Below are 288,358 nucleotides of genomic sequence, written 5' to 3' on the forward strand. Positions count from 1 at the left end.
CCACAGAGCCACTCCAGCCATCATATCAGCTCTGGTTGGGGAAATGTCAGTAGGGTCTTGCCCCAAGTAGTACTGGCCCAGGTGAGTGATGCCCCAGGCATTCCTAGCCAATAGCATTACTATGGATAGGCTGAGACCAACACAAAACAATTGTGCCATAGAGACATTTATAGCAATTCCCAAAGCATGCATTTAAATGGCCTCCCTTAAAACTTAAGAAACAAAACAGATGAACATAAGGGAAGGGAAGCAAAAATAAGATAAAAACAGAGAGGGAGGCAAACCATAAGAGACTCTTCTTTTTTTTTAATGTTTATTTACTTTTGAGAGAGAGAGAGAGAGGCAGAGCATGAGCATGAGCTGGGGAGGGGCAGAGAGAGAGGGAGACACAGAATCCAAAGCAGACTCCAGGCTCTAAGCTAGTCAGCACAGAGCCCGACGCAGGGCTTGAACTCACGAACCATGAGATCATGACTGAGCCGAAGTCGGACGCCCAACCGACTGAGCCACCTAGGTGCCCCAACCATAAGAGACTCTTAAATACAGAGAACAAACTGAGGGCTGCTGGCAGGAGGGGGGGTGGGGAGATGGGCTAAATGGGCAAGGGGCATTAAGAAGGACATTTGTTGGGATGAGCACTGGGTGGCATATGTAAGTGATGAATCACTAAATCCTATTCCTGAAATCATTGTTACACTACATGTTAACTAACTTGGATTTAAATTAAAAAGTAAAGGGGCGCCTGGGTGGCTCAGTCGGTTAAGCGTCCGACTTTGGCTCAGGTCATGATCTCGCGGTCCATGGGTTCGAGCCCCGTGTCGGGCTCTGTGCTGACAGCTCAGAGCCTGGAGCCTGTTTCAGATTCTGTGTCTCCCTCTTTCTCTGACCCTCCCCTGTTCATGCTCTGTCTCTGTCTCAAAAATAAATAAATGTTAAAAAAATTAAAAAAAAATAAATTAAAAAGTAAAGAAAGAAATTAAATAAATAAATAATAAATGGCCTCCTTTAAACCATGTTCCTCTGTGGGTTCCAGATTTATTGCCCTGGGGCAAGAGAAGGCAAGTACTTGGCACTTTAGCAGGACAAAAGGCCTGGAAAAGAGAACCACCCATTGGGAAGTGTATTACAATTTTCTTTCGTTTATAAAGGACTAAAGTCGGAGAACTCAAATCAAGCCCATCCCCCGCCCATCATTATGATTAGACTAGGAGTTGGGGGTGGAAGAGAGGATGCAAGGTCAGGCTAGAGCTCAGAGCACAGAGGGGAGCTGGGCAGTGAGGGGACACAAGGCTACTTGAGGGACCAAGTACAGTTTGGGCTAGCCCAGCAGTCAGAGAGCAGGGCCTTCCCAGATCAAGGGTGCTGTGGATCTGGCGGGAGCAGCATCTGTAGATGACGGGAAGATCCTTCAGAGGAAAACACGTGCAGAGCTGGGGAGAAGCCTGGTGTGCAGGTTCTCCATGAAGGCACAGACTGGGCCTGCCTACAGGTAACCAAGGCAGAGCAACTGCCCTACCAAGGCCCCACCTACCAAGGTCCCAGAGCTCCCCAGGAGCCAGGAACCTCTTACCCCACTGCCACCAAATCACCACACACACACACACACACACACACACACACACACACTCTCTCTCTCTCTCTCTCTCTCAGAATAAAGCAGGTGACCAAAGGAGAAATACAAAGCGACAAATTACTAAAAACAAAAACACAGCATTGTGGAGATTTCCACAAGATGGTGGTTTAGAAAAATCCTGAACTCACCTCCTCCCGTGTACATACCTCATCTATAGTCACATATGGGTTATTTCCCTCTGAAAACCAGATGAACTGCTTCCTCACAACAAAGGATAGAAAGACCACATCAAGACGGGTCTTCACACACCCTCAACCATGGGGACATACCAAGAATAAATCAGGCAGCTGGGCAACACAAAGGCTCAAGAGCCAGGGCTAGGTTGAACAAGACGTTTCATCACCTACGCAAGACCATTCCTTCAAGACTGAGACAGGTGGCTGTTTTGCCTAATTAAATACAAACACAGAGAATCAAGCAAAATGGGAAAACAAAGAAATACATTCTTTTTTACAATAAGAAATCGAGGAGTTTTTGCTTTTTTAAATATTATTATTTTTAAGCCCTTGCTCAAGCTTTGCTTTTCCCTTGGCCAGAGTTTCCATTTAACAAGTGGCAGGTAGGACCGGCCATTTATATGTTAACCTGGGGAGGGAGGGAGGCTACATATGGAAGTCAGAATTTAACAATTTCAATCGTTAAATCAAAAAGCGATTCAACATCTGAGGGGAGGACCAGGTAAAAATAAACACCTTATGCAATTATAAGACATTATAAAAAATGAATACCTGCAACAAAGTAAGTCACACAGGTGAAAGTTAATAATGAAATTAAAGATATTATTCTATAATATCTTTTAATCAAAGATTAAAGGGTTCACCCACATTATTGCTGTAATTATCCCAATTTTATGATGGGAAAACAAACTTTATATCAACTATCTGATATATTCCGAGGGGCAAGAAGTTTTGTATTTATCCTTAAAATCAAGACAAACACTTCCTTCGGTTGGTCATTAAAATTTGTGTGAAAAACATAATAGTTTGATTTTGTTTCCGACGTGGATTTTTAAGAGGAATTCACACATCAGTGCAATTGGGATAAACCAACTTGGGTTTTTCATCATCCGGAAAGCCTCAAGACATGAGACCACACTGCCACCTGGTGGCAGGATTAAATTTTGCAAAAATTCATTTTGAGAGTTCCCTAGCCTTTGATTTACTATTTAAAAAGTGAAAAGTAGGTGTTTCAGGTGGTTATTGTTTAACTTCAAGAAAAATGAAAGGATATGAGGGGCATGGTGTTGGAGGTGCCAAATTTAAACAAAATGTACTCTGAACGCCAAAGTTGAGAAAAGCCATTGGCCCAATTCCTTCTGTGGAACATAGCCCCACCCCCACCGACAACCTAGCTGCCCAAGATGCCGAGTGCCGCACATCAGAACTTCCAAGAAGCCTTCCTCCTTTACCTTGAAATTCAGCAGGGCCATTTAGCCAATACAAAATCAGTAAAGCTCTGGAGATTAAGAACTCAAATGCAGTTAACCTAGTTTTAGAAAGCATGAAAAAAACCAAACCAAAACAAACCCTCCAAGTACAGGTGTTACTTGAATCAAAGAAGTGCTTGTGATTCCCTTTTCAAACACATCACAATAGCTGAAATATTGGGGTTGAGATATTACAGAGAATTCCGTAAGAGTAAATGATTTAGCACAATCGCCAACATTTCGTCGATGGAGAACCCCGAGCTAGTCCTTCCATGTGATGCTGGAAGAGAAGAAGTGCATTTCCCCCCGAGTATTCCGGAAGATCCACTGCAAGGGTCACTCTCGGGAGTTAGTTGGTGATTTGTGTCTTCCTCGGGAAGCTTTATGATCCTAAAACAACTCAGCGAGCCGATTCCTATTTCAAACCGATACCATTTACGAGTAACACTAATTGTTGTATAAATCTGACCCAATCAGCAAATTAAGGCCACACATATCTTCATAACAGGATTAAGGGGTCAAGCATGAAGCACGCGGTGCACCTGGGGCTGCCTCCTGGACATCTACAAGGACACTCAGAGGCGGTTTTGCCACCACCCAGTCCCCCCCCCACCCCCACCCCGCCACCAACTTCACCTGTTGCCACCTCCTGGAATAGCAAGACACACGGGGAGTGCCCTCTGGCTCTTCCCTGAAAGCCAATCCCTGCCTGCTGGTCTCAGAGCCTCAGCTCAGCTCAGCTCCACTGCCCTTCCCTGAGATTCACCAGCGACTCCTCACGGGACTAAGGGAGCTGTTTGAGAGTTTCTCTCAGGAAAACTGCCAGCTCTTCACGATCTACTCTTCAGATTCACACCCTGGCTGCCATTCTACCCTAAGAACTCTGGTGGCTGAGTTGAGACATTCCCACCTGAGCCCCAGGCCCCTTGATCAGGGAAGGGGCCTTCCTCTCCTCGTGTTGCTCCCGTTGCTTGAGAGTAAGGCAAGAACACACATGTCCCCTTAGGCTGGAAAGAACCCCCCACCCCCAGAGGCCTCCCTGCCAGCGTGTCTCCCTGGTCAGAAGAAACCAAGTTCCACAAGAGCATGGGCAGATCCCGGATTCCCAAGCTGGCGCTGCCTCCCTGTTCTTGGATTGGGGTCCGAAGAACACCGGAAGTCCCTCTTTCCCCAAGACCCAAGGCTTACCTCATTTCCAAATAACCACCTCCCAGAATAACTACCAATGGGCACATCAATACCGTTCCAGAAAAGTCTCGACCCAGTCCCTGGGGTCCCAATGATCATTAAGAGGCCAGCATAAGTTCACTTCCTAAAGACAAAGTTGTTTGGTTTTATACCCACGTGCTCATCTTGAATGCAGTACGGAAAGGGCCCTAAATTAAAATGAAAGGGATGCCCGAGCCACCTCAAGGCCTCTGCATTTTCTAGAACCTTCCCTGGGGCTTAGATGGCTCTCTCAACCCAGAGAGGGGTTGGTGTTTGCTAGATGGGGATGGTGAGTGGAAGCAATAAAGTTACAAGTAGTGTTGAGGCAGGATTATAATCATGGACAGTGGAACCAAATCTAAATGAGGACAAAAACACAAAACAAAAAAAAAAAAACTCTTCTCAGTGAGAAAGTGGTCCGTTTTGTGGCTCGAAGAGTTAGGGTCAAAAATTATGGCCACAGAGGGTATTTCTGCACGAAGATGAAAAGACAGCCATGGTTGCAAAGTGGTGTATCTGCAGCCAAGCTCCCCGGGGCATTTCTGTCCTGGTGGTGACAACCTCCAGGAAGACTGGAGAGTGAGTGGCAGACCTGTGTGTGGACGGCAGAGCCACCAGAGAGGGGAGATCAGAAACTAGAACCCCACCCTGTGAAGTCACTGGGAGCTGCGAGAGCAGGGTAGAGAGCAGGGAGAGAGGGAGAGCGCAGGGAGAGAGGAGGGTGTGGAGCCAAGAGCCGCCATGTTATGGTAACGGGAAGCCACGAGGCCATGAGTAGAGAACAGCCGTGGAGCAAGGAGAGGAGTGGGCACGAATGGGGTGCGTTAGAAATGGTAGCAGCTGTTGCAAGAGGAATTCAGAACAAATGTGAAAATGAGGAAGGAAACCAGCCCCTCCTCCTGGCTCTGAAGTTTCTTCTGCATTTGATATGTAGGGTTCTGTGAGAGCCTGGTGGCCAACGGCCATCCCTAGAAGAAGTCTGTTGATTACACATGGTGAATTCTGAAGCTCTGTGCAGATTAGGGTAAGGAGAAGGGTAAGGGCCGTAGTCAGACTGAGGCAAGGTGGGGTTTTAACCAAATCCCATAGGAAGAATGCATTTTATGTTGTTAACCTGTGTGCATGCATGACTGTACCCTCCCTCTGGCTCCCTGTCATCCTCCCCCAACAAACGTTTATTGAGCACCTACTATACATCAGTCAGTTCTAGGCACTGAGGGCCCAGCAGTGAACAAAAGACGTAAAACCCCTGCTCTTACAGAATTTTCATTCTGGTGTTAGAGCAGACAATACACAGATCAAGTACGCAGCATATTCAATGGGAGTGAGGGACACATGGGAACAGAGCACACGGAAGGAGGCAGAGTGGTACGGTTTGGGCTGGAGAGACCAGGGAAGGTCTCCGGAGTGAAAGCCTGAGAGAAGTGAGGGTGAGCCACAGGACACAGGGGAGCATTCACACAGAGGCAACAATGTTGATCTCTGAGCCTAGAATGTCCTGGAGTATTCCACAAATACCCACAGGCCAGCAGGACAGAGTGAAGGAAGGAGCAGAAAGTCAGTCTAGAGAGACAAGTGGAGGTGAGGGGAGATGGCAGGACACTGTGAGATCAGAATGAAACAGGAAAACTTCGGGGCAGCGTGCTTCTGAGACCCAACGACCAGCAAGCAGCCCTGGTCCAAATCCAAATCTTTGAGACGACAGTAGAGTTGGTGATGAACCTTGAGCTGAACATGAGAAAGACTAAACTAATCTGAAAGGGATGGACTGAACCAAAAAAGAAAAAACCTGAAATCCCCTTAAGGGGTGCAGTTTTGTCTTATTCCATCGGCTGTGTCACACTCCTCTCTGAACCAATGGGATTGTACCAGTTGGTTTAGATCAAGCTCTCCTACTTCCCCTCTGCTGGAGGTGGGGTCCAACCCAAAGAACTCAGAGAGTGAGGAAACGATGGTGCCTGTGGTCAGCAGAATAGCGGCCCCCAAAGATGCCACCGTCCTAATCCCCAGAATGTGTGGAGATATTGCCTTACGCGAAGGGACTTTGTAGACGTAACTGGGTGAAGGGCCCTGCGATGAAGAGATAATCCTGGATTATCCAAGTGGGCACTGTCATCACAGGGTCTGTAAGAAGAAGGCAGGAGGGTCGTAGCAAGCGAAGGGGTGATACAGAAGCAGAGGTCAGTGATGTGGTTGCTGAGCTGGGAGCCACCCACCCAAGCAGGCAGGCGGCCTCTAGATGATGGAAAAGGCAGGAAAGAGGTTCTCCCCTGGAGCCTCCTCAAGGAAGGCAACCTTGCAAATGGCTCAGACTTGGGAGCCCAGGGACTGATTTTGGACTTTCAACCTGCTCCAGAACTGTAATAAATTTGTGTTGTTTGTAGCCACTACATTTGTGGTCATTTGTTACGGCGGCCACAGGACACTAATAGTTCCCCAGAAGGGCATCGGGGTTTCGCTACGAAAAGAAGAGGGAATGAAGTCTGGCTGAAAAACCAGTCACAGGGGCACCTGGGTGGCTCAGTCGGTTGAGTATCTGACTTCGGCTCAGGTCGTGATCTCATGGTTCATGAGATTCTGCTTTGGATTCTATGTGTCCTTCTCTCTCTGCCCCTCCCCAGCTCACTCTCTGTCTCACTCTAACTCTCATAAATAAATAAATAAATAAATAAATAAATAAATAAATAAATAAATGTAAGAACAGTTTTTAAATAAATAAATAAATAAATAAATAAATAAATGTAAGAACAGTTTTTAAAAAGGAAAAAAGGAAAAACAACTGCACTGTTTCCATCTTTCCTGGTTCAGTTCTTCCTTTCGATAAGCTCAGCTTGTTGCCCTCCTTCATTCTCTCCGCCTCACTGCCCTGACCCACTAATGACTCGAGAGACAGGAGTCAGGGCAGGTAGGAAATGGGTGGTGTTTTGCTAGCATGGTGTGGAAAATACCCAGGAATTCCATACATGCCATTGGGCGACTGCCACCTGGACGGGGCTTGGTTCTGCTTATACGTCTACTTCACTTTTTGCAGTGAGAGTTTCTGGATTGCAGGGTTTCCCCTCTACAAAATCAACGGAATCAAATCCTTTCCCAAAATCAGACGACTGACGTTGCTAGAGATCTACACCATTTCACGTGAATATCTACGCAAAGGAGAGAAGACCTAGCTTGTTTTCAGCATGTTTCCTCTGCCTGTGCCAATGCACAGAAAGGAAGCCTCCTCCAAAAATGAAGAAAGAGAACGGGATATGCAGGTCCCAAGTGATCACAGTTCTATCCAAACACACTTGTAAAGTCACATAAAGGAAAACTTCAAATTTTATCACCGTGCCTGAGAGTCAACTTGGAAATTAGCGCCCTTTGGATCCTTATAAAGCTCTAAATATTTTCCACAAATGTTCCAAGATCTTTCAAAATAATATGAATCTGTTTCATCTGGTGGTGCCCACTTCAACAATGATCACTACCTCCCAAATGAATGAGTTCTGGTCAAAGGTGGAGGCAGAGCACAACATAGATACTTCTCTAGAGAGACTGAGTGTGGGAATGACCCCAACTTCTCTCCCAGAGGCTCCGTCACCATGTGAGACAACAATGTGCTCTCCCGAAATCTCCCAAACCTCATCTGTAGAAATCGTGTGTGCTTGCAGCCGATCTTATAAAACTGAAATAGAGATTATCACGAATAAGGAAAGCTCAGTAGGTAGCTTATGAGAATTAGAATCCTACCTGTATGAGCCGAAACAATGCACACAGCATTTTAGCATTTCTGAGGCTTTGTTTCTTAACTTTTCAACATAACGGTAATAATTATATGGTTGGAAGAACCAATACGGACAATGATACCTAGTACCTACGGTGTTAACTACGAGCCAGTCACTTTCTCCAGCACTCTACCTAGGTTAAGTCATTAAATTCAAAGAACCTTAGGAGGTGGGTATCAATGCACTTTTTAAATCCCTGTTTCACAGAGGAGGAAACTGAGACACAACAATGTTGAAAGCTGCCCAAGGGTGACAGGGCAAAGCCAGCATTCGAACCTAGGCAGTGTGACCAGAGCCTAAGTCCAGAATGTGTCCATCCTCTTTCTGTGCCTTCTTCACAATGAGGGGCAGAACCTCATGTGTCCCTGGGCATGAGGTCCTGAGGACAGAATACCATTTCTGTAGTAATCCAGCTAAGACTCTGGAATCTAAACCTAATCGTGAGGAAATGTCAAAGAAAGCCCAATGAGAAATACTCTATTTTAAATAAAGGTGAGGGATGACTGCATTCTTCAGAAACATCGACGTAATAAAAGATCAAGGCTGAGAACTGTTTCAGATTAGACACCAAAGAGACACGACAATTAAATGCAACATGGGACCCCAGCCTGGATCTGGCCCCGGAGGGAATGCTATAAATGACATCGGATGGATGTGGACGATGGGTTTGGGAAAAGTAAGTATTCTCTCAGTTTTCAGTGTATTCAAGGTGACAGCTGCTGTAGGATTATGCAAGAGAAAGGCCTTATTCCTAGGGAATACGCACTGACGTGGTTAGGGGTCATAGATGCATGCCAAATGCTATTTGCAAATTAGTCTTGGTTTTAAAACAGAACATGGGTATATATGCACATTTGTGAACGTACGTGTGTATACATTATGTTATACATGAATGCATGTGTGTGCACATATGTACATACGCAGAAAAATGTGTATATATATTTAGGTGTGAAGAGAGCACAAATATTGAAGGAAGTGGGGCAAAATGCTAACAATTGGTTAAACTGCCTGAAGCGTATATGGGTGGTTTTGTACTAAACAATTTCAAAAACTGTTTCCAGGTAAGAAGTGAATTAAGTTAATTGCCAATTGGTTTACAAAAGCATCCGTGTTGATTTTGCTACTAATAATATATATTTACACTAAATAAAACATTACATAGATCTGATATTCACCTAGACACTTAAAAAACTGTTAATAACAAGTTGTCTCTGGGGAGTGGGATCCTGAAGTTTGTCCTACTATATACTTCTTCTATAATTTCCAAGCTTCTATAATGAATCAATGTCACCTTCACATTCAGAAAAAAGAAATGTGCATCACACTTGACACCCATAGGCTGCTTACCTACAAGAATAGCCTCTTTTAAAGTGTTTTTACATTTTCTGACTCAACATCATCCATTATCATTAAGCACCTCTTAAAACTCGTAAATTCTTGGGGCACCTGGGTGGCTCAGCCGGTTAAGCGTCTGACTTCAGCTCAGGTCACGATCTCACGGTCCGTGAGTTTGAGCCCCGCATCGGGCTCTGGGCTGATGGCCCAGAGCCTGGAGCCTGCTTCCAATTCTGTGTCTCCCTCTCTCTCTGCTCCTCCCCCGTTCATGCTCTGTCTCTGTCTCAAAAATAAATAAACTTTGAGAAAAAAAAAAAATTAAAAAAAAAAACTCGTAAATTCTTGCCATATCGTTTTGATACGTGATTGAAGGACAGAGTAAAAATGCAATTTCCATGTTTATTAGGTACCAGAAACTATGCTACATTCTTCAAACTGTCTTACAGTCCTCACCACAACCCTACAAGGTTACAAGAGGAAGGTGAAAACCAGATGGCATCATTGGCGACAAAGCTGCACTTTGAAGAGGTTCCATCACTTTGTTCAAGAGCACATGTCCCGTCAAGGGCACAACTGAGATCCAAATCCAAGTTTGTCATCCTCAGAAACCCACGCTGTCTCTCCTGCTGGCTCCCCACAGGTGCTCGATAAAAGTCCGTTGCGTCTATGTGGCCAGATAATGCCTTCAACTGCAGAACTGGTTAGTAAGTTCAAAAACAAAATTCCAAGCCAAATAGCCACTGTCTGGATACCTCGTTTAATTTTTAAGGCAAATAACCCGTCCGACAACTGCCCAATTTCCCACCTCACGTGTACGTAAACAGTCACTGCTGACATTCGCTGAGCTTGGTGCCACCCTCTGCTCCAGGAGCCGCACCTCTTGTATTCCCTGCGCACCCAGGGATGCAGGCCTGGTTAGTATCCTGTCTTTACGGAGGAGAAAGCTGAGGCACAGAGAAATAAAACGCCCAAGGTCATAACTAGTAAAGTGACCAAGCCAAAATTACAGCCTTACACAGCATCACTCCAGATCCCGTGCTCCTAGCCACTTTCATATGCTTCCTTCCCAGACTACTCATGCTTAATATATGAAACTATAATGCTATAAATACCACTTATAAAGCTATCAATCAAGGTTAACTGGCTGAAAGGCCAGCTATAAAGAGTCTGAATTCCAAAATACCTTAAATTCTGCAAGCTTGTTGCTGCCACACCCCACCCTCTGGCCACTAGTGTAGTGTGTAATGAGCTGTAGGTGTGTTCTTTGCCAAGATCTTCAAAAGCAGAAACAATATTTTATACTTCCAATAGAGTGACCAAGACTGAAGCAAGCTCTCTTTGTAAGTGAATTAATGCCATGAAGACTAGTTCACAGCATCATTTCCCTTTTTGAAAAGCCATATGGCACAGGGGCGGGCCCAGTGGTGGGAAATCGACCACCACTGAACGGACAAGTTCATTTCTCCAAGTTCTTCTCTGTTAAAATGTTTAAAAGGTTGTTCTGAAGAGGAGATAGTGTAAATAAAGTACCTGAGATACAGTAGGTACACCATAAAAATAGTTTTTCTTGTTCCTCAAACCTTACGCCTGTTCCAATTGACCATGTTTTGGGGGCATTCTGGGCCCAAACACCTGTTGACTAGGTACAAGTGTCGGTAAGTATTCTTTTGCCTCCTGACCATAGGATCCCCCTAGATCCCACTGTACATCCCACTCGCAATCTCGCCAGTGCGCAGGGCAGGGGAAGAATTCGGTATTATGCAGGGAGTATCTCAGCCGAGTCACATATTCAGGCAGACAGTGCTTGTGCAGGTCACTAGCACGAGAAGAGAGAACTGTAGGTGGAACTGCTGCTTGGCCCCGGCAAATTATTGCCCATGGGAACGCAAGTCCTGTGCTCCAAGTCTTTTCTGAGAAGTAGGAATTCCAGGGTTTGGGGGGGACATCTTTCTATTTTTAGGAATGTACAAGAGAAACCACTCCCCTAACAACACACACGCGCACATACGCAGTCTCCAAGCACAAACAGCCAAGATGCACAGTAATGCGATCTCCCACGTGTACTTGAGCACCTCATCTTTTCCCTTAGGCTTGTTTTACTTCTAAAATTATGGGGGCGCCTGGGTGGCTCAGTCTCGACCTCACAGCTCACGAGTTCAAGCCCCGCGTCGGGCTCTGCGCTGACAGCTCGGAGCCTGGAGCCTGCTTCGGATTCTGTGTCTCCCTCTCTCTCTGCCCCTCCCCTGCTCGCGCGCTCGCTCTCAAAAATAAACTTAAAAAAAAGAATCTTTTAACTGAAATTATGTGTGCATATGTACATACACAGTAACACATAGTAGCAGATAGCTGTTAGGACTACATTTGTCCCACCAACTGTCCCCTGGCCAGCAGCTTCAGCAGTGGCAAGGCCTTTGGTAGGTATTAGTGTCAGAATTTCAATTGTAGCATAAGCAGCAACAGAAACACAGATCCAAGCTGATAGAGTGGAGTGTGTTAGTTAGGTCATGAACGTATACACACAAGTAATATGAAGAGGATACCCTACTTCAAAGCGTGGGGACTTCCGAATAAGAAATTTTAGGTGAGTAAGAAATATTCTAAGTAGAAAACACTTATGTCACATTTTAAAACAGACAAAACACACTATGTAACAGATTATTACATACATATGTAGTAAAATCTATGCACGGACAAGGAGGATACACACAAACCTCATGCTAGTGGCCTGACAAAGGAAAATGTGCTCAGGGAAGGGTATAAAGGAGATTTCAGTTACTATTTTTGAGGACTTGCTCCTTAAAAAAAAAAAAAAAAAAAAAAAAAAACACCTAAATGGGAAAACAAAACCTGGGGAAAACTTCATAAGGATAACAGTAAAATCAAAGCAAAAGGTAACACCATTCTGCAGCCACAACAGCCCCTCCGATCCCCACACTACAAGATGGGGAACACATTATATGAACATAAAATCCCATGATCTATTGGCATCTGCAGTCTACTTTTCTGGAGTTAAGAGATCAAGAGTTGGATGGGAAGGATTATTTACACATTGAAGTAGTTTAAAACACCATTTGTTGGAAACATTTACACCATTTATTACCTCAACTAAATGCAAAGATGTCACAAGACTTGTTCTCAGTAACAGGAGCAGTCTCTTACTACATCGCTATGCAAACATGATTAACACACAAATTTTTGCACTTCTGGCATATGTTCCAATATAGTCAACCCCCTGAAATTCCCATTCCACCCACAACTTACCTTACAAAAGAACCACTTTACCCAATTAACGTTACAGTTCTTATTAAGACACTGCCTCACTGCAGTAAAATCTAAGAAATCATGGTTTCTTACATATATTAAAACATATATAATGAAATTCCCCAAAGGACAAATTCCATGGGAGTCGCAAAATGCAACAGCATTTTTCCCCTGAGGAGACAATTCACTTATCTGATACATTAAACATGATCATTAAATATGATCATTAAACTTTTAAGTGAAAATCTAAAGTTTACTTCAGTAAAATTATAAACCTTGCTTGATAGTGAACAAAAGGCATCGAAATACTTTGCAACAAAACTTTCCTTTGCTTTCTCACAAGTTGGAATTTCTCAAGTGAAATATTTCCCTAAGTTTAGAGTGGCATGATACACCCCTATTTACCTACATATTACACATTTAAGGATATACTTTTAGATTAACGTAGCACACAAAAACCAAGTTTGCCCCCCGCCCCCGCCAAACCGTATTAACACCTTTCTGTAACTCCTACCAGACCTCTACTCCTTGAAACAAGAAAGTACTAAAATGAGGAATTCTTATTGCTCAGGTATGTAAAGTAGTTTTCAATCACTTACAATTTCAACTCTCCGTAACACTTTCTTAGAATTTAGGTGTAACTTCTCTCCCTCAAAAAAATGTGTATTTTTCCTCAAGTAATATCTGCATTACTTGGCACCCTTTGTTCCTTGTAGAACAGTATTAAGAATTTACACCATGATGTCAAAATTCAGATACTTTAATGATTAAACCTTTTTTTTTTTTAATGTTTATTTTTGAGAGAGAAACAGAGCATGAGCAGGGGAGGGGCAGAGAGAGAGGGAGACACAGAATCCAAAGGCAGGTTTCAGGCTCTGAGCTGTCAGCACAGAGCCCAACGTGGGGTTCAAACCCCATGGACCACGAGATCACGACCTAAGCCAAAGTTGGGGCGCTTAACCGACTGAGACACCCAGGCACGGCTATAATGGTTAAATCTTAAAGGACCACTCCAGCCTTGGTTACATAACCCTTCTTTAACACACTAATAAGGATCTGAGTGACAATTAAATGAGTTGACATAAAATACCTGGCACATACTTGTAGGAACCTTGAAAACCATCTCATGCTTTGAGAAATATCTGACAGGCAAAATAAATTTCTCAGGTGAGTAATCACTTGGGTTGTCAGCAAAGTGGTAATTAAAAGTGAATCCCATAAAATTTCTCACTTTTGCAGATGGCTCCCATTTATCTACAAAACATTTATTTGCTTGTGTTTTAACAATCTTAACTTTTACAGATAGCTCTGGAATTAAGCAATACCTAAAGGTGACTCCTGCAACTTACTTTTTTAAGATTAATATACAAAGAATGCTGAAAATGCAATTTCCCCATACTGTAAGACTTAAGTCTCACATAAACTTAATTTGTATCTGGCTTTGGCATTTAAAAGCCTATATAAAGCAGTTGTCTGGTTGCAGATTAAAATGACTAGAGCTAAAAACAAATGACCATGCCAGGTCACCACTCCAGGCCAATTATCTATCACTGGACGTACTGTTCAAGCATCAGTATCTTTATTTTCTTAAGCTTCTCACATGAGTTAATGTACTACTGGAGCTGAATACCAATGCTAAAAACAGAATGAATAGTTATCTTAACAGTTCCCTGCACCTTCTTTCAAGATGGGTGTTAATACAAAGGAACTGGAAAATAAGAAACCGAGTTCTACAACAAAAGAAATGAGGTAAGTAGGAGGATGTGCCTAACTAGAAAGGGAACCCACCTGACCAATCAAGCTTTCCATCATACATAAAATGTTCATAACCTTATGGCCAAGAACGTGATTGTAAACATAAAGCAATTTTGCAATCACTTCTACTTGGTTTTCAATACACTACAGAGAAATGATTGAGGGAAAGTATGGGATACAAAGTTGTATGTATGATGATTATGCCTAAAGGGCTTAATTAATACTACAGGGAAATAAATGTTCACACAAATCGATGCTGCTGGATGGCAGGATTTGCCATGACTTTTTACCTTTTTACAATTTATTTTCCAAATTCCCTAAAATGAATATATTAGTTCTATAGTCAGAAACGTAGGAAGATAAAATTTCCTTTTTTTAAGGATAGATGTTCAAACTTCTTCACACCAACCTCCATCAGGCTGAGCAATCCCAAGAGGCCACTGTTCCTGCACAGAACTCTCCAGGAGCATGGCTTCTAATAACAGTGGGCTATCAAACATAGAACTGAAAAACCCAGCTGTTCCCACTTCCCACTAAAAAGTACTTTACCTCTAGGTCACTAAGCAAAAGAAAGACGATATGCCATCAGAACTCAAGTGCCAGTGAGAGACCGACTATTACTATGTAACAGAACATACACATACAAACCATCATAATCTGTTGAAATCAAATTCCTTTTTTTTTCTTTTGTTTCTTGGAAAGGAAAACGACACTTCACCCCATCTTTAAACAGTTTATTTATTCACGCAATAGTTTGAGTTCTTTTGAAAGCTAGAAAATAAAGATCATTTACCTTCTTAGTTGGTTGTTTCTCCACACGGTAAACATTGATCTTTCCCTCTCATAAAGGTTAATTTTTAAAAATCTATGCACACACCAAAGTCAATGAATAGGAATGTGCAAAGCTCTAGGAAAATCATCACTTGAATGTTTTCAAAGTACCCTGGTAAGAACTTTGTGTTTCTCTTGATAAAACTTGGTTTTCAATGTGGTGTATTTTGAATGATTAAAATCCAAAAGACATCCCCAAAGCAGATAGTATCAGTTTTAAGAGAACTTCTTAGTTAAGATACTTGAAGGAGAAAGTAAAAAGACTTTGTTTGACCAGAATTTTTTTTTTTTTTTTTTGAAATTAACACATACTTTTTTTCCAAGTGTCATCGCTTTTTTTTTTTAGAGGTAACAAACCACACACTCAGAATACAATTCTTAAATATGTTTCTTGTAAATACAAGAACGGGCAGAGTTAAGGTACATTAGTTATAGAAAGAATGAAATAAGGTAGTGCATTTAGCGTCACATATGAACTTAAGGCCTTAGTTACTTGATTGTGATTTCAATATTAGCAACAGATTTCCCTCATGCTTACATACACAAGTAAGCAGGCAGACAAAGCAAAAATTTCTAAACATGTAAGGAGTGAAGACAAACAATTTAATCTATATATTATCAGTCAATTAATACAGTTGGAGTCTTTCAAAGTAACTGTTGGTAGTAAAATAATCTGATCACATTTGATACAGCAATTAAAAAGAGTAGAAATTAAGTCTTCTATACAACGAGAGCATCTCCCGACATGTAAAGCAGTTAAAAAGCCCATGTATACTTTATTTTGCAGATGCTGCCCAGACTACAATCTACCCCAGAATCAACCTTTGCAGAATGCATTCTGTAAAATGCCTATCTAAAAATACATTCTATTTCACAGTATTCATTCCGGGGGGGGGGGGGGGGGGGGGAGGGGGAGGGGGATTTCTAACCAAAACACTAAAACCAAACATATACATGAGACTATTCAACAGAAGCCTGGAATACAATCTTATGATGGGAAATTTCACATATGTTTATCAAATAGCATCTTATGTTTGTAATTTCAGTCATGTCAAATTAGGACAAATTTCTTTCTGCAAAGTTACCAGAAAAGACACTAGAGTCAGGAGAGCAGATTTCTAGTTCCAGCCTGCCTCTACCTACATGTGAGACACAGGACAAGTTCCCTGGATTCTCAGAAAGGCCTCAGATTCCATGACTATAAAACAAAGGGGCTGAAATAAATGAGTTCTAAGGAGTATTCCCATAAAACGGGATTTTGCTAAATTTTTGAGAACTTAAATTTTTTTTTAAATTTTTTTTTTTTCAACGTTTATTTATTTTTGGGACACAGAGAGACAGAGCATGAACGGGGGAGGGGCAGAGAGAGAGGGAGACACGGAAACAGGCTCCAGGCTCTGAGCCATCAGCCCAGAGCCTGACGCGGGGCTCGAACTCACGGACCGCGAGATCGTGACCTGGCTGAAGTCGGACGCTTAACCGACTGCGCCACCCAGGCGCCCCGAGAACTTAAATTTTTAAAAAAATTATACCTATGAAATATTAAGCTTGGTACTTATCACCAATAATGCTGATTACATAGAGAGCTTTAAGCCATGGAAGTACGGATTCTGCATGTATGGGACAAAATGCAACACGTTTCGTGAGCATGCTTTTCCAGTTATCAGAAAGGGAGGGAAATTTTACAGTGACTATAAAGGGTTGGAACAACAATGGAAACATTACCTGTAGTAGCATGCTAGTGATGGACAGGCATTACTTGTGTTTTTAGTAACTTTTGCACACAAGCAAGAGGTTTTCTAAAAGATACCATAGAGCACAATGACACAATACATGTGACCTGACAAATTCAAAACATACTTGAAATGAAAAGGCCAACCAAAATACTTCAAGGGAACATTTCACTCGTTTATAAAATGTAGACACAGACCTGGGCCTAACATACTTCATTGTACCACATCAAGTCCCAAAGTCCAATTGCCCTTTCAGAGAGAAGTGCATCTTTTACAAAACTAACACATATTTGCAAGAATCAAGACTCACTTGTGACAGACTGCACTCAGTAGAAAACCCGAATATACTGTCTCTGGTTCCAAAGTTTTCTATGCTAGCACAAGTGAAATTAATGAATACGTAAGACTAAGTGCATGAAAGTATCATACCTTAAAATGCATATTTATACTGAAAACGTGTTTCACATTGACAGGTAGATTTGCAAAGGATAAAGTCATTTTCCACAAAGAAAATTCCCAAGGCTTGCTTAGTAATTCCAAATTTCCGTAACAAAAATTTCCTCTTGATGTCAGATTGGACAGGAAAAACAGCTACTTTTAACTATTACTATGAAATGTCCTAAAATAAAAGTAATTATTAGGCTGGTTAAAAAGCACTTGACGAGAACCACGAAGAATTAGTCTTCCTTGAGAAGACACTAGAAGAAACTGTTAAGAATGGGATAAATCAAATGCAACAGAGCCACAAGGCACATACATATAAACTGACTAAAATTACAGTATTTTTATTCTCATGGGTTTCCTTATTTTATATTATCTTGAAGACAAACTGATTGTAATCTTCCAAAATACCAAAAGTAGCTTGAAATGTTATCAATTCCTTTCCTTAACAGAATGAGGACTTTTAACTACAAATACTGTAATATATGAAAGGGTTTCAATACAAGATAAAATTATGCATCATAAACTTCAAATTACCACACAGTGGACTCCCTGGTATCCCCACCTAATGACACGACACACAAACAAGCTATCGAGCAAGAATCTGTTAACAGTTTTATTTTTTTTTATGTTAAATACCATGGGACAGGATTGTAAGGATGAAAAACTCAGTCAACAACTGCCTCACAAGGGATAAGAAAAATTCTGCCATGATATTAGCAAAGGTAAAGGAGAAAATTTACACTGTAAGAGGCACCATTTCCCCACAGAATACCTCTTGGCATTTCCTGAATGAGTGGGATTAGCAATCTAAATAAATCATATTTCAAGAGGTAACAGCAACAGATAAAATTTAAAGGGATTATTAAAATAACATTTACAAGACTCTGAACAATTCTTGAACTCTTATTAAAACCACAAAGAAAGAACAATTCTTTATTTATGAATTTCATAAAGGACTGAATGTGCAACTGACATCTGCTAGTGATGATCTGGTAATATACAATTTGTCCAGGAGCCGAACAGTTTGTTTTATTGTGTTTTCTAACCGTAAGAGATCATTAAAGGCAAAGCCTATATGACGCTGTATACACAAAAAAAAAAAAAAAAAAAAAAAAGAATGGTCACCGTGGGCCATACTACCAGTGAAATGGTAGGTAAACAAATCTTTTTCTGGTCAAGAGAAAAAAAAAGAAATAGCACTCTGCATGCTTCACTCTACAAGATGAACTTCCCTAGAAAGAACCCGATGAAAATGGCTGCAATTACGACAAGAAGGGAAGGAAGAGGACTGGCGACATTATCTCTGAAGGATGCAGCTGAGGTGGATCCAGGTTTATCCGAATGTGCTACCTTTCTGAGCCTTAAGCCTTCATCCTAGAAAAAAACATACGCACAAAAAGAAGTTTTAAAAACAAGTATGCACACGGTAAAACTGCCGAACTAAAAATCTATGGGCAGAAAGCAGATCAGTGTGCACATGGCTGGGATGGGAACAGGGATTAACCACACTAACCAGCATTAAGAAGACTTTCTAGGGTGATTTTAAAAACCAGAGCTGAAAATTGTACTCCTAACAAACTGAAAAATCAGGTGCAGCTATATTTATACAGAAGGAAAACACCCTGCTAAAATGTACTAATACAAGTAAGGAAGAGTTCTGTGCATGCACTGATTTGGGTGGTGGCCCATAGTATTTTTACACTGGTTACCAAAGACCACCGGGAACAAAGCTGTGGTGTGACAGGTTTATGGACACACTGCAACCAGGGCATCCACACAGCAGAGGCACAGGGACTATCTGGCCAAAAAGAAAAGGCAGGATTTTACAAGATTTGGAGGAAGAGGGAATTTCAGGATAAAACTTAAGTAACAAGTGTTTTGATAAACTCAAAGCAGGAGGCCCCTGTGTCAGCACTGGGTCTTGACTACAAAGGAGACACCAAATCCTGCTTCCTCGGAAACAACAAACTACAACAGCTACGGAATGTTGTACACAGAACCCACCCCCTCTTTTGACACCGTGCCCCTAGATCTGGAGAGAAAGGCTGCTTCTCTGTGTCAAAGTGACTCAGATCCTCTAGACAAGAGTGGGTCGCTTGGTTCTTACTGGTATGATTTCACACAGCAATGTTTTCTAACAGTATGATTTTAAGGGACAAGGTTTCTCAGTAAGAAAGCAGAAGTCACTCAAAGTAGGAAGTTGTTAGGAGGACCCTTTACCGGCCACAGTGTGACCTTGGGAAAAATACTGATACCTGTTACCTAGGCAACTGACTTTATCTGTGTCCATCATCCCAGCCAGATGAATGACAGGGCAGATTTTTACTTCCTTAGTGCAAGCTAATTTTTCTTTTCTCACATTGATTCCTCTAGTATGCTTACTAATACCAAGTAAAAGAGTCCACCTCAGCTCATATACTGTTTTACGGGCAATTAGTAGATTCTCTGAGGGTTTGTGGGATTTTTTTTTAGTCTTATGTTCATTAGTCCTGTGTGAAGAGAACAATGATTCTCAAACCTGGCATGAACTTTAGAGAATCCTCCTAGTGATTCTGATTTCCTAGGTCTGGGGAGGGCCTAGACATACGTATTTTTAAAAAGCGCTAAGAGATTCAGATGCACAGCCTGGATTAAGAACCATAGGCCTAGAGAGATAAAAAGGAACAGTGATCAGACATGTTCAAGAAAGTTAATCTGCCAACAAATTATCATGGGCCTTATGTATGAAATGTTAAAGGGCCTGTAACTGATTCTATAAGCCAATGGTCTTCAAGTTCTTTTGTTTCACCTTTTAAACAGCAGAATGCTTTTTCAAATAACATCTCCTACAGAACATCAGCCTATAAAGAGAGACCAGCACCCAAATCTCACTCACCTCTCTCCCCGTCTACTCTTCCTATTTTCCAGCCCTGCCCTACTTATGCTATTCTTACTATTTCCACTTCTCCCCTCCCGCAAAGAGAGGAACAAATGTACTGAGTATGCTAAGGAGCACATCTTTCATCAAAGAAGAGAACTGTGCCACGGAAGTCATGGCAGATAAAATAAAGGTAACGAAAACAGCATCCTTAAAAATCTATGGTGTGTAGATCTAGGTGTGAAATGAAGATAATCTTTCCACTATACAGAGAGGTGCTGGGGGCCCCCGAGGGGTACTGTGAAACAGGAAGAGATAGACAATTATTTCAGCACAGATCAATTCAAGATACAGTGCTTCTGATCCAGAGTACATATAGTTCTATATACATCTAACAGATGGAATAATCAAATGTAGATTAAGTCCCTTCATTTAGCTTATTTATTACTTCTATACATTTTTGTATCATCTACTTTTGATACAAAAAGCTTCAAAGCCTAAAAAGGTAATTTAAAAGTATTCACGTCTTGAAATAAGTAATTATTTTTCAAAGGCGTATTATTAATACACTCCACACATATTCAAATTAGTCCTCATTCACCAGTTCATCCATTTATTCATATATATGAATGACTACTGTATGCATGTTCTATGAATGCAAAGATGAATGAGTACAGTCCTTGCCCCCAAAAGCACTACCGCCCACTAGAGGGAGAAAGACCTCCAACAAACAGGAACAGTAACTTGACAGAGTCTTCAGGGAAACAAAGGAGACAGCATTCCAAAACCGTGTTTCTTGTCTTCTAAGGGGAAGAAAGTCCTAGAAAAGGTTATACTGAAAAGATGACAAGAACCGAGTACCAAAAGACAAGAGCACGTGTATGAAAATGCCGGTCAGGGCAGAACAGGATTTCAGGGCATTCCAGTCAGAAGGAAAAATTTGAGAAAGCAAAAAAGAGATCATAATCAGAGAGGCTTCTTCAGGATACTCTAGTCCAACGCTGTCCAATACAAACATAATCTGAGCTTCAAATGTGAGCCACTTACATACTTTTACATTTTCTAACAACACGTTGAAAAGGTAAAAAGAAAATGGTTAAATGAATTTTAATAATAAAATGCAATCCAACAGAACCAAAATTCAATCCAATATACTCCATTTTATTCAATCCCATATAACCAAAATACTATTTCAATAAATAACAATATAAAAAAGATCTATTTTACTTTTCTGTACTAAGTCGAATAAATCAAGGAGTATTTTACACTCCCAACGTGTGTCAATTCAAACCCCATTTCAAGTGCTGAACAGCCTCCTATGTCCCTACTTTGTGGGGCAGCACCATTTCAGGCGCTTCACATGACTAGGGCGTATGTGAAGGAAGTTACTAACAAGAGAGGAAGCTTAATGCCACAGGCCAGATCACAAATAACTAAGACATCTAGTAGGGAAGGAACCTGCAGGCAATGAGAAGCCATGGTAAAACTGTAAAAGAGGCCAGAGTAGGAAGCAAAGACATAATCAAATTGGAAAAAAAGAACTGACCAAGGATAAGTTTAAAAACGGACAGATAAAATGACCTAATAATATTCACATATCCTATGCCTTCATTTAACCCAACTTATTTTCAAAAAGCAACTTACTCTCAGGTGTCGATTTTCTTCTGATAGTTTCATCATTTCTCCCTGAAGTCTTTTACATTCTTCCATGAGTTTCCTTGTTTCAGTATCATTGAGTGAAACACTATGCGGTTTTGGCATGGGTCCATCTTGTTTAGAGGCATTCAGTGGAACAGTTTTGCTGGGTTCCAGATCATTCTGTATCACAAAGACAGTGGGACTTTTTTAACTAACCAAATCTCCTTAGAGATTTTTAACAAATAAATACAAGTTGAAACTCCACACTTTTTCAAAAAAATTATTTAAATGCAAATTTTTGAGGTTGTGATTCCATTAATACAAAATTTTTTTTAATTCCAAACATTACAGTCATCTGTGAACAATTTTTAGAAGGACTAAATCAATAAAGGTCGGCAGTTAGAGAAGTCAAAATAAGCAGCCCACTCCCTCCTCTAGTCCCCAAACCCTCTGCACTTACCTCTACCATAGCACCTATCATATATTATAATAATGTATTTTTGATGTTCTTTCCTACAACACTTCAAAGGCTAGGAGAGCAAGAATCATTTCTCTTTGCATTTACCCCTAAACCCAGCACTGTGGCCAAGAGTGGTTATTCAATGAAAGTATGCTGACTGACGCCAACCAAAATCCAAATATGAAGGTCATTTTTAGTGCTCTGATTCTGCAATTCAAATGAGATTCCGGGGGGGGGGGGGGGGGGGGACATTATCGTAATAATTCCAATAAAATTAGGAGACTACCTAAGAAAAACATTTAAAAGAAAACCTAACTTCTATTAATGGGAAAAATAACTGAAGGATATAAACACTAGAGGGGAGATAATGAACACAAACATATCATGGGGAAAAAAAGAGAAGGGGAGTTAAACGTAAATGATTCTTTCAAATCATTTTGAACACTGTTTGCTTTAACTCATGAAACTTAATATGGAATCACCATAGCACTCAGACAGCTTTAAAACTGTGAGCCCCAAAATTGTCATTCTTACCAGCTTACCCAATACAGGTAAACATCTAGGGCAGTGCCTAATTAAGTAAGCGTTCCTGAGCCTGCGGTCTAACGTGCCTCAATATCCTTTGCCCTTATGTCATGTATACCATCACACACACATCTTAACAGTTATTAGTGCACTGAATCATCTCTTTAACTAAAATTTTACTTGCTAGAAATTTAACATGTTAGATTTTAAAAATTGTTTTATTCAGATATAAGCTCTAAAAACACACTTCAACTTTATGGCATTCCACAGTCCTAAGATTTAATTATAGGTTATACACCTATCACACCATCCCAGGTTCCAAATTTATATTAAATGTAAATAGTTGTTTGTTCAAGGGGCAAAACTAGTATTTCTTATGAAGGGGATGTGATTTGATCACTATCCCTAAATCCATTAAAAATTAATAATGTTATAATGAGGTTCCAATGTACAACACCACATTATCTGACCCGTCAACACTCAAGAGTTTTATATTTTCCTTCAGAAACTTCTCAGGCTGTGATGGGTTTCTAAGAAGCCTACTTCCAATTTCCTCCTCTGAGTTTTTCTCTTGCTAGCTTTCTTGTTCTTCACCCTATCCTCCCTTGTCCCTCTCTAGTATTAAAAATCTGTTATCAGATCTATCTTCTCTCCACCAATCTTCTTACTCTTTCCCTTAACAGTAATTAGAATTCATTTCAAAATGACTTTTCAAGTATGCTCCAATTCCAACCTAGAACAAGTCCAAATTCTGAAAATAAGGGCAGTTCACTGCCTTCCTCTATAAAGATGAAACCAACAGTCAATACTACGGCAACTAAAGAATCCTCAGGTTCTAAGAATTTGGAAAAAAATAGACTCATACCAGAATGTTGACTAAAAATTAAGAGGAGATACATGAGGCCAATAAGAGAAAAAAATTAAAATGTAGAATCCTCAAAATCTTCACAACTGGCTTTTTTATTTTTAAATAAATTCTTTAAATTCCAGAAAATTTAGAATTAGGGAAGGAGAGGAAACTACCAATCTCATCAACTAGCCCAACTATTATTTAAATAGTATCTTCCAGGGGCGCCTGGGTGGCTCAGTCAGTTGAGGATCCGACTTCGGCTCAGGTCATGACCTCACAGTTCATGGGTTTGAGCCCCACATCAGGTTCTCTGCTGACAGCTTGCTCAGAGCCTGCAGCCTGCTTCGGATTCTGTGTCTCCCTCTCTCTCTCTCTGCCCCTCCCCTGCTCGTGCTCTGTCTCTGTCTCTCAAAAATAAATAAATGTTAAAAAAAAAAATTCAAATAGTATCTTCCAATATTTTCTCATATGCACATTTTATAAAACCAGCATGCACTGTAACATTTTTATCGTTATCCATTTATATGTATATGTTTTATCATTTTAAATGACATGGTGAAATTAATTACTCTATTCTGTGCCTAACTAAAATTACTTAGGATGCCTGGGTGGTTCAGTCAGTTAAGCCTCCAACTCTTTGAGTTCAGCTCAGGTCACTATCTCAAGGTCATGAAATGGAGCCCATGGAGCTCCATGCTCAGTGTGGGGCCGGCTTGATATTCTCTCTTTCCCTCTGCCCCTCCCCGGCTTGTGTGTACATGTGTGCACACTCTCTCAAAAAATAATAAATAAATAAACATCTCACTCTTGTTACACATTTGATGGGTAGCTTCCCTCTCTCCAGCATTTTAAATAACATGTCAACAAATATCTCTCATGGTTGGTAGAATTTGATTTTTCTTTTTCACTGAAATTTTTCTTAATGTTATACTGCTTTTATAACAAAAGGAAAATGTCATAACCAATTTGTGGAGCATAAACATATACAACACAAAGGATACAGTGAAGCTTAAACACATTTTCAACAGTGAATCAAGTAAGACATAAAACAAGTTACTTGGAGTACACTTCCACCAGATACTATTATTTAGGCCCCCTACAAACCAGTCAACATACGTAGCAGATGCAATGAAATCTAATTTATTTGTGTATATTTAAAGTATAAGCATATATAACCTAACTTAATTGGGAGTTTAAAAAAAAAAAAAAAGACAGGGAGTTGGGCAGGGGGCTGAGTCATTCATGTAGCAACCATCTGAAGAGCCTGATGGGAACACTAAGGCTGCTGGGACTTTAAGTATATACTTCCATTCAGGAGCTCCATTAGTGAGGTTTGGCTCCAGGAAAACAGCTCATTCCTTGAGAGTTGCTTCAGAAACTGGTCCAGAAAGAGGAGACTGGTTGCTCTGAGAACCATGAAACAAGCACACTAGAAGGATTCAACATGCTGTGACTCTTAGGAAACTTGATGAATAGTAACAGTATATGAACATTATATTTAACACTGCAAACTAGAATAAATGGGAAGGTCACATGGTATCAAGTAAGACAAGAAACTATGCCATATCTTGTACATTTTCCACTATTTTAGATTATTGAGCCTCTCTGCATTAATCCCTTTCCATCCATGTATTATAGAATTCATTTCCGTATTCCTTTTTAACAACCTTCAGAATTTCAATTCTAATATTTTAAATTATTCCTGTTAGAGGTAATCAGAAAAAGAGTGCAAGGGACTGGAAACAGAAGGGGAAAAGTAAAATAGAAGGCAAAACAGGTGTTTGCAAGTGAAGCCCTGAGAAGGACAAAGGAGCTAAAGAATTTAACTACAGGGTTACGTTCTTGTGAGTATTAGCAGTTAAGGGGTATAAATGTACACAAAGGGAATTAAAAGACTAACATTAACAGCTATGGCATGAAACTGTCAGAGGCATAATTAAGGCCTTAACCTGGGAAGAGAGAGTATTTGAATAACAAGGTTACTGAAGACTTATTTTCACTCTAAAAAACCAATTTACTATTTCTGTAGAATCATGATTCCCAGAAATAAGTAACTAAAATCACAAAATCAATAAAGTATTAGACATTTAGATAAAGGATCAAATTTTTAAGCCTTAGTATACATATTCTCTGCAAAGCCAAATCAAAGTATAACCAACCTGTTCAAACTATGGGGTTCCTGAAGTTTCTAGCAAGCAAACAACGGTAAAGAGAATCATATAGCAACCATTACACCACCCAAAGTCACCATGTATCTTATTGACGTGCTGTCATCTTACTTGAGTGAATGTTAACTGCACACACACACACATACAAACACACACGTTCAACTATGACCTAAGATATTTAGGGTTTAACCACAAATCCTCCTACCATGGGTACTGTAAATAACTAACAATAACAGTTAAAGAGAGGTTACCATTATTCGTGTTTGATAACAAAATATAAAATAGTAATTTTATTTATCTTTTTTAAAAATATATATGACAAAATACTTGCCTGGATAGCAACATTTGCCAGCTCCTACCTTTACTGCTCATCTATTCAAATAAACTCCTAACTCCTTTTTTAGAGAATGAGCCCCAAATCTCAATCAAAGAAAAAATTATACCAACTTCATAATAATGTTCAACTTCCATTTGTCCTGCTCACTACTGAGATTTTATTAAGTATTCAATTTGCTTTTTTAGAACAGAGAATAGTTTCGGTGCATGATTTTCAAGCAATTTGTGGTTCTATTGTATTTTTAAACATGGCTAAAATGTCAATTCTATCTGCTTCACATAATACACTCAATACCATATACGTGCTAGGGAACTACATTAACGTAACCAGTAACACTAGCAGACTCCTATAGCTGTTAGCTCCCTAAAACAAACCTTCTGCTTCTCCTGTTTGAACACACTGAGTCCCCTGGGGTCATTCTTCGTATTATAACTGGCAGGTGTTGGAACTGTGTTGTTGATGCTGCTCATTGAAGCGACAGCCGGAGCAGTCCCTGGTGGAGTTATACCCTGAGGTAGCATGGGAAACATATTCTCAGATTCACAAACTGACTTCTCCTGCATGGTACTGGGAATGACTAACAGAGAAATCATTAGGCTCTTAAACATTCACATTTTGTTCTATAAAAATATATTATGCATTAAGATAGAACACTAATAATAACTATGTTAAAGCAAAAAATACAAAAGTTTCTGAACTAGCTTTTTATAGTATTTCCCAAAGAAAATTACGTAAGATCAATTTGCATTATACTAATTAAATGTATAATCCTTATTCAATTTATGCTCGCCTCATGTTGTCCTAAAATGAATACCTTCTAATTTTGCACTCTTAATTTTCATTGCTAATCAATCCTTGTCAATATTTGAAAAACAAGCACTTGATATTTTCTTACCTTTGGTGACACTCAGCCTGAACAATTTTAAATTAAATGAATTTTTCCCCTTGAGGTTCATAAAATTTATTTTATAAACTTGTCCTGTACTCAACACCCACCCACACACCCACACACCCACACACACACACACACACCCTTCCAAGGACCAATAAACAAACTTAAGGATGCACCTAACATTCCGGTTTACCAGTATCTCCATAGTTTTATTCCTATTTTCTCAAATTCCTTTAATATAGATGAAAATAATATGATACCAAAAAGTTGAAACACACTCATAAATAATACTTATTGACATCTAGAGATCACTGTAAAGGACTATGAGAACTCCATCTCACTTAATAATGCAGTCCCCAATCTGTTCTTTGTCTCAATACAAAACAATGTATATTTAATCATAAAATATCTTTATATAGAAGACCACAGAAAATCCTTGTTCTTGACAATCCATTAGTTTTCATTAAGATAAACTGATATTTTTTCCTAGAAAATATGTCATTAATGTATATTAAATGGAGGGCATAAATGAAATGCAATACATTTAGGAAATCTGGCAAACATCAAGAATAATTGGAGGCCTCAAAATAAACCAAAAAAAATTTTTAACTGAACACAAAGAATTAGATAGGTGATAAAACATCACAAATAACAAGCTAATTAAAACCACATTCAATCATGAAAAAAAACACTTCCACTAAATAAACACTAGATTTCATAATACACAGTTGATAATAACTAAAAAGAGCTAATAATTCAAGAACCCAACTTTGTAAAATATAAAATAGTCAACACTTTAGTATCCTCTGCCTCCTCCAGCTGTCAACAACTCAGGGAACATGCTGAATGGCTCCTGTGCTGAACACAACTCAACTCAAAGACTTTCTGCCATTAATTTACTGAAATATATCCAAAGACCTGCATTCCCTAAAACTAGGATGACCACAAATTTTAGCACACTTAAGGACAGTGTTAGTTAATGCTTGCTGTCCTGGAATAATTATTAGTAGCACCTTCATTTACGACAAAAAGGTTCCTGAAATCCTAGGTCACTCCATCTATGATGCAGATCAAAGAACTATGTCCCAAAAAGAAGCCCACTCTAATGATGGCTCAAATAAATTAGAACTGTTTTGTCAAGAAATGATTTCTTTAAATTACAAAAATTTTAACAACAAGAACCCAAGCACTATACACTTCTAAAGCCGGTACCTTTCTTACCACAGAACTTCAGTCTTTTTTTTTTATATATTCAGTATCAAGGTCCTACAAACCTAAAGAAATCAACAAAATAGTAACACTTCCTTTTCCACTATTCTTAGAACATGTATATGCCTTAAAACTAACAGCAAACCTAAAAGATCCAGATCCTCAAACAGGTAAGGTTCACTTACATAATGTAATTAAATGCCCATCTACTCCTTTTGGGAGCAAGATGGGTAAGGTGCTGGGAGCACAATGGGAAAGTGGGATGGGGTGGTTAATGTAAGATACACTGACTCAACATCAGAGTTTGAAACCTGCTATCTACAGGATAGCAACTTGGAGAAGACAGCATCAGCAACTCTGACAGCTACTGTGTTATCTGCTTTGTGGATACTAACCAAATTCTTCTGAGTTGACTACTAAAGATCAAAAATGCCAATGATCAACGCTTTAAATGTGTAAGGGACCACTAAGTGGATATACATCTCAACTGCTGTGACCAGTAAATAAGGCTAAATACAAAGTACATATGTCACCCTTAAAGAAAGTATATTAAAGCTGAAGTTGTCACCAACAACTTAGTTAATTTAGTTAAAAACTAAACTGAGGGGCGCCTGGGTGGCTCAGTCGGTTAAGCGGCCGACTTCAGCCAGGTCACGATCTCGCAGTCCGTGAGTTCGAGCCCCGCGTCGGGCTCTGTGCTGACAGCTCAGAGCCTGGAGCCTGTTTCAGATTCTGTGTCTCCCTCTCTCTGACCCTCCCCCGTTCATGCTCTGTCTCTGTCTCAAAAATAAATAAATATTAAAAAAAAAAATTTTAAAAAAAAATAAAAAAAAAACACTAAACTGAAATTCTGCTTAAATTAACATACTTTTTATAACATATTAATAAATTAAAAAAGAACAAAGGGCCAAATGATCAAGGAATTTACAGTGATCTTAACTATAAACTAAAAAATGTATTTGTACTCTTTTAAAAATATACATTACCTTTTAATGTTTATTTATTTTTGAGAGACAAAGAAACAGAGTGCAAGCAGGGAAGGGGCAGAGAGAGAGGGAGACACAGAATCTGAAGCAGGCTCCAGGCTCCGAGCTGCCAGCACAGAGCCCGACGTGGGACTCGAACACATGAACTGTGAGATCATGACATGAGCTGAAGCCAGACGCTCAACTGACTGAGACACCCAGACGCCCCCATAACATTTTTTAAATGTATTTTCCTTGAATAAGGGAGTGTCATCTTTAATCAATTTGTCAAAGTGAGGATTCAGCTTCATATAGCATTTTATCAATTTATTTGTAGTAAACTAACAAACTTTGTCTAAGTATAACACCACTGAATAATGCCCTAATTTCCAGGGCTCAGACAGTTAAGCAACTGACTCTTGATTTAGCTCAGGTCATGATCTCATGGTCTGGAGGACTCAGCCCCACTGCTTGGGATTCTCTCTTTCCCTCTCTTTCTGCCTCTCCTTTGCTCGCACGCACAGGCACATATTCTCTCTCTCTCTCTCTCAAAATAAATAAACATTTAAAATAAGAAGAAGAATACCCTAATTTCCTAACAGCAAGCTTCACGCTAAACTGAAGGTAAATATACAGAAAAAGGGTGTTAAGTAATTTTGTAACTTTATCTATAATGCTAGAAAGAAGCTAGTGTGTCAAACATACTAAGGTATTTAAACAGGTTATAAACTTCATCTATAGACAATACTGACCTGGAAATGGCAAGACACAGTTATCAACATGAATAAAGTACTATAAAAAAAGGGTGTTTTACATGTATTTATATATTATTTATATATATTTATAAATATATATTTACATATATAAGATTTTCTCAATTGTTAAATATTACATATTATAGTTGTTATAATAAATAAACAAAAACTTTATACATAAAGTTATAATAAATAAGCAAAAACTATATACCAGATTTGGTTACTTTGAGGCTTCTTATTTTCTACAAAAGATGAGAAGCAGTATTAAACAGGTGAGTTGACAGAAAGTCACCTAACCACTCTGAAAGAACTTGGGGGTGTGCTTCTCAGGTTGTCCTTCTCAATAATGAAGATTTCTTGTAACATCTGCAGGTTAGTAGCACTACAAGAATGCATTTAAGCAGTAATAATCAGTGCTTCTCCAAAGCGTATTTTGCAGAACATCGATATTTATGAGAATTACATTACATTAAAAAACAAATTTTGGATTAACATATTTCCTTTATTCAGGACCCTTAATATGCATATGTGCAATGTGTTTATTGGGAGACATAGTACTTGCAGTATTTTTCCAAATTCACTGGACCACATAACCCTTTCAACCCAATACACTTTGGGAAATACTGCCTTATAAAACAACTGTGTTTCAGTCCATCTTTTTAAAACAAGCACATTACTCAATTAAGGCCACCTCTAGATAGTATAGATGCAATTTTTTTATACATTTGAAGTGTATAAATTTGAAATACTGATATATTGAAATATTAAAAGTCTCATTTTATGTGCAAAACTGGAAAGGTGAATTCCGAACACTTAAAAATCCCCATCAGGGGCTCCTGGGTGGCTCAGTCGGTTAAGTATCGACTTTGGCTCAGGTCATGATCTCAGTCTGTGAGTTCAAGCTCCGTGTCAGGCTCTGCACTGACAGCTCAGAGCCTGGAGCCTGCTTCAGATTCTGTGTCTCCCTCTCTCTCTCTGTCCCTACTCTACTTGTGCTCAGTCTCTCTCTCTCTCTCTCTCTCTATCAAAAAAGTAAATAAATGTGAAGAAAATTAAAAAAAAAAAATACCCATCAAGGAATCATGACAGCAAGGCTAGCAAGCCAACAGAGTCCATACATGACAACTGCAACTTACGTGATTCACTGGATACCTGCTGGGTACCCAGGGTCAGGGTTGGATTTTGCACATTTTAAGTTATCCTACATCTCCAAAAACATATCCCAATCATAAGATCCAATCACTACCATAAGAAATAAAAGGAGACACTCATCCTATGTGCTGCTAACATGATTTTAACATTAAACTTTTACCATCTAAAGAAGTGTCTTCAAATGACAATCAGGTTCCCATTCTAATCTTGGCCAAAAGAATGGTCTTACACAAAGTCTGACAAAACTAAAAATCATTGTTTTACCCCAGTGCCCAGACTGTGTTCTTCAAATACCATCTCCCACTGAAAAGTTTCAGAGCTTGTGAAAGAAGGGAATGATTCCAGGTCTGGGCCTGGAAATATCTTGCCATACTAGACATCAAGAAAATTCTCTGGGTGATGGGTATTAAGGAGGCACTTTTGTGATGAGCACTGGGTCTTATATGTAAGTAATGAATCACTAAATTCTACACCTAAAACCAGTTTCACCATATATGTTAACTTAGTAAATTTAAATAAAAACTTCCAATTAAAAGAAAAAAAAATTCCCAAAGACAACTATAGTAAAAGGACTCAGGAACAAACAAGAGGAGGCTCCTACATATGAGATTAATACTGATAGTAACTGCAAGGAGTTGAAACACAAACATGTTCAAGTCCATGAGTTTATAATAATGTGGGAAAGAGGGAGGGAAAAAGGGAGGGAAAGAAGGAGGAAGGGAGGCTGACTGATTGTAGCCACATCAGAGGGACGCTTGTAACCAACTCATTTTTTGAAAACCCAGAACTCAAGAGAAAGACAGGAAATTTCCCTTGCCTTTGCAAACTCTATAGCATTGAATAAATAACCAAATATTAGATGAGCCAAATTTCTGTCTACAAATGTAACTAATAAAATGAAGAATGACAAAATATCATTATGCAATCTTAAATAAATTAATATACTAAACTATAGCTTCTCAATTTTGATTTTATTGTTGTTTGGGGCCAGATAATTCCTTGTGAGTGCAGTCTTAGGCACCACAGGAGCTGAGCAGCATCCCTGGCCTCTACCAACTAGATGCCTAGTTGAGAAAACCAAAAATGTCTCCAGATTGACAGATGTCCCCTCAAGGGCAATTATCCCTGGCTGAGAACCACTCACCCACACACTGCACACCAGTGGTTAGTGAACTTAACAAAAAACAACCCAACATTATATGCCTCCTTGAGAGAATGTATCAACACCCACAAAGCAGTCTTGCCTCTCCCCAGCCAGCAACAACAAATCAAAATCTGATCAAACCTCTAGATCTGATTTTAGGATATACGAAACAAGAAAAGTTAAATGACACCACAAAAAGATGCAATCAGCAAAATCTAGTCTATGGGGAAAAGTCTGTAAGACAAAGCCAGCTTCTTCAACAAACAATTTGCAAGAGAAAAACAGAGAGGGAATCTACAGAGTAAAGAGATTCAGGACCCATATCATCCAATAGCAGTATGTAGGTTTTATTTGAATCTCAACTGAAACAAACTGCAAAGCAAATGGCATCTGTGAGACAAATTTGAATGCTGCCTGAATAGTTTGACAATATTAAATGATACCTTAAGCTAATTTTAAAGGCTTGATGAATAGTACAGTCATTAAATTATTTTTCCTTTTTTTAAAGTTACCTTTGAATGATATATACCAAAATAGTTACAGACAAAATTATATTACGTATGGGTTTGTCTTAATACGTGAAATGAAAAGTGGTGAGGGTTAGATAAAAGAAGGTTAACAATAAACTGGTAACTTAAAGCTGGTCAGGGGTTAACGGGCTCACTGTACCTTTGTAACTGTTTGAAGTTTTTTCAAATAAAAGGTTTTAAAAAAATCATTACCTTTAACACTTACTCCTTACCATTTAAATAGGTAATAACTACACCACAAGCCCAAGTAGTTCTATTAGCAGAAATACATTCTGCAGCTAGTTCATCTAGGCTCAGAGGCAGATAGTGTCTGGAAGTACTTTGAAATTACTGAACAGACCTTAGGTTACTAATAATACCTGCTCTGAAAAGGTTCCAGGGCCAAACTATTTCTGTTCATGCTCTACGGTATGGGACTCCAGAAATTCCACTCAGTACTTACTCAAGCCCTTTAGCAGATCCAAAACCACTTTCTTGGATTACTAGTCTCCTCTATGGGGTACTTGAAACAGCTAGGCACTACTATCATAGCCATATCACTTCCATCAACTTCTGGTCTGGCTTTTTCCTCTTAATCAACAATATCAAGTACTTGCATTCCAGCCTTTTTCACAGTTAGCCTCTCAAACTGTCTGCTACACAGAGTATAACACAAGTCCAGATAAAAAGCCAGTTCGTACTACGTTTATTAAGGAATTATAAAAGCTGACATACAACTCCAAGTGAGGAAATATCCAAGTGTGCTTTTCAAGTAAGTCAATCCTTATTCCATTCAGTTTTACTTTGGGGAACAGATCCGAAGGAAATAAAAACACTACATCAAAGAGATATTGGCATCCCCATGTTCACTGCAATATTATTTACAACAGTCAAAACATGAAAACAACCTAAATGGCTACTGACTGATGAGTGAATAGAGCAGTTGTGATATATATGGGGGGAGAGGGAGGGAGAGGAATAAAATGGAATATCATTCAGTCACAAAAAAGGAAATCCTGCCATCTGTGACAGTACGGATGGACCCTGAGGGCACTGTACTAAGTGAAGTAAGTCAGAGAAAGACAAATATTGTCTGATCTCACTTATATGTGGTATCTAAAAAACAAAAACAAAACAAACCTATGGAAAAAGAGATCACATTTGTGGTTACCAGAGGCAGGGGGTAGGGAGATGGGGGATCTTCTTGAAGGTGGTCACAAAGTATGATACTTCCAATTAAGAGACAAATTAAGTCCTGGGGATGTAATGCACAACATGATGACTATACCTAACACAGGTGTATGGTATATTTGAAAGTTAAGACAGTAAATCCTAAGAGATCTCATCACAAGGAAAAAAACATTTTTTTTCCTTTTTTGTATCTAAATGGCATAATGGATGTTAACTAAACTTATTATGGTAATCATTTCACAATATATGTATGTTAAGTCATTATGTTGTACACGTTGAACTTGTACAATACTATATGTCAACTATATCTCAATAAAACTGGGAAAAAAATAACATATTATTAGTCAACCCAGACAATGTGCTATTTACGTTTTCTCAGTTCCAATACTAAGAGCTATGCAAGCTATGAGCTTTCTAGCAGCATTGGCAAAAGACAGAGTAGACTACAAATGGGAAGCATAAACATGCCACTGAACCCCCACTTTCCAGTAAGAATATATGCATTTACATTTTTTATTTTTGGCAAATACCTCAACATGCCTTTAAAAGGGCATTAAAAAACACAAATAATTTGACTGACACCTAGTTACCATTCAGGGACTCTTTCATTTCAGCTTATCCTAAAAGAGGTACCCAATAATTGAGCCCATGTATAAATCTAATCCGGGAATTTACTTTTCAATAGGGCAAATGGCTTCCAGATCAAGGCAACAGTCATGTCACACTGTAACCTAACTGTACTCAACATTTCTATTTACCCACATTATTTTATATATTAAGTCACCAAAAGAAAAAACTCATTCAACTTTGTCTAGTCCCTCCTACAAATCACAGAAAAAGACTAAAATCTGAATTTAAGAAGGGGAATAGGGAAACTGACCACAACTCATCCTATACAATCACAGACGACTTTCCAAACTACACACATATATCTCTCAGTCCTCCAAACTGTATCTGCCTCACATCAACCCAAAAGCAACACAAAAATTACTTACTAAGAAATAAAATCATATGGATTTTGACCAAAATCAATAGTAAGTAAAATACCTGGCAATAGCCAAACTTGGGAATAAACTACTTGTTCAGGTAAATTACATCTTTTATCCCCAGATTGCTGGTACACAGTTGTCAAAAAGGAGTTTATGTCTATTATTTAATTATATTTATGCATATATATGTCTCACTCTAAAGAACTTGAAGTGGTTTAAAAAGTGGCAAAAATTGGGGAGAATTAACTGATTCTTCTCCATCATGCAGATTGTTATCTAAAAGCATTTTTCTTCTTGAATGGACAAAATGTCTAAAATGAAAAAAGCGTCTCAAGTTTTTTAAAAACTTAATAAAGCACTGAATCTTATAAAGTAGAACAGCATCATTACACAACCCAAAAAGGCCAAAAACAGAAGCAAAATTCATCTCAAAGTAAACGAGAACTTAACAGCCTCCAATCTTCTTACATTTTCCTACTTACCAATTTATCATTTTCATTGGGCATTTCAAATACACATCTCAATTTAGAATCCATTAATTCATCAGGTTTTGCCTCTTTCCACTACAAACAAACAAAACCAAACATGAGACAGAGAAAGCATGACCATGACAAATAAGTTTCCCCTCAGGGACAACCGTAGCTGTCTGAAGCAGGGGTAGTCAGGAGGCACGGCTGCACCCTGATATTGATCACTCTGCCACTGTTATCAAGCAACGCCACAGAACTGTTTACAAAATCCTAAAGAAACCTACTATCGCCAGCATTCTTAGTAGTAGCATTTCTAAAGTGTTTCTAAGAAATAGTATTTCTACTATTTCAAAATTCTTTCATTTTTGAAATTATCTGTAATAAACTGATTTACAAGGTTTTTTTTATTTTAAAAATTAGCTTTCTCAACTGAGAACTATACAAATCCATGGTTTAAAAAACATTCCCCAAAATAAATTCAGTTTCACATCTATACTTACCACAGCTTCCATATCTGAAGTGTTTGGTGGAGCAAAAATTGTTTGTACCATAAACTTGTGTTTACTCTTCTCATTGGGATCATAGTCAAAAGGCTGTAGCATTACTAAATAAGAAGAAAGGACACATTACTTTGTGTATTCTGAATGTGTTTGCTTCTTATCACTCCTATTACCTCATTCACTAATATGCCAATTTAAAGAAAACCAGAAAGAGTTCAAGAAACCTAATACTGGATTATTTACAGTAAGGATCCAGTATCACCTTTATAGCTCCAACTATTTTAACAACCCACAAAATAAATAGCTATTTAAAAAATAAATATAAACCTATGATTGTCCCCTCTAACTTTAGGTTTGGGTAAATTTTCTAAATATTGCCGACATTAACTATGATAATACCTGTAAACTCAGATTAAAATCTAGTAAATTGTTTATTAAAACTAGGCATAAATATAAGGCTTCATTTTGGTATTTAGTGATAGTATCTTTTAGAATTAGCTAGGATATGCAAAGGAGAAATTAAAAGCTAACTTCAAAACTCCCAACCATTTGTTAGCATTCTCATAAAACTAATTTTTGAGGGGTGCCTGGGTGGCTCAGTTGGTTAAGCGGCTGATTTCAGCTTGAGGTCATGATCTCATGATTCACGAGTTCAAGTTCAAGTCCCACATCGGGCTCTGTGCTGACAGCTCAGAGCCTGGAACCTGCTTCTCAGATTCTGTGTCACCCTCTCTCTCTGATTCTCCCCCGATTGCTCAGTCTCTCTCTCAAAAATAAATAAAAACATTAAAAAAAATTTTTAAACTAATTTTTGAAAAATAGATTTTAAATAAACACCTACTCAGGAAGTCTACCAATCTGTTTATATCTGATTCTAAAAAACAAGGTATACGAGGAAAAGGTATATACTCTCATGATTTCAAGAATTTTTCTTAAGTCCTAATTACAAATTCAAATATTTCTAAGCACTTAAGCTTTTCAGTAGCCTTTTAAAGGATTTTTAGAGGTTCCATATGATTATAACTGATGCCAAATTATGTAATATAAACTTAATAAATGGCTATAAGAATGGATCTACAGTTACACAAAATATGTATATGGTATTGTATAAAGTATTCCCCTGTTAACAGGTAAATTACTTCTAAGATATACCTTCTATATATGTGTGTCAACACTTTCAAAAAAAAAACAAATGCAATTAAACAATGGTGAGAAATACCAATCATATAAGAAAATCTTATTTCTAAGGTGTATCTAAGAAGTCCATTAACTCCCATCATGGTTAAAAAAAAATCTTTAAAGGGCCAAATACATAGCAGAAAAAAAACGCACAGGATGTCTCAGAATCCAGATAAAGCACAATGAATGTCCATTAATACCCTTCACTGAGCAATCACTGTAGGCTCATCACTAGGAACTGAAAAAACATGGTTGTGACTTAATGACAGTTATAGTCCAAGTTATTGCAGACCATATAGTAAGAGTTACATCATCCTAAAAATATAAATATATACACATATACACACATACATACATGAATACATCAATTGAAAGAAAAAAAGAAATGAGTGTGTAGCACAGTCACTCAATCAAGGAACAGTTGCCAGTGGAAGAACAGTTTGAGTGACTCCTTAAGGGAAGGCAATACACTAAAAATTGAAGAGCTAAATTCTCAGTGGACAAGATCTCAAGGCACACCATGGAAACAGTAACTAGTATGTCTAGAGTTTTTAATACAACAAGTGCCCAACACAAGGGGCTACGTGAGAGAAAGTGTTTTGAAAAGTACAGGCTGTTCCCTGAACGACACAGGGACTCAGAATGCCAACCCCCCCATACGGCTGAAAATCCACATCCAACTTTTGGCTCCCCAAAAACTTAACTACTAATAGTCTACTGTTGACCAGAAGCCTTGCCAAGAACATAAACCATGGATTAACGTTTATTTTGTATGCCGTATGTATTATGTACTGTATTCTTACAATAAAGTAAGCTAGAGAAAAGAAAATATTATCAAGAAAATCAAAAAGAAGAGAAAATGTATTTATAGTACTATACTGTCTTTACAGGGAAAAACCCACATGTAATTGGGCCTGCGCAACTCAAACTTTTCTTTAGAAACATTAATACAATGAACTTTAGCAATCTAGAACCCTCAAAGAAAAAGTCATTCTGAATAGTTTTATGGATTCCTAAGGATAAAACTGGTAGCACCAAAAAACTATTTTAAACTACATGGAGAGAAACAATTCTGTCTTCCAATTTAGCTAAAAGGCTTAAAGATTTAGAGAGCAACTTCCAGAATGAATGTAGTCACTGTTTTATCTTCTTTTCCATTTATCTTTCCCATCAGCTGACAACTTGGACAAACACCAACACATTCCTCCTTGGCTACCACATCATAAGATTCACTAAAAACATCTTTTCTAGAAGGACTCCTAGCTCTGAGTCTTTGAGTGTACATACTGAAACAGGATTCAGTGTCACAAAGAACTCGGCAGTGTGTCCTTCACTGCCTTTGCAGTCAAGTTCTACTTCTAAGCACTCTCCATGTGCTTGCTATAGGCCCTCACTCTTTGCATAATATGGTGTTTTTAATCTGCTGTGGACGTAAAAACCAGGCAACTGAGACACAATTATCTTAGGAATACTTATCAGGATCACACAAGCATGTTTTGTTTTTGTTTTTGTTTTTTTCAAAAAAAACATATACGTGGCTGGGTCATGCCCCCAGAGATTTTGAGGTGAGAGATGGGAGGTCCATGTGTATTCTTGTTCCATGTGTTATCGTGACATATAATGGGAAGCGAAATCTACTGCTAGTAAGGAAGAGTAAATGGTCTCCATGTGAAGCCTAAGAAGGTCCCCCATAATTAAGGTCCCCCATTCTCATACTTGTTTCCTATTTCTCAGCTATGTCAGGTAATACTGTTAAGGACAACTATCTTGGGAAGTCTGATGGAAGAAAGGAAGTTTATGGAGGGCATTAAGGATGACACCAGCACAGACTCCACAGCAGGAGTAAGCAATCCATACAGAGAAGGAACCAAGCATACTCCCTGGATTACAAGTAAACACAAAAGGGAGTCATGAAACTAAACTGTTTGGCATTTACAATAAAAGGCAGAAACACTCATCTAATTTGATACAACCAGCAAAAAAGAGGCACTGTACATTTCTAAGATTCTGAATAATACTTGTACAGCTGCATGCAATATGTAACAATAGCTAGAGATCTGAAGAGAAGGATCAATCACAAAAATGATACACTATTTCAAAGATAAAATACAGCAGAGAATGTGGTAGTAAACTGTAGAAATAAAAGATATAAAATTTTAAACTGAAAATAATTGCTTATAAATTGACCACAGACACCCCCAACCACAAGGTAAGGGTGAGAAATGTTAAAACAGCTGGCATATAGTAAGGTAACAGAAGAACATAATTAAAGGCAAGCCAGAATAACTTAAAAACAATTTCTCTCCCTCCAGATGAAACTCTATTAATTAAGACCAAATTAAACATAACCATAAAAATGTCGGAATTTAATACTGTTCAAAATCAGAACATGATTTGCTACCTGAAACAGTCACCGTCAACCCTGGGTCAATAATTCCACTGTTGGGCCTCACACAGTACCGACGAGGTGCTGTAGTCTTCACTTTGAAACACACTTTTCTATCGGATGGATTTCGCAACTTAAGATTTGTAGTGACTACATCTGTGAAGGGGCCTGTAAGGTTTAAAAAACAAAAACAGAAAAAAAATTTAACTGGACTCACACTTATACGAAGCAGAATTCAAAATTCAATGTATACAATCTCAATTTTATTTAAAGTATATAATGAAATCTGTGTGCCTAACTGTATCAAAACACTAACAGTACTTCTTTCCAGGTACTACACTTACAAGAGTTTTATTTTCTTCTTCTTCCCTTATTATATTTTACAAAATTTCTACACGAACATGTATTATTTCTATCAAATAAAAAGTATTCCAAACATTGTAATTTATGAAGTCCACAATTTTATTATATATTGTGTGCTCTTACCACATTACTAAAAAGATCAGGTTTTTCCAGTGGTCTGCAAACCAGTGCCAGTCTTTAAATCCATTTACCAAGAAAACTGCAAAAATGTGTACATATGAAGATACTACATCCAATGACAATAGTGCTCTTGCTTCACATCTCAATTAGGTTCAATTCATTCACTCATTCATCCATTCACTCACATATTTGTTAAGTATTTATTATGAGCACTGTGTCAAATGCTCTAAATACAAAGTTTTAAGTTTTGGTGATGTACCCAAACGTGAAATTATAAAACAAAGAATCCAGAAAGGTAATCCAGTCCTGCCTAAACTGAGTAAGTCCTAAACTACTAGAACCTCATTTTGTTAAAGGGGGGGTAAAAGAAAGGTTGTGGCCATTTTTTACCTTGGCAAAAAAAACAAACAAACAAACAAAAAATAAAAAACTGTAGGGCAGGGGCGCCTGGGTGGCGCAGTCGGTTAAGCGTCCGACTTCAGCCAGGTCACGATCTCGCAGTCCGTGAGTTCGAGCCCCGCGTCAGGCTCTGGGCTGATGGCTCAGAGCCTGGAGCCTGTTTCCGATTCTGTGTCTCCCTCTCTCTCTGCCCCTCCCCCGTTCATGCTCTGTCTCTCTCTGTCCCAAAAATAAAATAAACGTTAAAAAAAAAAAATTTTTAAAAAACTGTAGGGCATTATGTACATCAATTCAGACAATAAAATGAATACTTTTTCCATTGGGCATAGAAGATAAATTTAAAAAGTATGTCCCAAGAGGAAGCAATAACCACATAACTTATAACTAACACAAAAGCAATTTTAAATCATTTTCAAAGCAATCAGTTTTAAGTTATATTTTTTAATGTTTTTATTTATTTACTTACTTATTTAGAGAAATAGACAGAGACCGAGCAGGGGAGGGGCAGAGAGAGAAGACAGAGAATCCCAAGCAGGCTCTAAGCTGTCAGTGCAGAGCCCAACACAGGACCAGAACTGACGAAACTGTGAGACCATGACCTGAGCCAAAATCAAGAGTGGATGCTCAACCAACTGAACCATCCAGGCACCCCATTAAGTTATATATTTTGAAAAGCAAAAAGGCTGAAATCAAAGACTACTATTACAAAGGCTATCTTTATTTAGAGAAACAAGAGTAAACATGTCTTTTAAAACTTTATCATTCGGAGCCCAGAATGAGAAATTTTCAGCTCTACCAGGTAGTTTCCCATTTAGTTGAATACTGGAAAACCATCTAAGACAAAGGTTTGATGGGGAACAACAAATACAGTCAAATGAAAAGAGGCACTAGGAAGAGTGCAGGAGCAACTAGAGGAAAAGAAACAGACTTCAAAGTCAGGCCATTAAAAGGTACTTATTTCAAGTACTAAGGAGTGAAATAATCTTATTCTATGCTTGAAGTTTTAAGTTATAAAATATTTTCTAACAAAGACTTAGAACCAGGAAGAGGGAAGAGACAGAAATGAGAAAAGGTTAGCAGAAAACATAAAGACAGAGAAACAGTTACAAAAAAAAATTAAAGAAAAAGTCATTTAAATCAACAGTTACATAGGTTTTTTTTTTAAAAAATATATATATATGAAGTATGATCTTTTAAATGGCTACCTTTAATTACATGATCAAATATATCATTTAATTTGTATATTATCTTACTCCCTTTGATTCTTTAATTCTAAATGCTTGCATTTTTCAACAAGCAGCTACTTAACAACCCCACCATAATACACTAGCAAAAGAGAGGTACAGGGGAATATTGCAATCTGTCCATTTTGCACTTGAACCCACAATACCATTGGCTAGCAACACAGTTTAAACTACTGATGAAACTAGGGGTCTTAAAGATATAGATTCCATTTCTTAATATTCTCAAAATTCAGAAGTTACTACAGATATTTGAGAACACATAAATTTTTAAAGGACTATTTCAAGTAGGACTTTAACATTAGTAGTAAGCATGGCCAAAAAAACGATTTATTAGTAACATGACAAAAGAAACCTTTCACAAAACTTTAATTTTGAACAATCCTATACTTTTATAACATACGTAAGATTTTTTAAATGATCCCAATTTTAGAGGAAAACAATTTTCCAAAATAAGGTAAAATAACTTTTTTAATTTTTGAGAGTGTGTGTGTGTGCGCACGAGGGGGCGGGGAGAGAGGGAGGGAGGGAGAGGGGGAGAGACAGAAAGAGAGAAAGAATATGAATGAATGAATGAATGAATGAATGACTGACTATGAATCCCAAGCAGGCTCCACACCTCAGCAAGAAGCCTGAGGTGGGCTCAATCCCAGGACTGTGAGATAATGATCTGAGCTAAAATCAAGAGTCAGACGCTTAACCAACAGAGCTACCCAGGTGCCCAAAATAACTGACTTTTAAAACTGATTTAGAGGGGCGCCTGGGTGGCGCAGTCGGTTAAGCGTCCGACTTCAGCCAGGTCACAATCTCGCGGTCCGTGAGTTCGAGCCCCGCGTCAGGCTCTGGGCTGATGGCTCGGAGCCTGGAGCCTGTTTCCGATTCTGTGTCTCCCTCTCTCTCTGCCCCTCCCCCGTTCATGCTCTGTCTCTCTCTGTACCAAAAATAAATAAACGTTGAAAAAAAAAATTTTTTTGAAAAAAATAAAAAAATAAAAAATAAAAAATAAAACTGATTTAGAAAATGACCATATATCAATTTTCATCAACATATGAACTCTGAAATAATACTGAAAATTTATATGCAAACTGTCTAAAGATGAAGATAACAGCCCACCAAAAAGAAAAGAGCCCACCAACTTAAAACAAAGTTCTTAACTGGACATGTTAACCGTATGAGTAAAATGTGAAATTACCTACTTACAAACAAATAAGCCCACCTAACATATGAATTTGAAATTTTCTGCTCCACTGTGTCCCTATAACCAAGCATCTTAACAGTGCTCTCCCAGTAGAAATAACTCCCTGCAGATAGTTCAGAGTCTGAGCCCATTTTCCCCGGTTAAAATGGAAAATCAGCAGTTACTGATGAATGTTAGCATAAGAATGACCACATTTAACTGTTAATAAGAGGTCTTGGAAAGAAACATCAGGTCCACTTTTGTGGGTCACAGAACCCTTTAAGAATGTGATGAAACCTATATACTACCCCAGAAAATAACACATGTGAGTGAAATGTTCACAAAAATTTTACATGGAATTTTTGGGGGGGAATATGGGTGAGACAGGAAGATTAGGGTGGGTGGGGGGTGCTGGGGTATATCATAGATCCCTGAGCCTACAGGTTAGAAAGACCTGATGAAATCCACCTTTACAGACCCTCAAAAATAGAGGGAAAGTTACATAATTTATTGTAAGCACTACAACCAAATCCTAAATCCAAGGGTGATTCTCCTCACGGGTATTTTTGTCTAACATCAGGACTGGGTGGGTGGTGCTACTGGTGGGGGGAGAAGAGGAATGAAGATCTTAGACATTCTGCAATGCCTGGGCAGTCCCATACAATGAAGTATATCATGCCCTCATCCGACCAAATTATCATATATTCCTTCAAATTATCAAATACGCCTTCAAATTCATATTGGAAAAAAAATCTCTTTTCCAGAAATAGATCTATTGTGTAAAAAAGGAAAAATTTGTTCTCCTTCCTCTTGAAAAGGTTACATTTACCATCACAGAAAATTATTCTACCAACAGAAATACCACTCATGATACTTGAATCACCACAACACACTTGTTATCAGTCAGGAGACATTTGTAGGTGACATACCCGATTCTATCCCTATCCACAAATTTTCTTATTTTGCCCTTATTTCAAAATGTTAAAGAAAACCAGTCAGTCCAATTCAGGTAACTGTTGGATTCTCTTAAATCCAAACTTACTTGTTATTAGGAAGGTTACAAGTACCTGGCTAGTTCACTACGTCTTTTGTTATAGTCATGCCCAAACATTTACACTAAAAGGCGTATTTCATTATAAATTTATTTTTTTAATTCTCTTTTAGGGTATAGTTAGGGTATTATATTAAAATTTTAATTTGGGGGCACCTGAATGGCTCAGATGGCTAAGCATCCGACTTAAGGTCGGGTCATGACCTCACCGCTTACAGGTTCCAGCCCGCCTCAAGCTTGCTGCTGTCAGCATGGAGCCTGCTTCAGATCCTCTGTCCCCACCTGTCTCTATCCCTCTCCCGCTCACACTCTCTCAAAAAAAATAAACATTAAAAAAAAAAAAACTTTAAAACTTTAATTTTTATGCTGGTAGGTAATTTTATATATGAATTTCATTTTGAGATAGTAAAGCAGTATTAAAGAATATAAAATATACAAATGGGGTACTATGTCCAACAGGGTTAAAAACCACTGCATCACCTCAGTAATCTGCTTGACTGACTGAAAACTTATCCTCTGCAATGCTTAAGTGGTTAAACCAGTAAGAAAAATAAGTAGGGGCACCTAGGTGGCTCAGGTGGTTGAGCGTCGGACATCAGTTCAGATCATGATCTCAGTTTGTGAGTTCAAGCCCCACTTCCAGGCTTGCTGCTGTCAGTGCAGAACCCGCTTCAGATATTCTGTTCCCCGCCCCTCTGTCCCTCCCCCACCTGTGTTCTCACTCTCAAAAATAGATAAAACATCAAAAGAAAAGAGAAAGAAAAAGGAAAGAAAAGAAAAACAAGTAGAAGCACCTGGGTGGCTCAGTCAGTTAAGTGTCCAACTCTTGATTCGGCTCAGGTCATGATCTCACAGTGGTGAGATGGAGCCCTACCTCCGGGCTCCAAGCTAGGCGTGGAGCCTGCTTAAGATTCTTTCTCTCCCTCTCTCTCTCTCCCACCTCCCCTTCCCCCTGCACCTCCCCCGCTTGCATGCACAGTTTGTGTGCTTACTCGAAGGAAGGAAGGAAGGAAGGAAGGAAGGAAGGAAGGAAGGAAGGAAGGAAGGAAGGAAAGGAATTACCTTAAAGTCAGGATAGGGATCAACTTTGCAGAGAAAGAGATAGTAACTGGGACTGGGTACAAGGAAGGTTTTTAGAATAATAGCCAAGTTCTAGTTCTTGTCTTAGGCAGTGATTACATGGGTATTCACTTTTTGACAATTCTACAAACCATACATATTTTTCATTTATGCAAAACAATTTTTTTTAGAAAAGCTGATCCTTGATGTAACCTATAAAAAAAAAAACCTGAAAACAACAGTGAAAAGCAGTTTGGATGAGAAAGTGAACATCTGAAGCAATTTATGTAAAAACCAATATTCATGTTTTGAGGACTACTAAAAATCCCTGTATTGAGGAAAATCCTGTTAGGTGTCTAACGTAACTGCTTAGTTTAACATTTACAAACAATTACTAAAAGCGTCCATTTTTTTTATTTTTTATTTTTTAAAATTTACATCCAAATTAGTTAGCATATGGTGCAACAGTGATTTCAGGAGTAGATTCCTTAATGCCCCTTACCCATTTAGCCCATCCCCCCTCCCACAACCCCTCCAGCAACCCTCCATATTTATGAGTCTCTTCTGTTTTGTCCCCCTCCTTATTTTTATATTATTTTTGTGTCCCTTCCCTTATGTTCATCTGTTTTGTCTCTTAAAGTCCTCATACGAGTGAAGTCATATGATTTTTGTCTTTCTCTAATTTCACTTAGCATAATACCCTCCAGTTATATTTCATTCTTTTTGATTGCTGAGTAATACTCCATTGTATATATACCACATTTTCTTTATCCATTCATCCATCGATGGACATTTGGGCTCTTTCCATACTTTGGCTATTGTTGATACTGCTGCTATAAACATGGCAGTGCATGTGTCCCTTTGAAACAGCACACCTGTATCCCGTGGATAAATGCCTAGTAGTGCAATTGCTGGGTCGTAGGGTAGTTCTATTTTCAGTTTTTTGAGGAACCTCCATACTGTTTTCCAGAGTGGCTGCACCAGCTTCCACTGCCACCAGCAGTGCAAAAGAGATCCTCTTTCTCCGCATCCTCACCAACATCTGTTGTTGCCTGAGTTGTTAATGTTAGCCATTCTGACAGGTCTAAGGTGGTATCTCATTGTGGTTTTGATTTTTATTTCCCTGATGATGAGTGATATTGATGAAAGCGTCCATTTTAAGATGACCTCATAGTATACTAGTCACCAATCACAGCTACCATACATACATCCTATGTTAGAGATGAAATTTTAGTTTATATGTAAATTTCACTATTTATATTCCATATAAAACAAGAAAATTACACAAAATAGTTTACATTTATGTGTACTCATCAACTGGAAAAAAAAAAAGCTACAGTCAAAATAACCTTACCTTTTACAATTACATGGGTTGTCTCCTCCTTTAGTCTCACTTTTAAGCAGCCACATTTTCTGTCACCAAGTATTCTAATTCCAACTACAATTGTTATTACTTACAATTGTTATTCCAACTACAACTGTCATTTTGTTATAGCCAAAATCCTATACCCAGAAACAAATTCTAAAAATCAGAAATGTAACACACACAAATATTGTCTCTATGTAAAAAAAACTCTGAACATAAATTTGTGAAAACCTGGAAGCTAAAATCTCAAAAATGTAGCACAAGTTGAAGTCACCTCATCCAGAAGGAGGTCCCAAGTGGGAATGGCCTGCCACCTTTACCTAAAAATATTTTTCCAGCATGAAATACCCTTTATACTCAGTATACCTAAAATGCTAGCATTCAGAGCAATGATTTCCTTCTAAATAGTGGGACCCTTATTCTCCAAACCCACAATCTTAAAAGGAACCCCAATAAGCTTAAAAAAGTACAACCACTCTGACTAAACAATTTTTTAAAATGTTGTCACCCATCCACATTTTGATACGAACTGCCACTGAAGTTTTCTTGAAATGTCAAGATGAGTTTAGGTGCAAAGAAAACTGAGTTGTGGAAGAGAACAGTTGGCTTTTTCCCCAACATTGTATTGAAAATTTTCATACAAAGAAATTGAAATCATTGTAAACAATCATATATCCATTACCTAGATTCTACAATTAACATTTTGCTGTATTTACTTTAAGACTTATCTATTTCATCTCTCTGCCCATCCATCTTATTTTTAATGCATTTCAAAATAAGCTGAAGACATCAGTACACTCACTTCTACTAAACACCTCAATATGCGTATCAATTTGAGTTCACGATTTGCTTACTCTGAAAAGAATCAAATTTTAATTCATGATAAGCAGTAGTACAGAGCATAGAGCATTTTAGAAACAGAAAAGGCCTCTGAGGGGCACCTGGGTGGCTCAGTTGGTTAAGCATCCAACTCAGCTCAGGCCATGATCTTGCAGTTCACGAGTTCAAGCCCCGCATCAGGCTCTGTGCTGACAGCTCAGAGCCTGAAGCCTGCTTCAGATTCTGTTGTCTCCTTCTCTCTGCCCCTCCCCTGCTCATGCCCTCTCCCTCCCTCCCTCCCTCCCAGCCTCTCTCAAAAATAAATAAAAGCATTAAAAAAGAGAGAGAGAGAGAAGAAAAAGGAAAGAAATGCCTCTGAGATGAAGCTTAAAATAAGCAGGCAACATACATGAACATTAATTCATGAACTCTGTGACTTCCATTTATTTTTTTTTTCCCAATATATGAAATTTATTGTGTGACTTCCACTTAGATGACCTACTCAGAGGCCTATTAGGAGAGAAGTCTCTACTGGCCTCTAGCATTTCTACATGTTTTGCCAATAGGAGGCCCTAGGGCTTTCATCCAGACTATCTTCTCAAAGATGTCTTTAAATAGTGAACAGTCTTGGAAAACAATGTCTCCTTCCTAAGGAGAGAACAGGTTTGCTTACTGGCTAGTAAAATAGGTCTTCCTCTAAGAAAAAAGGTCAGGTAAGTTTCCATGTAGCCCATTAGGAAAGATTCAGGCTCCCTACGCTCAAGGGACAGTCTCAGCTATGACACAGAACCACTATGGGAACAGCATCTGCCTAAACTGAACCCCTGTGTGTTGCCCTTTGAGGAGGCAAAGGAAATTAACACAAATATAAAGCTCGTGCTGTATGTAGTGTCATGAAGAATAAAGTCCTTTGTCTCTAAACCCGGGGATCACATATATCTTTTCTACCAATATTCATAAAATTGTAGTACACTCAATTTTTAGACCCTTTAGTTCTTGACAAGATCTTTCTGAGTTCTTGGCTATAAGGAACAGACTCAGTTAGCAGCCTCTGTATGATTAAAAACAGACAGTGCAATGAACCAAAGCATGAATCTTGGAGGAGAAATATGACTGACCATACAAGTCACACAATACATAATCTATACCTCTCAACGGCACTTCTCACTTACTTTTTTATATACATGTCTTATCCAACAAAACTACAAGCTCCCCTAAAAAGAAACATTCACTTCCTCCTTGAATGAACTGAAGTAATTAACACAGACCTTAAGTCATAGTAGCTGTTCAATATTATTTGTTAAGTAAATACACACTGGAAGCATCGTTGGGACAGTCACATGAATTCTTTTTCATCAACATACAACAATAACAAAAATGTCAGAAATATGTATGTTCTGTTTCAAATGCTACGATTCTAGGTCTTCATAAGTCATTTATGTTGACCATTACATTTTTACTCCTTCATCCTTCCTTTATTGAAACAGAATAGGTAAAAATTCTAATAAGGAAAGCTGGATGCTCAGCTCAAACACATAAATAATTCTGCTGCAGCAAAGCAGGTGATGACTACACTTTATTCAATGTTTCCACAGGTTTTAGCAAATTAATAGCTATATCACTGATTAAACAGTTTTCCAATTACATGAAGATGACACTGAATACCTGTCATACTAAATTATGTATGTGAAGTAGATACAGTATAGTGTACAGAATATCAATTAAGAATTTGCACAGTAATAGTAGCATGGCAGTAGTAACAGTAAAAATAGTGTTAACAACAAAAAAATTTTATAACAGCTAGCCTTTATTGAGCCTTCACCCTGTATCAAGAACTTTGCATGAATTATGTCCCTCATAGGCTTTAACAAGACACTTTATTATCCCCATTTTACAGATAACTTGCCTGCAACAAGTTAAAACACCTGTCATAAACTACAAAGCAGTGGAAGTTGATCGTCAAACCTGGTCTGACTCCAGAGCCTGAACTCTCATAAATTCTATTATGTATTTTATGCAAACTACCTAGCTACAATCACTTCCTAATTCATAAGCATTCCAGGCAGATTTCTGCAGCAATAAAGCATGAAACTGCAGTCAAATCATTAATATATGATAATGATTTTTAAATGGATATATTTCCTTTGGTCCCATATACAGGTCAACAACTGAGTATTTCCTGAAATATCATAAACACTGAGAAAATATCCTGTGTTTTACATCCAAGAAAGCCCTATAACATTTTCTTTAGAATTTTTAAAAATGAAGTCACCTTAATTTATTTCATTTTCTATATTTTTTTTCAAACACACTGAAATCTCAGACTTGAATGTGGGGTCCACAAAGACTGGGTCTTTGTTCTGTTCTCTACCATATTCCCAGCAGCTGTAAAAATCCCTGGCATAGAGGGTAGTGAATAAATACTATATTGTACAAATATTTTTGTCCAAATAAACAGAGTACTACTTTCTGGAAAACAAAATGAGTCAATGCTATTCAAGAAGGTTTTCAAAACACTAAACATATTTTGTTATAAAATTTCACTAACATTAATTATAAAAATATGGATCCTGACATTAATAATGTATCATGAATACATGATGAGAGTGCATCACAAAAAAATCTCCAAAATACACTGAGTACAGAAGTGTGTAGCCATTCAAAAAGAAAAAATCAATTTTCCCATTCTAGGGTCTTAAAATCATAGTTAAAAGAATTCATCAATAAGCAGGAACCATGTCTTATTTCTCCTCTACCACTTTCAAATAATGTAGTAGTGTTCTGATCACACAGTTAATTACTCACTCATTACCTTCACATGGAAAAGCACCTAAGTAAAAAGTCAAAACATCTATTTTCTTTGTTCCTTTGGAAGCCTTTTGGAGAGGGAGGGGCTGGTTCCTGTCATCAATGGTGTACTATGACTTTCATAAAAACTGTAACACAGTACACTGGTTTTGAGGCTTAAAAGCTAAAACTATTAACCAGGTGATTGACCCCAACCAAATCACTTGTCTTCTCCAGGACAGCCTAACCCCTGCAGTAGACAGGGGTCATTAGTAGACAGAATGACTTTCCAAGGCTCCTCTGGGCTTTAAAATTATGTAACATTACGGGGGCGCCAGGGTGGCTCAGTTGGTTAAGCATCCGACTTCGGCTCAGATCATGATCTCACGGTTCATGAGTTCAAGCCCTGCATCAGGCTCTGACAGCTCAGAGCCTGGAGCCCGCTTCGGATTCTGTGTCTCCCACTCTCTCTGCCCCTCCCCTGCTCATGCACTCTCTCTCTCTCAAAATTAAAAATTAAAAAAAAAAATAAAGTGACATTATGATCAACTTCACCTACTGCCTATCTTCTACTCCATGGTAAAATGGCAGATAATTCAATTCTAAATTCTCACAGCCTTATTAACATTTTGCATAAAGTTATTGTAAACATTTTAGAAGTGTTTTTTCAGACCTTTTGATGCATAGGCTGTTCACTCTGACTTTAACAATCCCAGTGTCTTGAAAACAGGAAGCAGAGCATAAACAATAAATTATCTTTTCACAGAAATGAAGTATCCTTCTGATTTGTAACTTTATACAAATTATGTCCTTCTACTGTGTAACCATCTACTAAACAAAAGATGCACACACACCTAAAAAATTATTTGAAAGAGAACATTTCTATTCACGGCCAAACATAAAGGATGCACGCTACTTAATTTAACATCTTTATTAAAATAGAAGTGCTCCCTATCTGAAGAGTTTAGAAAAGTTTTTAAAGTCTAGATAAGTAAGATGGTAGGAAATAAAAGGAAAATGCATATTTGGAGAGAAATTAAAATAAATGTTTTTAGCACCATTTACAGATCTAAAATTCTTGAAAATATTTGTACTATGAGAAATGGTAGTATTAACAAAAATACAGAATATAAGTATGCAGAATTATACACACAAAATATATAAAAAGAAATATATCAAATGTTAACAGAGATTATTTCTAGGTAGTAAGATTGAGTAATTTTTATTTGCTTTACACTTTTCCATCCTTTTTCAATTCTCTACATTAAGCACTTATTTTATAATCAGATGGGACTTTTAAACATGTACACATATTAGTTTCATTTGTTCATGAAATCTTTTATTTGTAACGTGCTGGAGGAAAACTGAAAAGATTCAGAAAAACACATCTGAGGATTTCACTGTCATTGAAGTTTTTGGCAGTGGGAAAAGTACTCAGCAAACAAGACCAAGTGATTCATCTTCCCTGATAAGTTATAAAGGTAATTTTTTTAATAGAGAAAACAACTAAACAGGAAACAAAGATACCCTATACCTTTAAAAGTATGGTAGTCACTCCAATTCATGTCAGATTATCCAAGTACTAAAGTAAATATATATATAAATGGATATATGTATGTACACGGATATGTATGGAAGCACAGAGCTACAAAATAAAAGCTGTAAAAATGCAGGCCCATAAGAAACCTAACAAATTGTATTGCAAGCTAAGTATTTTAAAGTCCTCTCATGTTAATTCTTTTTTAGTTAATATCTATTTGTAAAAATGGTAACTGAATTTAATCACACCCTTAAAAAGCTAAAATACACATTAACTACACTAATTCATTTAAACCTGAATTTTGAAAACAGTACAAAATGTTCACGATTACTCTAGTTATAAGAACATTCCAAATGCCAGTGAAAAGCAACCAGGCAAACTATGTCATATCAATGACAAGTCTTCAAAAACATCTATGTGAATCTTTTTCCCATAAAAATTTAAGACACTGGTTTTAGATTATTTTCATAAAGTGAAGTATGTGGACAATCATTAAGTTGAACATATTTTCACAAATTATGAAGTCCAATCTTGTTTAATCAATGAATTTATTATGAAGAACAAAAATCACACTTAAGAGTTTATTATAAAGATACAAAGAGTCTCTAGGACACAGGAAATGAAGTATAGCTGGCCTCAAAAGAAGAGGCTGCCTTCAAGAGAAACTGGTTCCTGGGACTTCAAGATCTCTGGCCTGCTTTTCTCTCCCTCTTCTCTCTCAACGGAGTTACTTCTGCTTAAACGTGGCACAAATCAGCCTGCTTTAAAGACCTAAAGCCTAGCATCTAAACTAAGTGTGTTTAAAGGGGCGGCATCAAAATTTTGACTAATCAGTCATCAGCATATGTATTGGCTGGCCCTGGGTTAAGGTGCTCACCATGAAACAATCAACACTGGGGGAAGAGGGATCCTAAAAATCTATCTGCTGCTTAGAGCCACCTGGCTCTTTAACAGAATCTATAAACAGAAGCCATTCTCAGAGAAGTAAATACCCCCAAACAAACTTGTCATACTTCTTACAAGAGACCATCAATTGATGCCAATAGCAAGAGCTCAAAGAAACGACACATTTATATAGTTATGATTTACAAATTAGATTTAGATATATAAATAAGATCTACTTTGAGATAATCATGGTTTTCTATTTGTCTTTATATACCTTGATTTGTGATCTGTTACTGGAAGGTTGCAAACATTGGACTTGTTTTCTATTTACCCTTCTATAACTTGCCCTATTATTAAAAAAAATTAAGACCTCAGACTATTAACACTTAAAATATTAATTACAAATTAAACAAAATACTACAGGAAGGACAAATGAAAACCTTCTGATCTCATCTTCCGAAGCTATCTAGTAACAAAACAATTTTAAGTTTTTCTCTCTTATAAAAAAGAGTTCACTGTATAAAAAAAGAATTCACTGTAGAAGTCCTGGAAAACAGAAAAGTAAAAATACAAAAGACACTCACATCCTAAAGTAGAGCCAATGACTTGCTAACATTTTCTTTCCAATCTTTTTTCTTGCACATATTACCATAAACAGGCTCATATTTATGCAACTTTTTAATGCGGAAGTAAGGCTGTTACCACCAATCAACATCACTAAAACTGGGAAAACCAGACACTGTCTATCCCTGATGTGACACAATTCCATCCATGAAGTATTTTTACCACCAAATACTGACCTAAATCTAATCAAGCCCTCAAATCTAAATCCAAATTTACAGGAAAGACATCCCACACATACCTAGACTATTTGACAATTCAACCACCTGATCTTCTCAACAAGAGTATGATTAAAAAAAAAAAAAAAAAAGTGGGGGAAGCAGTGTTTAAAATTAAGACTCAGATACACGACAAACAAATGCAATGTGTAAGCTGAACAAACCAGCTAAAAAACAGACATACGGGGGAGACCGGGTGGCTCAGACACTTAAGCATCAGCTGAGGTCATGATCTCACCATTCCTGAGTTTGAGCCTACTTCAGACTATACATTGACAGTGCAGAGCCTGCTTAGGATTCTCTTTCTCTCCCTCTTTCTGTCCGTACCCTGCTCGCTTTCTCTCTCTCAAAATAAATAAACTTTAAAAAATAAAAAATAGAAGTACATACAAGTGAGGAAATCTTCAACAGGTTAAATATTAGATGATGTTAAATAATTATTTTTGGTTTTAAGATAATGACATCACAACTATGTAAAGAAAATGTCTGTTTATTAGAAAAGCAAACTCAAGTATTTAGGTTTGAAATGTCGTTATCCAGAATCTATACAGCAGCTGGGGCGCCTGGGTGGCTCAGTAGGTTAAGTGTCCAACTTCGGCTCAGGTAATGATCTCACAGTTCGTGAGTTCGAGCCCCACCTAGGGCTCTGTGCTGACACCTCAGAGCCTGGAGCCTGCTTTGGATCCTATGTCTCCCTCTCTCTGTCCCTCTGCCACTCACGATTTGTCTCTCTCTCCTTCTCTCTCGAAAATAAACATTAAAAAAAAAATACACAGCAAACAAAAACTAAACAAATATAAAATGCTAATAATCATTAAACTTAAGTATATGAAATTTAAGTATATAAAAGTTCATTATGCTTTTACGAATGTTTGAAAGCTTTCATAAGAAGTTTTAAACTTTCTATCTAGTAATCTGTGTCCCATTTCAGTTATAATAAACAAGGATTTGCATACAATAGCTCCCTTCTTACATTTAATTTTCTTCTAAAACAACTTTTTAAGGTTGAGGATCCATCCTGTATTAACCACTTTCTCCTCTGAAAGGCAGATAAGACTTCAATGAATCTATCAAGGTTAAGATACAAAAGCATAAGAAAAAGATCAGGAAGTGCGTCTAAAAAAATAAAAGGGTGCTTACTAAACTCTCTTCACAGAACATCTCTGCATGGTAAAGGAAGGACTTACTTAAAGGAAATTAAAAGGTAACTAATACAGGGGCACCTGGGTGGCTCAGTCCATTATGCATCTGACTAGATTTCAGCTCAGGTCATGATCTGAATGTAGTGAGATCAAGCCCCACAGGTTCCACACTGGGCCTCTGTACTGGATGTGGAGCCTGCTTGAAGATTCTCTCTCTCTCTCCCTTTACCCCTCCCCTGCTCGCTTTCAGTCTAAAATATAAAATTAATAAAAGGTAACTAATGCAGTAAACCAATAAGAAAATTACCAATACTGACAATCAGAAAATATTAAACTCTGAAGTATAACTCAAGTTTTCCCAATTCCTTACACTATAAAACCCTGGATTGTGGGTAACTTGGTCTGCAAGTGTTCCGCAAGACAAGCAAACATTTTCAATAAATTTCAACTTGATAAATGAGTGATATATTGCGATACGAGTAGTACATGATGCCGAACATCACATGATCACAACTGAGCCAATGGTTAAATTTGCTTTGATATACGAGAGCTTTGAATTACAGCAGGTTTCCGGAACAAATTATGTTCACAAACCAATGTTTTACTGTATATTATTTGTCTACTTTACTGAAAAATCGTGTTTTCTTTTTGTTCTCAGATGTCACACATATTCAAAATCCTTAGGGCCAGAACACCGAGGAAATCACCTAATCCTGCCTGTCACTCCACAAATGAAAAAGGTGAAGCACAAAAAAGAAAAAAAAAATCTATGGTTAGTCAGCTTTTAACAAAATACCTTATTATCCCTTTCCCGAAACTAAAAAATTTTAAAACCACAACTACCTGCAAAGGCAGATGAAAAACCCTACAGAAAAAAGATCCAAGACGAAAAACATGGGAATTATAGGAGAAACCACTGGAGTCCTATCCATACATCAACTTTATTGGGCAATCACCCATGCCAGATCCTGTTACCATGGATGTAAAAATAAAAGAAATAAATATATCCTCAAGTAGTTAACCTAAAGTTTGGGAGAGAAAAAATACGTAAATATAAATACTGTGTTATGTGGTATGTAAGTGCTGATTATCACAGATAAGCACAGGCTTCAATAGTGGCCTGAAGAAAGCAGTGACCAACTTGGACTGCAAGAATCCAAGACTTCACAAAAGGAAGAGATTCTTGGAGACTCCTTGACAGATATGAGGGAGAATAATATTCTGGACAGAGCATGTGCAAAGTCTTGCAACAGCTTAAAGTGTTTGGGAAAATGGTTTCATATAACCTAAAGCTATGTGTAGAAGAGAAATGGGGTGGCAGGCAGTGGATTCTGGACTTTTTCATCTACATAATGGGAAAATATGCCAGGTTCTTTATTAACCAAGGGAGCAAGAATATGAGGTTTGCATTTTACAAAGGGTAGTTCTAGCAGCAGTATGGCTAAAGAGAGAGACACTAGAGAAAAGCAGGCCTGTTTACAGACTAGTAGAGAAAAGACAAGAGATAATCACCTGAAATAATTCCCCAAAGCCCAGACTTCTCCCTGAAAAACACATCCATATAACCAAAACCTACTAGTTACCTTTTCATTAATATCTTGGAGGGTCCTAAACACATCTAACATACCTAATGAGATGAGGATCCTCATCCTACCACTCTCCCACAACCCCAAGTAAAATGCACGTGGTCCTCATTCAAATATCCACTGTTTCTTTTTTTTTAATTTTTTAAAAATATTTATTTTTGAGAGACAGAGACAGATCGTGAGCAGGGGAGGGGCAGAGGGAGAGAGAGGGAGACACAGAATCTGAAGCAGGCTCCAGGCTCTGACCTGTTGGCACAGAGCCCAACGTGGGGTTCGAACTCATGGACTGTGAGATCATGACCTGGGCCAAAGTCAGACCCTTAACCGACTGAGCCACCCAGGCGCCCCTCCAGTGTTTCCTTTTTTAGCTCAGCACACAGCACCACCATTCCTCCAGTTACATAAGCGAGGAATCTCAGAGACGGCCAAGATACCTGTACTCTCTGTGAGCATATCTAATAGACCACCAAGTTTCACTGGCTTGATCCTCCTGAACTTTTCACCATCTCTAATACCAGTCCCTCAAATCAAGTAGTCACCTCTTGCCTGGACTGAGGAAACTAATTCATCTCTATCTCCCTTCTAATACTACTTTACGTTACCAGAATTATGTTTTTTTAAGTTTGTTTGTTTATTTATTTATTTATTTAGAGAGAAGCAGAGACCGTGTAAATGGGGGAGGAACAGAGAGAGAAGACAGAGAATCCCCAGCAGGCTCAGCACTGTCAGCATGGAACCCATGAAACTGTGAGATCATGACCTAAGCCTAAACCATGGACATTTAACCAACTGAGCCACCCAGGCGCCCCCAGAATTATGGCTTTTTTTTAAATACAAATGTGATTATCACTCCATTCCCTCTATTTCTACCATTCCACCCACTTAAATCTCTCAGTGGGCTAGGATAAAAACAAAACTCTTTAGTCAACCTACAAACCAGCACCACACTCACCTTGGCTGTCTCCACTACTGTTACACTGACTCAGGCTTGTAAATAACATGAGATATTACTTTAACAGGTTAAGTAACAGTAAACGCTTCATGTTCCCTCCTGCCACAGGATCTTTGTAAACACATGCTGCTTCTACTGTATTTTTCTTTCTTTTTCACCTAGGTTAATAGCTTCTACTCATATTAGAAAATCTTAATCCAATTGTGTCTTCCCTGACCAGGAAGATATTTTACTTTTTTTTAATTTTTTTTTTTAATGTTTATTCACTTTTGAGAGAGAGAGACAGCGCGCAAGCAGGGGAGGGGCAGAGAGAGATGGAGACACAGAATCCAAAGCAGGCTCCAAGCTCTGAGCTGTCAGCATAGAGCCCAATGCAGGGCTCGAACCCATGAATTGTGAGATCATGACCTGAGCCGAAGGCAGACGCTTAACTGGCTGAGCTACCCACACGCCCCCATTTTTTACATTTTTAGAGCACTACACTCCTCTTCATAGTTACATTTCCTTCTTCTAATTAGACAATTAGTGTCTATCTCTCCCATTAGAACTGCCTCATGAAAACAAAGATTGTATTTTACTCAAACTGTAATTCTAACACTTATTCAACACTTACTACATAGAGCAGAAAGTCAAATCTTTATTGTATAAACAAATTAAAATAAGTGAATTTAAAAATAAAGCTTCATTAAAGGGTACAGATTCAAGAATTATCCCTGGGATGTAGAAATACAGATTTTAATTAGTAGACATACAGAGTATTTCTGTATGAGTAATCACGATGCCACCAAAATATTAAAAAGATGGGAAGACACACAGGCTTGGGTTGTAAAAAACAAAAACAAACAAAAAAAAAAAAACACCTGTTTGGGATATGCTGAGTTTGAAGTGTCTGGGTTGCAACTCAAATCCAGATAGTCACTAAGTAATTCTAAAACTGACAACAAACTCCCAATTAAAATACAAATTTGAGGGGCGCCTGGGTGGCGCAGTCGGTTAAGCGTCCGACTTCAGCCAGGTCACGATCTCGCACTCCGTGAGTTCGAGCCCCGCGTCGGGCTCTGGGCTGATGGCTCGGAGCCTGGAGCCTGTTTCCGATTCTGTGTCTCCCTCTCTCTGCCCCTCCCCCGTTCATGCTCTGTCTCTCTCTGTCCCAAAAATAAATAAACGTTGAAAAAAAAAAAAATTTAAAATACAAATTTGAGGGACACCTGGGTGGCTCAGTCGGTTAAGCACCCAACTTCAGCTCAGGTCATGATCTCAGGGTTCATGAGTTCGAGCCCCCTGTCTGGCTTCTGTGCTGACAGCTCAGAGCCTGGAGCCTGCTTTGGATTCTCTGCCTCCTTCTCTCTCTCTGCCATTTTCCTGGCTTGTGCGCTCTCTCTCTCAAAATTAAACAAATAAACATTAAAAAAAAATACAAATTTGAGTGTGTACCAACATGTGCAAAGAGAGCAAGGAAAAGAAAGAGAAGCCATCAAAACAGTGAGACTGAACAAGGAAAGTTTACAGAGATAAAACAAAAAACAAATCAGAACCTCAGAAACATTAGCATTTAAAAAGCCCACAAATGAGACAATAAAGGGAGCAAATTAGAAAATTAGAAGTATATGGAAGTGAAAACAATTGTTTAAAAAGTGGAAATGCCGATAATGTCAAGTGCCAAAGAGAGATAAAAATTGGAAATGATCAATGTGGCTGGCAATCAATAAGCAGTGAGGAGAGAGTAGTACTACAGTGAACAGGAGGTGAGATACAGGACAGATAGTGAATGAACATGGACTATTTTTCCAAGAAGTTTGACTGCAAAGGAAATGAGGGACAGGGAGGGACATGTACCAGAAGGAGTTGGGAGTCAAAGAAGTATTTTGTTTGCTTCTTTTTAAAATGAAAAAATTAAGTGTAGTTGTATGTTTAAAAGAAGAACCCAGTGATTGAAAACATGAGAGGGAAAATATCTGAGGGAACATGGTCTAAGCGTGAGTCATGAGGGATTTTACCTTAATCAACAAAAACAGCAGAACAAACAAGCTTGGATATGAGGAGGGTTTTTCTTTCTCAGGCAAGAAAGTATGGATGTGTGCAGATGAGCAGGTGTTACAAGAGAAGACAGCACAAAATGGAAGGGCTTAAATGCCACACTAAAAAAAAAAAAAAAAAAATCAGACTTTTATCCAGTGGGCAATCAAGAGCTACTTGAAAGCTTTTAAGGAATGGAGTAGTAAGACGTCATCCGTGGCCCAGGAAAGGGGGGAAATCACCTCAGGGATCTATCTGATGCAGCCACTGTGAAATAGGAGCTGATGCGAAACACCTAAAAATGTGCCAAGTATCTGCCAAGAGCAAAAGTACTCTCTATCCTCATTTGTACTTCTTAGTAACGTGCTATTCAAAGATGCTCTGGCTGACACACCACAGGTTCCTGGGGTCCTCAGAAAGCTTAATTTTCTTTATTGGCATGATATTGTGACGGGCCACCTTCAACACAACAGTTTTGCTCTATTTTCCTTTCTCGGATTATTAGTAGGAAGAATATGTTCACAATTTATTTTAGCATTTTCTAAATTTCCTTCTTCCAACTTTTCTCCAAAACTACTAGTAAGTAGGAAAAACAAAATGTATACTACAAAGGAAGAAATTTCATAATAGTAAAAAATTTAAGGACCAAAAAAATAGCCTCTCATATGTTAACATCAAATTTCAAATCTGAATTCTGTGTCAAATTACTGCCAGGGTTTCAACATAATTTGAAAATACCTACCTCTTTTTCATTAAACCAATGCAACAGAAGAGCTACTGTAGAATTCGTTACACCATTATAAAAGCACTTTCATATACTGACAATCATATCAAACAAAATTTTTTAATATTGACTTATTTTTGGGAGAATGCAAGCAGAGGAGGGGCAGAGAGAGGGGGACAGAGGATCGGAAGCGGGCTCGCGCCGACAGGCTAACAGCAATCAAGTCTGGATGTGGGGCTTGAACTCACGAACCTCGAGATCATGACCTGAGCCGAAGGCTGGACGCTCAACCGACTGAACCACCCAGGTGCCCCTAAAACAAAATTTTTAAGTAAGATACAAAGGTATTTAAAAAATGCATTAAACTGGTATCTGTTTCTCCATAATTGTGCAAAATGCTGATAATTCGTACCAAGATGATTGTTAGGCATGTGACAGAAAAATTCACCACCTATGCTCAGAATGATTAAATGAGTCACTTAAGAGAATCCATCCTAGTCAAACGTAGAGTTCAAACTAATTCGAATAAACCTACTAAATGATAAAGAATTTTGCAAACTATCTTTTAATAGACTTAAACTAAAATTTACAGGTGATTTAGGGCAAGTCAGAATGAAATGACTTTATAGCCTTATCAAACTAAGCATACATTGTTGATTCTAAATGAGTCTCCTAGTGTTGAACTGTGCAACTGAATACATCAAAGCAAATGATTTACCTCTGACTAGAAGAATAAGATTAAGAAAGAATCAAATGACACCAAAGGTCACCTCCCAATTCATCCTATCCCTCCTCCTTCCCAATCCTCTCCTTTATCCCACCCTAGAACAGAAGCACACAGCAAACTGACAGGGTACTTAAGTATAAGCCACATGTTCTCTCCCATCAGGGGTTGAGTAAACAACCACTCCCTAGCCCAATCCTTCCCCCCAAAATGAAAATAAGCCTCTTCTAAGAAAGCTTCCTAACGGGCGGGCTTCTTTCTTCATTCAAGTTTTGCCTCTTGTTACAGCACCTATCTGCCTTTTGCGTCTCCCTCACTAGTCTCAGAGTTCTTCAAGGGCAAAGATAAAACCTAACAGTTTACTGTTTGACCGTATACTTTTCCCATTAAACTACAATCTGTAAATCCTTTCCCCACCTTGTTTAGCACTCAAGGCCTAAACAGAAACTAGTAACTTGAATTAGTCTTAATCAAATCTAGGGATGGCACAAAGCTTTCAGTAAGCGTTTGCTAAGTGGCCCAGCTGAATGTGTTTCTATAAACATTTCAATGAAACACTTTTTTTAAAGTCAATTTTAAAAAGTGGTTATAGATGTCCAAACTTTTAAAAATGGTCCTCGTGAATTACTTTCATCCTAACACAAGAAGAACCTGTTCTATAATCATAAGTAATAACTCTTCAATACCTGAAGTAAGTGAACTATATGAATATTACTGTGTATGGTTTTAGGTGGTTTTTTTTTGTTTTTAGCTTGTTCTCCACTATTATTAGTCTCTTACTATGGCAACATTACAACTTCTCTAGGGAGAAAGCTTCAAACACTGTAGACATTTCCTGGCCTAAAATTGGCTTTTTAATGATTCTAAGTCCCTAATGGTAATACACACATGCTCATCTAGTAAAAGAAATTTACTTTGTAAACTCAGCCTGTCAAAAAGTAAAAGCAAAAATTCTTGTAACTTCTCAAAAATATATGTTATATACGATTATAGAGATTTACATTAAATTCCTCCAACCAAAGACAATGTCTACCTAAAATAAGTTAATTTCATGATTCCCCAAAGGTGTTTTTTTTTTCTTTCAGCTAAAGCTATGTGACAGCATGCCACACACATGAACTTGTTACAATAAGACGCACTTAGTGCCCCTCAAAATATTTAAGAGTGGTCTTGAAACCCTTACTAGAAAAGGAGCTCACTTACATTTCCACTCAAAGATATTTGGAAATGTACTACAAAGCTTACAAAATAAAGAAGTTACACAATATTACTCTCATAATACCAGAAGACAGTATTTTAAAATCCCTGAAACTATTCAAAACGTTTCCTATGGAAAACAATTGTTTTTCCTTTGGACTCAATCTTGTACAACAGCGAAGGATTTCATTTGTTTTAAGCACTGGAATAGCTACACATTTCACAAAAATTTTCTCATGGGAGCTGCTGAAATTGAAATACAAGATAAGGAATCATCCAAAAGGCGATTCGCAATACACTTAAACGAAGACAGCAAGGAAGCTGCTTTTGGATCTCCACACACTTTCAGTATTCTTAAAAAGAAACTAGTTTAACTCTCTTCCCTAAAGTACCGAAATGGGCCAAGGGGCCCCTTAGATTGTTCCTCAGGAATCACCAAAATCGGACTAACAATTCATCACAGGCGTTGCTACAAAATATACAAGGACGCTCCAGAGCTGAGTAACACCTCATCGGCCCCCACATAAACCGCAACGCAAAGGCAAAAGTCACCAATACGGAAGATTCCGCAGCAAATAAGCTAAGTTAAGGGGCTAAACAAGAGCAGACAAACACCAGGTCCGCCCTGCACAGAAGGTGAGCTGAAATGTCACACGGGAGGACCAGGAAGACGTCTACTATTAACCTACTACTATCAATTCCCGGGCTGACGCATAGCCTTCCTGCCCGCACGCGCTTGGGTCTCTGCCAACACAATCGGGTAAGTCATAACCAGAGAACTTCACGGGCTTCTCCGCCTCCCTAGCGCTCCAGGTACCCGACAGAGAGTTCTAAACAAGGTAAAAAGGGAGGTAGCAACTCCCTCTGCGAGGGCCGAGGGCCGGCTCCACCCAGGCCCTGCTCGAGGCCGAAGGGTGGTTCTCTCTCGGAACCGAGTCCAGGGCCGCCGCACCGCTGCCTCGCCTCTCGCCTCCCACCGCCGCTGACAGCCGGCGCCGGCGACCGACGCACTTGCGCCACCCCCAGAGCCCCCCTTCCCGCCGCAGACCAGAGCGCACGCTCTAAGGTCACCGCCCACCCACAGCCTCCCAGACAACGCCCGACGGCCCTCGGGGGCCAAGGACAAGTGCCAGGCGCGGGCAGCGGCGCGGACAGCACCCGGGAGGCGCCCCCGCGGGACCGCAAGATGGCGGCGGCGGCGGCGGGGCCAGGGCCGGGCCCCTCCGCCTCGCCCCGGCCGGCGCGCGCACCGAGGCGCAAGCGGGCGAGGGAGGGAGCGGGCCGGGCGCGGAGCAGGCGGGCCGAGGGCAGAAGCGGGGCGCAGCCGGAGAATGGAAAGTGCCGGGCCGTGGGGGAGGGGACGCTCACTCGCGGCCAGCCGCCGACCTTCCCTCAACCCCCCCCCCACCCACCCTAAATCTCGCCGTCCGCCCGCCCCACCCCGGTCAGCTGCCCTCTCCCTGCCTACCTTTGAATTTGAGGTCTGTGGGCGGGTCGAGGACCAGGATCTGCTCGTGCTTCGCCATGGCCCCGGAGGCGGACGCCATCGGAGAGACAGCGCAGAGCGGGGGCGCGCCCGCGGCGGCGGTTTGCTAGCTGGGGGCGGGGGACGACGGCGGCGCCGGCTCGGCCGAGCTCTATGATGCGGCCAGCTCACCGCTCCCGAACCCCCGACGCCTGCCGCTCTGTGGCCGGGCCACTGGGCCGCCCGCTGGGTCAGCAGCTCCGGGTCTCACAACTGACTCAACCCCACACCAGCCGCCGCGGCCACGCGCACTGCGATCCTCGGCGCCCCACGTGACGGCCCCTGCGTGCCTACGTGCGCGCCCCGGCGGCCGGGAGCCCCTAGCTCTCGTCCCGCCCTCAAGTCCTGCCCAGCGCGGCGCCGGCTGGTGCGCCTGCGCAATCTGGGCCTCTCGGCCGCCGGGAGCTCGAGCTGTCAGGGGAACGGGTGTGGGCAGGGGGCGGAGCTAAGCCCCGTGGCACCGACGCGATGCGCAACGCAGGGCAGAAGGGCGCAATCTTTGGTCACGTTTAGCTCCGATTACGAAAGTGGAGTAACTGCTATAGCAGCACATCACCATCTTCCAAGTGAGAATGCCTAGTGGAAGGAAAGAGTGGTCAGGTTCATTCACTACAACTCCCAGCATACCAGTGGGGCCTGGCCCTTGTGCGGCACTGCGCGATGCTTGCTGGGAATTGTAGTAGTGGCTGTTTGTGGGCGGGAAGGAGACTGAGGTCCGTTGGCGGCGAATGGGGTGGGGCTCGCTGACGCTCATTTTTGGCTCTCAGATATCGTCTCGTCTGTGCTAAGGAGAAAAAAAAAATTTTTTTTTTTGAAAACTGACCCGAGATCTCCCGCTTAGAAATATAAAATATGCCCTGTGGAAAACAGGCCAGGATTTGTCAATCTGTTCTCTAAATCGACCCATCCCTCTGTTGGTAGGGCTACATTCTCTGTCGTATTCCAAGCCAACGTCTACTGCTTCCTGAATTCAATCCAGTGATGGAAAGCAAATGAGGAAACACACCACGTTTAGGAAGCAAACGCGGCGTTGGAGAAATCTGACAAGGCACATTTACCAAGCTAGAAATAGAAGTCAAAATCTACAGCGTTCAGTTGCTGGCGTCTGTTCTTGGGTTTTATTAATGATAGACCAAAACCGAAACAGTTGTTCACGTTCCCGTATTGGAAATGAATTCCATCTGCATCGTTATGATAGCGTGTAGTAAACTGAACCAAATGAGGAAAATCTCGTGAGCAAAGGTGGTGACAAATCTTTCCCCGATTGCCAGGGTAATCAGGGACAGGAACATCAAATGAAACAAATGAACGTGCCGTAAATAAATCTGTCCAGTGCTACTTGAAGTCTCTAGGAAGCACCACAAAAGAAAGGACATATTGATGCTGCCACCACGAAGGAGGAGCCCAGTTTGTCTTGAAAATAAATGAGCAAATGAACAGTAATCTAAGCTTAGGCACAAAGTCCAAAGTTTTCAAGTGCAAAAAATATATCAAAGCCCATCTGGGAATAGCTCTCCAGAATAGCTAACCTAGCATCCGCAGAAGATTGCACTACACAAGAAGAATGTATCTTAAGCCGTGAAAAACCTCGGAGGATGGGATGGGAGTGCTTAAATAGTTTGAAAAGTATATTCTAAATTTACCTTTCCTTTGATTTCTTTTTATTCACAAAATTTATTTTGAAATTTCAATCATCATTAAAGGAAAATACAACGATTGTATGTTTACCAAAAGAGGGCTTAAGGTTAAAAAAAAAAAAAAAAAGGTAAGGTTAACAAGTACTCCATAGGATGGTGTCTCACACATGTTTAGTTGTGAACCGACAACCCGAAGCTGTCACAACTTCCAGTATCTTTGCTTGCCTCGGAACTGTTATCCATGGGCAAATTAGCCTTGGCTGAACTGGCTTCTCCACGGCTAGACAGACATTTCTCTTACCGGAAAGAATTTGGGAATCCCAGTGTACAAACAGCAATTAGCAAGTATAACATGCTGAGGAAGTTCTCAGTCACTTCCATATGGGACAACGGTTGCCCCTTCACCATGAATTCAATGGGAAGCCTGGATTGGATGTATTCCAGTTTTCCAGTCCATTTAAGTCATCACCTTTGGGCTCAACCGTTTTTGTCTTCTCAATATGGCTTCAAATATCATATAGATATAGGTCTTAAACTCTATAAGAATTTATCTGGTAGTCTAAGAATACATGAAACATCTTTGGAATAATTCCCCTATTACTATTTTAGAGCATTAAATTCACAATGACTCAGAGTCCTCCTGAATCGTCTATTCCTCATTAAATAGTGCACTATTTAAGTGGCTTCTGCTTTGGTATTTATGAATACGTTTCTTCCAGCAGTTCAAAGATCCTTACAAACATCATCACACTCTTCTCAGAACAACTGAATATCAGCAAGTTTTACTTTTGTCGTTAAATAGAGAAATGAAAACGCAGGTGAGAACATCTCATGGCAGTAATAGAGCTAAACTATGGGGGAGAAGTTGCCCAATTTTCCATCCTGTGCATTTTTGCCTTTCCCAAAGCCGCAACGAAATGAAAACTGAAAATGATTAAGAGAACAATGTTCATTGTTTGCGCTTGCTCTCTCACTCGTGTGCAATCCCTCTCTCTCTAAGGTTTTATATATATATATACACACACACACACACACACACACACACATATACACATATATATGTATATATATATAAAGAGAACTTTAGATAAAGTTCTCTTAAGGTATTAGCAAAGAGAGAAAGTATATATACATATATGTTGAGTATATGTATACTCAAGTATATTTCTCTAGCTACTAAGAAGTTTTTATGAGTCTCAGAAGTATGAAGTCCTTGAATATTACTTCGACGCACTTGAATCACTAATAATATTCACCTTTGGACGGATTATCTCATAGGTTTGGCAAGGATAAAAATAAAAAAGAAGTTACCAGTACCTATGGTAACAAAGTATAACCATCTTCTCCATAGTTAAACACGTTAAACTTTTTATAAAGGTGCTCTGTGATTTTGAATTTGTATATGATCAGTTATTCTCAGTGGAATACAACTCAGTAAACATTGAAACGCTCATACCTGCAATAAACATTGAGGCAGTAAAGCGTGTTGAGTAAGAGTACAGACCTTGGGTCTGAACTGCTTGGTTCAAGTCCTGTTTACCACCATATGATCTTAGCAGCTTACATCACCTCCCTGTGCCTGTTCTACATGTGTAAACTGGGGAGGCTACAAATACCTACATCTGAGGCTTGTTGTGAGAATGAAATGAGTTAACACACACGGAGAGCTTAGGGTGGTGCCCGGATCCAGCATTGTTGCCTTATACATGCTACATGTGGAATTGTTGCTGTGTGCCCGGGACCGTGGTAGGTGCTGGTGGCATAATGGTGAGCCAGTAGACGTGGTCTCTGCCCCTGTAGGGCTACATCCAAGCAGGAGAGACAAACATGAAGTAGCTCTCTTGTGGCTAGGATTCTGTTCTTGAAGGAAGTTTGAGTAGTAAAATACACTCCAACGAGATTTGAAAGTTAGACGTGAGAGTAAAGGCCAGCTTTCTGTCCCTTCTGGCTGTTTTCTGCTGAGGCAAGGCGAGGACCCCCAGACACTTGCAGTTTTCTGCACCAACACTCCAGCGGCCATTTACTAGCTTGCTTCCTGGATGTCAAGAGACCGTTGTTACAGGTCAGCAGGAGCAGCGGCCCTTTCTTGGCTCCAGCTTCCTGATCCCTGGGTCAGAGGCAAGAGGTGCAGCCTCAGAGAGCAGCTGCCCAGGTGGGGCAGGTCAGTCTTGCCCTGGAGTCACTCCTGGAGAGCCTCATCCAGAGCCTGCTTCTCCACCCCTCCCCCAAATTTTATAAGCACCTGCTTCCCTTCGATGTGTTCTTTCAGCTTAGGATGTTAGAGTATTGCAGTGAGGGAGGCAGCGGGGAAGCCAAGAATGGATCAAGAAGGAGGTCAACAGGATGGAAATCTGCTGAGTAGCAAGTGACTCCTGACTGAGTAACAAGGATGCTGCAGGTAAAACAGGAATGAAGCTGAGTCAGTGCACACAAAAACATGGGTCTAAAACAGAGAGACATCATAGAGACTGACCACTGACCAAAACAGGTACGAGGCCCGGAAGTATCACTGGGATGCAATGTCATGTAAGTGTGGATTAATTGGTGGTGCTTATTGTGGCATATTTGTCAGACATCCGTGAGAAATATAGATCCTCAAAGAAGGCAGATGGGAGTCTCCCCAGACAAAATCGAGGCTGGAAGAAGAGTTAGAAAAAGGACTTATCTTGGGGGTTTTTCTTTTTATAACCATTTAAAACAGTTAAGAGTGTGAGATTAATCATCTTTGTTTATGAAAAATCATTTGAAGACTACGCGTTTTCTCAGTTAATCTTTTCTACTGTAAAAGCAACATGTGTCATTGTAACAAATGACATAATCCACAAGCATATGGACAAAAAGTTTCTTCCTACACCTCCCAATTTCTATTCCACTTAGAGTAACCCGTTTAACTGCCTGAGCTGTGTTATCACTCTCTAACTTTATCCATACTTATACAAACATAGCCAGTTTGCTTTTTGGTGTGTGTGTGGTTTTTCTTTCTTTTTTTTTTTTTAACACGAATTCTAACATATTACCATACCATTGCTTTATTCACTTTGCAGTATATTGTTGATATCTGGCCAGGTCTTGGCATAGATCTAACTCAGTCTTTTTTTTTTTTTTAATTTTTTAACGTTTATTTATTTTTGAGACAGAGAGAGACAGAGCATGAACAGGGGAGGGGCAGAGAGAGAGGGAGACACAGAATCAGAAGCAGGCTCCAGGCTCTGAGCCATCAGCCCAGAGCCCGACGCAGGGCTCGAACTCACAGACCGCGAGATCCTGACCTGAGCTGAAGTCGGACGCTTAACCGACTGAGCCACCCAGGCGCCCCTCTAACTCAGTCTCTTAACAGCTAAATCCATAGAATAGATTACCCTACTATAGAACTCTTTGCTCCCTTATTGGTAAATATGTAAATTGATCTAGGCTTTTATCACAACCAACAGCACGCAATAAGCATCCTTGTTTGTGTATCTTTATCATAGAATGCTTTTATTTCCACAGGGAGATTTCCAGTTCTGGGATCACTGGATCAAAGATATTGTCTATTTCAATATATATCGCATACTTTTATCCAAAAGGCTGCAACAACTCACACCTCCATCAGGAACAGAGTGAGGATGTCTGTCTCCCCCATTGTCACCAGGCCCTAGTGTGGCTTTTAATGGGTTTTCTCCCATGAATACAGTTATTCTGGAAGGCAACCCAGCAAGAAGAAATTAAAAGATGCCTATGAACATAAAATCCACATCTGACACCTTGCCTGACTTCTCATAGTCTCTGAACACACACGCTTCTTTGTATAGCCTTAACAAAACCTAGAGTAGATGTGGGGTGAAAAACATAGATTTGGACATCAGACAGACTGGAATTCAGACTCCATCCCTGTCATACGATTAAATACTATGGCCTAATCTATCACATGGCAACAATACATCCCATATTCGATATTGGCTGTACATACTAGAAGGTATAATGTGTATAAAGTGCTTAGCATAGTGCTTGGCATTTAACGATTGTGACATGATTGTTCACAAAATTTGATATCTCCTTTGAAATATAAGCCATATATATGTATATTATTGGACATTTAAACCCACAACCAAATGTTATCTTCTTAATGAGAAACTTTATAAACCAGAAATAATTTCCTAGGGTATTCTGAAAATAATGAGGATTCTTTTTTTGTTTTCCTTTATTCCCGTTGCTGGTTGACGACTTGTTTTGGGCCAAGTCCTGTGGTATAGGGGAGGGCAGACACAAAGAAGACTAATACTTACTTTCAGTCCTGAAAAAGTTGATGGTCTAAATGGACTTAAGCATAATCCAATGCGTGATGGGCTTTAAGAGAAGGAATTGAAAGGGATTATGGAAGAATTGTCGGAAGTCATTCAATCCTTGAGAGTCGGGAAATGCGTTGCAGATATCTGGCCATTTCAAGATCGTGCCATTTTTTATACCCAGGTACATATAAACACACAGGCCCGCACTCATACACACACACTCACACTTAACTCACTCACCTTTCTGAGATTTTCTACTAGAGCACTTTATTTTCTCTGGAGGGTGTTTTGCAGTTTGTTGTTGTTGTGGGTGGTAGTGGTGGTGTTTTGTTGTTGTTGTTTACCTCCAAGAACAAAAAAATGTGATGTTCCTGGCAGCATTATTCACCATAGCCAAAAGCTGAAAGCAGCCGTGACGTCCAACAGATGCGTGGTTAAGCAAAACATGCTAGATACATACAAGACCATATTATTCAGCCTTAAAAAGGAAATTCTGGCACATGCTCCTATAGGAATGAAACTTGAAAGACATTATGCTAAGTGAAATAAGCCAGGAAGTGAATTAATTAAGCTAAGTGAAATAAGACAGGAAGTAGAATGGTGGTTTCTGGGGAGCAGGGGGGCGGGGAATGGGAATGGGGAGTTAGATTTTCATGGTTACAGAGTTTCTGTTCAGTTGTGGATGGATGGTGGTAATGGCAGCAAGATAGTGTGAATGCGCTTAATGCTGCTGAACTGTAAACTTAAAAATGGTTAACCTGGTAAATTCTATGTCAGATAACTTTTACCACAATAAAATGAAAGGCTAAAAACATTTTTGTTTAGCACAAATAGGTTGTTCATTTCACTCTGTAACAGTATTATTGCTATCTCCTTGCATTTCAGTAGCTTCTCTCGGGCTGTTTGTGTTTTGTTTGGTTTTGTTTTAATTTGTAGGGTTGGGTTTTGCTTTGGTTTTTGAGATGGGAGGGAGGGACAGACGGAGAGGGGAAGAGAGAGAGAGAATCCCAAGCAGGCTCTGCACTGTCAGTGTGGAGCCAGACATGGGCTGGAACTCACCAACCACAAGATCATGACCTGAACTGAAATCAAGAGTCTGACGTATAGGGGCGCCTGACTGGCTCAGTCAGTTAAGCGTCTGACTTCGGCTCAGGTCATGATCTCACAGTCCGTGGGTTCAAGCCCCGCGTCGGGCTCTGTGCTGAAAGCTCAGAACCTGGAGCCTGTTTCAGATTCTGTGTCTCCCTCTCTCTCCCCGCTTGTTCTCTCTCTCTCTCTCTCTCTCAAAAATAAAGTAAACATTAAAAAAAATTAAAGAGTCTGACTCTTAACCAACTGAGCCAAACAGGAGACCCTATCCTGGCCATTTTAAACAATAGCTTGGGGATGAGAACTCAGGCTTACTCAAAGCTGGATTCAATTTCTGACTGTCATTTATATGGGGATAATAAAACCATTTACCTCACAAGATTGTTGTGAAAATTAAATGAGACAATACTTGTATATACCTGTACACAATACCTGGCACGTGTAAGGGCTCAATAAATGTTACCATTATTGTTATTTACTTCATAATTGCTCATTCATAGGTAGGCATGAATGTCCATTTTTGACTCCTTTTTAAGAAATTATATAGCTTGGGATACCTCAGACCATACATTCATATGAAGAAGATAAAAATCAAGACACTGAATTGTTCCACTGGAAACTCAGTGGCAAACTTTGACAAATACTCACTTTCAGAAAAATTCCCCTTAGGCTTTTCTCATTGAGCTTTGATGCTGGTGCTGTCACATCAGTCTGGATTATATGCTATCGGCATAGTAAGGAAGCTCTTATTCGTTACATTAAAAATAGAAATATTAGTCTATTTGGGGATCACTTATTTTTATTGCAGAGATTTAGTAAAATCAGTGGTTTAAGCCAATGGGCCCAATGGAGGATGGGGACCCAGTGATGAAATAGATACCCAACCTGAGACCTAACCAGCTGCCAGTCAGGAAACTGAAAAGTTCAGTATAAATTCACTCTCCGCAACCATTGCTCCCATGAGGTGGAGAAAGGCTGGCAGGCATGGACTAAACAGGTCAGTCCAGAGGTGTGCCTGGACTCCACTGATTCATTCATTTGGACAGTTTGTGCCATGAAATGTGTAAGTCAAGTAGACAGCGCAATGTAATAGGGGAAGTGTTCTACACTGTAGGCATTCTAGGTACTGCCCTTAGCGCAATGTTCCTCGTACTTTACTTAGTAGCCATGGCCAATTTGTAGCATGTTTGAAAGAAGTCGAAGCCAAGCATGTAGATTTGATTTTATTTAGATACAATTGCATGGCCATGGAAACTTGTGGAAGACATTCATTGAGCTGCTTCCTCCCATTGGACATTCTGGTTAGAATTAAAAGGCTCTGAGAAATTTACCATAGCCTCAGTGGTTCACAAGATTTTACTTCCTTACAGGTGTGATAAAAATGCTCGGACCCTTGGAAAAACACAGACGTTGCCTTTTTTTTTTTTTTTTTTTCCACATTCTGTTTATCTCCTCTCTGCTCCCTTTATATGACTGATCCACCAGTGCTGGCACACGCGGGCAAAGAATAAGTCACCTAAACATCAGAGCTCTGACTCCAGACTTACAGCACCCATCCTCATTTCTGGCCAGTTTCACCTTACAGGGTTTCTTCAATACCCCTGCAATTGCACTCTGTGGTCAGGGACAAGAGTCAGCATCACAACCGACCCACCAGGCTGCCTCTGGCCCAGTTTCCTCACCCTCAGAGGGTGATTGGACACAACTCAAACAAATAAATCCAAGCACAAAGCACCTGGGATATATGATTCCTCCTATTTTAATCTGGTTGAAAAATCAGTAGAATCACAGATTTGGAAGAATTATAAAACTGAAGGATGGAAATGAAATCGAAATTCAGTTGCGAGCCATGGATTTAATGTGTATGAATTGTTCTTTACATTTCTATAGTTACACCTAAAGTGCAATCCAGATATTGTGTGGTTTATCACACATCAATCTTACCATCATGGTTCAGTTTCAGAAGAAATACATTACGCTGAAATTAGACTATGCTCACCAAGAAGACTTAGTCCCCATGCAATTTTAGAAAGGGCATATAAATTCCAAAATTGTTTGGCATTGTGGTAAACAATGCTCGGTCCTTGATTGTACGTTGGCTTTTATGAAACCATTGAGATGGAAGTGGCATGTCACCATAAATTATGTAAACCTTGAGTCAGAATAATTCTGTCTGTAAAGATTGTATTCTTGTTTTCTCTATTACAAATGGTCAGTGATTAACATGAGGTCTAGAATTTAACGTAGCCTCTGTGAGCAGAGACCTCAGTTTGTTCACTGCTGTATCTCCATCATCTGGAACAGGGCCTGGGATACAGAAGGCACTCAATATACATTTATTGTTTTCTAATTTTTCCTTGGAAATAATTTTAGGCTCACAGAAAAGCTGCAAAAAGAGTTCATCAAGTTCAACTTACACCTTGCCCTCCCTCAGCTCCCCCTAACATTAATATCTTACATAACCCTAGAACAATTACCAAAAACAGGAAAACAATATTGCTTCGATATTGTTGACTAGCCCATAGACCTTCTTGGAATTTCTCCAGTTTTCCCATTAATGTCTTCTGACTTGTCCAGGGTACAATTCAGGTCCCCATCTTGCGTTTAGCTGTGATCTCTCCCTCATCTCCTCCAAACTGGGACAATTCCTCAGTCTTTTTTGACTTTCATAACCTTGATATTTTTGAAGGGTATTGGCCAATTATTTTCCAATGCCCCACATTTGAGGTTTGTCTGATTTTTTTTCCTGATTGGGTTGAGGTTCTGCATTTTTAGCAAGGATACTGCAGTAGTGATAGCCAGCCCTTCTCAGTGCATTCAGTCAGATGTCCATAATGCCAGTTTATTCCTGGTTTTCACAACTTTGTTCATGTGGTTAAGGTGGTGTCTCCCAGGTTCCTCACTGGAAAGTTGCTATTTTTCCCTTTGTGATAAGTATCTTGTAAGAAGACACTTTGAGACACTGCAGACGCAGTTTCTAATCAAACTTTCACTCGCATATTTTAGCATCCATATGAGTCTTGCCTGGAACCAGCGACTATCTGTTTCCATCATTCCTTCCACATTTGCTCACTGGAATCTACTGGAAGGAACAACTGTCCCTTTCCTGTCATTTCTTTACTTATTCATCCACTTATTTTTCTAAGTATGGACCCATGGAAATTTATTTTATTATAACCCACTATTATCATCATTTATATTGTTGATCACCTTGTCCCACATTTGGCCAGTGGGGGCTCCTTCAGGATCATCATATATTTTCCCTGCTAAATCCCTGAAGGTCCTGATCTTGGGACCTTGGTTAGAAACCAAGATTGGCCCCTAGATGTGCTCATGCTACTGGAATGTCATTGCCTTCAGGTCCTTTCATGGACAAAGCTAGGAAATCCATATAGTTTCTATCTATCTATCTATCTATCTATCTATCTATCTATCTATCATCTATCATCTATCTATCTATCTACATCAAAAATGATGATCATACCGATGCCTTCCATCCCAATCTAACATCCCAGAGTTCGTTCTAGACTTCTTCCTCCTTATTTGCAACTTCTTTCATGTAAGATAGTAGGAGACCTAACTCTCATTATCCACAATAAATGTACTTACTTGCTCAATCCTCGAATGCACGTAGAGGAATCTCAGAATCGCTAACCCATACCTCTGTGAAAAACAGATTTACTGACTAGGGCAGGATATTTCTGTATAGTTCATATTGTCTTTTACTTTACAGTAAAAGTATACTTTATAGTATACAGTCAGCATACTGTTTTCCAAGGTTACTTACGTGTTTTTCTTTCTCACTTCCTTCACTATGGTTCTATTATTCACTATGATTGTATTATTCACTTATAATACACTTAAATTCATTTTTACTGTTTGTATTCCATTTTGCCTCTCCTCTTCACTTCAATTACTAATTTTGGGGTATGTGAAGCATAGATATGCTTCTTAGAGTCAAAAAATATTCTTTTTTTCGTCCTTTGGCATAAGGAGCAGATACATGTGTATTTTCTAATATAATCCTCACTTTTACTTGAAGGGCTAAATATTATATTCTTTTTCATACTTCGCTTTTTTCACATAGTATATCCTGGAAATCACTCCATATCAGTTCATAGAGAGCTTCCTTACTCTTTTTTACGGCTGCATAGTACTCCACAGGACAGATACTATCAACTGCTCTCCTTTGTATGAGTAGTTAGGCTGTTTCCGATATTTTGTGATAAGCAACCAAGGCTTCAGTGAACAACCTTATATATATATATATGTCTTTTCATATTGTTGGAGGTCTGGAATTTGACCTAAAAACTCAAATGAAATTTTTAGATCAAAGGTAATTCTATGTATAGTTTTAGATGTTGACAAATTCCCTTCCCTTTTGCTTTGTTTCCCCCCCTCCAAAGCTATGTGTTTCAAAGATTACTTCAAAACAAGCATATTTTTAATTCTCTGATTGATAGCCCCTGCTCCCAAACCTTTTCAAATCAAGTTAAGACTTGGGATGGGTAGATGAACCTGGACTTCTTGGCAACGGTTTTAGACCAACCTTGGACCCCACTGCTAGATCTCTTCATCTCCTTTCCCTGCAGTTTTTCTAATCTGTCCTTGCTGACCCCAAAGCCTTGCAGAGGGGAGACTACAGGACAAAAGCAAGAGAAGTACACCCTGGGATTCTCATCTCCACCGTGTTTTGTTTTTTTTTAAATTATCTTCTCTGAAGTGTGGCTGTAATACGACCACCTGTCTATTTTCACCTTGCACCCATATACTGAGCTAACCAATGCTGTGTAAACCAAGTTTGAGCTCTTTCCTCTTCTTGAGCTGGTTGTACAGAACCTCCGCATGGCCGCGGGTGTGAGCTGGTGGTGGGGCGCTGGGGCATCTACCACGAGTGGCGTGGAGTTTGGGCTCCCTGTTCGGACAATCTAATGGTACTCTTCTTCCTGCTTGGGCTCAGTCCCAGCGTATCACGTCCATCTCTCGTAATGAACTGCTGCAGGGCCCGTCCAGCTTTACGACGTGGTGGATCTGACAGAAATCTTTATGACAGCTCCTAAGGGGCAGTCCCAGGTGTATAGTCACCGGGTGTCCCAGTGACGCACTGGGATCTGTTTTTCAAAAAGTGTTGGAATATCTGCCGCAGGTGATAGGATCACGCCCCAGAACACCAGGGCTTGCCATCAGCTGTGTGACTGCCTCTTCTCCCACCACTGACACCTCCAACACCATAGACTCTGCTGGATCCTATGGGCCACGTGGCAAGGCTTGGGGCCCCACTCAGAGCTGGAGGCCTTTCTCCTGTGTCATCTGAGCCAGAGCAGTGTTCTTGATGTGGAGTGCGTTGCATCCAGAAGCCAGACAGACATAGCAGGCACTGTGCTTCTGCCTCGTGGTAGGGGATGCAAAAACAAGAATTTATCTTCTAATCCGGAGAACGTATCTCAGCGCCCATCTGATCACTGGACCCCTGGGAACTTTCCTGAATGACAGGTCCCTGAATTTCCAGCATCCTGTCAAGGCCTTCAGGACACTAGCTTTTCCTGCTGTCCTGCTCCATCACACGTCATCAATGTCATGGATCACTGTCATACAGGATGTCCAGGCACTTCCTATTTCTTCATATGGTGTTATAACGGAGGATGGAAAACTTCAAAACACCCTGGAACAGAACAGTCAGTGAATGTTGCTGCCTATTCCACCTGAATACAGGTTACTGTTGGGTTGTTGTTGTTTCCCCCCCCCCCCCCCAGAATGGAAAAGAACATATTTGCCAAATCCCTGGCCATATAATATGTACCCGAAGCCTTATTAATCTGCTTTGGCATCAATACTGCTTCTGTCCGGCAGCCTCAATGGAACTACAGCTTGGTTTGGCTTGTGGTGTTCTACCATCCGTTTTCTGCAGGTGCCAGACTGGCTCTTCAAATGAAGATGTGATAGGACAGACCACTACCCTGTATCTTTTCAGGCTTTAACACGGGCATGAATCTCTGTGATGCAATATTGCCCTGATTTACCGTTACGACCTGGGGAATGGGGGCAGTTTAATAGGTTCATTCCTAGTCTTACCCGGTGCAATGATTCTTACCCCACTGGTCAAGGACCCAAAATTGCCAATTTTCCCCCCATACATTAGTAAACTTTGTTCTGTCTTTTATCAAGGGATAATGAACTCCATTATGGGATTAAATATCTTGTATTTCAAATAGACCTTTTGGGACATGCATTCTATTACCTAATTTACAGTGAGATTGGTAAACATAATCTGGTTACAGTTTCTAAAAATTTCTTAAACAATATGATTTTAAGTTTCTGGTGCAGCCCAATGATCTACTTAGAAAAGACATAGTAAGTGTATTGCTAGGGTGGCACTCAAATGCTAAGATCCTGTACATTCTGACCATGTCTCTTGAAGTCGAGGTGACCCAACTCTGCATGTCTGCTCCATTCACCAGTGGTCGTCCCAGGTGATGGATGGCCTCCTCCACTCCACACACCCTCCACATGTCATCTCACCCGAGCCAATCTTGTCTCAATGCCCAGTAACCACATTTTGACTTTTATACCCACTGATCACCCCTATGGTTTGGGCAACTTCTATAGTCCCCTCCTGGTTTCTTGGGTCTCATTGTTAGTACTTCATTTTCAGCTGCGTAGGCATCTCTGCTGCCTGAGACGAGAGAGACCTCTACGCTCAGCCCTTGACCTTCAGGAACTCCCTATTCGCTTGCTGGTCAGCTCAAGCCCTATGCCTCCTGGAGAGGAGACATTTGGACATGTTTCACGTGAATTATTGAAAAGGCATTGAATCTCCATCCCAGGGGATAAACTAGAGTTATCAAGAGTGCGTATTTAAGCAAGTCAATATAGAAGAATCCTAAGAATTAAAAATCAATTTATTGATTTTAATTACAAACACAGGAGTTTTCCATTTCATGAACACCTCTAAGTAGGCTTCCCAGAGGACAGCCTATGGGCTCTGAATATTCCCTGCATTCAGAACAGTTTACCCATTGGCTATGAGTAGAGCTCATTACTGACATGTATACCTATCTTTCTGCCTTCAACATGAACACCAGTGGTAAACATGCATAGCATCTGAACCTCACATGATAAATCTCGGGTGTGTGTGTGTGTGTGTGTGTGTTTTAAGAACATATGAAAAAAAAATCAGTACACAGATGGGGCCTGTGGAGTATGAATGATGGCAGCTGGTACCCAACCTATACAACTACCAACTTTATTTTAGCATTTTTCTATGGATATGTATACATCTGAAACTTGCGATCCCGAATGGAGTAGAATTATAATTTGGATTTATAAATACTTTTTTAAAAACCTCAGATGCCAAAACAGAGATGAGTTGAAAGTAAGCATCTTTATCGTAGGAGTACTTTGGGGCTCACAGAAAGAGATCACATTTATTAGGGAAATGAACATAGGGAGATTAAGAAATCTGATTTAAGGGAAATCTTCTTTAAAGCCTTCCCAGGGAGGCAGCCAACCTCATCTGCCATTTCTAAACTAAGAATCATTAGCTAACTGGTGACTTCCTTCTGTATCTTCCTAAAGTCGGTGAAAGATATTGATCTCTGAGTCATTATGCTTGCATTTAGCTTTGCCTTTCAAACACCAAGGCATTGCGGCCTTCCTGGGGCACAGGAGAGAGAAGCAGTCCTTCTTTCCATCTTCCTCAAGCCCCACTAGTGCAGTGGCTCTCCAGAGGCCAGCGACCCATCGGGGGCATTTAGGGAAAACAGCAACAAAGACCTGCAGAACCGCTCTGTGCCCTTCTCCCTTCTTCCCCAAGCCAGATCTCCCTCTCCCTTGAAATCACCATCTCAGCCTAAGAGAAGATGACTCTCAACTTGCATGTGTAAAAGTAAGACACTTCTAACCGATGTGTGATAGAACAATCCTGTTTTCTTCCAGTGCTCGCAATTCACGTTTGTTCATTTCAGTCACTGCTTGTCTTTACCAACCTTAACATCCTCGTGTTTATCATTTTCTAATATCAGCCTTTTCGTTTTCAAGTAAGTTATCTTTTTCCCATCCTGGAATTTGCAAATCCTTACTTTCCCAAACCTTGAAGCTATAGCGTTGGGCTTTCTCTCTCTCCCTGCTATCTTGATCCCAACAATGGTCATTGTTGGCTCCAGGCAACTATTTTTACTGTGGGTGTTAAAGGATCTCCTGGCTAAAGTGCCACTATTCTTCGAAAATCTGAAGGTTCCTTCTGTACCTTTTGGCTTATTTTTTTCAGTTAATTTTTATCTCCATTGACTGTGCCATTCCGCGGTTCTCTTATACGAGCTGGGAAACTTCAAAATCTGCCAAAAATCACAAGAGAATTCTCTAGGCAACAGTATGGAAAAAGTCGTAAATATTTATTGAATGTGATTTATTTGAAATAAACATTTCTGCCTCAAAAAGGTACCCAAGTGTTGAGCACCCAAGGAGTATTTTATGTAGACCCTCCACCGTTAAATTGAATTGCTCACACTTAGAGAAAAAGAAAGTCCAAAAGCTTCACTCAGAAAAACGGACCCCAACACTGTCTTCTTTGCATCTTTCCGAGCATCTGCTGCGTAAGTGTTTTGTATTCTCTTTTGATTCATATTCCATATGACATCTTGGGCGAAACTCACATGTCATCGTTTGTCATTTGAGCAAGCCTCCAAGTTATTACTTAGTTCACAGAGTGGTCTTTAGTTCTTAAGGAAATCAGACTGGATTAAAATGAAGTGAGAAGGCATGTTTAAAAGGAATTTGATATGTGTATTTGATACGCCTTTTCTCATTGGGTTGAGTTTTTCATAGGAATCCATAAGTTGGGATAAGGGTGATTCTAACCGCATTTTTAGGGTAGCTCCCGGTCTAGTTGCAGTGGCACCAAATGTGACCCCATGATGTGGATATGCTTGTCTGGACAGCAAATCTTCCTTCCTTCCACTTGCCATGTAACCGGCTTAGCTCTTGTGGTTTCATGGCACTGTCCCTGTTCCAGGGGTACAGAGCGACCCAGGCCTGATCAGTCAGAGTACCCCATCCCCGCCAAATACACAGAATGGTTCAGGGATTCTCACATGACCCAGCCGATCAGAGAGAGTCTTTCCAGGGACATTTATTTGGAGTCATGAGGAAACAGACTCACTGTTCATCTGTGATTATGAGCCATGGAAGCAATCAATGATAAAACCCAAATGAGCAGCAGAATTGAGAGGTGGAAAACACCAGTGTCCTGATGATGTTGTTTGAACCTCCACATACCCCGGAAGTAGTTTGCCCCCCTTGGAATTTCCAGTTTCAAAACCCAACACACTCTCCATTTTTGCTGGAGCAGGTTTGAGTTGGGTCTCTGTCATTCACCAGCATAAAATGAAAATATCCCCCACGACCTCCTCAACCACTTAGGCACTTGATCTCCAAACAGAAGAACTTCTCAAGATTTAGTCTCTAAGACTGTAACGTAAAGCTGGGAAGGCCCAGGATGCTCAACTAGAACACGAAGCCTCAGGTTAAGTTCTGCATTTGAAGATGCTGCCTGAGTATCCTTGTCCTTGAGCCACATGCTTACTCCCTCTTATTTCAGTTCTTCCAGATTTTGTTTAAAAAATGTTTTAATGTTTATTTTTGAGAGAGAGAGAGAGACAGAGAGACAGAGCGTGAGCAGGGGAGGGGCAGAGAAAGAGGGAGACACAGAATCCGAAGCAGACTCCAGGCTTCTGAGCTATCAGCACAGAGCCCTATGCAGGGTTGGAACCCACGAACTGGGAGATCATGACCTGAGCTGAAGTCAAGCGCTTAATGGACTGAGCCACCCAGGCACCCCTAGAGTTAGTCTTAATAATCTTTACTGTTCTTGTTAGGACTATTGCCAGATACTTTATTTTCTGTCACTGTTGTAAAGGAGACCTTTTTCCATAATGATACCCAATCGCTTATCATTGAATCAAAAGGAAGCTTTTTTTTTTTTCTTTTGAAGATTACCCTGAATACTGCCACTTTGTTGAATTTTCTTACCAAACCAAACAGGTTTTCCACTGAATCTTGTTAGGGCTCTAGTTCGATTATCATCATTCGCAGCCAATACGATTATCTAGAATCTTCTTTCTCATTAGTAATGCTTCTTATTTCTCCTGCATGCTCAGTATTAGAGGTTATAACAATTGCTTGGCTCATTTTTTTAAAGCGCATGACTCTTAATTAGCAAAACAGAATGTCCATACTCAAGCTTTGTGCCAGAGAACATGACTTTGACCTGGTTACTGTTTAACTCTTATCCAAACAATCCAGAGAAATGGTGCTTAGGGTGGGTAGTTTGAAGGATGTGAATCGATTCTCTGGTAGTTTAGATTTTGTTCCTGGATCAAATTAGATTGTCCGAGAGCCTCACATTTGCTCCACATTGTGTTGGCCCCTCAGAGTTGTGCTTTGTCTTCCTCCCTTGATTTATATCAGGAATAGTATAAAACCACCTGAAAAATCTACCACGATTATTTTCAAGGGTTTTCTTTAGGTCATTGTCCATGCCATCACGTAGTAACCTAAATATATAGAAAGACACAGGATAGGGGCGCCTGGCTGGCTCAGTCGGTAGAGTATGCGACTCTTGACCTTGGGGTCGTGACCTTGAGCCCCTTGTTGGGTGTACAGACTACTTAAATAAAGAAAACTTTAAAAAAAGATTTTTTTTTAAAGAGAGACCTATGATTAAAAAAAAAAAAAAATTCAATACTACAGTCCCAGAAATGGCTGTTGGCGTAACTCACTAATGTTAGATTTGGGAGTCCTTGGTCCTCCAAACTACACGGTCTAAAGTGCTGTGGGGCTAAGTTGTACAAATGGGGCTCTGGTAGCAGAGGGATTGGATTAATTCACAAATGTCTTAGCAGATAAAGTTATATATGGAAAACAGGAACACATCTGAGAGAAATAAGTCAGAGGAAGGTCTCTCTACCAGAGGAAAAGAACAGATACATGGATCATTAGCAAAAGTCCATTTATATGAAAATCAAAAGCTGCATACTTCTACACCCTGAATCCCAAATCCTCTCATTGGAAAGTGGTTTATGATTACAGCTTTGGCTTTTAGGAGAGATTAGTACCAGAAATAACTATATGAGAATTATTTCCGAATTTATGATACAAAATGTTGTCGAGAACCTCATCCGGAGGTTCCCAGATAAAAGTGTTCATGCAAGAATTTCATTATGGGAAATCTTTGACTCCTTTTTCAAGTTCCAATGTTTTCTCCTTCGGGGCGCTGACATCTGGGTATCCCTGAGTTTCCCTTTCCTCACCCCTCCACGCGGCTAAGAAGCTCAGGACAAAATTTCCCACTCAAGCAGAACGAGCCTTCAGATGACATCTTACCCATCTTCCTGGTTTTAATTTCCTTACTAATTTGTTTGCTTTATCATTAAAGCTTTTTGTAGGTCATCCCAAATGTTTTTGGAAAAAAGGCCAGGTATGCATGGCATTTTGTTTCTATTGTTAGGGGTTTGTTTTTCAGGGCTCAGAGGAGTCTACTAGGTTGAGATACTAAGGGGGAGTGACTGGGGCAGCCCCCTCCTACAGTCAACTTAAGATAGGGATTGCCACCACAACTTCGTAAAGGAAGCCACCCAGGTTCCTCGCCAGAGGACCGGAGAATGCATGCCCCACCTAGGGGAGGCAATGCCACTCAGCCTCTAAGAGGAGGTTGGTTTCTTGAGGTAATGCAAACCCAGATTGCCAGGTTTTACAATTTTTCAGGAAAAGCTAGAATTCAAGATTTTAAAGGGAATTCTGGTTTTTGAAATGTTAACAACTAGTTCAAATTCTTTAAAACACTTTGGACCCGCAGAAGACAGGATAGGATGGTGGCCGATGAGGAATAAGGGTAAGAGGAGTTGTTCCTTGGTGGGTAGAAGTTTTGGTTATACAGGATGGATAAGTTCTAGAGATTTTCTGTACATCGTGCCTACAGTTAACAACACAGTATCGTGCATTTAAAAATCTGTTAAGAGGCTACTGGGGCGCCTTGGTGGCTCAGTCGGTTAAGCGTCAGACTTCAGCAGAGGTCATGATCTCACGGTTCATGGGTTCGAGCCCCGCGTCTGGCTCTGTGCTGACAGCTCAGAGCCTGGAGCCTGCTTCGGATTCTGTGTCTCCCTCTCTCTCTGACCCTCCCCCGTTCATGCTCTGTCTCTCTCTGTCTCAAAAATAAATAAACGTTAAAAAAAAATTTTTTTTAATTTGTTAAGAGGTTAGACCTCATATTATGTGCTCTTACCATCACCACCACCACCACAACAAAAAAGACGACATACAAGGAAACCTCTGGAAGCGATGGGTATGTTTATTATCTTGATTGTGGTAATATCATAAGTCCATGCATATGTCCAAACTCATCAAATCGTATACATTAAAAAGTTGCTAGTATAGGTGTACGTATCCCATACACATTTTTCTTTTGTAAACACAAAACTCTGGACCAAGCCACCATCTGTGACCCAGACCTGGGCCTTTGGGCTCTGAGACATCTGGGAGCAGGTTTTAGAAACCCAGTTACCAGGAGACAAAGAAATCTGCCACCGGGGAGCTGATGTCATAATGGCACTGAGGATCACCCTGACTTTGACCTGAGTAATAAAGTGCTCGGTCTGAGAAACCAGAAGCTTTGGGCTCGGTCGAGGTTTTTGTGGGCGTGATTAGTAGAAAAAGGCCTGCACTTGAGATCTGGGAAGCTAGCTTTGAGCTTGGCTGTGCCAGCCACGAATCCCACGCGGGCTGGGTGAAGCCATGGGATTTCCAGAGTCCTCCAGAGCACTCCCTGCACCCAGAGGAGGTTAGGTATGATCTGTGGATCTTTCAAATTCTGTATTTCCCAAAGTATCCTATCAGAAACCCCAAAAGATATGTGAGCATGAGAAAAGAAGTCTCCACTCATCTTTCAATCATGTACTTGTACCGAAGAACTGTCTAAATTTCCACTGTTGCCACAAACACCAAATGAGCTGGATTTCCAAGGGTGAGTTCCCAAACAAATCACAATACAAAAATACGAGACAGGTGGACTCCCAATCTCCACCAAAGGAAACTTTACTATCACCCTTTCCTACCAATGAAAACATGGTCACAGTAGGCTTCAGTGCTTTACCACTTTTCGAAAAGGTGGAGTTAATACTTAATAATTTATGAGCAGGGGGCCATTCAGACATACACTTTTGTTACGCCTCACCTTTTTTGGTAAATAAAAAAGCTATCACAAACTATCACGAGCCGACTGTCTACAATGCTTTCAGAATCCACAATTACTTTAACTCTGCAATGATCGCTTCGAGTTTTTCTGTAACGGCGCCGCAAAATTCGCCCACCTTTTCTGCTTTCTTATAAAACTGAAAGGTTGGGATGCACATGATCTCAAGGTCCTTCACCAGCTCATCACACTCATCAGCATCCACTTCCAGGAACACCACGTCCTCGTACTTGACAGACAAGGAATGGAAAAGGGGCTTGATGGTCCTGCAGGGCCCACACCACGTGGCTGAGAAGTCCACGGCCACCAGCCTCTCCCCAGCCTCCTTGAGCGCCAACTCGAAGTCCTCCTTGCTTAGGATCATCTTCACCAAGTCCACTTCCAGAAGCTCCATTGACCCTGATGCCTTCAGGACGTCTCCTTCTATGGGCGGGATGGCTTCTTTTGAGGACTTGGGGATATCACCTTCCTTAGGCTGGATGCTGTCTTCTGAGCAATTGGTGTCACCCTCTCTGGGCTGGATGCTGTCTTCTGAGCACTTGGTGTCACCCTCTCTGGGCAGGATGTTTTCTTCTGAGGACTTGGGGATGGGGATGTGTTTGGACAGGGTAGATTTCACTAATAGCTTGGGGCTGTTGATCTGTTTAGACAGGAAAGGTTTTGCTGAGAACTTAAGGGTGTTGGCCTCTTTGGGCAGAATGGATTTTGCTAAGAACTTGGGACTCTTGCCCTTCGTAGGCAGGATGGTTTTGGCTGGGGACATGGGGATGTTATCCTGCTTGGGTGGGATGTTTTTTTCTAAGGAAGTAGACATTCCATCCTCCTGCAGCAGGGTGGTTTTTTCTGAGGAACTGGGGGTGTCACCGTGCTCGGGTGCAATAATTTTTTCTGAAGAATTGGAGCTATCAGCCTGCTTGGGTGGGATCCTTTCTTCTGAGGGATTGGGGGTATCACTCTCCTTGGGTAGAATGACTTTTCCTGAAAAATTTGGGGTGTCAGTCTGCTTGGGTGGGATGCTTTTTGCTGGGGAATTGGGGATATCAGCCTGTTTGGGTGGGGTGATTTTGGTTGGGAAATTGAGGGCATTGCCATGCTGGGGCAGGATCATTTTTGCTGAAGAACTGGGGATACTGCCATGCTTGGGTTGGATGATTTTTGCTGAAAACCTGGGGGTGTCAACCTGCTTGGGTGAGATGGATTTTGCTGAGACACTTGGGATGTTAGCCTGTTTGGGTGGAATGGGTTTTGCTGAGGGATTGGAGATGCCAGCTTGCTTGAGCGGGATCATTTTTTCTGGAGAATTGCGGGTATCAGCCTGCCTGGGCAGGATCATTTTTGCTAAAGAATTGGGGATACTGCCCTGCTCGCGAGGGATGATTTTTGCTGAAAAACTGGGGGTGCCAGCCTGCTTGGGTTGCATGGTCATTGCTGAGAAATTGAAGATGTTACCGCCCTGTGCCGGTGGGAATATGACCTTGAGCTGTGGACCTTTGGATTGCTTTGCAGGCATGTGTTGTATGTTGTCGGCCTCCGAAGCCGAGGCCTTCTCCTGGATGTGTGCTGTGTCCAAGAATTCTGGGACCAGGGGAGTCACATGGTTGGACAGGCCCTGTAATAATGGACTTTCTGAACAAAAAAGTAAATAAGTAAAAATGCAAGAGAAGAAACAACAACAAAAATTCTTATCACGTACTCCAGGGAAGACCAATGCCATGGTTAGAGCCCACAAATGTAGTTTTGTGAATGACGCATCACTGTGAAAAATCACATTCAACAGAAGGCCAAGCGGCATGTGATTACGCGTATCTTTTGGTAGAGTTGTTTTTTTTTAAACTACAACTTTTCTCTGCTTCAATACTGCTGTCTGCTCCTTGAGCACGTAGGTCCCTAAGGTGACCTCCCCCCCCTGCCCCCGCACCCCTACCCCCCCCCCCCCCCCCCCCCGCCTTACCATTAGCATCACCTTGATCTGCTTCTTGTTTCTCTGGACTCATGTTCGGAACTTCCGGGGTTCCAGCTCTGTCACTTTCCACTTCCTGTTCCTTGTCCATATCCACTCAGACTTCACACGTGCCTCAGAGTGGAGACGAGGCTGTACCCTCCAACTTTCTCCAGCCTCTCCTGCCTGACATCATAATATGAGTAACGACTTGCATTCGGGTGGTACTCACGGCTGGCTTTCCCTCTTTGTACTCAGAGCAGTAGTATTCGAGAGTCTCGTGACAGCCTTGGTTATGGTGGCCGTGCCGTGTGTTAGGCTGTGCCCGGTGCCTGATGTGCATTCATAGGCATTATTTCCTATAACACAACAAACCACTGAGGTAAGTATCATTATGATCCCCGCCTTGCAAACAAGAATATTGAGCCCTGGAGAAGTTATGTAACTTGCTCAAGGTCACAAAGCCAGGAGATGGGCGGGTTCCAAGCCTGCTCCCTGAACGCTACGCTGAACTGTGCCGTTTGCCAAATCCCTGCCCAGCATGGTAACTCGAAACCACCTTTCCTACAACCTTCCTCTAGGACTCTCCGGCTCCAGCTGTCCCTTTCTGACTCACCCGCCCTAACCATCTAAGTGTTTCCTCCTAATCATGTTACCCTCCTCTGCAAAGTCCTGCCTGACCGTCAGGTGTTCGATTTGACTATTTGGAAGGGAGTAGATTATGACGCAGAGAAATTTCCTGAGAAGTGAAAACGTCACACCTTCCATCCCAATAGATGGGGAGCCAAGAGAACAGGTACATAGATGTGTTCAGAGGAAAGCTGACAGCAGAGGAGTATTTGCCTGGGCTCCATTGGGGAGGCCAGGAAACACCCACATTCACATGGACTCCTCATCGACATGGCAGCGTGGGTCACTGGCAGAGGGTGTCACTGGATTCTTGGGCCTGGCGCAGGCTCCTGGCCCCACAGCCTGCTGTACCCATGCCAGGGATCTGGAAATCCTGCACAGCCAGTGCTGGGGATGCGAGCGTCCCGCGAAGACCGGCAGACCTATAGGGGCCTCGAGGAAGAAGCGAGAAGCCACTATGAAGGGGGATTTGTGATGAGAGGGCAACGACTGGAGTGACAGGTTCAACCAGTGGGTGAGAGCACGGTGCCCCAACCCCTAGATGGGCCCGGTGGTCCTCAGCAGTCCTTAGTCGAGGCAGCAGGCCAGAGTAGCCACTTTACATGTAGAATCGGAGCCAGAGGGCCGGGCCACGACTGGGCTGCACGGCCCTGTGCACCCAGATATTGTGGAGAAAGGGGAGGAATTGGAAAGACTGAGCTGCTACCAGAATGAGAAAGCGTGCATCAGGCTGAAAGTCCACAAGCAGGCAGATTGAATTCCTGCCCCTCACTCCTCGAATCCCCATCGAGACAAGGCTTGTGGAGGAAGGAGATCCACTGTAGGACAATTTTATTTATTTTTTTTTTTTAATTTTTTTTCAACATTTACTTATTTTGGGGACAGAGAGAGACAGAGCATGAACGGGGGAGGGGCAGAGAGAGAGGGAGACACAGAATCGGAAACAGGCTCCAGGCTCCGAGCCATCAGCCCAGAGCCTGATGCGGGGCTCGAACTCACGGACCGCGAGATCGTGACCTGGCTGAAGTCGGACGCTTAACCGACTGCGCCACCCAGGCGCCCCATGTAGGACAATTTTAAAGCCATAGTATATTTGCACTTCTTCATGAAAGTGAGGAGATCTGTGACCATGGTACATTCATACTTGGGGTCCTGAGGACCTGAGCTGTGTTTTAGGTTTGGCAGAGTTGTTCGAATTATTTCTCCTCTTCAGTCTGAAATTCAGATGGATTCCAAGCAACCGGAAATATCAACGCCTCTGAATCATTTTCATTCAACTTGTCATAAAATGTATCTTTTTCCCTTAAAATGTATTTTCTCCTGGGGCGCCTGGGTGGCGCAGTCGGTTAAGCGTCCGACTTCAGCCAGGTCACGATCTCGCGGTCCGGGAGTTCGAGCCCCGCGTCAGGCTCTGGGCTGATGGCTCAGAGCCTGGAGCCTGTTTCCGATTCTGTGTCTCCCTCTCTCTCTGCCCCTCCCCCGTTCATGCTCTGTCTCTCTCTGTCCCAAAAATAAATTAAAAAAAGTAATAATAAAATAAAAAAATAAATAAAATAAAATGTATTTTCTCCTTTAGCACAAGCTGGCCCCCAAATTGCTCCTGAACCCTTATGTCAGTTGTGGTTCTGTGAGGGAAACAATAAATCAGCTATTCTAGGCATAGAAAGATTTATCTAATTATAACATAGCTGGAAAGGCTGCCTTTGGGCTAGATATTCTGGAATAATTCCTAGAAAAATGAGCAGGGCTGCAGACCTGGCCTGCCAGGGGGTGCGACCTTCATGATATCAGGAAGGCAGGAATCAGAAAGTTGCCACTAAAATGGTTGACCTCAAGAACTTTCTGTTCCAGCTGCCAACCAAGGGTGAGAGAGCCACCGCTCCAACTCCCTCTCAGCTCAAAACTAGGGCTGAACTAGAAAGCTAGGGCAGAGAGAGGACAAAGTTGCAAGATGATGGCTTCCTTCGCATGCGGGTCCATCTACTGGCGGAATCGGTTTTGTATCCAGAACCCTAGGGGAGGCCAAAAAATGTGGTCTTCAGATTTCCAGCCTCTGTAGTTCAGGGAGCCACACTAGAAGTTGGAATAAACACTGCATGGAAATTCATTTCTACCCCACGCTCGCAATGACGACACGACAGTCTAGTTTTTACACACTAGGCTGGCACAACTTTTTGGTTTTACAATTACAAAAATAACACATATTCATGATACAAACGTGAGGAAACACACGCATAAAAAAATAAGAATAAGATTGGCACTCACAGTGCCAACCTTCAAGGATCACCGTTATCAATACGGTGATGTATATTCTTGTCTTTCTTGGATTTATACTACCGTAATCCTTTTCATGGAAGAATATATTTTGAATCCTCTCTTTTGGATTTTGAACCTCCAGAACAGTGAGACATACATTTCTGTTGTTTAAGCCACCCAGTCAGTGGTATAACAGCCCTAGCAAACTAATATGGCAGCCATAGACATGGGCATGGCTGTGTCATAATAAAACTTTATTTACAAAAACAGGCAGGTGGCCAAAGGACATAGTTGTCCAATCCCCGCCCTATATAATCATTTTTAATGATTGACTAATGTTCTTTTTAAAGGATGAACTACAATTTACTTAAATCATTTCATATTGATGGATATAAAGGTTGTTTTTATTATTTGCCAGTGTAAGCAATATAACAATAGGGATTTATAGATAAATATGTTCACATATTCTTAATTATTTTCTTAGAATACAATTCTAGAGGGACACCTGGGTGGCTCAGTCAGTTAAACGTCCGACTTCAGCTCAGGTCATGATCTCATCGTTCATGGGTTCGAGTCCCATACTTGGGGTGGGGATTATGCTCCATCTCCTTGAGGGAGGGGTATCTACATAATTTTATTTGGAATTTTTCTGTTTGGGAGGTTTGTCTCTCCCATCCTCCATTTATTTATTCCATTCATTTATTTACGTTAGTGTCGACTCATGGACATTTGTTTTATACCTTGGGTTATAATCCAGTACTGTGAACTTTATTTGTTGCTCACATCCTCCCAGCTTTGACCACTGAGAACTTTCAGTTGGCTCCCGTGTCCTTTTGATTTACACACACCTGTAGTTTGTTTGTTGAGCATGTCCTTGCCTTCTGGAACTACAAGATGCTCCAGGCTCGTTCTATAGATTCACTGCCATATCCCTAGAATCGTCCATTTCTTTAATGAGCCCTGCTTCCTTTTATTGGAGAATGGTATTTAGAAAACAAAATCTGAGCTGGGTGTGCTTGTTGATACTGGGTGTCATTGCCTTTAGACTCAGTGAGCATAACTAGGAACTGGATATAGATGTAACTAACCTGTGCACACACACACACATTTATTGCTATTTCTATATCAGTATCTGTATTAAGCGAACTGTGAGTTCATATTGATGTCCTTGACTTTAATTCAGTACCACATGGTTCATTGTAGCCTTTCCCCCAAGCTTGTCTGTAAACTTCTATTCCAAAAGTGACTTGGTCCCCACTGTCTGCCACTCATTTATTTATTTGTCCAATTCCAGTAGACACATATAATGGTTCCAGAATGGTTAACCTGTCCCTCCATGGTAAACAGCTTCATCACCTAGAACACAGCGCTTTTGTACGGTTCCTTTTGTCTTTATAGGCTTATCGTTTCTAGTCATTTCCAAAGTTACTTAGGTCGGCCTCTTCCCCCCCCACCCCCACCCCTTCAATGAAATTATGCCATACATTTGTAGTAGGTATTTTCTTTTGTCACATTCTGCATTTCATTCTGGGATCCCCTACCCTCTGGACTGAATTTTTTTCCAAATTTGCATACATTAAGGTTCACTCTGTGCTGTGGAGTCCTCTATGTTTGACAAATGAGTGTTATTATTATTCATCACTACAGGACCATACAAAATAGTTTCACTGCCCTAAAAAAAAATCTCCTATGCTTCACCTTGTCAACCCTCACCCTCTTGCAAATTCATGGCAGCCACTGATTTGTCTCTGTAGCCTTGCTTTTTCTAGGATGTCACATAAATGGGATCATATAATTTGTAGCCTTCTCAGATTGACTTCTTTCGCTTAGCAATATATATTTAAGATCCCCCATGCTGATTTTTGTGTCAATGGTTTGTTTCTTTTGACCACTGAATAGATAATAAAGCATTTTAACTAAACTATAGGAGGTAGATCTAAGACAAGAATTTGAGTGCAGGTATTTATTTGGGACATGATCCCAGGAGACATTGGTAGGGCAGTGGGGAGGGAATCAAGCCAGCTGTCACTGTGTGCACTAGGGGTCACTCCCACTGGGGACTGGGGGAGAGTACAAAGCATACCTTCCTTCCTTCCTTTTGAGTGCTCTTTCCAGGGGCATCAAGTCTGGCATTTGTGCTTGTCCGTGCACATGCTCTACCTGTCCCCTGCAGGGGCACCTGAGCCACCTGAGAGAGATGCAGGTGTTTGCAGTAAGTAGTCATCTGAGAATAGGGATGAGAGCTAACAGGCTGTGCATGGAGCAGGGCATCCTGTTCAGCTGGAAGGCGACGCTGCACAAAGCAGCTGTAACTGAGGAGTAGACAGAAGGGAGTAGGGAGAGAAGGTTTCCATCTTCGGTGGGGTGCACACTGTCTTCTCTGAGCATCTAGAGCTCCAGAAAATGGGCCCAAAATAGCTGGATGTCATTGCCACGTGCCTTTGACGTGTTTTTTTTTGTTTGTTTTTTTTTTTTTTTTATTTTTGGGACAGAGAGAGACAGAGCATGAACGGGGGAGGGGCAGAGAGAGAGGGAGACACAGAATCGGAAACAGGCTCCAGGCTCCGAGCCATCAGCCCAGAGCCTGACGCGGGGCTCGAACTCACGGACCGCGAGATCGTGACCTGGCTGAAGTCGGACGCTTAACCGACTGCGCCACCCAGGCGCCCCTGCCACGTGCCTTTGGCGGCAACCGTGATACGAGGCAGTCTTGCAATTGCTTCCTGGAGCCACTGCCACCTTGGCAGAGCCCCAAGGGTCTCAGGGGCCTGGGTTCAGATGGCCAGAGGGGGCTAGATCAGGATGGGGGAGGGAAAGGATGAATAAGCATGTGAAACGGGGAGCACAGTGAAGAGACCCAGAAGCCCCCCACAGAAGAAAGAGCTCCATGGCCAGAGAAATGCTATTGGGACTATTCTGGGGATCCAAGTGCATGCACAGGTGTGTGTGTGTGTGTGTGTGTGTGTGTGTGTACCCACCATAGTGAAAACACCAATTAATACAACTTCATAATATTTTATAATACACTGGCAGATATTATTCAGTTCCACATTTGTTGAGTATTTACGTAGGACGCAAATGAGGCTATCCACCAGGGATAAAGAAACGAGCAGACCCCGGGGGCTACCTCCTTAGGGCATTTGTTGTAATGAGGAAAGCAGACACCACAAAATGGGGTTTCTATTCCAAAACGTAAGCAAGACCGTTTATTCAGATATACATGTATATGCATCTGTATGTATTAATATATGTAAATATATAAAATAAAGAGAAAACTTGGCTTTGAAGGCCCTGCCTAACACCCACTATACTAATTGCTTTGAGCAGGTAAAGGGAGAGGAGAAATGGGTTTGAGAAAAAGATCAAAACGGACTTCAGCTTTGTCTATTATATTCAATTTCATTTTGCTTAATTAAATATGTGTGTGCCTGTATATCACAAATGCTTCGAAATCAAATGTTAATATTTGTTCATTCTATATGGTGGGCACTCATACGTGGGTTTGTTGCATTAATCTTTGAGATGTTCTGTAAGACTTCACGTAAAAGAGGCGGGACCCAGCTGGGAGTTATTGCATGTCCTGATGCAGGGCAGTAAGGGCCACCATGGGCAGTGAGGATGACATCTTTCATGCAGGTGGCTCATGCTGCAGCGACATGTCAGCTCCTTAAGAACAGGCACCTCTGAGGGGCGCCTGGGTGGCGCAGTCGGTTGAGCATCCGACTTCAGCTCAGGTCACGATCTCGCGGTCAGTGAGTTCGAGCCCCGTGTCGGGCTCTGGGCTGATGGCTCAGAGCCTGGAGCCTGCTTCCGATTCTGTGTCTCCCTCTCTCTCTGCCCCTCCCCCGTTCATGCTCTGTCTCTCTCTGTCTTAAAAATAAATAAATGTTGAAAAAAAAATTTAAAAAAAAAAAAAAAAGAACAGGCACCTCTGAAGGGATTTAACTAGAAGGTTCAACTACAGTTTTATGTGGTTCTAATCATATAGTTGTTAACTGATAGAGACTATTACTTCAATAGAGGTGTGTTCATTCAAAGAGAGTCACTCTATATTAAGAATTATTTTGTAATCAGATTAAAAGAGCATGTTTATTGTATGCCTGGTGCTAAAATAGAAGAATGCTTGGGGAACCTGGGTGGCTCAGTAGGTTGAGCATGTGACTTCGGCTCAGATCATGGTCTCGCAGTTCATGGGTTCAAGCCCCGCATCCAGCTCACTGCCATTAGTGAGCCCGCTTTGGATCCTCTGTCTTCCTCTCTCTCTGCTCCTCCCCCACTCATGCTCTCTCTCTTAAAAATAAATAAACATTAAAGAAAAAATATGTATATATATAAACAAGAATGCTTATCATCATAAAAGCCTTCATTTCAGTACTGGTTGCTCTAAGCAAAAAGGGATCTACGTCTTACATTTCCATGCTATTTTTTGTCGTTGATGTGACTGCTCTTTAAGTATTTTTCCCTAAAGAGATCAGAAAGCAATCAGTTGGACAAGTCATTACACAGAGCTGGATTCGGTGTCTCTTGAATTTTACCAGGCTCACCCACGATATCCTATTACCTTTAGAACATCCCCCAAATCTGAAAGAAGTTGTTGTGGGCTCATGTAAAATAAATGAAGCCATAAATCCATTTAAACACCTATTAGAAAATTGTTTTTTTACCTGGTTTCTCAGTGTCATAATAGCAAACATTGGAAAAGCTCCTAAGACGTTCTAAGTGTTTGTGTGGATTGGTAAATTGCTTACTATTCCTTCTATTTTTCTAGAGTATCCAAAATGTCAAGAATGGACATTTTTTAATGGGAAAGAACTTAATTTCTTAAAGACCAAGCAAATGCTCTTCTTTTCTACCTCCAAATGACTAGGCATACAGAGGATTTGTCATGAACCATCAGTATTTTACCTAAGGCGTGGATCTTATGCCTTTGTACCTGGCTCTCTGAGTTCAGTACCCCATTCATTCCTCATCAGTTCTAGACACAATGCTATCTATGTTTCGTTCAAGGAAGAGTGGATTATTGACTCTACTCAGCCCCTTTGTTCTGGTATTTAACGCTCAACACTTTTATGGTTGGAGAGACTTTTTGCATAACGTTGAAAGCTCTCCTGTGTGAGTATTTACTAAAAAACTCTGGAGATGCTTTGGTAAGATTCAGGTTAGTTGTCAGTTTGATGGTGTTTTAATATCCATAGGCTTCTCAGAGACTTTAAACATGCACATGACCCCAGCTCATCACTCCTAGGGCAGGGGCTTTGCTCTCTTATCCATGGTTCCTTGGATCTCACAATACCCACCTTCTAAAGGAGGCCAGACAAGCAAGCCAGTGGAATGGCACCCTTAGCAGAGCAGAGCAAAACAATGGCTCCCACTGAACATGTCTCAGCACATTGATTGTGGTTTTGGCGCTCATGGCCCCGGGAAGGGCCCAAGCTCACTCTCACCATAAGTGAGTGTGGTATTCCGTGGGCTCTTACTGAATGGATGGAGAAAGACCTGAATGGGTTACAAGATGGATAATAAGAAACGATCAAAGGTTTACATTAAAACCGTTAACTTAAAATACACTTTTGCTCAAATTATCTTTATTAGCATCTGGCAGACCACCATCTCTAGCTTGGCTTCTGAAGAGAGTAACAGGAAAGTGGCCAAGGAAATTATCCCCGTAAGACTTTTCTAACCCATCCATACCAGGAACAAAATCAGAACACTGCAAGTAAGTGAAATGAAAAACTGAAATGTCACCCCCCGACACATCGTCCTGGCCACCCATCCCTTCCTGTCAGCACCACACATTTAGTGAAGTGATGTCACATGGCAGAAATCCATAGATCCCGCCTAATCCAAGTGTAAGCTTCGTAAAGATAAGAGAGATTGCCTTGGCGTCTTCAGTTGGTGGCCTGGTTTGCAATGCACCAGGCACTCAAGAAAAACTTGCCTGTGAGTTTCCCTTCCTTCCCGACCCTCTGAGGTAATACCTGATTAACTTCCTGACCCTCTGCTACAGCACTGAGTGTGGAGAATTAAAATAAGTTAATACCGGACTCCATGTTTAGCACAAAAAGCGTACTACCCCAGGGTCGCCTGGGTGGCTCAGCCGGTTGAGCGTCCGACTTCGGCTCAGGTCATGATCTGGGCTATTACTCCCCCAGGGGAAGAGGTGAGAAAGCTCCCTGAAACCAAGTGGTGCACTGCCAGGAGAGAGGAGCAAACAGAGATGGCCTTTTTGGCAGGGAGAGAGGGGCTGTGCCACCATGCGGTGAAGGTGGGCAGGAGAGGGCCCCGGCCCATGCTGGGCAGAGACAGGGGCTGGGCCCAGATGAGAGGGGGTATTTCAGCACGTGTCACAGAGTTGGAATGTTACTGGATCTGCACTAGGGCGTCGCACAAAGGTGTGAGGAAATGGCACGATCTGATCTGTACTTTAGCAGTTTCATGGGCAGCATATGCTGCAGACTTGAGGGCCAAGGACAGAATTCAGAGATCTGTTAAGAAGCCATCGCAAGAGCTGAGAGAGAATATATCAAAAGCCGACACTCGGAGAGGGGAAAGAGGGCTAAAAGGTTCAGGAAATTCCAGAAATAGAATTTCGATGGTTTGACACATGCCTAGGAGAAGCTGACACGGACTCTCACATTTGAGGCCTGAGCCACCGAGAGACTGTGGCGCAGGAAGTGGACAGGGGACCAGGTGGAGGAGGCTGTGCGTGCCCGACGGGGCATCAAGCCACCACGCGGGCGCCCATCGGGCAGCTGGGAATCGAATTCTGCTTGATCTCCGGAAAGAAGCCAGACCAGACTACGATTCGGAAGCCAAACGCCTGGACGCAGTAGTTGCAATCCTAAAATTGGATGAAATCATAAAAAAAGGGGGACACATGGGGTGGAATCAGGAGGACGAGTTCGCAGAAGGGACCTGCAAGGGAATCTTGGCCAAAGAAGGGGCGAACCGCCGGAGGGGAGGTCAACAGCCTCGAGTTCCTACAGGGATGCAGGGAGAGTGAGGAGACAGAGGTCAGCAGTGGGGCCAGGAGGTAGGTCGTCCCTCCATAACCTTTGAAAGGGCAGAATTCCGAATCCCAAATTCCAAATTCGGGTGAGGAGTGAATAATAGAAGATCGAGATTCTCTTTTTAAGGATTTCATTAATGCAAGGCAAGAGTAGCTTGGGGGGGGGGGGGGGCAAGGAAAATGGATGACAGCTGATCAACCCTAGAGAAGGTTTATGGGTAGATGTAAGTTGACCAGAGGTGGGAAATCGTGCAGGTGGGCTTTAAGACAGAAGAAGAAAAGAAAAAAAAAAAAAAAAAAAAGCATGGGACATGCTTTAGAAGTGAGTTGGGGTCTTTTTCCAAGGGATGAGGAAAAGAGAGAGAATAGGTACAAATGGAGAGAAAATGCGAGGTGAAGGAGAGCAGAGGAAGCCTGGCCACTCTCAGGTCGTCCAGGCCCCCTTGGAGACACCATTTTACGCCAGCTTCTCAGGCGCGTATTCAGGGCAACATCAGAGTCACGGGGCCTTGATGCAAAAGTCATTTCAAAAGGCCAGTTAAGAACTTCAGTCAGGGCTGAGCAGATGGTGTCAATATCGAGGTCAGGGATACAGAAAAGATAAATCGAGCTGCCTGAGAGGTGGGGTCAAGGAGAGCCACACCTGCAGTTCGGGATCAGATAATAGTTCCCTGAAACCAGCAAATCTCACTAATGGAGTGTTTCAGCTCTGGTGGCCTGAGCTGGTTAACCCTGAGCTCCCCAGCCTACACTCCCTCCCGAGGAGCAAGGATGAGAGTGTGGGTCTCCGCAGGGATGGATGTCACCCAGCCTACTGACTAGAAAACTGAGAGCCAGGAAGGGCTCCATGCTCCTTCTATACAGATGAGAATAACTGTGCATGCTTCTCAGATTTGTAAGTTTATTTATTTATTTTTGAGAAGGGGGGGTCAGGGAGGGAGAGAGGAAGAGCATGCACCAGCAGGGGAGGGGCAGAGAGAGAGAGGGGCGGGGTGGGGGGAGAATCCTAAGCAGGCTCCACACTGTCAGCACAGAGCCCGACGCAGGGCTCGATCACATGAACTATGAGATCATGACCTGAGCAGAAACCCAGAGTCAGACACTCAACGCGCTGAGCCACCCAGGCGCCCCTCAGATTGGTTTTAAGGCTGAAAGGAGATACAATTTGAAAGTATTTCGTTTAGGAGAAGGATTCAATGAGTGTAGATTTCCTTTCCTTCAATCCTTTTTGTTTTTGTGTTTTAATTTTTTAATGTTTTATTTTTATTTTTGAAAGAGAGAGAGGGATTGCAAACAGGGGAGGCACAGAGAGAGACGGTGACACGGAATCTGAAGCAGGCACCTGGCTCTGAGCTGTCAGCACTGAGCCTGACACAGGGCTCGAACCCACAAACCGTGAGATCGTGACCTGAGCCAAAGGTCATCATGACCTGATACTTAACTGACTGAGCCACCCAGGCACCCCTTCTTTCAATCTTTTGTATTTATGGTACTTATAATGACAGCAAAGAAAGGAGAAAATAAAAGGTGGTCAAAAGCTCCAGTTATAAAGAATTACGTCCTGGGCATATGACATGGTAACCATCGTTTATAATACTGTATCATATATTTGAAAGTTGCTAAGCGAATAGATCTTCAAAGCTCTCATTTTTTCTTGTGAAAAACAATTTGTACCATGTGTGGTGATGGATGTTAAGTACAGTTATTATGGCGGTCATTTCACAATGTATACAAACATTGAATCATTACGTCCTATCCCAGGAACTAATGTCACATGTCAATTTTACCTCAAAAAGTATTCTTTTTCATTTTTTTATTAAATTTTTTTTTAACGTTTATTTATTTTTGAGACCGAGAGAGACAGAGTATGAACAGGGAAGGGGCAGAGAGAGAGGGAGACACAGAATCTGAAACGGGCTCCAGGCTCTGAGAGGTCAGCACAGAGCCCGACGCGGGGCTCAAACTCACGGACCTCGAGATCGTGACCTGAGCTGAAGTCGGACGCTTAACCTACTGAGCCACCCAGGCGCCCCTCGTTTTTTAAAATTAAAACACGAGAAAAGACGAACCGTAGCTAATGTTTGACTTCCGTCTCTCTTACTGGTCTATGGTCTTGGGCAATTTAGTTACCCTCCTGTGCCTCGGTTTCCTCATGTGTAGAATGGAGGTGATAACAGAAATGGAAGAACGATAAAGAGGGTTGTAAAAATAAGAAGAGGCAATGGGACGTAAAACGCCGAGGACCGTATCTGGCACATAGCAAGTCGCTATATCCACGTTAGCTGTTACTGGTTTTGAGCATTTGGTGCCGGGATGGTAAGAAGTGCTTTCTGTTCAATGAAACCCCTGCAGCCCCACTCAGGAGCCGCTGCGAGTGGAGACAGCAGCTGCCTGGAGCTGCCAGATAGGAAGGCCTCTCACACACGCTCTCACCGAATCCTCGTGACGCACCCAAGAGGCAGGTACGAAGGGCTCTCCGTAACTTACGTGACACCTGTGCCCAGGTGTTGGCCGGATTCCGAATTTTGTTTGGATTTTTTAGAAAAATCCTGGGGCGCCTGGGTGGCTCAGTCGGTTGGGCATCCGACTCCGGTTCAGGTCATGATCTCGCGGTCCGTGAGTTCGAGCCCCGCGTCGGGCTCTGTGCTGACAGCTCAGAGCCTGGAGCCTGTTTCAGATTCTGTGTCTCCCTCTCTCTCTGACCTTCCCCCATTCATGCTCTGTCTCTCTCTGTCTCAAAAAAAATGAATAAACGTTAAAAAAAATTTTTAAATCCAGCGGAGTCAGGGATGGGATCCTATAAGCAACCAGTAGTATTTCTGCAACTAAAGGTACAGATAGGCACCCCTGTTTGGATAAATACTCAACGACAAATGGCATCTCATCAGTTCGGATCTAGTTCTACTCCAGATGAGTCCGTACCAAACTTAGAAAAAAACCTCTCCGCTCGTGAAGCTCTTTGGACTCCAGAATTGTGGACAAGTGTGCATAGGAATTATTTTCTGCATCTTGCGTACGAGGAAGCTGGGGCTCAGCGACATTAATCTGCTAAACATCCCACTGCCAGCACACAGAGCTGGGGGTCGGACTCGGGGGACTAGACCTCTTGATCTTAATCTCCACGCCACATGGCTCCAGGGAAAGGAACAAACATAAGAAAATGACAACTTCACAAATCCAGGGCAGAGGTAGAAGCCAATGGCAATAATCACGGCTACCAGGCGTCTGGGCTAAGTGCCTTACACAACAATTTCACTTAGTGTTGACACCGAATCCGTGATGTGGGCACTATCCCCGTTTTTCAGGTGAAAACTGAGGCTCAGAGAAACCAAGTAACTTGTTCAGGATCTTATGATGAGTAAGGGGTGGGCTGATTCCGAGCCCCGGTTCCTACCCCTGTGGTCACCATGCTTTCCCCAGTCAAGCCTCCCTGTCTGCCTTCAACAGAATGTCTTCTTCTCATTCCTGCCATTCTTGGTTTTCTCGTCCTTTCCCTTATGTCGGTTTCCTCCTTCATAAGCTTGGAAATTGTATACATCTGAATGGGCTCATTCAGCACCGGCTCATAGTAGCCCTCAACAAATACTTGTTGGATAAATGGATGGATGGATGGATGGATGGATGGATGACTTTACCAAGACAGCTGTGATGAGGTACTTACCCAGGAACTCCTGAATTTTCTGTCCCACCTCCCCAACACCCACCTTCCATCTTGCTAGAGGCTGGACCAGAATGACCATGTGTCCCAATGTGCCTGAGACTATCCAACTTAATCCTGTTGTACCAGCTTGATATTAACAGCATCCCCTTCACTCTCAATAAAGTCTGCAATAAAACAGAGGATTTTGGAACTCAAAAGGGAAAGGCTTGACAAAGCTAGTGTAAAGTTATGGCCTGCTTCCCCCCACTCCTACACCCCCTGGGCTATGGGAAGGGAGCAGCGGAGAAGCTGAGATAGCTTACGTGCAGACACAATCTGGGTGAGGTGGGCCCAGCACCAGCTTCCCACTGGCCTCCCAGAAAGAGGACTGAGAACTGTGCCCCCCACCCAGGCAGTCATCGGGGTCCCCAGCAATAGAGGGGGAATGCTGGCAAAGCCCACCGACACAGTCCAGGCTGCTGCCCTACCAATCTCTGAGGACCCCAGGGGAGCTCATGCTCTCATCCAAAATCTTCCCAGGACCTTTAAGCGGGGTGCAGAAGCAGACTGGAGGGGGCCAGGTGCACAAGACAAGGGGGACAGAGAAAGACCTCTGTGTTGGCCAGACAGTGAGACCCAGAAACACTACAGCAGCCCTCCAGGAGCTTAGATGCATCCTTACCACGTCACCCACCCTTGGGAGCACGTGAGGGTTAAATCGTGACAGCGCGCTTAAGCCCACAGTGATGGAAGCCAGAGTTTACGGGGTAAAACTAGCTGGATGATCATATCCAGCTTTCCACATTAGACAGAACAGGGGCTCAAGGTAGAAATGAAGTTATTATGGAAAAAGCAAGAGTACATTTTCATGCCTCTGACTCTTGTAGCCAGTAACGCTGATTTTTAACACTAATTTTTAAGGGTTACGGTATTCTATTTTATGGTTATAATTTATTCGATTTCCAATCATAGGACATTTGCATCATTCCAAGTTTTCATTATTAATTAACGATACTGGGACAAACACTAGTGAATAAATCTGCACTAACCAGCTAGTACATCGTGAGGTCCCTTGAGCAGTGGATGGAGAGGTCCACCCAGTGAGGAAATGGGGCCTCCTGCCTCCCTCCTATTAGGGAATCGGTGAGGGCTTCAGATGCTGCAGCCCCAGCCAACATCTCAAATTCACCTGTTAAAGACCCTGCACCTAGAACCACCCAGCTAAGCCGTTCCCAAATCCTGCCCGCGGAAACTGTAAGATAACAAGTGTTTATAGTTGGGGCACCTGGGTGGCTCAGTTGGTTAAGTGTCCGACTCTTGATTTTGGCTCAGGTCACGATCTCAGTTCGTGAGATCGAGCCCCACGTTGGGCTGCCCACTGACAGCGTGGAGCCTGCTTGGGATTCTCTCTCTCTCCCTCTCTCTCTCTGCCTCTCCCCAGTTTGCACTCTCTCTCAAAATAAATAAATAAACTAAAAAAAATAGGTGTTTATTGTTTTAAGACGCTAAGTTTTGGATGAATATGTTATGCATTAATAGGTAACGTATGTGTGTGTTATATATATAATACATACATATACACATATATGCATATATATATATATATACACACACACAAACACAAGTACATATACTGAAATTAATTCCTACAAATAGAAGAACAGGATCAGTGGGTCATAGGATGTAGTCTTTTCAAATGTCTCAGATACACATTGTCAAACCACTTTGTAGAAGACTTATCGATTTATGCTCTGACCAGCATGAGAGTGCCCGTCTCCAGTACACCTGCCCATGCTTGGTATTATCTGTCTAGTGGTGTCTCAATAAACACTGGAATAGAGGAGAGAAGGTAGCTTCACATACGTACAAGAAGCCAGTGGAACCTCATGTTGCTGCACTGTCTTAAACTTCAGGGAAGACGCTCCTGGAGACAGATGCTCATTAAGTTAGGATGACTCCCTCCTCTTCTAACCAGCAAGCCTTGCTCTTGGGATGATGCTTGTCTGAGCAGGAAATGTTTAAAGACTACTTACAGTAGCCCCAGGCCGTAGTCGGCTAAGGACAGCCCTAGACTTTTTGCCCTCGTTCTCCAGAACCCATAAATAACCAGAGTTGTTCTGTAGAAACGTAAAAGGTGCCTCAGTGCACAACTCCTCAGACCGTGCGCTCTATTAAGTAAACCCCCAAGGTGGGACACAGCGAAAGTGAGGGAGCAAGGAGAGAAGGGAATCTCCGTGTAGAATGTTACCGACACAGAAGGCCAAAATTTGGCGGCTAAATCCAGCAATCCATCGGATTGTTCTGAAACGTTTCCCCAAATTGCCATGAATAGGCAACGACTTCCTAGTCAATGCAAAAGAAAGACTCTTCTTCCTGACAAAATTGGAACACCAGGTCTCTTGGTGATGGCGGTTTTTGTTTTGTTTCTTGTTTGATGATATTTTGAAGGCAGCTTTCCAAGCACGCGCCTTGGGGAAACTTGAATGCTGAGAAAGTGGGGCACCACCTTCCTCCCTCTTCACACTCTGTTCCAGGTCCATCCATGAATCGAACAAAGCTTTGCCTGGAAGGCACCGGATGTACAGGTGTGCAAAAAAAAAGTCCGCGTGTCTGGCGGGCAGGCAGGGGTAGCTGAGACAGTGGAAGGGGGGGGCATACGTAAGCCTCAGAAAATGTCCTGAGAACATTAAGTTGGCAATGACACTTAGGAATTCTTTCCAGCCTGTCTACAAAGTCAACCTAATCCTTCTTTGCTTCTTGGCTCCATAGCCTTTCCCTTTGAAAAAAATTAACACGGCAAAATGCACTAATAAAGCACATACCTTGAAATTACCAGACGCTATCATTTTGTCATATTGGCTTCAGAGTTTTCTATCATGAAACAGATAAAAATTACTGCTCGTTTATTGCCCTTCCTTCCCTTCCCTGATGCTGTTTGCTTGCCTGCCTCCCCAGAGGTAAGCATGATAGAGAAATTGGTGTTTTTCCTTCTAATGCCTCCTTTACACACACACACACATTCACAAACAACATACATTATTGTTTTTGTGTCAATTTAGATGCTTTTGTACTTCTTCAGCTTGCTTTATTGACTCATTCAGGCCACAGCTCTGTTGCTCAGGCTGTGCACTGCATAGCTCCTGAAGGTCTTTCACACAGGCCACGGTGAGAGTGTTTCCCTTGGGAGTACGCAGTACGTAGCCCCACACTCCACATCCTGGTTTTTTTTTTTTAATTTTTTTTAATGTTTCTATTTTATTTTTGAGAGACAGACATGTTTGTGAGGGGGGGAGGGGAAGAGAGAGGGGGAGACACAGAATCCGAACCAGGCTCCAGGCTCTGAGCTGTCGGCACAGAGCCCGACGCGGGGCTCGAACTCACGACCTGTGAGATCACGACCTGAGCCGAAGTCAGATGCTTAACCGACTGAGCCATCCAGGTGCCCCTCCACAATCCTGTTTTGAGATACGTATTGATGTGTGAGAGATCTTGCATTCATTTTCATTACCCTGTAGTTTTCATCGTGTGACCGTGCCACATTTTATTACTGATTTCCTTAGGGGAAGACACTTTGCTGTTGCAAACAGCGCCAGCCAACATCCTTCTACACGTCCTCGTGTGCACAGGTACGCAAATGTCTCTGGGGAATCACCTTTCTCTATTCCGAGGTGACTGTGGTTTAAAGAAAACTACCCTGCTGGGCATTAGAAGACAAAGACAGAGCTGGTAAAACTTACAATATTTATTAGTATGAATCAGTGTTTGTTAAACTCAAAATAACAGATACAGTTGGGCGATGTTGAGGGCAATGGCTTACTATAGAATACAAGGTGGAGAGACCCTAATCGTCTGCCGCAGTGTCTTCTATATGTGAGAACTGGGTCCAGCCCAGACAGAAGCCCTTTATAAAAACACGAGAAAAAGGAACGGTTTACACGGCAGAGCACTGACACTGGATCACTGGGTCTGCTTTCAACGATGGCGGTTGAAAGAGTGCCCTAGACACCAAATGGGTCTGAATACAGCTCCGAGCCCTTTCGTTTACAAGCTGGCTTGTAATTCAGCCCGCTGTGAGCACTGCAGAGCAAGGTGGCGTCCCACCAGAGGGGCTCAGCTTCAGCCACCATATGCTACACTCCTTGATCTGAAAGGAAAGATTTCTGTCATCCAAACCTCCCTCAGAAAATGAATTCAGGGCTCATTGGGGGCACAGCCCTTTCGTTGGCTAGAAGTTAGTTTTAGGCCTTCAACCCTCTCTCGTCTGCAAGGTAACGTCCCATTCGGCACCCTGATGTACCATTTCAACCGTAAAATGGCAAGTCAATTATGTACCTACATAAAACGTTTGCATGACTCCAGCGCCATCGTGGGGGATCCCACGGGGAAATAACCCCCGTGAGAACCCGTGCCTACACGGTACAACACATAGGCACGAGCCAGGCCCAGCTGGTGAAATGGATTACGTGTCGGTGGTAACAAATACAAAATCATATTTACACATATACACGCCCGTGAAAGGAAAGAAAACGGAAGGAGAAAAGCAAAGTTTGGAAAATTATGTGAAGGGTTTCCATCACGTGAAACTTCTTGACGTTTTGGGCCTTTATGTAATATCACGTGGTTATAATTCAACTATCAGAACAGCCAGAACGTGATCGCGAGGCCAAAGAAAGAAAGTCGGAAAGCTTCGTTGTGGACAAAGCGCGAGCGTCTGTCTTCAGAGAAGACTGTGTTTGCATGAATGCTTGTGCCCAAGTGCCGTGTACTCTCTTCACCAACCGCTCGGAGTACTGATTATGTATCTATTGCCATCTGACTGGCCTGAATAGTTAAGGCGGTACAGAAAGGTAAAGGAGTGGTTCACACCCTCGATGTGCTTCTGGAAGAAAACCCTGGGCTCATACGTGGGTTGCTCGCTCGCTGCATGTGATTAACATCAGCTATTTTCATGCAAGTTGCAACCTCCGAAGGCCCAGACCAAGGCTGTGAACCCCACTGGGAGGTGTTAGCACCTTAGCTGGGCCACCAGAACAGCTGTCTAGAGACAGACCCAGGTTCTCAGGGACCGCTGGATGAGGCAAGGCTCCACGACAAGCCCGCGTGCCACTTGGAAAGGGGTCGTTCCATCTGCAGCCCCAGTTGTTTAACTTTCAAAAGGGGCGCGACAGTCACTCGGAGTTGACAATGTGGAGAAAACTCTAAAAAGCCCAGCAGGGGCCCTGCTGAGGCATCCCAGTGCCACTTGCTAGCAGTTTTTGAGGTGCCTGTCTGGGAGAGCTAAGAGGCCCTCTTGAACCAAAAGTAAGTTTCTCCAGCCTGCACATCCTAAGATGGTCACGCTACTCTTTGCCATCGGGGTGCGACAGTTGACGCTATCCGACTGACAGCACATTCTTGAGTTAAAAACAAAAGAGAACGCCTCAATCTGCAATTTCCGCCTGTTTTCTTGATTGCGGTCCTCATAAATTAGTGTCAGCTTGGCCGCGGTCTCTCAGCGACTCTCGCTTTTTGTTGGCGGTGATCTCAGCACCTCTAGCCTGTCTAGAGCAGGGTGGGCACAGCCATGACAGGACTCGGAAGCAGCAGCTCGCACTGGGTTCCTGGGAGTTTGAGGTCTTCTGCCAGCTCACAATCTCTCTCCTGGCTTTTACATTATAGGTTTTCTACTAAAGTTTGCTGGGTCTTGAATGTTCCTACCAAAAAAGGGAACCAGCCAGCCCTGTTACCAGGCTGCCTGATCACCCCCACGCAAGGCATGGATCCAAACATCCTTTAAGAATTTCCTTCCAATATAAGCCCTAATAGGAAGCCAAGGGCTTCTTGATCCCAGATATTGATGGACGTCCGAATGGTAATAAGATTTGGATTTCCAATGGAAATAGCTTTTCTTCCTTTCCATGTCTTCTCTCCCTTTCCTTCCATCGGATTCAGGCATCTTTAATTAATTGAGCAGACAGGGCATCTAGAAGGGAAGGTTTTATGAAAGCCTACTGTCAGCTAATTAGCATTCCAGGGTGGGACCTCCGGGTAGCCCTAGCGCCCACCTGCCCAAGCCTGACATCTTCTAGAACGCTTTCTCCAATTCTGTAATGCCGGGGGTCTAGAATCTTAAGGTGCTGGTGCTCCCTCTGGCTGGCTTTCCTGTAACCTATTAATTGATATTATTGGGGGTGTGCCCTAAGATCCAGACTGGAACATCCCCTGGTTAATTTGCCCCCTAGATATGATGCCATGACATAACTGTCTTAGTAAAATCAGAGTCTGTGCATTAACCTTCCCTAAGAGGGTAGGCGTTTATTACTGTGGAGATGATCATACCAGACAGTCTCTGGAAAAATATTTATATCCTACATCTGTCACCGCTTACACGGTGACTACGTAAATGATTCTTTCAAACTAGGCCTCCCACTCCCAAAATTGCATGCGGTATCTTAGCCAGATTTGGTGTGTTTATATATGACTGAAGGAAAACGGACACCAAGTAAAAGAGATGCAGACAACAGTTTCTAATACATCTTCCTCCACCTTCATCACGGCTCAAGTCTGTAGCTTGAGTGATGGGCCAATTACACTCCATTGAAAGGTAAATGAAATGAAATGAAATGAACCTTTCAGTGAAGGCTGGTCAGGAAACAGAGGCAATGGCACTGAAGAACTTAATGAAATGGGGCTGGGGAGCACAGGAAATCAGAATGGATCACCACTTCGGACTCTCACACATATTAAGCCGATGTGGCTGCTGTACAAATTTAAGAACATTTTAAGGTTTTTAACAACAACACCAACAACAACAATAACAAATCAGTTGTACTCGTGACCTAACACCTGTTCCCTCCCGTTTGCATTTCATGCACCAAAGGCCATTTTGTGGCAGTGTGGCGGATTTTTCTAGAAGCCTTTCCCAGGGGCAGTTCCTGCCCCACCACTGCAGGTCTTCTAGGATGCCAAGCCAGCATCCCACTTCTCCCTATGTGGGGTGCCAGGCTGCCGAGAATGGGAGGTCGGCTCTGGCTTCTTCAAGTACTGTGGACCATGGCCCACGGGTCAGCAGCACCGCCGGCTGGCTTGCGTGGGTGGCTTCCCAAGTTTGATGGCTCCATTGTTTCCATTTTCATGGGGGTCCAAGGGTGGGATCTGGCGACCTGGAACAAAGAGGAGGCCAGGGTTGAGTTTCTTCACTCTAGTCGGTACCACATACGCACTGTGAACCCTGCTTCAACACCTCCCCTTAATGTTTGGGTTGTACAGGAGTAGAGGGGTCCAGGCTCTTTTCCCTCCCTCCCTCCCTCCCTCCCTCCCTCCCTCCCTCCTTGCCTCCTTGTTCTGCTGCATGAAGTTGGACTCCTGTTTAGGAAGTTGAGGAAAAGTAAAAGCAGCCTCCTGAGAATGTGGATTTCCCTGGATCTGGAACCCCGTGCTCACCCAGCCACCTTCTCCACACCAGCAAGGGCCCACTGCTTCCTCTTCAGCCCTCCCACGGGTCTGTCCTACCGGAATGAGCTCCTGCATGGCAGCAAGGCTTCCACAGTAACTGTGAGGGCTCATCTTTTCTGCTTCTTCAAGTAGAACCCGACTGGGAATTGTAACCTTCCTAAGAATATCATCTGTTAACACCTAGCTCCCCATCCTGCATCCTGCCGTGTGCAAATAATCTTATTCTTACTTAATGTAATTTTAAGAAGTGTCCTAGGGTCTCTGCAAAGAAACACAATGTAAAGATCAAAAAGGCGATCGTGGAGGATGGGGAGGTGGTAGCGAAAGGGTATGTGGTTTCTTTTTGGGATGATAAAGATAGTCTCTTTTTTTAATGTTTAATTATTTTTGAGAGAGAGAGTGTGCACGCTCACGCGTGAGTGGGGGAGGGGCGGGGGAGGCGGGGACAGAGGATCTGAAGTAGGGCTCCACCCTGACAATGGCCAGCCCAACGCAGGGCTCGAAATCAAGAACCAAACCGCGAGGTCCTGACCTGAGCAGAAGTCAGCCGCTTAACCGACTGAGCCACTCAGGCCCCCCGAGATGATAAAGATGTGCCAAAACTGACTGTGCTCTTAGATGAACATCTCCGTGAATATGCTAAAAGCTACTGAATTGTACACTTCGAACTGATGAAATGTATAGTATGTGAGTTTTAGGTCAATAAAGCGGCCTTTACAAAAGGCGACGGGATCTGGAAATAATATTTGTTTAGAACCTCGCAGTTTGCAAAGATGTTCACAGACACTGTCTTCACTTAATCCTGGGAGGTCGGCGTGATGGCTGTTAGTCTCATTGTTTTACCAAGCCTCAGACATCTCAGGTTACATGCTGAAAGGCACATCCACAGCAAGTGGCGCGTGTGGCTCTTTAATTATAACCTACATCTTGATTTTCTGATGGGTCCCGAAGCCTGTGTCCTTCTAACTGCCCCGCGTTAGCCCTCTGTGCTACATTCCTATGCCCCATAAAAAGTAAAGGTTGTTCAGATGAGCTCATCAGCATATCAGTTCACTAAATAATCAGGGATTAGAAAGGGAAGGGAAATCAGTTCCAAAGACAAAGTCCTTCAGTGCCAGTGGATGTTGCCTGGAAGAGGCAGAAAGAGTCGATGACAAAGATATTGATGTATTGCACAGATCGGGTGATATGGCCACTCATCAAAGCCCAAGCAGAGAGGTTAAGGTCATTGGCAGCTGGCCCAAATCCGAAATCAATGGTAGAACTCTTCATCTCACTATGAAGCGGATGAGAAGATTCCAGTAACTTTTGAAGCTACTACTCCAGTCAGTTCCCGGACAGCCGACCAAATTATGCAGACCTATTGCACACCGGTCTCCAAACAGCTCAGTCCTGATCCAGAAGCAACTGAGAATGTCAGTACGTCCTCTTCTCCTTTGGACACGATGTGGTGTTTTTTTGTTTTTTTGTTTTTTTAATTAGTCATAATTAAAAGGAAGTAAACAAAATGCTCCTTCTAGTTTGTCAATCTTAAGCGATAGAGGGGAAAGTTCCCAACGACTACCCATAGCCTGATTTGTTTAGGTCAGATCTTGCCAATCAAGCGTTACTTCCTCCCCAAGAGGAAGCGCTGTGTTTGGGAGGAATGATGGTGCCCAGTTACATCATTATTTAAATGTGTAAGATTTCAGGTGCCTCCTGGATGTGTTCGGTGCTGCAACAGGGGCTTTTGCTTTTGCATCTGGAACACTTGGGGCCAAGATTATAACTCTGACTGGTGGAAGCCGTTGCCCTAGATAACTAAAACAAGTACCGTTCACTGGTTACTATTTTTGACAATATCAGAATCAACATCCTATGCCAACATCAACTTCAAGTTATTCTTCGGTTGTTAACTCTAAAGTCAGCAAGGTAGAATTACGCTATTAGCCCTCTCATCTTTGACTTTTTCCACATGCCTCATGCTGTACGTTTTCGTAAGGTTTTTCCTATGAAATGCACCCCAAATACAAAAGAACCTTATGCATACAATACACATTAAAGTCACAAAGGTAGAGTGAAAATCTAGAGACAAAGGGCATATGGAAGGCACAATGGGAATGAATGTCCGGGCAACCCATCCCCATCTGCCTTGCTCTGTCCTTCCTCCTCCCTCTTTCCTGCCTCCCACTTCTCTCCTCCACAGGCAGTAACCACGACAACGTTTAGAACACAAGGTTCAGGAGACCCACATCATGCCTCAAGCAGACTCCTTTGTTTTAAACTGTTAGCAGTGTTTTCGAATCAGTTGTTCAGCCTGGCTTCGTAGAGGCACCGGGTCCCATGTATCTTCAGAACATGCAAAATCTCACTGATTGGAACAAAGTATTTCTCAAAGACAGAGTTAGACTTCGTTTTTCTCCTCTGATAAAAAGAGTGCTGAGATCTGAGAGGTGGTGTCGCGGTTACGTGAACTTGGACAAGCTAGTTAGTGTTTTCAAGACTTCCTTTCCTCGCCTATAAAAAGAATGTGAGACAGTAACTTGACAGCTGCTGTCCATATCCCTCCATGGCCACTACCAATGTGGGAGGAACTAACGGCAATAAACAGGGCCTGGGTGCCCCTCGGGTGGAGTCTGCATGGGGAGCAGGGCTCAGGTACTAGGAGCAGGACCCGTCCTGCTCTCCTACAAAACACAACTTGGGACGGGGCCACCCATCCCCGCTTCAAACAGTGAGAAGAAAGGAAATGCTTCCATTTTAGGGCAGAGGTTGAGGAAAGCTGAGTCATAACGACGAGGCAAGCACCTTAAAAAGAGAAGGAAGCCAACAGTCCTGTGAAAACATAAGAGCTCCGATCTTGTGATCTGAGTTATTTGGAACTTACTGAAAGGTGAAATGCACTTAGACAAAGGAATGGCTCTGGAAAACGGCCAAGGCATTTTGTACCAAGGTGATCACACAACTGAATCGGTATTAATTACATGGGCATAGAATTAGGACAAATATATTAGAGACACAAACAGCTGAAAAGGCTCTGAGCATCATCCTCTGTGGGTTTCCACTCTTACAAAATGTCCTTTGAGTACACGATCTCCTTAATGGGTCATCCTTGAGCAGAAATCCCAGGCCAGGGTGTTTATTTTAACAAGGTTCAGATTGTGTAAGATTCTGCTTGGGAAAAGTTCAAGGGTCCTTTTTTTGTTTTGTTTTGTTTTTTGTTTTTTTTTTGTTTTTTTTGAAATTCAGTTTTCCCGAAAGTTGACAGCCCAGAGGAAAAACAGGTTTTATAAGCGGTTCCTCAGGAATGCGATACGTGAAAACACAAATTGCAAGCCTATAAATGTGATCATAGCTCTGGACTGGGGACCGTAAACGCTTTCACACACAACAAAAATAAAACAGCGTGCTTGGCTACAGCTGTCCTTCCTCCTTGGGTGCAGGACGGGCCATTCCCTGCGCGAGCCTGGAGGCCTCCCTGGTTAATTCTGCTGTTCACATTCTTCTCCCCTTTCATCGAAGTTTAGGATTTACTTGGCTCGGCCATTTTCTGTTGAGTGTTAGAGGAGCTGCCATAATTGCTCTCTAACATCCATTTCCTGACCCTGATTTTCGGAATCACCCTGATTAGTAAACTGACCAATAGGACTTGAAAGTAGTTAGCCTTGATAATGGCCTTCAAGCCTCTCCATTTAGAGAGGGGCGTCTCTATGGAACACTGCCCTTACAATAGGGACAGGGGGGACACTCATGCCACTTGAGTCATTCAAAACTGCCCTTTAACTGCTGTAAAGAAGATAATCTTGGAATTACTAGGTGACCTTGAATGTTAGAGTCTAGACCCAAGAAATGAGCTAACATTCTATATAGGATCAGAATGACTTAGGAGACACAGAGTGAGTTTTGCCAGGAGGCTTGCAGGAAGTCCAGGTCAAAGATAAGGACAGCCTTGACCTTGGTGACATTAAGAGAAGTAGAGGAGCACCTGGCTGGCTTAGTTGGAGGAGTGTGGGACTCTCGATCCCAGGGTTGTGAGTTCAAGCCCTACATTGCGGGTAGAGGTTAAAGATTAATAAATAAATAAATATTAGAAAGAGAAGTAGGAAACAAGGATGGACGGGACTGCAGGAAGATACTTGGGAGGATGTGACAATTGACTGGAAGTAGGGTGACGAGAGGGATAGAGAAAAGCAAAGATAGGGGCCCCTGGGTGGTTCAGTAGGTTAAGCTGTGCTGACAGCTCAGAGCCTGGAGCCTGCTTTGGATTCTGTGTCTCTCTCTCTCTCTGTCTCTCTCCCTCTGCCCTTCCTCCGCTCTGTCTCTCTCTCTCAAAAAATAAATAACATTAAAACAAAACAAAGAGAAAAGCAAAGATAAATGTCTAAGTTGCTGAAGGAATGGTGATATTCACAGAGAGGGAAGAGGGGGAGGTCACCACTGGCTGTTAGACCAAGATGCCAGATAGCTTCAAAATGGGGAGGCCTAAGTTACTCGAAAATCATTAGACTTCCTTACCATTCAAGGGCATCTTTTCCTTTTATTTTTATTTTGAAATTAATAGACTCCATTGATTGAATAGTTTTAGGTTTACAGAAAAAGTTGAGCATATCATACAGAAAGCTCCTAAGACTCCTCTCCCTCATTCCCAACTTTCCCCCTTTTAACGACTTGCACAACTGGGGAACATTTATTACAAGTGACGAACCACCATCGATTATTACGAACTAAAGTCCACAGGTTACATTAGGGCTCATTTGGGGCTCATTTTATCAACATCCTCTGGGTTTTGATAAATGCATAATGGTAGGCATTCGCCGTGACACATAGAATAGTTTCACTGCCCTAAAAATCCTCTGTGCTCCACTATTCATCCCTCCCGCCTTCCCTCCGTGAGCCTGTGGTGACCACTGATCTTTCTACTGTCCCTATAGGTTTGCCTTTTCCAGAATGTCACGTAGTTGGAATCATATAGTATGTAGCCTTTTCTGATTGGCTTCTTATCACTTAGTAAGACGCATTTATTCATGCACATCTTTCTACAGCCTGATAGCTCATTTCTTATTACTGAAGGATTATTCCATTGAATAGGATATGTCCCCTCAATTTTTTTATTTTAACACTTAAAACATGACACAAAAACACAAGCCACAAGGGGTGCCTGGGTGGCCCAGTCAGTTAAACATCCAACTCTTGACTTTGGCTCAGGTTGTGATCTCACAGTTTGTGAGTTTGAGCCCCACATCAGGTTCTGTGCTGACGGGGCAGAGTGTGCTTGGGATTCTCTCTCTCTCTCTTTCTCTTTTTCTCTCTCTCTCTCCCCTTCCCCTGTGTGCATGCTCTCTCAATCTCAAAATAAATAAGTAAATAAACAAACTTAAAAAAAAAACACACCACAAGCCACAAGGGAAAAATCTAACAAATCAGACTTCATCAAAATTAAAAACTTCTGCTCTTCCAAAGACATTGTCAAGAAAATGAAAAGGTAAGCCACAATCTGAGAGACGATATTTGAAAAAACAAATATCTGATAACACGTATCCAAAATATACAATAATCTTTAAAACTCAACAATAAGAGGGGTGCCTGGGTGGCTCAGTCGGTTGAGTGTCCGACTTCAGCTCAGGTCATGATCTTACGGCTTGTGAGTTCGAGCCCCGCGTCGGGCTCTGTGCTGACAGCTCGGAGCCTGCAGCCTGCTTGGGATTCTGTGTCTCATTCTCTCTCTGCCCCTCCCCCACTTGTGCTCTGTCTCTCTCTGTCTCTCAAAAATAAGTAAATGTAAAAAAAAAAATCTAAAAAAAATTAAAAACAACCCTCAACAATAAGAAAGCAAACAACTCAATACAAAACAGGCAAAATTTAAACCAACACTTCTCCAAAGAAGACACAAGGATTGCAAATAAGCACATAAGAAAGCACTCAACGTTGTTAGTCATTAAGAAGATGGACATTGAAAACACAAGGAGAGGGGCGCCTGGGTGGCTCAGTTGGTTGAGCGTCTGACTTAGGCTCAGGTCATGATCTCGCAGTTTGTGAGTTCAAGCCCCACATCGGGCTCTGTGCTGACAGCTCAGGGCCTGGAGCCGGCTTCGGATTCCACATCTCCCTCTTTCTCTCTGCCCCTCTCCGTGCGCGTGCATGCATGCTCTCGCTCTCAAAAATAAATAAATAAACTTAAAACAAACAAACAACGACAAAAAGAAATTGCATGATTCCCTCGTGGAGAGGCAATCTCTTGCGCAAGAGGCTTAAAATACATAGCAACCAATCACTCTGTGTGAAATTTATTTGCATCCTGATCCAGACAAACTGTAAAATGCAAACACAGAAACCATTTAGGGCAAACATGAGCCATATTTGGCGATATTAATATGATAATGGTATTGTGATTACTAATGTAATAATGAAATTGTTATGTAAAAAAAGTTACATTCTGAAAATATTTACAGGTGAAATCTGGAATTTCCTTCAAAATAATTCAGGTGGAGGAGAGTGAGGGGGAATGTGGGGGTAGAGATGAAATCAGCTTGCTTATGAGTGCATGCTGGTTCACTATGGTATTCGGTTTACTGGTGTATATTCAACAAATTTTCCAAAATAAAGCCTGATTTAAAAACAATTTTTTTAAACATTTTTATTTATTTTTGAGAGAGAGGCAGAGCACAAGTAGGGGAGGGGCAGAGAGAGAGGGAGACACAGAATCCGATGCAGGCTCCAGGCTCTGAGCTGTCAGCACAGAGCTCAACCTCAGGGCTTGAATCCACCAACCATGAGATCATGAGATCACGACCTGAGCCGAAGTCGGACACTTAACCAACTGAGCCACCCAGGTGCCCCAAAAGCGAAAGAGAGAGAGAGAGAGAGAGAGAGAGGAAGAGAGAAAGAGCACATGAGCAGGGGAGGGGCAGGAAGGGGGGGAGGGGAGAGAGAGAGAGAGAGATAGAGAGAGAGAGAGAGAGAGAGAGAGAGAGAGAACGCAAAGCAGGCTCCACGCCGTCAGCACAGAGCTGGAACCCACAAACTGGGAGATCATGACCTAAGTGGAAACCAAGAGCCAGCCGCTTAACCAACTGAGCCACCCAGGCGCCCCAAGTCTGATCTTATTTTTGGTTTTGTTCCTGTTCCCTGGAATCTCACGACCATGAAACAACCACTGTTCACATTTTAAGCCTACGTATGTATCCCTCCACCTGTTGCCCAGAATACATTGTTTACTTACTATATACACTACATGGTTCAGACTTTATAAAATCAAGATATTATACGAACCAGTCTGTAACTTCTGTTTCACATTCAGCAATTTATCTTTTCTTTTTTTTTTTTTTTAAATTTTTTTTTCAACGTTTTTTATTTATTTTTGGGACAGAGAGAGACAGAGCATGAACGGGGGAGGGGCAGAGAGAGAGGGAGACACAGAATCGGAAACAGGCTCCAGGCTCCGAGCCATCAGCCCAGAGCCCGACGCGGGGCTCGAACTCACAGACCGCGAGATCGTGACCTGGCTGAAGTCGGACGCTTAACCGACTGCGCCACCCAGGCGCCCCAGCAATTTATCTTTTCATGTCAGGAATACAGATATACATCATCATCTTAAATCACTAGTTTCTACTGGTGTATCGTGGCTGGTTTGTTGTTTTTTTTTTTTAAACCATTTCCCACCTTTGGGACGGTTAAGTCATTTCTTGTTTTTCACCATTATGAATAATGTTATCCTAAACTGCCATAGGCAATGAGCAGTGAGGCGGACTAGAAGTTGCAGGCATGCTTCCGGAGGCCCTGTCAGCCTTCTAACACCCGCTGCTTGCTTAGTAGCTCTGCGACCCAGAGCAGGTTACAGACCTCTCCAAGCCTTAAGGTCCGCGTGTGTAAAACAGGGATGGCAACCGCGGCCTATTCCACAGGACGAATGGTGTACTGATGAGTTAATACACATGTAAGCAATTTCAACAATGGGACAGAATGCGAACTTGCTAGGTGTTAGACATTACTGCTACATTTTGCACCCCTGATCAGTGTCTGCTTCAGAATCATCGGGATAAAAGATAACGCATGTTCAGGGCTTTTGATACCCCCGTGTGTCCATATTCTGAAAACTACATTATTTCACAGACATCCCCTATTATTGCAGTCCCTAAATTAACTTTTGGGATGTAAGAAAGTAGACAGGAGATGTAGGTCTTTGTCCTTTCCTGCGACTTAATGGCTAAATTTACCTTCATTGGACAGCTTGCTACACTACTATGAAATTTGCAAATGCTTTGTTTTGTTTTTAAATTTCTTTCTCCTGCTCCAAACAAAAAGTAACTACTGGAGAATTTCAAAAATCCAGAGCACTTAAAATAGCTAACACTCTGTGCAAAGAACGATCACAGAACAAAACCTGATCACTGCCCACAAGTCTTCACTTCCTGCCTGTCGAATGAACACTCTATTCTGATTTCTCCAAACCAATATGCTTGTACCTCTAATTATATTCACTTGTAAAAATACTTCTCACCTCGTTCTCAATCTGCTAACCAACAAAAAACCTAGTTTGATGTCCACAATGTCTCCAGATGTGATTTTCAGAAGAAAGCCTTGTGTTCTCTTGTCCATTCAAATTAACCAGAACAAAAGCACAGCTGTCTGGCCGAGGTCCCACCCCCAAACAGACCTTTTTCTGGTGAGCCTGCAGCCCCACCTCTTTTTGCCCTCAGGGAGAGTTAAAAACAACACCACCAACAACAAAATGGTATTGGAGTTGAAATGATTAAAATCCACAAACCAAAACTTGTGTTTCTCACACTCCAGAATCCAGTCGGCCAAGCTCGCAACAGATGCAGCCCCAAGAGAACCTGCTCATTGGCTGGCCATCCTCATTCCAGGATCGGGGACCCAGGGAGCACGGAGCACACGGCTCTCTCCCTCGGCCCCCCAGCCTGGCCTGTTCCCCGTGTTACTGGCTCCACTTCTGAAAGATTTTTGAAATTCACGTCCACACCCCTCTGGGTCCCAGCCTCCTCTCTCTGGCGTGACCGCAGCGGCACCCTAATCGGGGAGCCATTTCCAATCTTCCTCCCCCTGTCCACTCCCCAAGGGTGATCGTTCAGCGTGTACTGGGTATGCCACACCCCCCTTAAAATCCTCGCGAGCCTTCCAGAATATCACCTCCTTCTTCCCAATGCAACGCCCGAGCAAGGACCTGGCTCCGTCTCCACGCTCCCCACCCGGGGGTGCCGGAGCTCGCCACCTGCCGTCCTGTGGCCTCCTTTCTGCTAAATGCAGCCCACCGCTTCCGGCCTCAGGAACTCAGCTCACGGTGCTCACTCGACTTGAGGCTCCTCCTGAGCTCTTTGCCCAAGTGGACTCTCCCCATTTTCCAGGTCCAGCTTCAAATCATTTCCCTGGGAAGATCTCCCCCACCGAACTCAAGTCCCCACCTGCCACTATTCCTGCAATCCTTGTTCTTTTGCTTCAAAGCATTTATTACAACGTGTCGTCATATACGCATTTGGCTCTCTGCCGACAGGCTGTCTCCCTACTTGACGGCCAGTTTGTTTTGTTGACTGTGGTGTCCCTGGTATCTGGCAAGGCACCTGACCCACAGAAGAACCCAAGATCTATTTGTCGAATAAGTGAATGAAGACATAGCTCGGCCTCTCCAACCAGCCGGTGTCATCCAACCTTAAGTCCCCGTAGAAGACTGACTGTGTTTCACTTGATCTGGTGACCATGCTGAATTACTACCTCCGGGAACATCATGAGACAGGGAGGAAGATCCAAATTCAAAAAACCAAATTTGGCACTCTCCTGTCTACGCGTCTTAGCTTCACGGGGAACACAACAGAGCAAGACCTGCTCGCGGAGAACTTGCACGAGGTGCACACCATGTTCTTTTAATGCGCTCACTGAATTTAACCACTTAAAAGTGTTCAAGTGTCAGAACGACGGGGGAAACCGGAGGTAACCTCGGGAGCCACCCACGAGAGTTGGGGCAGGTGAAGACTTTGTGAAGGAAAAAGACATGAACTGGACCTTCGAGGAATTAAGGTTTGCAGGAAGGAGAAGAGAAGCATCACATTGATGGCCGGAGACAGCTAGTGGATGGAAGAGGGGATCAAGGCAAGGCCCGGAGCTCCGGACTCTGCCTTTCAGGATTACAGAGTCAGGCAGAGAGTAGTTGGCCAGAAGAGTTGGGTTTTCATTTGTAACACTGTAATGAGTAAACGGCAACAAGAATATTCTTTGTGCTTTCACACACCAACCGGAACACTCAAAGGTGCCACAATTTTCTCCGCCAAGAAGAATTAGGTCTTAACTCAAAGAGGAAAACTGATGTTCAAATTAAAGGCATGAGACCTCAAGAAAGGAACAGAAACAGCTCTGGGGAGAAATGCATGGAAGGGAATGAGCCATATGCAGTGGGGCAAAGGAGATCCAAAAATGTCATCGAGGAGAGGGTCCCTGGAGGAATGCCAGTCAGAGCACAGTGTGGGGACAGACCGTGTGCCAATCCCGCCCCTCCCCCCAAATAAAACAGGACAGCACCTTTACAGGGTCCTTTATAGGGTAGCTTTAGCCTTTGAAAACAGATAATATTTCGTGAAACAATTTCCTGTTAGTAAATACATTAACTCCTGCTCAGAAAACACAGTGGTCTCCTTTCTGCTTTATGAACACCCTGGGAACACAGAAGAGGAATGTTGGTCTCTTCGCCCAAGTCGATATGAATTAATTTTGCTTAAACACACCTTCTTAAAGGGCTTTTACTCTCACCACTTTTACGGTATCCTTTCTCCCAGGCACGTTTGTCTCTGGAACACTGCTTTGAGGAGCATACAAGTCAGCAATACCCCATTCTATTTTGAGCACAGGAGGATCACATGTAACACAAGTAGGAGCAGGAGAGAAAACATAAATGCAAAGTCGGCCGCAGTGTATTTAGTTGTACTTGGTACTGCATTTCAAGTCGACCTGTAATTAGGCTACAACACCCTGTTGTGAAGAAATTCACCCGAAGGAGTGAAGACGCCCCAGCGCTTACAGCACCTACCTACAAGGTCTTGCTGTGGGCCGAGTATCTAGAAGCTTCTTTGCTAAGGCAATTTTTTTTTTCTTTTTTGAGAGAGCGGGCGAGCAGGGGAGAGGCAAAGGGGGGAGAGAGAGAGTAAGAGAGAGAGAGAAAGAATCTCAAACAGGTTCCGCAGCCCTCGTAGAGCCCAACGCAGGGCTTGATCTCACGACCCTGGGATCACAACCCAATCAAGAGTCAAAGGCTTAACTGAGGAACCCAGGTGCTCTGTAAGGCATTGTTAACCAAAGTACAACGAAACAGAAGCAAGAACTTGTTTCTTTGACCTGGAAGACGAAGTGATACAGCTGTTCTACGGCTTATACAGGAATTAATTATTTGAAGCCATCATTACCCACTGCTTTAAGCAAAACACTTGCTTTTTCTTAAATGAAGCGGACCACCAAGATCTTGGGAATTCCTTACTCAAAGTCCCCATCACCTTGAGCCATAAAGTCCTCCTAGGGGTGAACAGGTATATACTGGCTGGACCGCCCAAAAAAATATCTTTCAAGTGGAGATGTTAACACTTGCGGCTTAGGCTTATTTTCTTCCTTGCGGTTATTTCGCTCTTCGTTTTAATAATGATCTGTGTAAGCCTCAGGAAGTCTCCCAGCTCATGTAGAATCCTTAAGCTGACTCTCAGGTATGCAGAGCGCTGTGTTTCCTTCACTGGGCACTGCTGGCCGCACCATCTGCCTTCAGGGCTAAAGCTGGGGGAAGGGCTCTAGAACATATAAGGAGCTGCACAAAGGGAAGGGGTCAATGTCATCAGGAGCTCTCTAGCATCACTAAGCAAAACCTTTAACCCAAACAAAGTGCTGAATGGTCGCACCACTTGCCTAACACACCAGAAAAGCCAGACACTGCCAGAAAAGAATGAGTTTGATCCGAGGGAAAATGAGGTTAATGGAATGAGTTCAAGCCAAACTCTCTTAAGAGGCCGCCCAGCATTCCACAGCTACAGAGGACAGCTGAGCATTCCATCTATGGCCCATTTTCAGGACGGAGCAGGAGTCTGGGGATCCAGGGTTTCCAACATAAAATTACAGCCTACCACCCTCAAGTTCAACCACTAAGGTCAATGCACTTGGATTGATGCTATTTTGTTGAGAGGGTGAAATAACAGCGGGCGAACGAATCCTTCTGAAGGAGGACGGGAGGGAAGGTGACGTGGACCCCCATGAACACATGAGGTTGGGCCGTGCAGGCCTTAGCTGTGCGTTCTTGCGCATTTCCGTACCATGTAAGTAACCCCGGTCAGAGTCCTCCATCTCCAGTGAATTCCCCATCAAGCCAAGAGAAACAAACACAATAATCCCTGCTGTGGGTTCTCAGAGCCTAAAGTAAGGAACCAAAACCAGTTAAAAGGAAATCAAATCTGTTCTGGGAAATGAAGCCCCCTCGGATGTTGAGAGCACCGCCAACTATGACCTCAGGCAGAAGAGAGATCAAACCGTCAGTTTCCCCTCTGGAATTCCCTTCTGGAATTGTCTGGGGCCAGATAAGATCTTTGGGAACAACTGCCAACTGTTCAGGGGTTCAACTTTTCATGAGGCGGGGACCCTGGGCCTCTGCACCTCAGTAAACATGGACGCTTCTGCAAAGTCCCCAATTATGCTCTGGAGGCATCCCAGGACAGTTTCTCAAGACAGCTGTCAGCAGGTAGCTCTCTGAGGGGACCCAGCGCAGACATCTTTACCAAAGAAGCTGTGAAGGGGAAATCTGGCCATCAGCTGGGAAACAGCTCTGAAATAAAGCTTACATATGGGGATCCAGCATAAAGGAAGAGAATTATAATGTGACCCTGAACAGGAGACAAAGAAGAGAGCGGACCTTCCACTAACTGATCAGAAATGAGAGAAACCTTTACAAAATCGACTGTCTGCCCAGTCCCCAATTTCTGGTTTTGAGGGATGGAGACTCAGTTTTTGTTGATGACCCCCCGGCAAAAGAAATCACTAACTTATTTTGGGTTTTTTGTTTTGTTTATTTTGTTTGCTAGAGTCCTTCCGTTTAATGCACGACGTTAGTTTTCTATACCTTATCGCTACTTAATTTCTCTTCCCCTCAACATACGAACATAAAATGCTATCACATACACAACCTTTTTTAGGTTTATTTATTTTAAGACAGAGAGAGAGAGAGAGAGAAGAGAGAACCAGCCGGGGAGGGGCAGAGAGACGGGGAGACAGAAGACCTGAAGGGGGCTCTGCACTGACAGAAGAGAGCCTGATGTGGGGCTCGAACCCACGAACCGCGAGATCACGACCTGAGCCTAAGTTGGACGGCAACTGATGGAGCCACCCAGGTGCCCCATACTCAACCGTTTAATTAAAATGACTTATTTTGCATTTTGTACTTATTTTGCACTTATTTTAATTAAAATGACTTATTTTAATTTTGTACTTATTTTGCACTTATTTTGTACTTCGTCTTGATTCACAAAACACAGAATCAACAGGTTAAAGCACAGAGCTATAGAAATTCAGAATCGGGAGGCACATATAGGTCCAGACTCACGAGTACAGACTGAGACTTTTATGTCCACGGCATCAGGACAAATTCACACCGAGGGAAAGCTTGAGTGCAGCCCTCTGTGATTTTATGCTTTGACTCCCAGAAGCATACAAATGCAGGCAAAGCTGAAAATGCAATTCAGGTACTTACTGATTCCTTGAAAGAGCTCTTCGATATTAATAGCATTTTTTGCACTTGTTTCAACCACGACGGCACCTATGGATTCGGCATATTCCTTAGCGTCCTTCAAGGGAACTTCCCTGGAAAAGAGGTCACACCCGGACAGAAATGAATGCTCATTTGTAAAATATAAATAACCCAACAGACCAACAAAAAGCTCACGTGGAAACAGCTCCTTTACTGTCCTGCAGGATGACTCGATTGCTCAGCAAGTATTGAAAACCTAGCATGGGGAGAACACTTTAAAATCTGGTCTCTGGCATCCCTGGAGGTTAAGATGTGCATGTATAAAATGCTGTCCCTGGTCACAGAGGGGAAGAATTCTAGATCATTAGAAAAACTCGTTATGAAGATGGCAGCATATATTCCAGCTTTCAGAGTTAGGACTGATTGAAATTCTTTTCCCATAAAAATGACTCATTATATATTTTCAAAATTTTGTGCATGCATGTGCATGGTCCTGCACACACACATGCTTTTGTAGAATTTTTGCATGTTGTCTTTCACAAATCAGAGAGAGTATGTGACATGATTTGAAGGTCTGGTAATTGATGTGGTCATAGCTACAATGCAATATGACATAACCGGACTTTCACCTTTAAGAGGCTGTTCCTGCAAAGGACGTGAACTCTATATTTAAATGAATAATCCAGAAAGACATTTATTGATCTATTTTTAACGTGCAGATGCCGTGGCGGATCTGAAGGTTAAAAAGACACCGGTCCTATTCTCTAGAAGTTTAGTCATTTATTCAACAGGTATTTATTGCGCGGCTATTATATACCAGTCTCTCTAGTAGGTGCTAGAGAAAACAGTAATCCCCATCTTCCGGAACCTACCTGAGAGCAAAGACAAACATCCAGAGTTACTCTAACGCACAACACGGTAACATCTGCAATATGGGGATAATAAAGATGCAATAAAGCACTTCAGAATCATCGGAAGTGTACAGAAATACAGGAAGTACAGGAGTACAGGAAGTGATGCATTTCGATCGATGGAATCTGGGAAGATGAGTGGAGTGCGGCCAAGAAGGGCATAGAACATGAATAAGAATTTGTGATGCCACCACCTGAAAAAGGCCCCAAGGCAGGGGAGTACCTCATCCCCCGATACGGTTAAAAATCAATTCTGCACCCAGCTCTGCCTTCGATGGAAAGGGTGGATTTGCAAGTGAATGGTCTCAATGGAGAGGAGGCCCTGAGATGGAAGGGGGTGGCCAGGAGGAACCACAGCAGATGGGCTAGAAGACACCCCACACCTGTCTCATGCCCAGCTGCCACTGAAGGACAGGAGGGCAACAGGGTCAGCACCACATTCTAGGGGAAAACGGTACACAAAATAGGCTACAGTGGGGAGTGAGGAGAAGAATTTGGAAGCCCCTCTCATGCTGTGGCCGAGAGAAAATACAATGCTGGACTAGATGGATGGCTACAGGAAAGAAGAAACGTGGACAGAAAATCAAAACTGGGAGCAGGGTGACGAGACTGTATCCCTCTCCCACCTCCTTCCCGTTGCTTCACCCCTCCAAATGCCTCCTCAATGGTTTTTTTTTTTTAATTTTTTTTTCCAACGTTTATTTATTTTTGGGACAGAGAGAGACAGAGCATGAACGGGGGAGGGGCAGAGAGAGAGGGAGACACAGAATCGGAAACAGGCTCCAGGCTCCGAGCCATCAGCCCAGAGCCTGACGCGGGGCTCGAACTCACGGACCGCGAGATCGTGACCTGGCTGAAGTCGGACGCTTAACCGACTGCGCCACCCAGGCGCCCCTTTCCTCAATGGTTTTAACTGGCTTATAAAGTTACTGGGGAAATCGTCCTTGGCATTTAAATTCTTTGCGGACCCCAAATCATATGAGACGAGGGCTTTTCGGGTGCCAGCTGAAGAAGGGCCCAAGGAGGCAGCCGTGGTAAAGGCAGCTGCCCTTGGATTCCAAACCAGAGAAAAAAAGCCTCCTGAGTCATGTCCTTTGGAATCTGTTCTTCCATAATCTTTCTTACCAAAGACCCACTGGGAAAAACCATGCTCCTGAATCCATACTCTCTATTGTTTTCAACATACAAGCCCCAGGCTGCTCACTAAGATTGAAGGGGGAAAAAAAAAAGAAACTTGAGTTCTTTGATGGCAATGAATTTGACATTTAAAACATTCCAGAAAAGGGCTCTTCTGCCTTCAGGTTGGCACATTACCCTAGTTTTCATTTCTTTCTGGCAGTCTTTATCAAACCACAAATAGAAGGGTGGGGCTCATCTCTGCCCAAATGTGGTTTCAGGTAAGACAAGCCATGTCCTGCTAATGTCTACCTGGGGTACGGGTGATTCTGGCCAGCAAGGAAGCTTTGGAGACCCCTTAAGTGAGAGCAGATTACAAATACAGTTAAATGTTTCCTTAGCCCCCCTTTCCTGAGTCCCTTTGTGAGGGAAAGAGGAATAGCATAGTTTTTGCCAGGATTCAGGCAAATGGCTTTAACACACAATCCAAAATATCCGTCCTGAGCATAAGAGTAAAAGCCCACATGGGCTGATTATCTCACGGTCTACAACACCGGACCTTGAAATGGAGAGGAGATAAGAAAAGTGTGTCCTCACATTCTTCCATGTTTAGAAACGGTCTCATGAAATAAATGATTCTTCCAAAGGGAATCAGTGAACCAGGGGTGGAGGCAGGGTCTAATCGAAGACCCTCTGGCTCTGCCCACTTTGCTCCCATCAGGCCTCGAGCAACGTTAACCACCCAATGGGCACCCACGTTCCTGAGGCCATTCCTTCGATCATTATAGACAAAGAATATGTGAGGTTCAAAAGATCCTCACGCTGTAATACACTGGAGTCAAGGGTGGAAGCAAGGGAAGGGCATAGCCCATCCTAAAGAAGAGGCTCTTACTCTGAGGCTGGAGGGCCAGTGAAAGTCCTTCTAACAATGAACCGAGACCAGAAGGACCAACCACTCTTGGGTCTGTCAAAATATATTTCCTCTACGGTGATATAAAAAGAAATACGTATGTGCTCCCTCTTGCGTCTCGGCACAGAGCTCCCGAAACCAGGAAGTTTCCTATGTGGCAGGCGTGTCTTCTGTTATTCACAAAGGCCCCCCCCTTATGCCACACCTGAGTTTCTTATAGGAAGGAGCCCCTAGGGAGCTTCAGATGGGGGCTGGCTGCCAAACGATCCAACCCCACGATTAGAGGGTTGAAACTCTCAGCCCCGCTCTCCAACCCTGGGGAGGGGAGAACTGGAGACGGATTCAATCCGGACTAAACAATAAAACCTCAGGGGAAACTCGCGAACACAGGCTCGGAGAGGTTTGAGTTGGTGAACACGCTGAGGTGCTGGGATGGTGACAACCCATAGCCTGCTCTATCCTTCCCTTCCATTTGCCTGGTCCTGAGTAGTATCCTTTATAGGAACATTGTAATCCTAAGTCTCATGCTCCAGACTGAGAACTCTGTTCTAGTGAGTTATCAAAACCGAGGTGGAGGGGACATGGGAACCTTCAAATTGGTAGTCTGCTGGGCAGAAGTGGGGTTAACTTCTTAACCAAGGCTTGCATCTCGTATGGGAAATGGACGGGTGGGGGCAGTCCTGTGGGACTGAGTCCTTCGTTTGCGGGATCTGTGCTAAGTCCAGGGGGTTGCCGTCAGAAGTGAACTGAATGGCAGGACACCCAGCTGGTGTCGGCAAATGGTGGTTGGAACAAACAGGTATAGCTACGGTCTGAAGAAGAACCTTACAACCGTGAGGATTTCCTTCCTCAGAGACTCTTGCAGGTTCTTAAAAGAGCAACCAACTGGGAACGCCTCCAGCTGCAGTTCAGCAGAGGCCCACTGCACGACCCTCAAGGCTGGAAGGCTGCCATCACTGGCCCGCGATAACGGTTACAGGAGACTGTGGCATCTAGTTGCTTTTGTTCGTTTTTTGTGGCAAATACTTATCAAGGGTCTGCCATATGCTGGGCATCGTGCTAGGCATTGGAACAGGTGAACGGAGACTAATTAATCTGCCCAACCCAAGGTTTCAACAGAGCTAGTCAATTTTGATGGAAAAGACTGTTTTTTCGACTTTCTAGACCAACCCGTGTACAGAATTGCGGACTCCTAGAAACCACCCACGAGAGTTATTGCACAGCAGCCAGGAAGTGTAGACTGGGAGTCCTCCCTGGGTGCCCCTCCCACCGCTGCTCCTTCGCCCTCTTTTAAGAGCTGATGGTTTTCTGCCTACCTTATGTGTCAGCATCACATCACCCAGGGTTTCTTTCTTGACCATCTGCGGTCCTACCCCCACTGGAGAGCAGCCACAGGCAGGCCAAGTAGTCAGGATAGAGGTTAGGATGCAAAACCAGGCCTGGTTCCCTCTGGAGCCCATGGGAGACATGCAGGGCAGAGAAAGTGGGAAAGCTGGAGACCATGGGGGAGGCTACTGTCCAGTTACCAGGAAAACACTAAATTCAAGGCACTGTCAGAAGACACGAGAGTCAGGGTCAGAACCAAGAACTGAGTGATGGGGAGAGACAGCAATACTGGCCAGGCTTAGGGGTAGAAACACACAAAAGGGGAGTCTTTCTCTAACCCATTTTGTATTTGAACGCCGTCCACACCAGCAACCTGTCACGTGTCCCAGGCCACAGCACTCAGAGGCTCTCCGTGGGGGGGGGGGGGGGGGGGTCAGGAAACAGCATTCTTGTGGGCTCCAGAGTTTCAACGGGCTGTGCTGCCCCACCAGGGTCCTTGTTTTGTTGTTCGTGATGTAACCTGGCAACATGGCAGCTGACTCATTTTCATTTCAGAGGTATTTAATTCTCCATGGTCCTCCTCCTTTGATGGCACAGAGAGAGGAAGGCACGTACCCCCAGGAGTTCCTGCAGCCCTAACCGGAGAGGGAGGGGGATCAAACCAGCAGGCTAAAGGCAGAGTAATGCTCTATCCCCACTAGGGGTTCATTGGGAAGGTTCAGTTCCATGGGTTCCCCCTGAAAGTCAATGGATCCAGGCGACTTCCACTGAGACTCCACGCCTGTGTCTCCCCCACCCCACACACCTGTGCCTCCCCTGCCCCAGGTCTTATGCCCCTCATTTTACCAGATGGGGCGAATGCTCTATAACCATTCTACATGTCAAGAAATTTGATCTTATAAAGTGCTCAAAACAATACCTGGCACATAGTAAGTACTGTATCAACATTTCATTAACAAATCGTGACAAAGCTCCATCAGCAAGGGTGGTGACACGGCACCAGTTTCTTAGAGAATGCCACCAAAAGGATCGAGGAAATGATGCAAGGGGAGGAAACAAGTAAACACGAGGCTCTAACTACTTCAGAGCTTGAAGGTCCTTCATGGATTTATTTGAGTCAACCCCTGTATTTTACGACACAGGAAGGCCTCCAGGCCAGTCATCACTGTTCCACAGAAGAATGGGTGAATACAGGCTAGATCAGCCAACCCATAAGATACATTAAGTTTGATGAATTACCCCAAGATTAAGTTGTAAACATATTTTGTAAGCATAAATCCAACACACTGGAAGCCCTTTCTGCATGAAAAAAATCTGACATTAATTCTAAGGAACCTGTATTCAAAGACAGCGAGCAACTTTTCATAAGCCATGAATGTTTCTTGTTCTGTGACGTTCTTGTACATGTTTTCTAACCACTTTGGTTTGGATGGTTTGGATTTTTTTATTTATTTATTCATAAGTGCTCTTTGCATATGAAGAAACCTAGCCCTTTGTAATATATTTTCCACATTTCTTCAGCTTATCACTTGTGTTTAGATCTCTGCCACACAGTTTTTATATAGTCAGATTTATTGATCATTTTCCTCTATGGTTTCTGAGTTTTGTATCATGATTAAACAGTTCATTACAATTTCGAGATTATTTTTAACAGTCATCTGCTTTCTCTAACTTTTATGGTTTTGTTATTTTATACTTAAATCCTTGTTCCGGGGGTGCCTGGGTGGCTCAGTCAGTTAAGCGTCTGACTTTGGCCCAGGTCATGACCTCACAGTTTTGTGAGTTCAAGCCCCGCGTCGGGCTCTGTGCTGACAGCTCAGAGCCTAGAGCCTGCTTCGGATTCTGTGTCTCCCTCTCTCTCTGCCCCTCCCCTGCTTGTGCTCTCTCTCTCTCTCTCAAAAGTAAATAATTATTTTTTAAAAAACCCTTGCTCCATTTTGAATTTATTTTTTCTCACTTCCCCTGATGACTAGCTAATTATTCCAAAACCATTAAGTGATTTATCTCTTTTTATATTTACTTAAATATCATCTTTGTCACATACTAAATCTATGTATTTCACCCTGTTTCTTGATTCTCTACTCTGCATTGATTTTCTGTCCAATTCTGTGACAATGTTATATTGTTTTATTACCGAATCATTAAAATAGATAACAACATCTGCTGGGATTAGTCCCTCCAATACTATTTTTACCTGTTTATTTTTTCTAGATGAATTTTAGGATCATTTTGTAAAACTTCTTCTTGAATGTTGTTTTGGTAATTTGAGTGGAATCTCAGTAAATTCATGGTTTAATTTAGAGCAAATTGACATTTTTACAGTATGAGTTTTCCTATCCGAGGAAAAAGTACACATTGTCATTTATTTAAATGTTTTATGTCCAACATAGATTGGTAAGTTTTATCTATATAGTTCTTGCTCAATTTTTTGCTAAATTCATTCCTAGGATTTAAAATACTTCCAAATTTTAAAAACCACACACACACCAGGAAAGTTTATTTCTAGCTATTTGACATTTGTATTGCTAGTATAAAGAGAGTTTTAATGTCAAATTGATTTTCTAATTGGTTATTATTTGTACATAGGTGAAGAATAATTACGAGGTAGACAATCATGGTTTTCCTAATCCTGCTAGCAATTCAGAAACTTCCTATGAAAACGAGGATCACATGATTCATATATCAGATTGGCAAAGCTGTAACAGTTTAATATCTGCAGTGTTAGAGCAGAGAGAGACAGAGAGACAGAGAGAGAGAATGTGATGCTCATGCACTGTTGGCAGGCTGGCCATGTGATCCTCAAAGAGCTCATGGAAGGTTAAATGCAGAAAAACCGTATCCTCTAAGAAGTTTCCAGGTAGCTTAGAGCAGGTGCAGAAAAGTCCTCATTTTCTTGGAAAATTAAACACATTAAAACAACAACAACAATAACATCACCTTGATGCTACAAGCAAAGAGACAAAATGAGGATAAACACCCAAGATTCCTATAGTCTGTCACGTGCAATTCGGCCTTCTCTAGATCTCCCCAGAGGACATCTGTGAATCTTTCAGGGCCTTGTTTCTCAGGTGTGTTTTACAGACCGCCCATCTCGGTGATTATTTGGGGATCATTAGAAATGAACACCTCCATGCCTCAGACCTACTGAACCAGAAGGTCTATTAGGCAAGTCCCAGAAATAAGCATTCGAGCAACTTTCCAACAGCTTCTTATGCATTCTATAGCTTGAGAACAACTCTTTTAGGGGGTGGACTATAAAATACTGAGTTTGGTATTTCTGCTGTCTATCCAATTCATAACCTGACACTCTTAAGTTACAAGTTTGGAAATCTGTACTAAGATGACTATACCAGGACATAATCAAATAAAAATGTTCAGACACTATTTTACAGGTGATACAATAAAAGAATAGTGGCCTTGTGAGCTCTTGCCCAAAGAAACTTTCTGGTGGTTCAGGTGGGTTCTAGAGTCTATGTTCCATTTCTAAACTACCATAACAGCAATAACCAAGCGTTTCATATTCTGCCGAATTCCCGGAATAAAGCCATGGACATTTCACTTAAAAAGGTTTGCCCTGGAAAGAAAAAAAAAAAAAAAGGTTTGCCCTGGGGCGCCTGGGTGGCTCAGTCAGTTGAGCATCTGACTTCGGCTCAGGTCGTGATCTCACAGTCCGTGGGTTCGAGCCCCACGTCGGGCTCTGTGCTGACAGCTCAGAGCCTGGAGCCCATTTCGGATTCTGTGTCTCCCTCTCTCTCTGCCCCCCCCCCCACTCTTTGTCTCACTCTGTCTCTCAAAATTAAATTAAAAAAAAAAAAAAAAGGTCTGCCCTGTATTGTTCCTCTCTCCCCCAGCCCCAGCCCCCTTCCAAGGTCAAGCTTAAGAGACCCATGAGTAAGTAGTGGGGCAGCAGTAAGCAGGACACAGTTGTTCAATGTCTGGTGGAATTCTTTTTTGTCAAAGCCATCCCACGTGTTTTAGGTATCCTCGCCAAAAGCAGCGGGAATCATTCACAACATTCCATCAGAATCCAGCAGAGAAGGGCTGCTGTCTGAGAAGGCTGCTGTGTGCCACGAGATGGTCTCAGCCCTCCCCATGCCCTCAAGCAGCCACTGAAATGAATAAACAGGGCATGTTAGGTCACATTAGCACATATTTTCTCTAAATATGCAAGGTATCTGTGTCACACGTAGACGAGGCAACCATTTTAGCAATAATCAACGCGGCAATAATTAAAGCAGTTTAAAACGCCAGTTCTTCTAGACAACCAGATTGGTTCCCCTGTGAAGTGCAACTAAAACCAAAATGAACTTGCTTTCAAAAAACGAAGAATAGGGGCGCCTGGGTGGCGCAGTCGGTTAAGCGTCCGACTTCAGCCAGGTCACGATCTCGCGGTCCGTGAGTTCGAGCCCCGCGTCAGGCTCTGGGCTGATGGCTCAGAGCCTGGAGCCTGTTTCCGATTCTGTGTCTCCCTCTCTCTCTGCCCCTCCCCCATTCATGCTCTGTCTCTCTCTGTCCCAAAAATAAATAAAAACGTTGAAAAAAAAATTAAAAAAAAAATAAAATAAAAAACGAAGAATAGGGGCGCCTGGGTGGCGCAGTCGGTTAAGCGTCCGACTTCAGCCAGGTCACGATCTCGCGGCCTGTGAGTTCGAGCCCCGCGTCGGGCTCTGGGCTGATGGCTCGGAGCCTGGAGCCTGTTTCCGATTCTGTGTCTCCCTCTCTCTCTGCCCCTCCCCCGTTCATGCTCTGTCTCTCTCTGTCCCAAAAATAAATAAACATTGAAAAAATAAAATAAAATAAAATAAATAAGAAACGAAGAATAATTGCCACCTACACAGTAAATACCTGACTGGACAGTAACACTTCATAGCGACCTAAGTGCTTACAGTTAAGCACTTGACATGTGTACCCTGGAAAGAATTTCTGTTCCCATGGGGCCTTGTTTCCTTATTAATGTGTATCCATAACTGCTATTCACCTGGGGCCAAATTCCTGGTGTCAAGTTCAAACAAGCAGTGTCAGGTTCTCGTCACAGACTTAAATGGATTGTTTCTCATGGAAAATGTCAGAGTGAGAACTGAATGAGAGCTGAGCAGAAAACACGGGTTTCTCTAGGGAGATCCGGCCATTCCTTTGCTTCTTAATATCCCTTTCTCCAGAAAGAAATTTAGGCGAGTCCTGGGAAGCCAAAGAGAACCCCAGGAAAGAGTCTCTAGCTCCAAACCCTCTGAGCAGAATATGATCAGCTGCCATTTTCCCTTGGTAGTTTGCAAATTATTCTCCCTCACGGATTTCTACTTGAACTTTCTTCAAGAACACTCGTTCTGGAGAGGACTATCAGGTTTAAAGCGGGGCTCTACACCATCTTAGGTGCAGGACCCAAGACAAGCACCTTAACCTTTGTGCCTCAGTTTCCTTATTGACAAGGAGGGAGAAGGAGAGTGACTCTTCCACTGGATTATGAAGATTAACATGAATTACTTATAATACTGTGTGTGGCACACAGTAAGAATTCAATTCCTGCTGGGGCGCCTGGGTGGCTCAGTCGGTTAAGCTTCCGACTTCAGCCAGGTCACGATCTTGTGGTCCGTGAGTTCGAGCCCCGCGTCGGGCTCTGGGCTGATGGCTCAGAGCCTGGAGCCTGCTTCCGATTCTGTGCCTCCCTCTCTCTCTGCCCCTCCCCCGTTCATGCTCTGTCTCTCTCTGTCTCAAAAATAAATAAACGTTAAAAAAAATTAAAAAAAAAAAAGAATTCAATTCCTGCTAACAATGATGATGGCGATAATGACCCTGTTTTCAGTCCACTGCCTAAGTAAACAGTACATAAACAGAAGTAAATATTGTGCCATTTGAAAGAAGTCACTGAGATGCTATAATTCTTAATGGACGTGACATTTTGAAACTCTGAAACTTTGTGCAGCATGTAAAGGAAAAAGAAAAAAAAGATTATTGTATCTTCTTTTTTTTTTAATTTTTTAAAAGTTTATTTTATTTTTGAGAGGGAGAGAGAGAGACACAGAGGGTGAGTGGGGGAGGGGCAGAGAGAGAGGGAGACACAGGATCCAAGCAGGCTCCAGGCTCTGAGCTGTCAGCACACAGCCAGATGAGGGGCTCGAACACACGAACCGTGAGACCACGACCTGAGCTGAAGTCGGCGCTTAACCAACTGAGCCACCCAGGCGTCCCAGATTATTGTATCTTCTAAGAAAATATCCAAGAACAAAAAGCTTACCTCTCTGTTTAATAATATATCTGTTAATAACTTTAGAAAACATCCTTCCCCTGCTCGCTAAAGAAGGTTAGAATCAGCCATGTGGTCCTGAATTAGGGTTCAGAAGCATCAATAGGAACTTATGTTTATCTTACTATAGATGCAGATGGACAGATACAGAAATAATTAGAGTTGACTTTTGTACAACATGATTGGGAGTACACGGGTCCACTTATATGTGGATTTTTGGATAAATACGGTGTAGTACTTATGAATGTATTTTCTCTTATGATTTTCTTAATAACATTTTCTCTTCTCTAGCTTGCTTTATTGTAAGAATACAGTATATAATACATAAATAAAATATGTGTCAATCACCTCTTTATTTGGTTGTTAAGGCTTACGGTTAACATCAGGCTATTAGGAGTTGAATCTTTGGAAAGTCAAAGTTATACGCAGGTTTTCAGGTGAATGGGGGGCTGGCGCCCCTGACCCACACATTGTTCAAGGATCAGATATGTGTGTACACTCAAGTTAGTCTGCATGCATGCATTTCCTAGCTCTTCTCACTGAAAGGTCCTAGAACCAATGACACCCCAGTGGCAACAAGCCAAGGCAGCCCAGATCTTGGTTTGCAAATACCATTCTTCGATAAAAGGAACCAAAGCTCCTTGGAGAAATGGCTAATTCTAGGGCCGAAGCCTAAAATATGCAAGATGCGCCGATAATATCTTGTTGTGTCAGAAAGTAAGGAAGTGCTCAAAAACCAAAAGGATAAGCATATGTTAAAGGGACACAGGAGCCAACAGGAAGAGCTCCCAGTGGCCAAAGCTGGAAGAATTTGAGCCACAGATTAAATAACACAGCACTGCATTATAACCTAAAGCATCAAGTAAATACCTATGAGTCCGTGCTGATATAAATAAATGATTGAATAAATCAGTTAAGTGGGTAGAGGTGACAAGTTTCACCTGCAGAAGAATTCCAAGCGATGTACGTGGACATTCCTTTCCCAAGGAGTGGGGCGTAATCCCTACCCCTTGCGTGTGAGCTTAGACTTTCTTCCAAAGAGTATAGTAAGGCAAGTGGATGGGTAACTTTACAGTGCAGAAACCTGACAACCAACACCTCAGCTGGGTGACCAAGGTTAATAACACCAGTAGTAAGTGGTAAGTGGTAAGTAATGAAAATAGCACTTTACCACTGTGGTCTCTCTCCCCCAAGCCCCTAACCCCAGTCTAATCATGAGAACAGCATCAGACAAACCCCAATGGAGAGATAGTCTCTAAAATACCTGACCAGGACTATTCAAAACTACCAAGGTCATCAAAAGCAAAGGAAGTCTGAAAACCCGTCACAGCCCAGAGGAGCCCAAAGACACATGACAATTAAATGTATTATGATAGTCTGGATGGAATCCCAGAACCAGAAAAAAGAAAAAAAAAAAAAGGATATTAGGGAAAAGCTAATGAAATCTGAGTAAAGCATGAACTTTAATTAATAATGAAGTATCAATCGCAGTTCCTTAGTTGTGACAAATGCACTGTACTATAATAATAGGGGCAGCAGGGATGTGGGGCATATGGGAACTCTCTGTATTATCTTTTTAACTTTTCTATAAATACAAAACTATCCCCAAATTAAAAAAATTTTTTAATTAGCCATAAAAACAAACACACACACCCAACACACACCTCACCACATGGAAATTTAGGTCCTACCGTTCCCCTAACTGCCACCAGACTGCCACATATCTACTTCCAAACCAACCTCATGAGATCCTCTCCGGGGCCAACTATGACTATTGAGTGATTATAGACCATTTATCAAGGCTTATAATAAAGCTGTAAGAATTCAGTCAGCACGGTATTGACATACAGATGGATAAATAGGCCAACAGAACAGAATAAAGAGCCCCCAAAACAGCCCCATTCAGGCATGACACATGACCTATGAGTGATATGGCATGCACATCAGTGGGAAAAAGTAGGCACTTTACTTACAACGAATACAGCTAACCAACGAATACAGCTTACAACTGGGAAAACTCTGGCAGCATACACAAAGATCAATTCCAAGTGATTTAAAGACAGGTAGGGACATAAAACTAAGGTTTCTGTTTTTGTTTTTTTTTTTTAAAGATCATCAATATAGGAATGTCTTCACGATCTCAGGGGTGGGGAAAGATATCTTAAATAAGACTCTTTCCTCAGGCAAAACACAAAAACAAAACAATAACAAAGGAAAAACATTGATAATTTCTATTACACAGGAATTGAAGCCCTCTGATAATGCAAAGCCAAAATAAAGAGTGGAAAGCTAAAACATAAATTTGAAGAAGCTATTTCAACACATACCTATGTGAAGGGAATAGCATCCTATATATAATATATACACATATGTATATACATATATATACATATTGTATATGTATATACATGTATATATATTAAATCCCTTGAATAAACAAGATTAGGATAAAGAACAGAAAACAGAAAAGTGGCAAAGACTTGAATAGGCTCTTCACGTAAGAGGAAACTTGAATGGCCACTAAACATGTAAAAAGACGCCAACTTCTTTATTGGTAACTGGGGAAATGCAAACTGAAATTACTCTCAGATGTCACTCCACGCCTCAACATCTTATGGCACCAAGACCTGGCAAGGACACAGAGCAACAGGAGGGCTCATGCACCACTAGTCCCCATTTTGGAAGACACTGGCATTACCCAGGAAAACTGAGCATGTGCACACCCTGAAACCAGGCACACTCTTACACAGCAGAATCTAGAGAAGTGCTTAAACATGGCACTATGAGATGTAGACGACTATCCAGGGGCTCCTGGGTGGCTCAGTTGGTTAAGTGTCTGACTTTGGCTCAGGTCATGATCTCGTGGTTCACGAATGAGTTTGAGCCCCACATCGGGCTCTGTGCTGACAGCTTGCTCAGAGTCTGGAGCCTGCTTTGGATTCCGTGTCTCCCTCTCTCTCTGCCCCTACCCGGCTCATGCTCTGTCTTTCTCTCTCTCTCTCTCTCAAAAATGAATAAGCATTAAAAAAACAAAAAACAGAAAACAAAGAATATCCAAGAAGTCATATTCACAGTAACACCACCACAGAAATAACTCAAATATCCCTCAACCGTAGGATGGATAAATGGTGTCATACTCATAAACTAGAATAGCATACAGTGATGAAAATGTACCAAATCCAGCTAACATTCTTTGGGATGAATCTCCCGGGCACATTCAGAGCAAGACGCAAGTCGTCACACAATACATACGGTGAGATTCCAGTTCAAAAACCAGAAAACCCAAATCTGTTACTACATGAGTGGTAAAGCATAGGGAAAACAAAGAAATGATTATCCCAAAAGTCAGGGTTACTTCTAAAGGGAGAGAAGGATATATGGATGGGGAGGAAAGCTTACTCATAGTTACATGGCTGTTCATTTTATTCTTTAAAATTCCCATTTTCTTTAAATATACATCAATGTTGGGGCGCCTGGGTGGCGCAGTCGGTTAAGCGTCCGACTTCAGCCAGGTCACGATCTCGCGGTCCGTGAGTTCGAGCCCCGCGTCAGGCTCTGGGCTGATGGCTCGGAGCCTGGAGCCTGTTTCCGATTCTGTGTCTCCCTCTCTCTCTGCCCCTCCCCCGTTCATGCTCTGTCTCTCTCTGTCCCAAAAATAAATAAACGTTGAAAAAAAAATTTTTTTTAAAAAATAAATATACATCAATGTTTTACATATTCTTCATTAAGAATATTACTGAAAAAGAGAAAAATCCCAGATGTTCTCACTCAGCTCTCTGGGGAGCTCAGCCTTCAGTTCCTTCCCTCCTGCTTCCAGACCAGCATCAAATGCAGGCCCAGCCACCTGCACAGCATCGGAAAGAGGTACAAACAAGGAAAGGCTCATCTCGGAGCACAAAACACACATTTAACAGCACAGATTCTGCTCATCTCATGTAAAGAAAACACTGTGTGCATTTTAATGCTGGTCATGATGTTTCCAGACCTTTTGGTCGCTTTTGATGTTCACTGGCTTTTGTGCTTTTAGGATTTGAATAAGTTGGATTTTTATTATCCAGCATCTCAAATTGTGTTTCTTGGTTAATATAATTTTAAACAAACTCCTTTGCTCACTGTTGACCCACTATCAAGACTGGAACGAGTTTTGGAGTCACATATAAGAATTAAAAGCAATGTATATATTCTTAGCAAAACATATTTATTTCCAAATCTATTTTTATCTGCTAAAGAGCTCAAGTTTATCCAAAAATTTGAAACAACCAATGCCTGGCAATTCCGGAAATGGTTGATGTACTCGTGGGAAAGTCTAAAGGGGTATGAGGCTGGCAAACAGGTTTCATCTCTTTAACTGGTGGTAACCACAGGAAGCATTGTGTTAAGGAGCCCGGGGCCGCAACAGGATCAGGAGAAGACAGTGCCATGACCGACGGGCAACGGTGCCATGGGTACGAGAGATGGGCAAGGAGGAGGCAGAAGCGCCAGCACGTCAAGCTCAAACCACTCACTCTGCATACGTTTACACTGTGCATAAACTGTCCCCTCAGTCTCCACCTGCCTTCCACCATTCCCCAGGCTAACGATCAGGTAGGTATTCTTCGTGATCTCTCCCCCATAACACGTGCCAAACTCCCTCCCACCTCCACGCCTCTGGCCATTGTCTTCCCTTCCTGGAATTTCCTCCTCCTCGACTGATCCTTAACAGTGCAGTGGCATACTTCGTCGGTAAGCCTTTCCAAACCACTCCAGATGACCACAGACTCTCCTTTTCCTGAATTCTTTTGTCTGTTCTGCACCATAACATTTGGAGCTTTATTGAATGCAGTCTTGGGCGCCTGGGTGGCTCAGTCGGTTGAGCGTCCGACTTCGGCTCAGGTCACGATCCCCCAGCTCGTGAGTTCGAGCCCCGCGTCGGGCTCTGTGCTGACAGCTCGGAGCCCGGAGCCTGCTTCGGATTCTGTGCCTCCCTCTCTCTCTGCCCCAACCCACTCACTCGTATTCTGTCTCCGTCTCTCTCAAAAATAAACATTAAAAAAATTAGGGGCGCCTGGGTGGCGCAGTCGGTTAAGCGTCCGACTTCAGCCAGGTCACGATCTCGCGGTCCGTGAGTTCGAGCCCCGCGTCAGGCTCTGGGCTGATGGCTCAGAGCCTGGAGCCTGCTTCCGATTCTGTGTCTCCCTCTCTCTCTGCCCCTCCCCCGTTCATGCTCTGTCTCTCTCTGTCTCAAAAATAAATAAACGTTAAAAAAAAATTTAAAAAAAAAAAAAATTAAAAAAAAAATAAACGTAGTCTTGTACTGCTTGTTAGATATTTTCCTCCCATGTGTACTCCTCTTGGCTTTCCAAAGAGAAGTTAATAAGGAAAATACTTTCTTCTCCTTTTTTGTACTTCCCATAGAACTTTGCTGCACGCAAAAAGCTACCAAAAATTATTCGTTAATCAAATGATTAAAAACTGATAGGACAAATTTCCTTCCTCCTAACACCCCCTTAGTTTCACTTCTACTTCAGATGTTCTTTTCTTGGAGCACGACCTCTTCACTTCAGGAAGACTCTTGACTCACTGGGAGTGTCTCCACCAACCTCTCTCGGTGTTGCTCTTACAGATACCAGAGCTCAGAGACTATGGTTCCAAGAAGGGCAAGAGGACACTCAGTCCCTGATTATCTCCTGGGAGGAACCTTTGGTAGAAGAGCCATTCCCAGGTCTTTCAGAGCCACCACCCCTGGGTAGAAGGTCTCTCCCGATCTCCAACCCCTTGTTTCTATCATCACTTTGGCTGGGTAACTTCCTACTGCTACCATTTGCAAGATAAAATATATTAAGCCTGAGGGGCCTTCTCCTGTCAACACGTCTCCTCCATGATCCCTCCGTCACCCTTTCTGATTTGTTCATAGCCTCAACGTACTGGTGAGGTGTGGGATTCCAAGGTAAAGCCAGTGGGAGACCCCTGAGCTTGAAGGATTGGTCAAATTAGAATCCATTAAAAGAAACCAAATGTCTAAATGATCAAGAAAGGAAAGGAGAGTTCTAATATGTGGCAGTCCAAGAGGGTTCACATACAAGGTCATGAGTTCAAAATCAGGGCAAGAAGACCGAGCAAAAGAAACAGGCCTGGGATCTACTACAAGGTAGGGGTAGGATGGAAGTAATTTCTCACAGGAAAGTACTTCTTTTGATGGCTACAGGTCAAGGCTTGGTTATAAAGCTGACAGGGAAATGTGAAGGGGGTAATTCTGGCTTAGGGGTCAGGGGTAGAATAAGATAACCTCTTCTTCCTCTGAAGACTTGGAGGATCTCGCCCCCATTGCCAACTAGGAAGATGGTTCCTGAGATACCTGAAGCCCCTCTTGTGAAAGTGCCATAGCCAGGTGACCCTAATCATTTGCCCAAGCTGATGTCAACCAACTATAGGCTGGATATGAAGAAGACCCACCATCCAGGAGGCGGCTGGGTACAAGGTGCTGACCTAAGCAGGAGCCTGATGTTAATTAGATGGAGACAAACCCAATCATCTCTCTTCTTCTGGTGACTCTCAGTGTGAGATGCCAAAGAGAAGGGGCCAGAGAACTGGCCGTGCTTCTAAGGGGATGACAGGATGATGGGTCAGGGGTGCTGGATCCTGAAAGGTGAAGAACCACTGTTTCCATTCTCCCTGAGGTCTGGAGAGTGGGAGGGAGGCAGGTGTGGCCTGTACAGGCTGGACATGTGCCCAGCTAGTTCTAGGACTTCCTCATTCCCCCCTGTCATCAACCGTATCACCTAAGGCAATGCTTTTCCAAAGATGGCCCTTGGACCACTTGTAAAAGAACCACTTTACAAAATGCATATATCCCCAGCCTTCTGATTACTGGATCAGAACCTCAGGAGCTGGATTCTGGAATCTGAATTTTTAACAGGTGCCCTGCGTGATTCTTATGTTTGTGGAACTTTTAAAACTACTGAAGCAAGATGACCTCTTTCTCTTTTTCCTTTCAAGACTCGTCTGCTCCAATTCTCTGCCAGGCCCAGGACAGGGCCATGCAGTCTCTTGTGGGCTCCCCAGACTTCCTGAGAAGGTTTCTTTTCTAGCTAGGCCCCAGGCCAAATCTGCCCTCCTTCAAGCCACCTGGAATTAGCCCCATGCATCACTTGTTCAAAAACCCAGTGACCCACCACGACGTGGCACTCATGTCAGCGTTTCCTGCCACCCATGTGAGGCAAATTGCACAGCTCACTCTCTCTGCTCTGAGCTGCCCCTGTCCTTCTAGTTCGTGGGCCTCTCAGGTCCTGCATAATCAATTCAGCTGAGGTTCTCTGATGTTCTTGCAATTCTGTATTTCCCTAGAGTGTCCCCGACTTTGCAATCCCTACCTCAGCACGACCAGATGGTAGGGCCCAGGGGGTAAGGAGATGGGGCCTGGTTTCTTGGGCCCCATCAGGAACAGTATACTCTCCTGTGATCAGAGCTGTGATGAGAGCTTTTCTCCAAGGCACATGTTCACTGCAGGAAAGAAAAGTGACAACCAGCACTTACTGCATGGACGGTCATACATACAGCATGGCCAATTCCAGTTTGCCTCCTTGCCTCAAAGAGGGTGCATATGACTCCAATTTCACAGCAACCTGAGCACAAGGACATTTTGTCTAGAATTCATCAAGATATTCAGGAAAATCTCACAAAGATCAGGAGCCTAATAAAACAAGCTAGAAGGCCTGAATTCACTTGACCAGATGCTTCTGAATGCCTTTCACTCTGGGTAGTGTGGTCAGACCTTTATATCGTCTTCTGGAACACACAAGAATTCAAAACACAGTGACTGGATGGTCGGGTACCTCCTCCGTGAAGCACTTCTGTTCACAAACGTCTCAAGTGGGCTAAGTCAAATTCACAGCGTTAATTCCTTTTAAATTCCACTACGCTCTCAAAACACGCCAGTGTTACCTCTTCTTCTGGACTCACAAGCTTACACAAACAAAGTCTGTTAGAGGACCCCGGCTCCACCTATATACACGCTCATACACGCATGTCAAATCTACGCACGGTCCCTCTCCAACCCCCCAGTGAAAAATAAAATAGAGCCTTCTGGCAATTACAGAAAGGCAAAGTGTTTTAGGATTAGCATAAAAGAAGGTCAAGCTCTAAATAAGGTCTGGAGTATAGAGAATTGGCTAACTCCCCAGAAAAATCATACCAGCAGGCACAATCTGGAGCAGCCAGACGGGCTGACCAAGAACCTGATTCCACTGCCATGGAAAGTGTCAACAGCAGATGCCCATTAGGCCCTATCATTTACCAGACTATTCCTGTCCAGTGGGAGGCAGTTTATATTCTGAGCAAGGACTCCCTGCTTTCCTAAATGGGAGTTTTAATACAGTTAATCTGTTTTTCTTTTGCACCCTATGTGTGTTGGGGATGGTTGAATTCATTTAACCCAATGTGCGTATGGAACTTCAGTCCACCATATATAATATATACGATATGCATATATGTGGTGTGTGTGTATATACGTACACAAATCTACGTATATACCACTGCTCCAATATTTACTTATTATTTCTAACTAAATCAACCTTTTGTTCATTAATTTTTTTGAGATAATTATAGATCCACCCTGCAGTTATAAGAAACAGATTCCTTGTACACTTTGTCCAGGTTCAAATTGTAACATTTTGTAAAACTATAGTGTAATATCACGAATAGGATACTGATATTAATACACTCTTATTCAGATTTTCCCAGTTTTATTGGTACTCATTTGTGTGCGTTAAGTTCTATACAATTTTTTTTAACTTTTTATGTTTATTTCTGAGAGACAGAGAGAGAGAGAGAGGGAGCATTAGTGAGGGAAGGGCAGAGAGAGAGGGAGACACAGAATCCAAAGCAGGCTCCAGGCTCCGATGCTGTCAGCACAGAACCCGATGCAGGGCTCGAACCTACGAATCGTGAGATCATGACCTGAGCCGAAGTTGGATGCTTAACCGACTGAGCCACCCAGGAGCCCCATAAGCTCTACACAATTTTAACCCCTGTGTAGGTTCACGTGTCCACCACTGCAGAGAAGAACACCAGATGGTTCCAACATCACAAGGATCTCCCGTGTTGTCCTTTTATAGCCACGCCCACTTTCCTCCCCATCCCCTGCCCACCAAAGCCCCTGGCAACCACTAATATGTCTTCTTTTTTTTTTTTAACTGTATTTATTCATTTTGAGAAAGACAGAGACAGTGCAAGTGGGGGAGAGGCAGAGAGAAAGGAAGAGAGAGAATCCCAGCAGGTGCCCCACTGTCAGTGCAGAGCTCCAGGCGCAGCTCGAACTCACAAAACTAACTGCAAGACCACGACCTGAGCTGAAACCAAGAGACAAGACGTTTCACCGACCGAGCCGCCCAGGCGCCCCTGCTAATATGTCCTCTATTTCAAAAATGTTCTCATCTCAAAATCTCATATAAATGAAGTAATACACTATAAAACCTCTGAGATCAGCTTTATTCACTCAGCATCATTTCTCTGGAGGTTCATCCAAGTTGCCTGTACTTTGTTCCTTTTCACTGCCGCATACGATCCCATGGCACGGAAGTACCACATTGTGCTGAGTCATTCACCTTTCAAAGAATATCTGGGCTGATTCCAGTGTCGGGCCATCATAAAAAAAAAAAAAAAAAAAAGGCTTCAATGAATCCTCACGTGTGGGTTTTGTGTGAATGTAAATTTTCATTTGTCTGGAATAAGTGCCCAAAGTATGATTGCTGGGCATATGTAATTGCATAGTTAGTCTTAAAGGAAACTGCCAAACTGTTTTTCCAGAACGACTGTACCATTTTACAGGCACCCCAGCAGCACAGGAGTGCTCCAGTGTTTCCGTGTCCTCGCCAGCATTGGGTCTTATCACTTTTATTCTGCCAATTCCGACAGGTCTGCCGATGATGCTGAGCACCTTTTCAGGCCCGTGCTGACCACCTTGATATTCTCTCGGGTGAGACGGACTCTCCCCATTTTCAAATTAGGGTTTTTAACTGTTAAGTTTCAGTGCTAATCCTTTGTCGGATACAGTTTGCAGATAATTTTTCCCAGTCTGCAGCTTGCTTTTCATCCTCTTCACGGGAGCTTTCGCGGAACAAGTGTTTTTGTTTTGTTTTGTTTTTTTTAATGTTTATTTATTTTTGAGACAGAGAGAGAGAGACAGAGCACGAGCAGAGACAGGGAGACCCAGAATCCAAAGCAGACTCCAGGCTCTGAGCTGTCAGCACAGAGCCCAACGCGGGGCTCGAACTCACAGACCGCGAGATCATGACCTGAGCTGAAGTCGGACGCTCAACCGACTGAGCCACTCAGGCGCCCCTACGGAACAAATGTTTTTATTTTGATGAGATCCCGTCTACCAACTTTTCCTTAAATGGAGGGTACTTTTGCTGTCAAGTCTCACAACTTTTTACCGAGTTCCAGATCCTCAAGATGTTCTCTTGGGAACTTTTCTAAAAGTTTTCTAGTTTTACTTTCTACCTGAAACTCTAGGATTCATTTCAGAGTAATTGTTACATATGGTGTGAGGTTGGCTTGCAGGTTCCCCTCCACTATGGCTATCCAATTACTCCAGCACTGTTTATTGAAAAAGCTATCCTTCCTCCATTGAATTACTTTCGCATCTTTGTCAACAATCAGTTGAGCATATTTATTTGCTGGGCTCTCTATTCTGTTTCATTGATCTGTTTGTACATCCTTCTGCCAACACCACACTGTCTTGATTACTGTAGCTATACAGTAAGCCTTAATAGAGAAGACAGTGATTTCTTCCACTATATTCTTCTTTGTCAATGTCATTTTAGCTTTTCTAGTACCTGTGCCTTTCCACATAAATTTTAGGACAAACTTGTTTCTGTTTACAAAACAAAACAAAACAAAACAAAACAAAACAAAAAACCGACCCTTGTTAAAATCTTCATAGGGACTACACTGAACCTATAGATAGATCAATTTACGGAGAACTGACATCTGTTCTATATTGAGACTTCCAACTCATGAAGATGGTATGTCTCTCCATTTATTCAAGTCTTGTTTGGTTTCTTTTGTAAGAATTTTATAATTTTCAACATACAGATCCCATATATGTTTTATTAAGTACATATCTAAGTATTTCATTTTCTTTGTAGCCAACTGTCAAGAGTTTGTGTTTTTAACTTCGGTTTCTGCATATTCATTTTTTTTTTTTTAATTTTTTTTTTTCAACGTTTATTTATTTTTGGGACAGAGAGAAACAGAGCATGAACGGGGGAGGGGCAGAGAGAGAGGGAGACACAGAATCGGAAACAGGCTCCAGGCTCTGAGCCATCAGCCCAGAGCCCGACACGGGGCTCGAACTCACGGACCGCGAGATCGTGACCTGGCTGAAATCGGACGCTTAACCGACTGCGCCACCCAGGCGCCCCTGCATATTCATTTTTAGATACAGAAATATAATTGATTTTTCTGTGTATATTGTATATCCTGAAACTTTGTTGAACCCAGTTATTAGCTTTGGAATTTTTTGGACTATCCCTTTGGAGTTTCCACGTAGACAATCATGTCATGTACATACATCAACTTTTTAAACATTTTGCAAAAAAATTTCTATCATTATCACAAATGGAACACTAGCATCACTGTCATAAAAATGTAATTCTAAAAAATAAGTACAATGAAGACAAAATATAATTAAATTCCAGTTAAATACAGTTGCCTGCGGAGGCCCTCAATGTTAAGCCTGAAAGCTTGTTCTTTCTCTTTCTCTCTCTCTCTCTCTCTCAAAGGAAGAATAGCAAATATAAAAATAGGTGTTGAAAATTTATTAGCCTCAAACTCATATGGAATATTCTCCAGGATCAACCATACACCAGGCCATACAATAATCCTCAATACATTTAAAATAATTAAAATCATACAAAGTATGTTTTCAAATTACAATGGAATTAAATTAGAAACCATCAACAGAAATTTGGGAAACTGGGGCGCCTGGGTGACTCAGTCAGTTAAGCGTCTCACTCTTGATTTTGGCTCAGGTCATGATCTCACGGCTGGTGAGTTTGAGTTCCGCATCTGTGCTGTTAGCACAGAGCCTGCTTGGAACTCTCTCTCTCTCTCTCTCTCTCTCTCAATCTCTGTACCTCCCCAGCTCACGTACACACACTCTCTCACTCAAAATAAATAAATAAACTTTAAAAAAGAAATTTGGGAAATTCACAAATACATGGAAATTAAACACTACACTACCAAATAAAAAAAATGGGTCTGAAAATACATTAGAAAATACTTTGAATTGTATAAAAACAAAAATACAACATACCAAAACTTATGGGATGCAGCTATGGCAGTGCTTAGAGGGCAATTTATGGCTGTAAATGTCAAAATTAGAAAGGAAGATCTCAAATAAATATGCTAACTTCTACTTTGAAAAACTAGAAAAAAAGGGAGCAAAGTAAACCCAAAGCAAACAGAAGGAAGGGAATAATGAACAGAGGGAAAATAAATGACACAGAAGAACAATGGAAAGAAATCAGTGAAACTAAATGTTGTTCTTTGAAAAGATCAACAAAACTGACAAACTTTTAGCTAACTGAGGAGGAAATAAAAGGCTAAAATTTCTAAAATCAGGAACAGAGGCGTAGACATTACTACTGACCTTACAGAAATGAAAAGGATTATAAGAGAATACTGCACTACACAAACAAATGAGATAACGTAGATGAAGTGGATAAATTCCTAAAAACATACAAACTACTCTAACCCAAGACATAATAGAAAACCTGAGTATATCTACAGCAAATAAAGAAGTTGGACTGGTAATTAAAATCTTTCCACAAAGAAAAGCCTGGGTCCAGTTGGCTTCACTGGTGATTTTATCAAACACTTAAGAATTAAGAATTAACATTAATCTTTCACAAACTCTTCTAGAAAACAGAAAAGAACACTTTTCCACTCATTCTACAAAATCTACTGCTTTGATATATCAACATCAAACAAAGACTTCACAAAAAACACAAAAACTACAGACCAATATTCTCATGAATACAGACATAAAAATCCTCAACCAAATATGAGCAAGCTGAACCCAGCAGCGTATAAAAAGGATTATGTGTCAGGGCTAAGTGGAATCTGTCCCAGGAATGCAGGGGGTTTACCATTCGAAAATCAATTAATGCCATACATTATATTAACAGAATAAAGGACAAAAACCACATGATCACCTCAGAAGATTCAGAAAGAGCACTTCACAAAAATTCAACATTCGTTCATAAGAAAAACAAACTCAACAAACTAGGAATAAAAGGGAACTTCCCCCACATCGATAAAGAGGACCTACATAACCCATACCACCAATATCCTACTTACTAAGAACAACTAAATGCTTTGCCCCTACAACCAGGAAGAAGACAATGATGTCCACTCTCACCGTCTCTATTCAAATTGTATTGAGGGTCTAGAAAGGGTAATTAGACAAGGAAAAGAAATAAAAGATTTCTTTTATTGGAAAGAAAGAAGTAAGACTGTCTGTATTCACAGACAACATAATCTTGTACACACTAACAATGAACATACCATAAACAAAATTAACAAAACAGTCCCATTCACAGTAACATCAAGAACAATGAAACACTTAGGGACAACGCTAACAAGGAAATGCAAAACTTGTACACTGGCAACTATGAGATATGGGTAAAGGAGATTAAAGAAGACTTTAAATAAAATAGAAAGGCATCTTATATTCACGGATCAGAAAACTTAATATTATTGAGATGCCAATAATCCCCACACTGTTCTAAAGATTCAAAACATTCTCTATTAAAATCTCATTTGCTTTTTCACAGAAATTGAGAAGAGAATCCTTTTCACATGGAAATGGAAAAGACCCAGAATAGTCAAAACAGTCAAACAATCTTGAAAAAGAAAAACTAAATTGGAGGACTTATAAATATTTCGAACTTAGCAATCAAAATCATGCGGCATTAGCATAAGGAAGTATAGATCAACTGAATAGAATCAAGGACCCAAAATAAGATTTTACATTTATCATCAACTAATCTTTGACAAAAGTGCCAAAAAAAATTCACTGGGAAAAAAGTTGTCTTTTTAACAAATGGTGCTGGGAATTAGATATTCACACAAACGATTAATTTGGACCTCCACCTCATAACACACACAATAATCAACTCCAAACAGATGACTGATATAAATGTAAGCTCTAAAATTACAAAATTCTTAAGAGAAAGCATAAGAAAAAAGAAGAAAGCGGAAGAGTAAATCTTTGTGATCTTAATTAGTCAATCACTTGAGCATAAGAGATAAAAGGGAAAAAAAATCACAAATTGGTTGTTAAAGTTTTGTACTTCAAGAGACACAATAAAGATTGCGAAGATAACTCACAAAAAGGAAAAGAAAATATTTGCAAATCCTATATCTGATAAGGGACTTGTATTCACAATACATAAAGAACTACAACTCAATAGTAAAAAGACAAATAACTCAATTAAAAATTGGGCAGAGGATTTGAAGAGACATGTCTCCAAAGAAGATATACAAATGGTCAATAAGCAGATGGGAAGATGTTTAACATCATTAGTCATTAGAAAAATACAAACCCAAGCCACATTGACACAACTTGACACCCATTAGGATGGCAATAATGCAAAAGACAGGTTAAAAACAGTGCTGGCTGAGAACGTGGAGAAATCGGAACCTCATACATTGCCAGTAGGCATATAAAATGGTGCAGCCATTGTGGAAAACAGTTTGGCAGTTCTTCAAATTGTTAAATACAAAGTTTCCGTGACACAGAAATTATACTCCTCGGAGTATACCCAAGAGAAATGAAAACATATGTCCACACAAAATTTGTCCATGATCGTTTACAGCAGCACTTTTTAAAGTCGCCAATGAGGCACCTGGGTGGCTTAGTCACTTAGTGATTGATTCTTGATTTCCTCTCGGGTCATCATGATCTCACGGTTCGTGGGACCGAACCCCCTTGTGTCCGGTTCTGTGCTGATCCGGGCCTGCTTGGGATTCTCCCGGTCTCTCTGCCCCTCCCCTGCTTATGCTTGCTGTCTCACTCTCTCTCTAAAAATAAAGTAAATAAATAAAGTAGCCAAAAAGTGAAAACGACTCAAATTTCAAGTTTCATTCAACCAGTGAATGAAAAAGTAAAATATGGTACACCCACACAATGAAATATTATTCAGCCATAAAAATGAATGAAGTGCTAACGCGTGCAACACAGATGAATTTCAAAACCATTATGGTAAGTGAAAGAAGCCAGTCACAAAAGACCACATAAGTGCATGACTCGATTTATAATACAAAATGTCCAGAAAAAGCAAATTTATAAAGACAAGAGAGTACATTAGTGGTTGCCAGGGGCTGGAAGGAGCTGGATGTTGGGAGAGACTGTAAATTGGCATGTTCTTTGCAGGGTGATGGAAATGTTCTAAAATTAGATGCGATGATGACTGTACAACCCTATAATTATACAAAAATTTATTGACCTGTACACTAAGAGACAGGTGGATTTTATGGTGTCTAAATTAGTTCAATGAAATATATTTATAAAGAAATTAAAATTTTAAATTACGTATTAATAAATATTTAAAAATCAAAAATTTATTAGATCCATCTAGTCTTCCTCTGTGACTTAATCCAACGAATCTTTCTCATTGAGGGTTTGAAAGAGAATTGCAAAGGGAGTCATTTCCTTGCTGCATGATTCCAGTGACAAGTAGCATCTAACATAACTTTGCGTGTAACAAAGGATACTATATACTCCATACTTTAAACCACAACTGCAAGAGAAGTCACATTCCAACCTCACTGAGGCCAAACTAGAGGCGAAAGGGTACTTATCCACAAACCGGAACTAGTGGGACAGCAGGCCCATGATGTCACCACTGGATGTAGTACCTGGACGGTCTCCCACTGGGGATGGAGGGGCTGTGAGTGAATTTACAGTTCAAAGTGAGATGGATGGATTCTGTTAGGTGGGACATTTTGAAAATTATATATATGTATATATGTATATATACATATATACATATATGTGTGTGTGTGTGTGTGTGTGTGTGTATATATATATATATATATATATATATATATATATATATAGGCTTATATAGGCTGGCCACAAAGCAGAATGCCTTCTAAGGAGAATACTATACCCGTGCATTTTTAAAAGTGAATTCCTTTAAACATTTTTTTTTTTAACGTTTATTTATTTTTGAGACAGAGAGAGACAGAGCATGAACGGGGGAGGGTCAGAGAGAGAGGGAGACACAGAATCTGAAACAGGCTCCAGGCTCTGAGCAGTTAGCACAGAGCCCGACGCGGGGCTCGAACCCACAAGCCGCGAGATCATGACCTGAGCCGAAGTCGGACGCCCAACCGACTGAGCCACCCAGGCGCCCCTAAAAGTGAATTCCTTTTAAAAGGAACGTACGGTACGTCTCCAGGTATGAGTAGCCAAGCCAACATGTCACAGACACGTTTTGTCTGACCAGGCTGTACTTTTCTAGGAGCTGCCCCTCTTTTTTTTTTTTTTTTTTTTTTAATTTTTTTTTCAACTTTTATTTATTTTTGTGACAGAGAGAGACAGAGCATGAACGGGGGAGAGGCAGAGAGAGAGGGAGACACAGAATTGGAAACAGGCTCCAGGCTCTGAGCCATCAGCCCAGAGCCTGACGCGGGGCTCGAACCCACGGACCGCGACATCGTGACCTGGCTGAAGTCGGACGCTTAACTGACTGCGCCACCCAGGCGCCCCAGCTGCCCCTCTTTAAGACCACCTACCTCCCTATTCTCATGATTACGGGGGAAAAATCATCTTGTACCTCCCAAATCCCCTCTCTTGGCCACAAATGCCTTGTCATGATATGGGGAGATCCTTCCATTGGCAATTTAAACTAGAAACAGAGAGAGAGTGCCAGAGACTAAATATGGAGCATATCAAATGCCAAAGCTAAAGGCAGCCTTGCTTTTTTTACCGTGGGGATACCAGCACCTTCCAAAAAGTTCCCTTTTTCCTGAAAATAATTTCAAGTGGGACTCCATTTCATGTCACCAAGAATCCTAAATAATCCCAGTCAACTTTAAATAACTGTCTGCTTACCTTCCACTCTATCAGTTCTGCCACAATACACAAAGCTTGGTACCATTACAGCCATGCTTTTGCTATAACTCAATGGTGTCAGATGATAGAACCTTCCCTAGCAAAACACGGTCTCTAGCCACCCGCCCTCCCCCAACCCCATGACAAAAGTTAGTGATTCTGTTGCAATTCTAGACAAGCAAGCTGTTTTAGGGTCACAGTAAAGAATGGAGAGATCTGACCCAAGTCTAGGGAGTTTAGACATTTGTCCAATCCCCAGAAAAACAAATGATTAAGTGGTGTTTATGGCTGTTATTGTAAACCAACCTGATGCAATGTGATACAAAGTGTCTGAAATCCCAAAGAAACAGAGGGATTTGTCAAAGGCCATGTTAAGAGCTTTTACAAGATCTATTTCCATTGTTTATCAACTGTTGGCTGAATCACCCTTGGATTAGCAAAACCTGAGCCATGATGTCTTTGTCTTCATGAAGATCACTGACTGAATTGCTGAGAGTTGAATTAACCAGGGGAATACAGATAGATGATACAAAATGGCTATTCCTTTTTTTGTTTGTTTGTTTTTAGTAGGCTTCACGCCCAGCTTGGAGCCCAATGCGGAGCTGGAACTCACGACCATGAGATGAAGACTTAAACTGGGATTAAGAGTAGGATGCTTAATTGACTGAGCCACCCAGGTGCCACTCACTATTCCTTTTTATAGCATTTTTATTTAGTAAAAATAGCTAGCTTATCAGGCTCCATAGAGCTATCATCAAATCTCTAGTCCCTACAGACTGGGTCCCTGCAAATCTCGTTTCAGGTTAAAAAAGAAAAAAAAAAAAAAGATCAACAATTGAGTATCTCTGCGGGAAACCAAAGTGTTTGGTTTGATACATCACCTTAAGATTATACGGAGAACAGCCTTAACAACACAGGTATGACAGCTTTTTACATGCGGACATTCAGAGACGGAGGATGTTAACTATCCAAGAACAGTTTTTAATGTGTCTTACCTAATGTCTGAGAGATCACACTTGTTTCCAGCAATAGCCATTACAATGTTTTCTGGACCATGCTCCTTCAGCTCTTTCACCCATTTCTTCAGGGTATGAAATGAATCCTAAACCCAAAGTGTAAATCAATCATTGGAGAGACCCACCAACACAGTATTTCAACCAAGTAGAAATGTAAACCCAACCCAATTTAATAGACGAAAATATTTTCAGGAAACTCATGTACATTAACATCCCACCCCTGTCCTGGCACAAAACTTATTAGCTAAGTTACACTTAAATAACCTGTAGAACTTTCCTTTTCTAAAATTGAAACTTGATGAACTGAAGAAAGTCATGTTAGTAATTTTCTTCTATAAATAACATCAATTGAAAATTACAGCCTTGACTCAGCATGAAAAAGACTCAGTCATAGGACTAGACATGTTCGTGCTTATTTCAGGAAAGAAAAAGAATACACACACAAGAGAGAGAGACAGAGAGACAGAGAAATCCTGATTTCCTTTCTGCCCTTACTCCCAACCATCCTCCAGCAAACCAGCCAAGGTAGACAGCACATCTAGGTAGAAAGTGGTCAGGAACTCATGGACAGTAACAGTGATGGATCATTAGACCAGCAGTCCTGTGAGCTGAGTCAGCACTCCAGGAGTGGAAAAAGAAAGTCAGCAAACCACTGCAGTTACTTGATGAATAGCCTAGATCCCCAAAGTGATAACTAAAAATGTGATATACTATATATATACAATACATACATAAACATTATCCTTGACATTTTAAATAGTGTGATGAAAACACTAATAGAAAATAAGTATTCCATAATCACAAAACATGCAGAACTTAACCAAATCATTTTCCTCCACTTAAAAGGCTGACATTCTGGAGAGGGGTACTTGGCAGACATGACCTTGCCTCTACGAGCAGACGGTCAATTTGAAAAATGAATGATCATTGTTGTTTACTTAATTTGGTAGAAAAATTTGAAATGCTTCACTACATACAGGTGAATAAACTCAATAGATGGTGTTGATTATCCCTGGCTACCATGCTATGAAATCTCATTCCAGGCTCCTGGCATGACAAGCAGTCAAGTCTCTGTTTTGGTCTTTTGAAGACAGAGAATCAACACAAATGGGGCCGTTTTGAAGGGGACATTCTTACCTGTTTGGTAATATCATATACTATGACAGCTGCAGCGGATCCACGATAGTACATGGGAGCCAGTGAATGAAACTGTTTAAGAACAATGAATAGTTTTAGGCCAAAGTCAACACATTTCATGCAACTTCAAATTAAAATATAAAAGTTTCATCCTACATTATCCCTGTAAGATCCCTGAACTCCCCTGAGAATTTTCCCAGGGTTCGTATTAGGCAATAAATTCTCCTCCTTGACTACACATGTGCTTGTGGCTTATAGACCATGAAATTCACTTTTGGGAAAAGGCCAAAAATACGTTTTGCTTTAAATGTTACTCTTCTATGAATTTTCTTTTCTCCACTGCTCATCACTTATCTGATACGACGGATCCACGGACATCTCATTAGGATGACAGAGTGGTAAGAAAAAGATGCTTGCCAAGGGGAGGACAAGAAGAGACTGGCACAGATCACAAGACCCTCACTGAGCCTTTAATGAGGAACATTGAGCCAGGACACCTCCCCAAGCCACCCTCAGCCTACACGGCTGCCATCCCTCAAATGAACACAGTGACCCAGATGAGCTCCATTCCAAAATGTGAGCACATCAAGTCCCATTGGTCACTAGAACCCTTTATCTCTAAACATGATAGATAATTATGCTGAGGATACATACAGAGTCTACGAATATTTTGAAGGATAGATCTTTGGATACATCTGGATACATCGTGGGAAGGTTTTAAAAGCCAGTAAGAAAAAGATAGCTCAGGCGAAAAATGGTCAAAGGATACGCGTAGCTAAATCTCCAAGGAAGAGATATAAATTGCCAGTAAATATTTTCAAACATTCAATTACAGTAAAAGAAATGAAAATAAAAGCAATGAAGAGGCATGTAGTAACTTATTAAATATTAAAAAGATTTACTATATCCACAGTTGGTATGGATTCAGGCAGGGGAGCACTCTCATATGTTACCTGGGAATGTATTTGAAGACCTTCTTATAAAAAGACATTCAATATCACTAATCCTCAGGGAAACGCAAATCAAAATCACAATGAGATATCACACCTGTTACGATGGCTGTTATCAAAAAGAAAGGGGGAGGGGGGGTGCTGGGTGGCTCAATCAGTTGAGCGTCCAGCTCCTGGTTTAGGCTCAAGTCATGATTCCAGGGTCGTGGGATTGAGCCCTGTGTCAGGCTCCGTGCTGAGTGCAGAGCTTGCTTAGGATTCTCTCTCTCTTTCCCTCTGTCCCTCCCCGACTCATGTGTGCATGCTCTCTCTCTTTAAAAAAAAAAAAAAAAAGATAACAAGCATTGGTGAGGATGTGGAGAAAAGGGAAAAGGGAACCCTGATGCACTGTTGGGAATGTAAACTGGTGCAGCCACTATTGAAAATAGTATGCAGGCAACACAAAAAACACAGAACTATATGATCCAGCAATCCCCCTTTTGGTTATATGCCTAAAGGAAATCTCTTCAATACCTCGAAGAGATATCTGCACTTCCATGTTCACTGAAGCATTATTTGCAATGAACAAGACATGGAAACAACCTAAGTGTCTATCGAGGAATGAAGAAAGGAAGAAAAGGTGATGTGTATACACACACACCACACACACACACACACACACACACACACACACACACACACAGTGGAATATTACCCAGCCTTAAAAAAGGAAATACTGCCATTTGCAACCACATGGATGAATCTAAAAGATATTATGCCAAATGAAATAAGCCAGATGCAGAAACAAAACAACCTGCATGATCTCACTTATACATGGGATCTAAAAAAGTCAAATACATAGAAGCAGAGAGTAGAAGGGTGGTTACCAGGAACAGGGAGGGGAGGGGTTGGGGAGATGTTGGTGAAAGGTTACAAAGTTGCAGTTACATGGGACGAATAAGTTGCAGAGATAGAAGGCACAGCCTGATGCCTATGGTTAATTATAGAGTATTGAATCTGGAAATTTGCCAAGAGAGAAAATTTCAGGTGTTATCATCGTTTAACAAAGGGAAAAGGTAACTATGTGAGAAGATATATTAATTACTTTGACTGTCGTAACAATTTCACTATGTGTATGTACATCAAATCATGTTGTACACCTTAAATATATAATTTTTATTTAAAAAACAGAGAGATACTCTCTTTAAAAGCCGCTGTTGGGGCGCCTGGGTGGCGCAGTCGGTTGAGCGTCCGACTTCAGCCAGGTCACGATCTCGCGGTCCGGGAGTTCGAGCCCCGCGTCAGGCTCTGGGCTGATGGCTCAGAGCCTGGAGCCTGTTTCCGATTCTGTGTCTCCCTCTCTCTCTGCCCCTCCCCCATTCATGCTCTGTCTCTCTCTGTCACAAAAATAAATAAACGTTGAAAAAAAAAAATTAAAAAAAAAAAAAAAAGCCGCTGTTGGTAATATATACCAAAAGTTGAAATGTGCCTATTGTTCGGCCCACCAACTCCACTTAAAGGAGCTCATCACACACACAATGGCCCTCATCCCTATGTTACACATGGGAGCAAATATTTGAAAACGACCTAACGGTTCATCATAGAGAATCCATTAATGGTGTCTGTATATAACAGAATATTCTGCAACAATTAAAATGATGGTGAGGGTTTTTATTTTTAGGAAACGATTACATACAGTTAAAGGGGGAAAGAAACAGTCTCGAAGCTGCTTATGAAGCATACTATAATTTAGAATAGAATGTGAGGTGGTCTGTCTATGTCTACGGCTACAACAATGTTTCTCAAAATGTTAACAGTGGGATTTCTAGTGACTTGTACATTCTTCTCATGAGAGCCTGTAGAGCATAAATGTTTACAATGATTTTTTTACATAGGTTTTTAAGTTGAAAAGAAAAAGCAACCATTTTTATTAGAGAGTAGGATAAGGAGCAGGGAGGGAAGGAAGGATAGATCCTGAAGCTTTTCCAACAAAACCATCTCACTCATTCGTGTTGGTTTCCCACATAATACTTATCACTGAATAAAGCCTTGCCAAATTGAAATGATCCTACTTGGAGATTTGAAGTACGTTAGTTCCCAAGGCATCCCTCGTAATGCGCTGTAGAGGGCTAGGGCAGCACTCTCCAGAGTGTGGAAGGAAACAGGCTCTTTCTCAACTCTCCCGCCCTGGTGCAAGCCTCCACCTTGAACAGAAATAGCCATGGGGCCTCTGTGGTTTTTCAGGAAAGGGAACGGGTTGAATGGAGCTCAGGATGAACCCAGGAGTTCCCAGCTGATGGGCCCTGGCCACTTGCCAGGACCCCCTGGAGGACAGCAGACCATTTACCATGTGCGCCTTTCATATTCAGTGCCCAACACTGGGTGTCTGTTGTAATTGTTAGACATCACTAAATCTATTTTTAATCTGTCCTTTAGCAGTCCAATCCACATGTAGAGAATAAAGTCAGAATTCCTGCCCAAAGGGAGGATAAAAGGAACGTATTTCTGAAACACTCCTGCTTTGCTAAGGGTTAAGAATGCATATAAAGTGTCCTTTTAGCCCAATTATATAAAACGCCCATTTTTTTTTCAATATAGCCTCCATAATAAGAAAGGTCCACGTAAACACACCACGTAGGAACAAAATCTGTATCTCAAAAATCAAGATACTTGTGGACTCAAGCACAAAGAGGAGCAAATCGTGGATATCTTCTTAAGACAGAGTTCATTTTCAGCTACAATACTATGAACTGAATCTAAAATGGTCACTGGTGTGCAGGTCTCATGAATTATTGAATAGATCTTTGTATATAATGCATTACTTGTTCTTTCCTTCCCCCAAATGGAATCATTTTGAAATAAATCTGTTGGTGAAGCCACTTAAATGACTTTATTGCCGGGGGCTTGGGAGTTTTAATGAGTTAAAAGTTCAAGTCTCAGTTCTAAAACCCAATAATGCATTGACCAACGGATAATATTTGTGGAGGACAAAACGATAAATCACTTCTAGCCTACAGTGTGTATACTCTTTCCCATACAAATATAAAAACAAAAGCACCACAATTAGCTTCAATACTCGACATGACATAACTCAATTTCCGTAGAGTCTGAATTAAGACTGATAAAAACACTTACATAAAAAGGTTCTTCCAGAAACAGTTTCCCGATCACATGAGGTTGATATAATTTTTAAATCTCACCTTGAGAGGTTCTTTGAAAATGAGCATGACAGAAGCCAATTCAAAATCCCTTCTTTCCTAACTATCCAACAAAATATCTAGAATGCCAAATTAAAGTGCTCAGATAACTCTTTAATTATTTAGAAGCAGCACGGGGAATTATGAAAAGCCAATCTGACTCTCAAAAGAAATGGCTGTGTATGTCCTTCGTGTGTGTGACTGTGTATTTTTCAACTGTTGTATGTCCACAGAATAAGAGGGAGGCGAATGGTCTTCTTCAAGCTGCTCAGACTTAGCTTTTACAGATGTATGCTAACCTTGCCCCCACTTCCAGCAACTGGGAGAAGGATAAAGTGGGCATAATCTTTCTATAAAACAACCAGACAAGGAATATCAAGAGTCTTGAAAATGTTCATACACTGATTCAACAATGGCAATTCTGAAGGGAATGATCAGAGATGGGCACAGAGTAACCAAAATTCACTCCAGAATCATCAGTAATGCTGACAAATCGGAACCGATGTCAACGTCTAACGATCAGGGACCAGAAACGTAAATTTGGCTTAGCCATACAATGGACTTCCAGGCAGCAGTGAAATTTACATTTCTGAAAAAACAGAAGATGACACAAGAGGCAAGATAGAGCAGGCTGGTACTTCCCTAGGGTCTTCTGCAGAACCCTGGGCCCACGAGGTGCTTTTTGGAAAAAAGGTTTCTTGGCCAAGTAAGTTTGACCAACGTTGTACATGATAACGCTTCCTCGGAGATTGACAAAGTATTATTAGTGAGTGAGAAGCTCTGAAAATTAGTATAGTCAAGAAACCTATTTGTTTTGGTTTTAACTCAGAATTCTCAATTTTCTTTACCTTTTTCCAAGTAGCATTTTTTAACATCTCGAGATCAGGTATGCTCAGAACCCACCTTAAAGGCAAAGTACGAAAAGATCTAGACTCGGAGTCGAGACATCCATGCCTGGCTGCCTGACTCTGTTCTGGTTTCTTTATTCTGTAAACTGTGGGTAGCTGTGGGGGTTGGGGTGGTGGTGGTGATAACTAAGGTTTTTCCAGCTCTGTGATGACACTCACGGCCAAGGCAGGACAGAGTCTGGATGAAACCTCTTCCCTTTGCCCTGCTCTTGATTCTTCCGAGTGTTTTACCTGTAACACAAATGTCCTTTCTTCCCATCCCACACCACCCTGTACGTGTGTACATTCACACACTACTCAGCACACAGTGGAAATTATTATTCCAGGAAATATCCAAATCCTCCAGACCACCCAGTCTGCTTCAGGCAAAATTCCTTAAATGCAGGTTTGTGGCATCATAAATTCCACAGCAGCAAAAAATCGTGCATGTCAAGAATGAGCAGTAGTGGAAAATACATCAAGTTTCCAAACAAGGACAAGTTCCAGCTGGGCTCTGCCTCCCCAGATGAGAATTATCCAAGCCAGAATGCTCTGGCATCAGGTCCAGGAACTTGTAGGGATTGGTTATGTGTTACGATGTTCAGAGAACAGTGTCCTTGGTGAGTCGCTTCAATGCAGCCCGGGAGTCAATGCTGTTCTGCCTCTGGTGCCAGCACAGGATCAGAAATTCTCACCATCCCACAGAACCCTGAGGCCAGGGACAGTCGAGGGCAGAAGCCAAAACATATCCCGTGGTTCATTAGGATTCAAACAAAGAGGGAAGTGGTAGAGGAAAATTCTTGACATTCCCAACATTCCCAGCTGGCAAACGCTGAATGGAAAAACCATCGCTGAATGTTCTTTATGTGCCATTCAGAAGAATGTTTCTGATTTTTACACAGACCCTCTCTCTCCACAGAAAAGCAGAGGCCTATTTAATATGCCCACTCAGATGTCCTAAAACCCATTAGCAGGTAAAGTTGAAAAGAAAAAGGGCTGGGAAATTATACAGCAGACTATTAACGATATGATTTCTGAAAACTGCCATTATAGGCAGCCCGTCACTTGTTTTGATGCGTCCAGATTTTTTTTAATTTTAATAGGTTACATTACTTTTACAATGTGAAGGGATTTTTTTTCCCTCCCCTTCCTTCTTCTTTCTTTCATGTTGCCAATTAAAGTCAAACAGCGTCCTCAGCATTAGGGGATCAAAGTATTGAAGCCAAAGTATCAGAAGGAAGCTGGATTTTAGAGGTAAACTGACCTCCATGTGGCTCCTTTTTGACAAGGTACAGTGCAAACCTTCTCTAGTAGAAAATGAAACAACCCAAATCCAAACCTCTTTCCACAAAAAAAAACGGTGTTGGTGGGGAGGGCATGGATTCGTGTTTTGTAAAAGACAAAGCAATGAACCAGGCTATTCTGATCATTAGAATAATGTAGGAGACAGAAGTCAAGGTCTTGAAATGATGCAGAAACACATTTTTCCCCACCCATGTAATACCCAACTGCAGAGAACCTCAGCTCTAATTCCTGTCTGTTAGCAAGCCAATGGAATTTCCTCAAAGTCCAGAACTCTGCCCCACCCTGTCCCTAAGTTATCTGTGTTTCTCATCACACACAGTCACCATTCATTTGAAGGAAATGCCACAAAGGTTGGTCATGGTTCTCCCTCTCTCTACTCTGCTCAGGTTGCTTTGGTCTCTCCCACCTGTGTGTAGCCTCCTGTTCACAGAAAACATCCCATCTTCGAGAGGCCTCCTTGCAGAATGGGACAGCAAGCCAACATCACCTGGGATTACGCCCAGAGCAGAAGACACTTTGCTCTGTGGGCCCCACAGCGGGGCCTAACCCAGTGCCCCCCGGCAGCGGCACGCGTCCCAAAGCCCTGCCACCACGGTGCCCGCAGGAAAGCCTGCCTTGCTGGGCACACTTGAGGAGCTTCCCGAGTCTATGACAGCACCTTGCTAGAAAGGGATTGGAATCACACACTTGCAGGCGTGTGGTTTCATTCATCCCCAAAGCACCGGGCACCCAGGACTGTGTGCTGTGTTCACTGAGTGCAGCCTGAGTGCATCGTTCCTGGACTATCTGGAAGTTTCCATTATGGCATTTAAATACTGCAGTGGCCTCCATGCTGGCCACACAGCACCCAGAGGGATCCTTTTTTTAACTTCTGAGTTGTGTTATTTACACATACCATCGAATCTATTTTTAACTTTTTAATTGTGGAAATTTTCAAACATACGCACCAGAAGAGAGCATGGTACAATGCGCTTCCAGATTCTCATCCCCTAGCCTCAAGATCACCCCGAATACATGGCCGCGGGCATGTTTCCACCTCCCTTCCCACCCCGCTGCTAAAACCTTCTGAAGCAAATACCTGACATCATATTATTTTAACTGTAAAGCAACTGACGTTTTTCTTCCAACTGTGTCACTTTTCAAAACCCTTCCAAAGTACTAAGCATAAAATCCAAACTGTGTCCTATGGTGTCACTAGGGCACTAGGCTCGTCTCCCCCGCCCTCTCTCTCCAGCCCCTGGCCTCCTCCCTGCTCCCTCAACATGCAGCCACGTGGAGCCCTCAAGCTTATCTCACATGCCTTCCCCAGCCTGGACCACCCTCCACTAGATATCCTCACTCCCTCACTTCATTCACACCTTTTTCAAGGGTCACCTCCTGTGCGACCCTTCCCCGGCCCCCTATCTGGGCCATAGCAGGGACTCAACAAATATGTAACGATGGAACACCTGTGATGAGTCCCTAACCCTGTGAAGGCAAGTTCACTGGGTAAGACTGTTCCCATTTTACAGATGAGACAATAGGCTCAGAATGGTTACATCAACTGCCCACGGACACACAGCTCTTCAATGGTGTGACTAGACCTTGAACACAGTCTTCTGACTCCAAATTCCATGTGTCTTTCCATTTCTCAGTTGCTTCTCTGCAATGAAATGTTGCTTAAGTTGACGTAATGCAGATACGGGTTTACACACGTATTCACTCATTCAACAAGTATCTACTGAACACGTGGTACACGACAGGTACTAAGCGATGGGGAAACAGGAGTTGGCAGGTGGAATTACAGCCCCCAAAGATGTCCACACCCTAATCCCTGGGACCAGGAAATATGTTATGGTACATGGCAAGGGGGGGTTAAGACTGCTAACGGAATTAAGGTTGCTGACCAGCTGACCTTGAGATGGAAAGATTATCCTCCATTATACAGTGTCCAGTGTCATCCTAAGCGTCCTTACAATTGGCAGAGGGAGGCAAGAGAGTCAGAGCATGGAAGAGCTTCTGCTGCCGGCCTTGAAGACGGAGGGAGGGGCCACAAACCAAGGAATGCGGGCAGCCTCTGAAAAAGGCCAGGAACGGATTCTTCCCCCAAAGCCTCCAGAAAGGAACACGGCCCTGCCTATGCCTTGGTTATGAGCCCGGTGACACCCTTCTCAGACTTGTGACTTTCTGAACTGTGAGCAAGTAAACTTGTGCTGTTTCGAGCTACCAAATGCGTGGTTATCTGTTACAGCAGCCATAGGAAACAAACAGAGAAGGGGAAGGACAAGGGTGGAGTCAGGCCCGCCTTCAAAGGGGCTGCCCTGGATTTCAAGGTCTCCAAACAGGGAGCTCTGTGTTCTAAGCACACTCCAGCTATTCCTGCTTAGACACGTCCTTCTGGCCTTCAGGAGCACCCTCTTTTGTTATTGAACGAAGTCCGTGTGCCTCATTTCCTTGTCAAGAATGGCATTCGCTGGCTTCATACACCCTTTGGTTTGTATCTTGACCAGACTTGGGAAATTAGGTGCACAAAGAAGTGAATGGGGACGGGGAGGGGCGGGAAGGCGAGGGTGAGGAGGGAATGGGGGAGTGGTGGGGAGGAACGAGGAGAAAAACACAACCAGATACAGTGCTTCTTAGATTCTTAACAAGCGCAACCCCAGCCCCGGGACGCCTGTCTCCGGCGCGCTGCCTGCAGTCCTGGCCCTCTGAGCGTCGGAGAACGGAAACTGGCCTCAACCCAGGAGGCAGAGACAATGCTTCATAATTAGAAGCTACTTAGGGCGTCCCAGACTAAAACACACTCCAGTAAAATGTTGTTGCCCGATTTGTGAAGCATCTTCATTTAGCGGCGTCACGGTCCCTCCCAGACCCTGTCCCCACGGAGGGGGCAGGGCGGGCGGCCCAGAGAGGAGGGGGAGACACCCACCGCGGAACAAAGAACAACAGTGGGGTCTCTTGTGACAGAGAGGGTGCAGAAGGGGCAAGGGGCAGGGGCTACTTGCAGGCAGGGGCGGCCCAGCCTTGCTTTTTAAGATCAACGTAGGCTTGAGCCTCTACTCTCCACGCTTCCTGTCTGTTCACTTCCCGCTTCCGGTCCCTCACTTCCGGCTTTCCCAGCGCACTGGCTGAGGGCAGAAGTGCTTGGAGAGTTTCCCTCAGGGCTTACTACATTTATTTTAATATATGGACATGTCCTTCCTCTTTCCCTCCTGCCAGTGGCACTCTGCACCGAAACTCCTAATTTCCTAAATGACACCAACACCCCCAAATGGGAACCAGATATGCCCTTAAAGGCGGCTCTCTGGGTGCCCACACCTCTGCCGTCCGATGCCCCTCTTCAAATGCCACAGTCACACTTCCTTGGGCAGTTTCTGTCACCAACTTTTATTTATTTTCTAAAGTTTATTTATTTTGAGAAAGACCAAGAGAGCGAGTGGGGGAGGGGCAGAGAGAAGGAGAGAGAGAATCCCAAGCAGGATCCACACTGACTGTGAAGAGCCCCCGCCCCGTGGGGCTTGAACCCACAAACCGTGAGATCATGACCTGAGCAGAAACCAAGAGAGGGATGCTCAACTGACTGGGCCACCCAGGCGCCCCTCTGTCACCAATTTTTAAATACCGCTGCACCTCTTCAGCCGTACCGCTTTTAAATACGGTGATTCCTGAGGCTTCTTCTCAAAGCAGATGTGGTGGCACCACCCTATCAGGAGCTGTTGACTTCATTTTTTTTTTTTTTAATTTTTTTTTCAACGTTTATTTATTTTTGGGACAGAGAGAGACAGAGCATGAACGGGGGAGGGGCAGAAAGGGAGGGAGACACAGAATCGGAAACAGGCTCCAGGCTCCGAGCCATCAGCCCAGAGCCTGACGCGGGGCTCGAACTCACAGACCGCGAGATCGTGACCTGGCTGAAGTCGGACGCTTAACCTACTGCGCCACCCAGGCGCCCCTGTTGACTTCATTTTTAACAGCATATGCCAGATTTGCAAGCTTCTGATGTTTCTCCTTGCCGCATAATCTTCATCTGGTTTTCCCTTCCGGGGAGTGTTACGGGAGCAAAGGGTGGAGAGAAGGAATATTTCCCTTCTCAGGATCTCAATTTGCAGTAATTAAAACACTGTTCTCTTGTGATGGGGAGAGGAAAGCAAAACCGGGCACTGACCCTCTTCCACTGCAGGTGAATTCCTACAAAAATCGTTCTCTAGTGAGTGGGTGCAGGAAAAGGTGCAATAGAGTGAAGCAGTTTCCCTCCGGCAGTGGGTGAGGAGCAGATTCTGTGTGTTGTCGAATCAGATTCTGTGTTCTGTCGGCTCCGAGCCGGCGCCACTTGGAGCTGGGCCTGTATTTCCAGTGGCTGCAGGGCAAGCAGAGGAGAAACAAAGAGCAGCACATTCTGAGCTTCTGAGAGGCCCCATTCTTCAAGGACTTCCAAAGGTCAAAATTTCCTCTGACTTTAGCCACAGTCTGTGAAAAGTGAACCATTTCCTTAACCACGGAGTCCGGGACCAAGGAAAGAATGAAAGATGACAAAAAGCGTCTTTGGGTGTTTGTCAAGGCTGAACCCGACCTCCTCTATCTGCCGCCTTCATTCTCTTTTTCTGTCTCAGGGACCCACTGAGACCCAGAATTTCGGCCACGGCCCTGCCTGGCTGTGTCTCAGCTGTCTCTGCTCACGTCGTCCAATCACCTAACCTTTCCAATTTGGTAGGCGCCGCAAAGGTCAAGCCAAAGGAGGTGAATAAGCATAATGTCTCAACAGAGCAGCTAAACCGTCAGCTCCTAGAGGGCATCAGCGTCACTTTGCCTTCTTCAGGTACCCAAGCTTCCGGGAAAACTTCGGACAGAAGGAACAAGGGAAGATTAAACAAATCGGGGTGGTGTAAATATATTTATTATATTATTTCCCGGAGTGCTTGAACTATCTCAAAATTGGAGGGAAAAATATGTTTGTACACTCACTAGGAGAGTCACTGTAAGCCTTTGAATCAATTGGTGTCAGCATATCACTTTATCTTGAGTCAGTATGTATTAAGAAATAATGTCTGGTCCTGAGTTAGATAATAGCGCTGATAAAAGCTAAACCAGCTGCAAATAATAATATTTTGAAGACAGATTCCTTCTTTTAAAAACATAATTTAGTCAAGTAAAATACATTTCGAACATAATGATAAGTTTGGTAAGTTGCAAGTGATAACTTCACAAATATAACCTTATGTACAGTTTTATGTGAACTTGTTATGCATTTTAACATTTCAAAGATTTAACATTTTATTCAGAATTTTTTCTTTAGGTACAATTCAGAGGTCAAGGCTGCCTTTCCAGTCCACAATTAGAAATGAAAAACAGCTTGTAACTTGCTTATCGCTTAGGACTTAAAGGTTTAAGGAGTAGGTAACCCCCAAATTCATCTACAGATTCAACACGATCCCTATCAAAATACAGCTGGGGGTTTTGCAAAAATGTACAAGCCGGTCCTAAAATTCCTATGGAAATGCAAGGGATGTGGAATAGACAAAATAATCTTGAAAAAGAAGGACTAAGTTGAAGGACTCATACTTCCTAGTTTCAAAACTTGCCAAAAAGCTACAGCAATCAGGGAAATGTGGTACTGGCAGAAGGGTAAAAATTAGATCAAAGAAATAGAATTGCATCCGGAATTAAACCCTCACATTTGTGGTCAACTGATTGTCAACAAAGGTGCTGAGAAAACCAACTGGGCCAAGAATGGTCTTTTCAACAAATCGTGTTGGGACAGCTGATTTTTATGATATCAACGTACAGAGTGAGGTGGAAAACGCTTCCTTGTAAGATATGCAAAAAGTAACAACAGATGGATCATAGAGCCAAAGGTAAGAGCTAAAACTATAGAACTCTTAGAAGAACATACGGGAGTAAATCCTTGTAACCTTGAGTTCGGCAAAGACAAGTGGTGGGAATGTGGAGAAACTAGAACCTCATACATTGCTGGTAGGAACAGAAAATGGTGCAGCCACTTTGGAGAATCGTTTGGTAGGCCCTCAAAATGCTAAATATAGGGTTACCACATGACCCATCAATTTCACTCCTAGATATGTTCCTGAGAGATTTTGTTTCGATTCCTAAACACTATCTACACAAAAACTTATTTACTCATGAATGCTTGTAGCAGGCTTATTCATAATAGCCAAAAAGTGAAAATAACCTAAATGTCCATCACTTGATGGAGGGATATACAAAATGTAGTGCATCCATACAATGGAGTATTAATCAGCCATGAAAAAGAAAAAAGCACTGATTCAAGTTACAATGTCGATGGACATCGATAACATTGTCCTAAGTGAAAGAAGCCAGTCACAAAAAAAACAAAACAAAACCAAACAAAACCAAACAAAACAAAACAGGCTGTATGATTCCATTTATATGAAATGTCCAGAGTAGGCAAATCTACAGGCAAAAAGCAGCCAAGGGCTGGGGGACTCAGGAAGAAGTGGGAAATGACTGTTAATAGGTTCGGGGTTTCTTTTGCGGATGATGAAAATGTTGTAAAATTAATTGCGGCAACGCTTGCACAGTCAACATACTAGAGCCCACTGAACTGTACACTTTAAATGGGTGTATTTATGGTCTGTGGATTACATCTCAATAAAACTGTATTTAAAAAAGAGAGGTAAGGGGCAACCTGGGTGGTTCAGTCGGTTAAGTGTCCAACTCTTGATTTCGGCTCAGGTCCTGATCTTACACGGGATCTAGCCTCTCGTCAGGCTCTGCACTAACAGCACAGAGCCTGCTTGAGATTCTTTCTCTCCCTCTCTCTCTCTGCCCCTCCCCAACTCACACTCTTGCTCTCTCAAAATCAACAAAATAAACTAAAATTTTTTTCTCAAAAAAAAAAAAAAACACTAGAGGTAGTACTCTATATGCTGATAATCCACACAGAAACAAATATAGACAAAAGCATTTATCAGCTTCTTTTACTTCTAACCACTAGAACTCTTGGATGGATTATCCAAAAAAAGATGAAAGCATGGCTCAATGGCTTCCGAGGTGAACTGGGCAATGAAAACAAGAAGCTTATGAGACTGAAGCACTGAGCGAGTCTAGAACAGGCGAGAGAGTGAACAGGAAAAGCGTTCCAGAGGAACAGGTAAACAGAGAATTTCACACCACAGCTATCTTCATTGGGCTGTCTTCAGAAACACAGAGAGGGACCATCTCAGGCACCAGGAAGTAATGAATATACAGCTCACCCCTGAACAACGCGGGTCTGAACTATACAAGTCCGCTTAAATGCAGATGTTTTTGCAGTACAGAACTATGCACGCATTTTCTCCTACGATTTTCTTTTTTTTTTATTTTTTTAATGTTTTTATTTATTTTTGAGACAGAGAGAGACAGCATGAGCAGGGGAGGGGCAGACAGAGAGGCAGACACAGAATCCAAAGCAGGCTCCAGGCTCTGAGCTATCAGCACAGAGCCGGACGCGGGGCTCGAACTCACGGAGTGTGAGATCATGATCTGAGCTGAAGTCAGACGCTTAATCGACTGGGCCACCCAGGTGCCCCTTCTCCTATGATTTTCTAATACATTTTCTTTTCTCTAGCTTACTTTATTGTAAGAACACAGTATATTACATGTAACATATAAAATACGTGTTCATTGACTGTTTATGTTATCAGTAAGGCTTCCAGTCAACAGTAGGCTATTAGTAGTTAAGTTTTGGGGGAGTCCAAAGCTATACATAGATTTTCAACTGCGAGGGGTCAACCCCCCTAACCCCCACATTGTTCAAGGATCAACTGTATTTTAAAAGCCACAGGGGGGCAAACATTTCTATAATTTCAGATTTCTTAACAGGAAATTCATTTTGGGTAAAATACCATAGAGTGTGTAAAAGTAAAGTTCAGTGGGAAAAGATGGAGGTAGATGTCTGAAAAGAAGTTCCAGGCTGGGAGAAGTTGAGCCTCCAAGGTACACAGAGCAAGAGAACCAGATGCCTACGGAAGACAAAATTACGACCACCAATTCTTCACTTCTCCATGAATTCATGCCCTGTTTATGCCAATGTAGTATTTGCACTTCCTCTAAAGGCCATGTTTCTATCTTTTGACTTTGGGCTCTGCCATGTGACTTGCCTTGGTCAATGGGATGTAGGCCATGTGACATGTGCCCATTCTAACCCTAGCATGAAGAGGCCTCACGTCTGCCCTTTGTCCCTCATGCTTCTGTATTGCCTGAGAAGAGCTTCCTCAGGGAGATGTTGTCTCTCTAACCCCAGAATGAACAAGCAAGCAAAGTCCCCCCTGCCAGCGCACAGACCCACACCTTGAAACAGAGCCACCTCAGCAAGAGAGCTCATGTAATATTTTTTAACTTTTCTGCAAGTACAAGAATATTTTCAAATATGGAGATAAAAAAGAATTCACACACAACAAACGTGTCATTTTCAGTTAATAATGGTATTCTAAAGTCTACATAAAGTTGTGTTTATTTAAGATCATATTTAGAATTCTACAATAGCTCAATCTTTTATTAGATGATATTCTCTTACTCAGTCCCGTATAGTGTTCAATTTGTTCTTACTTGGCATTTCTTTCATTTCCAATGTTTTGTCAATTTTCTTAAATACCCAAAAAAGGGGCACCTGGGTGGCTCCATCAGCTGAGTGTCTGACTCTTGATTTTTTTTTTTTTAATTTTTTTTTTCAACGTTTATTTATTTTTGGGACAGAGAGAGACAGAGCATGAACGGGGAAGGGGCAGAGAGAGAGGGAGACACAGAATCGGAAGCAGGCTCCAGGCTCCGAGCCATCAGCCCAGAGCCCGATGCGGGGCTCGAACTCACGGACCGCGAGATCGTGACCTGGCTGAAGTCGGACGCTTAACCGACTGCGCCACCCAGGCGCCCCTCTGACTCTTGATTTTGACTCAGGTCATGATACCAGGGATTCTGGGATTGAGCCCCTCGTCAGGCTCTATGCTGATCGTGGAGCCTGCTGGAGGTTTCTCTCTCTCCCTCTCTCTCTCTCCCTCTCTTTCTCTCTCTCTCTCTCTCTCCCGCTCTCACTCTGCCCCTCTCCCCTGTTCGCTGTCTCCCTAAAATAAATAAATAACTCAAAAAAGACACTAGTAATAAATTATGTAATTTCCTACACAAATCTTTGCATCATGTCATTTTTACTGTTAAGTTCAAAGCTCCATAATTCCTGGTAAATATGGGGGGGGGGGCGCTATTTTTTAGCCTGTATGTGTGTTCTTCAATTTCATCTTAAAAAATATATAACGATGAGCTTGATTTCAGAAGTCAATCTATTTAACTTAAGATGTGTTAAGTAGAGTAAGGGGAGAGTTTTCATTCTCACAAAAGAACTACCAATTCACCTTTGTGGAATTTGACCGTGGTGCATTTGAAACCCAAATTTTATAAATGCAACCATTACGACTGAGGCACTAGGGTGGACAGACAGCCAACCCAAGTGAAACAAGAGAATAAGATGATGTTAATATCTGTTCATGTTAGGTTCTTAGAGTAATATTGCTCTGATGGATCAGATCAAGAAAATGAAGCCTGAAATTATTCCAAGACACCAACATTTTAAGGGAGTTATCTTATGGATTGTGATAGTGTTTTAAAGCAAAAACAGAATGACTTGGAAGCAGACAACTAGAACATGAAGGTTGCATTTCCTACTGATGAGGCATTTTTATTTTTTTTTATTTTTTATTTTTTTTAAATTTTTTTTTTCAACGTTTATTTTTATTTTTGGGACAGAGAGAGAGCATGAACAGGTGAGGGGCAGAGAGAGAGGGAGACACAGAATCGGAAACAGGCTCCAGGCTCTGATCCATCAGCCCAGAGCCCGACGCGGGGCTCGAACTCACGGACCGCGAGATCGTGACCTGGCTGAAGTCGGACGCTTAACCGACTGCGCCACCCAGGCGCCCCGATGAGGCATTTTTAATAACAATGAGGATATTCTAGTTTATGTGGAAAAACAAAGAAGGGAGTCAAAAGGAAACCCAACGGGAAAGATGGATGTGCTGCCACATTGGGACAGAATCCCAAACCCGGACTAGTGGGAGATAGGAGGACGAAGCTGGGCAGATAAATTCCTTTCTCCCCCCTGGGACCACTTCCGCTCCTGTGTACATCTTTCCAGAGGCATCTGCTAACCTACTGTTGAGTCCTTGTCACAGCTTGGCACAAAGCAGAAGCCAGAACCACTCATTCAGGAAGAAAGGATGAAAACCCCCAAAAGCCCGCACTGATACTACAACACGGGCACGGCAGTGGCACTCTCGCCCCCTGGACACCCCTCTTGGTTGCAACAAACTGGAAGCACAAATCTTCCAAACGTTACGTTTCTAACAAATTGGACTCAGCAATCATCTGGTTAATTGAAAATGATTAAATTTTCAAACACTTTCTTACAGAGGCAGTCTATGGATTAGCATTTGCCATTGAAAGAATCCTAAGATGGCCGTCATATATGGTTGAATGAAAAGCATTATCAGGAATGAACACTCCCTTCTACGAAGAGAGGGAGGAGGAGAGTGATCCTTTTACATTTCCAGTGCTCTGACGGAAAAGTAATTTTTCAAGAGTATGAATTTGTGCCAAAATATAGTCCAGAGTTAATATTGTGTATGCGAGGCAGAACTTGGTTGAATCGTCCCACAAGTAAACACATACTGATGCAAAGTACTGCCCTGAGCATTATCCCCCTTTGAGGACACAGAAGTCTATGTCTTTATATTATGAAACCATAAATCCAAAGAGATTTTGTTTGTTTAAAATTACACAGACTTAGTAGAACAGCAGCAGATTTCTACACAGATAAGGAGGGATAATAAAGTGCACTGGACTCCAACAATTAATGAGACAGAACAAATAGCATTAGGCACAAGCAGCAGCAGGGAATGTATTTTTAGCTCCAACATTAGGTAACGTCATTGCAAGCACGATTAAATCCAGCAACAAGCTGCCAAAATGATTGAAAAATTGCCATCACTGGAGAGATGCGAGACTGCACGGAGGGACACCAGACAAGGACAGTCTGAGGATAACTAAATCAGGCCTTTGAGGGTTAGAGGAATCGATGACCACAAAGGCTGAACAGACATTTTTCACCCACTCTCCACAAATCTAGATTCTAAAAAGCATCCACCTGAAGTTATCATCCAAAACTCAGTCCCTCTTCCCTGAAGCACTACTATGGAATCAAACCTTGCACCTATAATACTAACCGTTATAATAATAGATAATACTCCGAATACATATAGCACTAACACAATAATACTACATATAATATGTAACATGTATAATATAATAATCTATACAATACTATGCTTTTAAAATTACAGACATAGCAATATAGTCACAGATGCCTATAACCTCTAACAAATTTTAGGAAAAGCAATTAGAATAATTAGAAATATGGTCATACGAAAAATTTTCTATTGCTATTTTGCTTTGAGATGGTCAGTGAGTCAAGCTACAAACTACAGTCGTCACTTTCGAGTATCAGATTTCATCAAAAGCAGTCAAACACTTGAATATTATATTAGAATAGGTAAGGAGGGGCGCCTGGGTGGCTCAGTCAGTTACGCATCTGACTTTGGTTCAGGTCATGATCTCACAGCTTGTGGGTTCGAGCCCCACGTCAGGCTCTGTGCTGACAGCTCAGAGCCTGGAGCCTGCTTTGGATTCTGTGTCTCCCTCTCTCTCTCTGCCCCTCCTCCACTCACACTCTTGTGTGTGTGTGTGTGTGTGTGTGTGTGTGTGTGTGTGTGTCTCAAAAAGTAAATAAACATTAAAAAATTAAAAAAAAAAGAATAGGTAAGGAAATGTCAAATACTCTGTTTAGATCATACAGAAATCTCTCTTCAGGAATACCATTGTTATCAAGAGAAAACAGCAGGTTATAAAGAACCATGACCCCTTTAATATGAAGTTATAACACATATAGTGAGATATCTGAAGAATGATCATCTAATGTCAATAGTGGAAATTAGACTTCTTGTAGGGATCATTTCATAATGTATACAAATATCAAATCGCTACGATGTACACCTGAAATGAACAGAATATTGTACGTCAAGTATACCTCAACTAAAAAAATAAATTAAAAAAACGGTGCAAATATCTGGGTGGTGGGATTCTGGCCAACTTCACTTTCAGCCGCATGGCTTTTGGGTGATTTTTCTAGCGGAACAGAACTACAAAGCTCGGGACCCAGACTGCCGGATTCCTATTTCGGCTTTACGCCTAATTGGCTGTGTGATCTTGAACGAGTTACTTAACTTCTCCGCCCCTCAGTGACTTCACCTATAAATAGGGATGAAAGTAGTCCCCACGTCAGAGTGCCGTGAGAGGGCTAAGTGCGTTATTAGTACACGGAAAACATTCGGAACAGGGCATGAAACATAGCAAGCCCTTAGGAATGACCCACCAATTGTAGAAACAGTAATACTTCTAATACGAAGCCAGCTATTTGTAAAAGTGAGTTATTATGCACATTAAAAGCAACCATTCCATGGCCAAAAGTACAAATGGGAGCAAGAAAGCCTCTGCTTCAGTTTAAATAACCAAAAAACCAAACCCCTCCCCCCCCCAACCAAAAACCTAGCAGATCTACGTACTACAAGTATGCATACATAGTATGTAAAGAGGAAGATACGTAAAGAAGAGATCCCTGAGCAGACATTTCTTCCTCGGATTCGTCACCTCATTTCGGGAGGCAGCATGCACAGCTGACCCACAGAGTTAAAGAGGTGCTCGTGGCAGCAGCTTCGTGTGTGCAAGTTGGTGCTCTCAATTTAGCAGCAAAATAGAAGATGTTCTAATGAGGTTAGCATTTGTAGGCCACAAGATTCGTCCTAATTAAGAAGAAAGAAATCTTGAACACCGGAGTAGCCTTAATCGACAAATGCTGGGACGGGGATTTATAGGAAGTGAAAATTATAGAAACGCACACTTGATTTGTTAGGAGCAGATAATGAAAATGCTGCATTATCCCGAACCCCGGATTCTCTTCCTTTGAGAGAGAGACAATCAACAGAATCAGTAAGTGAATTAAATAGCATATTAGCAGGTGGTAAGGGCTGTGGAGAAAAATGGAGTGGAGCAGGGAGGGAAAGGGGGGAAGTGATATTATTTAAACAGGGTAGGTAGAGAAGGTGACAAGTGAGCTTGGACCATTTTACTATTTTACTCCGTGATCGTTAGCTCCGATGAAAGTTTTGAGCAGCCTGAAAGCTCCCAGTGAAGGCAGGTTATTGGTAATCCCTGTGTGTCACTTACCCTGACCACCCTTTTTGACTTTGATAATATACACCCTAGTTATTATATGAATATCCTATTATAGACAGTCTGTGCTGGTATTACCTCACTTTTTAAAATCTAAAAACACAAGGGGCACCTAGGTGGCTCAGCAGGTTAAGTGTCTGACTTGGGCTCAGGTCTTGATCTCGAGGTTCATGAGCCCAAATCGGGCTCTGTGTGAACAGCTCAGAGCCTGGAGCCTGCTTCAGATTCTGTGTGTGTGCGTGTCTCTCTCTCTCTGCCCCCCCGACCCTACTCATTCTCTCTCTCTCTCTCTCTCTCTCTCTCTCTCAAAAATAAACATTAAAATCTAAAAACATAAGCTTTTTAAACAATCTTCCCCATAAATATGTTCAGCACATAAAAGGAATTAAGAACAAGAGAGCAATAGCACTGCTAGGAATTTACCCAAGACACACAGGAGTGCTGATGCAGAGGGGCACTTGTACCCCTATGTTTATAGCAGCACTTTCAACAATCGCCAAATTATGGAAAGAGCCTAAATGTCCATCAACTGACAAATGGATAAAGAAACTGTGCTTTATATATACAATGGAATACTACTTGGCAATGAGAAAAGAAATCTGGCCATTTGCAGCAACGTGGATGGAACTGGAGAGTGTGATGCTAAGTGAAATAAGTCATACAGAGAAAGACAGATACCATATGTTTTCACTCTTAGGTGGATTCTGAGAAACTTAACAGAAGACCATGGGGGAGGGGAAGGGGGGAAAAAGTTACAGAGAGGGAAGGAGGCAAACCATAAGAGACTCCTAAAAACTGAGAATAAACTGAGGGTTGATGGGGGGTAGGGGGGAGGGGAAAGGGGGTGATGGGCATTGAGGAGGGCACCTGTTGGGATGAGCACTGGGTGTTGTATGGAAACCAATTTGACAATAAATCTCATATTTAAAAAAAAGAATAAGAAACAAGTCATTGGCTGTTTCTAGTAAACCGATGTCCATTGGCCCGTTGTGCAGTAAAGGAACCCAGATTTTCCTTGGGTAACTAAGCCTACTAGACTTCCAACCAGTGTGGCTCAGGTGCGGCTGATGGCAGCCCTACCTCTAGGGGTAAGTGTATTACCTGGCTCTACAAATAGGAGCGCCAAATATCCCTTAAATGCTGCTACACAGCGTCAAGTTCAAGAGTGGAACACGTGACCCAAACCCGGCCCGTGAGAACCCACAGGCACTGAAACATGGGGCGCAACTCGTGGAAAAGAGGTACTGTCCTTTGTGGGACTGCTCAGGTGGCAGAATACAGGCGTGGAGTCACCGATGGAGCCATCCTGGCCACCCTTGGGGAAGGGAAGGAGGTGAGTCTGCCTCAAAATGAAGCCAGTCTAGAGGTAAGCAAGCAAAGAAATATGAATGGAGTTGGGTGCCTCCGACAATACATTTGGAGGACTTGAACTCAGCCCTACCTCAAGAGAGCCACCCCCATACATCTTTTTCACAGTGGAAAAGCACATTTCCTTTTTTGATTAAATCACAGAAGCTGAGTTCCTGGTCGCTTGCAACCAAGAATCTTGCCAAATACAAATAAACCTTCAGGAACCAGGCTCAGTATTTTCCCTAGAAAGCCAACAACCACGTACACTTACCCGTTCCTGCCCAGCAGTGTCCCAGATGAGGAACTTATGAAGCTCATTTCCACAAGGCACAGTTTTGGTCATAAAAGATGCCCTGAAAAAGAGAATCAACATCTCCACGTTACCAGGTGCCCTTACAATCTGCACAAAGACTCCTGGTTCAGACAAGTTAATCTTGCCTCAGCAAGACCTCATAAGCTCCCTCCTGGGTCCACCAAGAGGAAAGAAGGGCTGTTAGAGTCTTATCACCCACCCCCGGCCCCAAATTCTACATTTTCTGTTAGTCCAGCTGAAGGTTTAGGTTAGGGAAGGAAAACTTCTTTAAAAAAGCAAAGAATGCATTCAAATCACTGTGCTTCCAAAAACATTGTCCTAAGATAATACGTCCAATTGTTCTAAGATAATATGCCCCAAATCTCAGGAAAAAAAATAAAACCTCAGGTTTTAAAAACTTATTATCACAACAATGAAGAGTGACAAGGGCAGCTAATATCTGGGCAAGTCACACTTTGGGCCTTGCAATGGCGCAAACAGAAAATCGCCTTATATATTCACCTATGCTATGCATCCAACACTAGCTACAACTAATAAAATACGATATCTCATTCCCACCCTGCTTCTATACACGCAGGGATAAAGGCTGGTGGCTTACCAAATATATATGTTTTCTCCATTAAAAGAAAGAAAAAGGAAGGATTTGAAACTCTCAGTAGATAATGAAACACTTGATACTTTCTTTTGTGTACTTCTTGTTAATAAACTTTTCCTTCATGTTCATGAAAGATGTAAAGATACAATACGTGGAAAGTTTACGCCCTTGACTTTTTTTCTGTGAGATAAAGTTCCCCCTTCATCAAAAACTAACGAGTATCCCCAACAGTGGGGCAACCAGACGTGATAACCTCCTGACGTGATGAACACATCACCTGTGCAGCATTCTGGCCAAAACCATTTAACCCGAATTTAATCAGGAAGAAACAAATCAGGCAAATCCAGAATGTGGAGCACTGTACAAGAATTCTACAAGCATTCTACAACCGGCCTGAATGCTTCAATAAGTCATGAAAAAGCAAACAGAACAAAAGGCAGGGAGATTGTTCTACCATCTAGATTCAGAGAACACAAAGAGATAAAGCAACCAAATGCCTCTTGGCTGGATCTGGAATTAGGAGGGAAATAGCTTTGAAAGACATTTTTAGGACAATTGGAAACATTTATACTTAGACTATCTGTCATATGTTATCATTAAATCAAAATTAATTGATTTATCACACCAGGTGTGATACCGGTGTCCTCATTATGTTCTTATTCCCAGGAGAGGCACAGTAGAGTTTTTAGGGTTAAGGTGTTAGGCTGTCTTCTCTTGCGTCCCATTGCCCAGCCGACCACCATATCCAGTACGCAGTTCATTCCTGCACCACTCAGCCCCCCTGCCTGTAAGGTTTCCTCAACTTCTCCTACTTTTCCCCAGGACTACGAGGCAAACTACACGTGTCCCAGGCAGAAAAGCATGTGTCCCTGCAATTCCCACACGACCCCCACAATACACACACACACACACACACACACACACACACACACACACACACACCAGAAGTTAACAGTTCTATTTATCAACCTACGATCGCACTAAATGGAAATTCTAAGTATTTTTCTAAGTGATGTGACCCAATCTTACCAAAACCACAACTGTCCCATGAGGTCTTCTCTTATAAAGTGCTTAAAATATGCAAGGACTACTGATAGGAGTAAACATATTTAAAAAATGGAAATACCTTTGTTACTTTTCCTATTATAAAAGCAGTATATGTACATCACAAAAATGAAACTCAAAAAATGAAAGCAAAGGAGGAAACAGAAATCAACTGCCATGTCAGCACCTAGCCACAATCAGCTAGTAAGTTGGTACACATCCAAATTATTTTTATACAATGTTTACTCCATAATTGATCATACTCTGTATACATTTTATTTCCCCTCCACTCTATGTATCATGGACCCCTTTCCATTTCTGTGAATATGGATCAACATCATTATCTAAAATGACAAAATATTCTTCTTTTTTTTTTTTTTTAATATTTATTTTTGAGACAGCGAACAGGAGAGGTGCAGAGAGGGAGGGGACCGAGGATCCAAAGCAGGCTCTGAGATGACAGCGGAGAGCCCGGTTGTGGGGCTCAACCTCACAAACTGTGAGATCATGACCTGAGTTCAAGTCAAAGGCTCAACCAAATTGAGCCACCCAGGCACCCCTAAAATGACTAAATATTTTACACCATGTTATGGCTTTATCCACTACCCCCACTGAAGATAATTTTCGTCACCTATTTTCCACGATATGACAATGATTAAATAGGGGCGCCTGGGTGGCGCAGTCGGTTAAGCGTCCGACTTCAGCCAGGTCACGATCTCGCGGTCCGGGAGTTCGAGCCCCGCGTCGAGCTCTGGGCTGATGGCTCAGAGCCTGGAGCCTGTTTCCGATTCTGTGTCTCCCTCTCTCTCTGCCCCTCCCCCGTTCATGCTCTGTTTCTCTCTGTCCCACAAATAAATAAACGTTGAAAAAAAAAAATTAAAAAAAAAAAAAAAAGACAATGATTAAATAAATACCTTTACTTACATCTTTGTGTCCTTATACAACTCTTTCCTTAGATTTAATCTCAGAAACAGACATGACACCCTGTGGGTGAGACCAGCCTAGACACCCATGACCACGTAGAAGATGACCTTCTCCCCAGCCAATCCTCATCTTTCAAGTCTTTCCCAGCATGATTGGGAGAAAATGATACATCATTCCCATTTTTATTATGCTTATTATAAGTTTGAACGTCATTTTAGTGTTTATTGCTCATTTGTATTTTTCTTTTGTAAATATTTAGTTCGTGACCTTTCCCCACTTCTCAGTTGGGATGTTCACCCTTTTCTTATTCACTTTTTGAGTACTTTATGCTTACTTCTTATAATAGTATATTTTAAATAATATTTTTTTCTGGCTTAACCTTCACCCTTTAACTTTGTTTAGAAATTCTTTCCATAAACACCCTTGGTTTTGTTTTAGTTCTGAGGTAAGCCAGATTTTCATTCATTCCTCAATATATTCTAGGCACTAGGATAAATAATACATCAACCCTGTCCTTAAAAAGTTTTCAGGCTTAGAAAACTAAGTTCATGCCTTTAAAATCTGAGAAACAGGGGCACTTGGGTGGCTCAGTCGGTTAAGCGTCTGACTTGGGCTCAGGTCATGATCTCACTGTTTGTGGGTTCAAGCCCCGTGTCGGGCTCTGTGCTGACAGCTCAGAGCCTGGGGCCTGGATTCTGTCTCCCTTTCTCTCTGCCTCTTCCCCGCTCACACTCTGTCTCTCTCAAAAATAAATATTAAAAAAATTTTTTTAATAAATAAAATAAAATCTTAGAAACAGAGGAGCACCCAGGGGGCTCAGTCTGTTGAGTGTCCAACTTCGGCTCATGTCACAGTCTTGCGCTTGTGGGTTTGGGCCCTGTGTTGGGCTCTGTGCTGATAGCTCAGAGCCTGGAGCCTGCTTTGGATTCTGTGCCTCCCTTTCTCCCTGCCCTCCTCCTGTTCAAGCTCTCTGTAAAATGGATAAATGTTACTAAAAAAAAATTTTTTTTAATAAAATCTTAGAATCAGAGACTTTTAGAAATGGGAAAAACATGAAGTATCCAGGCTGACCCTTTCATTCTACAGATAAGAGGGGGGGTGGAATCTGAGCCCCAAAAGACTGCCTTGTCCCTGGTCAAGAGTCTATCAGCACAGTCAGGAACAGAATGCAGAGGACTGTCCTCACTGCCAGCGAGGTGGAATGAGCCCTTAGAAAGCCCCTCGGTTTCCTCACCTGAGAAACAGAACCAATATCTACTTTGCATGATCTACAAGGCTGTTGTAGGATCAAATGTGGGAATGGCATCTGTGAAATTCCCCCTTGATGTTCAGTAAGTCTGTGCAGAACAGCTTTAGTAGAGTCGTAATGCCTACCACATATATACGTACATTAACACACACACATACACACAAATGCACAGGTATACACCCCTCTCTGCTCCTCACTTCCCGCCACGAGAACAGTCTTCCAATATTTGAAATTACAGCTCACAATCCTTGCTCCTTGGGTTATTCAGGGTTTTTCTTAACAGCTTCTTTGCTAGCATTCAATCTTACGAACCCCAAGCATCTTTTCGTCTCTGCAGATTATCTTTCAGAGTGGTCGAGGGGGGAGCGTTGGCAATGCTGAACTGACTTCGTTATCTGTGGGAACCAAAATCTGGCAGAGAATTCACACAATTACCTTGTAAAAGTCGAAACAGGGAGATACGCACACACACACACACACACACACATATATGTTCAAGATGTCAACACAATCTGCTTGAATAGCAAAGCCAAGATTTTTCATTGTGAGTCACAAGAGACCGTAAGAATGAGTGCTTTCCATTGCTGACACAATGGCACTTTGTAGCCTTTCCCCAGTGGTAGTTTGACCACAGCGGGAAGAACAAGGGTGGACTTTGAAAGTGGACTCACTAGGTCTGAGTCCTATGTCCGCTATTCGCTGGCTGTATGTGCCCAAACAAGTCACTGCGTTGCTCTGATTCTTAGGGCCAGCGACATTACTGTGAAAAATCAGGCCCTGGGCCTGGCATGAACTCAAGCGTCTACGGGACCAGGGAGCAACCATATAAATGAGCCACGCGGGCTAGATGTAAACGTAATAATGATAAAAATAATAGTGACGCTAAACAGCGGCAGCGACACGGAAAGGAGAGAGCCCGCCCACTCACACGGAACGCCTGCGGCTCGGGTCCAGCTGGCTCCTGCCACGTGAGCATGTCTACGCCAAGTCTACAGATTTTTTTAAGAGAAGCCAGAAATGCAAGTTTATTATGTAAAAATCTCCCAATTCTTCGCTATTGGCTTAAAAATTTTAAAGCACTGTGCAGCTAAACAAAACGCATCTAAAAGCCAGGTTCTCAGCACACCAAACCCACCAGCTGCAGGCTAAGCACCGCGACCTATATAGAACATCTTCCAAGAAATGTGTATGTTCTTTGCTAACTTTATTTGTCTGAAGCTGGAGTTTGAGAACATTTTCTCAAAATCCCAGAGGAGAGGATACATTTTGAGTGGGTTTTTAAACTGGGGAATTGAACAGCATCAGGTAAGGACAACAGATTAATACTGGAAGAGCCCATCTCAATCTTGACTCCAGAGGAAAAGTGAAGGATGAAGTAGAAAGAAAGCAGATCGGCACATAATTGAATGCTACAAGCACTTACCACTACATTTATGGAGAAATTTTAAGGTATGAGAAAATGCGTAAGCTTTAAGTTTAGAGGAAAATAATGGAATTCAGGATGATATCTATCTCTATCTCTATCTCTATCTCTATCTCTATCTCTATCTCTATCTCTAGATAGATACAGATATCTCTAGAGATAGAGATAGAGATAGCTATCTTTTAGGTAAGACCTAAAGCTGGTAAGTATACAGAAAAATAAGGACAACCTTTCTGAAAAACAATTTGGCAATATCCATCAGGAGCCTTCAATACGTTCTTATTCTTTGACTAAATTATTCCACTGCTATGAATGTAACCTAATGAAATAATCAGAGGTGCATGCAAGTATTTATGCCCCAGGACGTACATCATACATTATCTAAAAGGTAAAACAAAATTATAAATAACCTAAATGGCTTTAATGGAAAATACAGCCATTATAAATCCTTGCTTTGTTATACAATGATGTATGTCAATTCTATATTCCTAACACCGAGGCGGGGGAAATCCTTGTTTTTAAAGACCATTTAATAACATGGAATTCACAATATAATGTTGAATTTAAAAAAAGATTTTATATACACATAGCAAAAAGACTGGAAGAAAATATACCAGCTGATTATGGGTGGTTTTTAAATTTTTTTAATGTTTATTTATTTTTGAGAGAGACAGAGAGAGACAGAGTGCGAGCAGAGAGAGAGGGAGACACAGAATCCGAAACAGGCTCCAGGCTCTGTGCTGACAGAGGGGCTTGAACCCACGAACCGTGAGATCATGATCTGGGCCGAAGTTGGACACTTAATCGACTGAGCCACCCAGGTGCCCCTCTGGGTGGTTTTTATATTTTCTTCACAGTTTTCTTCATTTTCTGTTTTTTAGGACGAGTATATGATACTTTTATAATCAGAGAAAATAGTATTTACATCGTATTTCTGAAGATTATTTGGTATTATAAGAAAATGTTCAAAATATATTAAGTAGAAAACTGGATTAAAACCATATGTATACTATGATTCCAATTTTTATAAATTCTGGGCATTTTCTTAGAATGAACATAAACTTTTATAAATTGAAAAATTAGGCTTTAATCTTGACTTTGTCAAGGAAATGCACAGACAGTATGCAAAGTGTTCCATTTATGGTCTTCCAAGAAATCTGTGCTCATGAAAGAAAAAGAAGGCAGACTTAGAGGATAAAAAAAATGTATGCTGTGGTGTGTCAGGTAGAATGCGTTGGCATTTTTGGTTTTAGAAATTATGTATTTGTATACCTGCATATACACAGAAAATACAGGAAGTATGTTTAACATGCACTTTGGACTCTAATGATAATGTTAATGAAGAAAATGGGATCAGAGAGCTAGTAAAATCCTCTAGTTTCACTTTCTGTTTTCCATATTTATGGATGGTCTGAATTTTTCATAATGAGCATTATAATTTGAGGAATGAAGGCATGATTTTTTAGTTAATGGACTATTTTTTTAGAGAAGTATTAGGTTTACGGAAAAAAAAATGACCATTAAGTACAGATTTTCCACACAATACATACTTTTTTAAAAACCCCAAACCACCACAATATATTTATTAGACAAAGCAGAGTTAACAGGGTTTGACTGGTTATCTCCACAACGGCTACCACCCTCCCTCTGAATGCCGCCCCTCCCACCGGGTGGTGGAATTTATTTCCTGTTCCTTGAATCTGGGCTGGCGTTATGACTTGCTTTGACCAAGATGCTATGACCAAAATGATATGCCTACTAGAGGCACAAGGATGCTTACACCTATGTGTAAAAGTCATGCTGAACACTTATGTATTTACCATAATTTATGGTAAGAACATGCATTGCCTCTTTATTTATTTATTTATTTATTTATTTATTTTAATTTTTTTTTTCAACGTTTTTTATTTATTTTTGGGACAGAGAGAGACAGAGCATGAACGGGGGAGGGGCAGAGAGAGAGGGAGACACAGAATCGGAAACAGGCTCCAGGCTCCGAGCCATCAACCCAGAGCCCGACGCGGGGCTCAAACTCACGGACCGCGAGATCGTGACCTGGCTGAAGTCGGACGCTCAACCGACTGCGCCACCCAGGCGCCCCAACCTTTTTATTTAGAAAAATCATTACAAAAGGAATACAGATTGGTTATTAAAAATGACTTTTTTTTAAGTTTAAAAAGTAAAAGGTGAGAGTCTCCTCCATCTTCCAAAACCACACTCAGAGTCAATCACTCTCAGGGGTTTGGCTTTTATTAAACACACAAAACTGGAAAATTAAGAAGAATAAAAGTATATCACAGGGCACCTGGGTGGCTCAGTCGGTTAACTGTCCGACTTCAGCTCAGGTCATGATCTTGTGGTTCGTGAGTTCGGAGCCCCACGTCAGGTTCTATGCTCACAGCTCAGAGCCTGGAGCCTGCTTCAGACTCTGTGTCTCTCTGCCTCTCTGCCCCTCCCCTGCTCTCTCAAAAATAAATAAACATTAAAAAAATTTTTTTTTTAAAGTACATCACAGAGAAGAATAAAAAGAATTTCCTCTATAAAACTGTCCCCGATCTATGGAAGTGCCTATGTCGGGAGACAACTCCCACAGATCTCTACCGTTGTCCACATCGTGCAAGCAGAGGCACAGTCTTTTTTCCAGACTGTGTTTCCAAAGATGTTTGTATAGCAAATAGCCTTGGAAGGGAGAAATAAGGTCTCCCTCTGGAGCGAAGCACAGACATGTTTACCGCCTATTATGAAAGATCCTATTATGGATCTGTACACTTGGGGGTCCTCTCTTGTGACTCAACCTACTGCATGTAGGGCGTCATCTGACCCTCTTCGCGTTACACTACAGGACTAGTGCTCGGAGAACCAACAAATTGATGATATTCCAACAACTGCTACTTTCCCCGTGTCTGATCCGGGAGTTGGGTGTCCTCTACCAGCATCCATAAACCAGGCACAGCTAACTTCTTAGCTTGCCGTCACAGTTCTTGACGCATATATTTGTGAACGTGTTTCTTTAAGCCATTTTTAAATTGCAAAAGGCAGTGGATTTTCTCACCTACCCCACTCCAACCACTGGCCTATCAACCAACCGCTGGAGCTTCTCCACTTACAAGCGATAGAGACGATCGCTCCTGTCCTCGTCAATCCTTGCTAAAATATAGAAACACACATTTCCCTTGAAGACAAAATAAAACCTTTGCTCTCCGCAAAGAGCATGATATGTTCAGGGAGAAAAATCAGCGAGGCCAAGTTCTAAGAGAATGAAAAACCAAGCACCTGCAAAACGGCCCAGCCAAGCACATCTGGCAAAAGCGTCTGTAGGGAAGGGGAAAATGGAATAGGAAAATGCTCCCATAGTCCAAGGTTGGGGTCTCAGAAGTGAATAATCCACCTCCCCTCCCCAAGCATAAGAATGACATTTGATTAATCCAGAAAAGAAAATCAATCTGCCCCACGGACTGCATGGACAGCTGTGCTGTGTGAGCAGACAGTGTTTCCAGGTTTATTGGCAGGGTACCTAGAGCAGGACCTCTGGGGATTTGTCCATCTCAAAATAAAGCTGGCATGATTTGCAGAGTAATGCTCTTGGAGATGAAGTTGATGGTTTTAGGCTGCAGCCTAAGAGGACGGTTGGCTAGGAAAAAAGAATTACTGACAGGGACAGCGAGGCAGGACACATTGCCTAAAAGTCCCTGCATTTCCTTCAAAGTCTTTACAGTTGGGATTGATTCTCACTGGCTGGGATGCAAACTGCTTTCAGATTCTGCAGATCTGGATACTTGGAAACTCCCTGCCCCGGCTAAAAGCCATGTTGCACCAGCTTGCAGGCTCAGGCACAAAGTGACCTCTCCAAGTGCTTTTGAAGGGAAGAAATGTGAAAGAGGAGAACATACGGGAACTTACCCAATGGTCGGGCTGATGTTGTGGTCAAAGTGATCCTGTACAAATCGACACACAATGCTTGATTTCCCAACCCCGGTGTCCTGGAAAAGAATGAGGACAGAGCCATGAAGACCAAGGGTATCAGTTCTAACCTAGTATAATACACCTAGAACCAGAGAGCAGGAAAGGCTATTTCTGGTTGGTGGGAGTAGGGGAGGATACTCTCCTCTGTTTCTTACCAGTATTTTCCATAATGAAACTGTATTGCTTTCATAGAAAAAAAAGAAGTATGGTAAAAATAAGCTTTAGAAACACGTCCCCTAGGTTAATAATTAACCTAGAATTGGCATGGTTACAATATATGTATTTCCAGAAATTTGAACATGTTTGAAAGGGCCTGGAGAAGTATGGTAAACACAATGCATTGTTTTGGTAGAGATAGAACTGATTTTGTTCCAAACCTTAACACTCGAAAACTATGTAATCTATTTTTCTGGGTATCACCCTGTAAGACCTATGAATGCTAATTTCTGCATTTCTAGCACTTTTTCTTCAGAATCTGATGGCTGCATAGTAACCTCCAATTTTGCTTAATTATATAAAGGTCTCATCTCAGTGCTTTCCCTGTTAAATAATTCTTTAAAGCTGATTAGGATAGGGGCGCCTGGGTGGCGCAGTCGGTTAAGCGTCCGACTTCAGCCAGGTCACGATCTCGCGGTCCGTGAGTTCGAGCCCCGCGTCAGGCTCTGGGCTGATGGCTCAGAGCCTGGAGCCTGTTTCCGATTCTGTGTCTCCCTCTCTCTCTGCCCCTCCCCCGTTCATGCTCTGTCTCTCTCTGTCCCCAAAATAAATAAACGTTGAAAAAAAAAATTTTATAATAAAAAGCTGATTAGGATAGAGGTCTATTATATACTGGAAATGGAACACATGCATTTATATCCACTCCCTCCAAAACCCTTGTCAAATGGTTTAAGGAATAAAAGGTACAAATTCACAAGGTCAAACAAATCTGGAGACGAGACAACACCAGACAACTGACGTCAACCAAAAGCATGTGGCCAAGTGGTCACTGCGAAAGAAGCAGCTGGAGCCCTCAGGGCCGCCAGGGAGGAGAGCCACTGAGAAGCAAGACAATTCATGCCACAGAATCCCTGAAGGAATCAGGAACTGGAGGACAAGGCTGAAAACAGCATCAGCTGAAAGGCTGCACAAAAACATACCCTTGGTGCCCCTGGCCACAAAACCAGAGGCCAGACCCTCCTGAACCCCAGGAGGAGGTGGGAGCTGGGTCTCCAGTAAATCTGTATCAGACAGGGCTGGGCTTGGGAGCTTGCGACCCCCGTTGCCCTTTGTGAGCCCAGACAGAAGAGGTGAGGCGTCCCCTCCGGGTAAGAGGAAAATCCTACAGATCCTGATACTTGGAGCCACCCAACTAAAAGCCATGTTGCACTACTAGACTACAAACCCCAGTGCAAACAGACCTTTCAGCGCACATTTTAATCTTTTAAAAATAAACGCTCAGCTAAGAAAGACCAGATGTTTATACCCACACAAAAAAAGAGTAGGATACTATTTCAGAAGATTATTCAGAGAGTAAGACTGACCTTAGAGATTAACAATACAATGGTAGAAGTGGAAATTTCAAAGGAAGAGGTATAAGGTAAAATCCGAGATTGCCCAGAAAGTAGAACATACTAGAACAAAGCAACTGGCCTCAGCTGCAGGTCACTGCTCTTCTGAGAGGGGTGGCAAGGCACAAAGACGCCAGATTCACAGTCTACTGACACAGAGAAGGCCTCCTCAACACGTTGCTTATCTGAAAGATCATGGGGACATTTTGAGATCTATAAGTGAACGGGCAACAAGACATAGCCCAAGAAGAACAAATAGCGGTATGGTTCTCCTCTATTAAAGGTGTAGATTTGAAAGCCTAAAGATCCCGAGGAAATGCTGAAACTTGGGAAAACGTGCTTTTCCTTACACTGTGATGTGAAGTGAGATCTGAAATACCAGCTGGAAAGCTGAGTTATTTTTATTCCTCACCCCCCGTGCTTAGGGGACAATTCCAGCCAACATAGAGCAAGAGGGGCCCCAGCTTGTGACACTCATCAGAAGATCACTGTCCCAAAGGTGTCCTATCCCAGTGAGAGTGGCCTTCACTGGTTATGAGCCATACTGAAAAAAAGCCCCAAAGCCGCTTATCGGCAGCATGCACAGCGACGCGCAGAGTTCAGAGAGGTGGCGACAGAATTAAAACATCAGCTCCTCGGATTCCAGATCAATATGCCGCTGCTATTTCTGAGCTAAGCCTTCCGCATGGATTCCGGCTAACATGCCTCACGGTTCCCCAAAACCCACAACTCCACTCAGTTGTTTTCATCTCCGTTGCTTTTAACCACCCTCTGCCCCACCCCCCTGCCCCGTGGAGGAGGGGATCTTGCAGTCCCTTCGGCCCATGCAACCCCAGAGAAACTGCAAAGCCAGGGGTGGTGCTGCCCTGCCCTTGAAGAGAAGGAAAACGCGCTCTCATGCTCTCACGAGGCGAACTTGAAGTCTCACGAGGCGAACTGCTCTCTGCAAACACCCGGGTAGATGGCTACCGCTAACCACGCTGATCTGTATTTTTACATATTTTATGTCCCCAAGCTCACAGTCGGAACTCCTCCACCCCGCAGAGACGGGTCTCAGGTTTATTATCTCACAAAGAATGCCAAAGGATTCATCTCTGCCGTCTGTGCACCCCACCCGTGGTGGGGAGGCAGATTGATGCGAGCGCCTGTCCCCTCCCTCTCTAGCATCTCTCGACCACAGCGTAGGAATCCTCTTTCTCCGGCTCTTCACTGGTCCTCCCACAGCCGGGAGAGGTGCCTGGCGGAGGGGGTACCCGCACACCCAGGTGCGCAGGACTGCTCTGCCCCGGGCTCAGGTGACAAATCCGCCCCTCCCGAGTTTTGCCCCGATCAGGCCTTCTTTGGTGTCCTTTTGGCTTACCCCCAAGCTCACCCTGCTTCCAAGCTGAGAAAAACCACCCCTCTGGAACACCTCCAGTTTTCACCAGCCCCCAGAGGCCCTACCCCCTGTAACCACCGTGGCACTTACTCTCTGTGACTGGCCCTCGGCCTAGAGGGCTTTGGCGAGACTGTGCATGTCACAGTGAGGACTCTGCTCTAGAAAGCCCGTTTTGGGTGTCGACCCTTTCACTTTACCCAAGGGCCCTGCTCAAAACAACCAGCTCCAGATCCCCAACAGCCCCCATGATCCTGCAAGGCGAACCCTCAAAATGCCCTTGAGGATGAAAAAACTCAAAAGCCATCTGGAAATGATTCCTTTCGACTCATCCTCTTCTACTGATAACTCGGGCTTAAAATACCAGCTTTCCTGAAGAGTTAAAGCAGCAAGCCTGCTCAAATTCAGATTGAATAGTTCATTTTCCAGCCAAACGCACTCAGTGTTTCTTTTCTTTTTACAAACTCGCTCTCAAAATTTCCCTCGACAGGAAAAGAAATGAAAGGACAAAAGGATAGGCAAGGTTTTAGTCGGTCTCAGAAAAGGCGGTGTTCTTACAAAGAACTGCTTCAAGTAATCTTCTGTGGCCAGTGGCTTTGTGACGCTCCAGAAGTGGCCAGCTGTTCCCCAGCTGGCCACCAGGGGAAGGCCCTGCTCCAGGTTTGCTGAGGGAGCCTGCCGCCGGGAGACAGGGCCGTGTCATGAATCACTGGGCTTTGGGAGTTCCTTTTCCTGCAGGAACCTCGCTGGCACGGTGACACACAACCGCAAGAGGAAAACGCCAGTGAGTCATGACTGTCGCATGGGATAACATAAAGGTTTAAAGCAGGAAAAGCGGAAAGCATACCAGGGGAAGAAGGGCATCTGAAGAGAGAGAGGATGAGAGAGGGGGACCACGGCTGCCCACCATTCTCCAAAGGCTACTTTATTTTTAGTGGACTTACACGGACGGAAGGAAACTCATCTCTGCCGATATTTTTCCATTTCGTAAGACTAGGAGACTAGCATAGTCCATCTTGTCCAGTCTCTTAGGTTTGCAAAAGAGGAAGCTGTGTGACTTCCTCAGAGTCACACAGCTGGCTGGTCGAGTCAGAACCTAATTTTCTGAGCTCCAGTGAAATCCCCCTGAGGCTCTTACCAGGTTCAAATCAACCTCCCTGGCAAATGTAAGTTTCTTGCCCACAAAGTCCATTTTCTAGAACTCGCAAGGAGGACTTGTATTACTGCCTTTCACTGTAGCAACGTGTGTCCTCCAAATAAACCTGCTGGGGTTTTTACCTGTAATAAAAGGCGGACATACCACCAGCTACTGAAGAAGCACTAGAATAAAACCAGTCCTGATTCCACAAACCAGGAATAAGGTTTAGTAGAATCCTCCCTTGGGGGTAATCAGTGTTTTGTTGTACTCTCGTTTGTGTGGTTGATATCAGACACAGGCTGAGGCCTAGCGATGGGTTCCATCTTCTTAAAAGGGAAATGCACCCCTTAAAAGATATTTTCTGGGGCTAATAATGCAATCCCCTGAGAACCACCACTTACTCTAACATGACAGTCTCTGCTGTTCGAACTGTCACATTTATTAATCACACGTAAATCTGTAGTTATGAAATCACCAACCACAAACTTGCAGCTGCTATCATGTAAAACACGAGGCATCCATTTGCTTCACTCCCGGACTATTGCAACAGGCTTCAAGGAAGCATTCCTACGTCTCCAGAAAAAGAAGGGAAGGTCCGAGGCAACGTTAGCACCACTGCTAATCCTGCTCTAATGGAAGACATCACTAATCAGTTGAGGACATGTTATTTTATTGAACCTGAAAAAGGCCTCCAAATCTCTTCAGCCCAGCTCTGCAGGCAGTCCGTAGGACTCAAACAAGGTGTGTTTCCAGAACAAATGGCCATCCCCTACCGTTGCCCTTCTCTTCCCAACAGTCAACATGCTCCTATGTTCTCCTCCTCTCCAAACTCACTAAGCACTGTCCTGTGGGTGTTTTAGATGTCTTTACGAGTAGGAAGGGTTTTTTTTTTTTTTGGAAATTAAGAAGGAACGCACATTGGTGACAGCATTATAAGCCAACATGCCTTCTATGGAAAGGAAATGAGAGACAATACCAAGAATCACAGACCCAGGAATTCCATTCCTAAGAAGATAGTTAAAAGAAGAAAAAAATTAATAAACACAAAAATTTCACTGAAGTATTATTTATAAAAATCAGAAATGGCCCAAAAAACACACTGTAAGTTAAATAACTTGTGGTATAGACAGTAATCTCTTTTTTTAAATTTTTTTTTTAACGTTTATTTATTTTTTTGGGACAGAGAGAGACAGAGCATGAACGGGGGAGGGGCAGAGAGAGAGGGAGACACAGAATCGGAAACAGGCTCCAGGCTCTGAGCCATCAGCCCAGAGCCCGACGCGAGGCTCGAACTCACGGACCGCGAAATCGTGACCTGGCTGAAGTCGGACGCTTAACCGACTGCGCCACCCAGACGCCCCAGACAGTAATCTCTTAAGCTTTAATTTCACACCTACCAAAATGTCAAAGGGGCAGAATACGATTTGTCCATAATGTGAACTCTAGAAATGATCCTTTCAGCACCTGTCTCTAGGGTTTAGAGAGAACCCACATGGCAAGGGTTTTTTGCATTTATTTATTTGTTTTATTCAGTCATCCATTTATTTAAGTGTTCGGCCTTTGAGCCTTGCACACTTCTAAAAAATCCTGAGTGTCTTACACGTTGATAGGGAGCTAAGTTAGGATTTTAGGAGGACCGTGGAGGCCAGCCAGATTTGATGCATGGAGAGAAACAAAATAAAGAGAGAGGCCCAGGGAGAACCGCGGGATGGTAAATGGCTTGACCTTTTGACCCCAAAGGTAAGCGAAGTCAAAAGCATCGTAGAGACCGACCCGGGGGAGCAAAGGTCTCTTCAGGGACACTGGACACACCACCCTGAGCGCCTGAGATGGCCTTGTGGAGACAAACCACAGGCAGATGCAGAGAGTAGCCACTAGTGATTTGGGGTAGCGTTACGTGCTTATTACTTCCACTTTGGGGCAGATGGGGGAGGAAGCGTGTGTTGCCGACACTGAAGAGAGGAGGTCATGGAGGAGAGAACGTCCATTTCCTGCGACTATAGGGCGGCCGGCCCACGGCCTCACCAGCACGCCCCGTGTCAGCCGGTCAGGTCCCCACTATCCCGGCCAGGGCTCCCCGATGGCACCACCTGTCCTTCCCACGGCCCAAAACGCCAGATCCACCCAGAACAGAGAACAGGAGCTGACACAAAGGAATACACCCCTGTCAAGCATATCCCAACCCGCGCAACTCCACAGTCTGCACCTAATTCCAAAGAAACCCCACGGAAAGGCCGTACAAATTCCGTACGAACCCACCAAGTTTGTTTTTTTTTTTTTAAAGCTTTGGCTAAGGCGGAAAGGATACACACCCCCAATCCACTCCTCTGCGTGTCAGAGGTTTATGTCAGAGCAACCTGCAGAAGACCCCAATCACACACACCCCTTACAACAGAGGTCACTGCTTCTGTGAAACCTGAATTGGCCGGCCTAAGGACTCAAGCCCAAAACACTGCACATCACCCCCGGAGCATCCTGTAAGCTCCCTGGAGATCTCTCATGCATCCCTTCAGTTCTGTCCCTACGACGCCAGTTCTGTCCCTACAATACGCTTTCCACGACGCCAGTTCTGTCCCTACAACACTCTTTCCATGGGAGAACTGAAGTACTTTGTTCCTGGATGACATTTAAAGCTTTATTGGGATTACAGATTTAATGGGCCTGTTTGCCCCGGAGCCCTAAATCTCTTTGGCACCGAAAAGAAAAGGGTTCAATATTTGTAAATCACAGTAATCACTACCAAAAAAAAAAAAAAAGTGCCATAAAAGCAAAAACAAACAAATAAATAAAATAAAAATCATTAGACTCAAGTCTATAATATGCTTGTTTTATTACCACACATTCTACAAGATGTCCTTTGGTGGTGTGAGACCTCTGTCCAAGCAGAGTAAATCTCAGCCTTTACGCTACGTTCTAGGAAACAAGTGAATTAGCAATGCAAGAAAATTCAACTACAGGCATTCCACCGTATTTAGGAAAGAATACCATACAATTATTTGATGAAAATACAATACAAATTAAAAGCCCCTAAGCATTCCCACAAATAACTTTGCCATACCTTCGGCCACAGTTATTTTGAAACATGTCAGTGATTTGTGTTACAACAAACATCTCGAAATCCATTTACAAAGAGAACCTAATTACATGTATGTCAAAAGGAAATCTTTCATATTGAAAGAGGTCGGTTCTGTCCTAAGTCTGAGAGTCACTAAACTATCTTCTCTACCTACCTCATGGGGACAAAAATGCTTATGGACATAATGTTAAGCATGTAAATAGCGCTAAGTGAATTTATGCATTTAGATCAATGCCCCGTGGGCACTAATGAACCTAGCTTGGAAATGTCCACAGTTTTCTAGATGTATACGAGAATAATGGAAAGTATACATACAGAGAATAAGATGTCATTGCTTGGGATACAAAAAGTGGCCAGAAGAGATGTTAAAAATATCCTCTTAGGGGCGCCTGGGTGGCGCAGTCGGTTAAGCGTCCGACTTCAGCCAGGTCACGATCTCGCGGTCTGTGAGTTCGAGCCCCGCGTCAGGCTCTGGGCTGATGGCTCGGAGCCTGGAGCCTGTTTCCGATTCTGTATCTCCCTCTCTCTCTGCCCCTCCCCCGTTCATGCTCTGTCTCTCTCTGTCCCAAAAATAAATAAAAAAAAAAAACGTTGAGAAAAAAAAAAAAAATATCCTCTTAGATAACAGAAAGAAATAAGCAGGAATGAGGAGCATGAAACCCACAAGGAGATAATGAGATGGTTCAATAGGGAACAGACACGCATATTCACTTACTCATCTCCCCGGGTCCTCACAACAGCCCTTTGTAAAGCAGAGGACAGATGGCATTGTCCACACTTCTCATGTAAGGAAACCATGGTCTAAAAGGTTAGGGGTGGGGCACCTGGGTGTTAAGTGTCCGACTCTTGGTTTTGGTTCAGGTCATGATCTCACAGTTTGTGAGCTCCAGCCCCAAGTCGGGCTCTGCGCCGACAGTGTGGAGTCTGCTTGGGATTCTCTCTCTCTCCCTCTGTCTCTCCCCCTCCCCTGCTCGTGCTCTCTTATATCTCAAAATAAATAAATAAATTTTTAAAAAATAGAATACTAAAAGGTTAGGGGAATTGCCTGCGGTCCTACGACTAGTAAAAGCATCATCAAGGTTCAGACACCCCTTCCCCACTTCCAGGGCTGTATTCGCTGACCAAACCATGTCTCTCCAGAAGCCGTGCATCCATCAGTCTATTCACTGCCTGTGTAGTCAGCAATATGCCAGGATGGGAGATGGAAAGATCAAGCCCAACTCCTACAGCCAGGACACTCACATTCAGGCTTAAACTTTACAACGGAATCAAAGACAGGAGGTTAGAGTGACCAGACCAAGGTCATTGTCCAGGCCACCCCCAATACATGACTGATGACTGATGGCTACGTTCCAAGACTGTATTTGCTGGCTAATCATTTGGAAGTCAGACAGCATTCTTCCGCGGAAGTAATGCTGTAAATAAATAAAGATTACTTCCCAAACTCGCCGCTGAACTCTACACGGCGGAAGAAACCGTTGTCTGTTTATATCTATAGGATAACCTATTGCTTCCACAGGAAAACTTACTCTAATTTCAAACTGGGGATTTCAGACAGTGGCAAGTAGACACCCAGGCTTTCAGTGCAAGCAGAACGCCCTGGGAGACTAAGGAGATCTTGTTGAACAAATGGTCTAGTGGATTTGGACGCCAGCAATAGTCCCTAGAGCACAAATCTTTCATGGGAGCAGGAGTGAGCAAAATAGTAATATAGGCAATAAGAAAAGCTGACATTTACTGAGCACATAGAGAGTTCCAGGCACCAAGCTAGGCATTTCATATGGAAGGTATCAAGTATTGCTTCCGCTCTACTATATCTCTGCTATCCTTCTGGGATTCCAGTTGTGCCTATACTAAACTTTTTCACCTTATCATACATATCTCTTACATTCTTTTCTTTTCCTTCCCATCTTTTTGTCAGAGTTTCAGTTTGGAGATCTTCTGATCTAATTTCTAGTTCTTTCTACAGATGCAGCTAACATGGTGGTGATCCCATTAATCGCTTTCCCAATATCGATTACTGTATTTTTTTTTAAGTAGTCTTCACACCCTGGAGCCCAGCATGAGGCTTGAACTCACAACCCTGAGCTCAAGACCCGAGCTGAGGTCAAGAGTCAGACACTTAACTGACTGAGCCACCAAGGAGCCCCAATTTATTATATTTTTTTCTTTCGTAAAATTTTCCTTTTTATAAAGTTTTCAATTCCTTGCTCGAAATCATGACTTTTATTTCCTTGAACATATGAAACATATTTATATTTTACATATTTTAAAGTCCATGTCTGACAATTCTATAATCTACATCCTCTGTGGGTCGGTTTCTACTGTCTGTGGAAAGGTTAAACTGCCTTGTCCCTTCATATCTCTGGTCACGTTTGATTAAGTCTTAGCATCCTCATTTCAGAGGAGGAAATCACAGCAATTTGTCCAAGGACATGGGTGTCGAGGCTAAGACTCCATCCCAGATCTTCTGTGACTCTTAGATAAGTGTCTAAATAGAAGAGATGGCCATGTTTCTGGGACATCATACACTCCAAAGAAACTAATGCTAGTGTGAAACTATTTATAATATTTAAAAATATTGTCCTCTTTCCACTTTTTTTTAAAGTTTATTTATTTACTTAGAGAGAAAGAGAGAGAGAGAATGGGGGAGGGGCAGAGAGAGAAAGAGAGAGAGAGAGAGAGAGAGAGAGAGAGAGAGAGAGAATCCCAAGCAGGCTCCATGCTATCAGCACAGAACCCAACTCTGGGCTCAGTCTCACCACTGTGAGATCATGACCCAAGCCAAAAATCAAGAGTCAGACACTTAACCGACTGAGCCAACCAAATGATTCCAGAGGTGGCAGATCCGGTGGGCTCTGAAGTTTAGAAAACGGTCAGGCATGGGTGCTCTGGCCCCAACAGTAGAGTGTCTTCTCGGCCCTGCTGGTGGCAGAGGAATGTTCTAGAAGTTCCAGGGAAGCCAGAGTCAGTGACGCACTGGGAGTGAGGAAAGATGAGCACCAGAGACTCCATCCCTCTCCTCCCCTGGCTCTTAAAGAAATCCTCTCAGGGGCGCCTGCATGGCTCAGTCGATTGAGCGTCCAACTTCGGCTCAGGTCATGATCTCGAGGTCCATGAGTTCGAGCCCCGTTTCGGGCTCTGGGCTGATGGCTCAGAGCCTGGAGCCTGCTTCCGATTCTGTGTCTCCCTCTCTCTCTGCCCCTCCCTCGTTCATGCTCTGTCTCTCTCTGTCCCCAAGATAAATAAACATTAAAAAAAAATTTTTTTTTAATAAAAAAAATTAAAAAAAAGAAATCCTCTCAGATCACCACCTCTCCTCTAGCCTTACTTTACAGATAAGCGAATGAGGGAAAAGAAGAAGGAAGACAATTTTTAAAAGGGGAAGGGCAAGTTCCATAGCTCCTTCACTTCCGTTATTCTTACAACAGCCCCCGCTGCTTCTTGGCATTTTTGAGAGAGCAGTTTGTCCCAATGTACAAACTCTGTGCAGCTAAGCAGAAATTTCAGTTTATCTAATGAGTCTTAGAAGGTGTGATCTTAACTGTTTAAAAAAAAAAAATTAACACTTTTTTTTTTTTTTTACTTATATCATACTTCCTACCAAAGGAACTAACTGTCTTCTGGCCACCTTTCCTTCCTCACAAGCAACATATGTGTGGGCTCTCAGTTGGGCAAGATGGGTCACTCAACAAATGACAGAGACATAGGCTTCCCTCCTCCAAGGGAGAAAATCCACTCATTTCATAAAATATCTAGCCTTGCATCCCGCCAGAAACCAGTGAGGGAGCCCGGAGGACCCGTAAAACTGTGCCCAGATCCCTGACCCACAAAACCGTGAGACAATTAAGTGCATGTTGTCTTAAGCTGTCAGATTCTGGTGCAACTTGTTACACAGCAATGGATAACTAATAGAAATGTAGCAGACAATGTGTATTAAGCACTGACTCTGAACAAATTTTATTTAACCCATGCAGCAACCCTAATGAAGTAGAGTTAGGCCTACTTTGCAGAGCAGGAAATGAAAGTTAAGGTCAGATCAGGAGTATGAGAAGTTGGCCCCCAAGGGATGATGACGGCAGAGCTGTGTGGGACTCACGAGGCTCTGCCCCAAGAGCAGTGATTCTGAGTACTCCTCCAGGAACCTGCTCTCAGGGCCACGAGAAAGGAAAAATATTACATTACTTAAACTGACAAAACCTGTTTTAGAGTGATTTAAGCACTGAGGATAACCCCAAAGTCAGCCAATGAAGTTATGGTGGACACAGGGCTACAATGTAAAGCAATAATTCAATCTCAAGGGTAAACCTCTGGGGGAAAGATCACAGCATGCAAGATCAGAGAGCAGAGAACTGGGGACTTCAGAATTTGCTTTTAAGATCTCATTAGAGACATTTCACAGTTGTTTGGAGTAACCACTCACACAGCTCCCTGTGAAGGGTAGCCTCATTTTATTAAGCATCTTTTCATCTCATTAGAAACCTTCTCCTTCATTTGGTATCACTTCCACCTAGTGAGTCAACAGGGAATCCAACACCAGTGGGAGGAGGCAGAGACTGTTTCAGTTCCTCTCCTCCTCCTCCTCCATCCACACACCCTTACTTGGTCCTTAGGAGCCATGACGAGGCATTGCGGGGGAAGCATAGGAATGTTCTCCCACCCAGCAGATGGACCATGGCCTGGATGGTTCATGCTCTGTGGGAAGCCCGAGGGAGGAAGGACACATCCGGGAGCTCATTTCCTCACCTCTGTGCTTTAGATAATCCGCACCTTAGGTTGATGCTTCCCCTTTCTAACCACCGCCTCCCCCCTCTAGCCAGGGGGCCTCAGACACAGACACAATCCTAATAACAGACACATCAACACATCAAAGCCACAACACACAAAGACCATCATCTCCACTCCTGTCACCCTTCTATAGGATGATTCATGGGTGTCAGCCACCTGGCATCCTCAAAATCACGCGTTACCTTTGTGGGTAGGTAAGGTTCTCTGGTGAGAAAGTCCCTCATCAGATTCTCACTGTCCCTTATGACCTAAATATTTGTAAGATCTGCTGAATCCATACGCCCTCTGACTCCCTTCCCTTCTGAATACTGAGCAACAGGCTAGCCACCACCCCCCCCCCTCAATCTCTGAACGTCTGTGTTTAAGGCAACACTGAGGCCAACCCCTAGAAAGGACAAAGTTACCACTGCCGGTTTATCTCTAATCTGCACACTGCTTGACCTCAAAGATTATGAGTTCTGCTTAATCTTCTCCTGCCCCACTTCCTGTCCCCATCTACCAAGGCTATCTGGCAAACTCTGAAGATGTTAGAAGATACACGACCTGAGGTCCTGCCCCCTGTACTGCACTTTCAGAGTGAGGGCCTAGTAGCAGGGGGTCATCTGGCCACACCCACAGGGGGACGGGTGAATCATCAATACCCCCACATGCTCGCATGCATAATGCTTGCACGCACAGCTCAGAACTTGCAATCGGGAAGGCCAGCCACTTATCCCCGTATGACACTGGGAAGGGAAGAAATGGTGACCGCTGATCAGTCCCAGCAAGGTCATATGTCCCAACCCGCACGAAACTCCTGTACCAGTGAAGAACAGACAAATAAACTGGACAGTGTCATATACCGTGATAAGTGCCATGACGGGGAAACAAAAGGACATCGAACCCACATTGGAGAGATCAGGGAAGGCTTTGTGGAGGCAGGGACATTACATCTGAAACCAAAAGGAGGCATTAGCCAGGCAAGGTAGGGAATAGGACCGGAAAACAGAGGAAGGGAGGTGGGGGAGCTGGATTCTAGCAACAGGAACAGAGCATGGGGAGAAAACAGTCTGTCCAAGAATTCAATTTAGTGGACGTTTGAGGTTTTTTTCTTCCGGGAGGCAAAGATCCAACAGCCCCCCAAGAATATACGGATGGAGGGCCTGGGGACCAGCAGATGCCCTTTCTGCCCCTCCTCTGGCCTCTCCTGTTGATCCACTGGCTTAAAGAAGCTCTCAAATCCAGGGACTCTATCTCCCTATTTCTGCTATTCTCACACATTTCCCTGTAGTGGATGCGAAGCACATGTGTGCGTGTAACACGCGCACCATACACCCGCAGGTGTGCATGCATACAGATGTGCGTATGCCTACGCACAGCTGCCTACATGCACACCCATGCACGCGTGTGTACACACCCCCACAGGCTAGGCGACCCTGGCTTATCGTGCACCATCCTGGATTACCCTAATGTCAACCTGGCTTAAAGCAGGGACGACATCTCCCAGGATCCCTTTCTCCCTAAGGTTCTGGGTTAGAAATGACCAAAAAGGGAATTTGCAGGAAGTCAAGATTGCTGTTATACACTCCCGAAGGTTTCAGCACACAGGCAGAAAGAGGTTCCCGGCAGAGCCCCCTTCTGTACCCGCCTTTTCTCCCAACCACAGCCTCAGCAGCTGTCCACAGACAGCTGCCACCCCGCCCCGCTGCGGGCCACTTGCTGTTGGCTATGTCGGCTTCTCAGAGCTTCCGCGAGAGCCCCCATGCAACCACCACGCTGGCGATTCTCTGGCTCGAGGGGTTTCGTCTGATTTTCAAGCTCCTTCTTCCAGACCTCCCCTCACCGCACTGCCCACATTCATATCAAGGGCAACAAAGTGCAATAAATCCTGTCCCATAGTAGCTCCCCTTTCCTGAAGGAATGCTGATACACTCACCAGGAAGAAGCACCTGCAAACAAAGGAGCAGGAGAATGCAAAGGAATGTTCTGCAGGCTAGAGAGAGAGGGAAGCCCGGCAGGAGTCAGGTCAGGATGATTTAACAACCAGAGCATCATTCACTCTAGACAGAGCCCAGAGCATCCACAGGCCAAGGGCGCGGTCTTAACCCTGTTAAGGAGTCTGGAAGTTGGCCGAGGAAAGTGGGAACCAATGAAATCCACCCTGTTGTGGCACTTTAAGAGGATCAGAAGGAAACCAAAGGAAGAAAGGCCATTTAGGAGGCTGCTCTTTCACTGGCTGCATTTTTATTGAGCACCTACCGTGTGCCAGTATAATCCACAAGTGACGGTGGCCAAAGTCGATCATGTCAGTGCTAAGACTCTCCAGGAGCTCAGCCTGTACTCTCTGCTCGATTCTGCAGGGCAGACAAAAGGAACAGTTCCTACATCCCGACTGTAATAAATGTGAAAAGTTAGCATCCTCAGACAACTCACTCACGTGAACGAACACTCAAGGCCTCGCAGGTCACCAAGCCGAAACCCGGGGCAATATAACTACCCGTAGCGAGCCCTTAATCAAGATACTCGCTGACAGCGACTGCGATTTCGTCAAACAGGGCACACGCACACTTGCAGGCTGCAGAAGGAGCAAGCCGGGGACGTGACAGTCTGCTCACAACTTCCCCATCCTCCTCACCCTAGCGCGGTTCCAATTAAATAACGGTGTTGGGGCGCCTGGGTGGCGCAGTCGGTTAAGCGTCCGACTTCAGCCAGGTCACGATCTCGCGGTCCGTGGGTTCGAGCCCCGCGTCGGGCTCTGGGCTGATGGCTCAGAGCCTGGAGCCTGTTTCCGATTCTGTGTCTCCCTCTCTCTCTGCCCCTCCCCCGTTCATGCTCTGTCTCTCTCTGTCCCAAAATAAATAAAAAACGTTGAAAAAAAAATTTTTTTTAAATAAAAAATAAATAAATAAATAATGGTGTTGACCTATGATGTATTAGGAATCTTCCCACACTTAGGAAGGCCAGCTAGATCAAGGGCTAGACTCATGATCACAAGAGCATCAGGAAAGGCATTTGCAAGAAAGGAAGGGAATGTGTCCAAGGAAGGGGAGTTGGCCTCCAGAATGTGAACAGAAACATCCCCCCGTCACCATCATGCTAGCCTGACTTCCTCATGGTTTAGAATTCCGGCTTAATGTCCACCGGTGCTTCCACAAGTGATTAAAAGACTACAAAATACAAATAAAAGCAATGAATTACTACCACCCTCACTTTCAATCTATGCACCTTGGAAGTAAATGCTAAGATATTATACTTATTAGCTTAACAATGTGTCCAGGAGGGGCGCTGGGGTGGCTCGGTCGGTTAAACATCCGGTTCTTGATTTCGGCCGAGGTCATGATTTCAGGGTTCGTGAGATCGAGCCCCGTGTCAGGCTCTGCACTGATAGCACGAAGCCTGGCTGGGATTCCCTCTCTCCTCTCTCTCGGCCCCTCCCCTGCTCACACGCTGTCTCTCTAAATAAATAAATAAATAAATAAATAAATAAATAAATAAACAAACATTTTTTAAAAATGTGACCAGGAAACACAAAATTGCCTACATCACAGCTCCCTGAAGAATCCTGTCCACACTGCAGCCTCCAGGCAGAGGTCAGCAGAAACCCCCACCCCGCCACCGCTGCCGAAAGTTCCAAGATCAAAGATGAGACGCTTTTGCTCTTTTATCCTCCAAAGGAGAGAAAACAAGTGTGTCTGCAGATAAAAACAGACTCAGATGTGGACAAATTTCCCAGGAACAACCTGAACAGGTGTTGTGTTGACAGTAAACAGTAAAGCCATGGAAATATACTCTCTGAATGAAACATGCTCTCCTATATAGCATCCTCAACTGCTCCTCACTCAAAGACCAGCTGAAGGTCAAGAAGAAAGCAAGTGACTGCAGATCTGCTCTTCACTGCCGCGCTGGGTATGAACTTGTGGAGTCAACCTCACGCCCTCAATGCTCTGGTGCAACCCTCATCTGAACAAACACCTGCGACCCCTCCAGCACGGAAAAGTAACCTAAAACCTTGCCAGAGAATAACTTCCCACAGACAGAGGTCAAGATCAAGGGCACTGCACTGAACCTGCCCTAAAAAGCAACTGCACGTGTCCAGGTAAGTTGAAACTGCAACACAAAGGATGACCAAGGGAAAACTGAATGGAAGACAGTTAAAGACATCAAGGCGAAAACGGAGCTTCTGAGCGTCCAAGTTCCAAATCACAATACCGATGAGCTCTTAATCATACTAATCATGTTATTCATCACGACGGTGATGACAGTTGACATTTTGTTAAGCTAGACTCTGTGTTGTTACCTTGCATCACCTCATTTAATCTTCAGCCCAGATCTATGAGAGACTGTTATCATGCTTCACAGTTGGGAAAACAGACTTAGGGAGGTTCAGCAATTGAATGGGTCTGTGCTCAGAGGCCCGAGCTCTTGATCTCCATCCCATACCCTACTACCCGGTGACGAACACAGTCTGGGCTCCCAATTCTGTGACAAGTCCTGGAGATGCAAACAAGTTTGATGATGCACTTCTCTCCCACCTGCTAAGCACACCCTGCGTGTCTAAGCCATAAGTGCCACTGTGTTAGGCACTGGAGATTCAATAGAATACCTCTTGTCCCAGAAGTACACAGGTTACAAACCTGGGAACAAGGAACGGATCCAGACTTCAAGGTCTTAACGGCCCAGAGAGGTGGACTTTTGTCTAGAATTCACCCTCATGACACAGAGAGGCAAGTAGCCACGCACCATACTCGCGAACAATCTCTCGCCCACCCTGGGGTGTGACTGCTCAGATCCAGTGGTGAGTTCCTTGACACCCCACAAGTCCCCTCAAGCATGTTGTGTGAGAATATGTCCTTCCTGAAAAGTCCATGGGAAACTAACACAATGGCCCATCTTTACCTTAACCTATGTTCTAAAAGCTCTGTGGCTTATAGAGCAGACTCACATTATTGTGTCTGACCTTCATAGTGACTCTGAGGTATCATTATTCCCATTTTATGGATGGAGAACTTGAGGCCCAGTGCAATTCACAGTCACACGGGAATGGGGTAAGGCCAATCCCAGGCCTCCATCTCCTAGTTCTTTCTTTCCCCATCACTAAACCATCTTCAGGCCACATCTGAGTCCTAAGACCTTATAGAATCTCAGTACACTGAAGGGGAGATTCCTCCCCTTCAAACACTGGGGAGGAAAATGTCCAGAGCTACGAAATCTCAAAGTGAAGTAACAGGCAGTTTGTAACTTGTAAATGAACACCTTTGGTTAACTTTGGTATTAAAAAAATAATTGAATGCAAATAAGAACAGACAACTTGGTAATCCCACACGCTGGCCAACTTTCCACTCAACGAAGATGTACAGGTATCAGTGCACATTTGAACTTCATGTGTACCGACACTGAAATTCCACTTGTGGGTGCCTCGAGATCTGTGGAGACAGATCTCTTTAAGAAGTCCGTTTTTGAGAGGAAAGAAAATGTGTAGTTTATACTTCTCAAGATAGAAACGGTCCCTTGTAAGAATCACTGAATATTCCCAGAGATGTTGTGGGGGAGAAAACCCAATATGTAGTATCACCATTCCATAAAGTAAGAGTCTCCAAAGTGCTCTGATTGCACATCCCTAGCCACAAAAGACGACTGCGTACATCCTCTAATATGTGTATATTTACTTACAACCTGTATACATGTGCTACTGTACTAAGATAGTATACAACATATAAAACATATGCAGAAACTGCAGTTTTAAAATTTTTTTTTTCAACGTTTATTTATTTTTGGGACAGAGAGAGACAGAGCATGAACGGGGGAGGAGCAGAGAGAGAGGGAGACACAGAATCGGAAACAGGCTCCAGGCTCTGAGCCATCAGCCCAGAGCCTGACGCGGGGCTCGAACTCACGGACCGTGAGATCGTGACCTGGCTGAAGTCGGACGCTTAACCGACTGCGCCACCCAGGCGCCCCAGAAACTGCAGTTTTAAAAGAACGGCATATCAGTCAGTTCTCAAAACCCAGACATCTACTGGATGCTCAAGCTGGTGAGCTGCCCCCTCCACATCACCAGATTCCACATTTCTGTTCATCAAAAAAGGCTCACTGGAGCTGCAAAGAGACTTCTACTACAAGCAAGCACTTGGGAAGGGACCCTCAGTGTGTCCTTCCACACAGAGACGAAGCTCCCAGGAGCTAGACCTGTGTCACGTGAGCTGGAAGCTGAGGGCAGCCATCTTTACATTCCCTCTGACGGAAGAAGGAAGGAAGCAGCCCAAAGACACAAGCCCCAGGGCTGCTAGTGACCCCAGGACGTTCCCTATCATCTTGAGGCCCCGCTGCATTCCTGCCTTTAGGTTCCATGAGACACCCTGTATCTTTTTTAAGTTGGACCTTCGTATAAACTGTCCCATGTGAAGCTTGACATGCCCCCCCCCACCCCCTAAAGGAAATATCTCTAAGGACTTTCTAGATAAGCCCTGGTCACATTACACCATCACCACTCTCCTCTCCATTCGACCCCTTCACTGCCCTGTCACAGCATCACACAATTGCTTTTTTATACGCATTAGCTGAAGTCAGTTTCTGACATAAGTATTATTTCATCACGTCCAAACCATAGCTTAATAATGTGCTGCTCTACCACTGTGGTTGGAGAACAATACATCAGAATAACGAGTTCTCCCACCTAGAAAAAGTCGACATGCAGCGCCTGGAAAAGATCTCCACAGCCTGATGTCCAGGCCTTGCCAACAGCAAAGTCCGTCTGCCTCTGGCCAAAGCATCAGGAGCCCTCACTTGGCCACATGTTACACTCAAGCATATTTCATCCACGCTGCAGGCCACAGGCATGACTGCTACGCATGCACGAAGAATCTAAGTTACAGAAAGCTATGTGCATCCTCTAATTTGCCAGCGAATGTTTGCTTCTGTATTCTAGCTTTACAACAATACAACTGATTGACTTTATTTTGACAAGGAAAGGGAAGGGAGGGGAGGGGAGGGGAGGGGAGGGGAAGGGAGGGGAGGGGAGGGGAGGAGAGGAGAGGAGAGGAGAGGAGAGGAGAGGAGAGGAGAGGAAAGGAAAGGAAAGGAAAGGAAAGGAAAGGAAAGGAAAGGAAAGGAAAGGAAAGGAAAGGAAAGGAAAGGAAAGGAAAGAAAAGAAGGATGCCTAGCTGGCTCAGTTGGAAGACTGTGTGACTCTTGATTTCAGGGTCGTGACTTTAAGCCCCACAATGGGTGCAGAGATTACTTAAATAAATAATTAAAAAAGAGAAAAGAAACTTGAAAGAAAAGTAAATGTGCAAGGAAAGACAATGAGGTAGGAAAGACAGGAGTAAAATCATTATTCTGGGGGCGCCTGGGTGGCGCAGTCGGTTAAGCGTCCGACTTCAGCCAGGTCACGATCTCGCGGTCTGTGAGTTCGAGCCCCGCGTCGGGCTCTGGGCTGATGGCTCGGAGCCTGGAGCCTGTTTCCGATTCTGTGTCTCCCTCTCTCTCTGCCCCTCCCCCGTTCATGCTCTGTCTCTCTCTGTCCCAAAAATAAATAAACGTTGAAAAAAAAAATTAAAAAAAAAAATCATTATTCTGGTGTCAACTTGGACCCTTTGTCTGTTCATGTTTTGAGTCTGGGGACCAACGATACTCTGTCCCCACTTCCCGCACCGGATTCTATCTCAACCAGGCAGGAAGATTACAGCTCGACTGAGGCAACCAGACCAAAAGTTTACAGATAGTAATTTGGTCAGATGAGCCAAAGGAAGTATGTTTCTGCACTTAGTGGTTTGGACCACTTTGGAGATCGAGAAAGATATTACAGACCTTCTCTGAACTCTGAGCACAAACTTCTGCTCCTCCACGACTTAACCATACGATCACAGCAGCTAATTTCAAACTCTGGCTTCCTACCCATAAATCTGGTGCCTTGCCCACAGTGGCACAAAACAGACCCTCCCAAGTGTCTGATGCATATGAAAACATGCCGGCAAATCTGCTTAGAGTCCCTATTTCGTGTGCCTGCCCTCTCCGAGAAAAGACCTGTACATTGCAGAACGAGTCCCCAGAGCCCTGGCGTATGCCAAGCCTGCATTTTCACCACACGACAGGATCCCTTCCTGTTAAATGGATCGAAACGGCAAACTGTATGTGCAGCGGCCAGGAACACAGGGTCAGCCGGGACACACGGACGGCAGGAGCATCCTGCCACTTTGCTGACCGAAGGAAAAACGTTTAGGAGCCTTGAGTTTTCTATTACCTTCTTTCTTGATTCTTGACACGCACTAGCTGGCTGCTTGGGCTCCTGCAACGCTGTACCAACAGGCTGGCGGACATCACCACGCTATCTGTTTTATTCTTTCTCCACGAAAGCCAAAACCTAAATCCCCAGTACACAATTGCTCTTGCCGACGCGTATCTCCGAAATAGCCCTCATCTGTTAATATGCCGCAAATTCACAAAGCATCCCAACCCCCACCCTCTGACCTGTTCCAAGTCACGCCTGTTTGTTAGCTGAGCCGGAGCTCGGTTTGGGGAGACGCAATGACCTCATATAAAGGAAAAAGAAGAAAGAAGCGGCCAACAGCCCACTAGCCCAAGGGTCAAAGGACCCAGTCAAGGTGCTGCAGGTGAGGCAGAGACCAAATACAGTGTGTTTCCATACGGCATCCCACAAGAACAACTAGGCCCCTACAGGTGAGAATAATGGTCGCCAAAGATTTCTTTTCGGGGGCACCTGAGCAGCTCAGTCAGTTGAGCATCCGACTTCGGCTCAGGTCATGATCTCATGGTTCATAGGTTCGAGCCCCGCATCGGGCTCTGCGCTGACAGCTCAGAGCCTGGAAGCTGCTTTGGAGTCTGTGTCTCCCTCTCTCTCTGCCCCTCCCCTGCTCTCTCTCTCTCTCTCTCTCTCAAAAATAAATAAACATTAAAAAAAATTTCAAAGATTTCTTTTTGTATGCACACCAAGCTATAAAAATTAGAGACACTCTCTTTTCTGGGCCAAGAAATCAAGGGCTGGTAGCCATTCTGGGGAAAAAGTCTGCAAATCTTAATGATAATTGTTTTACTCTTCTTGGTTATTCGCTAGATCTCTTAAGAGGAGAAAAACAACAATAAAACACAGACCCCAAGAAGTCACGGGGTGGAGCATGAGATGCACTGCACACATTTTAGGGAACAAACACTTTGGCAAAATGAAAACAGAAAACAACAATCAAGGAGAAGAATGTATGGATGCTGTACATAATGGTAAACCCCAGCTCCCCCATGCGCTGTGAAGGGAAGCCGACTGTTGTCATGGTCAGAGCAGGGGTTTGGGATCAGACATGAGGAATTTAAATCTCTTGCTGAGTCTCTCCAGGCTTCAGCTCCCCCGTCTGTAAAATCAGTAGTAAGGCCTCTCTCTCAGAGGATTTTTGTGAAGATTAAATGAGGTAATATATCTACAGCACTTAGAACAGCGCTGGCACATTGCAAATGTTCAATAAATGCTAATCATTATCATGATGATTAGGCAGCCATTTAGAAGAATGACGTATATCAGTAGTGCTTGTATGTATGAAAAGAGCTCCAAGATACGCTGTTTGAAAAAAAAAAAAAAGCCAGAACAGATTGTTGGCTGGATCGAAGGTGGGGAAAGTAAGGGAAGGTGGTCAAAAGGTAGAAAATTCCTGTTATAAAATAAATAAATCCTGGAGATGTAATGCACAGCATGGTGACTAAAGTTACCAATACTTTACTGTATATTTGTAAATTGTGAATAGAGTGGATCTTAGAAGTTCAAACCACAAGAAAAAAAATTGTAACTATGTACGGCGATGGATGTTAACTACCCTTACTGTGGTGGTCATTTTGCAATATATACATATATCGAATCATTATGTTATACTCCTAAAATTAATACATTGTTAGATATGAATTATATCTCAGAAAAATAGAAAAAAAGTCATATGTGAGTCTGTAATGACTTCTTTCTTTCTTTCCTTCTTGAGAGAGAGAGAGCATGAGCAGGGTAGGGGCACAGGGAGGGAGAGAGAGAGAGAGAGAGAGAGAGAGAGAGAGAGAATCTCAAGCAGGCGTCACACTCAGCCTGGAGCCCAATGCGGGGCTCGATCCCAAGACCCTGGTATCATGACCTGAGCCGAAATCAAGAGTCGGGTCACTCAACTGACAGAGCCACCCAGGCACCCTTTTCTTTATTTCTATTTAAATCTATGTGTGTAAGCACAAACACACAAGCATGAAACATTGCTTTAAAAAAAAAAATCACAAGAACATATTAACAGTGATTGTCCAAGGTAGAGAAGCCTTCCCTTTTCATTCTGTAACTTCCTGTATCACTTGAATTTTGTAATCCTACAGAAAGTATTCCTTGTATTTCTTTCGCACAGGAAGAGATGTGACCTGGGTGGAGGGATTAGGGTATATAGTTTGTATTCTTCCTTAAATCTCTCTAAACAAATATAACATTTTACACTAACATTTCTCCCGACACTTGTGGTTCCCTTCCCGCCACCTTCACATGATCAAAAGTTTAAATGAATCATCACCTAAATCACAGATCCTTAACTCTGTGAGATATGTCATGAGTAATGTGTAACAAAGCTGGGAGGTGGAATTATAGGAAACTCACTGCAAATTGCACAAAACCCTGGGAACCCCTGGGAGTGTGCTTCCTGTATCAATGCCATTGGCCATAGGTGTTCTATGTGGTTTTGGTGGGAAAACACTAATATTGCTGATCTAAACTTAAACCCTCTTCCTCCTAGGAACTAATGCCTCGCATTTAAATGATATCAAATGTGTAAATCATCTAAACTTGGGGTTTTTTGTGGTAGTTGTTGTTGTTGAGGTGCAATCTGCATAACACATAATTAGCTATTTTAAAGTCAACAACTCAGGGGCGCCTGGGTGGCTCAGCTGGTTGAGCATCTGACTTCGACTCAGGTCATGATCTCGCAGTTCGTGGGTTCGAGTGCGGAGCTGTGTGCTGACAGCTCAGAGCCTGGAGCCTGCTTCGGATTCTGTGTCTCCCTCTCTCTCTCTGCCCCTCCCCCTCTCCCACTCTGTCTCTCTCTCTCTCTCAAAAATAAATAAACATAAAAAAATAAAATAAAAGTCAACAACTCAGAGGCGCTTAGGACATTCTTAATGTTGTGCAATCACCTCTATCCAGTTCCAAAACATTTTCTTCATCCCCAAATAACTCCATGCTCATTAAGCAATTTACTCTCCATTCTCCCCTCCCCCACAGCTCCTGGCAATCACAAATCTACACTGTCTCCGGGTTTATCTCTTCTGGATATTTCATACACAGCTAAATGCAATCATACAATATGTGACCTTTTGTGACTGGCTTCTTCCAATTAGCATAGTGTTTTCAAGGTTCATCTACATGGTATCAGTACGTGATTCCTTTTCAAGGCTAGTATTTCACCCTTGTATATATATATATATATATATATATATATATATATTGCATATAACACGGTGTGTTTATCCATTCATCTATCCAGACAACCTGGGTCGTTTCCACCTTTTGGCTACTATGAATAGTATTGCTAGGAACATTCGTGTACAAGCATTTGTTTGAGTACCTGTTTTTCAACTGTTTGTGTAGATAGATACCTCAGGGTGAACGTGCTGGGTCATATGGTAATTCTATGTTTAACTTTTTGAGGAACGGCCAAACTTCTGTTTTCCACAGTAGCTGCACCATCTTATTTACATTTCCACCAGCTACCTATGAAAATTCTAACAACACTTATTGTTTTCCTTTTTTATTTTTTTTTATTTAAAAAAAAATTTTTTTTTAACCTTCATTTATTTTTGAGACAGAGAGAGACACAGCATGAACGGGGGAGGGGCAGAGAGAGAGGGAGACACAGAATTGGAAGCAGGCTCCAGGCTCTGAGCCATCAGCCCAGAGCCTGATGCGGGGCTCGAACCCACGGACCACGAGATCGTGACCTGAGCTGAAGTTAGACGCTTAATCGACTGAGCCACCCAGGCACCCCTATTTTCCTTTTTAAAAAAAAATTACAGTCATCCTAGTGGGTGTGAAGTGGCTATTTCACTGTGGTCTTAATTTGCATTTCTCTAAACTGGTGACGTCAAGCATCTTTTCATGTACTCTTGGCCATTTATATATCTTCTTTGGAGAAACGTGTATTCAGATCCTTTGTGTATTTTTAAATTCGTTTTTGTTGTTGTTGAGCTGTAAGTCTGTTTCACATATCCGGATGCTAGATCCCCACCAGACATTTGATTTGCAAATAGTTCCTCTCATTCTATAAGTTGTCTTTCTACTTTCTTAATATTGTCCTTGGATGAGCATAATTTTTTCAATTTAAATGAAGTCCAACTTCTGCATTTTTTTTGTTGTTGCTCATGCTTTCGTTGTCATATCTAAGAATCTATTGGCAAATCCAAGGTCATGAAGATTTAACCCTGTTTTCCATTAGGAATTTAATAGATTCAGGTCCTATATTTAGGTCATGGATCCATTTTGAGTTAATTCTTATATAGGGTATGAAGTAAGGTTTCCATCAAAGCATGTGGCTATCCAGTTGTCCCAGCACATGTGTTGAAGAGACTACTGCTCTCTCATTAAATGATCTCAGGACTCTTGTCAAAAATCAACTGCCCCTGGATGTATAGGTTTATTTTAGGAACCTCAATTCTATTCCTTGGTCTACGTGTGTCTTCTTATGCCAGTACCACACTGTTTAGATTTACTGCAGATTTGTAGTGGGTTTTGAAATCAGAAAGTGTAAGCCCTCCAACTTTGTTCTTCTTTTTCAAGATGATTTTGGCTACTTGGAGGCTCTTGAATTCTATATGAACCTGAAGATGGCTTTTCCATTTCTGCAGAAAAAAGCCTTTGGAATTTTGATAGGAATTGCACTGAATCTGTGGATCACTTTGGGAATTATTGGCATCTCAACAATAAAAAGTCTCCCCCAGCCTCTTCAACAAATGGTGTTGGGAAAACTGCTCAGCAACATACAAAAGAATGAAACTGGACTACTTTCTTATACCACGCAGAAAAATAAATTCAAAATGGATTAAAGACCTAAATGTGAGACATAAAACTATAAAAATCCTAGAAGAGAACATAGGCAATAACTTCTTTGACATCAGCCACAGCAATTTCCTTCTAGATACGCCTCCTGAGGAAAGGGAAACAGAAGTGAAAATAAACTATTGGGGCTACATCAAAATAAAAAGCTTCTGCACAGTGAAGGAAACAATCAACAAAACTGAAAGACAACCTACAGAATGGGAGAAGATATCTGCAAACGACATATCCACTAAAGTATCCAAAATATATAAAGAACTTATACAACTCAACCCCCCCAAAAATCCAAATAATCCCATTTAAATGGTATTTTAAAAATCCCATTTAAAAATCCCAGACATTTCTCCAAAAAAGACATAAAAATGGCCGACAGATGTTCAATATCACTCATCATCAGGAAAATGCAATTCAACACTACAATGAGATACCATCTCATACCTGTCAGAATGGCGAAAATCAACAACGCAAGACACAACAACGTGTTGGCAAGGATGTGTGAGTGCAGTCACACACTGTTGGTGGGAAGGCAAACTGGTGCAGCCACTGTGGAAAGCAGTATGGAAGTTCCCCCCAAAAGTCGTAAGTAGAACTACCCTACAATCCAGTAATCACACTACTGGGTATTTAGCCAAAGAATACAAAAACACTAATTAGAAGGAATATATGCACCCCTGTGTTTATAGCAGGATTATTTACAATAGCCAAAATATAGAAGCAGCCCAAGTGTCCATCAATTGATGAATATATTAAGAAGATGTGGTATATATGGACAACGGAATGCTATTCAACCATAAAAAATGAAATCTTGCCATAGGCAATGACATGGATGGCGATAGAGAGTATTATGTTAAGTGAAATAAGTCAGAGAAAGACAAATACCATATGATTTCACTCATATGTGGAATTTAAGAAAGAAAACAAACAAAAGGAAAAAAAAATAGAGAGGGAGAGGAACTAAGAAAAAGACTCTTAACTATAGAGAACAAACTGATGATCACCAAAGAGGAGGGTGTGGGGGGATGGGGGATGGAGATGAAGGAGTACATTTGTTGTGATGAGCGTAGGGTGTTGTATGGAAATGTTGAATTACTATACTGTACTATACACCTGAAAGTAATATAACACTGTGTGTTGACTAATGCATTTTTTTTTTAACTTCAAAGAAAAAATACAAAATTCTGAGTAAAGGTCAAAATTCTGAAAATTTGATTTTAAAATTTTATACCTTATTAGATGGATTTTTAGAGATTTAGTTAAAAGTGCTGCTGACTTGGGACACCTGGATGGCTCAGTTGGTTGAGGGACCCACTCTTGATTTCAGCTTAGGTCATGATCTCAGGGTTGTGGGATCAAGCCCCACACTGGGCTCCACGCCAGGCATGGAGCCTGCTTAAGATTCTTTCTCCTTCTCCCTGTGCCCCACCCCCCTTCTCAAAAAAAAAAAAAAAAAGCATTTACTTTATTAAACGTTTCTCTTTATGAAATAAATAAATAAAAATTAAAACACATATACCTTAAAAAATAATAAGTCTCAAGACACCTGGTGGCTCAGTCAGTTAAGTGTCCGACTTCAGCTCAGGTCACGATCTCATGGTTTGTGAGTTTGAGCCCCGCGTCCAGTTCTGTGCTGACAGCTCAGAGTTTGGAGCCCGCTTCGGATTCTGTGTTTCTCTCTTTGTCCCTCCTCTGCTCGCACTCTCTCTCTCTCTCTCTCTCTCTCAAAAATAAGTAAACATTAAAAAATGATAATAATAGTAAGTTCTTCCAGTCAATAAACATGATATATATTTCCATTTACTTAGGTCTTTGATTTCTTTCAGCAATGTTTTTAGTTCTCAGTGTACAAGTCTTTCACCTCTTTGTTTCAATTTATTTCTATGGATTTCATTCTTTTGGATCCTACTATAAATGAAAGCATTTTGTTAGTTTCCTTTTCAGATTGTTCATTGCTGGTATACAGAAACACAACTGATTTTTGTGTTTATTTTGAACCCTGTGAATTCCTGTGAATTGAACTTTCCTGAATTCATTTTTTTAGCGTTAGTAGTCATTGTATATGTGTGCATGTGTATGCATTCTTCCACATTTTTTATATCTGTGATCATGTCGTCTGCAAAAAGAGATAGTTTTACTTCTTCCTTTCCAATTTGGATGCCTTTTTCTTGCCTAATTGCTCTGACTAGAACTTCCAGCACAGGAGCAAAAGTGCTTCTTCACCTTATTCCTTGTCCTAGAAGGAAAGCTTTCAGTCTTTCACCACTGACAATGGTGGGTTTTTCATAAATACCTTTTATCATGTGGAGGTAGTTCCCTTCTGTTTCTTGCTTTTTTCATGTTTTATTATGAAAAGGTGTTGGAATTTGTCAAATGCTTTTTCTGATTGAGATGATTATGTGGGTTTTACTCCTTCATTCCATGAACATGGTGTATTACATTGATTGAACTCATGTTGAACCACTCTTGCACTCCTGGGATAAATCCCTCTTGGTCTTGGTATACAATCCTTTTAATATGCTGCGGAATTCCATTTGCTAATACTTTGCTGAGTATTTTTGCATCAATATCGTAAGGAATCTTGGTCTGTAGTTTTCATATCTTGACCTTGGTATCCGGGCAATGCTAGCCTCATAAAATAAGATAGGAAGTATTCCCTTCGCTTCTATTTTCTGGAAGACTTTGAGAGAGATTGATGTTATTCTTTGAATGTTTGGTAGAATTCACCAACATATGGTCCTAAACCATTCGTTGTTGGGAGGTTTTTAATAACTGATTCAATCTCTTGTTATAGGCCCGTTCAGATTTCCTATTTCTTTTTGGGACAGTTTTGGCAGTGGGTTGTTTCCAGGAGTCTATCCATTTAATCTAGATTATCTAATTTCTTGGCATACAACCGTTCATGGCATTCTCCCATAATTCTTTTCATTTCTGCAAAGTCAGCAGTGATATCCTCACTGTCATTTTTTTTTTAATTTAGTTATTTGCTTCTTTTTTCTTAGCAATCTAGCTAAAAGTTCATCGATTTTGTTGATCTTCAAAGAACCAAATTTTGGCTTCAGTAATTCTCCCTATGGTTTTTCTATTTCCTGTTTCATTAAAGTTAGGTTATTGATTTAAAACCTTTTTAAAGGGGGGCTGGGTGGCTCAGTTAAGTGTCCGACTCTTGGTTTCAACTCAGGTCATGATCTCACAATTTTGTGGGTTTGAGCCCCGCATCGGGCTCTGTGCTGGCAGTGTGGAGCTGTCCATCCCCTACCCGTGCTGTCTCTGTCTCAAAATACATAAATAAACTCTTTAAAACTATCTTTTTCATAGGCACCTACAGCTATAAATTTCCCACTGAGCACTGCTTTTATAACATCCCCTAAGTTTGAGGATGTTGTGTTTTCATTTTTTTTAAGTACTTTTTTTCTAGTTTATTTATTTATTTTTGAGGGGGAGAGGCAGAGAGAGAGAACCCCAAGCAGGCTCTGCATTTTCAGGGCAGAGCCCAACCTGGGGCTCAAACCCACGAACTGTGACATCATGACCTGAGCTGAAATCAAGTCAGAAGCTCAACCAACTAAGCCGCCCAGACACCACCCCTGCTGTGTTTTCATTTGAATTCATCTCAAATTATTTCCTAAATTCCGTTGTAATTTCCGTCTGTAACGACATTGGTTGTTTTTGAGTCTATACTGACTTTTACAATTATTAAGAGAAAACCTGCCAATGTCCTGAACCCCTTAGGATTAGTTCTTCTGCTTTTTGGATCCAAGTTCCCCTTACGAGGGTCCATTCCTGTCATTGGTTAAAAGAAGCACAGCACCTTTGTTATTTTTAATCGGGACCATAAAACGTTATGTTAAAGAATAATTACCGAAGGTAGAACCATGACCCTCCTAAGATATAAAACACACATATTAAAGACTTTATTGACCTCATTATTAATGAGGGTGTTAGTAAGATGTTACAACAGTTCAAAAGAGAAGTTAGAGAAGCACAAATTTCCGAGGATTAAAGGAATGATCGAATTAAAGGTTGAAACACATTTACAGACAGACAAGAAACTGGATATTTTTTCATAACGGGGGGGGGGATAATCATTTTAATCACACAAAGAGCTTTTCTCCATGTCTATGGACAGTAACTGTTTTGCCTTGCTACCAGTTACCTACGACTTAAAGAGCTGTAAAACATACCAAAGGCAAGAAAAAGGCTAGAGTCGGATACTCTTGAAGGGTGCGCTCTCTCTACACAAAGGACAGTTTTCCACTGGAGGAAACACCCAGGAGTCTCCTGCTTATTCCAAATCTCTTCACAATATGACATGGAAAAGAAAAAGAAAAATGAAAGGTGTGGATGAGGAAAGGAACAAGCAGAGGCAACTCTGCCATGAAACAAAAATGAGAACTGAAATGAAAAAAGATTAGCAGGCCCAGGTGCACCATGACGCCCCACACCCGCGGTGTAGCTGGGCGCTGGGGGTGAGGAGCGGGGAGCCCTGGGCGCTGAAAGGGAAGTGAGTCTGCCGCCCCGAAGGCACCGATCACCCCAGGCCACGCGAGTCCTAGGTGGAGGAATCTGTGGGCCAACATCCAGATCTCTCTGCACCCTAAGACCCAGGCCTCAAAGGCAGGGGCCCCCAAGGCACTGGGCACAGGACACAAAACACAATTTGTACTGCAACATGGCAAAACGTGATGCTGGTTGTCGCCAGCGAGACCCCAAGACTTGCCCTTTACTGCCCGCCTGCTTGTACTCGCTAACTTTTGTCTCATAGCTTTGCCTTAAGCTCCTCTTTCCGGCTTACCTCTTAGCTCAGCAAATGGAAACCAAAACCACCCCTCAAGTGATAGTGACTGCCCTGAAGAGAACTCCAGCAGGCCCAGACCACCCAGACTGCTTGGGCTAAACCCCAGATTCGCGCCTGGGCAGATGGACCATGGAGTGACCCCTGGGACAACCGGCAACTGCTTTTACCTCGTTATACTACTAAAATCTCGGCCCAGGGAGGCGCGCCAGCCTCATTTACATAACCTACCACGGGTGTGTGGGCATGTTTCCTTAGGGCGCATGCGTGGCCTTACGGCCCGCCTCTACATACAGCAACAAGGTTTCCCTATCTAAACATTCATCCTGACCCTAAATAAAAGACATCCATCTCCCCCTTCCCCGTAATCTCCTTATTTGCTGCAAATAAGTTTTCTTTGTGCGACAGCTCAACCTGGTACAGTTTCTGGCTCGCACTCTGGTTACACAGTGGCTGTCACTAAAGTCTCATCACTGCTTCCGGGGGGGGGGGGGGGGGGGAGGGGGGCGGGGAGGGGTTGTGGGGACTCAGAGTGTGTCAGGGATGACTAACAGAACTGGTTTTGCACATGGGCTGGGAAGGGAGGTTCCCTGGAGCCCAGAGGCAGGACGCACACGTGGGCAGTGAAGTCCCTGGCAGTTTCCCACCCGGAGCCCAACTCGACATCCATCTGGGAGTTGGGATAAAGATCAGATGGGCTTCAGTCTTCAAACCAATCAGACCCGGCGTGAACCAGCCCTGCTAGAAATCAAGAAAATAATAATTAACTTTCAAACACTTTTCAGACGGGCAAGGTATAAACATTCAGGTTTTATTATGTGACTGAAGGCGACACACTTCATTTACAAGTCATTGTGATATATACTTCAGATATTACGTATATCCTGCTTATTTTCATGAATGAACACCGGTTTATAACTTTCAAGCACATTTTCAAACATATAGGCTATCTGTACATCTGTCAGTCGTTCTCCTCAAATGCCAGTAATGCCTATATAGGGAAAGTTACCACACAGAACTGGAAAAAAAAAAAAATCACGAAATTCAAGGAAAACAAATGATTTCAGACAAAACTGTATCAAAAGTAGGTCTAGGGACTAACGTCACAGGTCCTCATTGCACTGGTAAGAATGTCAGGGCCTGTTTGCAGCTGCTTTATAAATGGTCATGTGCCCCATCTACATTTATGAATAAAAACATATCTTTTATTAGAAGACAAAAGCCATGAAGAAAAAAAAAACACTGAGAGTGAATGTCCTCACCACGTACCCTTGCCCCCCTCCGGGCTACTTCAACAGGACTTGGCTGTTGCTCTGTCACATTAGCATTTCTTTACCCTTCCTGCCTGGACGAATGGGATGATTGTTCCGACAGGAACTTCCCAGAAGGCCCAGGGACTCTTCAATGGGACGCATCAACAGACAGTTCGCACCCTAGGATTCTTTGAACCCCTCAAAAACTTCATCTTGCCGTGTCCTCTTTCGGAAAGACCGCCTTAAATCGCACTTGTCGTTCCCAACCATCAGCCCGGGCCTCCCGGCAGGGAAAAGCTCTCAAGGCTTGGGTTTCGCTGGCTGCTCAGCAGTGATGAGGTCAACTCTATGTGACCAACAGGCTGTCGGTGAGATCCAAGGTCAGCTCTGGACAGGAGAGAGGGCAGTGACCCGGAGCCCCCCATGACACCACAGGCCCGGAAGCCGCCTTGAGAGGCTGCTGACTCACTTTCCCTGCCTGCCCCAGGGACCCCTGTAGCATCAGGAGGCCTGTGTGCCCTGAGTGAGGGATAGGCTCAGTTCATAAGAGACGAAGGAGCCATGTGGAAAAACCAGGTGAGAGTTTCCAAATGAAATCCCCCCCGAAAAATGGCAATCTCAGGGTTCATATGAAAACTCACCACACCTGAGGGAGCTACCACTTCCCAAGGCTGGAGCAGCAGCAGGGGCTGACAATGGGCCATAAGGCAGACGGGGAAGCTATGCGCGGCAGGTGCAGGACACTCTGGTCAGGGCGCCATGACGCCCACTGCCCCTCACAGCCAGCTGGAAGCCAGCAAAGCCCACTGGAGAACTGGCTGTGTGCACAGGCGTGCCCCCTGCTTGGGGAGGGGGGAGGGCACGCACACAGGACAGCAGTGAAGAGGAAGACTGTGGCTTCCCTGTGGCCTGCCCAAGGGGGCATGAATCCCTGCGGGGCCACGGGGCATGGAAAGGAAGACCCTCTGGACAAAATGGCAGGCCATTCTCAGCGCTAAAAACAAACAACCCAACTGAGTACATTTTAATACATTTTAAAGATCTTCCTGGCTTTATTCAACCACTTGTGAACGGGACAGCGTCCCATTGAGCAGATAGAAAGGAGTTCCAAAGAGCCGTACAAAATATGAGGATTTTATGGGCAGAAGAGGGCAGGAAAAGGAAGTTTCTAGCATACAGTGGGTTGTTTCAGACAAGGTCACCTACGTATTCGGGACGAAAGGGATCTATCGGGTGGACTACCTCACCAGTGCTGACAGGTAACTCCAGATTGTCCGGGTGAAGGTTACATACAGTCCTGGCAGAGACTGAAACTGTAATTAGGGAAGCTATGAGGTCTTAGTTGGCTGACCTAGGCCTAACACAGGTGACTCCATTGTGGGCCTGTTGTCTCTTTTCTAACCCGAGGAAAGCCTCATAAGTTCCACAGCTTCAGCTCTCATGACGGTCTTTGTCCCTTAGCACTGGGCACCTGATTCTGGAGCCACCTCCCTAGGGACCTCGTTTGCCACATCCCATGGGTGCCATTAACCACCTCTCACGCATCACAGCACACAGCGCTCCAGCAGAGTGTCACCTCCTTAAAACAGCACCTGCCAGGGGCCCACCTGAGACCACAGGCTGCAGGCCGCAAAGAGCACATGTGCCCTTTGGTGTGGGCTGCACCTCATGATGGCCTGGAAGCTTCCACGTGCCGCCCCTCGGATCCCTGTGAGGCAGGGTCACACATCATTTCCCAGAGAAACCTGCTTTTCTATTTCCCTCTCTCAGGCAATATATTTATCCATGTACAGCATCGGTATGACAGAGCCTAAAGATGTATCACGACACTATGAGTTGCCTCTGGGTGAGCATTACTAGCCCATCAACAGAATTTTGAAATTTGCATTTGGAAAAGCAAAAATATCTTTACTGTAAAGTTATGCAATCCTTGCGCACTAATGCAAATTAAGTCAAGTTTGTGCGCAAATCAACTTGTGAGGTAGACATTGTCGGCAAAATTTTACAAGTGACGGATCTGAGTCTCAGAGAGGCTCGACAGCACAACCGAAGGCCACACAAATAGCAAGTGACACAGTCAGGACTCGATCAGGTGGGTCTCACTAGAGTCATCTGCTCTTCCACGGGCCCATCTTGCTTCTCTCCCCTTCGAGTCCTGAATCTGAGAGAAGAACCAAGTCAAAGTTCCAGTCAAGGCATAAACTCATATTCTTTGAACTCATATCCTGGCAGTGACCTGGTGGGAACATAAAAGGTGCTGAGGGAGGAAACTGTCGGGGGTCCGTGATACCCACTCTCTCATCTGTTAGAAACAGAACCCTGAGGTTTGGCTGGGCACTCAGTCACTCTTGCTGGTACAGGCGACCACGGGACTAAGCTCCGGCAAACAGGACAGAAGCAGAGACGATGCGTTGACCCTATAAGCCACCAAACCCACTCTGAACCAGCTACCAGGACTAACAGAGAAGAAAGAAATGATTGCCATCCTGCTTAAGTCACTACACTTTGGAGTCTCTTGCTTCAGCAACATGCCCAGATCCTAATCACTGCTGCTCATCCAAGAAACTTAAAAACCTGTATATTCCTTTAAATAGGCGAAGAATTATCCTCACAGCTTGTTGAACCTATTCACTTGCCTAGCGCCCCGCTTCTTCCGAAGGGGTGCAAGGTAAATGCATCCTGTGCCCTGTGTCTGAATTCTCACAAATTCCAAATCCGAATTTATGAGGTTGCACTGTATACTATGACACTATACCAGTATCACAATCCAATTCTTTAAACCCATATTCTTCCCAATGTCCTTATTTGGAAAATGCCACCCACCCATAGTTAGCTACCGGGCAGGTGGCCACCACGGTTTCCCCAGGCAGGCATGACATCGTTCGAACCGGGGCCTTGCTCACTGCCCTGCCGGGCCACACTTCTTCTTCAGCAGCCGCATCTATTGCACACGCAGAAGGCCCAGCGAGGTTGCCATGGCAGCAAGCATCATTGAAATGCTGGCAAACTGGCTGCCTGCCAGGACCAAGTTGTTGGTAATCCTGTCTTGTTGGTTAAGCATTTGGACAGACAAAACTCTTTTTATGACCATTCAGTAATAAGAGCTTTTAAAGGAAGCAGAAGGGGGTGGGGTAGCTGTTGGAACCCTCTGACCTATTTAGAGACCCCGGCCTGGATGCCTTGTGCAATGTGGTATTTCAGCCCCTCCGAGCAGAACCGACCGTCATGACTTGAGATTATATAATAGGTATGGGTCCTTTTGTTCTAGCCTGCCATTTTCTGCCTTCCTGATCACCTATTACCAATCCGAGATTGATTTGCTGTGACACCTGCTACTATCCCATGACTGGAATAATAAACACAAGCAATGCACGTTGGCCATTACATTTTTGGTGAAGAGCTACAGTAGAGAATGACATATGTCTGCTCATTGGAAGGAACACGTAATTAACAGCATTATTTATCCACCCAACACCAAGCAGTATACAGAAAACAAGTTGTTTCACAGAAGGAAAGCAGAGCGTCCTCCATATATGGGGTTACAGACACTCTGCTCTACCAGCCACTCAGCCTTTCCTACAACCTAAAAAAATATACTTTTATATCTATATTGCATAAAAAACCTACTTACATTATATGTGCTATGCATTCGTAGTATATTATTATATAAGGAATTCTGTTGCATTAGGTGTTATCACCTGCTGCAGAAGCACGACCGAGGCCAGTCTCCAACTGAAACAGGACTCACCAGCTATGCTGCCATAAAAACTACTACGGAATTAAGCTGACATACGGAACTGTGCTTTCTATGGCATTTGATTGGGATTTTTACGTGCTTGACCTTGTCACAGTAGCAGAATCCATCATCTACGGAAACTCATAAAACCGAGGGTGTCACCTTGGCACACCATTCAAAACCAATTAACAGAACCTCTGTTAGACACATAAATCCATTGATCCGTCCTTACAACTGGCACAGAAAACACTTAAAAGGCAAATAAGGTCGTAAATTTCGACAGATATTTGAAAGAGCAAGCCAGAGATAGCACAGATTTAAAAACAAAAATAATGAGCCCTTGCCCCGTCTCATCCAACAATAATTCAAAACACTGCCACCAAAGCCCTCCTAGCACAAGGCTAAAACTTGGAAATTCACACACACAAAAAGAGTGCTGTGTTTGCAAAATAAATTATTGTGTTCTAACACAGATTATACACAGTTTGAAAGCAAATTAATTATCACCATGGTCTGAAGGCTTTTTAGAAACTGAAAGCGTAACCCACTTGGGACTCCCCTTGCCTTTGGCAAATCTGATTACTAACAAACATCTACCGAATTGGCTTTGGATACGTGCTATCATTTTAACACAAACTACAAATATTTACAAAAAAAATTCCCAGGACGAATGCCACTCTTCTGACGTCTTGAGCCATCAAGGAATTTATAAATAAGCAAGTAGGAGCTCACGAACAGGGGGAAATGTCAGCTCTACTGGCCAGCAGATGAACAGGAGGAAAGCAGAAGAGTAGGATGCCCAAGAAGGCCCCTCCACACAGCCTCCAGTGTCACTGAGGGCCACCTACAAGGACGTCCTGGGCCAGCTCTGGTCCTGTACCATCCCCCCGGGAGAAAGGACCCGTGTTAAACGATCAGTAACAGCAGTGGATGGCATGCTTCTAGAGCATAAGTTCTAGGCTGACCATCTAGATACCAGAATGAAAATTAAATGTTTCAATAATGACAATGAAGACATTACTTTCTACATCAAGAGGGTCAAGAATGAGACAAAAAGGGATGCCTGGGTGGCTCAGTCGGTTGGGCGGCCGACTACAGCTCAGGTCATGATCTCGCAGTCCGTGAGTTCCAGCCCCGCATCAGGCTCTGGGCTGATGGCTCAGAGCCTGGAGCCTGCTTCCGATTCTGTGTCTCCCTCTCTCTCTGCTCCTCCCCCACTCACTGATCTCGCAGTTCGTGGGTTCGAGTGCGGAGCTGTGTGCTGACAGCTCAGAGCCTGGAGCCTGCTTCGGATTCTGTACCTCCCTCTCTCTCTGCCCCTTCCCTGCTTGCTCTCTGTCTCTCTCTCTCTCAAAAATAATAAACATTAAAAAAAATTTTTTTTAATTAAAAAAAAGAATGAGACAAAAAAACACTCTTTTTTAAAAGAAGACATCAATTTTGAGAGAATAAAATCACACACAACGCATCTGGCACATGATGCTGAGGCAAAAGAGACGGGCTTGTGATCACTTGGTGAGTCCTTCCCTGCAATGAGGCCCATGGTCATGGTGGTTTGGTCCTAGAGCAAATGGTGGCCACCCCTGGAAGCTTTCATGGCCAAAGCCAAGGACTGCCTCCCAGCGCCCCTTCTGACTTAAGACTCTGTCATCCCCTGGCTGTGTTCACTGTTTCTTCTGCATCAGTCACTGAAACCAGCTCTTCAGAGGCCGTGCAGCCTCTAGGCCCTGCGCCGTGTACATCTTGCCTTGCCAGGCCCTTATCCCTACGTGGGCTGGTCGGGACACTGGGGGCTGACTAGAGGCCAAGAGCAGGTTGAGGGGCCACGTGGTCAGGACATGCACAAATGCTTCTTCCATGGGGATGATTCTCTGGACCTCCTGGGTAACTCTTATCCTCTTTCCATCCCCGCCTCACCTCTCCTTTCCTAGCCCCGCTCAGGACAGTCGCTGAATTTGACTTATTCCTCCACACTCGCACAACTGCCGAACCGGGTTGCTGGTTGCAATTCTTTAAGCCCGTGGTCACACTTCCCACCCGGCCCCACAACCTCACCACCCTCCGAAGTTAGGGTTGGAGGCTAAAATGGTATCTTTAAGCAGGGAAGAAATTTACCCCAAAAATACTGGCACAGAAACAAAAAGACACAATGAACACACTGGACTGGTCAGAGCCAGGGAGAGGGACTGGAGTGAAGAAATAACAAATTAATTAGAGCTGAAAAAAAAATAATAAAGGCTGTACGGGGACCTAGGCTAATAACTACAGCATGAACGGCGGAGTATGGTTCATTGAACCCTCCACATGTGAAGGACACGAACATGGGGTGGGGTTAGGGCTATAACTCGGGTTAACTCACGGGGTTTTCAGGAAAGTGGAGAGCGCAGCTAGAGAAACTGCTTTTGGTGCCAGCCAAAACCACACCACGATGTCAGCCCGGCAAGGTTAAGTCTGCCAGACACAGTTCCCCATGGCCTGCCCACAAGGGTCACTGCCGTTCCCAGACAATGCATCCTCCTCCATCCCAGCTCCTCTGCGCCTGGTTCCCGGGCAGATTCCAGGACACGTGCCTCCAACTGGTCGTGCCCATAACTGAGCTGCCGAAGAGGTATCTGGCCTCCCTAGCCTCTATTCAGAAGGCAGGATCTGCTTCCCCTCAACACTAAAAGGAATTTCCTAAAGTAAAAGGCCAACGTCTAGCACATTCCTTTCGTCTAATTTTGTGGTTTGTTAAAACTCAGACCTGGCCCGGCACTCACCTCCAGAAAACACTCAGTTTAGTTCAAAGGGACAAGCAGCAGGACACCTGGGTGGCTCAGTGGGTTGAGCATCCGACTTCAGCTCTGGTCATGATCTCACACACAGCTTGTGAGTTCCGGTCACATATGGGGTGAGCACAAGCCCTGCTTCTCTTTCTCTCTCTCTCTCTCTCTCTCTCTGCCCCTTGCGTACTTGCACCCTCTGTCTCTCAAAACAAAAAACAAACAAACAAACAAAAAAAACCCAAAAAACAACAACAAAAAAAACCACTGGGGGTTGGGGGAGAAGCAGCTCTTTGCTTGGACACCTTTCAGGCTGAGAAGCATTCTCTACGTGTGATCTGGAAACTGATCCAACCAAGTCTCCCATCCCATGCTATTTGAGGATTACAGGCGACCAAAGCATGAACGTTGCAGCTAACATAAGGCCTCTCAGTGCAGACAGCAGTGAGCACGTGTCCTATGTGTGAGATGTCACCATTCACGTGCAGGAATTTCATGTGTGAATGGAAAATTGAATGGGAAAGTGTTGGGTTCCACCTTAGAGAGAAGTAATACACGTCCGAGCTCACAGTGACTCCATTTCCCCACCATTTCACAGAAGAGAGTTCCACGGCAAAAATATAACGGTACTAACTCGGTAACTCTTGAGTAGCCAGAGCCGAGAGAAGAGACCCCGACGCCAATCCGTAGCTGCAGCAGGTGCGAGCCTGAGGAATCGCCGTAAAAGAGTGTTTAGGTCAGACCCTTACTGATAAGTCTTTCCACTCTCGCACACTTACACTGAAATTGGCTCTCATAAAAGATCCGGCTATTTTGGACTATTCTTCTCAACAAACGTGAACAAGTTTTAAAAAGAATGTTGCAAAAGACCCTCAACGTCTCGTTTCAAAACCCAGCGTCTTAACCCCTCTAGGAGGTCAGCATGGGAAAGGCAGAGCAACGACTTCCTGTTAATACCCAAAGGCTGCATGAGGGCCAGGGCCGCTACTAGAAGGTTCCCGGCAGACATCTCCCAGCCCAGAACCATGGTCTTCCTTCTCCTTCCGCCAGTGACCAGAAATCTGCCTGTGCAAAATGCTACGCTGAGCTTAAGAAAATAGCTGGTGAGCATGCCCACGCTCCCCCAGCGTGGTCACCCAGCTCTGTTTCAACATCTCCCGCAACAAAGAATTCCAAGGTCACCTTCAAAATCCCTTCAGCCATTCTTCAAATGTCACCACTGAAGTCACCTTCATCCAGATAGTCTCCATCCTGCATGGCACGTTAGCCTTGGGAGCAGACACGACAGGCATACGGGCTTCCCCCTCCCTCACTGAGGACGGGCACGCCAATAACCAAACCTGGCAGGGAATCAACCCTGGCCGCTACCATTTTTGAGGCTTCTCCTGAGCTTACACACAACTTACGTACAAAACCCTGACCACACTCCCTGGCGAGATGGGTCACCTCATCCTGCCCCTTTACAGGAGGCGGTCGGCATGGTGGCTTAACAGCAGTCATTGGAGTCCCCGGGCCTGGAGGTAAACATCAGTCCTGCCATTAACTGACCACAGGGCCCTAAGCAAGTTTTTAACATCTACAGGCTTCCATTTCAACTGCACGACCACGATGATAAGAGTTGCACCTTACTGGTTTGGGGTAAGATGAACAGGCAGAGTATGCCCAGTGCCCAGCATGGGCAGTTTGATAGATACGATTACAGCTGACCCTTGAACAATGCCAAGCCCCTGCACACAACTTTTGACTCCCCCCAAATCTTAATAGCTTGCTATTGACTGGAAGCCTTACTGATAACATACACCATGGATTAACCCACATTTTGTATGTTCTGTGTATGACACGCTGTATTTTTACAATACAGTAAAAGAGAAAAGAAAATGTTAAGAAAACATATGGAAAATACAGCTACAGTACTGTACTGTATTTACTGAAAAAAATCCACACATAAGTGAATGCGTGCAGTCTAAACCCGTGTTGTTCAAGGGTCAGCTGTATTTACTTTCTACAATGGGTTTGAGAGGCCCGAGGTCTTCACCTTGTCTTATCTCTCCCCCCTTCCTCCCCTCCTTCAGTCCCATTAACAGGTGCAGGTACCCTGCTACATAGCAATCCTCTCCTATAAAACAGAACACATTCCTTCCCCTCTTCATTTTTATATACTCCTCTCTTCTCAGTTAGGGAGAATTAGACACATATCAGCAACATCCACCTATTTTTTGTGTGTGCGTAAGTATAAGAAACAGAAATTTTTTTTAAGTAATTTATATATTTTTAAACTTTTTTTAATGTTTATTTTTGAGAGAGAGAGAGAGAGAGAGAGAGAGACAGAGCATGAGTGGGGGAGGGGCAGAGAGTGAGGGAGACACAGAATCTGAAGCAGGCTCCAGGCTCTGAGCTGTCAGACGCCCAACTGACTGAGCCACCCGGGTGCCCCAGTAATTTATATATTTTTAAAAATAATACCTTCACTTTACCAGCCACTCTTCCCCACCCCCACTCCTAAAAAAAAAAAAAAATGCTTCTCTAGTTGCTTCTTTCTGATTGCTACCACCTCCAACCTCAGAGGCCTAGTTACCTAGCGGAACACCAGGAGACTGTGTTCTGAGGCTCTCTCAGTCTAGGAGGGAGGGTGGGCCAGAGTCTAAAGACTACTGGAGAGGCCAGCTGTGGAAGGTGCCAGAGGGCACATGGATCTGACCAATCGAGCAGCAAACAGAGGCAGGGAGTTGGGAGGCCCACCAGGGTGCACGGTCCCAGGAGTTCTGGCCGCACCCACTTTGGGCTGACTCCTGGAGGTAATGACAGCCCAGGAAGATGGGATGGGACTTGGGGTTCAGTTGGAACTCCAGGCAGAGAGTGGGAGTCAGAATTCTAGGCTAACGAAGTAATCAGAATAAAGGGGTGCCTCTAGAATGGCTATTGATACTGAAGAGTGGGGCAGCTCCGGGCACAGTAAGTGCCATCTTCCTGGAAGCAGCCTATCCCTGGTGTGACTGGCAACAAGCAGCGTGGGACCGGACAGAGTGTGGGGCCATCGTCTGATTCACCAGAGCACGCGCCCTACAGTCCGTACACGACAAGCCTCGGAAACCTGGTGCCAAGATGACCGCAGCACTGCTCACTATCTGGGGGACATAAAGAAGCTAGGATCTTGTACCATCTTAAATGGACCGTGTTACACGTGAAGCTCAATTTATCCCTAACTCTTAGACTCACAATTCCCACTGACACAGCAATTTCTGGACTAGCTCCAGTGGAAGCGATCCTGCTCACACTGAAGTGGAAAAAAATAAAGATTTACAGCATGGAAAATACCCAAGTGCTGTAGATGGTGGAAAGTGCACATCATCACTCCACTTGCCTAATTTTTCTACCACCGATCCAAACACTCGAGCCACCACACTTCAGAGCCAGGTCCCACCCCAGCTAAGACTCCGCTCCCAACACCACTCTTTCCATTTAGCGACCCTAAAATTTTCACTCATTGAAGTGTCTTCCAGTAACCACCAAATTAATTCAATATATGCAGTGTTCCAGGTTATTATTCTCCATGAGATGAGCATTGTCATAGATAATCAAAACTCACCATTCACTCAGCACCTAGCAAAAGCCTTGCATGTTAATAGTAGCTAATAGTGTTAATAGTGGCTCCATAAATATTTGTTGAATGAGCAAATCAATTAACGAGTTCCCGTTTGCAGCCCTGGGTGTTTAAGGCGCCCTATGCTGTTCAGCACCACGAACTGATTCCTTTACACAATTTGTAAGTTTGCCTGAATATGATTGATTCAAAAATCAATGGAGGGGCGCCTGGGTGGCTCAGTCGGTTAAGCGGCCGACTTCGGCTCAGGTCACGATCTCGCGGTCTGTGAGTTCGAGCCCCGCATCGGGCTCTGCTGACAGCTCAGAGCCTGGAGCCTCTTTCAGATTCTGTGCCTCCCTCTCTCTCTGCTCCTCCCCTGTTCATGCTCTGTCTCTCTCTGTCTCAAAAATAAATAAACGTTAAAAAAAAAAAATCAATGGATTTTTTTTAATAGAACAATATAGAATGCAGAAATAGACGCATTTACACATGGCGGTTTCATTTACGACACAAACAGCATATTAGATCAGTAAATAAAGATGAATTACTCAATAAACTCAGACACTTGAAATTAAAAAAAAAAAAAAACTTAAATCCCAACCTGTCTCTTTGTACCAAAATAAATTCCATTTGATCAAAAAAATTTTAATTAAAGCAAAAACGCACTATTAAAGAAGCAGAGCAAAATAAAAATATAGGTAACGAATTTTATAATATGAGAGTGTGGAAGGACTTTCTAAGCAAGACATAAAATACCAAAACCACAAAAGAAAAGACTGACATATTTGACTAAATATTTTTAAATATCTGGTATGGTTTTTAAAATACAGTAAACAGGGGCGCCTGGGTGGCTCAGTCGGTTAAGAGTCCGACTTCAGCTCAGGTCATGGTCTCACAGTTCATGAGTTCAAGCCCCTTATCGGGCTCAGAGCCTGGGGCCTGCTTTGGATTCTGTGTCTCCCTCTCTCTCTTCCCACCCCCCCAACTCATGTTCTGTCTCTCTCTGTCTCGCAAAAATAAATAAACATTTAAAAAATTAAAAATAAAATAAAATACAGTAAACAAAGTAAAATATAAACCAACGAACTGAGGAAAATAAGTGTAATATAAATGTCAAAGGGTTTGGTTTCTTTTTTTTAATTAAAAAAATTTTTTTTAATGCTTATTTATTCTAGAGAGAGAGGGAGAGAAAGCATGCGCATGAGTTGGGGAGGGGCAGAGAGAGAGGGGAAACAGAATCTGAAGCAGGCTCCAGGCTCTGAGCTGTCAGCACACAGCCCCTACTCACAAGCCTTGAGATCGTGATCGAGTAAGAGCCCAACCGACTGAGCCACCCAGGAGCCCCAGGTTTGGTTTCTTAATTTGCAAAGAGTTATCACAAATCAATAAGAAAAACAATCCAGGGGCGCCTGGGTGGCGCAGTCGGTTAAGCGTCCGACTTCAGCCAGGTCACGATCTCGCGCTCCGTGAGTTCGAGCCCCGCGTCGGGCTCTGGGCTGATGGCTCAGAGCCTGGAGCCTGTTTCCGATTCTGTGTCTCCCTCTCTCTCTGCCCCTCCCCCGTTCATGCTCTGTCTCTCTCTGTCCCCAAAATAAATAAACGTTGAAAAAAAAAAATTTAAAAAAAAAAGAAAAACAATCCAAATAAAAATGGGTAAATGATGTGAATAGGAAAAAAAAACAGTCAATAAACTTATGAAAAGATATGCATTATTAAGTAGAAATCAGAACAGGTTATTATTTTTAACTTATAATATTAGCAAAGATAAAAAAAACCTTGATGATATTCAGTGTTAAAAAGGTGTGAAAAGTCATATTCTAAACACCAAAGGGAATGTAAATTGGTACAATATTTTGGAGGTTACTTTTACAGTATCTTTTTAAAGATATAAACTTCATATATCTCTGACTCAACATTCCATGTTTCAGGTAATTATCCTACAAATAAATTTCACACATGTATATTAAAATTTTGATACAAAGACTTTACTGCAAAATATTTGTAAAAAACAAAATGAAACTATCCAAACATCTGTCATTAGGGCATGAATTAAGTATATCATGATATACCGTTGTGAGAGAATTCTATGTAACTCTTAAAATAAATGAGGTAGATCAATACATACCGACAGAAAAGATGGTCAACGTTTATCTCTAGGTGAAAAAGGCAGGAAATTAACATTTGCATATGCATAGACCATATCTAGAAAACTACATAAGAAACATAAGGCATTTCCGGAGAAATGTAGTCTTTTCACTTTTCCTTTTGTATCTTTCTGTACCATTTTTATTCTTTACAAGTATGTATTAAGGTTAGTCATTAAAAAGAACTTTAACGAAGAAGGGTCTTAAAAAAGTTTTCTTCGGGCGCCTGGGTGGCGCAGTCGGTTAAGCGTCCGACTTCAGCCAGGTCACGATCTCGCGGTCCGTGAGTTGGAGCCCCGCGTCGGGCTCTGGGCTGATGGCTCGGAGCCTGGAGCCTGTTTCCGATTCTGTGTCTCCCTCTCTCTCTGCCCCTCCCCCGTTCATGCTCTGTCTCTCTCTGTCCCAAAAATAAATAAACATTGAAAAAAAAAAATTAAAAAAAAAAAATAAATAAAAAAAAAAAAAGTTTTCTTCATAGGAAGGTTTTCTTCATTAAAAACAGGAACGATATTTTGAAAATTTGCCAGAACTGCTTTCAAACACCCTTGAGCACCTTATTTATCTACAACTAACAATGCTTCCTATTTAATTAATGGATTAAAATGGGCCTCCGTGGGGGCGCCTGGGTGGCTCAATCCGTTAAGCGTCTGACTTCGGCCCGGGTCATCATCTCGCAGTTCGTGAGTTTGAGCCTCGAGTCGGGCTCTGTGCTGACAGCTCAGAGCCCGGAGCCTGCTTCAGATTCTGTGTCTCCCTCTCTCTCTGCCTCGTCCTCGCTCACTCTCTCCCTCAAAAATGAATAAACATTTTTAAAAAAAATTTTTTAAATAGGCTTCCAACCTCTTTCATATCCCAGCAAACACAGATGATGGTATTAGTTGTCTAGCATTGGACAAAGGGGCACAGGTGGCTGCAGCCTGCCCAGCCCCACCTGCCAAGGCCAGCCTCCGAGTCCCTGCACCCCTGTGACCCGATGGCAGCCCCTGCCCACCAACTGGGAGACCCCTGTCCTAGAAGCATAGGAAGTTTTATTAAATACCACTTTAAGATAATTACTTTAAAATAATGCAGATCCTTTGGTTAGTATGTTATGATAAAAACAAGCAAAAATACAGTTGACCTTTGAACAACACAGGTTTGAACTGTGCAGGTCCATTCACACACAGATTCTCTTCAGTAAATACACTACAGTACTGTAAATGCATTTTCTCTTCTTTATAATTTTCTGAATAACATTTTCTTTTGTCTAAAGCTAGAGAAACTTTAGTACTATTATTGTAACAATTCAGTATATAATACACACAGAATGTGTTCATCGACTATGTTCTTGGTAAGGCTTTTGGTCAACAGTGGGCTATTAGTAATTCAGTCTCGAGGGAGTCAAAAATTATGCACAAATTTTTGACTGCAGGAGGTCAGCACCCCTAACCTCCACATGGTTCTTGAGCCAACTATAACATCATGGTATTAGAAGTCAGGCGAACAGGTTAGTTTTCTTTCTTTCTTTTTTGCTTTTCTTTTTTCTTTTCTTCTTTCTTGTCTCTTTGACGGCTAATGCCAGGAAGGAGGAACAGGGTGGGCTTCTGGAGGACTGGCCCACACTCTGTTTCTGGATCTGCGTGTCTGTATGGATCTATTCAATTTGTGAGAATCCGTTCGGTTCACCACATGGAAGATCTGTGCACCTTTTTTGTATGAATATTACACCTCAATATAAAAATTTAAAGAGTATATTATAAACTTGGTCAAGTTAGTAAAAATAATGCAATATTTTTCTACAATATCATATACTAAGTCAAAAGCTATTACTTAGCACTTATGCCTTGCAGATCGCATAACAGAGAAGATTAAAGAAAACTTCCAAATTGGAATCCTCTCACGGAAACAATTTAAACTCCCCTAAGCCTTGAGGTTATCAGGATGTCAAATGGTTCACTGTGGAAGAGGTAAAAGAATTTTCTGAATCTGATATGCCAGGCGGGATTGATTCCCTGTCAGAAGGGTTACATATGCAAGGCATCAGCATTTTCCAACGGAGGAAACTGAGCCCCGGAAGTTACGTGATTTGCTACCATCATCGAGTTAGTTAAGTGGCAAAGCCAGGAAAGGTACTCCCGTCTGCCTACCCAGAGGCTTATGCAGGCTCAGCAGTGCCGCCTGGCAGGAGGCCGGCACAGCTGTGATGACAGTCGTACTGGCAGACCTAGAAACTTCTAACATCTAACAGGCCCCACCAATCTAGCAGGTTGGCCTTCCTGATCGACTGGTCTCTGCAAACTGACATTCCTGACAGAGCGCTGACTATGCATCCAAAGGGAGAGTTAAAGGAATAAAAGGAGCAAAGTAAAACGCTGCTTCCTGGACAGGTGAGCTGGGAAACGCAGAAAAGGTCAGAAAGCCTGGGCTCAGGGCCGCTCCCCACACACAGCCAGCCTCTGGACCCTGAGCAAAGCATTCAACACCCTATGCCTCAGTCTCTCACACCTGCAAATCAGGGACAGGAGGCGTGCTGCACTCGCAGACCGCACACTACAACCACACCAGGTGCTGTTGCTGTGCTGTCGATGTCGCTGTGCGTTAGAGCTGCTGGGGACGCATTAGGACCTCCCTGCCGTCATCAAGATCCTAACACCGCACTTCGCCTTTTCGTGTTAATACATTCCCGGAAGTGAGAATCAGTCCTCCCAAAACACCTGGCCAGGACCTTGACATGGCGGTCTGCCTCCTTTTCTTCCACGGAAGTACTTCAAACCTGGTTCAATTATTATTAGTGTTTAAACACAATACTTTTAAAAAATATTTTCTAAAGTTTATTTATTTTGAGAGAGAAGAGAGAGAGCATGCACAAGTGGAGAAGGGGCAGAGAGAGAGAGAGGGAGAAAGAGAGAATCCAAGCAGGCTCCACACTGTCAGGACAGAACTGGACACAGGGCTCAGTCCCACGAATCATGAGATCATGACCTGAGCTGAGATCAAGAGTCGGTGGCTTAACAGACTGGGCCACCCAGGCGCCCCCAAAACACCTTGTATTTTCTAATAATTCCATTCTATCGAACCAGTGGTGCTCTGCTGTAAAGAAGTAATTTGTGACTAATAACAACTAAGGTTTGTGGCACAGCAAAGTAGTTAAGCGCACCGAGTTCTGGGGTTACACAAAGCTAGTTCTAATCCATGGAGCCTCACTTATTAGCAGAGAGTGTTTGTTCATGTTACTAACCCCCGAGCTTTCGTCTCCTCATCAGCAAGGTGGGGATAATAATACAACTCACCCTTACAAGTCCCAAAATACCATAATGTATATAGAGCACTTACTCAGTGGGGGAGACTAAAGATGGCCACAGATTCTTGCCATTACTCCCATTAACAGGTAGAGTGCAAATCTCCTCCCTTTGCTTCTAGGCGGGCCTTAGTGACTTGCTCCATCAATTACATATGGCAGAAATGACATTCTGGGATCGGTGAGGCTAGGTCACAAGAAGCTTCCGCCCAAAGCTCATGAACACTCCCTCTGGACACAGCCAGCCCCCATGTGACACGGCTGCCTACCTGATTAGGTTATGAAGAAGCCCAAGGTAACTGCATGGAGAGGCCACATGGAAGGAGACACTTGGTTAGCCCCAGCTAGTCCAGCCATCCCAGCCCAGGCACCAGACACGTGACTGACCCAGCCTGCAGATGGCTCCAGCCCCGGCCAGCATCCGACTGAAACAGCAAGGAAACCCCAGGCAAGAGCTGCCCTCTGAGCCCAGTCAAACCACAGAACTGTGAAAAAATAACGCACTGTTCTTTTAAGCTACAAAGTGTGGGGTAGTTTGTTACACGGCAACGGATAACTGAGACACTCAGATGGTGTGTGGCACATGAGTTACACTCAGTACGTGGCAGCTGTTGGGATTACGGAGATACTCACACACCAGACTCAGGCTCAACCGAATAGCAACATCCTTCTTAATCGAAGGCATTCTGAAGTACTTTCTTGATTGGGGACGAATGGACTGTGTTTTGGTTTCAGCTCCAGGACTGTGTACCAATCTTGCTCAACTATTACTGACCCTGCAGGGGTTGGAGCAGGAGCAATTATAAATTCTTTTAGTGCCCGTAAGGAGGAAGCCAAGCACGTACGAAGACGCAGGCAGAGTGTAGCTACCCTGCTCAAAAGCGAGGACGAGGATGTGCACATGTAGTTAGCTGTGACACAACAGTGGTGATTCACAAGCCACAAGTGCAGGGCTGACGGAAGTGAAATGTCCAGTAACGCAATTCACGTTAACAGCAGCAACATACTCAAATCAGTAAATCATACAATCAAAAGGTTAGCAACCATATTTTAAAAATATGTCTATTTTTATTGTACATCAGGTTACATTACTAAGATTAACTCATGAGGTGGCAATCTACAAATAATACAATTCATCTTTTTAAATAAGTATCTCTCTTCTGAAAACGTATAGACTGTATTTATCACTAGTTCCTTTTAAACCGAATTATTCTGGAAGGTCTTTATTTTATTTTATCTTATTTTGAATTTTTTTATTAACATTCATTTAGTTTTTGAGAGTCGGAGAGAGACAGAGCACAGGCAGGGGAGGTGCAGAGAGAGGGAGACACAGAATTGGAAGCAGGCTCCAGGCTCTGAGCTGTCAGCACAGAGCCCGATGCGGGACTCGAACCCACGAACCGTGAGATCATGACCCGAGCCGAGGCCGGTCGCTTAACCGACTGAGCCACCCAGGCACCCCTATTTTTTTTTTTTTTTTGGAAGATCTTTAAATGACTGAGTTCATGACTCCCATGTCTATATAAATAATGCTTTTATGAGAAGAACGTTCTTTAAAAAGCCTAATGCATTCTTTGCTTTATTTAGCCACATACCCTCTGAGGCTTCAACAGAATCCAGGTATCCCTGGGAAGGTCTAGGATTATCAAGGCTGTCCGTGGCCTGCGTCACATCAAAAAAAGGAGCAAGACAGTTGAGGCCTTACTCCCCTAGGAATAGCACCCTAGGCCAGCACTGGGCACAGCTCAACACACACACCTCCACGTTGCAACAGGCATGCCCAGGGACCCTGATTCCTGAAAATACAGCCTCCTTTTCCACAGTCCTGCAACATACTTCATGAAGGACAACAGCTTCCATTCCAGAGTAGTTTTTCTCAGGCCCTTTGAAGACTCCGTAGGCTTTTTTAAGGGGAAAAGCAATCCCATGGATCCTAAGGTAAACATTAACGACGGAGTAAATACATACAAATAATAAACGTACACACAAACTGCTTATGCTATTCTGAAACCACAAAATAAAGGTAAACATATTAATTAAATACAAATTAAACTCCAAAGCCAACAACATTCAGATGAGTATCCATCTCCTGTGATGGATAATGCTGCTCTGTTTAACTGAAACAGCTCAGGGCTGGGGAGCACCCTGAGGTCAGCGTGCTATCACCATGTGATGGTGTAATTCTCTCCTACTCCACACATAATCTGTCAGCAAAGGGTTCGCTTCTACCTTCAAACAACCCACGCAGGACCCCGTGCATCGCTGAGGCTGCCACGCCTTGGTAGAAATCACCACGACCTGGTCTTCTGCCAGTTCCCTGCCTGCGGACCACCCTCCACGCAGCAGCTGCGACCATCCACATAAAAGGGAGGTCAGACCTTGGCTACTGCTCTGCCCAAGACCTTCAACAGCACCCCCTGCCCACCAGAGTCCCAGGAAATGCCACAGTTCCCAACCTGCCCACCAGACGCCATGGGCTCAGGCCCCAAACCGCCTCCTGCTTCCTTCCCAGTGATCACTGTGCTCCGGCCCCACTGGGCCACCCGCCGGCACACAAACTCACCAGGCGTGCCCCTCCCACCCCAGCCCTGGGGTCCCCTCTGCCAGCTCAGGAATACTGCCTCTGTGTCTTTACTCAAGGGCCTTCCTCAAGCCCCTACTCAACCACCCCCTAACCAGCCCTCCCAGTGCGCCCACCTGCCTTCTCTCCATAGTACATATCACCATCTGCCATACTAGGTATTTACAAGCAGTAGCCACTCCTGCTGGATGTCCACTCCACAAGGTCAGGACCGTGGGTCTGATTTGTTACCTGCTGTATGCCCAAGCCCTTGAACAATGCCTGGAAAATATCTGTCACCTGTGCTGCAGGATCACTTGGTCTTCACATGGCCTCACGCATTATCTCTGTACTCTGCCTCCGTTCTTATCTCATTAGCCAGCTTTTACGGGCACCGAAGCTGTGACACAGTTTTGTCACACGGTGATCACCCTGAAGATCCACGATGTACTTTTATCTATTTTTTTAAAGAACAGCATTGAAATGAACGGGCACAGAAAACTACAGACCCCACGGGACAGAATGACAGACCCGCTACTTTCCGAAACCCCATCTTGAGAAACCCTAGATTCGGGAACGGTGGGGAAGGCAGAGTTGTTGTGACTCAAGTGGTCACCATGAGGCCAAATAATGACGCGCACAGATAAGAGCACAGTGTGACCTGAGAAGCCACTCGAGTGTCTGTCCTGTTGATGACAGAGCTGGCATGCCACAGGTTACAGGCACAACCTTCACGTTTCAAGGACCTCTCACAGTCTGACCCACATTACTTTCCGGTTTTATTATCAATTTGTCAGTTATTTCCAGTAACAACCAAACGGATCTCTACCTGTCAAACATCTCCTTGGCCCTGCAAGAAGTTTTTATAGGTTTTAAATTAATTACACAAGCAATGCGTGCTCATTAAATAAACCAATGAAGAGAAAGAAGTGATTTATAAGTGCAAATTAGTCCCTGCCCCACGGGGATAACCACTTGACAAATGAGTCTCTTTAGAACCTTTTCCTGTCAGTGGATGTGTATGGTAAGCATCGCCTCTCCCACTCACTCCCCAACACTTCCCTCCTCTGCGCTGGGCCAACGTGGCTCAGCAGCGGGCACCCACATGCCCTCCCTGGCCTCTCCCAAACTCCTTGGCCCTTCCTTGGAAACATCAGGCAACAAAGCATCATGTGACATCCCGCAGGGTCGCCTGGAGTTGTTTCCCATGTGCGCCCTATCACACCAAGTACATTGCTGGAGCGTAAACCTCAAGGACATCGTCCCTTCCTCTCTGGGAAACTGTTCTATGCGCCTACAGCCTCCCAGCCATGCAGCAAGCTCCATTCATCTCTCAAGGCACACGGCTCTCAGTTAAACCCTCATTTACTATGAAAAATAAGCCCACTGCCCCAAACAAAGGAGGGTCGTGGAGACTCAGAGCACAGTGAAGGGAGGCTTTAATCAACATTCTTGGAAGAGCAGATGTCTGATGGACAGGCACACTCGGGGCAGTTACAGCAGGCAATTTACCTCCTAGTGTGCAAGTCCCTCCCCTGATTCCTCATTGGCTGAGTACTACAGACATTACAGCCTTACCCGGAAGTCGCCTATGCCCATGTAAGGCAAAAAGTAGTCTGATGGGAACAACTGTACATTCCTTGAGGTGCCACAGACTTCAGTTCTTTGGGGCATGCTCACTGCGGAGCACATGAAAAACAAGCCCACGGAATGGAGAAGGGAAGAAGAACCAGGAAGTGAAGGGTCTAAGGGTTTGGGACTCCACTGGGCGGAGGTGGGGGGAGTCATACCTATTTCCAATAGGTTTTAAACCTACTGTTAACTAGACAGCACAGCTTTTATTTGGTATTTCTGAAAATGAATCATCTCACTTCTCACATTTACTTTATACAGATCCCTGTTTGCCAGCATTACTCTCCAAAGGGTAAAGCTGGCCGGGTTTTCTGGTCTATCCTGGCAGCAGAAGGGAAGGTCACTGGGATCGGCTCAGCACACACTCCCCACTCAGCAGTGGGGGAGCAAGTGAAGAGCAGGCTAGAAACATTCCCTCTGTGAGCTAAGCCCTAGATGCCTCTTTCAAGAAGGACAGTCTGATGATTCATCGATGAGAAGTGGGGAGAATAAGAAAACAAATTAAGACGATGGGAGAAAATGATCCTGCAGGGCAGGAAAGAACAGAGACAACGGAAAAAACACAGAGCAAGACAGTGAACTTGATGTCGACCATAAAATTACAAGTGGTCATCTGAACATAACACCAGAGACAAGGAAAGAACAGGAGTTGCAAGATGGGGAACAGGAGGTGAAGGAGGGCAGGTAGGACGATTTCCTCATACCCACAGGATTTCCAGCTAACGACAGGAAACAAGACTGTGGCAAGTTTGTACAATTATATGTCATTATAAAGAAATGAGGCTCAAGGCGTCATCCTGGATCTCTCATCTTTGTGATCACAAATGAAAATTTATCACTTCACTAATCAATCATTGTCCCACCTCATAATTAGATTCAAAATTTAATTAAGATGAGCATGTGTTGGGGCGCCTGGGTGGCTCAGTTGGTTAAGCGTCCGACTTCGGCTCAGGTCATGATCTCGCGGTCCATGAGTTCGAGCCCCGCGTCGGGCTCTGTGCTGACAGCTCAGAGCCTGGAGCCTGCTTCGGATTCTGTGTCTCCCTCTCTCTCTGACCCTCCCCCATTCATGCTCTGTCTCTGTCTCAAAAATAAACATTAAAAAAATTAAAAAAAAAAAAAGATGAGCATGTGTTACTTTATAATGAAGAAAACAGCTCTTCAGAAGATTATTATGGAAAAGGTTAGAAAATTTTTCACTTCTGAAATGAGAGGTAAGGCCATGAAATATGTAGGATTGATGCTATGCTTTTTTTTTCTTAAAAAAAAAAAAAGACTTTTTAAAAATCATTATTAGAGACAGAGAGAGAGCACGAGCAGGAAAGAGAGGGGGGCAAAGGAGGAAAGAATCTCAGGCAGCCTCCATGCTCAGCATGGAGCCCAATGCAGGGCTTGATCCCAGGACCCTGGGATCATGACCTGAGCTGAAATCAAGAACCAGATGCTCAACAGACTGAGGTATCCAGACACCCCCCAAAAAGACTTTCTTAATTAAGCTTGCCATAAATCTAAATACCCTGGCTAATAGTCTGACCAGAAAAAAACAAAAAACAAAACTTGCCCTTTGCCATCAGAGGGCAAGTGGGCAAGTTCTAAGTGATACTCTTCATGCACAGGTGTGTGCGTGGGTGTCTCTCTCCCCCGCCCATCTCCCCCCACCTTCCCTACTCTTGTCTTTCTTTCTCTGTCCCTGAACCAGCTCTCCCTCTCTCTCCCTCCGTTTCAGGGAAATCTTTGATAGAGGCACCTTTTAGGACTAGGCATTCTATCTGCAGATCCCAGTTAGAATACTGACTCCATGAGAGAAGAAAGGAAGTGATACTGGATAATGCAGGTATCTTTTTCTTCTAGAAAAGCAAATACTGTTGATAAAAAGGGATCCAGCTCTCTGCTACCCTGTTCAAAGCAGAGAAAATAGGAGGGAACCGATTTCCCCTATATTCTGTTGGCTCTCCAACAGGGCTCATTCAAATTCTGGTAATCCAGCTCTTCCAGGAGCCTCCCAGGGAACTGAAAGCAGCCTCGGCTACCTTCTGGGTTAAATCCTGAGCGAGCAGAAGGTTCATGACCTCCAGAGAAGTCAGAGCAGGTCTGAGGTATTCGAAGCAAGGAAATAGATCAGAAAAAGATTCGTCGAAACAGAAGATTCCACAGTGAGAAACCCATCCAGTGACCCCGATGTTCAGTCCTCTTTTCTTTTCCTTATTTCAGCTGACAAAGAGTTAGACATCAAGAGAGACAACTCTGGTTCCTCAGGACCTACTCAACTCTCAGCAGCTCAGTGGTCACACCATGCGACTCAAGTCACAAAACCGAAGTCAAACCCCAGGTAAAGCAAAAGCCCCATGTGGTCTCTGACAGAGACAGAGCGTCCTCACCACCACCCTACCGACCTGCTCCTCCCCTCCTGGAGCTCCTGTGCCCCTCCCCCAACTCCGGGCCATATCTGCTTTTCCATATAACACTTACCGCCTTCTAACCAGCCAGAGAATCTGTTTTCCCACCTTTCTGCTAAAACGTAAGCTCCATAAGGTCAAAGCCCTTTGTTTTGCTCAGACATACCACTGCCTGGCACTTGTAGAAGCTAAGAGATAATTTGTTGAATGAGTGCCATAAAGGTAAGTGGGAAAGAAAACTGTAATATACACGGGCACATAAAAAATAAGACCATTCAACATCAAGTATGTTGTCTGCTCACCAACATGCATAACCCAGAAGAAGCAACGAGGTGGCAACTAGAAAAATTGAGACCTTGGGACTTTCTACAAGGTAAGTGGCCTGGATTCGTGGCAGAAAAAAGGAGGGGAACTGTTTTAGATGAGGGACATGACAAGCAAATGGTGTACATGGTCTCCGTGGATTTCTTAAACAGCTATCAAGGTCATTTGGGGACAACTGGAAACTCTGAGTATGAACTACATACATGATACCATTATATCTGTGTTCAGTTCTGGGCATTACAGTCGTGAAGGAGAACGTCCTTTCTTCTAAAAGACACATAATTATATAGGAGTCAAGTGTCATAATGTCTGCAATTTACTTTCAGAGGGTTCAGGGAAAAAATACATTAGAGAGAGAAAGAGATAAAAAGCAAGAGATTGGCAAGATGTTATTCCCACTGAATCTAGGGGAGAAACTTACAGGCATTCGTTGCTCTGCTCTTTCAAATGTTTGTGAGTTTGAGACGTTTCAAAATAAAAGAAGGGAAAGAGGGAGTGAAAAATAAAAGACCCCATTCTAGGGAGGTAGTGGGGTCAACAGGACGGTGGTCAGCCCAGGAGTGGAAGGGCTGTGCTCCCTGCCTCCCTCACTTTCCAGTCACCTCAGCCCTCCAGAAAATACCATGAGAACCAGAGTCCCACCTGCTCTCCCCAAGGCCTGAAGTCCACACCCAGTTTCCATTCTTGTCAAAGCCCTGTGTGTTCTTTGAGGCACTCTTCAAATCCTTCCTTCTTGGAGATACCTTCCCAGATTCCTCCTTTCCCAGCCCCCTGTATTCAATTTAACTTCCTTGTCTCCCGCTGTACCATGTGACAGGATCCCACTCATCGCCATGGCCACGAATGTTAGTTCCTGTGCAGGTGCCTGTCTTCCCTGCCCGACCAGGAACCTCTCCATCACCAGCAGGGACCAGAACCCCGTCTTCCCTGTCTTCTGTCTCCAGCAGAGTTAGCCCAGCAGGCAGTCAAAACAGACGTGGTGCAAAAACTTTCTACCCCTCACCTGTCCTCATGTCTAATAAGACGGATGGCGGTCAGTATGTATCATAATCTTACTCTATTCCTTCTGCTGTGCTTGGCTCTGTGGTAAGTGCCGTCACAGGAATACAAGTGATGTCATTTAGGTCACTGCTTTTGTGTCCACATCCCAGGAAAGGTAGAGGGCTTCAAAGACAAGGCTCATGGCTGTCCTACCTACCTGCAGCCACCCACAGCAGCTCCTGGCATGAAAGAATCACTAGATAGATGGTGAGCGGTTGAACGGATGAATGCCTATTCCATTTTCAAGCACGTATTGGAAATTGTAAAAATAAAGATAAATCAAAGTGTAGTATCTGCAGAGACAGGCAAGCCCTAAAAGTAATCTAACTTGTTGGACACAATTAAATGTGAAGACCTTTTGTAACTCACGAGCTCAAAATCTTTTTGTGCCCTAGCATCTTAGAAAGTAAAGTTTTATATTTTCCAATGGCAATGGCCTTGGAGCAGTCCCGAGGGATACAGCAGACAAATTCATGAGAACAGTGACACCGGGCCAGGGGAAAGGGTGGGGGCCACATGCCTCACAAGGGATGGGGAGGGACCACAAGAAGTTTGAAAGTGCCTGCAAGTGACTCTGACGCATATCCCAGGGAGCACTGAGCTCAGAAGGCTGAGAGGGAGATGTAGCCATTGTTGACCCTGAAGAAAAAAGGAACAAAGAGACCCTGGCGGAGTCCATCAGACCCTGGCGGAGTCCATCGACCCTGGCGGGTGCTCGGTGTTATCATACGTTGGGTGCTCCCAGAAGACATCCCACTATGTCATTCATATTTATTTTCAACCCAGTACCACGCTTTCCACAAAGGGTTCAATTTAATACAGGAATCAGGTTTGGTAAGAAACAGATTAGATTTCTAGCCTCTCTCTACACCCTCCCCCACCAACCCCCCCACACCCCAAGAAATGGGGTTTCTGGGAAAAAATGAAAATGAGTTATGTTAGAATCTCTTGGAAAGCAATTCGGATGAGTGCCTGGCCCAATCCTCCCCGTCCTACGCATTCCATCCTTCCACGATGACCCAACCAGATGCACCTAGTCTTATGAATGCTTTCAGTGACGGAGTGCTCACTATCACTCAAAGTAGCCCATTTGAGGGTCCATAGCTCTGACTGATCTGCTTATCTGTCCCACCCTTGGGTCCTAGAGCCTCTGGGGATCACACAGTCCCCTCACGGGAAGGCCCTGCACACAGCTGACGTCTCTGCTGCCCAGATGCCACACCAATCCCAGGTGTTTGCTCTGTGATGAACCATCACCTGGATCCTAGCAGAAAGATGAGCACCAAGCTCCTTACCAGAAGCAGGGACACCCTCAGCTGTGTTTTAACCATGCCACTCAAGCTGTTGAGGAAGTGGCAGAAATCTCTAAACTGTCGTCAAGACAACCAAAGCCCAAATATAAATCTCTTTGGGATTCCATCCGGAAGCAGTTTTTAAGCGTACACACCCAGAGGAAATAATAGAAGAAAAGGAAGATCCTCTCCGCCCCCTCCTCCTCCTCCTCTTCTCCCTTCTCTCCCTCTCTCCCTCTCTCTCCCCCTCCCCTTGCTTTCTGCCACGTGGTGATGTGTGTTAAAAATGCACACTGGGAAGCTTTCCACCTTCGGGGTTGGAACAGCTGCTGCCTCGATATTGTTTTTGTTAGTTTTTTTTTTTTTTTAACATACTTCGCTCTTTTTAAGGGCATTGTTTTCAAGCTACATGTTTCATAATACTAATTCAGATTACAAAGTGGGATGATTGGCACTTTATTGACAAGAATGGGACCCACGGGTCCTGGGTGTCTAATAAGGACCCCTTTTCACCGTGTGCCCCTGGCAAGCACACCGTCCTGCATGGCTAGCTGGTTTATCCCAAGAAAGGGCATTCACAAAGGCTTAGGACAAACACGAGAAAAGCCACCCATGACAGCAACGAGAGCCAAGAATTTATAACAGGTAGCCTAAATAAACCCAATGCTCTTGAGTCCTTGGTTTGAATGCACAAAGCATTCAGGGAATGCTCCCCAGACTGCTGTTGACTCCATCTGGGAGCACTGACCAAAAGAAGCAAGACAGACATGCTGAACTTCATGGTCGTGAAAGGCACAGGTACAGGCGGAGAAGACCTGTCATCTGGCTTATTCCACCTGTCGCGAATGACCCTCCCGCTGGGAACCTCCGACCCCGCAGAGGCTGCAGACCACAGCTAAGAGGGATAAAAGTCTGCACTGCCCACACTTTGTGCCTTAAATGGGAAGTGCATCCTCGAATAGCCACGGAACACTCAAGGCCAATGGCCAGGCACAAAAAGACTAGCCCCTCAGCCTCCCCAGTGAGACAGCCAGACTTCAGTTAGGAGCTCTGCATTCTCCATCACCTTCTCAAGGGGGCAAAAAAGAAAGTGACATGACAGAGGGCATGGCTTCTAAGGTCTCAGTCCGACTGAGACCTCAGGAAGATGTCGTGGCTGAAAAACAGGAAGCTGAGTGCTAGCCATGTGTAAGACTGCCTCTAGAAAAGAGACCTCCCGACAAAGAGAACCCAAAAGAGCCCAAGGCTCCTGCTAAAATTTTGAGGACTTTTGGCCTTGTTCTTGATTCCTTCTTTTAGTCACCGACCTGCAAGGTTCTCTCTCAAATTAAGAGAGTGAACCCAAGGTGGTTAAAATGGCTTTGAACTCACCCAAATGCTATCTCACCCAGAGAACCCCCCTATAAGAATGAGCAGCTAAGAATACAGCCTATCACACACATCTTACCCAGGACAGGCCCAGGCAAACCACAGGACCTAACAAATTTCACTCAGTGTGGGGGATAAGGTCACTGGCCCTCTGACCTAAACAAGACTAAAACCTAGAGCCACTCTCACAAAAAAGAAGGCCGCTGGGGTGCCTGGGTGGCTTAGTTGGTTAAGCGTCCGACTTGGCCTCAGGTCATGATCTCACAGTTCTCGTGGGTTCGAGCCCCGCATCGGGCTCTGTGCTGACAGCCTGGAGGCTGCTTACGATTCTGGTCTCCCTCTCTCTCTGCCCCTCCCTCACGTGTGCTCTGTCTCTCTCTCAAAAACAAATAAATGTAAAAATATAAATAAATAAATAAATAAATAAATAAATAAATAAATAAAAGAAGGCCGCTGACATGGTGTTACGGGAATGATGCTTCAAAGCTTCCATCCGCCCAGAAAAACCTTCTTGCTCTGCTCTGGCAGGGCTGCGTCCTCCCAAGCCAAACTCCTACCAACAGAGCCACTGCAAAGAACCAGGGTGAGGCACGGTCTCCAGGAAGCCAGCTAAAAGGATATGTTTCATTCGCAGAGATAAAAGAAAAGAAGTAAAGGGACTTCCTCCAGCTCTCTCATCCACCAGGCTTACTAATTGTCACCCTGGAATCACAGGTTAGCAGGACATGGTACCCTGTATCTTAGCAGATCATCTGGTATAGTCCTCTGCTTTAAAAGGGAAGATGTTATGACATCCATTTTATAGATGAGGCAACTGAAGTACTTGCCCAGAATTGCACGGCCAGTGATCCATTTCCTTGTAGAAGGATACGGAGACTCATCCCTGAACAGTGAAAATAATTCCTGTGATGAGTAGCACTTGTGCCTCCTAAGTAGATGACAAAGGAGAAAGCGTGGGGCGGGGGGACTTGGGGGGAGCCAAAACATCTCCTACTTCATTTACTCCCGAGGCCCATCCTGGCACACACAACACACATCAAAGTTGCTCTTGATTCCTTGGGACACATGAGGCTGGAATGACCCCTCGCAAGGAAAACACGAGATTCCCGGAATTTATGTCGAAACCATGTTGGAGAGCCCCGCAGAGGGTAAAACCCACACTGCAACACAAATAAAGGTCAGCGGAGGAAGACCGGGGCAGGATCCTTTTCCAGATCCCAGCTGGGGCTGAGCAAGGCAGGAGGGCAGGAACACTGGGTAGTTTGTGCCCAGGGTGACAGAGAAGGGAGGGCCTTTGCCAGGTCCCCTGGAATTCTAGGCGAACCGGACAATCTGGTGTGAATGACAGTGATGGAAGACAGTTGAGAACACTGTCCAGCCAGAAGTGCCAAAGGAGCCTAGATGGAGCCTAGACACCTGGCTGGTCTGGTACAATTCAGTCCTAACCTGGGACCATTTCCTCAGTATAGGCTTCCCGTACATCCAGGACATCCGTCTCCCATCTCGACAGACCAGTGAGCCTTTCTTCTAAATAACGATGGGTCTACCCCTCTGCTGTTCTTTTTGTAGGAAATGGTTTTCTTGGGAGACCAGACTTGCCAGGGGCAGTACCCCAGGCATCGATGCCGAAGGCTGCTGAAAACACGGCTTAAAACCATCTCTTTCAAAAGAAGAAATTCTGGAATTTGGTGTGGGCACCCGAAAGGAAATGACCCTATTATCTGAGCTCTCTGCCGCGGGTCTTCCAGGGCCTGCCCTGTGTCACCCGGCAGGTCTGCCCAGAGCAAAGGGCTTGGGTATTTCTGTCTTTGTTTCTGGCTTCTTCCACATTTCCTCAGACTCCTCAGAAAGACCCACTCGGGGAGGGGAAGCGGTGAGAGGGGAGAACTTTCTCATCCTGCACAGAAGTTTTCGGGCGCAGTGCTCTCCAGCACTTTTCTCTTCACCTTCCAGCCGGGGCATCCCCTCGCATTTTCTCGCGTCTGGCTGGGCTTTCTCTCCCACCTACACCCCCCCCCCCGCCCTCCCCCTCCCCGTCCCCCTCCCGCTCCCCCCAAAAAGTGAATAAACCAATTGCCCCCGAGACGCAAAAAGGATCTGGAGCCTTGGCTGAGTAACTTAAAGTTTCCGCCGGAAGGAAATTATCAAAGGCGAAGGAGAAAGCCCTCGGAGGCCGGAGGGACCGCGGCGGCGGCGAGGAGCGGCGGCCGCTCTGCGTGTCCCAGCGGAGGGTCCCGCGGCGCGGCCCGGCCCGGCCCGAGCGCGGCGGGGCCCCAGCGGCTCCCGGGCGACGGGCCGGCCCCGGTGAACGAGCGCGAAGCTCCGGGGCAGGCTCGGACCCGACCCCCGCCGGGCTGGGAAAAGAGGGCGCAGTGGACTGGGGGCGCAGGGGCCGGGGGAGGGGGGGGCGCACGGACGTGGGTGTCCCCGGCGGAGGGCGGCGCAGGACTCACCCCGAGAAGACACACTTTGAGCTCCCGTATCGCCATCATGTGCTCGGGGCCGGACCGGGCAGGGGCTCAGCATCCTCCGGGGCCGGGGCCGCGCCGCGCCCGCGCCCAGCCTGCGTCCTCCAGTCTCCGCCTTTCGCTAGCGGCAGCCCGCGGGCGGGACCGCCGCCGCTGCTATTTCTGGGCCGCCGGCCCCGCCGCGGTCGGTCACGTGGCCGCCGGCCGGCTCCTCCCGGGACTTCGGGTCTAACCTCGGCGGCCCCCAGCTCCCAGGAACGCCCCCAGACGGCGTCAGCCACCAGGGGGCCGCCCCCGGGACCTGCGGAGTCCTTGGCGGAGGGCCTCCCCGGTCAGACCTGCTCAGCAGCCGGACCCCCGCTCTGCACAGCCCCTCCGCCGTCTGCCCCTCCAGCCTCGCCCGGCTGCAGTGCCCCGTGGGGTGGAAGGAGGACAGGGTCCGCCGTGGGGAGACCCCACGGCTGGCTGCGTCCCTGAGGATTTCATTCCTCATCTCGAAGGGGATGCTGCCAGCCGACGTCCTTTGTATGGGAACACTTCGAGATCGGCCTGCAGTCCCGTCGTTAACGGACACTCTAGGATCCCAGCAGAAATGAAGCCCCAGAACAGTTAACTTTGCAACCCACCTGCTCCTGCAGTTCTTCATGCGTACTCCCATGCACTTCCCATGCACGTACTCCCATGCACTTCTTAACTGTCAGCCCTGAGTTCATTTTTCTATATGTAGTTGAAAATGGTTCCCGAAGCAATGATCTCTTCCTCCCTCCAAAACAGATGTGTCCCTGTCTGAAAAAGGAAACATGCACTGCAGAGAGGAAGCTGCCTTGCTCAGTATAGAAAATGCCTGGGCAGACACCCAAGCCTCAGAAGTATAGCTAGAAATATGTAGCTCCTGGCCGATCTTCTGCAACTTTCCTTAACCAGCAAATAAAAAGAGGCTCTGGCTTGAGACAGTCAAGGAAATCTTGTGGAAACTGTCCTCTTTTCTCCATCCATAACCCAGAGAACCACATCCACTCAGACAGCTTCACTTGTTGCTACTATATACATGTCAGCTTTTTGGACATATCCATCTGAATAATCCATTGGTATTTCAGATTGGAAATAACATTTCTTACACTTCATCCCCTGTCCCAAACTCTCAAGCTTCTCTCCTGACTTGCTAATTTTTTTTTTTTTTTTTTTTTGAGAGAGAGAGAGAGAGCACAAGCAGGGGAGGGGCAGAGAGAGAGAGAACAGAGGATCTGAAGCAGGCTCCGTGCTGACAGCAGTGAGCCCATGTGGAACTCAAGCTCATGAACCATGAGATCATGACCTAAGCCGAAGTCGGGCAGTCAACTGACTGAGCCACCCAGGCACCCCTGACTTGCTAATTTTGATCAGTGACCCTTTCATTCCCCCAGCAGACCACCCACTTTCATTATCTGGTTTTGTTCCTCCTGCAGCCATGTTGAAGCAACCTAGAACCCACATGGCCCCCTACAGTGGGGGCTTCTGAATGGATACCTCTAGAGAAAAAAAAATCCTACATCTCTAGAGTCAAAACAGGCCCCCAAGCTGACAACTGGCAATTAAATTCCCCAGCGCAGCAGGGTCTTTCCTGGCCAAGTGCAGGCTTGTGGGGGGTTATTCACACAAATATGGACTACGTGGTTCAAAAAGTAGCCGTGGAAAAGATACGCGTCTTATTTAACATGAAGATTGTTGTATCAGCCTCTGTCCTTGGTTTAGTATCCAAAGTAAGGGTAGTCTTTCATGTGGGCAGCAGGAAAAGAGGTCCATCCAGTATTACCCAGCCCTGGTCATAATACCTCACTGTCTTCAGATTTGCTGAGCAGAGACAAAGGCAACACAGTTGCAGAGAAACGTCCTGGTAAAGCAGTTCCACGGCCAAGGTCCACAGCAGCCCTTCCCTAACGCCGGCGCTGTCTCTGACAGTATGGCTTGAGCGCTGTCTCTGACAGTATGGCTTGAGTCTCCGTGTTACAGTCACTTGCCTTTGGCCTTTCTTCTCGCTTCCCGAAAGCTGACTGGACCAGAATGCAAGCCTTTCCATAAGTGGGGATTCATACACCTCAACAGGTCACAGAGGGCAGGACCATTCCCAGACAAAAATGAGCTGACAACATTTCTCTTCGATTCCCTTACCCTCTTTCATGATCCCTCCCCTTCTATGCCACTCTCCACTAGCCTAGGCATCTGGGATGCCCGTGTGGTGTCTAGGCTCTCCCAAAACAATCCCTTATCCAGGCCTCCTCTCCTGCACCCCCAGAATTACTCCCGTCTGTTTATCTTTCTCCCCACTCCCAGCTCCATTAAAAATCCCCTTGTGTGTGTCACGTTCTGTGCTCTGCCTTACAAAGTGGCAGTCCTCGTCTGTCAACCCGACTGCCTTCATGGGTATATTCCCCTTCTCAGCTAGGTCACCCCGAGGAGCTTAAAATTGGCCTCATGGGACACCTGGGTGGCTCAGTCGGTTGGTGGCCGACTTCAGCTAAGGTCATGATCTCACAGCTCATGAGTTGGAGCCCTGCATCGGGCCCTGTGCTGACAGCTCAGAGCCTGGAGCCTGCTTCAGATTCTGTGTTTCCTTGTCTCTCTGCCCTTCCCCAGCTCACACTCTGTCTCTCTCTGTCTCTCAAAAATAAATAAATATATTTTTTAAAAGTTGGCCTCATGAAAAACCTGCTCCCCACAATCACCCCAAGGTGATGCATAAGGCTCTCACCCAGAAGGGAGGACGATGGCCACTACAACGCATATTTTGGGAGTGACAAGGTCCTGGATAGCTCTCAACTTTTTAAAGATATAATGTTCTCTATGAATGCTATTATTATACTCTTTGATTACTGTGCTAAGGGCCTGTCCTAACTCCTCTGGTATTTTCTGCATATGAAGTGGTTCTGATATAACCTAAGCAGGGGTAAAAATTCAGTGATGCACAACTGAGAATTTATTAAATAAAATAAAATAGGACGTGAAGGTTTTCTTGAGACCTTTGTAAAATAAAAGGTCACTGGACTAATTCAGAGTTCCGCCCTTCTGCTGCGTTAAAGTCTTCAGTGGCACCAAACAAGATGAAATCCAAGCTTTTCAGCACATCTTGCCCAAACCAGCCTCTCTCCTCTGCCCACCTGGTGAAACCCTGTCATCCTTCAGAGAGCTGCTCAAATTTCACCTCCTCAGTAAAGTCTGCCCTGAGCTTGTACACACTTGTTCACGCGTCTCGTAGCGTTTACTCAACATAAATAAAGGAATTAACAGCTAAATCCCTTTTATAAGAAGTCAGGGTCTAAACGGATACACAGGTGGAATTACCCATCTATATGAAAGGTACCCCTATATTATGCCAAGGATCCTTTCTGTTTTACCAGAGTTAAAAAAATAACTAGTAATGCTCTAAAAAGAAAAGTGACTAGCAATGATTTTTTTTTTTTTTTTTAATGTCCATCTACCTAGGACTTTTCTCCAGCAGGATCTTTGACCTCTTACACTATGCAAACTGTTTTGAATACTATTTTGTGGATGTCTGGGTCATGCACAATATGGCCCTAGGACCCAGGGGCTTTGCATAATGGATGGTTGAGCCTGAAATGCTCATCCTTAGACTTCATCTCAGATGGTTCTGCATGGGGATTTTTTTTTTTAAAGAGTAATTCAGAGAGACGCCTGGGTGGCTCAGTCGGTTAAGCGTCCAACTCTTAATTTCAGCTCAGGTCGTGATTTGTGAGTTCGAGCCCCACGTCTGGCTCTGTACTGACAGTGCAGAACCTGCTTGGGATTCTCTCTCTCTCTCTCTCTCTCTCTCTCTCTCCCCCCTCTCTCTCTCCCCCCACCCAATCTCTGCCCCTCCCCCCACCCCGGAAATAAGTAAACTTAAAAAAAAAAAAGGAGTAAATCACCAACGAGTATTTTGCAAAAGTCTACCAGATGAGTAGAAAATGCCTGGGGAAACCACCGCATCCTTTCCTTAAAGATTAGCAAAAGCCAGTAAAGGCCAGAAGCTTGGTTGTTTTTTGAACCAACAAATCCCTTTTTGGACCATAACATAGAAATAAGTAAGGGGCGCCTGGGTGGCGCAGTCGGTTAAGCGTCCGACTTCAGCCAGGTCACAATCTCGCGGTCCCTGAGTTCGAGCCCCGCGTCAGGCTCTGGGCTGATGGCTCGGAGCCTGGAGCCTGTTTCCGATTCTGTGTCTCCCTCTCTCTCTGCCCCTCCCCCGTTTATGCTCTGTCTCTCTCTGTCCCAAAAATAAATAAAAACGTTGAAAAAAAAAATTTAAAAAAAAAAAAAAAAAAAGAAATAAGTACAAAAAGGGAACCAACACAAAGCCTGCCTGTTTGTACCCAAACAGGCACACAAAGAAACAAAGACATACGCGAAAGGAACAAAAAATCATCTCGGCTGAGATAAAGGGAGGACAGCTGTACTCACTGCAACATTGAATGGATGAAACAACTGAAATCCCTTCACATTTGGGGAATGATCACGGCATTGAAAATTACGGCGCTTCACTAGGGTATGTTTAATGGTGCACATCTCGCTTAGGTAGTAGATAAAATGTGTATACCGATGCGGGGAAACAAAGGCAAAAGAAAAAATTAAATTTCCTTACAACTTACAGCCCATTGACAAGCCCTCAAGACAGGCAAAGTGACATTCCTCTAGGAGCTCAGCTGCCTAAGGGCAAAAGGCAATCTTAGCCCAACCACCTCCCCACCCTCCAGAATCCTGTAAATCTACTTTAACATACAAAAATTCCTTCGGAAACTTCCTTTACCTCTCCCCGTCCCCCTCCCCCCAAATATATGTTAGTAATCATCCTCCAAGCATATGGCCCACTGATAACATATGTGAAGGGTCTCAAGCCTGAGGTTGTACTAGACAGTGGTAAATGACCTTTTCCTAACAATAGCTAGCCCCCTCAGGATCCTAGAAACATTGCTTCCAAAATTTTTTGGAGACTTACACTATCCCCAACCCCTTCCCAACTTGAAAGTGTGTAATCAGTCACCCATCACAAGCCCAGTGCAGCTCTTTCTACCCACGGGTGGTGTCCCCATGCTTTAATAAAACCACCCTTTTGTATCAAAGATGCCTCAAGAATTCTTTCTTGGCCGTGGGCTCTGAGCCCTAATATTCTCTACATCATATGCTGTGTAGACTTCTAGGGAAGTTTGTAGCAAATAAGTTTCTGTGGGAATAACATGACACAAAATTGGGGCTGCATGTGAAAAAGGATAAGCCATTCAAATGTGTTGCAGCTCATCAGACCACAAGCTGATCTCACAAGGCCAGTGGTGAGTCATCTGGCCTGCTCAGGGGCCAATTAAGGAAAAATTTAAGTGTTTATGAACCTTGTTTTTAATAACTGCATCTTTCTTTTAACGGAACTTTAGTGTCTGCAGTGTCCATTAAGTAGATCTGATTTTCTTAACCCTTCCTTCCTTCCTTCCTTCTTCTCTTCTGTAAGTTTTAGATATTTTCAAGTAGCACATGCTCCTCTCTCTTATTTGTAATTCAGACCCCTTAAAGACATTTTGAGGAGCTAACCTCCAGCTAAGCCATGGATGTCAGGGATTTTAGGAAAGCAGAAGTGAAAGGGGCTCACAGTTCACCCACAGACTTGGAGAAGGAGAAAGCAGCCTAAAAGCGATTCTGAGTTTCGGGGAATGCTTGAAAACAGAAGGAGCCTCCATGTGTAGGGAGGAGAACAGTCAGTCCCCAGGCACCGGGAATGGGCCAGCTTGGTAGGTAAGAGGATACACTTCCTCTCTGAGTGACTGTTCTCTCTTCGCAAGTCTTGTTGTCTTCATCTTGGTAGGGAAAGATGGCAGCATCTCTTAGAAGTTCAGGAGCAGCAGCTGGAGTAGTCAGTGAGTTGTCAGCTTTTCAGACAAATGGATGAAGGAGGGTCAAGACCCGCTTTCTACGTTTTCTCCTTTACCAACAGAATGGGAGTACTCCAGAGTGCTCAAGAACAAGCAGATCCCCCTAACTTAAAACAAGGGAGGCCTCTGTTGGGCTCTCCCAAAGGATTGGTGTTGAGTGGTAGTTTTGAGATTTTCCAGATACACCTTCCTGGTTATATCAGCACTGAGCACCTCCTCCCCTAACCAGCCACTTCACAGACACTCCTGCCTGTTGGCCTCTAAAGTCTTTCCAATCCCTGAATGAGCTGAAAGGGTTGGGTTAAAAGAAGATACAAGATATATATTAACGCCGTCAACAAAAATAAATGAGTGGATTCAATGGGGAGACCACCTCCCAAAAGCCATAAATAGTATATAACCCAATCAGTCCTGTTCACTCTCATTGCTTACTTGTAAAACTGGGAAATAATTACAGTGATGCAGACCACAGTCAACCCAACCCAGTTTCATTTCTTTTTTTTTTTTTTTTAAGTTTATTTCTTTATTTTGAGAGACACAGAGACGGCGTGAGTGAGGGAGAGGAAGAGAGAGAAGGAGACACAGAATCCGAAACAAGCTCCAGGCTCTGAGCTGTCAGCACAGAGAGAGCCTGATGCGGGGCTCAAACTCACGAACCTGTGAGCTCATGACCCGAGCTGAACACTCAACCGACTGAGCCACCCAGGCACCCAACCCAGTTTCATTTCTTAGGCCATCAGTGGATTGTTTTTTCCCATCATTCACGTAAGTTTTGCTGCCATTGCTGAGAGTAATACCGTAGAGTTTAGGATATACTTTTTCTTAAAAGAGACTGTGTTCGACCTTTTTTTTTGCGGGGGTGGGGGGAATCTTTAACATTATTTGTTATCAAACTAGAAAACTGATTTTAGATGTTGGAAACAACTCTTATATCTTCAGGAATTTCTATCTTTAATTGCTTACATACCCATTCAGCAAATGGTAGATGCTGGTTATGTACTAGACATTGGGCGTGGAACCAAGTAAGGTAGAGAACGTCCACGGGCATAGAGCCCACCATGGAAATGGGCAAACAAGCAGGCTGTTTATAGTATGCTGTTAAATGCCTGAAGTTTAGTACATCTGTTTTATTTTTCTTGCTCTTCTGATTAAGAAAATGAGTGTAATCTCCAGAGTCGGCAAACCTGGAACACAATGAAACCTAGTCCCCAAGTAAGGGGGAAGGTGATCAAGATGGCTAGAGTTTGAACCTAGTCAACCAGGAGGGGGGTGTGTGTGAGAGACAGACAGACAGACAGACAGACACAGAGATCTTTGTTCTATCTGAATTCCCAACACTGCCTTGGACTAGGAGGAGCCTAATGCCAACAGTCCCCTAACTCCAAGTGCCTCTCAGAAGATCTGAGTACCTGGTCTAACGGTTAACCGAGCTGCCTTAAGGGTCCAATTACATTGGAACTCTTGCAAATTGTGTTTCTATTATTGTGGTTATTGTTGTTGAACTCATTGTTATTCACTGATTTCCTTGATTTGCCCATGTGACAGAACCCGTCATAAACCAACATCTGAAGATGTTTAAATGAGTAGATGAGAGAGTGAGTGGTAGGGTAGGAAGGGCACTGGAGCAGACAGAACAAGGTTTAAATGGAGGTTCCTTCATCCCCTGCTTGTGTGAATTTAAGGAAGTTCCTGAATCTCGTAGACCTGCAGTTTCATCCTCTGTCAAAGGTGGTTATAAAAAAGGCTGTTGCATATTTGGGGGGAAGGTTACATTAGACGTGGGAGGGGAGGGGGGTTCCTAGCAGATCTGGGCAACTAACCGTCCCAGCTTGCGTGGGAGCGTCCAAGTTTTAATCCTGAAAGTTTCGCATCCTGGGAAACCCTCAGTCCCAGGTAAAATGTGCAGGTTGGCCACCCTAGTCCCTTCCCCAAGCCTGTGAAACTGTTTCTGGGTTGCTGTTATCCTTAAAAAGGAAGTGTTAACTTCCAACCAGCCTCACTTCCTTCCTCCGTTTTTCAGCTCTGACTACAGAAAGGACCCTAGGTTAAAAAGCAGCACCGACACTTTACACAGAGCCATAAACATCTAAATTACCTATAAGCTCTCACCAATTTGCACTCTGCTTACATGGAAGACTTAAATATGCAAATTATAACTTCAGCTAAATAACAGCAAAATGAACGACAAACTAGGTTTTTAAAAACAGGAAATGGGAAAAGATTGCTTTGTTTCCAGCCCCCTAGTAAGGCCCCTTTCCCCCTTTTGGTGGTTTATAATTAACTCTTGTCTCTCATTTCTGATGCCCACTCCATACCTTCCCGCACACATGTCTCAAATGTTGTTTTCTTCTACTGAACTAAAACTTCCCTTCAGAACCAACCCATCGTAGCTCTGCTGGAAGGGATTTTTGAGGCCAAAAAGGCCTTTCTCAGGTAAACGTTCTGGGAAGTGGACCAAACAATTATTCCCTTTGCCCACATGTGGCCACCTGAATTTCAGGCTATGGCACCTCTCTTGGTTCTGCCGTCAGCAGTTGTTCAAAAACAGTGTGTCAAAATTATCTGATGGTATGCTGTGGAGAGGCTGAGGTGGGAGGGCTCTGGCTCTATTTCTCCTAAATGGAGAGAGGAAAATGCAGATTTACTTTCAGAAGTCACAAGAAGAAAAGCTGATAGATTTGAACACATAAAAGTTAACTCCTTCTGGGGCACCTGGGTCCCTCAGTCGGTTTAGCATCTGACTCTTAATTTCGGCTCAGGTCATGGGATCAATCCCCATGTCAGGCTCCACGCTCAGTGTGGAACCTGCTTAGGATTCTCTCTCACTCTCTCTCTCTCCCTTTGCACTTCTCCCTTACTTTCGCTCACTCACTCTCTTTCTCTCTCTCAAAATAAAAATTTTTAATGTTTTTTAAAAGGTTAACTCCTTCTTTATGCAGGAAATATTATAAATATAATTTGTAACTGCAATTGAAAGGGTGTCTGGGTGGCTCAGGGGCTTAAGCATCCGACTTGGCTCAGATCATGATCCCACAGTTTGTAGGTTCAGGCCCCACATCACGCTCTCTGCTGTCAGTGCAGAGCCTGCTTTAGATCCTCTGTCTCCCTCTCTCTCATCCCCTCCCCCTGCTTGCCTCTCTCTCTCTCTTGAAAATAAATAAACATTTAAAAAAGAAATTAAAAAATAAACTTCAGGGGCACCAGGGTGGCTCAGTTGGTTAAGCGTCCAACTGCAGCTCAGGTCATGATCTCACGGTGCGCGGGTTCAAGCCCTGCATCGGGCTTGGTGCTGACAGCTCAGAGCCTGGAGCCTGCTTCGGATTCTATGTCTTCCTCTCTCTCTGTCCTTCCCCCCCACAGGCTTTGTCTCTCTGTCTCTGTCTCAAAAATAAACATTAAAAAAATTTTTTTAAACTGCAATTTAAAAGAATATTTGGCACATATATGAATCAGTTAATGATCTTAATATGAAAAGAATTAGTATATTAAAAAGAAAGAAAGAAACTAAGACCCCATTAGAAAAAATGAACAGACACAAAGATTAGGTATGAAGCAAAGATACTCCCTCTCACCACTCCTTTTCAATACCAAACTGGAAGGTCTTGCTAACGCAATAAAAGAAGAAAAGGAAATTAAAATATACAGATTGGAAACAAAGACATAAAACAGTTTTTCCTGTCAGATGACATTATTGTTTATGTAGAAAATCTGGAAGAACTGACCCAATAAATAAATAGAGAAATAAAGAAATAAAATCAAACTTGAAACTAATAAGCAATTATACCAAGGTTGCAGGATACAAGGCTGATATACAAAAGTCAGTCACATTCTTTTATGCTAGCAGTGAACAAGTGAACTTTGAAATTAATAACACAATATCATTGGGGCACCTGGGTGGCTCAGCTGGTTAAGCATCTGACTCTTGATCTCAGCTCAGGTCTTGATTCCAAGATTGTGAGTTAGAGCCCTGCATTGGGCTCCACTCCAGGCATGGAGCTTGCTAAAAAACAAACAAACAAACAAACAAACAAACATAACAAACAAAAAAACACAATGCCATTTATATTATTACCTCAAAAGATGAAATACTTAGATATAAACCTAGCAAAATAAGCATAAGATCTATATGAAACTATAAAGCTCTGTTGAATGAAATCAAAGAAAAATTAAATAAATGGAGAGATATTCCATGTTCATGGATAGGAACACTCAATCTTGTCAAGATGTCAGTTCTTCCCAAATTGATCTATAGATTCAACACAATAGATGTGACAAACATTCTAAAGTTTATATGGAGAGGGAAAAGACCCAGAATAGCCAACATGATATTAAAGGAAAAGAATTAAAAAAAATTTTTTTTTTTAATAAATAAATAAATAAATAAATAAGGGGCACCTGGATGGCTCAGTTGGTTGAGTGTCTGACTTCGGCTCAGGTTGTGATCTCACAGCCCGTGAGTTTGAGCCCCGCGTCAGGCTCTATGCTGACAGCTCAGAGCCTGGAGCCTGCTTTGGATTCTGTGTCTCCCTCTCTCTGACACTAACCCACTCGCATTCTGTCTCTGTCTCTCTCAAAAATAAATAAATACTAAAAAAAATTTTTTTAGGGCGCCTGGGTGGTGCAGTCGGTTAAGCGTCCGACTTCAGCCAGGTCACGATCTCGCGGTCCGTGAGTTCGAGCCCCGCGTCGGGCTCTGGGCTGATGGCTCAGAGCCTGGAGCCTGTTTCCGATTCTGTGTCTCCCTCTCTCTCTGACCCTCCCCCGTTCATGCTGTGTCTCTCTCTGTCTCAAAAATAAATAAACGTTAAAAAAAAAAAATTTTTTTTTAATTTTTTTAAATAAATAAATAAAGGAGAAGAATTAATTTGGAGGACTGACACTACTCAACTTTAAGGCTTACTGTAAAGCTATAGTAATCAAAACAGTATGGTATTGATGAAACAGTAGACAAATAGATCAATGGAACAGAATAAAGAACCCAGAAATAAACCTCCATAAATATAGCCAACTGATCTTTGTTTGACAAAGGAGCACAGGTAATAAAATGAAGCGAAGATAGTCTTTTCAATAGATGGTGCTAGAACAACAAATTAATGGATTGTATGGTACTACTACTCTACCTATGAGAATTACAAAAATCCAGAACACTGACAACACCAAAAGCTCTTGAAGATGTGGAGCGACAGGAACTCTCAGTCCTTGCTGGTGGGAATTCAAAATGGTACAACCACTTTGGAAGACAGTTTGGTAGTTTCTTATAAAACTAAACATATTCTCACCATACAACCCAAAATCATGCAGCTTTATTCATAATTGCCAAAAGGTGGAAGCAATCAAGATGTCCTTCAGTAGGTGAGTGGATAAACTGCGGTACATCCAGACAACGGGATGATATTCACTGCTAAACAGAAATGGACTATCAAGGCATAAAAGACACGGTGGAACATTAAATGCGTATTACTAGGTGAAAGAAGTCAGTCTGAAAAGGCTACACACTGCATGATTCCAACTATATGACATCCTGGAAATGCAAAACTATGGAGGGTATAAAAAGATCAGTGGTTCCTAAGGGTTAGGGGTTGGGAGAAGAGATGACTGAATGGAGCGCAGGGATTTTTAAGAGTGAAAATACTTTGTATGATAATGTAATGAGGGATACATGTCATTATACATTTGTCCAAACCCATAGAATATACAACAGTAAGAGTGAACCCTAATGTAAACTATGGTCTCTGGGTGATTATGATGGTTATCTAGGTTATTAATTTTAACAATCGTACTCTCTGGTGAGAGATTTTTATAATAGGAGAAGCTATGCCTGTGTAGGTATATGGGAAATCTCTGAACAGCAGTCCCCCCCACCCTTACTCATGGTTTTGTTCTCTGAGGTTCCAGTTACCTATGATCAACTGTGGTCCAGAAGCAGATGATCCTCCTTCTGATGTATCATCCAAAGATCAGTAGTGGCCTAAAGCTATGTGACAATGACTAAGTCATTCACCTCACTTCATCTCATCACATAGGCATTTTATCATCTCACATCATGAAGGGGGAGTACAGTGCAATAAGATGTTGAGAGAGAGACAGACCATATTCACACTTTTATTACAGTATATTAACATAATTGTTCTATTTCATTATTAGTCATTGTTGTTAATCTCTTACTCTGCCTAATTTATAAATCAAACTCTACAATAGGTATGTATATGTAGGAGAAAACATAATAAAGACAGGATTCAGTTCTATCTGTGGTTTCAGGCATCCACTGGGGGTCTTGGAATGTATCCCCCATGGGTAAGGAGATGCTACCGTACCTTTCGCACAACTTGGCTGTGAACCTAAAACTGGTCTAGAAAACTCTTCTTAAAAAAAAAATGAGCAGACACAAGTAGGAATCAAATAGACAAACCAAATGTTCAATTTCACAAGTGAAGATTAACCATTGAGAAACTATTTTCTACTTATCGAATTAGCATAGTCATAAAACCTAAAACTCCATGCTGCTGTGAGTGGGGTAGAAAGCCAAATGGTCATTTCGGACTGTAAGCTGGCTTGACCTTTTTGGAATCATGCATTTTTTCTTCCTTTTTTATTTTTAATTGAGGTATAGTTGATAAACAATATTACATTAGTTTCAGGTGTGCAATGTAGTGATTCGACATTTATATCCTCCCGGCCATTCTGTCACGTGGGTGCCTTCGCACATCTTTTCTCTGGTGCAATATCTGTGTATTTTCTCCTCTACTCTCCATGAGCAGATTTATACTTGTATGAAGCTTACTTTTAGGTTCTGATGAGAAGGGGGATCCAGAATCTGAACGTTCTCTGCTCTTTGCCAAATATACGACACTGGCAGATAGAAGATAAGGAGTGGTGGAAAGGACCTAGGAGGTTTAGGTCAGAATAACTGGGAATTCTCTCCTCTTTTGAATATGACAACCTCGAAGGGAAGATGACTCTTAACAACAAGAGCGAACACTAATCGAGTGTTCATTGCTAGCTAGGTGCCAGGTACCACCCTGCCAAGTATCTTTTATCAATTATGTCACTGTGCCCTTACCTAGAGGAAGGTGCAGTTGTTCTGGAAACTGAGGCAAAGAGGTCTCTGTAAAGGCCTGCCTTTATGGCCACATCCAGGATTCAAGCCCAGACATGATTACTATTTAGGGAGCCCTTTACTTGGTTTCTAGTTTGAGGCATTGACAGAGATATGCAGGTAAAAATGATGAGCGGAATAGAAAGCAAAATATCCAAGCTAGATACAGAGAATCCAGAGTTTGTTGCAAAGATGAGAGAGTCAGTGCTGGCTGGCATTTTCACACACACACACACACACACACACACACACTGCTGTCTGAACAGATCCCATTCCTCCCTGTTGTCTGGAAGCTCCTAGAGGTCCAGGATAGTATTCTGAACATTTTGGTAATCTCTTCAGGGCTAAGGAGTCTCTCCCAGAGAGTAAAAATAATAAATATTTGTTGAACACATGAGATCCTATCTACAAAACACAGCATTTTCCACTCACAGTATTATTCTTGACGCCCTAGAGTTCTTACCTAAAGAGCAAACAATAAACCCAACAATATTTATAATGGTGAACTTCACGTGTTAACTTGGCTAGCTCGTAGTACCCAGATATTTGGTCAAACATTATTCTAGATGTTTCTGTGGAAGTATTTTTAGATGAGATTAACATTTAAATGAGTGGACTTTGAGTAAGGCAGATTACCCTCCATAATGTGGGTAGGACTCATCCAATCAGTTGAAGGCTGTTACAGAAAAAGACCGACCTCCCCAGAGGACAAGGGAATTCTGCTAACAGATAGCCTTCAGACTTGAACTGTTTTGACTGTTCCCCGAGTCTTCAGCCAGCTGGCCTACCCTACAGATTTTGGACTCACCAGCCCCCAGAATCACATGAGTCAATTCCTTAAAATAAATCTCTTCATATATATGTGTGTGTGTGTGTGTGTGTGTGTGTGTGTGTATAATACACATCCTATCAGTTTGGTTTTGTTTCTCTAGTGAACCCTAATACCCTAACACTATACTTAACTGATTTTTTCTACATACTGGTCCTGATTATGTTCCCCCAAATATTAACTAGCATCCACTGTGTGGCCAGGAGCTAGAGTTGCAAAAGGTCAATGAGGAGACATCAAGAACCCCACAGTCTGAACTTGCCTCTGACCATGACCCTTTGAAGAAATAGACTACTTCTCAAACCTGTATGGCTGTGGCCACAGCGTGGGAATTTGTGAACATAAATGTAGGTTTGGCCCACACCAATGCTGTGAGGAGAGGGCCATGATAATTTAAAACTAAAAATAAAAGGGATGCATGGGTGGCTCAGTCAGTTAAGCATCCGACTGTTGGTTTCAGCTCAGGTCATGATCTCACAGTTTGTGAGTTCAAGCCCCGCGTCAGGCTCTGCACTGTTAGTGCTTGGGATTCTGTCTCCCTCTCTCTCTGCCCCTCCTTTCCTCTCTCTCCCTCTCTCTCTCTGTCAAGAATAAATAAAATAAACATTTAAAAAATTGGGGCACCTGGGTGGCGCAGTCGGTTAAGCATCCGACTTCAGCCAGGTCACGATCTGGCGGTCCGTGAGTTCGAGCCCCGTGTCAGGCTCTGGGCTGATGGCTCAGAGCCTGGAGCCTGTTTCCGATTCTGTGTCTCCCTCTCTCTCTGCCCCTCCCCCGTTCATGCTCTGTCTCTCTCTGTCCCAAAAATAAATAAACGTTGAAAAACAAAATTTAAAAAAAATAAAAAAATAAAACAAATAAAAATAAATTAAAATTAAAAGTGGAGATAATAGATCCAGGTCTAACACAGAAAAGGTATGGCCTTTAAGGCTATAAGGTTTAAACTAGTGACCAAGAAGTGGCAAAAGTAGAGAGAAGCTTGTGGAGAAGCAGAGATGAGTCAGAGCTAAATATGCCAGCTCAGAATAAAGTAGCAGGGCTCTTCCGTGGGAGTGTTGGACTCAAGGAGGAGAAGGCACCACTTGGGGAAGATTTTACTGACCATGCCATCAGGATGTCCAGAACCTCGTCTGGATTGCAATAGCCAGCCTGAGTCAAGGGCACGATCTGAGAAGTGGAACAGAAAAGGCATTACTTCCTCACTATCCAGGGGAATTGAGAGAGAGGGTTGCACCCAGGACCAGGAATAGAAAACAGTTTGGTTTAGAAAATGAAAGAGAAAAGCAATATAAAACTCTGCAGTGTTAAAGAAGACCCCCCTGGCCAGTATAACAAGACCGTGCTTGCAAAAAAAAAGGACTGAGTGCTCACAACTTAACTACTTGGATAATGTATTAGAGGCACACAGTAGATGCTTAACAAACATTTGTTGAGAAAAATGAATGAATGAACAGGAATGGATGAGACATGCTGACAGCTGAACGAAGGAAGAAAACCAAAGAGAAGTAGGAGAAAAGACTGAATGCCAAGGAGGAGGCCTCTACAGAAACCTCAATGCTCTCTGGTGCGTGGTGGACAGTTACCACTTCTGCCTGGGATGGCTTATTCCTTCATTCTGGTGCCCTCCCAGCGTCTGGGACACACATCTGTCCCAAAGCTCACGCTCAATCGTGCCTTTGCCGATAACGCTTAGATATTCTTAGCGAAGTTATCCTAGAGCTGGTACCTTCCTTTTCCTCCCCTTCTAAAACATTTTTCTAATTAGATAATTAATATCTGGTTATTTATTGAAAATTAAGAAATGCTCTGACAAGGGAGAAATCACACATTATTTTCACCATCCAAAACACACACACATACACTCAGTTAATGGTGAGTTATTTCTGATCTTTTTTCTATAGGTAATGTTGCATCTTGAAATGGTTGCAACCATTCTACATACACAGTTTTGTGCTGTTCTACCTATTAGCATTACATCTGTAATAGTTTTGTGAGAAATATGACGCTGGGGGTTTTTTTATTATAAAGTGAAATACACAGAACATAAAATTTACCATCAGTGACATTTAGTGCCTTCACAATGCTGTGCAACTATCACCACTATCCAGTTCCAGGACATTTTCATCACCTCAGAAAGAAACCTTATACCCATCAAGCAGCCATTGTCCACAGCCCCCTCTCCACAGCCCCTGGCACTCACTGATCTATTTTCTGTCTCTATGGATGTGCCGACTCTGGATATTTCACATAAATGGTATCATACAATACATGATCTTTTGTGACCAGCTTCCTTCCCTTAGCATAAAGTCTTCAAGGTCCATCCGTGTTGGACCATGTGTCAGCACTTCATTCCTGTTTATGTGATTCTGTTTTAAATTTGACACTTGGGGGCGCCTGGGTGGCTCAGTCGCTTGAGCATCCAACTCTTGGTATCAGCTCAGGTCATGATCTCGTGGGTCATGATTCAAGCCTCATATCAGGCCCCACGCTGGCAGTGCAGAGCCTGCTTGGGATTCTCTCTCTCTCTCTCTCTCCCTCTCTCTCTCTCTCTCTCTCTCTCTCTGCCTCTCTCTCAAAGTAAATAAATACACTTTATTTTTATAAATAAATAAATAAATAAATAAATAAGACTCTTTGGCTCAAAATTCTGGTATGGCTCCCCATTGCCTAACCAAATAAAATCTGAGCTTCCTCACATGGCATTCACTTTTCTACAAAATCCTGTCTGCCCATCTTACCTGCACCAGCCCACACCACTTATTGGCCTCTGTGCCTCTGCCTAAACCCCAGTCTCTGTATCTCTGAGTCCACGGTTCTCAAAGCATGGAGCCCTGCCCTGCCCTGGAGCAGGGCATTATCCGGGAAACTTTCATACTAACTCAGAGCCCCAATTCTGTGTTTCAACAAGCCCTCCAGGTGATTCAGATGCACCTAAAATTTAAGAACCATTTGGTCTACATCACACCAGTCCTCAAGTCTAGTTCATATGCTGTGGCCTTGAAATTTTAGCTTTCTCTCCTCTCTTACTTCCCACTGGACCTTATCATACCTCCTTGAGAGGACTTCTCACTTTTTCTACTATGCTGTAGTCATCCCTCCATTACCAGACCTGGCTGTGCCATTTATTTTATGGAAACACTGAGAAGGAGGTTGGAGAAGATGATTTGGAAGGTTGTCTCTGGCTGAGATTCCAGGCATGAGCTCCCAAGGACAGGCCTGGCAATTTCCTATACTTTCCATTGTACATTGTAGCTGGAAAGGTGGGTCCCAAGTTATATATGACAGACTTCCACCAATCTGCAGAAGAATGAAAGCCCTAAGATTTGTCTTAAAAAAAATCCTACTCCATGGCCCATATCAGCAGAGACTGGCACATTATACCACAGCAGACATTAGGCAAGCAGGAGAAAAGTTCAAGATAAACAGGACGAGACGGGACAGATCTCATTCTCCCAACCATGACCGGCGAGAGAATAATAGATTATTTACACTATTCATGTTTGAGTTAACTGATGGCAAACTCAACACAGCTCGTTCAGAAAGGAGTTTAGTTTTCCTCGCTCATTCCTACTGCTATGTTTACAAAAAATCTTAACTAAATTAAAGGAGCCCACAGCAGATGCTTTTTTAGAAATTCCACCCAGTTTAGAAAGACACTTTCCTCTGAGGAATGTTCCTTCCACCAAAAATCAGTGGGGAATTGGGAGGATGGGAGGGCCAGGCAGCTATGGTTTTACTACCCACCTAACTTCTGGCCACTGATCTGACCCCAGGTGGGCACGGGTGGATGTCTGATTGAAAACAGGCCAATGAAATTCTTCTCACCGGAATTTGGAACTGATGCTCTGAGGTTCTATTCAGTGTCTGCGTGCAGCTGGAATAAAGGTGATATAAACCCAGGTGCGATAACACGAGCCACATGCATGAAGTTGAAGAGGGCGTGAGGCCAATTTGTAGAGAGACAAATGGGCTTTGACCATGTTTCAAGGGGGAGAGAGAGTCTACGAGAAAGCTGTTCCACTCAGCCCTCCAGGTTGGGCTTGAATGAGGTTATCCACATTCACTGCCTTGGATTTCTGAAATACCCATGAAACCTAATATATTCCCCTTCCTCACTCAAGTGAGTGGGAAATGAGGTTCCATTTCTCATACCCCAAAGAAATTCAGTTAAGACAGATCCTTCCAGGCAAACCCAACCCTGAATGACAATCCCAGTCAAGACTCTGGTGTCCCAGGAGGGCAACCCAGGCACCCATTACTAGTCTAGGAAGGAGACTCGCAGGACCCCAGACACTCGGGCACGACACCAGTCCTACCAACCAGTGGAAGCTCAAGAAATAGTGAAATATCAAGTAACCGACCTATTGCTTAAGAAGGATATCTGAAAGACTGGTGCGTTACAACTAGAGATGAATTAAGACAAGACAGCCACCTCCAAATATCACAAGCGTATTCAAAAAGAGGGGGACAGGGGCGCCTGGGTGGCTCAGTCGGTTGAGCGACCGACTTCAGCTCAGGTCACGATCTCACGGTTCGTGAGTTCGAGCCCCGCGTCGGGCTCTGGGCTGATGGCTCAGAGCCTGGAGCCTGCTTCCGATTCTGTGTCTCCCTCTCTCTCTGCCCCTCCCCCGTTCATGCTCTGTCTCTCTCTGTCTCAAAAAATAAATAAACATTAAAAAAAAAATTAAAAAAAAAAAAAGAGGGGGACAGATGGGTGCCCAGTTTATTTCTTTTGGGATTTATACCTTACCTCATTTGAGGGCAAAAACTGAGCTGGCTAAATCCTGACATCCTCCAGATGGCAAAGTGGCAATCAAAGAGTAGAAACCACAGAGTGACCCATTTCAGTTGGTCCATAGGAGAGACAACTCTCAGAGAGGTGTCTGAGTATGTTCTGAGCAAGGATTTGACAGTCTTCTCGTCTCTCTCAGAGGCTCCAAGCAAAGCCAGCTGGCAGGTGCGACTCCCTCCTGGGAGGGTGGTGTGACTCCATAATGGTCCCCAGTGACTACCTAGCAACTTACAAGCATCTTTGCTTGTCCACTGTGAACAAGAACACTGTGTGCGTTCACACGGCCGAACGCAGCCGGTTTTTAAAAAATTTTCACCCTGAACTAATAGACCGCCTTTTTCCTTGAGGTCATTATTTCACTAAAATGGCATGTGTAATGACACAAGTATGATAACAGATGGAATAATGGATGAGTTTTTAATTTTTTATGTCACTCTTCATAGACAAAATACGGAGCTAGCGACATTACATCAGTTCCCCCATTTTTTTGTTATGTTCTTCTGTGTGTGTGTGTGTGTGTGTGTGTGTGTGTGTGTGTATTTGTTTATATTTCTTCATGGAATCCAAGAGCCTGGAACTACTCTGTCTTCTTTCTCACCTCCGCCATGACTTATTCATATATGAACTGTATGACCTTAAGCCCCCTTCCAACCACGGATTCTAGACTCTAGGGTTACACTTTATTTCCAATTAACCTTGCAATCTGTCTTAACACCTAATGTAGGCAAGCAGAGGATAGCATCAGGGTCTCCCTCTAGAACCTCTCTTGCCTTGCCTGAATGTTCTAGCCAAGCAGCTGCTGCCAAATGGAGAAATTTATAGTGTTACACTGGAAGAGGCATTGGAGCTTTGCCTCAAACTTTCCATTTTGAAAATTTTCAGACCTACCAGAATGTTAAAAGAGTTGAACAAATTATTCAGATACCCTTCACTTAGTTTCACAAACTGATAACATTTACCACATTTACTTGCTCTCTCTCTCTCTCTCTCTCTTTTACTGTATTATATAAAAAAACTTTTTTTTTTCTGGCTGACTATTCGTAAGTAAATTAGGGTAATCATGACATTTCACCTCTAATCACTTTCGCAGGTATCTCCCAAGAACAAAAACATTCTCATATAAAACTACAATAACTTTATCACTCTCAAGATATTTAACTTCGATAAGCGATTTATTAATATATTGTTGGGCGCCTGGGTGGCTCAGTCGATTAAGCATCTGACTTCAGCTCAGGTCATGATCTCACAGTTGGTGAGTTCAAGCCCTGCATTGGGCTCTGTGCTGACAGTGCGGAGCCTGCTTCAGATTCTGTCTCCTCTCTCTCTCTGCCCCTCTCCCACTCACACTCTCTCTCTCAAATATAAGTAAACATAAAAAAATTTAATGAAAATAATACTGTTACACTAATAAATTGTTATAATAATTTGTCACTGTAATTAACCAATATAGAATATACAAACCACAGTTTCATGCCTTATTCTACCTTTCGAGATTTTTGACATTTTTGAAAAGCGAGTTGTCTTGTAAAATGTCTTCTACGTTGTGGACTTATCTGATTGTTTTCCCTTAATTAGATGCGGGTTAAACATTTTGGCAAGAATACTACACAGAAGGTGCTGCATTCTTCCCATTGCCTCAGAGCAGGGGGCTCAGTTGTAAATGTGTCCCATTACTAAGGATCTTAATTCAGTTAAGATGGTATCCACCGCTTTCTCCATTGTAAATGTAGCTTTTCCCTCTGTATTTAATAAGTAATCTGACACCGTGAGGGTTTCAGATTCACCTTTCGCTTTTCCTGCCCCAGCCCTGCAGTCGGCTATTTCTCTAATGATCCCCGATCTTTTAAACACCAAGATTTTGGTGCTAAATGTTTAAGTGATATTGAAAAGAGCATATAGGCCCTTTCAATGAATTAGGTTAAACGAACAAACAAACCTGAGTTCATCCTAATACAACTACAGCCCTTCTTTCTCACCCCGCCCCCATGACTTAGTGTTTCCTCTTCCCTTCAGTGAGAACCCTGGTTCCCAATAATACAAAACATGTCTATCCTACAATGTAGAGAAAATAGTTCCAGCATCGCTAAACCAATACCACTTCCTACAACAGACCTACGAAGCCTATTCATGTTTTCTCTGCAGATCTTTTTGTCCTCAAATCCACTAAGATTATACAGCGCACATAGTTGAAGTTAATGGCATCCATTGCTTTCTCTGTGTGGTTGTGTAATTTGATGTACAGTTAGGTTTGGTTGTTTCTGTTTATATTCAGTTTGGGGTTAATTTTGTTTTGTGCTATGGACTGAATTTTGTCCAACCCCCCCCCCCTCCAAATTTGTGTATTGAAGCCCTACCCCCAGTGAGACTGTATTCAGAGATAGGGCTGATAGAAAGGATAATGATGGTTAAGTAAAGTCCTAAAGGTAGGGCCCTGATCTGATAGGATGATTGTCTTTCCAAGAAGAGACATCAGAGAGCATGCTCACGCTCTCTCTCTCTCTGTCTGTCTCTCTCTGTCTCTCTGCCAGAATGCTCTGAAGGAAGGATATGGGAGGATGCAGCAGGCAGGGGGTTGTCTGCAAGCCAGGATGAGAGCCCTCACCAGAAATTGAATTGGCCAAACGCTGGTATCATTTCCAGCCTCCAGGACTGTGAAAAAAATAAATTTCTGTTGTTTGAACCAGGACCTAGTCTGTGATATTTTGTGGTGGCAGCCTGTGCTTTGTTCTTTTACATATTGTTGGTTTCTTATGGGAGTTTGGGACATCTGCTTCTTTGGAAGAGTAAGGTTGTGGCCAGAATGAACATATAAATAAAAAACAAAAATAATTAGCAAGCATATACTCATCAGATGTCTCCATGTAAATTATGCATAATAATACCCCATAGCACTGTTGGAGCGAATCAGACAGTATATGAGATAATTCTTTAGGGAAACCAAACCTAAATGAGAGGTTAACCTGAAATATCAGCTGGTCAGTGATGAAACCAGGACTGAAGTCACATTTTCCCTAGACTCAAAGCTTGCTTTTGAATATCATGATATACTATAAGGAAAAATAGGGGTTAATAAAGATAAACAAAAGTTTCAGGGATTTTGATGAGCCCATGGAAAAAGTATTCAATATGCATTTATAAATAATAGGTAAATATATACACATGTATATATATTTTTTTCCCATATGCATAAAGAAAAATGAACAGGTTGACTTGTATTTATCTGCAGAAGGGTGAGAACATGACTAAATGCCTTGGGATTGATGGCCAATCTCCAATACCAAGTGTACCCCTTATCTTAGTCTCTCAGCAATGCATCTTTTGAAAAAGAACTCACTGTTAGGTGACAAAGAATTGCTAAATCCAGGTCAGTCCAAGAAAGCTCAAGGTTGTTTCAATTTCTCTCATTTCAGAGAGCTGGGAAAGAGCTGTGATGGCCATGCCAACACCCGCAGTGGAAGAAAAGAGAGGTGGCACAAGGTCACAAATTTTACTTTTGCAAAGCATGGTCAGGGGGCCACGAAAATTCTCAAAGGAGACAGCATTTATAATTAAGATTTTAAGCCAGGATTGGGTCCCTTTCTTGGTATCTGTTTTAGAAGTATTAGAAGTGCCAATATTGATCCAAGAGACAGAGGGACTTAAAGTGTCTAAGTCCAAGGTTGCAGTCATCCCCAAGACCAGATCACCTCTGCTTTGACTGACCTCGGCAACAAGAGCCAATAAATCCTCTCTGGTTTGGGTGAGGTGTGGTTGAGTTTCACTTGCAAACAAAGACCCCTGATTAGTACATACATCAACATTAACCCTCACGGTAGCTGGTGAGAAAACTAGTAACAATTTGCCGTTTTGTGATGAGAAAAATAAATTTCAGATACTGTAAGTAACTTACTTAAGGTGATATTTAAGGTGATATTTAGCAAATGGCAGGCAAGAGTTGAACCAAGATCCTGTGAGGCTGAAGCACTTTTCATCAGATTACATAATGGAATACATTATATATTCAACAGCTCTGTTAACACAAAGTTTGTTTTCTGAAAAAAATACGACTATAACATGTATTTTTTCCTCACTTCTCAGTTATCATGAAAGAAACAAGGGTGCCATTGAGTTGAGCACCCATCACATGCTAAATGCTTTCGAATATGAGGTCATTATCCCTCCTAGCAAGCCAATGAATCGTCCCCGTGGATAGTTGAGAACACTGAGCTGTAGAAAGTATAATTAGTAATTATCCATAGTCACTCAGTAAGTAGCAAGACTAAGGTACAATGTCTTCTGAACAGCATTCTGGTGTTGTCTTAACGCTACCAAATTCCTTCTTCCTGGTATAGGGTTTGATTGTTTTACCCCAATTCCACAATTACAGGTGCTGCCAATCACTGAGTGACCTCTATCCAGGGTGTAAGTGAGGGCTTATGAGAAACTAACAAACTCTATGGACAACTTTCCATGCTCAACTCTGTTTCAGTGGTAGAAACCATCACAGCATTTCTGAGCAATTACCACAAGCTCAGCTGAGAGCAACTCATGACTTCAATATGCATCAACAACAAGAAATTTATAAAAACCAGAGTTAAGTGTCCAGGAAAATAAATTATTTCATTTATGCGTTATTGTCCTGGCTGACAAAATTTACGTTGATGAGAACCAACAGTAGAACACAGTTTGGAGGCCCAAGTGTTTTCACTCATGACTCGATAAATATCCTAGACCATTTCTGAAATATTTTTATCATTCCATGACCATCAATTAAGTTTTCTCCTCACAACAGTATTATGTTCCAAGTTAAAACATCAACATTTTAAATGTCTGACAAGTTTTTTATTAGTAGTTTCCTTTGCTCTTATAATGCCTCAGAGACTCACACTCTTTGGGGCACTGAAGAGATGGAAAAAGAGCTTTACTACTTCCTTTTGGAAGACTCCAAACAGATTTATCTTTTTCTTTCTAAATACATTTTTTAATTTATTAGGGCAAAAACATGCATACAGGAAAAGCTCACAATCTATGAAGTGAACACTTTTATGAATCACCACACGTTGAGCACATTCATATAGCCAACACCCTGTTCAGGAAATACCAGAACCTTAGAATCATCTCCACTTTGATCCCCCTCCAAATAACTACCTCTCTCCAAAGGTAATGACCTACTGGCTTTTAATGCAATAGGTTTGTTTTGCCTGTTTTTGAATTTTATATAAATAGAATCATAAAGTCCAACGTATCAGCCTGTTGGATACACACCAAACAATGTTTCGAAATGCTAGGTCATAAAATATGAATACATTCAACTTTGGTTGGTGTCACCAGTTTCCCAAGTTGATGGCATGAATTCACATTCCCCCAAGTGGAGTAAGAGCATTCTTGTTGTCCAAGTCGGTTGTTTGAATTAACAGTTGCCCTAGAAGCATTCCAGTTGCTCTACGTCCCTACCAATACTTGATATTTCTAGCCCTTTCAAGATTTTTAACCATGATGATGAATATGTGGTAGTATTTCATGGTGGTTTTAATCTGCATTTCTCCAATAACTAATGATGTTGAGCCCCTTTCCTTATGATCTATGGTCATTTGATTAGTCTCTTCTATCCAGACATTAAATTAGTGAAATCCTCAAAATCTTGGTCCTAGATAGTCTCTTCTCATTTCATTCTCATACTGTCTATTTCAATAACTAATCTCTATTCACAACTTGAATTACCTGCCATTTGGCTTCTACTTCTTCATTCAGTTAATGTACGGTTACTCAACTCTTACTAAGTATAATCCTAGGCACTGGGTATACAATGGTGAGCAAAATAGAACAAAAAAGAACCCGTAACACTCAACAGAAAATGAACAACCTAATTTATAAATGGGTAAAAGACCTGAACAGAATCCTTACCAAAGAAGATATACAGAGGGCAAAGAGGCATATGAAAGGATTCTCAACATCGTACCTTATCAGGAATTGCAAATTAAATCAACAATTAGATACCACTAAAAATACCAGCTAAAATTTGAAATACTGTCAACACCAAATGTGGGCAATCATGTGGAGCAAGAGGAACTCTCATTCATTGCTGGTGAAAATTCAAAATGCTACAGCCACTTTGGAAGACAGTCAGTGGTTTCTTATAAAACGAAGCATACTCTTACCATATGATCCAACAATTGTGCTCCTTAGCATTTGCCCAAAGGAGTTGAAAACACGCCCACACAAAAATCTGCACATGGGTATTATAGCAGCCTTATTCATAATTGCCAAAATTTGGAAGCAACCAAGATGTCCCCCAGTAGGTGAATAGGTAAATGAACTTTGGTACATCCAGACGATGGAATATTATTCAGCACTAAAAAGAAATGATCTCTCAAGCCATAAAGAGACATGGAGGAATCTTAAATGCATGTTGCTAAAAGTGAAAGAAGCCAATCTGAAGAGCCTCACACACTATATGCTTCCAACTATATGACATTCTGCTAACGCTAAAACTATGAAGACAGAAAAAATACCAGTGGTTGCCAGGAGTTGGGTAGAGGGAAGGATGAATAGGTCAGGTAGAGCACACAGGGTTTTTAGGGCAGTGAAACTACTCTGTGTGATACTGTGATGGTGGATACATGTCATTATACATTTGTCAAAGCCCCCAAAATATACAATGCCAAGAGTGAATCCTAATACAAAGTATATACTTGGGTGATAATGATGTATCTGTTGATTCAGTGGTTATAACAAAGGTACCACTCAAATTCAGGAAGTTGATAGTGGGAAGGCTGTGTGTGTTGAGGGGGTAGGGTATGTACAGGAAGTCTCTGTCCTTTCTGTTCAATTTTTTTCATGAACCTAAAGCTGCTCTAAGTAACAAATAATGTCTAATAAAAAAGAAAGAAAGAAAAGACTCAGTTCTGTTTTTACATTCTAGTGACAGAAACCATGTAGACCAAAGAATGGAGTATGCACAGATGATTTCAAAATCATCTTAAGTGTTAACCTTTCTTCTGAGCTCTAGACTCTTATATCTAACCAGCTACCTGACATTTTCACCTTGCCTGTCTCTTGGACCCCTAAACTCTACATGATCCCCTCTCAGAGGCTGCTCTCCTTTATGCTCATCTTGGTGCAATGTTTAGAAGCTTCCCCTAATCCCCTCTACAAAGATCTGTCTCTTACCTACCTGACATATCTCTGCATTTCGATTGCCACTCCTGGGATGTGTGGCCCCGTGGTGTCCTGTTGGGATTCCTGCACTAGCATCCTGTGTGGTCCTCCCACAGACACCTTTTTGCCATCCTCAGGGCACTTTCCACACTGTAATCGGAATGGCTTTTCTCAAAACTGGAATCTGATTACATCATGTCCCTTGCTTAAAATCCAGCAATGATTTCTCATTGCTCTTAGGATAAAGGCAAAAAAATGTAACCTGGTCTAACACAACATGTATGATCTGGCCCTTGCCTACCTCTCTGCCCCACACTGCACCACCCTCACCACCCCACACTTCAGGCCTGGAGGTGTTCTCTCAGTCCCCAGAGTGTGCCAGGCTCCTGCAGCCTTTGCACCTATACTCTCTTCTCCTAGGATGGTTCCCTCTCCTTGTGGTCTGTAAGCACCTATACGCCTTTCAGATCTCAGCCCAAACGTCCTTGCCCCAAGGAAGGTTTCCCCAACTCCAGCCTAGATCAAGTCAAAGGATCTGCTGTCATCACTCTGACTTCCTTTCCTCCATAACATTTATGTCTGCATGATTCTGACAAGTGCTTCTCTCCCTCAAGAGACAGTAATGTCCATCAACCTGGAAAATGTTGCCGGTTTTATAACTTCAGGTCTTAGCATAGTCGTAGATAATAGAAATGCAATTGATAATTTTCCAGTCAATAATGAGTACTCTTCTGTCTATCCAGAAGTTTTGGAAGGCTCCTCTCATTAGAGAGCCCACCTTATGAAGGAGTAGAGGTATCTTCCTTTGCACTATGGTATCATAAGAAGATTACCCTTGGGCCCCACTTCCCTTGAAACAGTGTTTATCAGTTCACTATGGCATTTTAGATTCTCATTGTTAAAGTCATTCCTGTTAGGGAAAGCCACCAGAACCATCCAATCGCCACTAACGACGTGTGGCTGTTGTGCATGTGAAATACAGCTGGTCCAAACTGAGATGTGTTGTATGAGTGAAATATCAAAAAAAAAAAAAAACTTTTTAAATATCAAATTTATCATCAAATTGGTTACCATACAACACCCAGTGCTCCTCCCAACAGGTGCCCTCCTCAATGCCCATCACCCACCCTCCCCTCCCTCCCACTCCCCATCAACCCTCAGTTTATTCTCAGTTTTTAAGAGTCTCTTATGGTTTGCCTCCCTCCCTCTCTAACTTGTTTTTTCCTTCCCCTCCCCCACGGTCTTCTGTTAAGTTTCTCAGGATCCACATAAGAGTGAAAACATATGGTATCTGTCTTTCTCTGTATGATTTATTTCGCTTAGCATAACACGTTGCTACAAAAGGCCATATTTCATTCTTTCTCATTGCCAAGTAGAAATACCCAGAATTTTGAAGAATTTGTATGAAAAAAGGAATTCGAAATATCTCATTAACTTTTTTTATTGATTGCGTATTGAAATGATAATATCTTGGATATCGTGGGTTAAATAAAATATATTATACTATTAATTTAACCCTGTTTCTTTTTACTTTTTGAAATTTAGCTACTAGATAACTTAAAATTACATATACGGTTCACATTGTATAGCTATTGGACAACACTTCTCTAGCATATAACTTTCAAAATATAAAAATTAATACATAAAAAAACAAGAATAAACAAAAATTTAAAAATAAAAATTACTGCATCATTCACAGCCCCCCAGGAATTAACATAATTTATTTTTTAATAATCCATTGAAGTGAAACATTTCTGGGAGCAATTTTGTGTCATGTAATAGGAACCAGTTTGGGAGCTCACTTAGGCTTGAAAAGTCTAGTAATTAGAGGGAGATACTGATTGAACAGCTTCAAGGATAGCTCATGGAAAACACACGTAAGACGCAGTAAGGCACTGAGCTTGGAAGAACGAAGTCATCTGGACCTTCCTTTTTGCTTCTGTCAGCATTCTGATTTCTTCTTTCAGTCTACAGCCTGCTGGGCGTCTGTGCCTGTCCCATCCACGTGGCAGGTCTTGACCTGAGCTCCACCCACTAAAGTGACAGCCACACACAAACCAAGAGGCTGGACCTCAACCTCCCTTGCACCGCAGGCTGGCTGTGCTGGAACAAGGCATCAGCCTCTAGAATGGGGCACTTACAGCAGAGAGCACCCAGAACTGGGAACAATGGGAGAAGAGTCCCAAAATACAACACAGAGGGAACAGTTTGTCCACTTAATAGCCTCTGTCTCAGCTTGAACTGGGTCATCATGGAAAGAACCTAGGAGACCCAATTTTTTTCTGGACATAGTTGGGAAGGGATTAGGAGCCAGAGGAAGGCCTCCAGAAAATCAGGCAGACCAATGAGAACCTAGACGTACAATCAGAGCAGAGGTGGGAAGAGAACTGACATTGCGACCTTCGTGACCTCTGAAGAAGAAGAAAAACAGACTGAGAACAAATGAACAAAGACATGAAGTAGTTAAATGTGACTCCTAAGCCCTTCTTTTCCAGGAACTGACCTAAATTCTGTTTGTCTGCCTACATGGAGTTGTGGTTAGGAACACATTTCTGAGGGACTGGTGTGGTTTCAATGTTTTCCAGTGTCTGGTGAAAACAGAACTATGAAAGTTGAATGTTCAGAGACTTTTGTTTGGGTTTTGAAACAGGAACATTTTGAAATACTGAATATGTTATTCTTTCATATTATTGTTTTACTTAAAGAAGTACTCTTTATGTAAAGCCAAATTTTCAGCTAGTAACATAAACACTTTAACTAGTTCCCCTTTTTGCTCTAAAGCCAGTTCCAGATATTACAATTTTGGTGGGAGGGAAAGGGGGATGAAAGGATAGAGAGGAGGAGAGAGGCAGAGAACACAAGTGAAAAGGTAATTTGTGACAGTTATGTGAGTTCTTCCTGAATGTTCTAGCTGATCACTATATCCCTTTCTTCCTTTGGCTGTGCAGGTCTTTCCCTGGAGTGCAACCTACTAGGAGAGGTTAGAATTTATCTGGAGCAGCTCTTTGCACTTGATTTTTAATGTCTTTAAATAACATGTGTGACCACATGCTTTTCCCACTTATACATAAAGGAACCTCACTGTGTATGCTTTCTTATTTTCTTATTGGAATGTAGATCTAATATTGCTTCATTTACTATATTCAGAAAGAAATATAGAAATTTTAAAAGGGGTTCTAGACCTCTGTTTCTTGCCAAAATGGAGTAACAGGAACCTGATTTATGTTCCTGCCTGTAATAACCTCTTCCCCATCCCCACCCCCTCAAAAAAACTAGATCAAAAAAAGTTTCAAGACCCCGGATTTAGGCAACAAATGATACCAGCTAGGCAAGAAGTTTCTAAAATGCAGTTTCCTGGGCTCCAATCCAAAGATTTTGCCTCTATAGTTCCGTAGTGTAACTTGAACATGTGTGTTTTATTTTCATAATTTTGTTTACTTGTTTTAATGTATAACATACACATGCTAGAAAACATAAATGGTAGCAAAATGTTGGTAGTCATTGAAACTGGGCAGTAGATACATGGAGGTTCACTGTACTGTTCTCTCTATTTTTGTATACTCTCGAATTTTTCATAACAATTTTTTTTAATTTTAGAGAAAGAAAGCATGAGTGAGGGAGAGGAGCAGAGGGAGAGAGAGAGAAAGAGAGAGATTCTCAAGCCCTGATGCAGGGCTTGACCCCACGGCCCTGGGATCATGACCTGAGCCAAAATCAAGAGTTGGCAAAACCAAGAGTTGGACACTCAATTGACTGAGCCACCCAGGTGCCCCCATAATAAAAAATTTTAAGGTAAAAAAAAAAAAAAAAAACTGATGCCAGCTAGAAATTTGGATCTACACAAGGGAATGAAGAACACCAGATATGGTTTCTTATATGAGTAAATATGCAGCATATTCTTACTATTTAAATATATTTTAAAGATAATTGGCTACACAAAAATGAGACCGATGTAGTACAGAGAATATAACATATATAAAAGCAAAATGTATGACAATAGCAAAAAGGTTGAGAGGGGAGAAATAGAAGTACATGACTGTAATACTATACATGCAGTGATATAATATCACTTGAAGGTAGATTGTGGTAAGGTAAAGATGTATCCTATAAACCCTAAGGCAATTACCTCAATAATACAAGAGTTATAGGTAATAAGTCAACAAGGGTATAAAATGGAATCATAAAATATACTCAGTTAATCCAAAAGAAAACAGAAGAGAAAGTGGAAAAGCAACAAAGAAAAATGAGTCAAATAGAAAACAAATAGCAAGACAACCTATCTAGCCAAATCATTTCAAGAATCACATTAAATGTGAATGGTTTAAACACTCTAATTCAAAGGCAGAGATTTTCAGGCTTGATTAAAAAAAAAAAAAAAACAAGATTCAACTGTATCATGACTATAACAAATACACTTTAAATATAAAAACAAGGGGTTAAAAGTAAAATAATGGAAAAAGATATGCCATGCTAGTCAAAGGAAAAATGGAGTGGCTGTATCAATATCAAAGTAGATTTTAGAGCAATGAGTATTACTGGGGATAAAGAAGGTCATTTCATGATAAAGGACCAATTCATAAAAAAAACAGAATAATCATAAATGTTTAGGCTCATAACAACTGAGCTGAAAGATACATGAAATAAAAACTGAAAGAATTGCAAGGAGAAATAGACAAATCTACAATTATGGTCAGAGATTCCAACAACCTTCAATAATTGGTAGAACAAGTAAACAGAAAATCAGTAAGGATACGGAAAACCTGAAAAACACAGTCTACTAACTTGACATATTTATCTCATCACAGTTCACATTCAAGTAATAATATATCATATTTCTTCCTAATAAAAATTATTGGTTAACTACTAATAGAAGGAAATGTTTTCAACCTACAAAACATCTACAGCTACAAAAACCTACAGCTAACATCATACTTGATGGTGGAAGACTGAAGTTTTTCTTCCCTAAGATTAGGGACAAAACAAGGATTTATGCTTTTACAACTTTTATTCAACAAGTGTATTGAGCTTCAAGACAATGTGATAAAAGCAAAATATAAAATAAAAATAAGCAGCGGTGCCTGGGTGACTCAGTTAAGTGTCTGAATCTTGATTTTTGGCTCAGGACATGATCTCATGGTTCATGAGTTTGAGCCCCACATCGGGCTCTGCAGTGTTAATGCAGAGACTGCTTGAGATTCTCTTTCTCCCTCTCTCTCTGTCCCTCCCCTGCTTGTACGCTATCTCTCTCTCAAAATAAATAAACTTTTTAAAAAATCTAATAAATAAATAAATAAATAAATAAAATAGTCAGATTGGAAAGGAACAAGTACAACCCTTTCTTTATTGATCATCTGTGTAGAAATTAAAAGAAATCTGCTAGAACTAATAAATAAGTTTAGCAGGTTGCAAGATACAAGATCAATATTAGGAAATCAATTGCATTTCTCTGTAATAACAACAATAAGAAAGTGAAATTTGTAAATGCCATTTACAATAAGATAAAAAATTATGAAATTCTTAAGGATAAGTCTAACAAGGGGGTGCCTGGGTGGCTCAGTAGGTTGAGCGTCCAACCCTTAATTTTGGCTCAAGTCATGATCTCACGTTTTGTGAGTTTGAGTCCCATGTTGGGCTATGTGCTGACAGCGTGGAGCCTGCTTGGGATTCTCTCTCCCTCTTTTTTCTCACCCCCTCTCTCTCTCTCTCTCAAAATAAATACACATTTAAAAAAGGGATAAATCTGACAAAAAAATGTGCAAGACCTATACACAAAACCATAAAACATTGCTGAGGGAAATTAAATAAGACCTAAATAAATGGAGAGGTATACTTTGTTCATTAACTTAAAGACTTGATATTGTCAAGATGTCAATCCTCCGCAAATTGCTTTATAGATTTAACATAATCCCAATCAAAATCTCAGTAGACCTTTTTGTAGAAATTGAGGAAGGGATTCTAAAATTCATATGGAAATACAGAGAACCCATATAGACAAAACAACTTTGAAAAAGAAAAAGAAAGGTGGATGCCTGATACTACTTGACTTGAAGACTTCTTTTATAACTACATCAATCAAAACAGCATAGTATTGGCACATAGACAAATAGCTCAGTAGAACAAAATAGAAAGTCCGGAAAGACCCACACATATATGAACACATAGTTTTTGACAAAGATACCAGGGCAATTCATAGAAGAAAAAAATCTTTTCAACAAATGGTATTGAAACAGTTGGATATTCATGTGTAGAAAAGAAAGAACTTTGTTTCATACTTCACACTACATATAAAACTTTACCCAAAATAGGTCATAGACCTAAGTGTAAAAGCTAAAATCATTGAACATCTAGGAACAAACAGAAGAAAACTTTTGTGACTTTGGGTTATTTAAAGGTTTTTTGATCCCACACCAGAAGCATCACCTACTAAAGAAAAACTGATAAATTATATTTTTTTCAAAATTAAAAGCTTCTGCTCTTCAAAAGACACTATTAAGCTAATCAATAAAGACAAGCTACAGCATAGGAGAAAATATGCAAGTTGTGTATCTGATAAACAACTTGTATGTAGCATACATAAAGAACTCTGAAAACCCAATAATAAGAAAGCAAACAATTTTAGGGACACCTGGGTGGCTCAGTTGGTTAAGTGTCCAACTCTGGATTTCGGCTCAGGCCATGATCTCACGGTTTGTGGGATCGAGCCCACGTGGGGCTCTGTGCTGATTGTGGAGCCTGTTTGCGGTTCTCTCTCTCCTTCACTTTTCCTTTGTCCCTTCCTTGCTTGTGCTCTCTTCTCCCTCTCTCTCTCTCTCTCTCTCAAAATAAATAAATAAACTTTAACAACAACAAAAAGAGAAGAAAACAAAAACAATTTTAGAATGGGCAAACGATCTGAATAAACATTCACCGAAGATTTGAATAGCAAATTTAAAAAGCACGTTAAAAGATATTCGACATCATTATGCATCAGGGAAACACAAATTAAAACTCACCTATTAAAATGACCAAAATTAAAAAGAAATTATTTCAAAGGGTGGTGTAGAGGTGGAATAATTGGAACCCTCATATGCTACTGGTGAGAATGCAAAATGTTACAGCTCTTTTGGAAAACAGTTTTGCCATTTCTTAAAAACTTAAATATTTATCTATCATGTGAAACAGAAATTTTACTCTTAAACACCAAAAGGAATGAAAACATATGTTTATAGCACTTTATTTATAATTGCCCCAAACTGGAAATAGCCCAAAGTCCATCAACAGGTGAATGGATAAACAAAAGTTTTGTTGTGATGTGTGATATATAACAAAAAATATATATTTGATCTTTGTCCCCATTCCTGGCACAGAGCTTTTAAAACTCTTCAAATTTCCTAAATAATAAGAGCTGTAGGGGCAACTGGGTGGCTCAGTCAGTTAAGCCTCCAACTCTTGATTTTGGCTCAGGTCCTGATCTCACAGTTTCTTTCATGAGTTCAAACCCTGCATCAGGCTCTGCGCTGACCATGAAGAGCCTTCTTGGGATTCTCTCTCCCCCTCTCTCTCTGCCTCTCCCCTGACTCTCACTCTCTCTGTTTCTCTCAAAATAAATAACTAAACTTAAAAAAAAAAAAAAAGCTGTGAAGGTTAAGTCTTCTGTTGGACCTTTCCGGTTGACCCTTTCAACCACATTTGGGCTTACATTAGTGAGGCAAATTTTGGAAAGCCCTTAGATCACCAACCACAGGATGGGGCTAGTTGTCAAGGTAACCAACCATGGGATTAGTGAGGGTGGAACTTTCAGGAGCTAGAGGTTGTCTTACTCACTAACGGTCAATGATTTAATCAAGCTTGTCTATGTAATGAAACCTCCATAAAACCCCCAAAGGCCAGGGTTCCTCAGAGTTTCTGGGCTGAGGTCGTGTGCCTGAAAAGGGCATGAAAGCTCTGGGCCTCTTCCCCCATACAGTGCCCTCCACATTTCTTCCATCTCGATGTTCATGTGTATCCTTTGAGTTATTCTTCGTAATAAATCGGCGATAGTAAAATGTTTCTCCGGGAGTTTTGTGAGCCTTTCTAGCACATGATCGAACCCAAGGAGGTGGTCATAGGAACCTCTGACGTACAGCTGCAGGCCAGAAGCACAGGTAACAACCTAGACTTAGAATTGGCATCTGAAGTGGCATCTGAAGTCTTGTAGGACTGAGCCCTTCCTCTGTGGGATCTGATATTACCTCCAGGAAGATGGTGTCAGGATTGAGTTAAATTGTAGGACACCCAGGTGGTGTTAGAGAATTCCCTGGTGTGAGAACTCCCCCCCCCCCCCCCCCCCCGCGCATTTCATGACCGGAAGTGTCCAAAATGAAGAAGCATTCTGAGACGAGAATGTCAAGGAGACACAGTAGAGCTCTTCCCAGTCGGTGGTACAGTAGCCAAATCCACTGCCACTGCCCCTTCCTCCTGCCAAGGATACAAGCAGTCAAGATGGATTCCCCATCCGATGTAAACAGGAGGCACAGGCAAGTGTCCAGTTGGGCCATAAATGAGTTGCAGACTCTTTTGGAGTTTCATCCCTGTGGAAGAAGATACTCAAACGGTATCAGGTAAGCATGCTGGGTAACAAGTTTTGAGGAGAAGTGGGTAGTTGAAGGCAATTTCAAGTCCCCCTGGGCCAGTCTCCCACTTCTTATCATTTCCCAATAGGACTTGTATCCCTTTCCAGTATCTAAAATTCCCTTTTTCAGCTGGAATTTATTTGTCCCCACATATTTTCAATAGACCTTGGCCTTATCTATTATTTTTGAAGAGGAGTACTCCCGGGGGCCAGAAAATTCCACTGACCCTTGATCCAGTCAGGGCTTTCAAATGCTGTCTGTCCAGTGAATACCAAACGGTCAGCAGTAGATGCCCCAAGGTAAAAACCCTGTCACCTAGGTATTGAAATTCTCTTGGTGACCTAATGCTGGAGCATGCGGAGGAACATAGGAAATAAAAATAATGGACCAGGACTTCGGTTAAAAATAAGTTTGCTGCTTTGAACTGTTTCCAGAGAAATCACGAAGATGATGTTCAGTGGTGGAAGCAAACAGTTGCACAGGGAGGGCATTAAGTCCCCTAGAATCTTCCTAGCATCTCCCTGCAGACAACCCACAAAATGATATTTCTTGTATGGAAAATTGACCTTTGTTTCCATGTTATTTGAAGGGAGTAAAATCTTTGCCATCGTGAACGATGTGCAAGTAGATATGATATGTAAGTAAAAAGTGGGGGTTTACTATGAAATACTGCCCTAATTTCACCCGGATTGCTAACTGCTAAACATTTCTCCGGTGGCAATGCCAGCCCATTAGTGTCATGAGATAAGTTAAAAGTACCTAAAGTTCTGGGGCGCCTGGGTGGCTCAGTCGGTTAAGCGTCCGACTTCGGCTCAGGTCAGGATCTCACGGTCCGTGAGTTCAAGCCCCGCATCGGGCTCTGTGCTGACAGCTCAGAGCCTGGAGCCCGTTTCCGATTCTGTGTCTCCCTCTCTCTCTGACCCTCCCCTGCTCATGCTCTGTCTCTCTCTGTCTCAAAAATGAATAAACATTAAAAAAAAAAAAGTACCTAAAGTTCTGCAATCCAAGACTGTTCTATTTTCTTTACCATCTAATTCTAGGAACCCGGGGACACCATGACCGTTGAAGCATCGCAGATCCCAGGTATTCAGGTGTCTGCGAAAGTTGTAAAAATTTAAGCCTGCACTTATTGAATGTGATACCCCTGTCACTGCACTCAGTACTTTATATGTGTCATCCTGTTTATTACAATAATAGCATCACCCAATGCTATGATTGCCCTGCTTTTACAGAGGAGGATATGACACCTTCTGAGGAGGCTCTTAGAAGAGCAGAGCCTGGGAGATTCAGAACTGGAACCACCCTCTTCCTCAAACTCCCCAAGTCCCTGGGCAGTTCAGGGGGGTTAGACCCACCTCTGTGTGGTTTCTAACCTCTAACATTAGATGGCAGTGACTCTAAGCTAACGGACCCATGCAGGTTCACTATTCTCCTATTAAGCAATAAGAAGGAAACATCTGCATCACAGAAACTCCGAGATGAAAGGAATATCTTTTACTGCCTTATGAACGGCTCCAGTAGGAAAGTTTATTTCTGGTTGACATCCATTTACTACACATACGAGAAATTATTAAATTGCTTGAGGAAATATGTACGAAGACAGCATGGCACTTACACAGAGGCAAGTGAGTACCATTTGGATGAGATGTTTGTATTTGTTGGTATCTAACTACCTTTCATTGGTAGCCAAAGAACCATATGACTTATGGTTACCCTCTCTCCTCACAAGGGTATGGTTCAGAGGTGATGCAAGTCTGGAGACACCAGTGTGAGAGAGCCATGACTAAGGCATCTCAGAACAATCCCTGTGAATTATTAACTCCAGCTCTAAGAACTCTGTTATTCCATTAAAGACAGGGAGGTCATAACTAAGGAAGCCATCCAGGTGATTATGAACAGAGCCAGAGAGAAGGCAGGGCCTGCCAATTCAGGTTTAGAATTTCCAGAAAAGCATTCTTGTGAATCTGATAGTATTTCTATGCTGGACTATTTCTATTTCATTATAAAAAAAGGATATTTTAATTTCCCTCTTGTCTAGCATCTAATTCAAGACGTTAAATATGATTCAGTGAATGAGTGGAAAAAAACACTTCTTTAAATTGCAAACATATATTTCTCATACACAAGCACTTTTTCTTCTAATTCCTTTGTCTCTAAGGAGAACAAAGGAAGGGAATTATGCAGTCAAAAGCAAAGATGAATAAATTGGAAAACTTAAAGCTATACATTTGATAGACAAATATAAGAACTCTGAGAAAAACAATTTGTGGACAGATGTAAACAAGAAAACAAGTGACACCATTTCAAGACAGAGTAAGGGAATATAACCAGAGTTAATATGTGAGATTTCTTTTTTTTTTTTTAAGTTTATTTATTTATCTGAGGGACAGAGCACTCGTACGGAGGAAAGGCAGAGAGAGAAGAGAGAGAATCCCAAGCAGTCTCCACGCTATTTGCACAGACACGGGACTCGATCCCATGAACCATGAGATCGTGACCTGAGCCAAAAATCAACAGTCAGACACTTAACTGACTGAGCTACCTAGAGGCCCCAATATGTGAGACTTCTGTGAAAAGAAATTATGTGTATGGAATAATTTTCTAAAAATATATAAATCATCAAAATTTATATAAGCAATAAAAATAGTAATAGGATTACTTAAAAGTAAACTATTGTTTTCTAAATTTCACAGGAAAGGCAAACAAATGATAATGCCCGGGAAAATCTGAAAAATTAAAAAAAAACATTGAGAGGAGGGTGTTCCTATTAGATATTACAATATATTAAAAAGCTACAGTGATCAAAATTGTGTGATACTGACACTTGAATAGAGAGATCAACGGACTGGAGCATCATGAGGTCCAGACTAAACTCAAATAAATATGAAACTTTTGTATAGGAAACTAGTAGCACTTTAAATCATGGAGGAAAGATGTTATTGAATACATAATGTTGGAGACAAAAAGAATCATAAAGAAACCTTAAAATGGGTATCAATAGCAATAATGTTAGCATTGTTTTTAAATTATTTCACACACATAGTAGGATATACACACATGCATGTTTATACGTGTATATACACATATGCATGTACATATACATATATGTATAGCTATATATGTACGATGTGTGTATGTATGCACCATCAGGAATCAATCACAAAAGCAGAACCACTAGAAATGATGTAGCATAAAGAATTCATGTATAAGAATTGGGCCTTACACAAGTGTGGGATCTGGTTAACCAATCTCAATTCAGCTTTTTATTCTGAACCTCGTATTAAGCCTGACGTCATGGGGCTGTGGTCAGGTAAGAAGGACGCACGCGAAATGGGGAAGAACAAGGACTTACCTCCGACCCTCTTCCCCTCACACCTGGCACCCAGACGGATCCCCTAGGTGCTGGAGGACCCTGCCCATGACAGGTGAGCTGGCAGATTCACATAAATGTGCTTGAGCTCCAACAGGGCCTAGTCTACACTGTCTGAGACTAAGCATGGCAACTTCAAAATGTCTTGCAAATTTCTCCTGTGTCCAACTCTGAGCAGAGATCTACTGGAAAGGGAATTCTGGAAAATGAAGTTCTGTTTAGCCAAGTTGGCATATTATTAAGCCAACACTACACACACACACACACACACACACACACACACGTGCCACACACACACACACACACACATATGTATGCCTGCATAGTATGTATTTATATATATACCTAAGTATATATAAAGTAATTATATTAGTTCAGAACCAAGCTATTTAACATAAGGATACAAACATAAAAATCAAGAAGTGAAGCCCATGAGGTATTTAATTTGAGTTGAAAGATAAGTATGAGCTCATGACACATTTCTCTTTTTGAAAACAATTAATATGCATTTCCTAGCTCTAAAGTGAAAAGGCCTTGAAGCAATGACAACAGTAGCAATGAGTTACCCGGCATCCGTTCTCTGGTCTCCAAAGACCATTTCTCACTGAAAGGAACCAGGGTTTCTTGAAGAAACAGCTGTTAACAGGCCCGGGGCAGGAGAAGTATGAGATGAGCCTCAAACGTCTTATATCAGAAAACAAGGAAACTGCGAGAGACTGCGAGGTTAATGTCAAAGACACAGACACAAAGACTTCCCTCAACTTGAAGGGAAGATCGAAACACATTGGATACATACAAATTCATTAGCTCATCACGATCCTGACAGAAAAAAGAAAAACACACACGCACACACTCAACAACTCGTTGGATACCCCTGGGAAAAAATAAACAAGTTTCTGGAGAACTATCTCCAAAATAGGTACTTTCATCCCAAGTCGGAAAAGAGGGGAAACGTCACAGTTCATTTTAACGTATCCTAAACCTAATATGAAAACCTGACAAGGCAGCACAGAAAAGTCAACTATCATCAAACATCCTTTATGAGAGAAGCAAAGCCTTAATAAAACATTAACAAATGCAATGCAGTCACATCAAAAGGCTAGTAGAAACCTATCATTCTTAGAAAATCCTGCCACGTTTTTGATGTTACAAAAGAATCCTCCCATGGTTTCTTCCAGCGCTTTTCGGTTTCCGTTCTTACAGTTAAGATTTATTTATTCCCAGGTAGGATGTGAGGTATGTTACCCAGTTTCCCCAAAATAATTTGTAATGTCAAAATACAAAACATGCAAAAGCTGTCTCCACGTGCAGAACAGAACGACTTCCTGTCATCCAGCTTTAACGATCATAACTATTCCACGATTTCTGTTTTAGCTACACCCCTCTCACCTATCTCCTCTGACTCAGCTATTTTATAGCCACGAAGTCTGGACTTTGTGATATTTCAGTCCACTGATCTCTCTATTCGGGTGCTAGTATCACGTAATTTTCACCACTGTCGCTTTTCAATACATTTTAATGTTGTGTAAAAACCATAACAGTCCCTCTGAAATACTTTGGGATGTACTCTAAGAGATGAACATTCTTTTTTTTTTTTTCAAACATAACCACAACATTATCTTCTCAAAAAATTGCTTTAATATCATCAAACACAGAGTCCATGTTAAAAGTTTCCCAACTGTCTTACAAATGTCTTTCCACAGTCAGGGTGTTCAAAACAGGGTTCAAACTAGGTCCAGACAATGCATGTGATAGGTCTCAAAGCTCCTTGAGACTTTAATAATTTAACCTCTCCTCTCCATTTTATTCCTACCACGTACTTGTTAAAGACGTTGGGACACTTTTCCCGTAGAATTTCTCACAATCTGATTTTGGTTGATCGAATCCTTGTTGGCCATTTAACATTTAATGTGCCCCACATTGCCTATAAGCTGATGGTTAGATCCAAAAATTTGTTGACATTCAGATTCAATTTGGTCAAGGCAAAAATACGTCAAAGGTGGGGCTGTATGTTTCCTACCACATCTCATGAGGAAGCGCCCTCAGTTCTGGTTATCTGACTGTTAGTCACACCAAGACTGGTCAGTGATTCAGGTGTGCTCAGCCTGACCATCCAGTAGAACATTCCCCATCAACTGTTCACCAACTGGCTTTAGAGACCATTCTTCAGTGCCTACATCTATATTTCATTAGAGGAGACATGCAGTGATTTTCCCACTCTCTCTCCCTGCAATCATTAATGTTGATCCTTCTACAAAGAAGAACTTGTCCCATCATCTATTGTCTACTGTGAAACAACCCATCAGGGAGGCAGGATAAATGCTTGACCTTTTCCCTCAATGTCCCAAATTTTTGAAATAGCAGATCAGTGTCATATCAAACTTAGGTCTGTCTCACTTTTTGTTCTTCTGTCTGTCCCGTCTTCACCTAAGTCAGCTTTTATCTAGAGGCATTCCTTGGGGACGTCTGTGGTCAAATCCCCCACCATATGCTTTTGTAACACTCCCTACCTCTTCTAGAGCCATTAAGAATTCTTTTGGTTACAAATAACAGAGCCCAGTTTGGAAAAGCTTAAGAAAAACATGTAATTTATTGGAAAGATACTAGCTATTGCAGAACCATAGAAAGAACGAGCCCAGAAGGAAAAAGAGTCAGCTCTGAGCATCTAAGCAGCAGGCATTTGTGGACCTTGTCCTCAGAGAGTCACCACTTACGTGATTCAGCAACATGGACTCCCAGAACCTGTGGCAGGAATTTACTCCACAACCCAGTTAGAGAGAACAGTTCCCACAAGAGAATGTCTTTCCTTCTGACATCAATTATAAGCTGGAGACATTCCCAAAACCACCTTCAGTTTTTATAATACTGATAGTCCTAGTAAATTACAGGGAAAAAAAACCAGATTGGGGTGCCGGGTGGCTCAGTCACTTAAGCGCCCGACTTCGGCTCAGATCATGATCTCGCGGTTCGTGCGTTCGAGACCTGTGTCATGCTCTGTGCTGACAGCTCAGAGCCTGGAGTCTGCTTCAGATTCTGTGTCTCCCTCTCTCTCTCTCTCTCTGCCCCTCCCCCATTCATGCTGTCTCTGTCTCTGTCTCTGTCTCTGTCTCTCTTTCTCTCTCTCTCAAAAATAAATAAACATTTTTTAAAAATTTAAAAAGAAAAAGAAAAACATTAAAATCAGCCAGGGGCCGGGACACGTGGGGCAGAGTCCAGGAGGGTCCAGACACAGAGTTTCTGTATGGACATCTTCTCCAGATTTGCTACAGATTGTGTTAACTCCTCCCAGCCACGATATGACAATATGCCTGGACTACTGCCAACCAGGAAAACTGACCAGAGACTTTGGTGTCCAAGGTTTTTATTGGGGCTCCATCACCCACTGCCTACATGCCTGGCCTCTAGTCTCCAGCCCCTGCAGGTCTGTTTGATACCCTTCATTGCCTGTTCCTTCCAGAGGCAGGGCTGATACCACGTAGCCCAAAGTCCCCATCATAAATCACATTGTAAGACTGTACAGTGGCCCAATCTCTTAGGCAAACAAAGACACTCCCATCAGGCAGAACATTCCAGGGCCAGGAGATCACCTCCCAGTAGCTGAGGGCAAAGGCCAGACTTCCTTTGGGGTTAGGTTAATTCTTCACCGCACATTGGGTCTCTCCATTGCAAATTTAAAATTACACAAGAAACAGAAACCTATTAGTCTAGTTTATGCAAAATCACCTAGTTCAGACATGGCCACTGGAAAAAGACCTTGAGAGGCAGCCTTCTCTATTTTCTGTATACACTGCTTCCTTTGTCCGGTTAGAGATGGCCCTGTCTAATACAACTGAGCTAATCTCCTATGCACCCCTCTCTCCCCAAGAGGACATAACCCAAGTTAAATTCAGCAGCTGCCTACAAAAGTCATTTCATGGAGCCGCATTCCCCAAGGCCAGGATCACAGGCCAGGCCCATGCTTCTCTAGTTCTGCTGAGATTCTGTTTCAGTGTTCTGTTCCTTAAAGTCATTGGCTCATTCAAGCAACAATATCACATTCACCATGACGTACAAGACAGAGGGGAAAAAAACAAGTTATAATAACTTCTTTTAAAAAGGGAAAAGGGTAATAATTAGTTCACTGGCAATAAGCAATAAAATACAGATGGAAGCACTTTATTTATTTTTCTGAAGCTGGTTATGAGATTGGGCTGGTCTCATGAGTTGAATTGTGTCCCCTCAAAAAGATATATTGAAGTCCTAGGCCCTGGTACCTCAAAATGTGACTGGATTTGGAAATAGGGTCTTTACAAAGGTAATCGAGTTAAAATGGGGTCGTTAGGGTGGGCTCTAATCAAATAGGGCTGGTGTCCTACTAAAAATGGGAAATTTGGACATAGAGATAGCCCCTTACAGAGGGAAGATGATGTGAAGGGACACAGAAAAAAGACAGTCATCTTACAAGCCAAGGAAATAGACCTGGGACAGATCCTTCCCCAGCACCCACAGAGAAAGCATGACTTGGGGGACATCTTGATTTCAGACTCTGGCCTCCAGAACTGCAAGACAGTAAATTTCTGCTGTTCTAAGCCATCCAGTTATAGTAACCTTAGTGAACTAACCCAGTTGGTATTTATGACTTCCCTCTGTCTATCCCATGTAGATTGACTATCTGTCTATCCCACAGTTGTGACCCACCCTTCCCGACTGGGTTGCTTTCTGGGAGAGAAGGCCCAAATCTTACTTAGGATCTAGCTCTTCAGTCCAAACCATGATAACCTTGGGCACAAAGAGCCTGAAAAAGCCCTGTGGCCATTTCATCTTCTAATTCAAAGGACCCAGCATCGTGCCTTGCTGCAAATTCCACTTTGACTCTTTGGATGCATTACAATTAAGGACTTACTGCCTAACTTCAGAACTAACCGAATTCCAGAGCAGTCTTCTTTGAAAGTTGGAACCTCACTCACAGCCTGGACTTCAGATTTCAGAGCATATGTTCAGAATAACCTGTCTTTGATGTTCCTGGTCTCTTGAGACCCAGAGGGGGAAAAAAGGGAAAGAAAGCCCATGAGCGGAGTTTAGAGTCACAGTATCTCTCCCTTTAGGCAGGTTCATTCCAATAGCTGAAGGTCCCCAAGTCCGTACCATGTGTCCGTGACTGGCTCTGAGCAGGTGTAATAAAAGCAGCCCCAGGTGAGTCATTTGCTGTCACCTCAGGCTTTCCTAAAGAGAGGGCCATTGTGGGGGCCTCCTCTTTACAGATTGGTTGAGTCTAGCTATGACTCTTCTCAGGAGGGGGCAAGAGTTCAGAAGCCTCGATTGATCAGGACAAAAATCTCACATACATTTGTTTTAAATATATTTTAAACATAGGGTCAAAGCCTAATATTATACTACAATTAGGCTATGCCAGCCAGTTTTACATCTAACACCTTCAGGAGTCTTGTCTTCAGAGAACAGTCTAGGGACCAAAGAAAGAAAGATGAGGTGAGCATCTGAGCAGGCTTCTACAAACACACAAACTTTCTGGAGAGATGCATGATTGAGTGCTAAACAGGAGGTACTGTGATGAATGCCAACAATAAAGAGGAGCAGAAGACTTTGGCTTTTTTTATTTTATGCTTTTCTCAACTGTTTGCATTTCTAAACGTAAACATGTATTAGTTTTACAATATTACAAAATGGTTTCTCCATTGGTGGATGAATGAATGAATGAATGAATGGATGGATGGATGAACCAGATGTGGTCTACACATACAGTGGAATATTTTTCAGCTTTAAAAAGAAGGGATATTCTGACACATGCCACAACATGGATGAACCTTGAGGATGAGCGAAATAAGCCAGTCGAAAGAAATACCATATGACTCCACTTACATGAGGGAGCAAGAGCAGTCAAATTCATAGAGACAGAAAGGAGAATCGTGGCTTCCAGGGGCTGGAGGGAGTCAGTTATCGCTTAATAGACGCAGAGTTTTACAAGATGAAAAGGGTTCTGGAGATGGACGGTGGTCATGGTTGCACAGCAATGTGGATGTACTTGATGCCATTGAACCGTATACTTAGATATGGTTGAAATGGGGGCATGTCGGTGGCTCAGTTGGTTAAGCATCTAACTCTGGATTTTGGTTCAGGTCATGAGCTCAAGATTCGTGGGATCAAGCCCTATGTCAGGCTTTGTGCTAACCGGTGGAGCCTGCTTGGGATTCTCTGTCTCCCTCTGTCTCTGCCCCTTTCCTGCTTGCAGTCTCTCTCTCTCTCTCTCTCTCTCTCTCTCTCTCTCTCTCTCTCTCTTAAAATAAATAAATAAACATTTTTTAAAAAATGGGGGCACCTGGGTAGCTCAGTCGGTTAAGTGTCCGACTTCAGCTCAGGTCATGATCTTGCAGTTTGTGAATTTGAGCCCTGCATAAGGCTCGGGGCTGACAGCTCGGAGCCTGGAGCCTGTTTCAGATTCTGGGTCTCCCTCTCTCTCTGCCCCTCCCTCACTCACACTCTGTCTCTCAAAAATGAATAAATGTTTAAAAATGTTTAAATATAAAAAAAGAAATGGTTAAAATGGTAAACTTTATATTATATAGCTTATGTATTATAAGTTCTATGACAATTTACAAAATTAGTTTCTTCTTGTGTTCTATTATGAATTATCTCTTGTCTTTTACCATTAGTTCATTTATTTGCATGAACTCTTTATACATTAGAAGATATTAACCTTGTTTCTTTTGTATTTACTTAAAGTCTATCTCAAAATTTGTCATTTATTTCTTTTTCTATTTGGAAAATGGGATTTAAAAATTTTTTTATGTTTTATTTTATATTTGAGAGAAAGAAAGAGGGAGAGAGAGAGCATGAGCAGGGGAGGGGCAGAGAAGCTGAGACAGAATCTGAAGCTGTCTCCAGGCTCTGAGCTGTCAGCACAGAGCCCAACGCAAGGCTCGAACCCTCAAGCTATGAGATCAGGATCTGAGATGAAGTTGGACGCTTAACCGACTGAACCACCCAGGCACCCCAAAATGGGATTTTTTTCTTAACTTAGAAGTCTATTGTAACTATTTAGTCATTTAAAAATCTCTTCCTTTGGGATTTCTCTTACAACTTTAAGCTTCTGTAGTGCCCCACCCCTCTCAGTGCTTTGATATTTTTTCAGCTTTTTCTTTTTTTACATTTAATTCTTTAATTCTTTAGTTATTGTGGGACGCCTGGGTGGCTCAGTTGGTTGAGCATCCGACTTCGGCTCATGTCATGATCTCACGGTTCATGGGTTCGAGCCCTGCGATGGGCTCTGCGCTAACAGCTCGGAGGCTGAAGCCCGCTTCAGATTCTCTGTCTCCCTCTGTCTTTGCCCCTCCCCTGCTCGCACTCTCTCTCTCTCAAAAATAAACATTAAAAAAAAAAAGTCATCGATTATTGCAACATAAGTAATTGAATAATTTTTCATTCCCACTGAGTTTAGATGATTATTTAATCATATATTAAAATTTAAATAGAACAAATACAGTTGTTTGACTTTCTGTTTTGTGCCATTGATGAGAATGTTTTATTTTACATTGCTATAAACCTACTGAACTATTGCAGTTTTGTGTGGCAGATTGCATTTTGCAAAAAAATGGCTGAAATAATACTTCCCATCTCACATGGTCTTCTAGCACGTTAGCGTTCCTCCATTGGGAGGTGTAAGCTCTGTGACCTCTTCTTGAAACTGGGTGGACCCTTGTAACTGCCTCAAGGAATATTATGCGATGAAAATGGCCCTGGGTGACACTGGCTTTGGGAGTCCTTAGCCATATCCAAGAAGTGTTGCCACTGCAAACCCACCATGTAGAAAAGGGCACGTGGAAGAGAGAGATGACCAGGGGCCCCATCGTTCCAGCCTCGGCAGTTTGAGTTTTCCCAGCCCAAGTACCTACCAGGTCTGGCTGTGAGCAATTCTTTAGACATTGCATCCCCCGCCACCATCTGACTATAACGCCATGTGGATTCCCAAGTAAGAACCACCTAGCTGAGCCTGGTCAAGGCCCAGATTCATGAGAGATGATAATAAAATGATTATTGTTCTTCAAGCTACTGAGTCTGGGGTGGTTTATTATATAGCAGTAAATCACTAGAACACTTCATAAATGTTTTAGAGTAGTGCCGCCGACTTTTCAAAATTGCCATTGCTATTTACATCTGTTTATTCTTCCCTTGAATTTTAACATTTTTGATTACTCTCCTACTTCCTCCTAGTTTGTTTTTTTAGAATCTGTTATAGTTGCGGGGCGCCTGGGTGGCTCAGTTGATTAAGCATCTGACTCTTGATTTCGAATCAGGTCATGATCTCACAATCCTGAAAAGCCTGCCTAAGTTTCTCTCTCTCCCTCTCCCTCTACCCCTCCCCTGCTCATGCCCACACGCACGCACTTTCTATCTCTCGGAAAAAAAAAAAAAAAAAGTCCGTTATAGTTGTAACCATGTCTATATAGAATTCCACTATCTGTTAAAATAACGTGCTTGGGGCACCTGGGTGGCTCAGTTGGTTAAGCGACCAACTTTGGCTCAGGTCATGATCTCGCAGTTCGTGAGTTCAAGCCCCACGTCTGGCTCTGTGCTGACAGCTCAGAGCCTGGAGCCTGCTTCTGATTCTGTGTCTCCCTCTCTCTCTGTCCCTCTCCCATTCACACTCTGTCTCTGTCTCAAAAATAAATAAACATTAAAAAATTTAAAAAAATAAATAAATAAAATAAAATAAAATAACGTGCTTAAAGCCTTTTCTCTATAGCTACATAGCTTCATAATTATATTTACTCAAAATTTTTTCTCTGTCATTGAACGTTTAAGTTATATAATTTTCTCCACATTTATAGGTAATGCTGTAACAAATATCTTCATGCGTATAGTCTTTCCAAATAATGAAAAAACTTTTCTCTCTAGGGTAATTTTTTTTTGAGGTGGAAATTGTTGGGTCAAAGAAGTAGGGGCATTTTTAGGGATTGGTATAGAATGTCAAACTGCTTTCCAAAAGGGGTGTAACAATTTATCCTCCACGTCAGTAATGTACGCGGATAACACTGCAGTTTCTCTGGGACTGGCTATTGTATTTTGTATATTTTAATTGGCAAAAATTACGTTTTATTATTTTTGACTTGTGTTTCTTTGATTACTAGTGATGTTGGACATTTTCCCATTCATGAATTGGGGATTGTCTAGTCATGTCCTTTGTTAATTTATGTATTGGAATCATTGTTTCTCCTATTATCTCTGTGAGTTTTTACAGTGTTTGGCTCTTTATAGTGAATGTGATGGGTGTGTTAACCTTAAAATAAAACTGCCAGTCATTTTGCCAGCCAAAAATGGGTTCATGCAAGAATAGCAGAGAACTGCAGCTCAGAACTCGTAAGGCACAGTGAGACCACAGGCAAGTCCAGAGAACAAAGGAAAGGAATGCTCTTTTATAGAGGAAAGAGAGGCAATGGGAGCGGTTGTTAGAAGCAAAAGTCCATTGGACTAAACTAGGAATTCAAAGTGTAGTAGATTTTCCAAGGCTGAGCTGTGATCGTCTCTCATTGGCTGGGCTGTTGTGAGGAGGAGGGGAAAACCCTTCTCCCGGCAGCTGGGGTAGTAGAGCAGTATTGACCTGCAAGGTACATCACTTCCGGTTTGGGTCTGCAATTGACAAGGAGTGGTAGGGCGTGAGAGCTCCCCCTTCTGGCCTCCAGATTCCATTTAAAATGAGATTTCCTTTTATTTAACTTTCACAGTTGCCGCTTAGAAACCCTTAGAAGGTGGGGCCTCCCATTGCCCCATTGCCAGGCAGTCTAGCTGTGGACATTTCAAAACTGCTTCCCTCCCTGGTAATTGTCTTCGGGGAAGGGAACGCCTTTGCTGAAGGTTAAGCCCCCTTCTCTGGGGGCACTCATAGAGGAGCCCAGTGGAGACCGGCCCCCTTGACTCAATCTGAGACAATTCTGCAGGGTCATCTGAAGCCTTAGCTGCTGCTACATCACTGCTCAGCTTCTCCCTCCCTCCGCCCAGCCCTGCTGCCCTCCCTCCCTCGAGGGCATTCTTTCTGGAACCTTCTCCAATAAACCTTTTGTTCTTTCAGCTTTACTGAAGTATAATGGGCAAATAAAATTGTAAGATATTTAAAGTATGAATGTGATGATCTGATATATGTATACGTTGTGAAAAGATTCTCCCCTTTTTTTTTTTTGGTAAGAACATTTAAGTTCTATTCTGTCAGCAAATTTCAATCATATGGTACAGTGTTATCAGCTATAGTCACCAAGTCATATAGTAGATTTTCAGATCTCAGTCTGCTTATATCTGAAAGTTTGTAACCTTTTACCAGCCTCTCCCTATTTCTCCCACCCCCAGCCCCTGGCAGTCACCATTCTGCTGTCTGTTTCTATGAGTTTGACATTTTTTAAAGATTCACATGTAAGTGATACAATGCAATACCTGTGTTTCTCTGTCTGGTTTATTTTACTTTGCATAATGCCCTCTGGGTTCATCCACGTTGTCACAAATGACAGGACTTTCTTCATTTTTAAGGCCGAGTAATAAACATTCTGCTGTATAAATCTATCACATTTTCTTGATCTGTTCATCCATTGACAGACATGTAGAGCCAAGAATACTTGTAGACCAAAGCTTTATCTGAGCCAGTTGCCAGGAAACCTGATCTAAGGCAACAATTAATCACTTGTTTCTCATTGACCTGTGATATTTTCCAATCTTTTCTTTTTTCACCTTTTCTATTATTTGCAGATATTGAAATTCAAAATATGCACGCATATCTATCTTTTTTGCTGTGTGATTTCTTCTAAACTTAAAGGACTTCCTCATATCCACACACCTGAGATTTGATTAGTATTCAGTTATATTTTCTTCCAGTTTTCCTATGGTTGCCATTTTATTGTTAGCTGCTTCTTCTAATGAAATTAATGTTAGTAAAGGATTTGAAGCAAACAAATG

The 288,358-nt window shown here is 42.8% G+C and overlaps 3 protein-coding genes and 4 long non-coding RNA genes across 9 annotated transcripts; 2 read left to right on the forward strand and 5 right to left on the reverse strand.

The window, feature by feature from the left end:
- Nucleotides 1–17,980: 17,980 nt before the first annotated feature.
- Nucleotides 17,981–63,365, reverse strand: VAPA (VAMP associated protein A). Of its 2 annotated transcripts, XM_025931469.2 has the most exons (7): nt 63,023–63,365; nt 39,583–39,735; nt 36,003–36,106; nt 35,515–35,595; nt 26,601–26,735; nt 21,893–22,066; nt 17,981–18,765 (listed from the first exon to the last, which is right to left on the reverse strand). In XM_025931469.2, the coding sequence occupies exons 1-7, from the start codon at nt 63,099–63,101 to the stop codon at nt 18,607–18,609; spliced, it is 885 nt and encodes a 294-aa protein (XP_025787254.1). In that variant the 5' UTR covers nt 63,102–63,365; the 3' UTR covers nt 17,981–18,606. The 2 variants fall into 2 exon arrangements, with proteins under 2 accessions (XP_025787254.1, XP_025787255.1); XM_025931470.2 differs by lacking the exon at nt 26,601–26,735 and having other exon boundaries at nt 63,023–63,360.
- Nucleotides 52,019–62,108, reverse strand: LOC147575489 (uncharacterized). Its single transcript, XR_015242434.1, has 2 exons — nt 58,102–62,108; nt 52,019–57,869 (listed from the first exon to the last, which is right to left on the reverse strand). It is a non-coding gene; the product is annotated as an uncharacterized LOC147575489 (long non-coding RNA).
- Nucleotides 62,196–65,395, forward strand: LOC112868452 (uncharacterized). The gene is made up of 2 exons (XR_003224282.2): nt 62,196–62,314; nt 64,001–65,395. It is a non-coding gene; the product is annotated as an uncharacterized LOC112868452 (long non-coding RNA).
- Nucleotides 65,396–82,399: 17,004 nt separating this feature from the next.
- Nucleotides 82,400–86,201, reverse strand: TXNDC2 (thioredoxin domain containing 2). Of its 2 annotated transcripts, none has more exons than XM_086682451.1 (2): nt 85,283–86,201; nt 82,400–84,945 (listed from the first exon to the last, which is right to left on the reverse strand). In XM_086682451.1, exons 1-2 carry the CDS (start codon nt 85,368–85,370, stop codon nt 83,375–83,377), a joined length of 1,659 nt encoding a protein of 552 aa, XP_086538577.1. In that variant the 5' UTR covers nt 85,371–86,201; the 3' UTR covers nt 82,400–83,374. The 2 variants fall into 2 exon arrangements, with proteins under 2 accessions (XP_086538577.1, XP_086538576.1); XM_086682450.1 differs by having other exon boundaries at nt 85,271–86,201.
- Nucleotides 86,202–102,517: 16,316 nt separating this feature from the next.
- Nucleotides 102,518–239,922, reverse strand: RAB31 (RAB31, member RAS oncogene family). The gene is made up of 7 exons (XM_086682452.1): nt 239,706–239,922; nt 180,067–180,146; nt 170,890–170,971; nt 149,685–149,756; nt 148,527–148,633; nt 119,927–120,036; nt 102,518–105,935 (listed from the first exon to the last, which is right to left on the reverse strand). The coding sequence occupies exons 1-7, from the start codon at nt 239,742–239,744 to the stop codon at nt 105,838–105,840; spliced, it is 588 nt and encodes a 195-aa protein (XP_086538578.1). The 5' UTR covers nt 239,745–239,922; the 3' UTR covers nt 102,518–105,837.
- LOC147575490 (uncharacterized) lies at nt 176,840–180,056 on the reverse strand. The gene is made up of 2 exons (XR_015242435.1): nt 178,271–180,056; nt 176,840–178,014 (listed from the first exon to the last, which is right to left on the reverse strand). It is a non-coding gene; the product is annotated as an uncharacterized LOC147575490 (long non-coding RNA).
- Nucleotides 239,923–246,179: 6,257 nt separating the features above from the next.
- Nucleotides 246,180–262,071, forward strand: LOC147575491 (uncharacterized). Its single transcript, XR_015242719.1, has 2 exons — nt 246,180–246,376; nt 261,739–262,071. It is a non-coding gene; the product is annotated as an uncharacterized LOC147575491 (long non-coding RNA).
- The last annotated feature ends 26,287 nt before the right edge of the window (nt 262,072–288,358 follow it).

The sequence above is a fragment of the Puma concolor genome, chromosome D3 (assembly GCF_028749965.1).
Source record: "Puma concolor isolate L17-30 chromosome D3, mPumCon1.1.hap2, whole genome shotgun sequence".
Taxonomy (NCBI): Eukaryota; Metazoa; Chordata; class Mammalia; order Carnivora; family Felidae; genus Puma; species Puma concolor.

Bases quoted from the DNA above. Each gene is read 5' to 3' on its own strand.
- RAB31 (XM_086682452.1), bottom strand. From the start codon at position 239,744: ATGATGGCGATACGGGAGCTCAAAGTGTGTCTTCTCGGG. The intron at 180,147-239,705 runs GTGAGTCCTGCG...ATTCTTTTCCAG, and splicing joins TCAAAGTGTGTCTTCTCGGG to GACACCGGGGTTGGGAAATC. The intron at 120,037-148,526 runs GTAAGACACATT...CCTCTTTTCCAG, and splicing joins TGTGATCTCTCAGACATTAG to GGAAGTTCCCTTGAAGGACG.
- TXNDC2 (XM_086682450.1), bottom strand. From the start codon at position 85,370: ATGGACAAGGAACAGGAAGTGGAAAGTGACAGAGCTGGAACCCCGGAA. The intron at 84,946-85,270 runs GTAAGGCGGGGG...TTTTTTGTTCAG, and splicing joins AGATCAAGGTGATGCTAATG to AAAGTCCATTATTACAGGGC.
- VAPA (XM_025931469.2), bottom strand. From the start codon at position 63,101: ATGGCGTCCGCCTCCGGGGCCATGGCGAAGCACGAGCAGATCCTGGTC. The intron at 39,736-63,022 runs GTAGGCAGGGAG...TAAACCTTACAG, and splicing joins CACAGACCTCAAATTCAAAG to GCCCCTTCACAGATGTAGTC. The intron at 22,067-26,600 runs GTTTGTTTTAGG...TTTGTGATACAG, and splicing joins TCAAACAGGAGAAGCAGAAG to AATGATCTGGAACCCAGCAA.